The sequence below is a fragment of the Agelaius tricolor genome, unplaced genomic scaffold (assembly GCF_023055355.1).
Source record: "Agelaius tricolor isolate 1412-34295 unplaced genomic scaffold, bAgeTri1.0.p SCAF_31, whole genome shotgun sequence".
Lineage (NCBI taxonomy): Eukaryota > Metazoa > Chordata > Aves > Passeriformes > Icteridae > Agelaius > Agelaius tricolor.
Window position 1 is genome coordinate 1,631,471 of NW_027269291.1, and position 260,475 is coordinate 1,891,945.

At 43.7% G+C, this 260,475-nt stretch overlaps 7 protein-coding genes and 2 long non-coding RNA genes across 22 annotated transcripts; 6 read left to right on the forward strand and 3 right to left on the reverse strand.

The window, feature by feature from the left end:
• The first annotated feature begins 275 nt into the window (after positions 1–275).
• Positions 276–4,200, forward strand: CYB561 (cytochrome b561). Its single transcript, XM_071451153.1, has 7 exons — positions 276–431; positions 1,425–1,617; positions 2,276–2,483; positions 2,666–2,764; positions 2,943–3,046; positions 3,125–3,282; positions 3,413–4,200. The coding sequence occupies exons 3-7, from the start codon at positions 2,282–2,284 to the stop codon at positions 3,609–3,611; spliced, it is 762 nt and encodes a 253-aa protein (XP_071307254.1). The 5' UTR covers positions 276–431; positions 1,425–1,617; positions 2,276–2,281; the 3' UTR covers positions 3,612–4,200.
• Positions 4,201–4,605: 405 nt separating this feature from the next.
• On the reverse strand, positions 4,606–151,292 carry TANC2 (tetratricopeptide repeat, ankyrin repeat and coiled-coil containing 2). 7 transcript variants are annotated; one of them, XM_071451060.1, is made up of 29 exons: positions 150,984–151,292; positions 129,822–129,884; positions 124,241–124,342; positions 111,114–111,185; positions 106,735–106,803; positions 88,990–89,097; positions 74,520–74,668; positions 68,650–68,836; positions 61,171–61,434; positions 58,475–58,600; positions 55,599–55,880; positions 52,719–52,852; positions 46,454–46,685; positions 44,451–44,617; positions 42,473–43,080; positions 31,443–31,551; positions 29,099–29,221; positions 27,795–28,031; positions 26,266–26,451; positions 25,301–25,394; positions 22,046–22,179; positions 21,374–21,497; positions 19,359–19,534; positions 18,507–18,639; positions 17,925–17,954; positions 16,944–17,035; positions 15,308–15,454; positions 13,363–13,463; positions 4,606–12,226 (listed from the first exon to the last, which is right to left on the reverse strand). In XM_071451060.1, exons 3-29 carry the CDS (start codon positions 124,305–124,307, stop codon positions 10,225–10,227), a joined length of 6,153 nt encoding a protein of 2,050 aa, XP_071307161.1. In that variant the 5' UTR covers positions 124,308–124,342; positions 129,822–129,884; positions 150,984–151,292; the 3' UTR covers positions 4,606–10,224. The 7 variants fall into 7 exon arrangements, with proteins under 7 accessions (XP_071307161.1, XP_071307157.1, XP_071307158.1 ...); XM_071451056.1 differs by having other exon boundaries at positions 106,624–106,803; XM_071451057.1 differs by lacking the exon at positions 150,984–151,292 and adding an exon at positions 150,376–150,512 and having other exon boundaries at positions 106,624–106,803.
• Positions 151,293–151,388: 96 nt separating this feature from the next.
• On the forward strand, positions 151,389–152,952 carry LOC139601839 (uncharacterized). Its single transcript, XR_011683038.1, has 2 exons — positions 151,389–151,820; positions 152,524–152,952. It is a non-coding gene; the product is annotated as an uncharacterized lncRNA (long non-coding RNA).
• A 23,623-nt stretch (positions 152,953–176,575) lies between these two features.
• Positions 176,576–187,345, reverse strand: LOC139601808 (G protein-activated inward rectifier potassium channel 1-like). Its single transcript, XM_071451121.1, is given in 4 exon segments — positions 176,576–178,076; positions 178,078–178,646; positions 180,109–180,325; positions 186,390–187,345. Coding segments are annotated over 4 exon segments (1,467 nt in total). The 5' UTR covers positions 187,041–187,345; the 3' UTR covers positions 176,576–178,046.
• A 1,237-nt stretch (positions 187,346–188,582) lies between these two features.
• Positions 188,583–216,842, forward strand: MPP3 (MAGUK p55 scaffold protein 3). 8 transcript variants are annotated; one of them, XR_011683024.1, is made up of 20 exons: positions 188,583–188,737; positions 192,204–193,707; positions 194,909–195,027; positions 195,505–195,582; positions 198,062–198,142; positions 198,676–198,813; positions 200,803–200,884; positions 201,646–201,731; positions 203,159–203,233; positions 204,132–204,328; positions 205,298–205,362; positions 206,023–206,043; positions 206,816–206,857; positions 208,522–208,686; positions 209,383–209,463; positions 209,927–210,020; positions 211,406–211,514; positions 212,852–212,974; positions 214,332–216,281; positions 216,333–216,842. XR_011683024.1 is itself a non-coding variant. In XM_071451118.1 (20 exons), the coding sequence occupies exons 3-20, from the start codon at positions 193,683–193,685 to the stop codon at positions 214,509–214,511; spliced, it is 1,761 nt and encodes a 586-aa protein (XP_071307219.1). In that variant the 5' UTR covers positions 188,583–188,737; positions 192,204–193,458; positions 193,639–193,682; the 3' UTR covers positions 214,512–216,842. The 8 variants fall into 8 exon arrangements, 3 of the variants coding, with proteins under 3 accessions (XP_071307219.1, XP_071307217.1, XP_071307218.1); XR_011683025.1 differs by having other exon boundaries at positions 216,433–216,842; XR_011683023.1 differs by having other exon boundaries at positions 214,332–216,231; positions 216,282–216,842.
• On the forward strand, positions 207,536–208,441 carry LOC139601837 (uncharacterized). The gene is made up of 2 exons (XR_011683036.1): positions 207,536–207,597; positions 207,629–208,441. It is a non-coding gene; the product is annotated as an uncharacterized lncRNA (long non-coding RNA).
• A 623-nt stretch (positions 216,843–217,465) lies between the features above and the next one.
• Positions 217,466–221,852, reverse strand: LOC139601823 (ras-related protein Rab-18-B-like). The gene is made up of 7 exons (XM_071451147.1): positions 221,719–221,852; positions 221,593–221,648; positions 221,141–221,202; positions 220,705–220,777; positions 219,666–219,784; positions 219,337–219,403; positions 217,466–218,542 (listed from the first exon to the last, which is right to left on the reverse strand). The coding sequence occupies exons 1-7, from the start codon at positions 221,781–221,783 to the stop codon at positions 218,367–218,369; spliced, it is 618 nt and encodes a 205-aa protein (XP_071307248.1). The 5' UTR covers positions 221,784–221,852; the 3' UTR covers positions 217,466–218,366.
• A 106-nt stretch (positions 221,853–221,958) lies between these two features.
• Positions 221,959–230,086, forward strand: DUSP3 (dual specificity phosphatase 3). The gene is made up of 3 exons (XM_071451148.1): positions 221,959–222,091; positions 225,009–225,235; positions 228,111–230,086. The coding sequence occupies exons 1-3, from the start codon at positions 221,970–221,972 to the stop codon at positions 228,314–228,316; spliced, it is 555 nt and encodes a 184-aa protein (XP_071307249.1). The 5' UTR covers positions 221,959–221,969; the 3' UTR covers positions 228,317–230,086.
• Positions 230,087–235,131: 5,045 nt separating this feature from the next.
• SOST (sclerostin) lies at positions 235,132–241,029 on the forward strand. Its single transcript, XM_071451146.1, has 2 exons — positions 235,132–235,433; positions 238,891–241,029. Exons 1-2 carry the CDS (start codon positions 235,214–235,216, stop codon positions 239,307–239,309), a joined length of 639 nt encoding a protein of 212 aa, XP_071307247.1. The 5' UTR covers positions 235,132–235,213; the 3' UTR covers positions 239,310–241,029.
• Positions 241,030–260,475: the final 19,446 nt, after the last annotated feature.

Below are 260,475 nucleotides of genomic sequence, written 5' to 3' on the forward strand. Positions count from 1 at the left end.
CCAAACACAAATTAAATGGTGGCAAAGGCCCTGTGCAGGGGCCAGTCCTTGGCCTAGTGCAGGGGCCTTGGGCCGGGCCGGTAGGGCCTGGTGCTCCTGGCCTGTTTGGGGTGTCACAGGGCGCAGGTGGGGGCTCAGGGGGTGCCTGGAACAGTGTGAGGGTGTGGGGGTGTCACACACACTGTTAGTGAGCCACCTCCTCAGGGACTGTCCCCAGAACACACACCCCCTGCTCGGTGGTGATCCCCCCGCTGTCACTTTTGTGGCCCCCCTGCCTCTGCTCCTCACAGCCTCCCCCTGCAGCCACGCTGGGGTGCAGCTCCCCCTCGCTTTGTCATCGCTGCGTTGCCGTGCCAACGCCGTGGCCCTGTCCCTGCTCAGACACTGTCACCGCAGGGCCCGGCACAGGCAGCACCAGCCAGCACCCACAGGTAGGGTGGGGAACACGGGGGAGCCGTGTGGGGATCTGCCGTCAGCCCGTGTGGGGATCGGCCTTCAGCCCCTGTGGGGATCTGCCTTCAGCCCCTGTGGGGATCTGCCTTCAGCCCCTGTGGGGATCGGCCTTCAGCCCCTCCAATTTGTCACTCAGACCCTCCTCAGCTATGAACCAGAGAGAATCCCCTCCCCTGCATGAGCGTGCAGCCCCCATCGGGAGCAGAGACAGTCCCTGAGCCCCCCTGGCATTTTGGAGAGTCCCAGCCAGAGGCCACCGTGAGGTGAGGGGGGGCCAGGCTGAAGGTGTATCCTCCCCCCAGGGCATGTGGGTTAACCGGATTAACCAGAGAAAACACCCTGCCAAATGTGAGGAGCACTGGATTTGCCCTGGGAAGGGGGAACTGTGCTTGGGGGTGCAGGGGAGACAGAGGCTGGGAGGGGAGCAGGCAGGTCCTGGAAGGGGTCCAGTCACCTCCAGTTTTCCCAGCACTCAGTGGTGGCTAATGGGCAACTCAGAATATCCCACTGCCACAGGCATGCCCTGCGTCCTGCTGCCAGGCCCTGTGGCTGGGGGTGTTCCTTGCCTGTCCCTCCATCCTCAGTGCTGTTGGGAACTGTGTTTGCCCTGTGTGACTGCCAGCAGGGCCAGATGTTTGCATCTGGTGGGAAGGCAGGACAGGGCTACATGGGTCCCCATCTGCCACCCCCAGATGTGCCAGCAGCCCCTGGGTGTGATGAGAGTTTGGGGGAGGCTGTTGTGATATCCCAGTGCCTCTCATTGTCCCCCCTCCCAGCCTGGTCCCCCTGCCCATCCCACAGAGCACCCCATGGCCCCAGGCAGTGAGGCTGGACACAGGCGGTTTTTGCAGTGCAACTTAATGGGATAAACCAATTCCCTTAACCCACTTATCTGGCTGATCCAATAAAGGTGGCTGGGAATAAAGTGTGTGCGTGGTCTTAATGCATTCCCCCTCTCCACGCTCCCCCAGTCCTGGCAGCATCGTGGGTCCGTCTGCCACAGCTGGCAGAGGGCTCCTCCCCAGAGGCAGTGCAGAGGGGCCAGGGCAGAGGGGACGTTGGACTTGCTGGCTCCAGGTGCCAGGGAAGAGGAGGAGTGGCTGTGGCAGTGGTGGAGGTGGCTCCGATCCATCGAGGGATAACCCAGCACCAAGCATAGAGCAGGTGAGCTGTGGGGTCCATGGGAAGGGTCTCTGGTGTAGCTGTGGTTGGGTGACACCATGTGTGTGTGTGTCCCCAGACACACACAGCACAGATGTTCACTCAGCCCCATGTCCCCGAGGGCCATTGCTCTTACCATGGAGGGGGTGCCTTGCTTATCCCTGCATTTCCTTCCCCTCAGGGTTTGGGGGTTGTTGAGGGGGTCTGGGAGCGGATGAAGGTGGGACATGGGATGGGCATGGAGTGGGAGGGATGGGGATGGAGGGACAGTGTTGGAGGGATGGGGATGAAAAGGATGGAGGCAGGGACAGGCACAGAAGGACAAGGATGGAGGGGTGTGGATGGAGGGGCGGTTGTTGCAGGAGGGCTGGGGCAGGAGGAATGAGGCAGGCAGGGCTTAGGCAGGGGCAGGAGGGTTGGGAAGAAGGGCAGGAGCAGGCAGGAGGTGCAGGAGCGCGGGGCTGGGTGTGCCGTGGCGGCTGGGAGCCACCTCCAGGTGCGGGTGACGCAGCGGGACCAGGAAGCTCCGGCTCCGTGGCAGGTGAGGGTGGAGCAGAGGCGACGGACGCTGCTCGGGGCCGGAGCTTAGCCCAGGTTCGGCCAGCCGGGACCTGCCTGGGGCCACTGTGGCTTCGCTGCCCCCTCCTCTCTGTCCCCGCAGGCTGCCATGGATGGGGCCCCGCCGCCCCCCAGCCCCAGCGGGCTCTCGGCATACGTGGCCGTGTCGCAGCTGCTGGGCCTGACCCTCCTGGGCACCACAGGTGCCTGGCTGGGCCGCTACCGGGGCGGCGTGGCCTGGCACAGCCCCCTGCAGTTCAACGCCCACCCCCTGTGCATGGTGCTGGGCATGGTGTTCCTCCAAGGTGACGGTGAGCAGAACGGGGGGATGGACGCGTGCCCTGTCCCAGCTGCAGCCTCCAAAGCCTGCAGCTGTGGTCAGGCAGGGAATGAAGGGGACAAAGTGGTGACAAAAGACACGGGGAAGGCGCACCAGCATCCCCAGGCAGTGCTGGGTGAGCCCTGTGGATGCTCAGGTACCCTCTCTGTGCAGCTCTCCTGGTGTACCGGGTGTTCAGGCACGAAGCCAAGCGCTCCACCAAGGCACTGCACGCGTTGCTCCACGGCCTGGCCCTGGTCATCGCCCTCGTGGGTGAGTGCTGGGCTGGGATGGGAGGGGTGGACTGGGCAGGGTCAGCCCTGCTGGTGGTGCTGGGATGGGATGGGAAGGGTGGATTGGGCAGGATCAGCCCTGCTGGTGATGCTGGGATGGGATGAGAGGGGTGGATTGGGCAGGATCAGCCCTGCTGGTGATGGGCTCTTCTCCACAGGCATCATCGCTGTCTTCGAGTCCCACCGGGCTAAGGGTATCCCTGACATGTACAGCCTGCACTCCTGGTGTGGGATGGCCACCTTCGTGCTCTACCTCCTGCAGGTAAGGGGTGGGAAGCCCCTGGCCCCCCTGGCAGGGAAGAGGCTCTGCAGCACCTGTGACATCCCCGTGTCCCAACAGTGGTTCCTGGGCTGTGGTTTCTTTCTGTTCCCCGGTGCCTCCTTCTCGCTGAGAGGCTGGTACAAGCCCCAGCACGTCTTCTTTGGCATCACCCTCTTCATCCTCTCCATCACCTCCTGCTTGTTGGGCATTACTGAGATGCTCCTCTTCAACATCAGGTGGGTGACCTTTCCCATGGTGTGTGTCTGAAAGATGAGGATGGGGATGAGGATGAAGAGGGGGTCCAACCCACGATAGAGATAGGCCACCCATCCCTTAAGGCTTGGGCATCCCTCTCTATGCTTGCAGTGATTCCTACAGCCACTTTGTGCCTGAGGGCATCCTGGCCAACACCCTGGGGGTGCTGCTGGTGGCCTTTGGGCTGGTGGTGGGCTACGTGCTGACACGGGAGGAGTGGAAGCGCCCACCACTGGCAGAGGAGCTGGCCCTGTCCATGGACTTCAAGACCCTGACAGAGGGAGAGAGCCCTGGTGGTGGCAGCCAGTGACATCTGCAGCTCCTGGTCTCCAGCATGGGCTCCTTGTGATGTCTGAAACGTTCCTGTGCCCCCTGTCTCTGGTGGTTTGCATCTCTGCCCAGCCCAGGGTGACGAGGACAGCTGGGGAAGGACATGCTTGGTGCAATGCTGCCCATTGGACTCAGCTTGGCTTGGCCTTAATCATCCTAAGCTCTGCCCTGTCCAGGCCCTGGTGACCCCGAACCCATCCCAGCCCTGTGGGAATGGCAGTGCTGTGGGCAGGGGCTGGCAGGGGCACAGGAGAGGGATCTCTGGGCTCTTCCTCTTCCCTGCTCTGGGGATGGAGTGGGAGCAGAGATTTCTGCACTGTGGGCCGAAGCCTGTAGGCTGTTCCCAGTGCTGGGGGGCAGAGGGGATGTTTGCCAGCACTGGGATGTCTCACTCACTGGCAGCCCCTCTCCCTCAGCACGGGGGGACGCTCCCCAGAAGGGCTCCCTGGGGGTTTGGAGTGACCCTGTGCCTGTGCAGGCTCAGCAGCTTCGTGTCTGAAGTGTTTTCTCCCCACGCATGATGTGTTTGCTCATTGGATGCTCCTGACCTAATAAATGTTTGCAGCTAACCCTGTCCTCCTGACTCTGCCCCCTCAGAGCAGTTTTGGGGTATCCTCGAGTTCCCACATGCCGAGGGCAGCTGGGAAGGAGGTGCCCGAGGGGCTGGGGAGGGTGGGTGGACATTAGGGGTGGGATTGTCAGTGGTAGCTGTGTGAGGGACCCCATGGGCCCATCTCCAGGGTCTGGCCATGCACTGGGTGTTGTAATTATTATCCATTATATTATTATATGTCTTTTTTGGCGGCAGCAGTGGCGCTGCCTCTGTCACCTCCCGCTCCTGGTGGTTCCCAGGTCTCTGTCCCCACCCCCATGCAGTGACTGTGAGACCCAACCCACCAACATTTCCAAACCAAGAAGCATCAGAACACTCCTTCACTGACCCCAGTGTGGGAAAAACAGCAGCCCAGACACCATTTCCAAGTGTTAACCATTTATAAATAGGTACATTTTTTCATACATACAGTTTTCATTGTACAGATTACAATCTGTATACATTGGGGGGGGGGAATGCATTCTTTTGAACTTTTCACATCTATCTCACAGCTCACATGTACAGACAAGAAAACTCTGCTCAAGCAAATACAGCAAAGGAAAAAATATGTTTTCTTCTTTCCTTAGAGATGAGAGGCGAAGGCCTCTGCTGTTGGCAGGGGCTGCTCTTCCCACTGCACAATATCACAACTGTGTGGTGTTCAATATATCAGAGAGAACAGAACATGCATTGGATAATATACTGTACAGAGAGAAAGTCCTTTACATCTGAATTATAGAAAAGCTAAAGGAAAATTTAAGTGTCTTAAAGATCTTCCCAGCAAGTGTCTCAGAGGATGGCGACCAGGCAGTTGTACAAAGCACAAGGCAGGTGTAGTGGACGTGTTTGTACCCAACTCAGATCCTCTCGGATGTGAAGACAGAAAGGAGATGGAACGCTGAATGCAACACTATGGCAAAGAAAAGGCTGGACAGGGATGAGCCCGGCAGTACTGGCAGAGTCCACACGAGTCTCTGGCTTATCAGTGTAGCAACACAATGGACTTTATGTAGCACACAGTGCTGCTCTCGGTGGCTGGCTGAGCAGTGCACAGCGAGGCAGACCTGTGGGGACCCAGCTCTATGGGCACGAGGCTTTCCCACCTACCCATTCCCACCCTGACTTGCCTCCCCACCGCCGTCCCTGGACAGCATCACCCAAAGGGACAAAGTCTTTTAGCAAAGCAGCCCTCTGTTTTCACAACCACAGGATGTGATCCCATCAGATGGGACCTGGCTGCTGACTCCCCAGTACCGTGACAGCTAGAAAAGGAGCAGGAGGAAGGACACAGCTGGTGGGTTGGGTGTCTGCTGGCTTTCCCCGTGACGGCCGCGCTCACTGTGACCTCTTGGGTCGGTCTGTACCAGTTTGGTGAGATCCAGCTGTAGAGTCAAGAGTTGGACACGAATGCATCTTGCTAAAGAATTGAGCCCTTAGTGGTTTATATTAGAAAAAAGAGTTTGATTGAATGAAAATCCAGCAATTATTCACATAAAGCTGAAAAAAACGCAGATTCACTTTCAACCATTGTGCTTTGTGTCCAACACACCCTCCACCAGCCTGCCAAGCGCAGCCGGCATGGGGTGAAGGCTTTGATTTGCAGAGGTCCCAGCAGGTACAGCAGCTCTTTCCCTAAGCCCTTGGGTAAAGGCTGATAAACCAGTAGAAGAGTTACCTTGAATTCCCAAGAGTACAGCAAAGTACAACCACCAAGGAGCTCGCGGCAGCGCTCTATGGGCCCCCGCGGGCGAGGAAGGCGGAGGACGAGCAGGCACGCTGGCTTGCTTGGTTCTCTAGATAAGGCAGAGCTGGCACTTCGGTTTTAGCTAGACTTCTCCTGGGTAACCCTGAATATACAGCAACCTTTGCAAAGGAGACTGAACTGCTCCCAGTTTACCACCCACCCTGGTTCCAGACCTAATCCCAGCACGACTCCGGTGTCCGGCATACGCACGCTCACACGTTCACACCAGCCACACGGTTTTCTTCACAGCCAGGTTAAAGAAAAATAACCAAAAAGTTCAGTGCTCAGACAGACTGAGCTGGGCACTGGTGCCACAGCAGACAGACAGATGGACAGACACACATTTCAGATTGTTGGAACCATCACAGTCCTCCCAACCAGTGACACAGAGAAGGCAGCTCAGGCTGTACCTCCTTCAGAGACAGATCTCAAAGGATCTTTGTAAAACCCCCTTTTTCCTAAGCACTTTGATGCCCACTCAAGACTATGTCCAAAGCCCTCTGATGCCACTCCCAGCCTGGCTGGTGGGACCCTGCAGAGCCCCCCACCATGTGGGTGTCCACTCCCCTGGGACCACAGCATCCTCCAGACCTGGGAGAAAAGCAAGAGCCAATGAACCCTCAATGAGGGATGGGGCAGAGAGCCACACCCGATGCTGGGAGAGAAGATTCCAGCTCTGTGGCAGCACACCTGGGTCTCAGAGCAGCCACAGGTGAGGATGAGAGACACCTGGTGGGAAGCTTGGCTAAAGAAAGGGGTCAGCTTCAGCATCACTTTTGGCACTGCCTTCTGCACGTACCCCAAGAATGAAAACTGGAGTTTCAATGTCATCAAGAACCTGCTTTTCTTGGTGGACCCAAAATCCTGCTTGCTCAAAGGTGGGGCTTGCCAGTGGTACCACTGCAGTCAGGAGGGCATGAAGGCACCAGCTGGCAGCATTGACCTGCATCTTAATTACTCAAAAAGTAATTAAATACATAGCACAGACATACAGGACAGCTCAATGTCTGAAACTGAGCGTGATCTTGTCAGACCCAGATCTAAGAGTAGAGGATGAAGGGCCCTCAGGGTGAGATCTGACCTTGTGCTCCCCCAAGCACAATAGGGCCATGCCAGCACAACACAGAATGACCTCTGCTTCTCCTAATGCAAAGACCAAATCATGACTTTGAAGACGTAGGGGACTGAGCAAGAACAGCTCTTCCAGGAAAAAATGTGCTTCTTACCCACCTGGTGACCACAGCAGCCATCCTGCCTCAACTGTCCCTAAGAGAATTGCCAGGGAAGTGCTTTAAAACCACTGCAAATAATTTTGTATTCAAAAATTACTCAATCTGTTGATGCTTATATACAGGAGTCAGTTCTTGTGCTATAAATGTTATGATTCATTGCTTCGTTTCTTTTCTCTTCTTTTTTTTGAAAAATACACTAAGAGACATGAGCTGTTTTGCTATTTTTCTAATGAAGACACTACTCACACTTAAATATCCAGTATTTATCATAGTAACAAATCCAAACAGTAAAGTGCACCCATTTACAGAGAGAACAGATGGAAAACCATTAGTGCAAGAATCCCGTGGAAAATGTAACACGTGGAATTGTGGAAAAACCTGCATGCTGCAGTGTTTCAAGCCTTCTTCAGCTTTGTGGTTGTGTTAAAAGCGTGAGCTGTTTTCTCTTACAACATCTTTAGAAACTGGGAAGTTACACACAGGAGTGCAGTGGGGGGATGCTCTGAAGACAGGACTGGGAGCACAAGGCAGCGAGTGGCGAAAGCAGAGCATGGGCAGCTCTCCTGTCACTGCCCCTGCACCACCCTGGGGCAGGGGAGAGGAGCACCTGCGGCCACGGCGTCTCCCTGGGCCGGATAGCACAGGGACAGGGCCCCACTGGGTCACCTCTTCCTTTCAAAGAAGCAACTAAAGGTAGGAAGCCACTCACTCAGGCAGAAAGCTGGAGGATAGGAGGCACTAAGCAAAGTGACTGATGCTGCTCCAGACCCGGGATACGTCTCCCAGCTACGGGCACGTGGGATGCAGAGGAGAAATCAAGTTATTCCTTACAATACAGAGCATGTTATTTCAGAAATGAGAGGAATAAAGAAAACCATCACACCCCATTTGCAAGGAGAGAAACCATGCACAGACCTGGGTGTCCCCACATTGAAGGGGTCCCAGCCAGCCCCCATTTTACAGAGCCCTGGGATAAAGCAGAGTCAACACTGGGTTGCACCTCAAGGAAGAAAACACCAACCTCAATCCAAATACTGGCTTTGACAAAGACCAAATGGCCCCTGGGGCGCTCCAAAGCTGCCAAAACTCATAGAGGAACCCCCTCTTCCAAATGCTCACCATGTGTCTATGTAACACAAGCCTCCCCTGGCCCAAGATGTGCAGGTCCCAGCTTGCTCTGAGCCAGTTAGGCAATGAAATAGCAATGAGATGTGCTGAGCCACACACAGGAAAAAAGAAATGCCCCATCAAAGCCAGGGTTTGCTTAAAGAGTTCCAGACCCTGTCCTGAGCTGGTGTGAAAGGGTGCAGCTGCAGTGATGTGTTGCTGGGATATGCTCACTCACACCAGCGGAGGCTGGAGCCCGTGATTTGGTTCAAGAAGTCTTGCAGTCAATTCTCAGTAGCCCTTTGGAGGTATCGCTCCCCTGCTCAGCACTGAATCGCTCCCCAGAGTTGATATGAGTGAGGTTTGGCATTGGGCAACAGGCACTAGTTTGCTTTAAAACAAGCTACAGCATTATCACTCTCCCTCCCATCATCCCACCCTTCACCCTCAGAACAGAAAAGGCAGATTACAAACCCACCAGGAATAAAGGAATCGGTAAAGGAAGTTCTTCCCCCCACCTCAAAAGAAATTTTCAGCAACTAATTGAAAAAAATTTTTGAAAATCCTATAAAAAGGATTTTGGAACCGGCCCCTGCTTTTCGCGCTGTCTTGATGTGACTTGCATTTGATTACAAAACTGAAAATAATAGAAAAAACCCAACCTGAACTGGAAAATGTCCTGAAATAGATAACATAAATAAATTATAAATAGGTCTCTCTGAACTACGGCTTCTCAAAAAGCAACACATGGTCTCTGCCATGTACAGATATGGAACACGGTGTCCCTTTCCAGGATTTCAGGAACAGAGAATCTTAGAGGAGCGCAGCCCTTGCTACAGTCCCTGCTCCCTGGCAGGACTGAGCCAGAGGGAAGGGATGCTGCAGGCCTGGGACTGCAGAAGGACCCTTCCTCTTTCACCATGCCATGTTCTACATACTCATCATAAAAAAAAAAGTAAAAAAAAATCAAGAATTGCAATTTTCCTCTTTGAATACCATTTCCTAAGTCAGATTTTTGCTCTTCCTTGCAAGTAATACACCCCCCCCAGATGAAGTCCCCAACACTGACTTGCCCCGTGCAAACGCTGTGGGTGAGGTGAAGTCTGCCAAGAGTGTGAAGAAGTTAATGCAACCCCAGTTCATGCACAAGAGGTTCCTGGCCAACTCCCTTGGCTGATTAAAACACATAACAAAGGGCCAACCTTACACCCTCAATGCTTGTAAAATGCCCCAGAGCAAAGAAATCAGTGTGAGGGCACCTGGTAGGTACTTGGAAAGCAGCAAAGTGCTGTGTGATCCCCACCCCTTCTGGCCAGTGGCAAGTTAAATAAGGAATGAAAGCACTGTAAGCCAGCAGAATCAGAATGGGTATTGTGGGTACTGTGCATAGCTACTGGTGTTAAATCACATCACTGTGGGTAATCTGCTCTTTGGGGCAAAGAGCCAAACAACCTGGCTGGCATGGGGACCTGTGGATGCAGCCTTGGGAAAGGCTCCTGTGGAATTCCCTAGGAATTCCCATCAGAGTTGAGTAAGAGATCACTGAGACAAAAGAAACCAATTTAAATCCAAGGCAATTGTCTCTTGAAAAAGAGCTGGTTACCTCCTGCTGCGTAGGGATATCTCTGGACCACCCCACACCATGGACTAAGATATCCTGGCTGGAACTTTGCTGGAATTGGGCAAATGATACTGGCTCGGCTGATGTTGGCTTCACAGTCAGCTGGGGAACAAAAGGGCTGGAGCACGTGCATGGCTGTCTGACCACCACATAAAGTACCGGAGAAACTTGATCATGTAGCTATCAAAGAGAAATAAAAATAATAATAGGAATAATAATAATTATAATAGTATGCATGGAAATCAAGCTTGGAAGTGTGTGCTGAAAACATGAGGGTCTCACTCCAACAAGTGTCTTTTACACATTAGACTCCACAAATGGTCTCTTTGGTTTGATTGGGGACGTCTGCCCTTGCCTGGAGTCCCTGGAGAGCTGCCTGTACAGGTTATCCTGGTAGGCCTGCGCCACGGGCAGCGTCCTTGCCACCTTGACGTCGGGGTATGAGGAGGCTTGGGTGACTCTCTCCAGGAGGTCTCCCCGGGACCCATTGGCCAGCATCCCATGGGGGCTGTAATAGTCTTCCTCTAGCAAATGGCCATTCTGTGCATTGTTGGTTTTGTTATAAAAGGCAATGTTGCTGATTGAAGAGGGTGGGCTAAAGGATTCCGGCTGGGGCAGATTGCCAGGAGACGTAGGACTAATGACAGTGTCCACTGAAGACACAGCCCAGGTCCGGTTCTGCTGATGGAGATGGGGGTACTGCTGAGTCCGAGCAGTTTTATCTATGATTCCCATGAACGGCGTGGTCCGGGAGCGGGCTGGCTCGCTGGGGTAGCCCCCCTGCGTGGGCGACACTGGAGACAGCTCATCGCACGATCTGTCATAGGCTGGCTTGAGGGGAATCTCCATTTGCTGAATCGAGGCAGAGGGGCGAAAGTTGGGAGTCAGGTTGGAGGTGGAGGAGATGCTATTGCTGGAGGGGGAGAAGCGGAGGCCAACGCTCTGAGAGTGGAGTAGAGGCCTTGGAGTCGGTGGGTGAGGCTTGATTTCGCTGGGATTGACTGTGACGGGCCTTCTTATGAGGTGAGACACATCTGGAGAGCCCAGCTGGTTGGCGGGGAGGGAAGAACGCTCCAGGTCAAGTTTTGAGTGGCACACTGGATAGTAGGAGGCCGACTGGCTTCGCCCAATCTGAGGTGTCTGGCTGTATCTCATCCCCCCTCTGTAAGCTGAAGATGGTCTCTGGGGAAGGTCTTCTTTGGCCAGCCCTCCATGCTGACAGATGGCTCCGGCGCTGAGGCTCGCCTGCACGTGCTGCACGGGCCTGCTGTCACCCACGATGCCCCCGATGGAGCCCTGGTAGACCAGGCGGCTCTGGCTGACCCCCATGTCCCCTGACGATGACTGGTACTTGCTGGCCATCGAGTGGGCAACCTGGCTGTAGGCACCAGTTGGGATGACAGTACTGGAATGGACGGCAGAGCTGGGCTGGTTGCTCCTCACGATCTGCGCCTTGGCTGGCTGCAGCCTCAGCCCCGGCTGCGGCACGGCCACGGGGAGCTGGGGCATCTGGAAGGATCTCTGCGTCATCTTGGACAGCGGGGACTTGGGCCTGCCGGGGAGCTGGGAGACGGCGCTGGGCTCCTGCTGGTAGCGCACCGGGGAGCCGGACTGGGAGCGGTAAACGCTCATGCTCTCTGCGGGGGGACTGGCGCGGTACTGGGGGCCTCTGCGCAGGGGAGACGGCGGCGGGCTCTGATACTCCTTCCCCTGGCTTCCCACGGGAGGGGGGCTGAAGCGGTAAGTGGAGCCCTGGTGAGCTGGGGACGTGTGTGGAGGACTGGGTCTGTAATGTGAGTTTTGGTGTGTTGGAGATAGAGCAGGAGATGTGGACTGGTACCCCTGCCTGGTTGGTGAACCCACAGAGCTGTTGGACCTGAAATCAAAGACCTGATGGGAGCCAAGAGGTGAGCCGGAAATATAGGCTGAGTCCCTGTGAGCTGGAGATGGGGGTGGGCTCTGGATGATGGGCAGCCCTTGGTTTGGCCTGGACTCTGTCTGTAAGCCAATGGAAATATTTTCTACATCCTGCTCGAGGTATTCCTCCTCAAAGATATCTTGCACAGAATACAGCTCTTCATGCTGGGCTTCAGGTTCTGGCTCCACTGGGAGTGGAGGTGATGGCTGCTGCTGCTGCTGCTGCTGCTGCTGTTGCTGCTGCTGCTGCTGTTGCTGTTGCTGCTGCTGCTGCACCTGCCTGCACTCCTCCTCCACCCGCATCAGCAGCCGCTGGATCTCACGGTTGTTTGGACACAGCTTGATGGCCTCGTTCAGGTCCTCCAGGGCTGCTGAAAACTGCCTGCTTGACAAAGGAACAGAAATGAGAACTGAAACTACTTTGGATTTGGATGGAGCTGTTTTCAGAGATTCCAGGGGAATAAAGCGGCTTGTGCCTGTTACTGAGGGAGAGAGCTGTGATTGCTACTCTTGCTGCACCTCTCACATGCTGCCTTATGGGCCTCCCTTGGATTTATGTTATCCAAACAGAGGGAAAATTCTGGAGAGAAGGGAACACAGTCCTTAGATGGCACAACCCAGACTAGCAAACCCGCCTGCCTCTGCAGCTTACATTAGGGGCCAATTAATTACTCCCCCTAGCATCAGCATGAGCTTCACCTCTGTTTTAGTGAAGGGAACACCAACACATTGATCACCACAAGCCCAGCTCACCGATGCTGTAAACAAGCTCTGACAGAGCTACAACCACTTACGCCAGCGAAAATTTAACTCCTGCCTGATGCCAAGACCACACAGCGTCAGGCCTGGCTCCAGAGCTCAGGGGCTCCCACAGGTCAGCGCTCTGGGCAAGGCTTGTCTCTCCAATTTTGCAGTGGATTTTGGCTAACTTCTTTGGAATGAAGCAATCATGCAATGTGCCAGAGGCTGTGAGCCCAGGGAAGCCTTTGTGAGGGAAAGGCCAGCCTAGGAGGTGTAACAGGGAGGTGGGGGTTTGGGAAGGGGGTTGTCATTTACAGGGACACTGTTCACTTTGGAGCAAAACTATGTGTTTGAGCATGACTGTGATCTAAGAAAACCCACCCAGATGGGGGAAAAGATCCCATCTGTGATCCCCCCAGCACCTCCCAACACTGGCTTAATCTTCTGAACAGGCCATGAGTCATATTCTGCTTTTAGTCCAAGCTGTGGTCAAACTAAAGTGTACTTAGAAAAAGAACACTCAACTTTGGTGCACTGGTCTCCAGTGCTGTAAGACGTCCAGACAAAGTTCTCCCAAAACACTTGGGACTCAGAAATCACCAAATGAGGGAGGGCATTACTTTGGAGTTCAGGACGTTTGTGATCTCACTAATGAACGTTCCCTGGCCATTTCTTCCCGTGGGGGCAGTGCCTGGCTCTGCAGGGTGGGTGCCCACACTTGATGTGACAGGCTGGCAGAGACTGGCCCCTCACACCCTTCCCTCTGCTCCTCCTCACCTGCTGCTGCGTTTGGCCCTTGCTCTTGCATAGTAAGCTTCGTAAGACTTCGGTTTCAGCTCCAGTGCTTTAGTGGCAAATTCCTCCGCCATTCCAAAATCCTGTCATTTGAACAGGTGTGCAGGTAAGTAACTGAATAAATTCAGAAATAAAAAATACATACAGCATGGAAGAAAACAAACTTTGTATGGACTTTCTTTTTTGTATTGCATGGAAAACTTGATGGCTTTGGAATATTTTACATGCATTCAACATCATTTACAGACAGGGAGCTATGATGGCATTTCCAAAGACTCAGGTGTTGTTAACCCAAGTTGCTGTCATCACCCTCATTGTGTCCCCAACATGTGCATGTAAATCCCTCTCCAACAACCTACAGTCTTGAGGAAACATCTGGTCTTGCAGAGGCTGGAATTTTATCTCAAGAACGATTTTTTCCATAGTTGAAAGCAATAGGAAACCTTTCCCATGCCTTTCTGCTTCCCTGAACACACTGACATTCTCTGAGGGGCTGAAGAAAATTGCCTGTGAAGGACAGGGCTGCATTAGCTGCAAGCAGGACTTGCCTGGGAAAGGTCTCCTATCAATCCCACTGTTCCTCAGTTGTCCATGACAGCTCACCTGGGAGGATAGTTTGGGAGCAGGGAGAGGGTGACAGTGTGGGATGGGACCGCTCTGGGTGCTTTCCAGGGGCACTGCCAAGAGACCAGATTATCAGCTCTGGTTCAGACCCTGTCACCACCCTCCCTTGCCTTGTTCTGAATGCTTCATGTCCTGCTAAGCTCAGCACTTGTGAAAGAAAACTCCTCCTAGTGGGGAGGATTCCATTTCACAGCCAAGCACTGCTTTGGATTGCTGCCCTGGGCTATGACCTGAGCAGCTCTGGGAGAAAGGACTGAATAGTGCTGCTCCTGATTTGTTCAAAAACTTGTGATGCCAACTCTTGCTATGGGCATGCCCTGCCTGGGGAACATTTTACTTCTCTTTGTACCTGCAGTAGCAGTTACTGTCCAACCAACTGAACTGGGAATGCAGTCATGAGGTATCTTTATGGTCTCATCCATAGCTGCAAAAACTGCAGGAGCAATTACAACCCTCTAAAATTTTCTATCACAAAAGCTGGCATTCCCCAGTTAATGATAAACCAAAAATCTTGTCCTCAAAGCACAGGACAAGAGCTGGAGTTGATTAGCTGTGAATTGGCTGATTTAAAGAGAAGGTTCACACTTTTTCTCCAAACTATGTTTGTTCACCAGCATTAAGATTTTACTCCCCTTGTTTTCCATCTTTCTTGCTCACAGGAAAAAAAAAAAAGTGTCCCAAAAGCTCCTTCCCCTCCAGTGTAACCTTTGCTGGCTCATGACCTCAGCTATGTCACTTTTTGAGTTTATGGGGACTTTAATTTGTGGAAGTGAAAGTCCCTGCACTCCAAGTCAGGGAAGGGTGGCAGAACAGGCATCTGCACGAGCTGGATGCTGCCAGATTGCAGTGGGGAGAGTGACAGGGATCTGGAAGTTCTGGGCTGAGAAGGAGTCTTGTGGAGGTGTTTCTGGATGAGTCACTGCCCTGGGGAAGTGCTAACCCCCTAAGCATATGCTCCTTCATTTGAAATTAATTAGTATTCAAAGGAGCACATCTCCTGGCTCCTCCTCACTGCTGCCCCAGAAATCTGGAAAATGCCTCCACCCCCATGTGACGATGTGAACATCATCATCAAAAGGGAGTAATAAAAAATTCAAAGAGCTATAAACACAGCAATGAATTTTTAATCATCCGAAACACTAAACCACTACTGCTTTGGAATTATAAAATGTCAGTGCTCTGTGAAGGACAACCAGGTTACAGGGAGGAGAGATCTGAGAGGCCAGAGCACGATGAGGGGTGGACGTGTCTCTGCAGAGGCACAAAGCTGCGAGGCTGTGCCATGAAAAGAGGGGACACTCACGTTCATTTTCCTTCGACACCGGGAGAGGTTGAGGAGCAGCGACACCTTCAGCTCACGGAAGGTTTTCAGGTCTTCTCCAAACCCTTCTCTGGGGAATTTTTTCAGAGCGTACTGGTAGCGCTGGGCAGCCTCTTTCACTTTACCTTTCTATTAGAAGAAAAACGTGTCAAAACTCATCCTTGGGTTGAGGGTACCTCCCTGCAGAGAATTCACTCACCAGCCCAACCAATGTTTTAGGTGGCTAAGGAAGCACAACTTCACTACTTAGCTCTTTCCTAGAAAAGAAGGGCAGAACATTTGATCAAGGGAACATCTGAGCTGGAAAGGCAGATGCCTTGCACAAGTTGAGATCTCCCACTTCATACAGGAGCTGTCACGCTACAGCAGGAAAGGTGGAGAAATGGTGTTAACTCGATACAACTCCATCTGGCTCTTGGCTGGATGGTCTTTTGAGCTGGGTGATCAGTTACCCATTCCTGGAAAACACTCTCCACCCAAAGCTTAATACACATCCAGGAGGGCAAGGAACACAAATTGTGGGACTTTGGGTGGAGCTCTGGGGCTCAGAGAAGCCTCTGCAATAGCAAAGACAAATGTTACAGCACTGCTGTGGCTCTGAACTTGGACAAACAGGGTGAGATTCACCTCCCGGGACTTCAGATGTTTAAAACTCTACATCTAAGTCTGTTAAGTGGGTCCTGTTTATAATTATTGGTATGCAACAGTCACCTTCAAAGGTGACTCATCTCTGCTATTTTGGGCAACTAATTTTGGGATGGGAAGATGCGCACCCTGAAGGGGGGCAGCCGACAGGCAGGGTGAGAGAAAGAGGGCAGGATGGGATCTAGGACACACACAGTTCCTCAGGACACAGACATACATTTTGCAGCTACAAACAGTGATTTTTAAAAACCTGTAGACTCAGGTTTCTCAGCTGTATCATGTATCTCTGGCACATAACTCCTACTACAATGCCAGCTTTGCCTATTTTCTGCTTCACCCTTAAAGCCTCACAGTGAATCATTGTTGTACTTGCACAATTTCTGTGTGTGTGCAAATCCCCAGGTTTGAAAGACTGGCTTAAAACAAACAGAGAGCAAAAAAAGACTACCTAACTGTAACAGTGGAATGCCTCCCATGGGCTAAAGGGCATGACAAAGCCAGCTGTGTCCTGACAATCTGCTCTCATTGCAAGAAGTTTAGTCTGGGAGTTTTTCTGGGGTATTCTATCCTGTTGCCTTGATCTCCAACAGTGAGCTCACTAGGTAATGACAAGGCTGCCAGACCTGATGCAATGACAGCAGCACTCCCAACAAACACTTAGGTCCTGCTGTTTTCAAAGAAGAAATGAAGTGCTGGCACTAATCCAATGCAACTTGGCTTTGCTTCAGCTTTGTTACAGATTTGGGCAACCAATCCCCTCTTCTCCAACCCCACTAACCAAAACCAAACAGTTTAGAACACAAGGAATGCTGTGAGTGGGAGCTTCTACTTGCCATGGGTTAAGGCAGCAGCATTAGGATCACAGAACCTTTTAGGCTGGGGAGAACCAACCACTGACTGAACACGGTAAAACCTCACATTAAGTGATGCTGCAAGTTGCATCTGTTCCCTGTTCCAAACCCACCCTTCTCACCTTATAAAACATGTCTCCCTCCTCCATCAGCTTGCTCAACAGGATGATCATGATGTCTGGTTTGGAGGTTGCCATTGCCCAAGTTGCTGGACCTGTAGTGTACAGGATGCATGATGGGTAAAGAACTCATACAATGCAAGGGTGGTAGGAAGCTGGGTGGAAAAAAATACCCTGGGGTGGGAATTTCTGCTGGAGAGAACAACTTGGCATGGTCAAAGGGCAGAGTGCTCCAAAGGACTGAGCTGACAACTCCTCTGACACCTAAATTAATGTCATCCCCCTTGCAATGGTTCTCCTTTGCAGTCATTAAGGCTAATCCCAATGGTCTGGGAAAGCATGGAGCGGTTTCCACAAGAGGGCAGTGCTGAATATGGGACATGCTGAGATGGGGGAAACAAACTGTATTTAAAGGAAAAATCAGAGTGGTTACATAAAAGCATTTCTAAACTCAAATCTATGGAAGTGTACTAGGGAATCTGCAGTTTGACTGTTGATAGGTGGTTTGTGGTTAAGTGGACTGTGATTTCCAGCTTCACAAGATGTGAAAGACTAGAGTAGAAAATCCATTAAGGCAGAAAAAAATTACAAAGGGAAGGTTGTGTGTAAGTGCTGCTGGTGCTGAAGGCATCACTGGGCTGGGGGCACTGGCTCTGCACAGGGGCCACCCTGCAGAGCCAGCTCCTATCTCAAGGACTAATACTGGGAGGGAAGGGGTGGCAAAAATTTGAGGACAGCTCATTAGTGTGGGTGAAGAGTAAGTGAACAATATTCTATAAGTAGATTCAGTACGTTTTGGGGGAAGGAGGTTAGTTTTTGAGTTCAAGTTATTCTCTGCAACAGTCATTAAAAAAATTATTTGAAGGTGAGGTAAATTAAAAAGATTAGAGGTGTTGGGGACGCATGCAGACTAAATCAAACAGGATAAAGCAAGGCTAACAAAGCTATCAGATCGAAGCTGATGCTGACAGCAATGAGATATACCTCGTGGGCGACTCGGTAACGTCTGACAACCTTCAAAGAAAGGAGAAAACAAGAAGTTGTAGGAGAGAGGGGGGAAAAAAATGGATGAAGGTGAAAAAAAAAAAAAGAAAGGAAAAAAGCAGCTGTGAGAGGCAGGCAGCGAGGAAGCCAATGCACCAGCAAAATCCCCTTTCACAGGAAAACGTAACGTGAGCGGCTGTGTGGCGCAGTGCAGGTACACTGAGGTCTGGAAGCATACACAGAGCAAGTGAACGCAGCAGCTCACAGCAAGGCATGGACAGACTACACTTGGCAACTCAGACTAGTAAAGATAGAAAAAGCATTACCAGAGGAAAGACCTTGCCAAAGAAACAGTTGTTTATTGATTAACTTTTGCTAAGTAATACGACAGGTAAAAAAATAAAGTCCCCATTTTACTAAAGAGAACCAAGTGGTCCTGACTCGCCGTCTGCCTTCGGAGCGTGAAGCAGCGGCTGGGCCTGAGGCTGCCTCTGGGTTATACTTGTATTTTTTAGGATGCTAGCCCCACTGTTTGAGTCCTGACTAAGCACAGAGCTGATGGCAGTGTCCCCCCATTCCTACCTATCTTTGCTCCTTTCTTCAGGAGGGTGACGACAACCGAGGTGTTGCGGCATCCCACTGCTCTGTCGAGGGGCCGCATCCCGCTGTAGTCAACGTGCTCGATCATGGCCCCATGGTCCACCAGGAACTGAACCTGCAGTGAGAAGCCCAACAGTCAGTTCTGTTCTTGGCTGAGACCCCCACACACTGCTGGGGATGTAGGATCAGCAGGAGCTTGCTCTTCTCCACTGCCTGGGCTAAAAGCGTCTCCACGGTGTCTGAGTGTACATTGTGGGAAGCAGGTCAAGGGAGGGGATTCTGTCCTTCTGCTCCATTCTGGTCTCTGGTGAGAATGGAGAGCTGTGTCCAGCTCTGGGGTCCCAAGCACAGGAAGGACATCAGCCTGTTGGAGCAAGTCCAGAGAAGGCCATGGAGATGCTCCAAAGGCTAGAGCATCTCTGTTAAGGAGGCTGGGAGAATTGTGATTGTTCAGCCTGGAAAAGGCAAGGCTCCAGGAATACCTTAGAGCCCCTTCCAAAGGGGCTCTAAAAAGGTTGGAGAGGGACTTTGGACAAGAGCCTGGAATGACAGAACAAGGGGTAATGGCTTTAAATTGAAAAAAAGTAGGTTTTGACTGGATATTAGGAAGAAATCCTTCCCTGCAGTGGTGGTAAGGCCCTGGCAGAGGGTGGAATGAGATTGTTCTTAATTCCCTTCCAACTCAAACCATTCAGGGATCAGCTTCTGTGGAAGCACCTTCCCATACGGAGGGCCAGGACTACATGTGTTTACTGCTACACCAAGCTGAACTGTTTGATTTTATGGCTTTTACAGCAAGTTCCCCTTTTCTCTGGGTGTGCCACAGCCACTCACCACCTCAGCGTCGCCGTAGAACGCGGCCAGGTCCAGCGGCGTGCGGCCGTTCTTGTCCGCGTGGTCCGTGGCAGCTCCGTTCTCCACCAGGGAACGCACCACGGGCAGGTGGCCCTTCAGGCAGGCCCAGCTGAGGGCTGTCAAGCCCTCTTTGTCCATCAGAGAAATGGAGGCACCTGGAAGAACAAGCAGCAGTTCACTGCAGAGCTCTCCAGTGTTTAGCACTGTTTACCGCAAACCCTCTGCTCAGCAATGACAGCTTGTTTTCAGAGAGCTCTGTACATAATTATTAATTCCTTTATTAATGTTTCTCCCACCACAGATCCCACCCTCTGTGGCAACTTCAAATACACTTGATGGGAACTGTGGCAAATGAGTTGATTCACACCAAGCTGCAAACTTTTTCACGCCTACCTCTGCAGGCTTTCCTGGCAAACATCTGAGTAGCATGGTAGATCTGACTTCCCTCATCTGAGACATCATCTTTTTAACTGCCTATTTTTTTTTTAAACTTAATCCAACCCCATTCCAGCCTGTGTGAGTCAGAGATGAAGACCATTTTGCTGTTTCAGCAGGTCACCATGGGGAATTAAGTCAATTCAGCTCAGTTCTCCTAAAAAAGCACATATTTTCCCTTCTTCACTCCCCTCCCCTTTACCCAAAAGTACACAATTTCCAGCAGTATTTCTCCCTGAACTTTACCCAATATAAATACAACGTTGTGGGATACACTACTGCCAACTGCAAGCCAAGGAGAGAGGAGGACTTGACGTTTTCTTGGATGAGGAAATGGCGCTGCCATACCAACGGGTCAGTATTGCTCCACACGGCATATGGATACGGATATGAGAGCTGAACAGCAGTTTTAACTGAACACTCCTCTTCATGGCATGAAGACAACTCCTGTTGCCATGGCACAGCCATGGCTCTGGCTCTGAAGAGTGCAGAGATTATCTGTACCAGCTCTGCTCCTCCGAGGAGCTGCGGCTACCTGCGGGATGCTCCTGCCAGCAGCTGGGATGAATTGAGGCTGCAGTGCTTTTCTCCTGGAGGCAAACTCTAAACCTCCCAGCATGAGATTCCCTGCCTCTAGAATGTTCAGCAAATGTGGGCGTGATGTGAATTTCCTGAATGTTCCCGTTCATCCCAGCTGACACATCCCTGGTCTGCACAGGTTGCTCAGCTGAAAGCAGACTGAGAGGTCTCCCTGCTGGCACAAACTGTTAGTGGTGGAGTACAGCATGGCAATGTTTGCTCCAGGTGTGTTCAGAAACCTCTGGCCAGAGCTCCCAACACAGCGTGGAGTGTCAGTGAGGGGAGGAGGCACACAGCACCTGGAGCCATCAGGAATGCCAAGGTGGGACACGGGCTGCAAGGTACAGGCTCAGAGAGGACAATGCAGCATCACAGACTCATCTAGGTTGGAAAAGACTTTAGCATTATTGAATCCAACTGTTCCACCAGCACTGCCAAGCCCTCCACTAACCATGTCTCCAAGTGCCACATCTTTAAATCCTTTAAATCTCTCCAGGGATGGGAGCTCCATAACTGCCCTCAGCAGCCTGTGCCAGGGCTGAACAACCCTTTCATCCCTCCCCTAGAGCAACTTGAGGCTTCTTCCTCTAGTGCCTTATTTCCTGGGAGTAGAGCCTGACCTCCATCTGGCTGCTCCCTCCTGCCAGGAAGCTGTGCAGAGCCAGAAGGTCCCCCCTGAGCCTCCTTTTCTCCAGGCTGACCTGCTCCCAGGTCAGGGAGCTCCTTCAGCCACTTACTGTGCTCCAGACCCTTGCCCACCTCTGTTTTCTTCTTTGGACATGCTCCAGCACCTCAACACATTGCCAGTGTTTTCTCACGTTGCCCACACTGCGTCCAGGAGCCATTCTGAAGCTGTGGGAAAGCCCCTTCAGATGATCTTGAGCTGACCCAAGCCCAAATTTTGCTCGGGATAAACCCGGAGCTGGTGTGGTGGGATGCACCACAGCTGGTCCCCAACCCCTCCCAGCCCGTGCTCTGACCTTGTGCAAGCAGGAACTCCACAGTGCCCAGGTGTCCCTCGGACGCGGCCATCATCAGAGGCGTCCGGCCCTGCTTGTCTGCCATGTTCACATCAGCACCGTGTGTCAGCAGGAGATCCACAATCTGCAGCACACAAAGCCAGGGTTACACATGGAGACACAGCTGAGAAGATGCCAGAGCCAAGGAAGAGCAGAACAGACCCCACATTCTAAAAATTCCCACCCCTACAGGCATGGTGGCCTCTGGGATTGCTGGATGGATGATTGAGGATTATGAAAATGAAGGGAGGTATAAGGACAGGAAAAATATTCTGGTAAGTCATGAGCATCCCGTTTGCTTCTCAAATGGTGAGATAACCAGGGAAGCTGTGGCTGCCCCATCCCTGGAACTGTTCAAGGCCAGGCTGGATGGAGCTTGCAGAAACCTGGTATAATGGAAGGTATCCCTGCCCATAGGAGGGGGATGGAATTAGATGATTAGATGATCACTATTCCATCATTCTATGATAACACAGGACTTGGGCAAAGCTGTCTGCAGCCAGCCAGAGCTTGGGGTGACAGAAGAACCAGCATCACTTCTTTTTGCTCTGACCACTCCCCAAAACAGCTGGGGCTTGTCTTCTCCATGCTTATTCCAGCAAGACAGAAGGGACGGTGGCCTGACCCACTGACCTGCCAGTGTCCCTGTCTGACGGCGCTGAAGAGCGGCACGACCCCGCGGCGGTTGGGCTGCGCCACGGCAGCGCCCTGCTCCAGGAGCAGCCTGCACACCTCCAGCTTCCCGCGCCCCGCCGCCGCCGTCAGAGCTGCACGAGACAGGAGAGAGGTCAGGGACAGAGCCACGCGCTCACTGGAGCGCGCTCCGCTACCTGGAAATGGGCCTTTCTCCTGGATGGGGCCTGAAATGTCAAAGCTGTCTCATGGCAGGAAAAAACCAACAAAGAAAATGGGCTGGATTGGTACAGCTTCCACTCTTTATTATGGTTACCTCAAAGGTCAACTCTTCCATTAAAAGTTTGCGTAATGTCACAGAACGAGGCTGTTTGGGACAATCAGCTTTTACTGTTTTCTGCAAGTCACAGTGAAATGGGATGAGAACCCCAATAAGTATAAAATAATCTACAGGCACTCGTGGCTGAGGTTCAAGTGGTGTCTGAGGTTCAAATTGACTGAGGTTAAAGGTGTGATTTAGGTTCAGGTTTAGCTGCAAAGAAATGTGATCATGATTTCGTTACTGTTTTCCCTAATGCCAAAGCCACAGGCCGTGAGGCCAAATGTATCTGAGAAGGGGCACAATATCCAGAGAAAATAAAATATCCAGAGAAAATGAAGGTCTTCAGGTACTTGACAAGACCTTCTGCAACCTGGCATTGCCTCATGCCACCATGAGTACAAGGGAGCAAGTGAGGGATCAAGCAGGAGGCACTGACAGATCCTGCCAGCCACTGGTATCAGTCACATTTGTGGCTTTTCTTTGTCCAAGCAAGCACAGAGCAGTGTAATCCAGATGGAGGACTTTTATTTTCCACATTCCACTTTAGTCTGTAGATCTTCGAAACCAGGGAAACAACTGGAAAGCAAAACAGATGGATTTGTTCACCTGTTTTCCAAAAAGAACACTATTTCTGGGCTTTGTTTCTGGCCAGGGCTGATCCTACCAGCCAGGGTCTTTGTGCAAACCCAAAAATATCTCCCATTTTCATATGCCCATGATATTACAGGTGGGTAGAAGCAACACCTGAGAGCTCTTTCCCTGACAAAATGTGCTCTGTTAACTCAGAAGCGTGGTGGAGTTAGAGAACACATATTCAATCTGAAAATAGTTCCAAGTTCAGGACCTGCCGGTGGCTTGTTTCAGTGTTAATTTTAGACCTTCTGGTTCCTCCCTCTCCCCAACTTTCTGTGCACTTCAGCACAGCTTCACTGGCTCCACGTTCTGCTGCTTCTGGTAGGAGTTGGAGCAGAAGGTGGGAGTCTATTTCTGACTGATGTCGCTTGTTTTTTCTTTGAAATACATTTCTGTGGGTTGGCTGATTACAAGGTGTTGATGGGTTTCCAACTGCAACACTGTTAATGGTGTGGGATTTAATTAATTCTCAATTCTCTTCCATATTATGGCTGAATTTTCTTCTCTTGGGGTTGAGAGACACCAAGAGTTAAATGAAAAATCATTTTGCTGCCACAAGCAGAACGTTCTGCAAAATCTATAATCAGATCCATGTGGGTTTTAAACGTAAGCTACAAATATAGAAGGAAGCAGAGGGATTGGCATGCAGGGCTGCTGGGTTCCACTGCTAAACCTGCCTGCACTTGAAATGTTGCAGGTTAATTTGACGTATTTTACATCAAAATTACTGATGTTTGCAACAATGAAAATATTGTGAATCACTCCTGTGTTTGGTGTTTGTTCTTCGGAGAAGACTTTACAGAAAAGGATGATTTGATCCATTAATTGTCTACTTTCCTTTGCAATTCCTTCTGCCTGTAGTGACCCATCTTTCTGCTGCTCTGTTCCTCAAGGTCCAAGCAACTGGAGTGGGTATGTGGCTCCAGCCTGTCCTTTGCAGCTCGAGCTCTGGGGAAGCTCAAAAGCTCCTGTGCCACTGAGCAGCCAGACCTTGCTCCTCCAGGAGGAGTTAAGGAGGATGAAAATGGGCTGGCTTGAAGTTCCACAATCTGCTGGAAAGCTCCCATGGCCCAGCACATCTGAGGTGAAGTCCACTGAGCCCAGCCAAGGAGCAGCAACCAGGATGCAGCGCTGGTAAACAGGAATTGTGCAGCTTTTCCATGAGGATGTAGTTCCAGGACCACTCACCGTGCAGTAACCAAGTCCTGGCATAAACACCACACAACAACTGCTGTGTTTCTCAAAACAGCTCAAGCTGAGCCTGAGACTGGGTTCAGGTGTGGATGTGCCCATCTCCATCAGCAAACCACAGCCTCCTACACCAGGGATCTGCAACAGTGTGTTCTGTTTCTGCTGCTGTGTTTTCTTGTAGAAAAAACAACTTTATCTGGAGAAGGAATCATTAAGCTGCTCCTGTCCAGCATGTGTATCTGTTTCACAGCCTGGCAGCAAGACAAACACTTGGATGGAGATGTTTTTTGCACCTCCAACTCTGATGGAGATAGCATAAGTGACTCGGACACTTTTCTGCTGGGTTTTGATGTTAGTTCTGTCCCAGGGGGAAATGCTCCATCTGGAATTGGCTGTAGTGTGCTGTCAGCAATTCCTAAACTTATGATGTCACTTGGCACTGCCATTTGGATGATATCAGGCTGATATCATTTGGTTCTGCTCTGTGGAAGATGAGACATGAGCAACAAGTATCAAAACTCAGACAAGCCAGGATTCAGATTTTCAGAGCCGATTGCTATTTTTAGGTGGAAACCTGCATTTGTCTCCAAATTTATTTAAACTCTCTATTTACTTTTGGGAAAAATAAATAATACAGTTACGTGAAAGTGAGTCTTGAGAGTTTCATATGAACTTACAGACTTGTTTCATGTAGATAAAAGGCTGCTCAATTTGGTGGTTGACTCATTTTTGCTCATTTTCTCATCATACCTACTACCAATTTTAATGTAAAAGTGCATATGCCTTTGAGATGGCTCCCCACTTTGTGTGTGATTTGTCAACCCCAAATCCACATTCCCAACTGTCCCAGTTAGTCAGAAACCCCTCTCTGACAGAGAAACTCCAAGGTGTCTGGTTAGTCCAGCTTTTTGCATTTTGGGGGGCAGAGGTGTGGCACAACAGAGATGGAAACAGGCAGGCTGGGAATGCCAGAGATACCCAGGGAAGGGAAGGGAAGGGAAGGGAAGGGAAGGGAAGGGAAGGGAAGGGAAGGGAAGGGAAGGGAAGGGAAGGGAAGGGAAGGGAAGGGAAGGGAAGGGAAGGGAAGGGACAGCTTCTACAGAAATCACCTGTCTCTCCCCAGAGGCTGTCAAAGCTGTTGATCTGTGCTCTCTCCACCTCCTCTTCATCTTTTTCTGGAAGATCGAGCAGGTAGGAGACGATCTGAAACAAAACGATGTGTCAGATCATGAACTTGAATGTGTTACACAGGAACTGCTGACACCACCACACGAGCTGCTTGTAATACACAGAAGGAAGGGAACAGTCTCTGCCTGGCACCTTGAGATGAAGGAAATATTCTTTCTGAGATTAATCACTGAACTTGCTGCCCTGTACAAGCAAAAAAACCTTACCAAGTGTCTTGATATGATGGCACATGATGAGGCTTGGTAGGGTCAGCTCCCTGTGACTGTGTCTGTTCTCTTGGAGATGACCTGGTGTGTGCAGTGGGTGCACCTCCTGGAGGAGGTGAGGCTGACAGGAGGTATTTGGTAGGAAAGAAACTCATTCTCAAGGAAAGGAGAAGGAGCTGTGGGTTGCTGGGGCTCTTTGGAGTACTAATGGCAGTGGTGGGCTTGGCACTGGCTCAGCGGTTGGACTCAATGACCTTAATGGTCTCTCCCAACCTAAACTATTCTATATATCATTTTCCCCATCATATATCTTTGTCAGGATGGCAGGAGGAAGCTCTCTGGCTCTTCTCTCCCTCGACACACAGTCCAAAGTTACATTTCTCACACTCCCCATCCATGCTGGAGGAGCGGTGTAGGCAACGTGTGCCCATCCATCTTATCCCTGCTTAAAAATTTACTCCAAAAGTTTATTCTGACAACTTAAATAAAGGCTTGTTATCCTTCCTCTCCTGGATGCCTGCCCAGACCACAGGGTTTGCCAAGGGATCTGTGAACACTGGGACAGGGAGGAAGAGCAGGACAGAAGTACCCTGCACTCCACCTCCAGACGTTCTCTGGTGAGTGGGCAGGAAAAGGACAGCCCTTGGTTTCCCTCCCTGAGGAGGCAGAGTAGGTCCTACCTCGGTGTAGCCCATGCTGGCAGCAGCAATCAGGGCCTGCTGGATTGCGTGGCTCTTCTTGAACACTCCCTGCTGCTGGCCAGCCATGCTCCAGTCACACTGGATCAAGAACTTCACCACCTCCAGGTGTCCCCTGAGAGCAGCATGGACCAGGGCACACTGCCCGTTTTTGTCCAAATGATCCACCTTGAAAAGAGATGAAACGATACAATTAAACAAAATCATGAGCAACGCGTCTTGGCTTCTTCAAGAGTTTCCAACCCCTGTTTCAAAATAATGCCACATGTGCAAAATGGGCATTTTTCTGGTAAACTATCACTTCCATGACCAGAAAACAAACATTTCCAAAGCAATGTCCCAGGCTCTGGCATTATCTTGGCCACAAATGTTTGCTGTGGGGAAAATATCATTACTTTTTTTTAGGTTTCTCCAGTTTTCTTCAAAAACTCAAAGACTACAAAAATATTTTTTCTGTTGTGTCCTGATGTCCAGCATTCAAATTTTCTTGTGCATTGAAATAATATAACCTGGCCCTGGACATTTCTAGGGATCCAGGGGTTCCACAGCTTCTCTGGGAACCTGTGCCAGGGCCTGATGCTAAATTACAGTTATACAATACAGATGAGAAATATTTAATATATTATAACACATTCACATCAATAATATATCAACATTTCTCTTTTTTCAACTCCTTCAGTAATCAGTATTGCAATTTCCTGCAAATATCTGAGTCTTCAAACTACACCAAACTGTGTTTTGGAGTATTTCTCAGTAGTGTTAGGGATATTCAAGGAAAACTACGAGTGGCAGGACTTATGTCACTAAACTCTCTCAAAATGTCCAACAAAAGCAAAATTCTTTTTTTCCTTCATACCATCCCCACATTATTACAGACAACACAACCCAGCAAGATCTAAACAGTCCCTCAGTCATCCTGACATCCATACCAAAACTACATAAACCCATATTTTGCCTTTTGAACTAAAATTAAAGATATAGGGAAACCACAAATTGTTTCCAGGAGGCTCCACTTCAAAAATCAGCATAATTTTCTTCTTCAACAAAGTATTTTGACTTGACTCATAATATACAATTAAAACTCCACTCATCACAAAGCTAAACAAAGGGGATTTTTCTGGGACAAGTCTGATGAAAATTTTAGGAGAATGTGTCTCAGGGAGATATTTAAAGAATGTTTTGTGCTGGAAAAGCAGCGTTGCCATTTTAACCTTGTGAAGTTCAAGGATTTCTCCAGAACATCCTTATGCAGGTCACCAGTGCAGCTCCTACCTCAGACCTGAATTCCAGACACCAATTAGTGACTCTCAGGAGTTGCTGTCAATGTGGGACTTTTAAACCCACTACATTTCAGCAGAAAAAAAAAAAACAACACCAAAAGCAGCTCCTGCCTTCATCTGCTGGAGGATGCTCCCTAGCAAAGCATTCCATGTCCTGCCTGCAGCTCCTACCCAGCCTTGAGCCAACGTGGAGCAGCTCAGATCAGCTCTTGAGCACTGTGGCTCCCTTACCTTGGCCCGTTTCTTGCACAGCAGCACCACGATGCTCAGGAAGCCGGCGGCAGCCGCGTAGCCCAGCGGGGTCAGGCCGCTCTCAGAAGCGGCGTCAACGTTGGCCCCAAACTCCAAGAGCAAGGCCACCATCTCTGCGTAGCCCAGGTGAGACTGGACGCACAGGACGGGGGCGTTGTTCAGAACTTCCGTCCGGTAATTCACATTTGCGCCTCCCAAAATCAGCAGCCGACTGACCTGTGCATGAAGGAGAGCGTTAGGCTGGGCTTTACAGAGAGACAGGAGAAAGCAGGGCCTCTTCACACCTCCAAACAAACAGCAAAGGACATAAAATGCTGAGCAAAGCCATCTGCCCAATAGATGGTCCCATTTGATGCAGATGGAGCAGTTTAATCATTTCCCAAGTGGCTGGAAACGGTCTGAAGGCTGCTGCCACACTTTGTCTTGGAACAAAGCCACTCCAGCCCTGCTGCAGTATCTGGGGACGTGGAGGGGATGGGGAATCAAACCACACAGCTGGAGAGAACTGTACTCAGCACTCTTCCCAAGGGATTTCTCTTGAGGGTTGGCCTGGCTGTCCCACTGCACGGCTCCCTTTGCCCTTGGCACCAGAGGAAAAGCCTGCACCTGATGCTTGAGGGTGACAAGGAAGGGACATGGGGACAGACACTGAGCTCACCTGGCCTGGCTGGCAAGGACCTGGGATAAACATCCTCCCACGTGAGAAAACAATTCCAAACCTGTATCTCTTGTCTGAAATCCCTTCTGCTGTAGAGATGGGCTCACCTAACTCAACACATTCATGTTACCAATGCAAAAGAAGAGCCTGTACCAGCACATGTGCATGTGCTGTTGGATTTGGGGTCACCTCACAGTTCATGCCTATCTAAGCCAGAGCCCTTTACAAGTTCCAACATCAGTTATCACATTCCACATCTTTGGAATGAAAAAATCCCATTCTGCACAGGCACAAACTCACTGTTTGCTCATTGAAATAAAAAGGAGATGCTTTGTCACAGTAGTGGAGTTGATGTGGAGTTTTTTAGCTCACATGGTAGAAAAATCTCAACTGACTAAAGGCCTCTCCTCAGCTCAGGACAAACACCCAGCAAGCTGCTCAGCCTGGCCAGGACACTGGACATGGCTCCTGTGAATACTCTGCATGGTCACTGCCCATTGCTGGAGCTTCTTGGGTGAATTCTGAACCCCCCAGCTCTCCAACTTTTCCTCCAGTACCAAGCCTATTGATGGAGCTTCTTGTCAGAATTCTGAACCCCCCAGCTCTCCAACTTTTCCTTCAGTACCTTTATGTTTGGGGTGTAGAGATTTCTCAGAGATGCCAACGCCATTGAAAGACCTTCAGTACTGTAGGAGATCCAAAGCCCTTGCAGGATGGAGGAAGATACCCCAACTTTTTTACTCAGACCCTGAAAAAGAGAAAGGAACTTAGATCCACACTTACAAATCTGCTCAGTTACACTGGGCAGACCCTCCTGGTCTCTGGACTTCAAAGGAGTTTCAGGACAATAATGACTGCACCCAAGATAATGTGACAATTTGCTGTATCTGACCTTCACAGTCAATTAATAAGCTTGCAGAAAATTACTTGTAAAGGTAAAGTAGCCATGTCCAAGGTTGAGGAAAGGCAGGTTTTAAGTGTGAGCAACCAGATCCATTCAACACCCTCACAAAATGCGATGTTAGAAACACAGATTGCTGCTTTTTTTCTTTAAATAAAGTACACAGTATCTGCTCACAGTGAGATAAATTCAGGAGCTTTCAACCACAGCCTGGTATCTTGTACCAGATTGTCTCCAACTCTTCTAGTTCGTGTCCATGACCAGGTTATACATAGTATATTGAAGGTCTGGCATATTTTCCAGCACCCCTAATTGGCAGAACACAGTGAAGCAGGTTTCTCCCTCCTGTGGAAGGAGCCATCATTTCTCCATAGCCGACAGATGGGAGTGAACAGCTGGATGGAAGAGCAGAGGGGTGGGATGGCAATTCCAGCAGGAGCCACGCTGTCAGTGTGCCCTGAATGCTGCTGCTCTGACACTGATTTCCCACGACAGCCTGCTGGTTCCATGGAAACTGCACAGGCATCTTGCACTGCACCTTTCATTCTGTCCCGACATGCAAACCCCGCATTCTGCTCCCTGGCACGCCGGGTGGTCACTGCAAAGCAGCAGGGTCCCAGGTCTGGCTGGTGTGCCTGGCATTGGGATGGTGCTGGTGCCACAAAACCTCAGCACAAGGTGGGGTTTCTTTCCTCTGAAGGAGGATGTGTGGGAATCATCATCCCAGCCCCTTGCTGGGCTCGGCTGCAGCCTCTAATTCCTCTGTGTGAAAGATAATCTGCAGCATCACCCTAGCCATCAACAGATTTGTCATCTGAAACGGTTTTGTTACCAAAAGAAGCAATAGATTAGACAAGCTCTTATAAATAACAGCTCCATGTACTTGTTTCCTTAAAATTCAGGGAGCTAAACCACAAAAAATACCTGCTTGTGTTGAGGGAAAGAGAGGTCAGGAATTTGAGCCACTGTTAAATGCTGCTTTTGAAATGACACAAGACATTAGAGGTCAATATTAAATTTCATGAACTCAGAATGGTGAAATTGGAAAGGGAAAGCATTTTTATAACAAACAGTTAAAAGAATTTAAAAATAGTTATACTACTATCAAGCCCATAAATAAGTTGCCTGAATCACCATCAGGAAAAGGAAAAGGGTAGATATTTTGAGAATAGCCCTCTGAAGATAATCACAGATGCTATAAAAATCTTAACTGTTGCATTAGAATATATATATACACACTTAGATATTAGTGCAAGACATAAAAGGTGACATTTACCCCTTAAAGAAAAAGTACATTCAGCACCATTATCATTCAGTTACCATTCAGGCAAAAGCCTGTCCTACTTCTCATTTTTCAGCTCATATCTTCCTTTTCTAATTCTCCCTTCAGAACAGTGGGGCAGAGAGAATCCTTCAGCAAAAACAAATCCCAGCTTTGTACAACATCTACATCATACAGAGATCAGATAAAAATACAGCCTTGTTTTTACTAGTGTTAAGCACCCACAGGTCCTAACACTTTTAAGAAAATCTGCATTTCCTGTGACCTTACAAATCCACCCTCTCATTCCCACCTTCTGGTGCCTGGGCCAGCAGGAGGAATGATATTTAGTTTATGGGTCATATTGGTACTCACATCCAAGTTTGCTTTTCAGTTACCCAGGTCTTAAATGCCAGTGTGAAGAGAAGGATGGACCAATCAGCCAATTCCAACAACGATCAAATTTTCCCATTACAACCTAAATTTTCATTAGACTCTTCACAACTGCTCTTTTTTAAAGATTTCCTTTTTTCCTAGATGCTGCTACAAAAATTCATCTTTCAGAGCAAGAAGCATCTTATGGTAGAGAGCAATTTTAGGTAAGGAGGCTATCTGCTGAATTTACCATCTGAAGGAGGGTTTAATTTTAAGGATTTCTTAGGTACCACAGCCAATTTTCTAAACTCACTTCTACATGCTTCAGCAGCCTCAAGCAATCACACTTCTTACACCAACCCCATGACAAGACTGAGTGCTGCTGGTGCTGTGGATGAGGTTGGTGTAAACCTTCATCTGAATTTTTGTTACCTTAAAAATATGTGCTTTGAGAATGTGATGTCCCAGTTCAATAGTCTGCTGTCTGTTTAATTTTCCTTCTTGTCGAGAAAACCAGAAGGCAAGTAGTGTGTGGCCACTCCTAAAATCAGAAGAAAAGGTACGTCAGTATTTCTCATTACACCAACAAAACAACTTTTGAAGACAAAAATGCTAATCCTTCAACCACATCCAGCTTTGGGAAACAGATCTGGCTGAATTCTCACCTCTAAACCAACATCTAATTGCATCCTTTATTATTGGTGATCACTGACAGCTCAAAACCCCTCAGACAATGGCAAACAGCAAAAAAAAAAAAAAACCCCAAAATATTTTCTATGAGTAGATGTAAATTTAGAAACACCAGAGGTACAATGCAATGAAAGCTGAAGTGCTGCTTTTATTGTCATTTCACAGAGGCAAACCACATTTGCAAAGCTTGTAACCAACCTGAAGCCACTAGAAAATGCTATATTTTAAATATCCACACTTTGAATAAAATATCCTTTGAGTGACACCTGCACTCATTACCTTGTGGACAGTCCCATGGAATGAAACAACTTTATTGCTTTGTAAAACTCCTTCTAAACACATTCTCCAGCTTTCCCAGTAATAAAGATGCTTCTGGCAATGCCCTACCAGACTGCCAACCACAGCAAGTTAACTGAACTACACACCAAGTCCTGTTTAAGGCAAAAAAAAAAAAAATCTGACAATAACTTCTGTTGTTTTAAAGATGATTTTACGGACATTCTTAAACCTTTAAACATTTACAGATTTCCATCTTGTAATGCTGCAAGTTCAACATGGCTGAATCTTCTCAAAGATGCAAGAAGGTGATTCCCCACAGACACACAAAACACACATGATGCAGAAATGTGAAGTTTTAATACCATTTCTGGCTGAGATCAGCAAATACCTGCTACTGCAGGTGCCCCAGGCATGTGTGGATGCCATAGCAGGACATGCAGCAAGCAGAGCAGGAGCCAGAGAAGCTCCACCCTGGGACCTCAGTGGTCTGTGTGATGTTTTTTTGGTTTTACCAACAAAATTATATTCTTCCTTAAGCCTCTGGCTGATCCCAAGGGAGTCCTTTTAAGCCACTTCATTTCTGGAAGTACATAAAAATGTGACTGCACTAAAAGCAATCTAACCCCTTCCAGCCAAGGAAAATAAAATATGATATCAACTGTGGCTTTAAAAGGGCTTTTAAGGACAGGAAATGTTATTAGCTCATTCCTGTCTGGCAAAGCAAAGAAATACCTTGGATGGCCAAACATCTAGTAAATATTACACAAGATAGAAGCTTTCACAGCAGTGGGGATTTACCAGCTCATCCCCATTCAGGGATGAATACTATCCATCTCAAAATAAACTCAGAAAAAAAGTGAATGACTTCTAATGCCCTGGCCAGGTTTTTGGCAAGGTGTCCCCTGAGCCCTGCCAATGAACCTCCTTTTGGATTGGTAACACATGGATTTGTGTGAGCAGAGCCCAGTGATGCTCTGTCAGCCCTCATGGTGCTGGGAGGACAAGAATGTGCCTGCTGGAAAAACAAATGTAATAATTGTTCTTACAAGGCAAGACTTGATGCCCAGGTTTGGACAGGTGAGAGAGCACCACATCCCATTTACAGGTAATAAAACTGTTGCACTGGTGGGGAATTCTGTTGTGCTTTATTCCAAAATGCAGCTCTGTGCCTCTGCAGAGGCACCATCAACTCAAATTACTGTTTTCTGAAATGTTTTTATTGACTTACAGTACTTTCCCTCTTAGGTCATAAAAAGCAATTGAAGAAAAGCCCCTTTTTCTGCAGTCAAGCTGCTCTCCACACCTTGGCCTGGCACACGGCCCGTGCTGGGATCCCTTTGCTCCACGCTTCCCCTGACTGGAGGAAAAGCCTCTCCAGATGGTGACTCTGCCCATCACAACACAGCTCTGATGCCTCAGCTGAGTGCTGAAAACCCATCACCATGCCCTAGTGCAAGGGAGTGCCCCTGCTCCCATGCATCTGTGCTGTGAGAACCCTCCACACAGCACCAACACAAGGGACAAAACATAAAAAGCTGGGACAGAAGGGCCCTGAAAGTGCTTATAGCACCTTAAGCTAAGCCCAGCTTGTTGCCTTGCCTTCCTTTGGCTCTCCCCCTCTTTGGAATGGGAGAAGAGTGTCAGGCCTCCTGTCAGAGAAGACAGACAAATGCATTGCTCATTACACTGGTTAACCTCTGGGAATGTCCATGGGAAGGAAGGAGATACAGATCAGAAAGAAACAAGGGATAGGAAACACAGCTTGAGTGGTGCCAGGTACTGCTGGAAGTCAAGTGGAACAGCAACTGCTGGATTGAACCCAGCCCCTTTCTGCCAGATGATGAAAACCTGTAACTGCTGTAATACCCTCAGTCCATCCCATTAACCCATCAGATTCACAATGCTGTGATGGCTTTTCAGAGGGGCCAAGGTGTTCAGCTCCACCCAAAGGTTGGTGGTGTTCAAGGGGAAACAGCTTCAAACTGACAGAGAGTAGGTATAGGTTAGACATCAGGAAAACAGGCTTCCCTAAGAGGGTGCTGAGGGCCTGGCACAGGTTACCCAGAGCAGCTGTGGCAGCCTCATCCCTGGAAATGCCCAAGGCCAGGTTGGACTGGGTTTGGAGCAACCTCAGACAGTGGAAAGTGTCCCTGCCCATGGCACAGGGTTGGACTCAATAGCCTTTAGGGTCATTTTCAACACAAACCATTCCAAGGATTTATGATTCCACCATTCAGAGCCATCAGCTCCTTCCCTTTCTGGGGAGATCCTCAGGCAGGAGCTGCATCCTTCTGCTCCAGACTGTGAGAGGCTGTGCCCAAGGCCTCTTCAGCCACACCCTTCTGCCTCTGTGTTCCACACCACAGCAGAGCAAACAACACCAGCTTTTTGCTTGCTGGTTAAAAGCTCTTTGAGAATGTTTAGGAAGGCTCTGAATGGATCTGTAACTGCATTAATCCTAAGCATGAAATGAAAATCCAGAAGCTTCTGAGGTGCCTGCTCTTCACAGCAAGAGCTGAAGTGCAGCTCCTGCCTGACACACCAGTGCAGTCAGCTCCCAAACTGCTCTTCAGCTGCAGTTGGAAGGGTATTTACCTAAATTTCATTATAGACATGGCTTTGGTGTTATGAATAAGGCATGTACGAACTACTCCAGAATAAGGTACAGTATTCATGACTAATACATTACCTCTGCAATGCTTCCCAGACCTTGGCTTTCAGCTGCTTGATAAATACTTGTTCTGTCAACATTAATTGGAAACTAAACCAGACTGCAACAGCACAAGCTTTTTTTTTTTCTTTTCCTTTAATACAGCAGAGTGGCAGTAATGATTTCTACATCAAGGAGCTCAGTGAAATGATATGCTTTGAATTTCACCACTGCAGAGTTTATCATCAGAGATTTTTCTATTTTTAATGTATGGGTTTTTTTTTTTTTTTGGTGAAAAATTAATAGCTCTGCCAGCTCAGCTCCTGCAGCTTTAATCTGCTCTCTGTGCCTGTATCCACTCCTGTCATGGTCAGGAGTCTGCCTAGATGTGCACAGAGGTGTGTGTGTGTGTAGAAATGTGCATATATACAGCGTGTATATAGATAAATAATTATATATGTGTCAGCATATATGTAAAAAAAGACATAAAAATGAGTCTCTAATCATTCCAACACAGCACAATCCAGTGCACACCTACAGCAGCTCTAAGGAAGGTAAGAGAAGGCTGCACATGAGGTTATGTGGAATTATGGAATGGTTTGGGTTGGAAGGGACCCTAAAGTCCATCCAGTCCAACCCCCTGCCATGGGCAGGGACACTTTCCACTGTCCCAGGCTGCTCCAAGCCCTGTCCAGCCTGGCCTTGGACACTTCCAGGGATGCAGGAGCAGCCACAGCTGCTCTGAGCACCCTGTGCCAGGGCCCGACCACCCTGACCACCACAGGAAAGAATATTTTCCTAATATCCAATTTAAACCTACTCTCAAGTAATTTTGAAGCCATTCCCCCTTGTCCTGTCACTCCATGCACTCAAAAATAGATGCTGGATCTGATCTCCACACAAGTGTCCCTTATCCACCCAAACATGAGTCACACACAGCTCTGGGTGCAGAGCAAGATGATGCTGGGTGTTGGTACCTCAAGCACAGTCCCCAGGTGACCTCATTCCTCACGTCACAGATGGAAAAGGACAAAGTCTCACTGATAAAATGCTGGTGTGACCAAAGAGCAGTGAAACACAGCAGATTAAGTACAAAAGAAAATATTGAAAGCTTCCAAATCTGTGCATCATCTAAACTCTTCCAGTTCTCAGGTAAAAAAGATTTTAAAGAGTGTAAAATTACTCTGGTGTTAAGGCATTGCAATATTAGAGTAAAAGACAAGTAAAAAATAAATGAGAATCAGTCCTGTTCACTTCTGAACCTACCAACATCCAAATTCCCTGATTTATACCCACATCTCCCCTCTTCCAGCTAATCCCATGAAAATGTTCCCAAAGCAGGAGATTTGACACGGTGCCCAGTGAATCTGGTCTTCAAAGAGATGTGTGCTCACATTTTATTCAGCTCTGCCAAGTGTAATGTCATAACTGCAGTGCAGAGACTGATGTGTGCTCTGACAAAGCCCAGAGCCTCTCCCCTGCAGGAGGATATCTGGATGTCTGTCCTGCAGAAAGGCCAAGCTCAGCTCCAGGAGCCTCTCTCAAAGGAGCAGTTTATCACCTGAGCTGATTTATTGATTTTTTTTTGTAATGTAGTTTCCCTCTGATGTCATAACTTCAAATTAACTTGGAAGGAATTCACATTATTAAAAAAAAATTCAAATAAGATAGTCAAGGCTACTCTCTCCTGCACTGCTGGAAGATGATTTTGCTCTAAAAGTGGGTCTTCATATTTCAGGAATAAAGTACCAGGAAAAAATTCAGTAACATTTCTTTCTTCAATCAGTTTCTGGTTAATCCTACTCCTCTCTTCTTGGTGGCTCAGTGCCAGAGGATGAATTATTCTGTGAATATTTTCTTCCATTTAGATGTGGAAACGGCCCAGCAGACAGAAGTTTAAAGTCCAGAAGAGAAGGAAAAGAGCAGATTTTATGAGGACAGCAACCTGAGATACTGAATATATTCAACCCCTTGCTGCATCCCAGTGCTGAGGTTTGCATGTGTAATGAGCCAGGCAAAAGGAGCTGCTCTGCTGATGTCCTTTCTGGTGGCACTGATCACATCTGCTCTCCATCTCATCTGTCACCATTTATAACCGGTGCCTTTTCTCCTTCTCTCTTCCAACTGACACTGCAGCTGCAGCTCAGGGGAAAACCTGCAGAAAAGTCACTTCCCTGCACTGCTAAATCCCCCTTACAGATTCCCAGCTTGCTACCAGTGGCTTTAGTAATTTGTTTTTGAGCTCTGATTTCTGCATGACATTAGAAAGGGACTCCAAGACAGCTGGAGAGGGTCTGGAGCAACAGGACAAGGGGGAATGGCTTTCCACTGCCACAGGGCAGGGTCAGGTGGGATATTGGGAAGAAAGTGTTCCCTGTGGGATTGGTGAGGTCCCTGCCCAGAGAAGCTGTGGCTGCCCCATCCCTGGAAGTGCCCCAGGCCAGGTTGGATGGGGTTTGCACCCTGGTGTAGTGGAAAGTGTCCTAGGCCATGGCAGGGGTGGAACTGGATGGGCTTTGAAGTCCTTTCAACACAGATCCCTCCATGATTCTCTGGCTAGAGCTGATGTCTTGAGATGCTGGAGATGTGGAATTTGCATATGCTAAGTTTCCTTCACTCACTTCGTTGAGTTATTACCCATTCTTTTTACATTTCAAAATTACTGGGTTCCAAGTCATGCAACCAAAAAAATTTTTTTGGAAGACATATGGGACGTCTAAAAGTTGTATTCTCAGAGTCAGCACTCCATACTTGGTGAACAGATTGGGTTTGCCTCTCCAATTTACTAGAGGACATGATGATGGACTCATCTCTGTGATCCACAAATATGGCACTCAATAAATAGGGCTTGAGGGGTAAATGACAAGAGTGAGAAATGTTGTATTCTCCTTCCCTTTCACTGGGTGCAGAGGAAGTTCTGCCCAAAATGACAGCTCAGCCACCACTTCTACCACACTTCTGCCAAAATTAGAGCTGTGGAAATGATGAACAACCAGATCTGGTCATTAATTGCACTGACTGAGAACAGGCCTTGCACAAGTGCAGATGACCAGACAGCAGGCTGGGCAAGGAAATAACCTGACCTCGTGTATTTTGGTGGCATGTGGCATCCAGCCCTTGGCAAAACAACTGACAACATGTGCTTGTGGCTGTGCTGATGTGGTGAGTGCTGCCTGTACCTTGGGGCACTCAGAAAGCCCACTGGGAGCTACAGCACTCGCAGAGCTACAAAACTGGCACTCTGGAGCAATGAAAAAGACTTAGAGAGGTAATTCCAAGTGTAAAGCAATGCTAAATAATGACAGCAGCCCCTTTCCAATTTGGAAAACCTGATTACTCCATCTCTGGCCCCACAAGGTACTAGTGGGCACTGCATCATTTTTAATTTTCGGCCTAATATATAAGGAATTCAAATAAATTCTAAACCCATTATTCTGCTTCACCTTGAATTCAAACAATGCCTCTGCTTTGCTGAATTAAATCCATCCCTCATGGATGTGGAGAAAACAATTAAGAGCTATGCTGGGTTTTGGTGAACACTTGATCATTTCAGCTAGCAATCAATCTGAGTGCATTTTAAGAGCTTTTGAGAATCTTATTATAAAAAAAGAGAAAGAAAATCAATTAATCCATGCACCATAATGCCCAAGTGAGCACCATATGGAGGACTGATCTGGGGGTAATTTTTAAGAAGTTAAGACATGCAATGCAAGGACCAACTCCCCATTTAAAGCTGTTTGTTTATTCCTGAATTGCTAGAAATATCACTTTCACCAACTTCTTCTCTCTCCCAACTTTCTAAATGAATTATCTTTACACTGAGGACTGTTATTTGTCTATCAGATTCAGCATTCCATCAAAATAAAACAAAACCCCCAATTTTGCTCTAAAGCCTTCACTCTATCATTTTGCTGGGTAATACATAAAAACATTAATTTTGTGCAGGAAAAGTCTCCACTTGCAATGTGATCCCAGGAGAGAAAAAGGAAAATGTAAAATACCTACAGAGTATTGTACTGAAAGACAGCTCTGCCAGAAACCATGGCAACTGGGGTGTTAGATGAGAGCTGTTTCCTTCTGCCTGGATTGCTGCTGCATGTTTATCCATGCAGTGTATCTTCAGCTGGGGCCTGACAAACAGATTTGGTTGATGGATGTCGAAGAGGAGGGAAGAGGTGAGGAAATGGCCTCGTTGTGGGTTCATAAAATGCTTATCCTTCAAAACCCACTGCCCTAGGAGCAGCAAACCTGCACCAAAGGCACCAACCACCTCTGCCAAGCTCCAGCCCTGCACAGGTCACCTCCCTGGGCTGCATGTCCTTGCCTCAGTGACCCTGGAGGCCAGACAGGGACTGGGCTTTGGGCTTCAGCTCAGCCCATCAGCAGCCAGAAGAGGCCAGATGAACTGCTCCAAGGGCCCAAGGAGATGGGAGTGACTGCCTGAGCAACAGACACCTGGATGGCAGCCCCGAAAATCAGGTGAGTTTTGGCTTCACCAAGCCAGAGGTGGAGGTGAGGATCTAAAATGCTTGATTTTGCTAAGGTCCCATGGATGCTGGGACACCCCCAAGTAGCACAAAGCCTCTTCCCTCAGCCATCACCACCAGCATGGGGTGGTCCAAAGCCACCCTGAGACACAGAAGCCCAAACTGGGATACTCATACAGCAACAGCACTGAGAGTACCTTTATCCCACCTCAGCTTTCCTGAACGAGGAAAGAAAATCTGTTGATCTGCTTCAAAGCCTTGTGTGTGGGGTAGAGGAGCAGCCTGGAAAGATTCACTTCATCCAGCCCTGTCAGTACTGGAAACATCTCCTGGGGAGCCCATCATCCTGAGATTCCTCATAACTCAGCTGGAGGAGACGCTTCCCAGGCACTCCTCATCTGACCTACTGCAGCCTTTCAGCTCAGGATGAAATTAATCACTCTAATTTCTCTCCTCTGACTATAAAGCAAGTCTAGACAAGTAACTCAGATGTTTACACTTAAACCTGGATAAAGTAATTTCACTTCTGGGGTCCATATCTGACTACAGCTCTCTTACTGCCTTGCCAGGGAAAATCACTTCATTTCTGTCTTGCTCACAGCCCTTTCAGCAGCAGCAAAAGGATAAAACATTTATTAGTGTTGTAAAAACACGGAAAATAATTGCATAGAAGTTTCTGATTAAGTCTGGGCAGAAAAAAGCACTGCATTAGAGCAGAATTTAGGTTTAGAAATACAAGTGTAGGAAGAATGTGTAGTAAGAACCACTTTCTCCAAGCACCAGTCACAAAGGATTGGGTCTTTCCCTAAAATGTTTTATGCTATTTGTCAAGGAAGCCACTTGGTTGCTGATCAAGTGCAAGCACATCAAGTGGTTGATGTGCTGGTCTGACAGGCTGGGGAGGTCGTTACTGCAATGCTGGTTAAGTGCTCTGACAAATGCCTCACTGGAGCCCTGTGTTAAAAAATTGAGGGGTTCTTCTCTAGGGAGAGCAGCAGTGAGAATGTTACCTTTCAGAGCCAATTAGCCTCTGCTTTGGACAGCAAACACATGATGAGGGTTCAAAGAAGAGGGTCAGCATCTCAATAGGCTAACCAAAACCCCAGAGGGTGGAGATCTGCTGTTTTTCTTAAAAGCATAGAAAAATGTGATAATTCCTGGACATGGTGCTCCTCCTCTCCCCTTCCCTCTCTTCCATGCTTCTGAGAACATGAGAACTTGCTCTCACTAATGAAATCAGGGAGATTATCCCAGCTGCAGTGCTGGGAGATAAGTGGACACGAGGCCCATTATCCCAATTTCCTTCATAATGGTCTCACACCTGGACACTCTGTCAGGGTCACTCAATTAAAAGCAGCTTCACAAACCCACATTTCACTTCAAAGCTCTTCTTGCAGGGAAAAATATCAGCCTCAGCAACTTTATTCTTCACCTACTGTCACCGTACTGACAGGGTAGGGTCAAACTGCTTCATGTATGACAACCCTGAGGACTGCTCTGTACAGTTGTCATGTCTTCTCAATGCCCAAGTGAGCAGAAAGAAATCCATCTGGCTGTGAACAAACCAGATGCAGACAGATTTTCACAGGCCACTGCTGTGAGCTCTGTCAGTGGCCAGCTCTGCTTCTCTTCCAAGAAATAAAATGAAAAATCATGACTTAGCTTAATTGTTGCTCAGGGTTTCCCATGCTCTGAGCTCAGTATCAGCTGGACAGGAGGATTTTGTGGAGTGTTGTAGCTCAGGGATCCCTCTCTATTAATCTCTGGATTGTATCTGGTTTCATTAGTTACCATCAGAGCATAATGCAATTAGTGCACATTATACATCAGAGATATTTATCAGTCCTCCAGTATGGATGGGCTCATGCCTGTGGTACTGAGAGCCTGTTGATGCACTGGAATTTCTTTTTGCCTGTGGGAAGGAGCTAAGCCAGGTCAGCTCGTGGGGATACCCTGCTTGCACAGAGCATGAGTGGTCTCCATAAAGTCACCAATAATTTCCTCACATTAATGGCACATATGAGATAGAAAGTGGTATCTGAAAATCTCCTAAATAGTCTTAAACAATGTGTTTGTGAGGCTTGGGAAAGGCAGCACCAAACCCAAATATTGAGCAAAAATCTTTCTGGTGACCTGTTGAGTGACCACGGTCTGATTTGTGCCTTCATGCTGATTACACACTTTGTTTCAGTGCAGAAACATCTAAAATGCAGCACATCTGAATTTCCTTCTGAATCTGGTGCTCTGAGAGTGCCCTTTCCCACCATTGTGAGGATGAAGAGAATTTCTGGACCCACAGTGCCCAGGTTACTCAGCCACAGGCACTGCTACCACCCACAGCACCCAATACATGCCTCACCAGCACGGGAGCATCCTGCACCTACATTCTGTTTTCATGGTACTGATGGAAAGCAGTGCTTTGGAAAGCAGTGATTTGGAAAGCAGTGATTTGGAAAGCAGTGATTTTTCTGAGTTGCTCTTGTTAGGGATCATTCTGGCAGGTGCTGGGTGATCAGTGATGATTGCCAGGAGTACTGGCTACTGTCCCCTCACCCAGCTCTCTTGCAGCCAGGCCACACAAAACCAGTAGCACCAGGTGGGAGTGACTGGGATGGAGGAAGCTCCATGATTATAATTTTAAGAAATGGGCAGAAAAATGGAGCAAAACTTATGAGGGTAAATGATAGAATTACAGTCAGATGGTCTGTTTTCACTTGTCACTAGAAACAAAAGTCATGTTGTTGATAAAGATCACTGGGCTTAGAGAATGTAAATCTAACTGTGATTAAATTCTGTTCCCTGTGAGCTAAGCCAGGAACTCAGCTGCTGTCAGGACAGAGATTACAGATGCATTTACAGTGCAAAATCACTACAGAACAATTCTGCTCTTTGTTTTCAAAAAAACCTTTAGAAGAACTACGAGGAGCACAACTACAAAAGATGTATCCACACTACTCATCTTTCCACTTCTTATCTCCTACTTCCTGTGCTTTTGATACCTTTGGAGAAAGGAATGATGATGCCCCTTCTCCAGGACTGAGCTGGCAGGAGTAACCTACCCCTGCTGATAAATGAGCTAAGCAGGCTGGGGCCTTCTGAGGAACAGCTCATCTCATTCTAAAGATGACTGTTAGGTTTGCCAAGTCAGGTGTGTGCCCAGAGGTGCTTGTTTCTTTCCATGAACAACATAAAGACCTCAGGTATCGGGACAGAACTCAGAGATCTACAGAGTACACAGAGCAAACTCTGTGTACAGAGTAACCACAGCCATGTGCAACTTCACAGAATAAGATAATTCAGGTAACAGTGTAGAGTAACACATTGGGAAGCTCTGGTTTCTCAGAGCGTTTGCTTACCTTGGATCACAAAGAAACTTGGTTTTTTCACCTTCTTCTCTCCAAATAAGCCATTCTCGGAAAGAGGGATGAACAAACATTCGCGTCATGTCTCTACGTTTGATAAGAAACATAGAAAGGTTCTCCATCCTCTGCTGAAAGTCCTCCCACTCCAAAGTGCCCTCAATGTTACCTGCATTAATGGCCTGAAAAATATGTTCATCTGTTAATGGGTGCAGAGAAGCCACTGCTACGTTCAAGAGAGGCATGACCCGATCAAAGGAAGACTGTGTTGGGAACTTCATATTGCACTGCAACAGGTACACTTCGGACAGGGACACTGGCACCACTTTGTAGCTGGAGCTTTTTAGAACTAGGTATCCTTTCTCTATGAGATCAAAGGTAAGTTTCAGGTATAGGTAGGACCCTTGGCTCAAGGTCTTGAGGTGAGAACTGAGTTTGCCAAACGTAGTGTTGTCCATTTTGCCGTTGAGCGAGATGTTGTTCTGGATCTCCGAGCTGCTGTGTATCCGGTGAAGGATGTATGCCTGCAGGTCCTGGTCGATGGCTTCATTCTCTTCCAGTCTATCCAAAAATATTCTGTGGAAGGGCAACAGCTTAATTATTTCCTACAAAGAAAGAAAGAAAAAAAGATACTCATGCCTGCAGTGTTTACTATTCATTAAGTAGACTTAGTTTTGATTACAACAGCACCTTTGAGACTCCTCTAAGACCTTCCATCAGGGCAAGAACACAAACAGCAGTTTGTGCCTCAGGGCCTCACACTCCCATCAAGCAGGTTGTGTGACACATGACTGATATGAAAACAAGGGACACTTTCTAACAGTACATCCATGGAAAGGGTTGGCAAATTCACACAGAGCAGTGCCCTTGTTGTTCCTGTCCCTCTCAACCACGGATTGACCTCCCATCCCATCCAGATGACAGATCTGAGGGCACGAGAAACTTGCTGAAGCTGAGACCAAGAACCTCCCTGGGAGCATCCTTCTGCATTCTACATCCACAGATGCATGGAAACATCAGGACAGACAACAGTGAGGACTTTCCAGTACAAAGCAACTGTGCCTCAGGAAATGCTCATCTACTGAATGCTCATCTACTCCCTGGTTCAATACAAACCAAAGATCACCAAAGGCCTCTCCAAAGAAATTCTTGCCTCACGTGCAAGGAGAGGAGAAGTGATGCAACAGATCTGTACAAGGCCAACTCCAGGAAAGCCATAAGCTCTCCAACAAAACAGAGAGGGAGAGCACAGTGAGAACTCAAGCGGCAGTGAAGACTTTATGGATGCAAAAGCCCTAATTAAATGAGGAATTCAAGTCATTGGGATCCAATTTACTTACAATTACAAAAAGATTTCTTCCAAATGATATTTAATTTACTCCATTACTGAGCAAAAAATGGACCCCAGCACTCAACAGCAAATAGTCTGTGCTCTCCTGGATCTTGGGAAGCAGCTGCCATTCCCAGTGACAATGACTTTGTGAGTGCTGGCTGCCCTGATGGGGCTGGAACCACTCAGCTCCCTGCTGACCTGCTCACAACAGTCTTGAGCTGAGTGTAACATCTTGGCCTAATCAGACTGAAATTATCATGCTCTGGGTCACACTGAAAGGAATGAAGATCCAAATTCCTTTGCCCTTCCACATGGAGCCATCAGGAAGGCAGGGCCTGGTGTCTGGCAGCCTTCCTAATGGCTCCATGAGTCAGGCCCTACTGGCATGTGAACAGTCTCAGAAAATGATCTGAGCTATTTGCTGATGAACATTTATTTACACAAATAAGCTATGATGGATGAGATCCTTCCAAAGCTGTAGAGTGAGCCTAGGGACATGGATGTAAATCCAAGAATAAAAAAGCCAAAAGGATAATCTGAAATAAAGGTTTTGAGCAAATCCAGAACATCCAGTAAGATCTTCTTTACCAAAGTCCATCATGACAATGACACAGTTTATCCCTGTTTTGGGTCTCAACATACCTGTAGACTTGTCCTGACTGTCACAACCAGCTTCAGCCAGGAAGGGAATTTTCCAATCATTTTGCTCAGGAACGATACTATGGTGTCTCCATAATCTGGCTTGTGAAATTCAGCCTCATTTAAACCATCAATTAATATAATGAAATCTTCATCAGGGATCTTCCTCTCTGAGAGAAAGAGAAAAAGCATTTATTGGTTAGGCTAAAGACACACAGCCATCATGTACTGCAACGTCACTACAGAGTTTTAAACCATCACCAGATATTGCCAAAGAAGAAAACACCTGCAGTAGCAGCACCTTTTTATTGATACATTAATTGCATATTGACCTTTACAGATAATCTCGTTCCACCCTCCAGCTGGGGACAGGGACATCCTGTTGTTGTTCCAACCTGGCCTTGAAAATCCTACAAGAAGTAAATCATGGACTGTTTAAACAGGATTTTTTTTTTTGCTGCTGGAGAATACAGTAACCCAGGTGATGCTGACAATGCAGTCGTTTTTTCTATGTCAGACACTGAGAGCTGAGTATGGCTTTACAACCAATGGTAGAGACACCTTTGGACTTGTATCTTAAGCTCAAGGGGTATCTTCTCAATGGTAAATTTGTCTAATAAGACTCAAAACCAGGTGTAAAATGTGAAATCTGAGTCTATTGATGGCATATGCTATTCACATGTACTATATGTCAGAATATAGGGCAGATGGGGGTCAACCTCCTTGACAAGAAAAATAAGAATCCTCCAAATCACTCTGAAATCAAGAGCAGAAACATCTCCCAAAAGGAGCTACTGTAATAACCAAGAATTATTTTTCTCTAGAGCAGCGGCTCCTAAATGTATCCTTTTTCTTTTTCTTTTTGCCAAGAGTGATGATAGGAAAGAGCAACCACGCTCCTTCCTCAGTGACATTTCCCCATGCCAGGAAAACCAGCCACTGTCATGCTGTGCTGGCTCTACATATGCTTTGTGCCTGGTGGAACAGGGCAGGTTGGACCCAGATGCTGCTGCTCAGAGCTTGGACACACTTTTGAAGAGCTGATTTGAACATCAGGGCTTTGAATCTGCCAGAAGCTGCATCTCCTTCATGTTGGATCTTACACTGTAGTGTGTAGGGTGGTAACAAAATTAACTGAACTATTTTTGCAGCCAAGATGCAGCACAGGCACAGTAATAAACATGATTCTGCAGGACAGCAGTCTTGAACTCTGCAATGCTCTGACAGTTTTCATGGCAACGAGCAAAGATCTTATATTTAGTGACTGTCACAATGAATTACTTATAACTTGCAGAGGGGAGAAAGAAAAGAAGACAAAATCAAGGCTGTATTAGAAAAAGCTCTAAGTCTGTTATTAGAATAAGGCTTGTCACCAGCTCCCCCAGAAGCTTTACACAGGGTGTCTATGGACTTTTATGATACCAGTCCTTTGGTGCAAGCTTCAGATTCTCCAAAACCCACTAAATAGTGACAGGGAAAGGGAAAAAAGTCACCCCTACACAAGTAAATCAGAACATTTTCCTGTAAGCAGTGCTGTGAACTGGTTGCTTGTTTTCACCTTGAGAACTGCAAGGACAGGTTTGGGAAGTGAAAGAAGGAAGAAAAGGGAAGGCCAAATGGGATATTGGGGAAAAATTCCTTCCTATGAAGGTGGGAAGGCCCTGGCACAGGCTGCCCAGAGAAGCTGTCCCTGGGTCCCTGGAAGTGCCCAAGGCCAGGCTGGATGGGGCTTGGAGCAGCCTGGGATAGTGGAAGGTGTCTCTGCCCATGGCTGGGGGTGGAATGGGATGAGCTTTAAGGCTCCTTCCAACCCAAACCATTCCATGATTCTCAGTCTTCCCAGCTTCACCAGATCCCACCTGTTCCCTTCAGCTCGAGAAGCGATGCAGACAGATTAATCCATCGCTTCGTTTACACGCCCGGAACCCAATTCAGCATCATTTTTAAAATCACCATTAAAAAAAAAGGCAGATGGGAGGTTGGGGCACAGCAAGGACCAGCAGTACCTTTGTGCAGGCTCTCCAGGGGCTCCAGGACCCCCCTGCGGAAGGAGGCCATGGGGTCCTGCACGCAGGAGCGGAGGCTGAGCAGGCTCTGCAGGTGCGGCTCGCGCAGCAGCTGCTCCCGGTACGCCACGAACTGCGGCGAGCGGCAGAGCAGGGCGGCCACGTTGTGCACAAACTCGGGCACCAGGCAGGTGTAGGCGTTGTCGGCCTGGCAGTAGTGGTAAGCTACGACCTAGCAAAGAGAAAAGAATGAAAAACTCTGTCTTCATCAGAGCCATGCTGGAACAGCTGGAAAAGCAGCGGTGTTTCCTCTGGTGAGTTTGAGCTGTTCTGGCAGGTGAAGTTTTTAAGAGCAATGAGTGTTAACTACCTGTGACAAGAATCCAGACAGATCAGTTGGTAAAAACAGGCACTGATCCTGAAAAATGACTGGACCTCCCTCCTGAGGAATAAATGAAATTAAGCCATAGCTGTTTGCAGAGACAGACAGTGACAGTGGTTGACGTCTCTGAAGTGCTGTGCTGAGCTTGGATTGTGCTCTGAGTTCTGTTTAAGAACTTGGTGCCAGTAAAAACTTGTGATTGTTTGCTTGAACTTATTCTTTATTTGCTTTGTTTTCACATGTCAAGCTCTGTGGAAGTGGACAGACAGCACTCCTTGAGTCCATCACAGTTGAGGCAGCACCACGGGTACAGATTCCCCTGAGGCGGAGGCGATGGCAGCTCACTGTACTTTACTCATACATTGTGATCCCACACTTCATTAAAAAAATTAATTCAGTTTAAAAAAAAAGAAAAAAAAAGTTCTCCTTTTCTCAGCTTAACTGACTTTTCCAGCTCAGCAAACTCTGCTAGAACCCTGCTACATTCTGCCCACTTATTAAAATAAGCAGAAAACCAGTGATATCTTCTCAGGCCATGCTGCCAACTTTCTTGTTTTCTTCTGCAATATAAAAAAGGCCCTCAAAAATCTGTCTCTGCTTGCGAATCCCCTGGGTAGCTGCTCTGGCACCACTCCAGCCCAGCTTCTCCTGCTCCCTTGCTGCCTCCAGCCTCAGGCACTGCCTGCCCATTTGGAATGAGCCTCGTCAGGGCACAAAGCTTTTCTCCAGCTCCCATTCTGGACTGGGTTTTCTTTTCAAATATCACTGAGTATCCAAAAATATCCCAGCAAGGCAGGTGGGAGCAGTTCTGTACCAAAAACACCACTGTCCTGGAGCACTGTAGCACAGAATGTTGCAAAATAAATTCCATTTTTGAACTTGGGAAGGACAATATAGCTGAGAACACTGTGAAAAGGAAAAGCTCCTCTGGAGCTCAGGGCAGCTGGGATGAAAATGTGCCCATGGCTTTGGACATGATAAAGGCTTTCTGTCTCTCCACCTGCAAAACCTGTCCCTTAGATTGCAGGAGGCTCCAGGGTGGCCAGGGCAGTGAAGGATGGTACCAAGGAATGAACACATCAGGCTGTGGGGTCCTCACCCATTGCTGGTTCAGCACTGGCTTTTAATTTTCAATATGAAATTACCCATGGGATATAATGCAGTAATTTCCTTTCCCAGTCAAAATAAGGTGTGACACATGCAGCGTTGAGAAAGCTGGGCTGTTATTTCAAGCATCAAGCTCTAATACATGTATTTAAGTTTTAATGGATACCTCCAAATTCCTTACAGAATTTTTCCTACCAGACAGTTAAAATATAATGAATTCCCTTAGAGAACAGCACTGTGTTAAGTAATTACAGAGGTAATGATTTCTTTTCATCAATCCTATTTATTTGGGGATTATAACTTGTGCATTTCACAGAATGAAGTTCGCAAGTTGCCATTCCTTGATATCAGGTTCCACTAACAGAAATTACTCTGATTGCCTATGCAATTTTTCCTATGCAATTTTTGTGTGTAGACACAAAAATAGTCTCTTTTAATGAAAGGCCAATTAATTTCTTCCAGGAATCTGAAGAGTCATGTCATGGAAAAAGGGTCACCCGTAATCATCATCACCATCAGATTTTGGGACACACATGCAATTACAACCCAATTAATTTCAGCCACTTCCCATGCATTACAGTTGGACTTGATGACCTTAAGAGGTCTTTTCAAACCTTAGCAGTTCTATGATTCCATGGTTCCTGATCCCTGTGCTCGATTTACTGGTGTATCAACTAAGCCTTGTAACCAGTAGGATAAACATAATGCTTAATGGGTGGATCTGAAGCTAAAGCAGTAAGCAAAGGAAGATTCTGGGAAGTCAACCAAAGCAAAGGCAGAATGACGTTCTTAGAAAATGCAACCTGAGCCAGAATTTCATCTTGATGTTATTTATTCTCTGTGACATTTTCTCTCAAATCACAGAGAGGCTGCCAAAAGCCAGTGCTGCGAGTGGAGCCTGGTGCTGGAGATGGGGCTGAGAATCAGGCTCCTCACTTCCATGGAGCTGGGTGGGAAGCAGTTTTCTCACACTGTAAAACTTTTCAAGGTTTCCAATCCTGTTCCACCCTTGGGAATGAGACCAGGTGAATGTGAGAAGTGAATGTAAGAGCCTCCAGGATGGCCAGGGGCTGGTGTGGATGGGACTCACCCCAAACAGGTTCAAATGATGTTCTTAGAAAATGCAACCTAAGCCAGAATTTGCCATGACACCTCCTCTGTGGTTTGTCTTGGCTTCCTTCTGGAAGCGTGTCGTGCAAGAGCAGCCAACCCCCCTTGGACCAACCTCCCAGACCCCTGAGCTCCCAGCAACACTCCACTCCCTCCAGTGCTCTTAAAGAGCTTCAGCATTGTATTTTAACCTTTAACAAGATTTTTTTTTTGACCCATACAAAACAGCTTCAAATAAATGCAGTGTAACACTCTGACCTGCCACTATGGGAAAATGGAAATGGCCATTAGTACTGCATGTGACTGTGACCCAGTATGTGGCACGTGTGACCCAGTTTATTGGGAATGTTCATTACCTTTACACAGCTGAGTATGCTGGTAAATGCTTTCTGAAACTCATTAGTGGCCCAAGGCATCAAGGCTCAGCAGCACTGAATCCCTTCACCTCTGTGTAGGGTAGGAGCACTCTGTTTTTATATGCCTGCAGCAATGTTAGTGATGCTCTGGATATGGCTTGGAGGGTGGGGAGAAGAGCCTCTGGAGCTACCAGCTGTGTTCAGCATCAGAAAAATGAACTAATGCAATGGATGTGCAGCTCCTCCACCAGCTGCTCTGCACGGGGCACAACCCATTAGTGTAGCTGAGCTGGGTTTCAGCTCCATTTGTTAAAGTGCTGTTACCACAAGCCACCACACAGCATCCAGAAACCCGAAGAATAAAGCTGCTCAATGGGTTAGTTAAAACTGGGTAGCCAGTCCATTAAAAATCCTCTGTGAGTAAAGGATAAACCTTCAGGGAAAAGGAAAGGTCAGCATGGCAGGACCAAGTCGAGCTCCTGCTTGCCAGTCAGCAGTTACTTAGTTCTAAAATTAATGATTTGCTCATCTCTGACATTAAGAGCTAAATGCAAACTTTGCCCCCAAGAATTTACAGTATAAAAGCCAGGCATAAAAGTACAACCCTGAGTAATCCAGAGGAGGAAAAGCAACTGTTTGCTCACCTTTCATTTCTGTCATCACAGATACACAACTTCTGAATATTGGGATAAGTGACATTTTCAGAGGGAAGGGGAGTGGGTGAGAGGACAACGAGCTTCCCACCAGCATTCTGGAGCCTGCACCAGCCATTACCTAAGAGTTTCTATATTATTAATCTGCTTTTGTAATGATCTGCATTTCTCCAGCACAGGGACCTCAGCCCAATCTGAGAACATTCTGCTCTGCTCAGTGCAGGCAGAGGTGGAACATCTGCACACAGCTTTCTCCAGCTCCTCACATATGGTTCATCTAGCTCCTAAAATAACCCTGACAATTGTGGTTGTCCATCACTGTCAACACTTTCTTCTGTGCTTCAATTCTGACTTCAGTGTAAACACAACTATAAAACACACACATCCAAGAAATACTTTTCCATCCAGATAGACCAAAGGACCTTAAAACCCTTCCTAAAGAGTCTGCAGCCAAGGTACAACAATCTATTTTTACTTTAATTTCGGCTGTAAGGATTGTTTTTAGCTCTTTCTCCAGTGATCAGAGACGCAAAAAAATCTTCAGTGAGCGATCTTTGCCGTGGATGTGACACAGTGTTTGAAAGAGCCATATTCCTTACCTTTTCCAGGAGGAAACAAGCTAAACCAGCTTCCATTTATCAATTACATACCCAGCAGGATGACTTAAGCACTCAGGGGAAGTGATGGATGAGGTATTTTAAGCAGAGATAGCAGACTTTACTGCCCTTTCTGGTAGTCTGCAGAGCTTCAGATTTGCAAGGAATACAATGACTAATGCAACCTGAACAAAACCAGACCTGAGCATTGCATTCCTTTCAAGAACTCCATGTGGAAGAGTAGAGTATCAGATCTTAGTATTTGCTACCTGCCTGGCTATCTGTGTGCAGCAGGAAAGCAGACAGGACAAGACAGAATCTGGCACAAAAAGCCAAGCAAAACACATCCTGGTAATAACTTCAAACAGAGACTTTTCTTGCTGTTTTCCTCTCTGAAGTGGGAGCAGGTGACAGGAAAGCATTACCTGCTCCCATCCTCCCAAAAGGTGGAGGAAGAGCAAGAGCAAACTCCTTGAATTTCAAAGCAATAGAATGGCACCTTCCCACCACCACAGAGTGAGGGTTAAATCTCAGTAATACAATAAAATTCAAGCTGTAAATCTTACGTACATAAGTGACAGTGTTCCATATGTTCCATACAAACCATTCCTGCCAAAACAGCCAGTAATTTGTATATGGTTCCAAAGGCTATGGTCTACTTCGGAGAATTTTCCAAAAAAATTCCCAAGTGCACACACAGCATTAACACTCAGCTTGTGCCTTCCCCAAGTCCAGTACCTGCCCTTTTCAAACAAAACACTGCTCAAATACTGGGCAATTTTGTTCTCAGTGCTGAAGAATATCCTAACATTTGCAATGAGAAAGCAGGGTGGCTGTGAAAGACAAACCCTCAGAGTAACAGGGAAGTGCATTTGATCTAGAGGGAGTTTCATTTTAGAGAAATAACTTCCCTGGGTACTAAAACCCCTTCCAGAAGTCTCTCTTGAGGCTAAGCGAGCATTTGAATGCAGGGATTTTTCCAAGTGACGTCAAGAGGGAGAAGTTCCAAAGAGTGGCTTGAGAAGTTCCAAGGACTAAAGTTGCCCTTTTCCCCAGGAGCCCCCATGCCCGAGCTGGTAGTGCCATACCTGTGAGACCAATATCCTCATGGCCCTTTTCCCAGGAGCCCCCATCCCTGTGCAGGCAGTGCCGTACCTGTGAGGCCAATCTCCTCATGGCCCTTTGCCCCAGGAACACCCATCCCTGTGCAGGCAGTGCCATACCTGTGAGGCCAATATCCTCATGGCCCTTTGCCCCAGGCCCAAGCAGGTGCCATACCTGTGAGGCCAATCTCCTCATGGCCCTTTTCCCCAGGATCCCACAGCCCCAAGCAGGTGCCATACCTGTGAGGCCAATCTCCTCGTGACCCTTTTCCCCAGGAACACCCAGGCCCAAGCAGGCAGTGCCATACCTGTGAGGCCAATCTCCTCATGACCCTTTTCCCAGGAACACCCATCCCTGTGCAGGCAGTGCCATACCTGTGAGGCCAATCTCCTCATGGCCCTTTTCCCCAGGATCCCAAAGCCCCAAGCAGGCAGTGCCATACCTGTGAGGCCAATCTCCTCATGACCCTTTTCCCAGGAACACCCAGCCCCAAGCAGGCAGTGCCATACCTGTGAGGCCAATCTCCTCATGGCCCTTTTCCCCAGGAACACCCATCCCTGTGCAGGCAGTGCCATACCTGTGAGGCCAATCTCCTCATGGCCCTTTGCCCCAGGCCCAAGCAGGTGCCATACCTGTGAGGCCAATCTCCTCATGGCCCCTTCCCCAGGATTCCACAGCCCCAAGCAGGCAGTGCCATACCTGTGAGGCCAATCTCCTCATGGCCCTTTGCCCCAGGATCCCCCATCCCTGAGCAGGCAGTGCCATACCTGTGAGGCCAATCTTCTCATGGCCCTTTTCTCCAGGAACACCCATCCCCAAGCAGTGCCGTACCTGTGAGGCCAATCTCCTCATGGCCCTTTTCCCCATCCCTGTGCAGGCAGTGCCATACCTGTGAGGCCAATCTCCTCATGGCCCTTTTCCCCAGGAACACCCATCCCCAAGCAGGCAGTGCCATACCTGTGAGGCCAATCTCCTCATGGCCTCCTCCTGGCGCCGCCGCATCTCGGGCGTCCCTGGGCAGCTCCCGCTGGCGATGGACGCGTGGGCAGAGGGCGGCTGTGCCAAGGGCAGCTCCCGGTTGGCATCCACATCTGTCCAAGGAAAGAGGTTGGGATAAGCATTGACATTATCATTGAAAGCCAGGCAGCTGCTGTTTCCTAGGTTAAAAATACTTTCCTCAAATACTCTGGTTGGGATTTCCAGGCCAGAGGCTTCTCAAGAAACTTCTTTTGGAAGCAGAAAAGGACCACTAAGAAAAAGCCTCGAGTTTGTCTTATTCATCTTCCCCACTGTAATCTCATTGACTTCTAAATAATGACAATAATGGAGTGAACTGGGCCCTCTGGCAGGCTCTGCCTTCAGGTTTGGTGGATTTGAGTGCAGAGCTCTCCTGCTCTGCACTTCTGCCAACAGACCTTCCCTTGTTATGAACAATCGCTGGTTAATTTGGTTCCCAAGTCCTCCTTCAGCACAGACAGCCAATTTTTCTGAATTACAGGCCTATTTTCTAACATAAATAAATGAAGAGCCCCAGCTAATACAGCCATCTGAAGCCCATTAATTTAATCAGGGGGAGAGGAGCAGGAGCAGCACAAGGATCTGGAAAAGGCTTGCAAGCAAATAATAAATTATCCTGGAATCATCTCTGGCAAGTTTAACTGTGTTCTAGTGCATTTTTAGCTGCTTCTTTTGCCTGGTAAAGCAGAAATTGGCTTCACCAGCAGATTGCTACAGAAGCTCATCCACCTGGCCTTTGTGGATAACATTCCCAAACTATTTTTATTTTCATTTCAAAGTACTCATATGGAGGGTTTTTGAATGACACCACAACATGCAGCACTTGGTGATGTCCAATTATTGATTATTTTAAGAACAACACCACTCTGAAGTGCAGTCTGTGCTGGCAGAGGATTCTCCTGACTGGATTGCTGCAGTGCATCCCTGAGCTTGACTGGAAATAATCATGCAAACAATGACCCATTTAATGGCAAACAACAGAGGAGAACGACTGCTGCCTCCGTAATTAAACCCTGAATGTGTTAGAATGAGGCACTTTCTTGATTCTAAGCATAACACCACTGTCACCTGTATTAATTTTCTGAGGGAGGAGTTAGAAGTATGAGCCTGCATTGAAGCCAGTTTAATTAGCTGATTGCACAACTGCCATAGCAGAGTCAGACCACCTGATCAGCACATATTAATTACCATAGATTTAATAAGCATAATAGACTTTTTTCAGCATGTGGAAAAAGAAATGACAGAGAAACTCATCACAAAATCAGAGATGAATCATAGAATATCCTGAATTGGAAGGGACCTACAAGGATCTTGCAGAATAATTATTTTCTATAGCTAGACTTGTGATCTCTTTAGGAAATCAAGTCTAATTAATTACTGATTCTGAAGGTTTCCATCCCAATAACTAACACTGAGGAATCATTCAGCTTTCAACTCCAGGGACACACCAGAGGGAACTAAAACAATGTGTTAGGTGGTACCAAGGATCTTCATCATCCGTGGACAAAGGATGCAAGGCACCCCATGTGAGAAATGCAGCTTTTAGTCCAGAAGGAGTTTAGCACAGCCCTATCTTTAATGTCCACCATCATCCTAAGGGACTGGGGACACACACTCACAGCTGGTGCACTGGAGAGCTGCAGGTAAAATACAGAAACAAGTCCTGCCTTTCACTACACATTGTTTATTTAGCTCTGACAAGTGACACTGTTCAACATGCCAATCCCAGTGACATTTCTGCTCTTCTGACAGGGCAAGAGCACAGCATTTCCAGTAAACAGATTTAACTACAGCTTCACTGAGATACAGTGACCTACATCCTTAAAGATACCTTCAGGTACCTAACTCAGTATTTTTAGTCCTGTCTTACTCACTCACTGAAAGCTGAGTGATTTTAAAATGTTGTCATCTCTACCTGCAAACCTGCCAGTGTGCAGTGATGGGAATTGGATGGGACCAGAGGAGGTGGAGCAATCTTGGGTCCTGAGCCTACAGGGGCTTTTGACCTGCATGGAATATTTACACCATGATTCAATGAGATAAACAATCTGTATGGGAAGAAGAATGCACTGGCATGGATTTATAATCATAGAATACTAACTGCCTGATCTGGCTGGAGATGTCATGAGCAGGGGGATTGGACTACATGACCTTTAAAGGTCCCTTCAAACCCAAACCATTCTGTGATTCTATGATTCTAAAATTGGAGGCTTCCCAGCCAGACAAAGACTGTGATGTTTCTAAGCCAGACAAGTCAGAGACAGACTATTCTGACTCTTCAAAAAGCAGCTTTAGAACAGGAGCAGTATAAAAGCTGCCTGTAGCAGTACCTGGAGGGACTCCAACAGAGCTGAAGAGGGACTTTAAACAAGGGCATGGAGGGATAGGACAAGAGGGAATGGCCTCAAACTGAAGGAAGGTAGATTTAGATGAGGAAGAATTTAGATTAGGTATTAGGAAGAAACTGTTCCCTGTGAGGGTGGGGAGGCCCTGGCACAGGTTGCACAGGGAAGCTGTGGCTGCCCCATCTCTGGAAGTATCCAAGGCCAGGTTGGATGAGGCTTGGAGCAACTGGGATAGTGGAAGGTGCCTCTGCCTATGGCAGGGGGTGGGAATGAGATAATCTTTGAAGTCCCTTCCAACCCAAACCATTCAAGGCTTCTATGACACATTTCTCAAAGGTCCTCCCTTTGCTTGCCAACAAAGACCAAGCTGTTTCCTTGGGCCTGAAGAGAAACAGGGTTTATTTCAGCCAAGCCCACTCTAAAAAGCTGCCTCAAAACCTCTGAGTTTTGGAGACCCACGCGCTGCCGTCCTTACGTTTGGGAGAGGCGTGGGGGCTATCTGAAGCAATCTGCCTCATCCTGGTGCCGTGGCAGCTGAGCGCCACCAGCCTGGAGATGATGGCGGTTTTGCCGAAGCCGATGTTGCCAACGATGACCACGCCGCGGTTGACGCTGGCGTTGGAGCTCTGCAGCTGCGCGTCGATCTCGTGGAACACCCAGTCCCGGCCCACGAACACCGACTCGGTGGTGATGCTGGGCACCTCGAAGAGCAGCGGCTTCAGGGAGATGTCGGGGGGTCTGTAGGGCGCAAAGCGCACTGGAAAGGGAGACAAGGGAAGAACATCAACGCCCACGCCCGTTACTGTCGTATCTTCTGGAAAAATCCCTCCGCTAGGATTTCTCTCCTGGGAAGCTGAGAAGCCTCGGAGAAAAAGGAAAACAATATTATCTCATTTGCTTCTCCTGTGTTGTGCTGCTTTAGAATGTGGTTTGAAGATTGTTTACCAACAGGTGGTTGTTTCATTGGTTTCATGTGAATTGGTTTGTCTTATTAGCCAATCACAGCCAAGCTGTGTTGAGGATCTGGAAAGAGTCACGAGTTTTTCACTAGTATCTTTTAGCCTTCTATCAGTATCCTTTCTGTATTCTTTAACATTCTTTAGTATAGTTTAGTATTCTTAATATAATAATAATTCTTAATATATGTCTGCTGATATTTGCTTTCTGGAGAAGAAAACCCATGGTACATCACAGCCATCAGCTTGTGTCTTGGCTTACAGCAACCTCAAAAGCCTCAAATCTCCAGGGATGAAAATGGGGAAAGCAAAAATTGCCTTCCCCATCCTATTAAAAAACTGTCACTGGGAAAGATCCTTATCACACTCTTAGTGCTGGGACTCCTCTATTGCTCCCCTGCTTAAAATAATTGATTTAACAAAAAATAGCAGAGACAATCTCCCATTTAGTCTCTCTCACTGGGATTTTGGAACCCTAGGAACAGACAGTGGCTGTAATGTGTCCCCCAGCACAGGGCCACAAATGTCTTCACTATTTCAGCCCAGTGCCAAGACTAGGGATATTAAAATTAAACACAAATTTAGGATTTCCAGCTGGAACAAAGAGCTGCAGTTAGTAACAGCCCAGATTGATGCAATTTCACATCAATAGCTACAAAATGCAGCATTTCATGGAAGAGCCCCCCCTTGCATATGCAATGACATGAAAATGTTTCCAAATAGTGATGGTTTGCTTTTTCACATCTTCTTCTCCCTCTCTTTTTAAAAACAGCACAGAACCTCAGGTAGGATAAGAAACAAACTTTAAAAAAATTGAAACACTGCTGCTATTCTCATGCAACTGTCGTAAAAAGGGAAAAAAATCCAAAATGCAGAAGGAAAATATGTAGTGAAACAGGGGTTTCAAAAGTGTGTCTGGAAAACAATTTGATTCTGTTCCTACAATAAAGTTGAATGTTTTGGATGCAATCACTGCAAATTACACAGCCTTGGCAAGCTCCTGCCTCCGAACATATGGAAATTTGGTCTGTCAAACTTTGCTTTCTTCACTTACTGCCTGCTAATGCACTTCTAGAACTGCCTCAGCAGCCAGGAGGATTTCATTGCAGACTGGCATCCAAAGCTCACAAACCCAGTCTTTGAGGGGGTCATGTGTTTGGTACCAGGGCTTTTGTACCAAAAGGCTGTACCAGGTCGAGTATGTTGGGTGAAAACCCAGCCTGTGCCTTCCAGCTCCCCAGGTCCTCACCCTAAGATGGTGGGCTCAAAAAAAAAAAACAACCCTAGAGAACGGGAAAGTTTCAGGTATGGCCAAAAGAAACCCCTCTTCTATGCACAGGGGAGAATAAAGCAGTCTCATGGCACAGAAACGACCTGAAAATATCCCAAATGAGCTTTCTTGGCCACTTACTCATCTGTGCAACAAAAAATGATGGGGTGGAAGCATTAGCCTGGTGATCTGCTGCAGACCCAGGACTGTCACACTGACAGCTTCAGCACGTGGTGGAAGACTGAGCTCAGATTAAAAGAGGGATGTAAGTTGAAGGGTAGGCTGAAATCCCAAGGAGATGGAGCAAACAGAGCTAGAGCTGCCTGGGAATAATAAGCAAAACACTAAAATAGTCAGCCCTGGCTCCTCTTCTCATTGCTAACGTCTCGTTTGTGGAATTTGCCACAAAGAACCACAAAAATTTTCCCTTCAAAAAGCTGTTTAGAACTCAAAGAGCTGCCTGAATACTGGCATTGTGAGCAACCCTACAAGCAGTGGCTGAGCTGGTGGCCTCACACTGCACTGGGCTCCTTCCCCACTGGCACACTGCAGAATGCAAGGGGGAACTGCAATCCCTGGCCTTGATTGAAAAAATAAGACAAAATAGTAGTAGTCCATAAAATTTCTCATTTTTAATAACTTAGCAAATTACTAAGCCTGACGAGACCAGCTGAGAGCTGGGGATATTCACCCTGGAGAGGAGACAAGAGAAGGCTCTGGGATGACCTTATTGCAGCCTTTCAGTGATTAAAGATGCTCCAAGAGAGCAGGAGAGAGACTTTGGACAAGGGCCTGAAGGGACAGGACAGAGGGCAGGGTTGGATGAGATATTAGGAAGGAATTGCTCCCTGTGAGGGTGGGCAGGCCCTGGCACAGGGTGCCCAGAGCAGCTGTGGCTGCCCCTGGATCCCTGGCAGTGCCCAAGGCCAGGCTGGACGGGACTTGGAGCAGCCTGGGACACTGGGAGGTGTCCCTCCCATGGCAGGGCTGGCACTGGACAGACTTTAAGGTCCTTTTCAACCCAAAACATTCTGAAATTCTGGTTTTCACAGGGACATGGCTGAAGTTTTCCCCACACAGCCACCCCCAGGATGGGAAGCCCCGAGGGCCTCGTTGTGCTCCTACCTCGCAGGTCCTGCTGCGCGCGGGCGCTGGCCACGCTCTGCCGCGGCATCCGCAGCGACGTGCGCAGGGGAGTGTGCCTCTGCTCGTCCAGGTAAGCCAGGTCCTCCAGGTGGGCTGAGCTGGTGGCTGCCACGAGAAAGCAAAGAAGGACATCACGCCTGGCTCTTGGGTCTCATGCTCTGGTCACTGTATTTTTTTTTTTCAGTTTTTAATGGAAATACGTGGAGATGTAAGTACCGTGAGACAACAGAGCTGATGTGAGCCAAGTGTCATTTCCCCTAGGAAGTGATTAAAGTGTTTTGGTGACTTTTTCTCATGCTTCATTGGTATTTGCTCTGGTCTGGTCTCCTGTTGGTGTTCCCAAATAGAAGAAGACAGCTTCCACTATTCCAGGGTGCTCCAAGCCCTCTGCAACCCAGCCTTGGGCACTGCCAGGGATGCAGGGGCAGCTTCTCTGGGCACCCTGTGCCAGGGCCTCACTCCCCTCACAGGGAAGAATGTGTTGTAAAAACTGCTCCCAGGTGTAAAGTGCTCAGTGACACAATACATTCAGCGAGTGTACTTTGTAGGCTGCTATAAAAATGGGTATTTTTGTGCTGTTTTGGAAGATTTTTGGGGAGAATCTTAAAAAAAAAAGAAAAAAAAAAAGGAGAAAAAAAAAGCCAGCAGGTGTAAGTGCTGCTATGCTTTGCTTCCTAAGAACAGAATGCATACAAACTCAAATACATTTGAAAAAAATAAAAAAGAGAAGAACCTGTTTTAGCAAAGCTGTGAATTCATGATTACCTTAAACTGTGGAACACCATGGAATACCACAAAGAAAGGCAGCTTTTTGCCCCATTCCCAGCTACACTGTCTCCACACTGATGACCTTGAGGCTCAAAATTTCAAAATTAATGTTATCTATTTTCTGGTGGGTTAATTTTCAGTTGGATTAGTCAACTAATCTGGTTTATCAAGTGGTTACCCAATGTGTCCCAACTGGAGCAAGGACATTGGCAGCTCAGCATTAACTCTTTGAGCAATGTCACATTTGCAGACAGACTTAAATCAACTCTGAAACTACACTTGGTTTCCCTTTCTCATCACTCAGGCACAAAGATAATGAGGTTAAACTCTTTGGTGAAAACCACCCATATAAATCCATTACCTAAACCCCATAATTTTCTGGTGCCATAAGCATATAGGAGCTAATATGTGATCATTTGATGATAAAATGTTAAGCCAAATCTTGAATTCTCATCCTTACTTCCATGATTTAACCTTAACATGAACTGTGTCAGCTGACATAGCACTTCAAAGCAGCAAAACCCCTACCAAAATATAAACATCTAGAAGGAAAAGTTGTTCCTGAACTTTACTGGATAGTTTCCTCTTGAAAGAGTATTTGCCTCTAAGTGCACCAAACAAGTCAACAACTTCCAAAGACAATTAAATGAACACACATGTATTTAAATTTATGGTGCTCAGCCTACTCTGTTTGCTTTGGAAGATGTTTACACAGTGTCATTTATAAGGAATTCATCTAAAGCAAGCAGGCTATGGAAGGAGAGTTTTCAAGTTTTTTCTATCCCCTCTCTTCAGTCTGAAATCTCAGGTTTTCAGTCTATGCTGCACCTCCATGCTCTGGGTTTGTACTTCACCATCTATAAATCTCATTTCTGCATTGCTTTTAGGTCTGTGACCAGCCAAAGCAGGATTAAAAAGGAAAGCTAATCCAGTTATGTAATGCAGCCTGGCTCACCAAGGGATGCTGATTTAACAGACAATATCCCAGGCTCTTTGGGCTATCTCTCAGAATTGTCTCTGGGTTTTCTGGAGCAGAGTCTGCCAGGACTCAGAATTCAAAGTGTGGATTTCTCCACATGTCCACACAGACACACAGACAACGTGTTTTATCCCAGAGAAATTACCCAGCAAGAAAAAAATATGGGGCAATAAAGGAACAGGGAGTAATTCCAGACAAGCAGCTTTGCAGCAAAGCTTTAATATTTCTAATCCCATCTCTTTTTTCTGCCCTGCTGTTACCAGCTTCAGGGGAACGCTCAGCAGGCTGGTAAAAGACATCAGGTATGGCACAACATCATTTAAAAATGTTTCAAAGAACAAACATGAATTTAAATAAAATTAATGTTGATTTTATGCCAAAAAAAATCAGTCACTAGCAAACATAAAGTGCTGTGAGGTGTGAGATGTTTGGGGCACAGTCCACCAGGAGCATTGGGACCCAGAGCAGATCTTCTGTGGACAGAAAGTACCATCATTCTCTTAACTCCAGAGCTTTTAAGCTCTTCAGAGAACATGAGACAGGTTATTTTACTTGCAATGAATCCTTTGAAATAGTAGAAATGGCTATGATGTCGTGGCACCTTAAACCCAAGACATTTGCATTGTAATGACAGTAAAGAATCTGGCTTTTTCTTTTTAAACATATTCTCCGGTAATCTTGTACAATTTTGTAAGAAAGTAATCAAAAACTGCTGAAATAACCATTAAACACCATCAGAAACAGTTTTCCATGGAGGAATTTTTCATTTAGAGCCAATAAGTCAAACAAAAAACCCAATTTTTATCATTCTTCAGTACGATGACTCCAGGAAGGAGATTTCTTTTTAAATAAGGAAACGCAAGAAGGGCTGTGGCATCTGTGTGCTGCGTGTGGCTCTGACCTAAAGGCACAAACATGAATTTCTTACCTGCTACTGAATTTGGGCGTGGCATAAGGTACAGAGGAATTGACTGCACTGACTGGGACAGGACTGTCTCCAGGTTCCTCTCGGGGATTTTGTTGAGGCTGTAGGTGGAGGCTGACATGTTCTCGTCCACGCGGTACAGGCAGGAGTCCATGCTGGATTTCTGGGACTGCCACTGCTTCAGGTTTCCCCCAGATCCAAGCTCCTTACTGCTTTCCCCTCCATATTTTGTACGTTCCACGTTCTCAGAGTAACTTGTCAGTGTAGCTTGAAGGAGGAAATGATAAACAAAATGAGTAACAGAGAAAGAATGGTTTGAACACACGCTGCTCAATGCTGAGCTGAGCCATGCAAGAGCCAAAAATTGTCTTCATCAAATTTTCCATATCCACATAAATCAGAGATTATGGATTTTAGTTTAATGATACTGTTTCTGCTTACGACTTCTAAAAGAACATTTAAGCTCTAATGTTTTGGCTCATACCATTAAAAGCCATTTGTAATTACAAAGAGTATTAAAAATTCTGTGCTGCGCTGTATTCAAATACACCATTCCAGAAAGAACAGAAATTATTCAGGAGGAAGCATTACCATGGCTCCTCATGTCTTTTCATTGGCATCATAGTTTCTACCTTTCCTTTTCCAGGGAATATTTACAGAAGTTTGCAAGGTCTGGCAAGGTCTGACACTGAGAAGCCTCCACAGACCTGCCGAACAACCAGCTCCAATGGATTCGTTTGGCTCAGTATCTTTGCATCCCATCAAATGTCCCAAAATTTAGTTGCTTGCAATGTATTTTGAAATTTAAAACCAACACATGAAACTGCTAAGAACTGGTATTTGTTTGTTGGCATCTATACATAGGCTTGCTGTCAGGTAAACATATTTATGATTTAGGATAAGCAAATCAGATAAAAACAGAAAACAGCCATTCACACATTTCTCTTGCTCCCTCAAACTGTCTGAGAAATATCTTTGAAATGATTCTCTATAAAAAAACTCCATTTCAAAGACTGGGTTTGCAGGGCAAGGCATGCCATGTTTTCTATTCACAGAAAAAAATCCCCATTGATCCATTAGGATCCATTAGAATCCGTTAATTTTAAAACTCTGTCTCAGTATGTGTCTAATTAGTCTTTGTAGAAACAAATCAGCAGCTGACATCAGTCATCTTCCAACACATCAAACTGAGGAAAAACAAAATAACCATGTGTCAAAATAAGTTTTCTTTAAGTGAAACAACAACAACAACAAAAGAAAGAGCTATTAAGTCCTGCTGCCCCCTTTTCTAATCAACAATTTGTGTTCATTCTAAACATAATTTTCTCTAGTTTACACTAAAGCTGTTTTATGTGCAAACTCATCATTGAAGCAGATATTTAGGACTGTTCCCTGTGGATTAATTTACCTGCAGAACAGCCCTGGATGATCTAAGTGCTGCTACACATGCTGAAGTGATAGCTGTATGGATTTAATCTCTTCTAGCAGCTATTTCCAACCAAAATAATTTTAACTTCAGTTAAAAAGCAAAAGCATCAGGTTAGCTGTGAGTCAGCAACATGAACTGACATGCTGAGCACATCTCCCATAGTGTGACCCCCAGAGCTGCTCAGACACTACACAGTGACAAGTGGAGAAAGAATATTTCAGAAAGATCATTTCAGAAAATTTCCATTACCTGCAACTACTAAGATGTGGAGTGATATTCAGGGGAGAAACGTTGTGAACACCAGACTGGCACATAAATACAATGAAAATACAAAGATTTGGGCAGCCCTGAAATGGTCAGGGAGTTGGATCAGGTGGTCATTGTAGGTCCCTTCACACTGAAATATTCTATTCTATTCTATTCTATTCTATTCTATTCTATTCTATTCTATTCTATTCTATTCTATTCTATTCTATCCCATCCCATCCCATCCCATCCCATCCCATCCCATCCCATCCCATTCCCATTCCCTTCTTTTCCATTCTATTCTATTCTATTCTGACAGGATGAGAGGAAACAGCCTCAAGTTGCACCAAGGAAGGTGGAGGTTGCACATTAGGGAAAATTTCTTCATCGAAAGGATGGTGAAGTCCTGGAACAGGCTGTCCAGGCCAGTGATGGAAAAACCATCCCTGGAAACATTCAAAAAACATGTGGATGTGGTACCTGGGGACAGTGCAAGGGGACTGGAATTAGCTGGTCCTTAAGGGTCCCTTCCAACACAAACCACTCTGTAATTCTATGATTTTTAAACAAAAGGACACTTCATTATTCAAAAGCTCAAAAAAAAAAATGCAACCTTTGAACTGACAGCATGCTCTAAACTGGGAAGAGATAAACTGATGAACTCAAATTATCAAAGCAGGAATTTTTGCCTTAAGCCATCTGCAGAGAGGCAGATCCTTCAACCCCAGTCTCCAAGGGACAGGTGGGATGTGCTGAGGGTGCCACAGCAGGAACCCACCAGGGCACCAGAGGCTAAGGAAGAACACTTGAGGCTCTTCAGTTGCTAAATCCAGACAAAAAAAGCACAACCCTGGTGAAAAAAAATCAGAACTTTGCCATGCTTGGGCCCTGCTCCATCGGATCATGCTGACCACAGTGCGTGCTGGTGAGCTGGGAGCAAACAAAGCACTGCAAGGATGGAGAAGGATGGGACAGCGTGGGAGTCACACACAGAACAAGAGAAACCTGACATGCACAAACAGCTGAGGTTCTCTACAGCACCCAAGTAATACCACAGGGACATAAATATAGACGTGTGTGCATATAGATCTGTGTATTTATAGACACATAGCCGTGTCTCCAGTCTCCACTGGTGCAGCCTCACGCTATTTAATGTGAGCACAGACAGAATTTGAGGCATCTAGATCATCTGACTGCTGGAAAACACATAATGAGTGATATCCCATGGAAAGCCCCTTGGATGAGTGTGCAGGCAGTGTGGTGCCTGTCTGCAATCCTGTCTGCAGCTTTCTCCTGGGATTTGTTGAATCTCTGTCCCCATGATCCCAACCCACCCACAGCACCAGCACCACCTGCACCAGCTTCAAGCAGCTTTGCAGGCACATGGACTGTGGTGTCAGGAGGGAATGCACTCCAGAACTTCTGCAGTCACTTCACAGTCCCACCCTGCTTTGAGCACTCAAGATTTACTCCTGTGTTTCCTCTGTCAAACTTTCCTTTTCCAACGTGGCTTGTTTCCCTTGGAAACAAAAGTTCTGATTAGGACGTTTTTGCAAATTACATGGGTGAAATATTTTAATTTCTTTGGGGAAATAACAGAGCTGTACTGAAGCAGCAGCAGCCCCCTCAAGACAGCACCTCAGCCCTACAAACAGCACTACACGTCTCAAGACAGTTTTGTACATTTACAGGCCACAAATATTATTTCTCATTTAGTTGCAAGCTGGCCTATGCCCTGGGAGGTTTTCAACTGAATGTGTCCCTACTCAAACACACAAGGGAATTTTTACCATCCCATCCAATTCTCCTCGAGGCAAAGACCATGCCTGGAAAACATCAACCTTTACATTCACCTTCCAGCTGGAACTGTGGGAGAAGCAGTTTTTGTAGGTTCCACGTGACAATGACCAACAGCTGTATCATTAATTATATGTAAAGATTTATGGTGCCTCAAGTAAGAAACAGGGATTTTGTTGATTTAAAGAAGTAACTGCAGCAAAGCAATGAGCTTTCATATGCTGCACTGCAACGAGCTCCAAACCCAGCCTGAATTAACCTCATTTCACTTCAGCACCTCTTGCCTCATTCCATTAGAGATGTCCCAGCTAACACGTACAAGCTGGCAAGGAGTGAAATAAATTTTTTACCCTAATCTACATAAGCCTCCATAAACTCAGCCACAGAAGGATACACCTAAATATAGCCACATCACCCCAGACCACTCCAGCTGCCAAAGAGAAAAACCTGACAGGCAGAAAGTGGAAGTCCAAACCATTGCCAAGGGCAGGCGGCAGCCTCGTGCAGTCACACACTGCCTGTGCCCCAACAACCTTGGTGCACCTTTAGAACATTATTCTCTGCTGGACACCACCAGGCAGTGAGTTTATGGCATTTCCACACAAAAAAACCCAATCCCAAAACCTCCAAGGTGTGTCCTGCTCAAGGCTTGAGGCCAAAATCCACTCCACTTGCTGGATGTTTAATTTCTCTATCAACAGTGGTCTCAAATAGGAGAAAAAGATAATTAAGATCACTGGCTTAATTCACAATAACAATCCCACAAACAGACAGACATTAAACAGGTAAATCTATTTCTGTGTCAGGCCTGGGGGTGCTATAAATCATGGTGAGCACGCAAAAGGTCTTAAAATGAAATGAAAAATACCTCGACAGTAGCATCACCTGACCCTAAATCCATCCTCTGCTGGATCTGAACTCCCTGCTGCACCAGCTGACAAGCAGGATGAGGAATGGGAAGAAGAGTGGGATGACAAATGGGATGATTGCCTTGCAGGGCTCTATCCTGGCTGCTACTCAGGCCAGAAATGCAAGGTCTGGGTAAAACAGAACGAGACCCTCCCACCTCCTGGGCCCAGCTCCCAGCAAACACTGAGACAGAACAGCTCAGCAAAGCTTCTGTTTAGAAACTGCAGTTTGTTACTTGCAGAAACAAGGTAATTAATGTTGTAAAGCACACTCCACTATTGTACACATGAAAGAAATCTGTTAAAAAGGTCCCAACTCTACAGAGGTAGCAGCCTTAATGATCATTCCCCAACTCTCTTTGGGGAATGAGCCCAACTAGAAGCCATTGAGATTCAAAAAAAGATCTGTAATTCTCAGAAATGTTATTCATTATTAACAGAGCATTTCATAATACTGATGAGAATGTCAGAATTCAAATGCTTTAACTGTAAGATCACAAAAATATTTAACCTGAGTTAAATTTATCTTGATGTGCCTTTTGAGCTTTGTTCCCTTCTCAAAGCAGATGAAGTTGGAAACAAATCCATCTCGTTTCGTTGTCAGTAGCATCTATTCTGCTTAGCAGCATCTATTTTGCTTAGCAGGCACTTAGACAAATTTATTAACAAATCTATTTTTAACCCAGAAACACATACATCTGTAGAAGGCAGCATCTTGATGAAAGCTTAGGAATAAAAGGAAAAAAATAGCAAAAAACGAGTAACTGGAAGAAGCTACAGGCCAGGGTTTCCAAGGAGGGAATGGGGCTCCTTTTTATGTTATTTTCCATCAAATAAATCCACAAAATCTGAGTGAAGACATCCATACAGTACCAGACCTGTGCACTTCACTGCAGCAGCAGGGCCAGAAGATTTCCACTGCTCACTGCTCTCCCTTTGAAGCTGCTTTCCCCTCATACCTGTGTCACTGCACAGGATGATCCCCTGACACTTCAGCAGGGAACAGAGTGCAGATCATCACAGGGAGAAAGTGCAGCCCCATTTCAACTTGAACACATTTCTACAGGGAGATGCCACAAGGAAAACAGCCATTCCTTAGGAGAATTGCTGCTAATGATATAAAGTGCTGCTTGAACATCATTTGGATGAGCTTTGCACACTGGCAAGAAAAGTCTGCTGTTTATTTCAAAGGATTGCTAAGACTGGTGGAGATTTTCCTGTATTCTGCTGCATTCCAGCTGCAAAGTTTCCAAGCTCACACTGGAGGGGCTGTGAGGTGCAAAGTTCCCTCAGAGCAGCACATGATTCTTCGACCAGTTTTCTTTTCAGTAGCAGATTTTTGAACATTAACAGTTGGCTGCTTTTACATAGTGAGAGCCAAAAAATCCTGGAAGCTATTCAGAGGTTACAGTCAGGTCAGGATTTTCACCAGCCATTCTGTTTTATATGGAAAGAATTCCATGGCATCCAAAAGAAAGGGCTGACTTGCTCCTACCTCTGCTCTTGTCTTACCTTCTCCCCCATTACCCACTGCTTTCCTTTTACAAATAAAGAATATCTGAATTTGAAGATCTGGACCTTGTAATTTTTTTTAAAATCCTTCCAACCTTTTCTCAGCTCTTAGAACCGAGTGGCAGCTTGGGCAGAGGCAGGACCCAGCAGGGATCAAACACCCACTTGTACTCAGTGTGACCCTCCAGCCCAGCCCAGCTTTGGGGCTGGATGTGGGAGAAGGTGCAGCTCTGAGGGTGGGATATGGTGAGCAGGGAAGTGAGGGGGTGGGATCCTGCAGTGACTTTGCCAGGATTCATTAACCTACTTTGGCACCCAGCTCAGAATAGCTCACCCATTTGCATTTTAAGATCACGCAGGCAGAAGTGCTGCAAGGGTTGCTGTGGCATCCAGGAGCTGAACTAAGCCCAGATTCCCTGATCAGCCAAGCAAAATGTTAACCACTAGTGCAACTTAACCTCCCTAAATTATCAACCTGCCTTTCTTTTTCTTTTTTTTTAACACTATATAAATTGTTAGCAAAATAAAATCTTCCTAAGCTGGGGAAATACTCAATCTAGAACATGTGGCAAAGACACCCAAGTGACAATCATCCTGTTTGATATCATAAAAACATTAATGTTTCCCCATTGTGCCTGTACAGTTACTGAACAAAATTAATTTGTGTATATTTTCTCCAGATTCTTTACACCTGCAACCCACAGATCACTCAAATGAAAAACCTGCTACAGCACCTACAGAAATTCACTGAAATTTGTGATAATTAAGTTCAGCTCCTGCCCAAGGCTTCCTCTTGCACCATTTAAACAATTTCCAAAAGTAAATTAATTGATGTGAAGTTATCAACCTCAAACATCCCAATTTTCACCAACTACTATGTAGTTCTGCCTATGAGGAATGGAAGATGGAGGGGTACAGATCACCTTGGTCACTGCAGTATAAACCTGAATAATGCAAAACCATTCCCCTAATTAGCAAACACAGATAAATAATATTATCTAAATAGAGCACTGCATCCAGCTCTGGGGTTCCCAAGGGACACAAAACAGGGTGAGTCCAGAGCATCACTGAGCTGATGACATGCCTGGAATCCCTCTGCTCTGCAGCCAGGCTGGGAGAGCTGGGGTTTTTCAGACTGGAGAACAGAAGGCTCCAGAGAGACCTTAGAGCCCCTTCTGTGTCTAAAGGGATTCCAGGAGAGCTGGAGAGGGAGTTTGGACAAAAGCCTGGAGCAACAGGACAAGGGGAATGGCTTCCCATTGCCAGAGGGCAGGGTTAGATGGGGTATTGGGAAGGGATTGTTCCCTGTGAGGGTGGGCAGGCCCTGGCACAGGTGCCCAGAGCAGCTGGGGCTGCCTCTGCATCCCTGGCAGTGCCCAAGGCCAGGCTGGACACTGGGGCTTCACCTGGGATAGTGGAAGGTGTCCCTGCCATGGCAGGGGGTGGAACTGCATGGTCTTTACGATTCCTTCCAACCCAAACCATGCTGGGATTCTCTGACTACAAACCAAGCTTTGTTAGACCAGCCCAGCACGCTGGGGAGGAGGAGGAGGAGGAGGAGGAGGAGGAAGAGTACGGCCCAGCACTCACCGATGATGCCGCTGTCTCGGCTCTCCAGCGTGGACGTGGGGCTGGTGACAGCCCCATAGGTGCAGTCCTTGGCTGTGACAGTGGCACTGACGGGTGGCAGGGTGGAGCAGGGGCTGCTGGCCGGCGGCGAGGCCGTGCTGCTCGTCAGGGTGGAGCAGGGGCTGATGCGCTGCGTCACCGCCGAGCTCTGCAAAACGGGGGAGCAGGAACACATCACTCACCACAGGCACTGCCGGGGGGGAACGGCTTCCTAGAGCTCACACTTGAGGATTTGCTTTGTCTGGTGAGGTTAAAAAGTGCTTTAGAGGTTGAAATGAAAACATCCGTTAGGCCACCCCCCACCTGTGGCAGACACTGGGCTCATTTTCTCCTTCACGCTTCAGAGATCCCAGCCTCCATGCTCAATAGGAGCCACAGGAAACATAAATAGCAGTATTTATCAAAAGCCTGATTCCATACTCGATCAGGAGTTTTGGTTGTTTTGTTAGCACTGAACCGAAAGCTTAAAAGAAAAAAGCACAAGTAAGCAAAAACCATGACAGAAAGGTAAATGTGGTGCTTCTGTTCAAGTGGAGAGCTCTGGGGAGGGAAACACACAGTGTGATCTCACCTTTACTTACAGTTACAGTCACCATATCCAGGAAATCCTACAAAGACCTCTGGGCCACTTCCATCTGCTCAGAACCCTTGTGGGGCTGCAGTTTTTATTTTGCTCTATAAATGTTTCCTCCATTCCAGGAAAACAACAGAGATCCTTTATCTAGATACCAGATGGCCCTTCCCTGCCCAGGCAGGCTTTTCCCACCAGATAAAATTTAAACAAACCCTCAATAATATGGAAAATAAAGCAGCACAAAGAAGATGCTGTTTTAAAAGTGATTTTTGGTAAGACCCTCTAAGATACTGTGGGCAAGGAACCTGGAGGAGTTTATCCGTCTGATCCTGTGCTGGGAGATGGATTTATTAAAAACCCAAAATCATTCTTGAGTTCAATTTGATATATGACAGAGCCCTTGTTTTAACTGCAGGCTACTGGATACGGAAGCTCCTCTGGAAAAAGCTTCTCCCTGCTGAAGACACATCCTGGAGCATCTGCAGGGGACAAAACTGCTATGCAGGGTCAAGGTGCAGGTGGCTTAATAAACAGGCAATTTCAACCCTTTCCTTGCACAGGACTCACTGACAGAACAGGCACCCAGCCAGGCAAAAAGCAAGCACTAAAAAGTGGGAGTTTCAGCAGGTCATCCTCCCTGGAGCTCATCTTTAGGGTTGTGCAGAGGGAGGTGACCCCGCATCTCCCTGGCTCAGGGGACAGGGCAGAGCACAGCAGGTTCTCCTGCACTGCTGCTCTTGGCTCAAGCTGGGCTCAGCAGGCAGCACCTCACTCACTGCACAGTGAGCCTGGTGCCAAGGAAGGAACAGCAGAGGCTCATTCCCCATCTGGAATTTGATTAAATGAGATTTCTTTTATTCTGTGGGAGCATCCCCATGTAATTGTGTGGCTTTGTGTCCCCTTCTCTGTGACATTTGAAGGAGACCACAGAAAGCATCACACCTGCAAACTGCATAACAGGCTTGACCTCTAATTTTTTTTTCTTCCTCCCTATTCCATACTTGAAACTTAAAAAATGTCTGGGAGGGACTTTTTTAAAAGGTGAACATGGTGTTTTATATTAGGACACCATAATGGCAGCTACCACGTGAAGCCACCAGGAAAAAACCTCCTTTGTCCAAGTATCCCCATGGGTTTTGTAAAAATCCTTACTCAGAGAGTGACTGCCCTGGTGTTGGAGGCAACCCAGAGCATCCCTGGCAGGGGGATGGGGCAGCCCCTTGGCCACCCCACAGCTCTGCTCTCATGCCAGAGGGAGCTGAATCGACCTCAGCCTAATTACAGAATATCCCCAACATGGATCAGTGCATCAGCAAACCAGGGACACTGTGCCAATGTCACAGCTCTTCTGGCAGGTTTGTGTATTAACACAGACATCCCGACACAGCAGAAAATGAACTCTGTGAGTATTTCTGTGTTCATTTATAATCTCCCTGTGGTATCCATCAGGGTTGGTCTCTTCTTCCAAGCAACATGCATCAGGATAAGGGGAAATTGCCTGGAGTTGGGCCAGGGGAGGTTCAGGTTGGATATTTGGGAAAATTTCTTCACTGACAGAGTGGTCAGGCATTGGAAGGGGCTGCTCAAGGCAGGGTGGAATCACCATCCCTGGAAACGTTCAAACAACAAGCAGATGTGGCACTTTGTGATATGGTTTAGTGACATGGTGGGATTCAGCCAAAGGCTGGACTTGATTATCTTACAGGTCTTTTCCAACCTTAATTCTAAAATATCCACAGTGCACATGATGGCTCCCAACACGTGGGCATCTCTGCTGAAGTACCTGGGACAAGCAAAGCAACGCTCTCCTCTCTCCATCCTACTTCAAGTGCCACTGGTAAATCCCATTTGATCAGCTTACATATGGGATCTTCAAGGATGTAAAGCTTTATTACTATTATAAATTCTTTATGGTGGAGTTTTTCTATGTCTTTGTTTTAACTGTCATTTTAAACAAATCCCCACTGAAACTTATCTCAGTACAAAATAACATCCACTAACTTTAAAACATAGAAATCATTGCACTTTAAAGTAAATTAAAATTCAGTGCAAGGATGGTACACTTATCTTCCCTACAGCTGATAAAACTATTGTTTCATGAAATGCCAGAAGTGATAAAAGTTCCTTTATTTGCTGTGTTATCAATGCAGCTCCTGAAGAACAAGCTCCTTGCAACTGGAAATTATGAAATAACACAGTATATCACTTGGCATTGATTGACATGTTTTATTTTTGTATTGATATAGAAAAATGTTCCTTTGTGTGAGTTTTAAATATAAATTTCCATTGACAGAACATTCTGTATTATTATTGCTGCTGTTTCATCTGTCACATTTTCACTGAACTTTGAAAAATTACTCTGTTCTGCCAGAACCTCAGTGTCCTTTGTGCTGCTCTGGCAGACAATACAGTTAGAAAGAATTTCCCAAAAAGTAGGAGAAAAAGGATTGAATCCTCAGCATTTGGGATCTCCCATTAAGGAAATCATGATTAAAAGCAAAGAAAACATACAATTTTACTACAATCTGGATTAGAGAATATATCCTTGGATATATTCAAAATAAGGCAACTGGGGGAGAAGGCATGGTAGAGATGCACAGATTGGGCAGTTTCAGTAAAAATGCTCCCATTCCTTATCTTCCTTTCAGCTTAAGCACTGGTGAGATGGCAAATAATTATTGTCTTGCCTGAGAAGGCAAAGCATGGCTGGAATAACAAGCAGCAGCTTTTGATACAAAGAACGTTTTCTTTGCTGAGCTCGTGTAAATTAACACATTAAAACCCAACAAATTGTTCTGATTTTTAGATTCAAGTGCAAACTACTGGTCAAAGTCTCAATCAGATTTTAATCAATCAATGGCTAATAGAAGAATTAATTTAATTAATGCAAATCCCATAAACGTCTCACTGCGTGATTTTCAACATGAATGGAAGTAAGGCAGTGGAAGAAAATCAGTGTGGGATGGAGATCTGGAGAGGTTTTACCAAAATTTGCTGCAATTCAGAAGCAGCTTTAGCTTGGACAGGATTTGTTTGCTGAGACAGCCAGTGGGAGATGGCAGAGTGAGAAGAGAGCCCCAACAGTGTGAGATGGCTGGGGCTGAGGTGCAGAGGCTGATGGAGAAGGCTCATTCAGCCCACAGGAAGGACAGGTACACTGCATCCAAGGACAGCTGCACCCTTCCACTACCTGCAGGGCCTGGAGAGAGGACACAACCACGCTCCTCTCAGAACGGGAAAGGGAAAGGACAGGGAGCAGCAGTCACAGCTTCCATCCAGGACATTTTCTACCAGGTGGAAGAAGAATGTTTTTCACAGTTAAAGTTGGTGAGCCCCAAGAGAGGCTGTCAGGAGAGCCCACTGATCTCCAGCAGTGGAGATCTTCATTCAAACCCTGCCTGGGTGAGCCCTGAGAGCCACAGTCCCTCCCTGAATCCAGCCCTGCCTCCGGGGTGCATGGATGGGTTGACCTCATGAGGTCAATTCCAGCCTTGAGTATTCCAGGATTCAAGGCAAGTGCTGTCATCAGGAGACACTTACAAAGGAAGGAAAAAATTAACTTGGTAATTGAGGAACCAGCCTCTCTTTATCTTCTCCTGAACATGAATAGCATTCAAAGGCCCTGGAAAACTTTTTCATGCAAAAATTAGCACACAGCCAAAGATACCAATCTAGTTTAGAGGACAAGTCTGCTATTTCTCTTTAGATTTTTTCTTTTATTTATTCTCCAAAGACATCTTTGGCTTTAGAAAAAAGATTGGATTTTAATTTCTGTCAAAAGGTAACAACAAAAGGAACCATTTATAGTAGAAAGCTCTGCTTGGCTTTGAAGTATTCAGTTGAAATAGGCGCCTGTTAAAAGGACATTTTCTAGCCCAATGTATCGTACAGTCCATTTTAAATCCACAACTTGCTTTAAGAAATTGAATGGGAAGTCTTAAAAGTGTAACATATGTGTTAAAGGCAAAAACTTTACAAAATCACATTTCTTGGCTCTCAATCAAGTAGCTCATGCAGGAGATCAAAACTGTCTTGTGTCAGTCAGTCAACCCAACCTGGCCCTGGGACACTGCCAGGGATCCAGGAGCAGCCCCAGCTTCTCTGGGCACCCTGTGCCAGGGCCTCACCCCCCATACAGAGGAATTCCTTCCCCAGATCCCATCTAACCCTGCCCTCTGGCAGTGGGAGCCATTCATGTCACCCAGGCCTTTGTCCAACCTCCCTCTCCAGCTCTCCCCGAGCCCCTTTAGGCACTGGAGGGGGCTCTAAGGTCTCCTTGGAGCCTTCTGTTCTCCACTCTGAGCATTCCCAGCTCTCCCAGCCTGGCTCCAGAGCAGAGAGGCTCCAGCACTTGGACCAACTCCGTGGCCTCCTCTGGACTTGCTCCAACAGGTCCACATCTGTTCTGTGCTGACGACAGGCCACTTTTCACTGACTCTCTTTTTAAGGAATTCAGGTACTCTGGATTACATTTATGTTAAATATCTGAGTGACTCATGCAGAGTCACCCAATGACAATTAAAAGAGCAGAGAGTTGGAAGTGGCTGATGAGTTTTGTGCTCTTCTGCTACATGCTGGATTAGCCATCTGTCAATTTAAATACAAAAAGGGGTGGGGGAGGAAAGGCCTCCTATTTTCACTCTCAGTAAAACAGCTAATTGTCCACACCTGAGGAAAAGGAGGAAGAAACTCAGGCTCAGACAGTTTCTACAAAACCTGTATCATAGCCCAAAGCTTTCCAGCCAGCCAGGGATATAACAAGCTCCATCACAATAAAGATTTTATGATTTGCCTTCTTTATCTGTTTTCAAGCATGAAATCACCTTGTTGGGCAAATATGAACAAGAAGCATGACTATCTGTAAAATCGGGCTTTTACTATTTGCCTCTCCCTTCTGCAGAGACTGTAAGTCTTTATGTAACACTACTGAAGTACTTCTGAAATATCACAGAGAAGATGCCAGGCAAGTACAGATTATTTTGGTCACTATAATCTGATTAGAAACACTGCCCACTCCTACATTTGCAGAAACAGAAAAACAACAGAAGCTGTCTCACATGGCTGATCCCTGAACCACGGCCTGCTGTTCTGTGAGGATGACTCACCGTGAGATGAGGAGATACAACCTTTACCTCAGCACCATTATTTCATTGTCACACCGAGACACCTGGTTGCCATGGAATTAGACAATAACCACCCTCTCCCAAACTCCACAGCGATCCCAACCCACTGGGGATCAGGGGGAGAGGGGCCATACCTGGTTCTCGTCCTGCACCTCCATGCTGTACTGGGGCCCTGGCTGAACCTCCGTGACTTTCTCTCCGAGGAGGAAGCCCAGGCGAGTCATGAGTGTGTTCGCTGCCTCATCTACGGATGGAGGGGGTCCCAGCTCTTGCTCAGTATCACCTAAACACAAGGAAACCAGATTCAGACAGGAATTGTTTACTTTTGGCTGCTGCTCAGTGGTTTTACCGACACAACACCTGTACCTGCTGTGTACCCTCAGTATCCGGGTTTTCAGGTTATTCAAGTCTGTTTTACCATTCCGTGCTGGTCATTAATTTTAGGTCATGTACCATAGATAAAAGTTTCCTCCAATGTTAACTGTTGCTTCTCCTCTCACTGCTCATTATTTTCTCAGCATCTCCCATGGAAGCACACCTAGGAATCTTGTCCCTGTACCAGAAGCACCAGAGCAACCAGGGAACAGGAATTTCCAGACCAGCATTGGAGAAGAGTGCTTGCTCTCTTTTCTCTGTTTCTCACAGAGAAGTTGCTCACAGAGAAGACAAGGCTACGAGAGCCATTTGGAAGGTGCTCCACAAGCTGCAGAGCAACCAACCAAACTCAGAGCTACTGAGTAGTTAACAGGAAAGACCAGGACAGAAAATAGATTTGTGAAAGTGCAACTTCCACTGTTGTCTTCTGTCCCCAGCACCCTCACAGTCATATGGAAATCAAGTCTCTCCAAGTACAACTCACTTTCTGCACTCCCCCTATGGGCCATGCCACAAATTCCCCATCAAGTCTGCAAAACAGGCCAAAACCAACATTCCTAATGATTTTTTTCTGTTGTTTTTTGGTTTTTTTCCCCACCACCTGTAGGGAAAGCAGCACAGACAATCTTCTAGCAATGCACAATGGGAAAAAGCCTGGCATGTATACTGGCATTTCTGTAGCCTTTTAATTTTATAACAAAAAAGGAGGAACAAAAACCTGTGGAGGTTTTTGACTTGTAGTATTGCACATGTAATTTGGGTTCTGAAAGTCAAGTTCCTTCCTGCTCACACCAATAGCAGGGTTAAAGCTTGAAGGTCAAGTTCTTACTACTTTACACTGAAGTAATACTGTGCTTAGTGCAGTTATAGGGGACTAATTAGGATTTGCAATTAGTCTACAGTTAATTATTCATCTGATAATGTACAATCTGGAAAAGAGCCCATCTCCGTTTCCTAGCTCTGTCCTGGTTTGGGCTCCTCCAGCACTCAGCCTGCAGCAACAGTAAAAGGATGCTACTTTAAATAAAATACTGCTTTTTGATAACTGTAACTGAAACCCACAAATCATGCAACCTGGGATATGTACAAAACCTCAGGAAATTTAAGCCAGTTGCTTCCAGAAATCCGCATTTAATCTCAGAGTACACCTCACAGAAGTTTACAGCAATTTTTGGATGTCTCATCTGCACTACTGCAAATTAAAAACCCGGGAGCATCTCCCATGCAACCACGGCTGCATTCCAAGCACCACCAGCTCTGGGAGCTGAGCATCTGGAGCTGTCCTTCCACCGTGGCTTCCCTGTTATGAAAATGGATGATACAGTAAGTCCACGTAAGCTGTGTGAGCTATTGAATCCCCATTGTGCTGCTCGAACCGACGCTGACGTGAATCCGAGAGATTTAAGAGAGACAAATTTAAACGGATGGCCCAATTTGAGGAACTGCTGACCACCCACAGTCAATCTGTGGGCATTTACTGGCTCTAGGAGCCCAAGCCAGAACAGAGACATTTATGTAAAATGAAAAACTAGAGAGACTTTTATTTCCAAGGTTATTTCTTTCTATAAAAGGTATACTACATTTTTAAAGGTACATTTTTTGGTGAAAGCCATTCCCTGCAAATGGTTCCACAGCTTATTGTGCATTACCGTTCTGTCTTCACAACCATAATATTAAAAATATTCTAATTATGCTGACTTACACATCTGGAGCAGAAAGGAGCAGCTGGATCTACCTCTGTACTGCCCACCTGGGAGGATTCAGGAGTGCCCAGGTGAGGCAGCTGCAGGGCACTGGGTACAGCCAGTTTCCTTTGGCTTAGTGCTGGGAACAACTCCCAGCCAAACTTCACTCATTGGAGGTTGAGTTTAACTTTGTCCTTAACCCCCCACTTCTTTTAAACTACCCTTGAAACATCTCCAAGGGGCATGAACCTGGATGTCACCAGTAAAACACAGAAAACTGCAATCTTGCCTCAAGTCATTGTACAGGTACACTGAAGATATAGAGGATAATAATTGTCTGCTTTGATAACAGCAGGGCATTGGAACCACAACACCTTCAAGATCCCTTCAACCCAAACCAGTTTGTGACTGTAACTCACAGAATCATGGAAAGGTTTGGCATGGGAAGGAGCTTCAAGCCCATCCATTCCCATCTCCTGCCGTGGCAGGGACACCTTGCACTGTCCCAGGGTGCTCCAAGCCCCATCCAAGCTTGGACACTCACAGAGATGGGGCAGCCAAAGCTGCTCTGGGCACTCTGTGCCAGGACCTCACCAGGCTCACAGGGAACAATTTCTTCCTCATGTCTGATCTAACTCTGACCTCCTTCAGCTTAAGGTTCTTCTGCCTTGTCTTGTCACTCCATGCTCATTCCCTGCTGGTCATGGTACAAGGTGTCACCAGCTGAACCACAGCAGTGGAGCTGTGAGACCTCCAGATTTCATATAAAACTATCAATTATTTTATTACAACCTGGCTTTCAAAGTACAGATAACTTTGAATTAAAGCAAAGTGCCGTTGTACTGGATTATCCCCTCCTAAAGTCTTAAAAAATAAGTGGAATCGTTTAACTGAATGTCAAAGAACAGACAGAGCAGCTCTGAAGTGCCTGTGAATGGGTTTTATGGAGAAAAGCTGTTATGTTGCCTTTCAGGGCTGACAGTAAGACCTAATACTCTCTTCCTAGGTTCAGAGAAAGGGCATAACTGGTTTTGTCTCCCTTCTCCTGTGTGTTATCCAGTTGGTGCTGCAACCACATTGCACTCTAACTTCAACTCTCAAATGAGAGTTTGTGTCTTGGCTCAATTCTGCCCCTCATGAGAGGTCTGCTGCAACAAGTGGAGGTACCTAAGGCTCACACAGATACCTTTTTCTCTTTATTCTGAACAATTTTAGCACATCCCAGCAGTGAACACCCCCATACTTTCCATCTACTTCTGCCTCTTTTTTAGTTAATGACTTTTTCTTTGACTGAACTGCAAGAATGCAAATTAGAAATACAACCTGAGCTTGTCAAGCAATTTAATACCTCTGATCCTCCCTTCAAAAAATTCAACCCACTTTAAATACGTCAGCAGATCTCTGCAATTCACCCTGGAATTTACCTGATTTAGGCCATTTAAGAGCAATTTTACAGAGCCTGGCAGCTCTCTCAGATGTCTTATCTAGAAATACCCTCTGGATTTCTGAAGGGGTCAACTCTTAACACCTCTGTAGGCATCACATGCAGCAGGATTGAGTTCATAAGTGCTCATAAATGGTCAGAGTATTCCTTGAAAACCAAATATATCATTTTATGGCAGAGTTATTAGGTTTGCTCTTCTCAAGAAACCATAACATTCAAAATGTCCAATGTTCTTTTGTACATTGTCGTTTTCAAAAAGTGTTTCTGTTACCTCCTTTCAATTCCTACATGAAAGCTGCCACATATTTCAGCTGCAATTGCTTACAAGCAAATGAAATTTCTTCATGATTTATTTGGTAATTCTGTGACTGGTTTGATAGCCACCCTCATCTAATTCTAGATAAATGGTGGAGGGTAGTGCTGCTGGGAGACATTAACAATGCATCTGTAGTCCATAGAATATTTTTCGTTTAATTGTCATACTTTTATTTTCAAACCAGCTGAAATCTATTTCAGTGAGTGGCTAACAAGAACTGGGTAACAGTTCCCTTAGAGGCACCCATCCCCAAATCTGCCTGAGTATGAGACTGATTTACCTTTAGGAAATCAAAAATCCTTGAATTAGCAATGAAAAAAAAAAAGCTATATGCAAAAGCAAGCACTTATGGAAGGGCAGAATTAATTGATACCACTTAGGACCCTGATCTTCAATTACATAACTGCAGAGTTTTATCTAACAAATTCCCTACCTCCATGTGACCTGAATCTGTCCCATTATTATGTACATCTGCTTTAAATTATTCTGGATACACTTGAGCTGTATTTGGAAAATATCCTTGACCATTTCTGCATATCCCCCTAATCTCAGAATTAATGGAAGATTTTTTCATTAGTCTTGTTTACATCGAGAAGAGATTTAAAAAAAATATAACTACTAAGGGATGAAGGCGACCCTGTATGCATCTCTAAAAATGTCAATTTTTGAGGGAGCTGGAAAGGGGCTCAGCCTGGAGAAAAGGAGGCTCAGGGGGACCCTTGTGGACCAAAGGAAAAAGAATGAGGGAAATGAGAGGGCACTCATTACTGAACATATACATGTATATGTATATATGTAGCCTTTTATATATATATATATAAAAGGCCAGTTATCATAAATACAAGCCTGGGCATCTGGAATATCTCCTGGAAACAGGATTACACTTTGATCCCCAAAAATGTTCCTGAGCTCTTTAACAAATCGAGGACATCAGGACAGAAGCAGTAAGTTCTCCACTGATAGAAAGCAGAGATGAAATTGTTTCTTTCTTTACAGTTTTTGGCACTTTAGCTCAAAGAAATGAATATGGGGCTGTGCTCCAGCTCTGGACATCCAACACTAGATGTCAAAGGGCATCCATCAAAGGCATTGGCCAGTAAATAAAGTTGTTTGTATTTATTTTTAGGTCTTAAACTGACCTTTTATTCCGGACAAGTTTGAGAGCAGTGTAGTACATTCTTATTGATGCAGAAGGCTTTTTTAATACCAAAAGAGAAAAAACACTCCTTTAAATACTATGTGTTTGCCAAAGCCTGTTTTTGTTTTGCAATATTAGGCATGTGTCTTGGTTTGAAAGACAGGTGTTTGCCAAGGAAGGAATGGAGAATGCGACCCCTTCCCTCTGAATTATTGTAATCCAAAATTACAGGGCTTTCAGGACAAGTATGGGAAAAGAAACCCCAGTTCTTCACCAGGATGTAAATGCGTATACAAGGCAAACAAACAGCTCTGGCACTGTTAGAAACAGGACCAGATTCCCGGTACTAAAAGTGATTTCAGCATTTATGATAATAAAAAGAAAGGCCTAAAGCAAGGGCGCCCACGGGCCGAGCAGGAGCAATCCCGTCGAGGATCAGCGCTGGGTCTTCCTCAGCAGTGACGTCCCCGATGTCCCAGGTGGAGCAGCACAGTTTCCAAGGGTCAGATGCCCCTTTTTATCCTGTTTTTTGTCCCTTTGGATCGGTTTCTTTTCCATTCCTTCATGCAAATCCAGTTTTAGGCGCTTTATTGGCCCTTACAGTTCAGTCCAGGTTGGCTCATTTCACTTGGGAAGTGGCGCACTTCACTTAGGTACAATACGGTACACCAAGTGCCGTATTTCTTATAACTACCCTTTTCACCCCTTTTACCATACCCAAACTAACAGTGCAAGCTTAACACTTACCAACTATTTTTCAACAGTTTCTAGTCTAACCTGTTTTCCACAGTTCCTAATCCATTTTTACCAGGCACGAACACCCGACTGCATCCTCCCCTCGCTGCAGTTCCTGGCACGGCCGGCAGGGGCGCTGCTGGCTCCCGGGGGCGATGATCGCCCATGGCTGCAGGGGGCGCTGTGCCGCGGGCTCGGCCGCCTTTCCCCTCACGGCAATGGCGGGCAGGCAGAGGCAGGCACACCCCCAGGGGTGGCAAACAAAATAAAAACTGACAACTCGGCAGCCTTAGCAGGAGCCGCTGGCGTCAGATGGACACGGGGTGCTGGGTTTGAGAGTAGTGAAAAAGGCTGAGGCAGCGGCAGCCGGGCTCCTCTGTAGCATCCGCCTCAGCCGAGGAGATGCGCCCTTCGGGAAGGGGTCCCGGGTTTTCCTCCGGGGCATCCCAAGAGATGGTGAAGGTCCTTTCCAGTCACATCGGGGGCAATAAGGTCCCAGTTCAGCAGCTGCTCTTACAAGCAAAGGCTCACCCACGGTAGGAGAAGCAGTGGGAGGACAAAAGCAGTGAATCCTCCCTGCAGTGAGCACAGGCCGGCTCGGCTGTCCCTCTGTGACCGTGTTCACAGGGGTTCTTGGACGAGGGAAGAGACGAGGATCTGACTCCATGGTTCAGAAGGCTTGATTTATTATTTTATTATATATATTACATTAAAACTATACTCAAAGAATAGAAGAAAAGGTTTCATCAGAAGGCTGGCTAAGAGTAGAAAGGAATGATAACAAAAGCTTTTGGCTCAGATTCTCTGTCTGAGCCAGTTGGGCTGTGATTGGCCATTAATTAGAAACAACCACATGAGACCAATCCCAGATCCACCTGTTGCATTCCACAGCAGCAGATAACCATTGGTTACATTTTGTTCCTGAGGCCTCTCAGCTTCTCAGGAGGAAAAATCCTAAGGAAAGGATTTTTCATAAAAGTTGTCTGCGACATCCCTCCTCCGATGCCAAGAGCCGAGCCCAGCCCAGCCCCTCGCCCTCCACCCAATTCTGCCCTTTTAAAGAGAAAACCCCTCAGGTAGGAGAGTAGCCAGCTGCACCCTTCTCCCTCCTCCTCCTCTTCCCAGCCACATCTTTTGTTCTCTGAAGTATCCCTAGTTATTGTCTCTTAGCAACAAATGGGACAAAATTTCACGAGAAAAAGAAAAAAAATAAAAATCCTAACCTCCACCAGCATGTTGCATCACAACCACCCAAATAATCTGTTTAATTCCAGCAACTCTCTTTCAAAACCTCTCACATTCCTTCCTCTGATTTTTCACATAATTTATTTCTATCAGGTGATAGAAATCTGACAAGAATTTTGAAAAACCTGCTCCCTTTGTGGTAAGGCCAACCCTGGCCAACCAACAGGGGCACAAAGAAAGTTGCAGGAGACTTTCAGAAATGTATATATAGATATATAACGTAGTATTTTCCATCATTTTCTTGGGGAGTAGAGTCTGTAGAAGAGGATTTTGACCAACACCTTTCCTTCTTCCAAGGCAGCTTTGCCAGGTCAAAACACAAGGAGCATTAAAATGAGCCAAACGTTTAATAAGGCAAATAACACTTTACTGTCACCTTTGACCACTGTTAAGTGGGAGGTCACCAGCAAGAGACAAGACAGAACAAAGACCTTGTCCTTACCTGATCTGATCTATTAGCATCTTCCCAGGATAAGTTTATTAAAAGCAAATCTGACTAAATTATGGTCTTTGCATTTACGACACTGACAACAATGCTGAAAACCTACCATTACGTACCTGAATAAGACTTCAAAAGTTTTGTTTGGATGTAATAACTGCTACAGAAATAGATTAATTTACTGTTGCCAGCTTTTAAAATTAGAAGTCAAGACTGGACCCGGCTTAAAGCTGGTCTAGTGGAAGGTTCTCTGCCCTTGGCAGTGGCTGGAATGGCCCCTTCCAGTCCAACCCAGTCTGTTATTCTCTGATTCTTTTGGGGACTAATTTCTAACAGAACTAATGTATAGGGCTGTTGTTAATTGTGTATCTTCAATGATTGGAGAGGGAAGTCTACTGTCCGTGTGGATGAGATCAATTTAACATTTGTTCTTTCTCTAAAACATAAACTATACTTATAAAAATCTTACCCCCACTCAAATAAAATAAAATAACCCACACTATCCTCACAGTGCCCTGAAGTTATACAGATTAGAAGCTGTAATTTCATCTGTATAAAGTAGGTGGAGAAACACCACTGAAGTTACCGAAGGAGGCAGGTACAGGTAACAGATGTGCAGGTAACTGCACACATCACCACAGCTCCTGCCAGCCAAGAGAGATGCCCAGAACAGATGGGAACAGAGCAGGGAGCCCAGGAATGCTCCCCCCGGGCAGACTCTGCCAGCAGCAGGGACCTGCTCTGAGTGCTGACCATACCTGGTGGGACAGGGCTTCCCCATGGGGATGGGGCCAGTGGGGACTTCACTCTGAGAAACAAAACCAGCAGGCACAGGAGTCAGGGAGGAAGGCTGCTACAGTCTCAGTCCAAATACAAGGATCTTGGAGCCTGCAGTAAGTTCCAGGGCACTGGAGGAATTTGAAGCCAACCAGGGCTTCCAAGCAGGGCTGCACTTTCAGGCTGGCAGCTGGCCAAAATGGTCATGTTTGGACTCAAGGTAATTATTTTCAAGCGATTTGGAGTTAAATAATTAGTGACATAAAACGTCAAAAATTCTGCTTAATGAGGTGGAAAATCTACTGTGGTACAGGAGGTTATGCACAAGTTGAGCTCCTTTCTTCAGGGTCCAAGGGCAGCTGTGCTGCCCTGGAGAACAGAGCAGATGGGACAGAGGGAATGCTGACGACTGAAACCAATTTCACCAGGGGAACAACAGTCACGCTAGATAAGAATAAAGAAGTTCTTGTTCTGCAACCCTGGGGAGGGTGAGGAAGTCACAGCAACTGGCAAGAGAGCACAAGTCATGGTGTGGCTTTCAGAGCACTGCATATTTTCACTTATGGGCAGCTCTCCATAGCATCACTGAAATTCAAGGACTTTCATCCGTAGGCACTGGGACATGGGAACCAGGCTTGTAAAAGAACAGAGCAGTTTCCTACAAATGCAACCATCCCTTCTTCTATTGTTACAGCTAACAATAATGGTAAAATGAATACTGAGGGGGTTGCCTCCATAAAGAGGTGAAACAAAACAACAGCATCTCAAAACACTGTAGAGAAAAAAGAAATAGAATTACTGACCACTCCTCTTTCTTTCCCCTCTCCTCCAGTACATTTTTATGACAAAAACAGGATGAATGGAGCTTGGAGCAACCTGTTCTAGAAAGTGTCCCTGCCCATGTCAGGGGGTGGGACTGGATGATCTTTAAGGTGCCACCCAACCCAAACCATGCTGGGATTCAAGAGCATCAGTGCTCCTGTTGTCAAAAAATAATATGATAGAAGAGGAAACTCCTCTGCCAGAGTCACTCAGTCAGTGAGAAATCTGCCCCACCTGCTCAGATATGGAAGAAAAGGTTTTACACTGATCCTCACAGGCCCAACACTGACACTTTCAAAACCAGCAGGGCTGCTTTGCTTATGTACATATTTATTTGCTGGCATAAAACTATAAATATTCAAAAAGCCTAAGTATTAGCACAAAAATGTTACTGGTTCCCAACAGATCAGTTGGAAGCAAGCACTGCAGCTTGCTGAGGGAAAACAACTCCTTGGATTGCCTGGGATCTGTCTGGATGGGCAGCCAGAGGTGCTAGGCTGCTGCTGCTGCTGCTGAAGTATCTGAAGCAAAACACACCTGAGGAGCCATCTAGGTTACACCTGTGAAAGCAGTCACAACACTTTAATCTTGGGCAGTTCATCACAAAAACGGAATTTGGATCATTTACAGCCTTTTCCCCTCTTTTTTCCCCTTTTTTTCTCCTCCAGGTAGATTGAACCCAAACCCTGTAAGGGTTGGGTATTAACAGATTGCACCAGGAAGCTTTGAGAAAAGCATGCTGTCTCCAGTTATTTAACAGTTAAAACATTTGGGAATAATCTATGGGATTCATCTTATTTCCACTTCTTACCTTGAACAGCTCTGCTTTGGTAAGATTCAATGAACCCCAAACTCTGGACCCCACCACTATTCTCCCAGTCACAGCTTTCAGTTCAAGCAAACTCGATGACACCTAATGGCAACTGGTCTGTGGCCAATCCCAAAAGGATTCACAGCTGGAACTCCAGCAATGCCTTCAGTATTCCTCCCTCTGATCCAGAATTCCAGACCAGACTGGGGCTCGTTTTGTAACACACGAGTTTATTCTGAAACTGGTTCCATCTCCTGATCTAGCAGAAGGAACCAACAGCATCCTCCCAGGAACAGCATGAGAAAAGTCAATCGCTTCCATGGCAACCAATGTGCCAAATTATGGCTCTTCTGCAATTAGGGCTGATCACAATGATTTCCCATTCCCTTCAGGTCAGTGGGCTTGACAGTGCTGGGACAACCACAAGATTCAACAGTAAAACCATTTGTCAGATCACGGTTGGTTTGATTATTTCCTCTCCTTCCCCCCAGTTCATCACTGTTCAATATGACAGAGGTTGGACCAGAATCCTGCTGGCAAAATTTGTTTGGGGTTTTGTAGGATTTTTTTGGCTCAGTGCCTGTATTTTCACAATGCAAAATCAGAGAGTACTGCTGGTTCCCGCATTCCCTCTTAAAGGGCTTTTTCTAAGACCCGAGAAGCATTTTGTTGTGTTTAGGAGAAACACGTGGACAATGTAAAATGAAAAATGCACATTTTACGTGATAAAAAGGGAGAAGCAGCAGCAGGCAGATGCCAAGCTCAACGATTCTTTAACCAAAGGGAGAGAAAAAGGAGCGATGAGATGAACACAAGTGCTGCTGCCATGGTAAATCACTCCCCTCCCTGTCTGTGGCAGGAGCACTGCAGTGATTCCTAACTCAATCAGGGATGAAAACAGACGCCTGCCAGCCTAATGTGCAACAAGCAAACCAGACACTCAAGATCTGTGTCCCAAAATTTCTGAAGAAGGAGTTAATCAAATTAAAAGATAACGTCATAACAGACTTAGCCTTTGGAACACAACACCAAGGTAATAAATTACATAAAATGCAACTGCAAACATTAATCTGAGGCAAAAGGCCATTACCTGAAAGCACCATCCATCTCCAACAGATTTTCTGAGCACTTAGAAGTCAAAACATGGTTTAGCTATCATGAAAAACAAAAAGCAGCTCAAAGAAAGATGCCCTTGTGACCACAATTAAGAACCAAGAAGCCAGGACAGTTTACCACGCAAGCAGAAGTGAGGCGTGATAACGTGGGGGAAAACCCCTACATATTAAACTGAGTCATTAGAATCACTGCAGGAAAGGTTTGGCAGTTGAACAACAGAGGTTTGAAGGTCAATTCCTGCTATTCTACGTTATCCTCCTTGAAGAGCGATGATGTGTGTGAGGCTGTCATCCCCAGCCGCCCTGCCTTCAGAGGGGTGGCAAGAGGGAAATCACAAATGCCTCTGTCAAACAGTGTCTGCAGGATTGGAGCAGAGACAAGGGGGGAAGATGGATCAGAAACCTTCCAAGACCCTCCTTATAAAGACTCTGCTAAGTCACACAGTCACAGAATGGTGGGGCTTGAAGACCCTTTAGCTCATCCAGCTCCACCATCCACTAGACCAGGTTGCTCTAAGCCCTGTCCAACCTGGCCTTGGCTATTTCCAGGGATGGGAGACCTGTGCCAGGGCTTCACTACCCACACAGGGAAGAGACAAGGAACTCCTTCTCCATTAGGGACACTTCAAGTCAAGGACTGAAATCTGAACAACCTCTGCAACTACAAAACCATCTACAGAAACATAATCTGACTCAGTGATCCTTGTGGGTCCTTTCAACTCAGCTTATTCTGTGATAATTCTGGTAGAAAGGGGTTTTTCCAAGTCATGGAACAGCTTTTTTTTGCCATCATCTTAGTTGCAACAACTATAAAATATGGGCCTAATTCTAAATTCATTTAAGAAGATTTATTAATATTTTAGTATCTACATTCTTTTCTCTATACAATGAATGTAATAATTAAAAAAAAAAGAAATTATACCAAGCTTAAAACTTCACTATTTGTGCTTGGTATTAGAATGTCCCTCCATGATTCTACTTGGTATTGTGATCTTCTTTCTCCTTCCCCGGCACTGGAACGTCGGGAGCACGTCACTCCCCCACACTGACTCACACTGAAGATGTCACAGGCAAATCTCCCCCCCAGCAGCATGAGGGGCACTGCAGTTGCTCAGGAAACCACCTCCCTGGAATGTGCTGAAACTTGCCTGAAGCCTTAAAATAAACATTTTGATACTGAGCAAAATTTCACCTCTCGGCATCTCAAACTGAAATCGTTATTCCTATATATGCAGAGTAGCTAATGTTCTCTTTTCTTTGCTATTTAGTGTTTTAAACTGCTTTCAAGTGTATAATTAATTACATTTTTTGTCAGGGATCACATTAAAAACCACTCCACCTCCCCTCCATTGCCAGGCAGATCATCAGCCTAATTTTTTTCCTTCTTTCATCTCACACCGTTATTCTTGGAAATGCTCAAGGATTTAGCACTGTGTGCTAGATCTTCACAGGATGCACACATTTCAGAAGAGGGTTAATGTAAGCCTAGCACAGAAGAAAGGAGTTGTATTTCCTTGGAAAACTGATTCCAGGCAGTGCCTGAAGCTTTGCCATGATCTGCAGTAGGACTCTTCCTCCACCTTCCCATCAGGAGCTGGATGCTGTGTCCCCTTTGGTTCCTGTGAGTTGACCACAACTCAGTTCTTCCTTTCTTTCCCTCTTTACACAAGGATCCTCCTCCAACCACCTACTTCTTCCAAGGTGGAGCATCTCAAGCTTGGAATCCATCCTTCCAGACCAGCAAAACCTCCAGCCCCCTCATTACTGCTACTTTCACAGAGGGATCCATAAATCTGGGCAGTTTCTTCCCTGAACAGCTTCAGAAACCCTTCCCCAATGGATTCTATCCTGCTCTTTTCCCTTGCCTGTCCCAGCTGCCAATATAAACCTGGCCACAGTCCCTGGACACAAGCACACATGAAGAGAGCAGCTCCCTAACAGGTCCCTGGGGTCACATTTAAGGAAACTGAAACAAACTGAACTCTCAGCCTGCAGTTTCTACCTTGACTCCAAGTCCCTGCTTTTCCCTGGCATGTACTGTTCTGCTCTTATTTCCCTTTCCCAAGTACACCAAGATGGCACTTGGGGACATGGTGGCCTTGGGAGAGCTGGGTTTGCAGTTGGACTCAAAGCTCTAAAAGGGCTTTTCCAGCCTCATTGGTTCCACTGTGACAACTCTGCCATTGTCACTTTTTTCCTTCCTTAATGACACTCCATGTTCCTTTAACGACACTTCAAGGCAGTACAAATCTCCACTTTTCCTTTCAGATCACTAAACTATCAGCAAGAGAAGGAGATCAAATAGCAGAAAAAAGAAATTAAAGAAATTGCAGATCCCATTGTCAAAGCCCATCCCTGGGCTTGGCAGGAGTCCTGGCCTCCAAAGCTCTGGAAGAGGGGAGGCACATGTCTGGGTGTGGGAATGTGGAATTTATGTTTTTTTAATCTTACAATGCAATGATAATTCTCTGTGGATGCAATCATAATAAGTTTATAATTATTAACAATTATAAACATGACAGTTGAAGCCATTCAGTTAGAAAAAAGGGCTGCAGCAGCACATTTTTAATTGTAATTCATGATGATTGAAATAGGAGCAGCACTTTTCAAGGCAACTGTGGTCTCAAATTAGGCATTGCCAAGCACAGGAACTGTCTTTTGATTTTCTGAGACAACTTCTCTTTCAGACAATACATTCAAGAAAGCCCACATTCAAAATCTGGACAACATTCAATTAATTCCTCCAATTTTGAGCACTCTACAAGTTCTTCTACAAGTTCATCAGCCACAGGAATAATCAACACCCTGATTTCACAGTCATTTATTAATATGACCTTGGCGACTGTAGCTACAGATTTCAGAGGCAGATGTCACATATTTGCACACCATTCCAACCTATTAAACATTCTTTTTTCCATCCAAAGCCTATGGTGAGTATGGTTCATTATCAAGGAAAGCCAGGGGGAAAAATCTGCAGAATTCAGCACAGAATGCACCAAAACACTTGCTGCTGTTTTCAGCCTTCTGCCAGCACCTCCACAGCCTTCCCCAGGTTGCCACTTCCAAGTGGAAATGATACTGAGCTGCAGATTCCAGGCACTCCCATGTGCTGGGTTTGCTTGGGGGATTTAGGTAAAGCCTGCCCGAGCTGACAGACATGAACAGGGCTGAGCCAGGCAGGACATGACCCACTTTATTTATTTTTCAACCAGAGGCCTCAAGCAACGTGTATGCATTTCAGAGCAACTGCTACAGGATACATAAGTTAGAAGGTATTTCTTAACAAAAGAAAAGTGAACACCCCAAAATTCCTTGATGCAGGTAACAAGGTCCCACAGTTTTGCTTTAGCTGATTTAATGATGTTTCTGAGACGTGGTTTTAGTCCAGCCTCTCTGCAGACCAGCATTAAAAATTAAATTTAAAGCAAGTATGTTTATTGGCTCATTTTTATCTTCTCAAAAGCAACTCTCTACACCTTCTAAATTATTCTGAGGGGAGAGCAGCCACATGCAAAACTGCAAGCAACAAACGTAAATGGGCAGTTATCAGAAATTAACACTTATTCCAATTTCCAAGTCAGTGAAACTTGGTTAGGGAAGGTCCAACCAACCATCTAGCCAAAGGAGCCATATTATACATTTGAAAAGTCTTTCTGCCTGTTGCCCCTGTTTGCACAGAGCCTTTCTTTGCATGCAGCTTACCAGGGCAGAATGCATCAACGTCCAGCTTCTGGGCAGAGAGGGTTGGGGAGCCAAGCTCGGACTCTGGGATTCGAGGGCTCTCAACAAACTTTGCTTTCCTCAGAGGGGCTAAAGGAGAAGGAGGGGGAGAGAAAAAGAGAGGTCATGAGTAAGGGAAATAGCAAGCAACAGATGGAAGCACTTAACTAAACGACACTGTCAGACTCATATCAGGTTACCTTTTTTTTTTTTTTGCCAGGAAAAAAAATTATCTGCATTCTTTACAAAGGAGATGGCTCTTGGTTAAACTTTCAAACTGCACAGGCTGACTTTAAAGTGTGTGAACACTGAGGCACATTCCTGATACTCTCAAACATTTTCTTTTCTCCTATTTTATTAAATTTTTTTAGAGGAAGCAAATGAGCCTGGATCCAGCCAGCAACTGTGGAAAAGCAAAGATCATAGAGAGGTACACAGAGCCCATCAGGTTTTAAGATATTTAACTGTAAATATCTGAACTGAACACATAAATACTATGTTCAGTAATTGTTTCCTTGAACATAAAATTTGAATTTCAAGACAGTCTCATTGTTGGACCAAACAGGTTTGGTGTTCAACACAAAAGAGCAGAGCAAAGCTAACACAGTGCAAGCCAAAAAGAAGCACTGCACTTTTATCCTTGCAAATCCATAAAAGATCAAGAGACTTAATAGAGGATGGGGAAAAGGTAAAAGTGTCTGTAATAAAGCATCACTGACCACTAGTGCTAGAAAAATGGGATTTTCTCCACATTTTAACAGTCTGAACTCTAAAGGACATGAAATTCTGTACAACATTTTTTTAGTAAAATTAACAGAAGTGGTTTAGTAAAAGTCTTTAAATATATTCCAGACCAGAGAAAGAGGACTAGAGAAAAAGTTGCATGCAAAGATTGTCATATTGCATTTCCAAGTTAAACTCATGCCCATTACAATGAAAGGCTAATTTCAAAAGCCCCTCAGCACTAATTCTGGGGGTCAGTGGCCGCTGCCCCTCCATTTACATAATTTATCTTTATAGTTCCCTGTCCTGCAAATTAAATTTGGGATCTGCAGCTAAAGATTGGGAGGTTGTTCTTTTGCTTCTCCTGTAATAAAAGCCCAACAGGTCAGAGAATGGTCTCTGAGGCAGCAATAAATCTCTTGGTTTTAGGGAGCTGCTGTGGTGCTGGGAAAGGCTGAGAAGGTCCAAGAATGAGGAGCCTGACAGACAATGCACAACCAGATCACTCAAACTGAGCTGCATCACATTAGTGATCCCAGATTTTTTTTAATGGAGTGTGCAAAACAGAGATGCAGACTGAGGTTTTTCCCTATCAAGTGAAGCAGAAGGAAGGCAAGGAATCAATCCCCCCATCTCTGCACCAAAACAGGTGTACTAAAACCCCTCCCCTCTGCCCCCTCATGATCCACCTCAGGAGACGTGAGGAGGGCAAACAGGGACCACACTTCTATTTTACACACAAAATCCTGGCTGAGCATGAGACATATTGCCAGACATTCCCTGCAAGGCCATCAGGGCCCGTGTAACAGGAGCCCTGCAGGGCAGGAGGAATGTGAGAAACTCAGCAAGATAAGGACAGCCTGCAGCCCCTTCTCCCACCACGGCCATGGATGTGCAGCACCACTCAAACACACAGCCTGATGCTAAACACTACAAGCCAGCAGTTAATTCTATATAAATCCCCCTGGAAAAAATCCCACATGTGCACACACAAACACCCCACAGCCACAAAGTGACCAACACCCGAGAAAAATCAGTCCCAGTAACTATCCTGTGCCAGATCCTGATGTAATGAAAACATTTTAATATTGAAAAGATTATTGCTATGGCCTGAAAATGGTTTAAAATAATAATTCTGGTCAACCCTTTAGTATTTAGTTTGCAATTGCAGTTTTAATAAATATGCTTTACCACAGTCTCAGTAACAATAATTTCTATAATATATATTAAAAATAGCCTGTCTTTTCTTTATCATTTCTGGCTGACACCAGAACCATGTATCATCCCATGCACATGTGGCAGCACTCACTGTATTCTAAAATACAAAACCCACAGAATTTTCAGAGTTCAAGAAATGTTAATGACTGATGGTATTGGCACTAGAAGGTTCTGCACTAAAAAGTGTTTTTAAAAAGAGGAAGAAGAATTTTAATAAACACAGAGAGGGCAATGTGACCACTACCCCACTTGCTGTGTGGACACAAGGTGTGTGGAAGATGCAGGACCTGCCTGCTTTGACAGATCAGCACTGAGCAGTTCACCTCTCACCTGTAAGGAAGGAACTCCTCTCCCATTCCATTGGGTTTTATTCCTACATTTACTCTGGATCTCTTTTACTCCTCACTGAGGTGCCCATTGCCCCACTAATTCCTGCCTTCTCCACAGAACTGACTGATGACCACAGATGTGGATCATGGATCCAACAAACTACTCCACCATTTCTTCTCTTGAGGGCAATAAAGAACATCCTATCACCAATGTGCTGAAATCTCCATACACTGCAAGTTCAGCCATACACATAATTTTAAGGCACTTCACAGCATCACAAAATCACAGTTTGCATTGTGTTGGAAGGGAATTTAAAGCTCACTCAGTTCCACTCCCTGGAACTGGGAAGGGGATACCTTCCACTACACCAGGTTGCTCAGAGCACTGTCCAGCCTGGCCTGGCATCTATTTTATTATGTTTTTGTTCCCTCAAAAGCATGATTTGAGCTTTAAAAACACACTTCCACCAGCCAAGACACACCATGTCACCCTGACTCACAGACAACAGCTTACTCTAAAAGGCTCAAGTCAATACAATTCTCTCCATGTAAATACAGGTGGGGAAAAATCACAGAAGGAAGAGTTTCTGTTATTACAAATACCCTAAGTGTGGAAAAGACAAAAACTCCTCCTAACTCACCCATAACCCGATTACAGGAAAGGAGGATTTTCATGTACAAGAATTAAGCACCTCTGACTCATGTTCAAATGAAGATTATCCTGACAGATTCAGATTTGGGCATTAGTCTTCTACTGGAATAAATAACAAATGGAAATATCACAAACTCTAAAACCTGGTTTGACACTCTACAGCCAAATGTTAATGGATAACACTGAAGTTTTTATAAAAGTGGCTTTTCAAGGCACAGCAGTTTGCCTTGGTCCTGAACCCCTTCCTGAGAGCAAAGGCAAATCTTGTGATCAGTCATGGGATGAGCTTCTGGCACACACTATAAAAACTAACAAGAGCATGAAACAATTATTTGAAGTATTCTGTACCTGCTCAGTGCTTTAGGCCTCTTATTCCTGTAAGGATTTTCTGTATGAAGCTGACCAACTCCAGGTGTTAAACAGCATGAAAATAGCCCCTCATGTTATACAAGTGGAGTTTGTCTGAGCAGAGAAAATGATGTCTTCCAAGAACAGGAAGGAAAAAGGATGTCTGCAATAACCAGTAATAAAAATATAATGGATTGAGTCAAGATGGAAGTCACTGGCAACACTGGCTGCAAAACTGGCATTTAATCCAGAAAAGCTTGTTGATTACATGGAGCCCAAAGCCACAACCTTGCTCCTGTCACCCACTGACAGCCCAGGAGCTGATGGCTGCAGGCCATGGTCTGTGTCCACCTCACAGCCCAGTCCTGGGCCCAATGGCTTGAGGACAAACACAAATGCATCACACAGGAACTGACTTGCTACTACTGAAAAAGGAACTTCAATTTAATGGCTGAGATGTTATTTCAAACCAACACTGTACATTTTTGGGGTCAGTTCTGCAGTTCTAAGTGATATTACTCCCCACTGGTGTCCAAGCCAGCAGAACAAAACTGAAAATCTTTCTGTAGATGCAAATAAAATTCTCATTGGACTTTGCCAGCAACTCTTCCTGCAGGAGGAAAGTGATGCTTATCCCGGGGTAGGAATTAACCATGTAATGCAAAACCCTTAGCAGGGCCAGCAATCAGAAAATGTAATTAGCTGGCTCATTTATGACATTTTCTGCAGCAGGTTGTCTGTCTTGCAGTGGGACAAAGTCTGCTCCTGGTGGCTGCCCCATCCCTGAAGTGTCCCAGGCCAGGCTGGATGGGGCTGGGAGCAGCCTGGGACAGTGGAAGGTGTCCCTGCCACGGCAGGAGATGGGACCAGATGGGTTTTAGGGTCCCTTCCCACCCAAACCAGGTCTGGGATTCTGTGAGAGACTAACAACAGGGAAAGCATTTCATTAGTAACTGCAATGTCAGCAGCCTGACTTTTTAGGACTCTCTTTAAGAACAGGGAGCAAACTTTGGAAGCTCAGGTTTAAAGAGAGGAAAAGTGGGTGCTCAGTGCATCCTCCATTTCCATCTTTCACTCATGCCAGAGCCTGACTCATGTTTGGAAGTGTCCCAGCAGCTCTGCAGTGCTGTGCAGAGCTGACTTTACTGAAATCTCCCTGGAACTGAAATGTTTTTAGTGCTGCAGAGTTATTGATCCACAGAGCTCCTGGAACAAATAGCTGTCACATTCAGCACAGCTGCACCAAACCCAGCACACGGGCGATGAAGCTTTGCTGCCTCCTATGTCCCAAAGGACCCTTTATTTGGCTGAGGTAAGAGCCATAAAGAGGAAATTATGGACCACATGATTATTTTTGCTGTGGCACTAATCCTGGAAACCTAGAATGATTTGGGTTAGAAAAGATCTTTAAAAAATGCTCCAGTCCCACTCTCTGTCATGGGCAGGGACACGTTCCACTAGACCAGCTTGCTCCAAGCTCCATCCAACCCAGCCATGAACATTTCCAGGGATGGGGCAGCCACAGCTTCTCTGGGAAACCAGGAGAAATAATATACCAGCCATGTGTAATAAGGATTTTTAGGTATATATTTAAAAAAAAATTAAAATTAAACCAGTGACAATACATAAAAAATGAAGGTTAACATCCTCTTTACATAATCCAGCATTATTTTATAGAATCCATTGTGTAACAGTTTTTTCCTCTTCTATTATTTGAGACTATAAAAGCTTTTTAAATTACATTCCCCAGCCTCTCTCCTCTCATCCCACATTATCACAGCAGTGAGGGCAGGGCAGCACAGAAAAGTGGTGAGAACAATGTATTGTCTGGAAACATCAGACTCGTTCCAAAACTTCCAGAAAACATGTTTAGTTTAGGAGATAAGGTCCTGAAACAAGAAAATTGAAGGAAATATAGGTGGAAAGAGGAAAAGAATAAATAAAAGCAGGAAGAGAGTTCAGCAAGCTGGTGATATCAGGACAAGCAATGGGAAAGGAGAGCTCAAAAAGGCAACTACATTAATGCAGAAATTCTCCTTTAAACTGTAGATGTGTGTAACACAAAGGTTTTGCCTATTACTGCCCCTGGAATTTATTTTTCCTCTGCAAAACTGAGGAACAACCTTCTCCAAAGCAGTGGATTCTGCAATCCCATGGGACCACAGAAACCTCTTGGAACATTCTTCCCTCCTCTCTGTCTCTCTCCAGATGAACGAGGCACAGAAAATATCAGCAGGAATACGTTCAGAGACCTCAAAAAGGAATGAGTCTTCTGAAAAAGTATAATTAAACCAAATTATTACCTATCTAATCAAGATTATTACAAATCTTCCCAAATAATTGATCAAAATGATTTTCTGTCTGAATAGACAGCCCAAATCAATGCTCAAGGGAGAAAATCACCTGGTTTTGAAAAGGCTTATATGAATTTTAAATATATGTAGAATAAAATAATACAGATTTCTGCCTGAAGTGTTCAATAATGACATCACAATGATCTTACAATACACATTTATAGATTCAGAGAGAAAATAATTCCTCCTAAAATACTAACCTGCCTGTAGCCTGTACGTCCAAAAGGAATTTAGCTCAATTTCCATTTTGCTTATTATAATAAACAATTTTGTGTCATTCAGGGAAGTAGAACAGGGATTTTTCCATCAAATTTACCACTGCTGGAGACAGCAGCCAGCAAAATCCCCTTCCCCAGCTCAGTCCAAAGGGTTTAGGAGCATCCCGGTGTCAATCTCCTGAGCAGATGCTCCCAGGAATGCTCTGGAAAGCCTCAGGAAGAAAGCTGCTCCTATTATTGATCCCAAAAAGAAAAACACACCCTCACCTTCCCCCCAGATAAGGCTTTTTTCCCATGTGGGCTGCCAACAAGCCTTTGTTCATGTAGGGGATAGCTCTGAGGAGAAAGAAGTTATTTCATTAATACACAGACATGGCAGGAGGAGGGGATGGGACTTTGCTCTTCCCACCCAAACTTATCAAATCTTTTGGACTCCTTGGGGCTGTGGCACACTGCACACTTTTCCATGTCATTTCCCATCGAAAATTCTTCTTTTCAGCATCTTCTGAAGCCTCTCAGAATTGCCTTTTTTAGCAGAAATTCCTCATCTGTGACTCAAGGCAGAACCCTGTGCATGAGACGAGGAAGATGAAAGCAGAGAAGGGAGGCAGCACCACCTGCTCCAGCTTTCTAAGTCATCTTGTTATGAAAACAAGCAATAAATTTCTGTTGCAGTCACTCTTGAAGTTTCAGGCTTTGTTTGCACTAAAAAAATATAAATAGAGTGACTGGAGACTGGGACTATGGGATGAAACCACGTCATCAATATTTTAAGCCTACATAAGATCTGCTCAAATACCCCAAAGATCCTCCCAAAAACAGAAACAGGGTAGAGCTGGAGGGGAAAGAATTCCTCAACCCCTTGTATCCCTTTCCCCAACAGTTTTATTTCATTAAATGCTAAATTTAAAACAGATGAGAGGAGAATACTACAAAACACAAGTACTGAATTGCATTATTGCCATTCAGTCTCCTACTGTCCTGGAGTTCTTGCTGCAATTCAGTGACTCAGGTATTGCACTGGCACTAAAAATGAGGAAAAATGTCCAAAATTTTTCCAATCCAGGGCCTGGATGTACTATAAAGAACATTTAGTCTATAGACAGCAACAGAGAGTTCTGTCACTTTAATCAAATTATAGGCAACCCTGGTAATTCACTGCTTAGAAAAACCTGTTACACCAATTCCTAACAATGCTCAGATTTCAAGCTAAACTTTCAAGCTGACAGAAATCAGCAACTAACTAAGCATCTACTGAAGCAAACACATTTCCTTCTCTCTTGAATGAAGCTGAGAAAGCTCAGGGAAAGCTGCCCAGTGCCACTGTGTCCCACCAAGGGGCTTGTGTGGGGCTTTTTAAAATGGTCTATGCTGAACATGCCAGTCAAATCCTTTCTGGACACTGACAAAGCTTAATTTAGGCACTAGAAAAAGAGAAAATATCCTTAACTGATGATTCTTCCCAAAGAAGAAAAGAGCAGGTGGAATACCAACAGCTCAGAAATGTAGTTTATCTCCCTAGTGTTTTATTCTCTTACACAGCTCTTCTGGAATAGCTTTAAGGTCCCTTCTCACCCAAAGCATTCTGCAAATCCATGATTCTCTCCATCTTTCTTCACACTGAGAAGTGTACCCAGGAAGGTATCCCTGCCATGGCAGGGGGTGGGACTGGATTCTTGTTAAGGAATTCTCTCCAACCCAAACCATTTTGTGACTCTGTGGCCAACTCTGCCCCTCAGACCTCTCCTATTAACGTGTCCCACGTACACACCAGGCCAAGGGGTGTCTGCAGCTTCCCAGAGCTCCCTCCAAGCCCTTTTTAGCCCTTTTTGATGCCACAGCCAGCACCTGTCAGCTGCCTGGTGCTAGGAGAGTTATAAATGAGCAGTTATCCAGCAGAGCAGTAACTCAGCACCCTTGGCCACCCCCTGCTCCTCATGCTCAGCCCAGTTTGCTTCCATGCCCTGCTCTACCTTCCCAGACAAAGCTCTGCCATCCTTCTCTGCAGTGCCTTACCCACTGCTCTGACTCTCTGCAATTAGAGCAGTAAGAAATTAAAACCTGCACGAGGGGTTTGGAAAGAAACTGAAAAAAGAATAACAAATGTGCTCTAGACAGCACTGCAAGAGTGCTGCTGAAGTGTTTTACAGGGAGCCAAGAATGATCAAAGGTAGGTATCAAATTATAGCAGCAAATTAAATTGGAACAGGAGTGGCAGGGCAAAGGCCAGCAGTAAGCCTAAGCTGCACGTAAACAAAATCTCATTTATTCTCCCACCATATCCTTAAGAGCAAACCAAGATATTGTGACCATAAAAGAGAGAAGAGTAAACTGTAAAATATCTGACCATTCACAGCCCAAGTAATCCCAAGTTAGAGCACGTGAGAGGCTGGATCCTGCCCACTCTGTAAACCACTGTTTATGGCCAGGACTACACAGCTACAAGCCAATATAAATTCACTCCTTGATAAGAGCATTTTATAATAAAGGCAAGAGATTAAGAACAGCTAAGGTAATTTTATTTCTGCACAAGTCATTCAAACTTTGTGATGCTAAAACTAACTTAGTTGGGTTAGTTGATGCCACCAGAGCTGTAATTACATTGACACATATGCAAAACTGTTCCATTCATATGAAACTGGATTTAGGATCCCTATTGCTCCACTGGTAGCAGCCTCACAGAATATTCTATCCTTAAAATGAAGCTGCTTAGCTGGCAGGGCACAAGCCTGAATTAGCTGAACTTGTTTGTTAACACCTGAAAAACTACATTTTGCTGCATTTACAAGGTGGGTTTTACCTAAGAAAATTGCTAATGCAGCCATCTGTAGTTTTCAGTATTTTTGTTTTGCTTTTCCAATTCTTCATTTCCTTGCAGAATTAAAGGAGCTGTTGGAATTTGCTGTTTTGAGGAGCGATGACTGCTCATCATCCTTTCCTTCCACAGAGGAGCAGGGACAAGGACACATGTCACGCCTCAAGGATTTAATTGAAATATCTAATACCCATGAGATTATTTGTGTGAACACAGATGGCTGAAGCAGACTGTCACTGACACACGAGTGCCATGCTCCTCATCACGAGCGGATTTAGGAACCCAACACTTCTCTGAGGCTCTGGTGCACACGAATCCTGTGACACCACCAATGTCCCAGGACCAGGGGACACTAAAGTGGAAATAATTGGAAGGCAGCACTTGCAGGGCCCCTTTCCAAGCTGAAAGGGCTACAGCCATGACATGCAACAGAGCCAGGACCATTTACTGACAGAAACACACCCAGCTGGTGACTTCCCTTCTAAAAACCACTTTCTCACTTACACCTACTCACTTCCATGGCTGAGAAGATAAAAAGAAAAGCATAACAGGGATAAAACCTGTTCTGTCCTAATCCTGCTTCATCTCTGCAGAGGAAATGCTTGTAGAAATTTCAAGTTGAAGCTTTCCACTGCAACCAAAGGGGTGGGGACATCTTCCACTAGCTCAGGTTGCTCCCAGCCCTGGCCAACTTGGCCTTGGACACTGTCAGGGATGGGGCAGCCACTGCTGCTCTGGGCACCCTGTGCCAGGGCCTGACCACCACTGCAGGGAAGGATTTCCTCCTAATATCCAATCTAAACCTGCCCTCTGCCAGTTTAAAGCCATTCTCCCTTTTTCTCCCTTCTCCATCTTTCTTGCAGCTCCTCTATCTAGGAATCGAGGAAATCTATCCAGCTCCAAGCTATCTAGGAATTACTGAGCACCAACAGCTACTCCAGGAAAATCACCACAGAGCAAGGAAAGAGAAGTGCCAAGGAATGGTGCAGAGGCAAAGATCCAGCTCAATCCTCAACCTCCTGTATGGTTTGAGCATCAGTCAGGGGATCTGTGATGAAAACTTGGCCTGTGACTCTGCAATGACCCCAAAGGACCCTGCTCACGTTGTGCTGGAACATCTCATGTGTGGCATCATCCCAAACTCGGTGACAAGACCATGAGTTTAATTGAACCTGATCAAGGTTTCCTGCATGGGTAGAGCCAGCCAGGTACAAATCACATCAGAAAATAATTTCTGCCAAAGTAACGCTCAATCTTTGGGCAAGTGACTCAACCCAACACCTCTGTGTGGTCATTCCTTCCTCACACGGGAAGAAGTTTCCAAAAGGGGCTGTCCTGTTGTGACAGAAGCAGGAGAGGACCAAAGAACGTGCCCAGTTGGAGATGAGGCCTTTTCCTTAGAAAACAAGGAGAATGCAAGGGCTTGTTCCACATGGGTGTGTCCTGTGAGTGCCTTTCTGCTCCCAAGTGCACAGGACACCTCTGAAGGCACGTTCCAGGAGTAGGAGGAAAGACGCAGCCAAGGGAAGAGTGATGGCCTGATTTAACTCCACAGGAGGCTTTCTACACCACCTCCTCCTGCTACAGAAACCTCTTAGCTATGTCTAAAAATTAAAGATTCTCACACACCAGAAGTGTAATCGTGACAGATGCTCCATTTTGTGCAGCCCCAGTGTGAAATAAGGACAGTTTCTCTCTCTGAGCATCTGAAAACCCATGGAGTTAAAATGCAATTTTTTTTGCCTTTTAAACACTATCGACACTAGAGGAACTTTTGGGGTTCTCCCTCTGTTTAGGCATCTCCACAAGTGTCTGAAATGCAGAGCTATTATCACCTTTTCCCAGCTCCAGTGCTGTGATGACATGTTTACCACATCCTCTGCAAGGCTGAGCATTCCAACAGCCTTGATGCAAATAAAAATAACCTTGGGAAGAGCAAATTCTAAAGGTTCTGCAAAAACCTCACACCACCACCAAGGGAAAAACAAGGGATTTTCTGCATATCTCTACTGCAGTTTCTGCTCTGTCAAAATGAAAGACAGTTGGGTGTCAAAATAAGACAGATAGGGTTTGTCTTGAAAACAGCACTGAGGAAAATCCATGCTAGAACTGGTAAGTGTCTTTCAAAAGCCAATAAATATGATATGCCAGCTTTTCCCTTCCCTTTATTTAAGAAAATAAAAGTTACATCCAAACTATCCTGAAATTAATGCAGTAATATCATGAGTTTGACAGGTCTCCAACAAACAAAAACCCTTCAACAGAGGATTTGGTTTAATTCCAAAAATTACAAACAGACATACTATTTATCTGAATAAATTTCAGGGCCAGTTTTAGAGCTCCAAAAAATTTAAATCAGAAATTTTCTCATTTCCCACAAAGAATTACGTTGGTTTAATAGAGACAAAAGTCCATCTGTGAGTACACAGGGACACATTCACCCACCTGTTTCATCTCTGCAAGCCCAAATGGTTTCCATTTGAGTATGAGCCTGTCAAAACAAATCACATGTCCCAAAATAATGGATGAAGAATCCCAAAAATGGATAGTAAGAACTGACACACCAGGAAAAATATACCCAGCATATGTTATTGTAACTGAACGAGGATCCTCCTTCTCCAGCAGCTTTCATTGCTGGAGACAGAATCTCAGAATCACTGAGGCTGGAAAAGACCTCCAAGATATTGAGTCCAACCTGTGCCTGACCCTCATCTTGTCACCATCCCAGAGCACTGAGTGCCACATCCAATTATTCCTTGGACACCTCCAGGGACAGGGACTCCACCACCACCACCCTGAGCAGCTCCTTCTAGTGCCTGACCACCCTTTCCATGAAGAAATTCTTCCTGAGACATCAGGATTTGTCACACTGAGAGCATAAAACAGGACCCAAAATCCAGATGGCCAAACCACAATGAAAAGTTGTGTGTATTTTAGGTAATTTTTCTAAAAAAGGGACAACTCAGTTATTCTGACAGAACACAAGTTTTCTACTCATGAAACCTCTATGCAGACAGAGATTGCAAGGGATCAGGGAAACTTCAACAGAAAACTAATTATGCCCAGAAAAAAATACATTATACACTGGAAGCACTGAAATCTAATGGCACTTTGCAGGTAACTGGGTCCTTGGCACTGCTGTGCATTCTGAGACACGGGGTGGGCCTCCCACCCAACCTCCACTCCTACACAGGAACAGGAATTTCAGATCAGTGTCATGCTGACAGCACGACAGAGAATTCAGTGAAAAGAAATGTAAGCCTACTGCAAACACCGTGGTATAAAAATACTTTAAAAAGAGCAGTCTCTTCTGACACCAACAATTTTAAGCACAATATCCTTCAAAAATTAGCTTCAACATGAGCATCAGGCACTTCAACAGCTCTTCCTCAAATTCTACCTTGGTAATGGTTGTTTATTTACTTTTATTTCTAGAAGATCACCCTTTCAGTGAAAAGCAAATATTTTTTCCCTCAGCACAAAGGAGTTTTATAATCCAAATCGAATTTGTGGTCATTTCAGAGCACAAAAGGAAAACATTATCTCAATCCCATTGTTCCAACATTTTGAAAACAAACGACTTGGTGTCTGTAGCATTTTCAAGTCACTCCTCAGCAGTTCTATTTCAGCAATGCTCAGAAATCAAATTTTTTTCATTGCACATTCATTTTATGTCTTGTACGAGAAATTCTGCACATCTGAGCAAGGAGGTGACAAACTCAGATTATGTAAAACGATCGCAACAACTAGAACACAAATAACCACCAGCAGCATCACTCTGACACTAACTCCCTCCTAGTAATGGCTTCCTTCCCAGCCAGGAGCCCCACAATCCCTTACTGTACATTGATTTTCTGCAGTTAGAGGATGCTGAGCAATGCCCAACGCAATCCCAATCAAAGACCGTGCGCGACAAATCGTCCGAATACTCACAGGGCTCTGCTTGCTCTCCCCATCAGCCAGGCTGGGAATTCAGGGGCACTGCTGCCTGGAGAGCACTCTGGCACAGATCCTCCTCTGATCCCTCCCTCTCCCTAGCGCTGCCTCCATCCTGCTGCTCCCCACGTCAGGGTGATGTTACAGGTGACACCTCCCGCTGCTGATGTCAAGCTCTGGCTCCCAAAATCACAAAGCACCGTCTCTCCCTGCGGCGCTCGCTGCTCCTACAAGCATCACCTGCACATCCTCTGGGTGCCAGGAAACGAGCTCCAGCAGGATTCCAGAGAAGCTCACGGACACACAGCCTTCCCTCTTCGGCAAGTCTCCCAGGCTTACAGAGCTGCTTTAATTCCTACCAGAACGCTGCAGCAAATGTAGCCTCTACGCCTCCCCTGGGGGGAAAAGGAAGGATTTTTTTTACAGTTTCTGTGGTGCAGCTTTATTTGCTCTTTTCCTAGAGCAAACTGCTGAAAGAGCAGGGAAATAATGGATCAGGAGAGCAGAGTGACTGACTCATGGATGCTCTCCCGAATATTTCGGAGTAAGCTGAGGGGCTGGTGATGCAGCCCAGGACCAGAGCTGATGAATGGCGCAGTGCTGCTGTTGTCATGGCAACTAAGAGGAAAAGGAAAAAAAAGGCAGCACCATATAAGGAGTTGTGACATGGATTCTGGGAACAATTTATACTAAAAGGCTCTAAGCCCTAGGATACTTTAAAGCTGCAGCACCCTCTTGGTTGGGGACAGGTTTCATTGTTCACATTGAAGCAGTTGGCACAAATTTCTGACAGGATTACTCACATCCAGCCCAGACACGTTTGCATCAGGAGGGCTGCACCAAAACAACATGATTCTGCAGTGTGTGCAACTAACTGGAACCAAAATAATTGAAATTATTAAATGGCTGGACACTACTAAGGACCCAAACTAATATCTGTGGAAACAGAGTACCCACGGGCAGGCACAGCCCCGCACAGGTGAGGAGCTCTGCCCTTACAGAGCAAGGCTGAGATGAGCCAAACTGCAGCACCATCAGGTGGCTGAGTGCCTGAGTGGCACTGACACCAACACAGATCCTGCCAGGCCTCCCAGAGACAGGAGAACATCCCCAAATTAACCCATAGCCCAGGCACTGCTGGGCAAGGGAGGCTGGCAGAGCCCCCAAAGCACCTTCAGGCACGGCAGAGCAGGGAGAGCCAGCTCACACACATCTGCCAACACAAGCTGTGAGCAAGGCCAAGGTCTGTATTCCATGTGCAACACCGGGGAAAAACACATTATTTACCAGAACCATCATCAGCTGCTTTGCACTTAATGCATGTGCTCAAACATACAAAACACAGTGAGGGAGAGAATGGCCACTGTCCACCCAGCACAACCACAACACTGCAGGGCTGCAGCCTGGGCTCAGCAACTGAAACTTTGTCAGAAATCCTTCCCACTGATGATTTATTTTATTTTAAAACCCAGAATCCCAGAATGGCCTAAGCTGGAAGGGACATTAAAGATCATCCAGTTGCCACTGCCGTGCCCATGGGCAGGGACACCTTCCACTGTCCCAGGGGGCCACAAGCCCCATCCAGCCTGGCCTTGGACACTTCCAGGGATCCAGGGGCAGCCACAGCCCCTCTGGGCACCCTGTGCCAGGGCCTCGCCACACTCACATCACAGAATCATTGTTATGGCTGGGAAAGACCTTGAAGATGATCAAATCCAACCATCAACCTTGCAACACCATCACATTCCAGACCAATCCGTGTAATCGAGTGCAAGAGCCACACGTTTTTTTGAGCACTTCCAGGAGTAGTGACTTCAGCACTTCCCACATGTGCCAGCACTGACAGCTTCCCCCCAGCACTCCCACCCCTGAAGCTGTGCCTCATCATCGCTCACGCTCCCACCCAGCTGAGCTGGTACAACGATTTGGAGAGAACATGTGGGCCTGGGGGCTGCAATCATTAATCTGGGTTTATCACCACTAAACAAGAAACAAAGTTTTCAAGTAGGGAGAACTGAGCTTTTTAGTCCCACCATTACAGTTAAGATCAAAGAATATTGAACCATCTGCTGAAGATGCAGAGCAGGGAGATGTGACACTCCTCATGGCTACTCCCAAGAGATGCAAGGGTATCCCATGAGGGATGGGGAGAAGACAAGAGCCCAGCACTGCAAATGACACGTGTGATGGTGGCATAGAAGATGTTGTGTGTTGAGGAGCCCAGCCCAGATGGGCCTGGAGGGTGCTGAGAACCCCAGTGGTGGGTCCTTACTGGTATCACTGGGAAGAGCAAGTCTCCAACCCACTCAGCCCTGCTCTCACCATCTCTAGTGATGGATCTAGTGAAAAAATACACATCTTCTTTAGGAAAGAGGCTACTATTAACTGCCTGAACCCACTGATTTATAGGAATATTCCTACTGATTTAGATGAATTCTATTCTTAGGGAAAGTTCCCACATTCCCCAAACACCAGGGAGGAATGCTCTCAAAGAGAGGATCTGCAATGAAACCACTTCCCCAGGCCCATTTCTTTGAAGACACTGAAGCAGCTAATTCACAGTGGATACAGCAGGATCAGGCCTCTGAGAATCCAAACTGAAACATCCAGGCCAGGTTTTTGTTAGAAAAACAAGATTTCTTTCCTCAATTTCTTGCTAATATTCTCCCCTCCTCACTCTCTGCACAGGCACTCACACACGTGCTCTTTCTAAGAGAATCCCAATGCTTGCAATCTGTCATTCAATGGAGAAAATAGCAATAGCCAAGTACAGTGATGAATAAAATTATCCCTGCGCATATAAATGTACAATATGCAAATGAACACTCCTTCCTGAGGAGGAGGAGGAGGAGGAGGAGGAGGAGGAGGAGTGGGATGCAGCACAGGGCTTTGTGCAAACCCTCTGCAAATGGTGGGTTCCACAGGAGTGGAATAAAACATCATGAGCTGAGCCTTTCAGCCCAGTATCTCCTTTATTAACCTAATGCACGTATTTTTGGCATCAATTCCCAAAAGCACTTACATACATTCACCCCTAAGCACCCTCCTGGAAAGCACTGCTGTCCTCAAGGCAGGTAAACAGAGCACCTGCATTATTTTCATCACAGTTATGGCTTTGAGTCAGCAATAACACACCCTTGATGTATAGCAGAATATTTAAGCCCATTGTTTCAACATCAGCTGCTCTTTGTGCAGCAAGCACGGTAACTTTGGAGTGCTAATTTTATTGCAGACACAAACCAAAATGGTGTCTTCCATTACTTGACCTGGGCTGGGAGGGTGGGGAGTTTTCTTTCCCTTTATTACATATTTTTCACATTATTTTTGTTAATAAAGCCACTGTTATAAAAAAAAAAAAAAAAAAAAAAACAAATTAAATAACACAAACTGAGATTGAATGTGCTGATTTAAGTATGTTTTCAGCCAGTGCTAAACAAGAGGTGGCAGGAGGGGGAGAACTGATTACTTATGCTGACTATTACTTCCCCCCTTAGAATGACAATGATCTTAGTTTTTTTAATCACCAGGCTATTCAGCAGAGTGGAAATTGCACCCACGTGGAATATTTATCACCCTCTGAACCCAGCCAAGTCTTCATATCCAGCAAACCCAGATACCAAGATGTGAGTGAGTGACCTTAGTTCCTCTGGGTAGAAAACTTTCACTCTGTGGAATGTGTTCCTGAGGTTTTTTTTTTACCAAAAATGGACATTTTAACTTTTCTGTGGATGAAAAGCTGCCTTGGTTAAAAAGCAGACAGATTAGGCACTTCAAAATATTATATTATCATAGAATTATGGAATGATTTGGTTTGGAAAGGACATTCAAGCCCACCCTAACATCTACCACTGTCCCTGGTTGCTCCAAGCCCTGTCCAACCTGGCCTTGGACACTTGTAGGGATCCAGGGGCAGCCACAGCTGCCCTGGGCACCCTGTGCCAGGGCCTCAGCATCCCCACAGCCAGGAATTTCTTCCACATATCCAATATAAATCTCCCCTCTTGCAGTCTGAACCCAATTGCCCTTTGTCCTGTCGCTCCAGTTCCCAACAGGAAGTCCCTCTTTGGCTGTAGGTTCCTTCAGATACTGGTAAATGGTCCTAGGACATAAAATTTTATTTTTAAAAAAATAAAATTTAAAAGATAAAGGTTTTTATGTACCATACAGGTGAGGGTCTCTCACCAATCACTCCGCAGACACAGAATTATGGCAGGAAGAGAATTTCTCTCCCCTATGCTTTATAAGTTCTCCTTTCACCAGAGGGCAGAGGAAACAAAAGGCACCAAGTGCATCAAACTCCCTTTTGTACACATAGATCAGATTATATTCCATAAAAACTCTTTTTGGAGATTTCCCTCAGCACAAGCACAGGACCCTGGCTGACCACAAAGCTGGGCAGAGAGGGGGTCAAGACTTGAGGCAAAAAGCAAGTTTCTCAAAAACTGTTACGAGTAGAAATACTTCTTTTCAGGCTTTTATATGGACGTTGGACTCCAAGTGCTTTTGAAAAATCACACTACTGCATCATCTCTAGGTATTCATACCACAGTCCTGACAGGTTACATAAACAAAAAGCAGTATCTAAAAAATATGCATGAACCAAAAAAAAAAAATCTGTCATTCAGATTTTTTTTTTAGCAAAGTATAACTTTGCTATAGAAGTTCATAATTTCTCTGATGTTCTCTCAACGTTCGAAATTTAAGCATCAACTTCTTTAAAATCACTGTAATAACAGTGCATAACAGCAACACAAAGTGGAGCTGAAACACACTCTGATAGAAATTTCTCAAAAATGAGAGAGTATTTGTAAACCAGAGAGACCTTTTTCAGCAAAGAAAGATTTCTCTGTCAACACAAAAATCCAACCCATCCCCATTCAGGTTTGACTGAATCAATGCTGTAATAAACAAGGGAACGACTCCCATACAGAAACCATTCAAAGCTTTTTTTTTTTTTTTTCTCTTACAGATTTTTGCACCAACGGACCTTAAAAGCCCCAGTGAACTTTATTTAAGTCCTTACCAGTTAACTTCTTCACAGGTTGGAGCCGAACACTGATAGACTGATGTGTGAGTAAGGGGGAGGATGGAAGGGAGCGGGACATGCCCTCCATTATCCGAATGTGCTGCATACCTTCGGTCACTGGGAGAGGAGGAATTGCGTAGTCAGGTTCAAAAGCACAGTCGTTCTCTGTGGAGGTGCCTAAAGGGGGGAGGAAAAGAAACACCAGAGGGTTAGAGTGCAAGGGAGAGAATCCTGCTTCCATCATTCCCAAAGGGCTGGCTGGAGGGAGCCCTGGGCAGAGCTGAATTGCCAAGTTTAGTTCCCTTTGCACACCCCTGACACGTCCCTTGATGCACCTCTCAGTACCTCTCTCTATCTGATGAACAGCAGAATCAGAAACATTTCTTTCAATGTTCTTAATTTGTCTTTCAGAGTCTTAGAGTCACCAGTTTTCAGTATAATGACCGTAGTTTTTAGATTGTTGGTTTCTAATACAAAACCTCCCAGCTAAGTTAAATTTCAATAGGAGGACCTTTAGCCTAAAACAAAAAAAAATCAAAAAACCCCAAGTAAAATGAAGAACAAACGCCTCTAAAAACAGCCACCAGCTCCAACTCTCCCAAGAGACACACAAAGCCCCTGTGGGGGTCGCATCACTACAGATCCACAATGCAATACATGGAATAACAAGAGAACAAGTGAAGATAGAATAATAAAAGGACTTGACCCTAATTGTAATCAATATTAATGAACAGTGAAGGGAAGGTGCTTCAGATCAGCAGGAGTCAGGAGCCATAAGGTTCCTCCTGTTAGCAGCAGATATGGAAACCTTGGGGTCGAGGACACCTGGAGCTTCACTCTTGTCAGTAAGATGAACAACCTAACCCAGACAACTAAGAATTCATATGCAAAACCAACCCAAACTGTTATCAATGATATTTCACTAATTTTTCAAGAACGTCAGAAGGCCACACTTGTGTCATTCTGTTACAAGATAGATTTTAGCTCTTATGGTGTGCTGATGTTTTCCCTCCATAAAGACATTCCTCACTGGATTTCCACTGGATAGCTGTGCTGTTCTCTGTGGCTTGTGAGAGTGCTTTTAAAAGAGAAAAATGTGTGCTGGACAGAAAGGGAGATGGGCAAGAGTGGGAACAGGACTGAAGGGTAAGAGCCCCAAATGCACGGTACTTCAGAGGAGTGATGGACGAGCTGCATTCCCAATATCCAAAGCACAATGTGAACAACCCAACATATTGCTGACAATCAGCAGAACAACCCATGTTGAAATAACTGCCAAAAATCCTGGACCAGCTCCCAAAGGGTTCCAGAGGGCTGCAGCACCAGTGGCTGAAGTGCATCCATTCCTGGTGCCAGCAACCAGGAATGTCTCTCAGCAGTTCTGAAATGCTCTTTACATGAAAGCCAAATAAGCACCAACACCCTTCACACCTCCACTGGTTTTGACAGTTCAAAACACAACTCCCTTTGCACTCTGCTTGCTCATCAGTTACCAGGAGCTCTCTGCAGGCTCTGCCAGCCCAGCCAGGCTCACCAGGAGTGTCAGGGAAGACAAACCACCATCTCTGCCAAAACTAGCATCCAAAAAAGCCAACCCATGATGGGTTTTTCAAATACATTTGGCACCAGGCGTGAAAAAACAGATTGGCCACCAATGATTTTGATTCTTAAAAATAATTTCAATTGCCTCAGGCTAAATTTTAGGGAACCATGGGCATCACCTGCAGCTTCAAGCCTGGGAAAGACTTACAAGTCTATGTGCATTTCACTGGTTATGATGGTGTAAGTTCCCAGTGTCTTTGATCAATTTACTTAAAATCAAAGGCAGTATGTTATATATAAATAATATATATATATTTATTTATTTATTTATATTTAAATATAAATAATATTTATATATATAAAAATATTTTTATATATATAAATATTATATATAATTTATATAATATATATAAATTTATATATATATATAAATAAAAGTAATTATAGGTGGGCAAAGTTTTCCTTCTTAAAATTCAAAGGCTTTACAACAAAACAGTGAACTCACAAAACATCCACAAGGTACTAACTTCATTTCACACGTACCAAAATTTCTCTCTCCTCCTTGGCAGAGTAAATAAACACACAAGCAAAATCCCTGAAACAGTCTGAAATTTGTTTTGGTCAGAAAGAATATTGGTCTTATCAAACCCTGGAATTAGGGCTCATTGATGGCTGAACTGGAACTTTAACAGTTTGCTTATATATTTAAATAAAATGTGTTTGCAAAGTGCATATTTGAACTAATAAACTATTTCTTGGAGCTTTACAAGATTACCACAGAATCACTCAGGTTGGAAAAGACCTTTAAGATCATCAAGCCCAACCAAAAACCCAGCATCACCACTAAACCATGTCCTTAACTGTCACATCCACACGTTTTTGGAACACTTCCAGGGATGGTGACTCCACCACTGCCCTGACCAGTCTGTTCCAGGGCCTGACAATTCTTTCCATGAAGAACATTTTCCTAAACCAACCTAACCAAAACCTCTGACCTAAACCTGCCCTGGCACAACTTGAGGCTGTTTCCTCTTGTCCTGCCACTGAAGCTTTGAAGACACCTGGGCACCACACACAGTAACATGGAAGGTCAGAGAGCAGGGAGACAACTGCCCCATTTCAGCTGGATGCTTTATCCAAGGATAATAAACTTCCTCACAATGAAAAATGCCCATCAGCACGTGCAGACAGATTTCAAGTGATGGACACAGAGCTGGGAAAAGTTGGAGAAAATGCTTCTATAGAGCAGAGAGACTTCTCCTTCCATGCTGCAGAAAGCCTGCCTATACAATGATCCAAATGGAAATATTTAGCTCACAAGCTTGTTGCTCCAAGAACTTGGAAGCTTTTTAACCTTTTCCCCTTCTATTCCCTCTCACACTGAAACTTCTTGCTGGTTGCTGCAGTTCCTTCAGTCAGCCACCAAAGAGGTACAGATCAGTGATTCCTGAGAAAGGATTTGCAAGAAAAAAGATCCACTCTTACTCTGCCAAAACCCATGCCTTTCCCACAGCAGCAGAGATCCAGAATAGATGGGTTGAAAGGGAACTTGAGAGAATAGAATGTGTTCAGATAGCTCCCAGCAGCAGCTGCATCTGAGCTGCTCTGCCCCATAACAAGAAACCACTGGACACAAGCCAAGGACAGAGAGGGACATGCCAGGCACCCACAGCAGAGCCTGTAGCACAGTTACACACCAACAACTCCATCTGAGCTCACAGTGGCAAAGAACAGCCACTCTCTGTCTGAACATCAAAGCACTCCTCCTTCTATGCAAGCTACCATGGAATATGTACATATGCTATAAAATCCCCTGGTTCCTTCCTGATTTTACTTTAACTCTACTTAAAACCAATAACATTAAAAATAATAAATTTAAATACAGTAATTGAAAGATCCTGTGTGAAAAGAGCAGTTGACACTTCTGAGCTTCAGGGCTTTAACTACCAATTCCAATCTCCCTAATTCTGATCACAGCTTCAATGACTCAAAATCACCTCACCCAGGCAACACTGGAATACTGCCAAAAAAGGACAATTCTCTGGAGAAAATGGCCCCATAATAAGTCATTAGGACACCATGACAACAACAGGCTTGAGCCTAAATGAGAGGAAAATTATTGCTGCAATCCCAAAGACAGAGTAAGTCAACGAGCATAGAACCAGAGCCCTTACTCACAAAAAATGCTGCTCAATCTCAAAGCTGTGTGAGAACACAACACTTTCACAACCCTCACAAATGAGAAAATGCTTAAAACTTAGTAAAGCTGCTTCAAAGGACACATAACCCAGCACAGATCTAAGACCAGCTGCTGTCAGGGACAGAAATCCCCATTACAGAACTCTATGTGGTGTTAAGCAACCACCAAACCTACTCTGAGTGACAGATACTCAACAAAAGAGTCTGTTGGATTGTTATTTAAAGAATATAAACCCTGGCTTTAGTACTTCCTTCCTCAGACCTTTTGTCCTCTTCCTGTGGGATGAAACAAGCCACAGCAAAAGATGTAAGGTGGGGCTGTTCAGCCCCCAGACAGGTACACACAGGTCCTCCTCCACTGCATCCCAGGGCTGGGGGAAGGATAACCTGGTTATGGTGAACCTGCCTGAAGCTCTTTGATATCAGAGGGAAGACAAGTAGAAACTTGGAAACTGAACGCTGGTTTGGGCTGGTACGTGCTGAAGAATTCCAGCTCCAACAGCAGAACACTCTGCCCCTGGGGCTGCAGGATGGAGATGCTCTGCAGGCCCACCAGGAGTTAGGTTAAACTCCTTCAGCCACTCAAAGATTGGCTGGTTTGTCAATCTCAGAGCCGCTGTGTGGACAACAACCACGGGTGCAAAGTCTGTCAGGTGGCACGGCTTGACGAGAAACACAACACGTGGGAAATATCAAAGGTGAACAAACGAGACGAGTCCCGAGGCAGAACAACACTCAGGTTTTACCTTGCCCAGCTCGGCTCTGACGGGAGTCTACACTTGCCTGTCTTCGGTCTGGTGGCTCCTCGTTCCCTCCATCTGCACGAGAACCAAAACAGCACAAGTAGAACATCATAGTGGACAGGTCAGGCAGATGCAACTTTTCCTTGAGTCCCATCACCTATCTCAGAGGGACAGCAGGACAAAAGGTCCCTCTGGCAGACTCAAACTGGGGAAACTGCTGCTTGACTCTGCTGCTCCTTCCACCTTTTGCCCCAGCTCACTGCAATGAAATCCATGAGGTCCTTGGGGATGGAAGGAAGGTTTTACTTGCTCCTATTGATGCCACAGACATCTGAATGAGATAAAAACCAAATTGTGCATCTTCAAAGAGCTCCTTCACTTTGGAGTGTTATATCAAAATATAAAAATATCAAGCACTGGAATTAAGAGATCAAAAAAAAAAATTAAAAATATCTGAAATATGAAATTTGAAACTGTGTCCCTTTAAAAGTATTTGTCCCCTAAAAACCAGGAAGGCTGGGAAGAATAAAACCTCTTATCACATCCTCTTGAAACTGTTTAGGAAAGCAGCTACAGTTAACAAACCCCAAATCCATCTGTGTAAATGCAGAGTGGGACATTGTGTACAATATTATACAATTAATTACAGGCTGCTCTTCATTGATCAACTGACCAGATTAGAAACAATAGATACACCCATCAATACAGATGCTTGAGTACATGGAGTCTCTGGCAGCTGAGAACAAAAAGAAGCCCAACTCCACAGAGTGGGAAAAAGCAAACCCAGGGATTTCAAATTTAGGCTGTATTTCAGCAGCTCTTTCCTTATGGTAGAGGAAGGGGAAGCTTTTAAAAGCTTTAAAAACAGTTTTGAAATAAGTGAATTCTTAAAGAGCTGTTTAAAAACTCGATAGCCGGTTTAGCATTGATGTATTTTGATGATGCTAAAAGCAACTGCATTTTGATATATTTGTTATATTTCTATCTCTGGATAGAAATCTCTCTACATAAGTTATTTGGTAAAGAGGTCTGTTGTGCCATAATTTAACTTTATCAACTCCTGCTGCATCTGAGCTATATCTGGCTTGATGGAAGGTGTAAACTGCAGCACAAGAGCAGAACTAAAATGAGGATTAAAAATCTTAATCTACCCCCACCCCCAAAAAGAGAGGAACCACACCTCAGGCCAGGAGAGGTTTTCTGCTCCCTCTTCCCTTGGTGAAATGCTCCCACCCCTCAGTTTTCCTGAGGCAATGCTCAAGCACCTTGAACAGATGCCAGGCAGGCCATTTCTGTCACCTTTGCATCTTTCCCTGCTGACACAGCAGCTGCATGCGAAGGTCATCTGGCTACAGCAGCCCAGAATCTTGATTTTAAATGAGCTGTACCCGCCCCAACAAGCCAACAACTGCCAGGGAGGCCACAGACCGTGACACTTGCCCAGTTCCCTTTTGCACTCTGGTTGCCAGAAGGATGTCACACTGCAAATACAACTGCAACATCATCATCATCATCATCATCCCTAATGGTCCCTGGCTATGAGCTCCCACAGACAACCTCTAAGTCATGGAGAAAACAAAAACCCTTTTGAGCTGGGAACGTAAATCCGAATGCAAAATAATTGTAAGGACTAAACACTTCAAAAGACAAGAAAGTCCCAGTACTAAAATCAGGAGTAAAGCCCTGTATTTATCCAAAGACACACAATCATCAGCAAAAGACAAACTCCCTCCCTGAAAGTTTCATCATCCTTGCAAGTGTTTGACACCAAACTAACTACATGAGCCTTGGTGGGTGGAACTGGATGAGCTTTAAGGTCCCTTCCAACCCAAGCCTGAGATCTCTGATGATTCTGTGAATCAATCTTCTCCTTGATGACATGGAAAGACAACTCCTCTGCTGTGCAGTTACCCAGGTGTATCAAACCCTGCCTTGGGAACACGCCATGGCCAAGGCAGGGGCTGGGGGCAGCAGATCTGCTCCCCAAAATGCTCCAGCACTCAGTGGTGGGACACAAAATGGTGACAACAGGACGCCAAAGCCATTGGGTTGGAGAAGAGGAACAGGAATCAAGAGTCTGGGATGGATCTTCCTGCAAGTTACACAACATAGTAAGGGGGAAAGAAAGCTCGCAGTAAATTAAACTCCAAAATGCATTTAGCAGGTGGGAAAGGAAAAAATAAATCAGATGACTCAGCAAATATTAAATCTTCAGTCAGCATACAACAGCTGCTGCATTTGATTTGGGTGCAGCAAAGGTGGGGCTTGGTAGAAACCAAGGATGGGAAGGAACAGCCACAGTTAAGAGCTGAATAACTGAACTATTTATTTCTTTTTCTCTTCACTACCAATAAAAATGTTGAGCACAATCTGCTCCCGGCAGTGGAGGAGCAAGGTTAGCAGGGAACAACACCACACTTAATTATGAAGTTATCTCACTGTACATGCAGAAAAGGGAAGATTACTGTTTCTAAGGGAATATTAATTCTCACATTTTTTGAACTTCCAAGTGCTTGTATTTACATCCACCTCTGTGTGGGCATTGGGACTCTGTCATCGCAGCAACACTCCCAGATATTTTATTTATGCACGATTTTAGGTAGTTGTTACTATTTGCTTCAGCAATGCTATTGTTTATAGACATGACCTCCTATACAGACACCATTTATGGACAGTATCACTCCTGAAGCTCGATTGACTCAGTTGCTGTAATGATTGCCAGGGTGGTGAAACACCAAAGTTATTGACAAATCCCTCAATGCAACAGCTAAAATGGGTCACCAGAAGTAAATCAGTTGTCAAATCATTGCTAGAGAACACAGCTATCTGTGTTAACTTAAAATAAAGACCAGCACAGACTGAGATGAACCTGTTTAAGGAGCTTTACAGAAGTTGTCAAGCAAAAGAGAAAACAATCAAATGCCATGAGGGAAGTGAATAATATTGTAAATATTGACTCAGTAATTCATATTCTCTTGCACCTCACTCTGAAAGAGATAAAAACTTTTGTGATCTTTAAAAAAATCTCAGTGTTAAGAAAATCCATGAACTCTTACACAGTATTTTAGTTTTTGAAAGCTGCTGTCTCCTCAGAGTTCAGCATCTGTCCACCTGGGATGCTGGACACAGGTCAGAAACCCCACAAGGCTTCTGAGTGCCTGATTCTGAGTCAAGAACAGAGTAAACAGTCATGGCTATTAACTCTTTCTCTCAGTTACAAGGAAATGAAGGGATCTCAAAGATCATGATTAGTCACAGGATCAGCAGAGCAGCCTCTCCTGCTATAGCCAGGTATGAGAAACACTCCTTATGAGAAAACTGCTCCCTCTTCTCCCCCCTTCCCCATTCCACCAGTTCTCCATTGAAACCAATGACACAACAAATCCTCCCCAATACACACAACTGGATTCTCTGAACCGACTGCTTTGACAGGGAAAGAAAATCTCAAGGTTTCGGCATTGCTAAACAAATCCCTGCACAAAGCAGCACAATTAGTATGAGGGGGCTGCAAACAGGAGCCAGATCTGCACCAGCATCTGCACCAGCACATCTGATGTCAGTAAATCCCACAGCACCTCTGGCATCAGCTCTGTCAGCACCTCCTGCCAGGCATTCTCGTTAAACACAAACACAACAAGTTTCATACAAAATCAAGCACTAGCAGCCCAATATTTCTGGTTTCCTATTTAATTAAAAGGGTCCTTTAAAACCCACACTGTGACTAAACATCTCTCAAGATCTCTGATCTGACAAAGCAATTTTTAAGGCAGAAGAATCCAAGGGTGGGTGAGGCTGCTGCACGCATGCTGGGGAATCTGCGGCAGGAGCCGACTGCATTGGATGTGCTGCTGCTCTCACAGCAACCAGCAGAGCACACTCCACTGATAAGAGCTGATAAATCAATAGTTTAAATCCATATCATATCGAAATTGTATCTGGAAAAGGCGGAACACTCACACAAAGCCAGTCAAGCTGCTAGGGACGGATCCGATTCCAGCCCAGCCCAGCATCCCTGCAGAAGCGTCTGGAGATGGGGGCTCCCGGCTGCCATTGTGCTCCCAAAACAAAGACACGGGGGCAAAAAAATCCTTGAAATAAATAAATCCGACAGCTCCAGGGGCCAGAGCCCAGCGGGAGGATCCTGGAGCTGCCGGCGCTGCTGCTGCAGGAGCCGGGGCTGGGTCTGCCCCTGGAACCCGCCGCAGCGGTGCCGGCGTTCGGGAGGGAGCTGCAAATCTCGATCTCAGCATTCCCAATGGATTCCTGCCTGCTAAGAAATGACACGTGCCACATGATCTGCCTGCTGCTCTCCCAGGGGGAGACGGGCCTGGGAAGGGGCAAAGTGTTTCCCAGCTGGAGCAGGAGAGAAGAGGGAGCCCAGTCTGGTACTGGAAACAATTATTTTAATCAAAAGTCCTTCCTGATGATTTAGTTTGTGAGTATTTTTCAGCCTCAGAAAACAATATGCACCACCATCACAATTTCTTATTGTGCTATGATTAATTCTATTATAAATTCTATTAAATATTCTATTAAATATTCTATTAATTCCATTATTATGATTATTGTTGTTGTTGCTATAAAATAGCAACGTGGCTTAAGAGGCTTTGCTAATTCATAAACATACAAAAGTCCATCCATTTATCATCCAAGTTCCTCTGTCTTTGAGGAAAGCCATTTGGGCAGAGCAAGAATTACAGATTTGTTTGGTTTATCAAGGGAGCTCTGACACAGATTCAGGGAAGCATCACCCAGCAAATGTGATGCTAAAATGCCTCAGCACCTTCCAAAAGTTGGCACTTCTTTTTCCTCCACCTGCTCCTGCTGGTGTATGCTCCAGCTACATTTTTATGGCAGAAACTTCCTCTCTTTAGGAGCAGAGCATGGACACTTGCTGGGACTTGCATGACAGCACAAGCACTTCCTAACAGGGTGCCCAGAGCACCCCTGGCAGTGCCCAAGGCCAGGCTGGACAGGGCTTGGAGCCCCCTGGGACAGGGGAAGGTGTCCCTGCCATGGCAGGGGTGGCACTGGATGGGCTTTAAGGTCCCTTCCCAACCCAAACCACTCTGCAATTCAATGATAAATGGACTTCAGACTGTAAAGGTCTATTGTTTTCTTCTGGGATATCCTGCATTAACTCCCCATGTTGCTTATTAGGCATGAAAATCCACAGGAAAAAAAAAACCAAACCAACATTAAAACCAACCCAGTGGTCAGAGGCCAAAAGACTTCTTAGAGGAGCCACAGATTAATAAAAAAAAATTCTTTGCATCTACAAGTACATTTGTGTTTATTTTTATTGCTGCAGTACTTGGAAGCCTGAACTGAAATTAAGATCCTACTGTGTTGGCAGCTTGTACAAAAAACACAGCAAGAAAACACCCTTGTCATATTATATTTATTAACTTAAATCCTATTCCTACAAGAGACATTGCCAGCATTCCTGCCCAGGAATTTCAGACACAAGTACAAATGAGGTTTTTCTCCAGCATGTGTAGGAAATCAGAAATCATATATACCAACATCTAAGTTATTCTGGAGCAGAATGAATCCTAAGTAAGTTCAGGTATCAGTGAGACAGATCTGTACCTTCATCATCTCAGATGCTGTTATTTGTCATTGGAAAAAAGCAGGTACTTCTCATCTGGGCTACAATTCATCTCAGCTATTTCATACAGAAAAAGCAGCATCCTTGTCTCTATTAACATCAAGGAACTCCTTTATCCAGAGACACCTATACTGAGTATGTAAATCAAACCAAATAACCCCTCCTTTTTTTTTCTTTTTTTGATGTGGGAAGAGGACTTCATGACAAAAATATATGGAGTAAAAAACTGTGTGGCTAATAATATTTGGAAATTATACAGTGTATTTCATTCATTGGTTTTAAAACCACCATAACAATGTATAAATCAAAAGCAGAGTACATTTAGTATATAATTAAATTGTGTCAATTGAAATCATAACAAAAAACCACCCCCAAATATAAATTAAAAGCCTCTCTTTAAATCTGTATGTTGGAATCATGAGATAATCCATGATCTTTATTTGTGACTTTAAGAATGGTCCAAAGGGTCAGTTCAACAGATTAGTTTTGTCTACCAGCAAATCAGTAACAGTCTCAGAGGAAAAGTGATGGCTGATAATCATTCTGAACTCACCTAAAGAAGATTTTCAAACCTATTTAGATGACAAAAAGTATGTTCAGCCGAGGTCTGAACACCTGATAAAGCTTCTAATAAAATGTCCATAGCTTGCTTAAATTTTGAGGGGTTTTTGTACACTAAGAGAATATGGGTCGGCCTCTATACTGATCTCACCCTCAAAAAGAAAATTACATAAAAGGAAACATAAATCCTCCCACTTCAGAAAGATCTTGCAGCAAAAATTTCCACAATTCCTTCAAATAGGTCAGTTATAGATGGAAGCTCTAGCAAAAATTATCCATGAGTTATCTAAAAATAAATCTGATACTAAAAAAAATAGTCCTCACAGACATGCTGAGAGGAGAAGTTTGTGCAAGCAGTAGAAGGGGCTGAAGAGGAGAAACTCCTGAAAAGGTGCAGCTTAAAAGTCAATCCTCTCCCAAAGAAAAGATGATTTTTCCATTAAAAGCATTAGGAAGTTATAGACATTTACTCTTCCTTAAGGAAAATAAGGAAAAAGGGCAACTGCAATTCCAAAAAGAGAAATGAATGATGGAATTGCAGAGTCATCCCTCACACCTGGCACAGGTACCTCCTGCAGCCAAGAAAGGCTTTATGTGATCCAATGCTTTATGCATCTTGGAAAAGCTTCACAGATACAGTGCTGATCATAAAAATCCCTCAAAAATAAAAACATGAGTCATCCCTGGAATATAATCCTAAAATGGATCAATAGGGCTTCAACATCTGTCAATATAATAAACAACTGCAAGAATCTGCACTAACACTTCCCTGGGACAAGCAACACTGAATATAAATAATATTTATCTTTAGGAACTGGGGGGAAAAGTGATATGGAAAACTCTCACATCTTGGACAAGAAAACATCTTCTATATTCAACACACTGAGGTAAACAGCAAAATCAACAAGCAGGTGTTAAATATTTCTAGAACAATTTATTTATTTAGAAACATTTAATACTTAGTAAGTTTCTAGAATTGTGAGAAACATTACTTCTAGGTTGCTTGTATAAAATCCAGAAAGCCATTTGAATAGATCAGATTACAGATTTTGTTTAAATCCTGCTTTAAAGGGAAGGAATCCAAGTTTGTTCCTGGGGCCAGGCCTCTTCCAGCAGGAAACCCCCAAGTTATGACATCTCAGTGATTTCTTACTGATTTTCCAGATGAAAATGTTGAATTCACTGAAATACACATTATTTTCTTAAAAGATTTGATTGGATTTTTAAACTATTACAGATATACAAATCCTTAAGGTTTCCTCAGACATTCTGGAAAGGACATTCCACTTTTGGCTGAACAAATCCCTCAAATTGGTATTATTTCCTTTTGAAGGTAGAGTGTATATTCTCTTTGAACTGTCTATGAGAACACCTTTTTGATGCTGAATAAGAGGAGACAAGGTCATTTGATGTGGGAAGATGGAACTTCATCTCCTTTGCACATCAGCACAGGAATTTCAGTGGGATTTGATGGAAAACTCCTGCTCCCTCTACTGGCTCCAATATTTCATCACAAATGTGGCAGTAAATGGGAGTAAGGCCACAAAATCCCACATGTACCCAAAATCTGAGTGGTCTGGGGTCCTCCCTGCAAGGAAGACCCCGTCCAGGGAAGGGAATGGAGCTGGGAAAGGGGCTCAGCCTGGAGAAAAGGAGGCTCAGGGGGGACCTTCTGGCTCTGCACGTGTCCTTGGAGGTGGTGATAGTCACACATGTGAAAATATTTGTGAATCAGAAGGAAATAAACATATATTATTCTAATACAGGCTGCTAAAATTCCCTTTAGGATAGTAGTGCAGGAGAGAAGCAGAAGCTTCATTGTCCAAACATCTTGTATTTGTCTGGGAAAAGAGTTTGGTACATGAACAAGATATATTCTGATCAAATAAATCAGAATACTAGAAACAGCATGCCTGTGCACATAAACATCTTCCTGATACACTGCCTTCCTCAGAAGGAAATTCTGAATTACATAAATGCAAAACAAACTTTCAGGAAAGGTCAGTTCATGCTTAAACAAACTCAAGGACAAACTTTACTGTGGTCACAGGATTTGTCAACATGCTCAAGCCTTGTTTAAAAATGGATTTATGAAAAACCAGCCATCTTTGTGCAAGAACAGGATCTGAATTATTATTAGGGTGGAATACCTTGAACATGTGGATACAGTCAGTATTCAGGACCATAATACATGGTGGGTCTTTTAATACCTGACTTCTAACACTTTATTAAATTAAGTTACCTGCCATCTATAGGACCCACCAATTGGATCTCATCACTCAGCAATTTCTTTCAGAAATGAAATTGAAAAAGCAATTGTGACCCCCAAACTCTTCTGGGGTAAAAGTTATCCTCAGACTTCCACAAGAGATCAGACAGATGAGAAACTGCACAGAGATCTGGCCAGGCAGAAATGAGACCTGCACAGAAATGCCTTTTATCTTCAAAAGGCAGGAATCCAAGGAGAAGAGCGTTTGACAGGGGCCCTTTCAGCCCCAGAATTAAAATATAAAGTGGCAGGTTCCAAAAAGCCCTATAAATACACTGGAAGTGAGAAGTAATTGGGTCTTCTGCAAACCAGGAAAGAAGAAGAGGTTTTTTAAAACCCTGCGCCAAAAATATTCTGAATGACAGGCAGGCTCCTGGCTGGGAAGCTCCAGATAAAAATTGTGCATTTTATAGTCAAGAACAAGCAAGATGTAATTCCTAACCAACTCAGAAGAGAAAAGCAGACCCTTTGGGCTAAGGATTACATGCCTCAGATTTTAGAGTACTTGCCTTGCCTTATTTTTTTTGTTTTTTCTGTGTGTGGGTGGGGTTGTTTGTTTTTTAGTTTAGTTTTGTTCTTGTTGTTATTTTCTTGATGTTTCTTTGTTTCGTTTCATTGTTCTTGTTCTTTTGTTGTCTTTTTGGTTTGTTTTCCCCCTGTTTTTTTCTGTTGTTTAATGTTACATTTATCTTGGCCTCTGTCAGGAAATAAACAGCACAAATTCTTGGGCTTACTCCTCACAAAGTGAAGGGAAATACAAACCCAAACAAAATGTGCAGTTTTGCAGCTGAATTTTACCAGGTTCTAAAGGGAATCCAAACTCTTACAGCAGCATTAATTGAATGTGATAATGTAAGAGGGAAATATTCCATCTGCTTGAAAAAGGACAAGGACAACTGTAACAGGTGGAATGATGAATCCCTTCCATGGACTCATTTCCCAAACAGGACACTGGAATGAATAAAGTGGATTGATTTGATGAGCACTGCTTCAACCCACACCCAGACAAGGAATGATTAATACAAGCAAGAAAACTGCAGATGAATGAGACAGGTCCTTAACAAAAACAAACAAAAGCACAGAGCTCCATAGTCTCTGGGTTCAGAGAACAGAACTGCCCCAGAAGAAGTGAATTAGGGGGGAAGAAGCCACAAATATCTCTTACAGATTAATACAACTGCTGGCCCTGACCATAGGGCTCTGGCCACAACAATCCTGCTGCATCTTCATCCAGAAGGAGAAACACAGGAGAGAAACACAGCCCTTTTAGACTTAAAAACAAACACAAGTTACATAATACAGCTCTGGATATAAACAAATGAGAAAGCTCGTATGTCTGAGCATCTCTAAGTTAATTTACACTGGGAAAACAAAGATAATCTGCAACTACACTGAGATCAGATTTCAGCACCACAGATGCTATCTGGCAGCTTTGTGGAATATCCATTTAGATCAGGAAAAAAAAAACAACAACCTAATCAAAATACTGTTGCAGGCATATTGTGTCCTCTAGGCATTACTGTGAACCATCCTGAGCACTCCTGAGTCAGGGGAGAATTTTTCTTAAGTGAAGACATTAAATATGTGCACACACACATGTGCACTGAGCACTGTGTGTCCAGAGCACTCACTGTGAAACTCCAGCACTGAAGCTCTGAAAGGACACCCAGACACCCAGAATTAATCACAGGAGATTACACAGGCTGATGCTGCAGTAGAAATGAATTGATTTTAATTAGCACTACAGTATGTAACTGTCTATTCAGATGCATGTAATTGTATTCTTCTTTTATAAATATTTCGTGTGTTACTGAATCACAACACCATCAAGCAGCAAAGGGGAAAACCCACCCTGGCTGAGGTAAAATAAATGTTAATCACAGTTCTCAGAGAAGTTGCTTAGCAGTTTCTAAAGGAGGAAAATTAAGAAGGCTACTGCTGTCATTACCAGTGTTCCTTTAATCAGCAAGAATTATCAAAACCACATCACATCTAGGAATCATTAGCTTGACTCCACTGCTCCTGTTTGTCAAGTGCTACTGCAAAGCACAGGAATTTCAAAGGCCAGTGTGCTCCTTTGGATTCCCCAAGAAAAGAACACAATACCTTGAACCCTGCTTCAAAGGCTTATCCCACACTGGAATGCAAAATGCCTGGAGTGTAGGAAATGAGGACACAGGACAATTTCACAGAGACAGCTGGGTGGGCTGCCACCAACCCACAAGACCCAGACTCAGTACATGGCACACCTGAAACCTCCAACAGATGATTTTCCTAACGTGGAGTTTAGGATTTTGTTCACAGTTCTCAGAGATGGGTGTGTAGCTCTGAGGGGGCAAATCACAGCACCAAAACCACCAGGGAAGCTTAATTTCCACCTTCTAATTAGCATTCTAAATCATGTTAATGATAAACAAAATTTTAACATTTCAATAAACACATAATCCTTTTAGAGCACTTGAATGAGAAAAAATCCAAAACCTGCAGTGTCCCACCTCTGTTCCTATCAAAACTGCCAAGACAAGACCCACCAGTGAAGACAACACTCTTGGGGGGACCTGAAGGACAGCACTGAGTGCCAAAAGTACCAAATTTGTAATTTGCCAGAAGTGCAAAGCAAATAAATACAGCAAGTTTCAGGTTTACAGTGCTGCATGCAACACAGAAAATATGCACTGAAGATTTACTGATTGTTTTCCTTACTGTGTTGCAAAAAAATACAGACTTAAATATATTTCTCTAAAAAAAAAAAATCTAGGCAGCAATGGATTCATCTAATGTCATGTAAGAGTTTAGAAGATTAACAACTATCTGAAAAATTATTATGCAGTGCAGGGATGTTTGCCACTTAGCCACAAACAACATAAACAAACCTGATCATCTCATTTTCCCATTCCCTCTCTTGCCCTGAAGAATGCCAAACAGAACTTCTCAATAAAGCAACTTATTTCAAGGGTAGAATTGCAGTAAATTTAACATACACTCCAGTCACCAGGCATTAGAGAGAACCTCATCAATTCAATTCTGTCATGTTATTTTTCAATATATGAATAAGAAAACCCATCTCCTCTTCTGCTTTGCCCAAAAGCAGACTGTCAAAAATCTCAGTACTTCAGAACTGACGTTTTTCATTCACAAAATAAGAAACACGTATTTGCAGAGCTTGGCATATACAAAATCCTTAATATTGCTTCTGGGAGATAAGCCAAAAGGAATACCAGGGCCTGTTAGCAGCACATCTGACAAAGAGAGGGCTTTGTACAGAAATCACAAGTTAAGGTGATTTGTCTACGTACAGTTTCCTAAAGGGATCATCAAAGGACTTGCACTTTCAAACAGCAAACGTGACACAAATCACAAGAGGATGGAGCCATCTGCTCACATCCCTTCCACAAACCTGACTTTGCATGCAGGAAACTCCCTCACACCAACCACTCCTGCTACAAGAGACTGAGGAGCTCCTGTGGGAAGGAAATCTCCTCCACAAAGCAATGAACAGCCAAGACTTCAGGCCTGAATTATTATGGGGCCTTTGCAAAACAGATTTTTACCTGCTTTGAGATCCAACACCACACCACGGTGCAGGTTTGAACTGCCCAGGACCAACCAACACCCCACAATTGTCACCAGACACAGGAATAAGGGACCACTGATGTCCAAGGGGTCAGTGCTGCCCCACAACTCTCCTTCCCCAAATACAACACGGCCAGGAAGGTGTTAACAGATGGGATTAACAATGGCCAAATTCTGGAGTGTGAGAAACACAGAACAACTTGCTTAAACCAAAGGAGAACAGCCCATTTTCCCACTGCCTTTACCAGTGTCTCCTCATCCTCACCTCTGGTTTCTCAAGGAACATCCGTAACATAAATATCCAAATTAACACAGATGCACGAGCACAAATAAACACCCAAAATATTTAAAACGTGCTGCCAGATGGCTTTAAAATTCAAAATGAAAGATCTCATTAAAAGCTCTTCTCCTGCCAACACTCCATTTTTGGAAAAAACTACAAAAGTTAAATAAAAATGTTTTTAAAGCCTATCAATATTTTGTAATGTTTTGTTTTGCAGTTACAATCTCCCTCAATCTCTGTCATGGATGAAACAGGCCAAGTCATGTGAACCAATACTAACTGTAAACTCCTTTCCTGAGATGGTGGAAAAACGAAAGTGACATAAATGATGACTAAATTTGGGCAATTTCTCCTTGAATTTCAACTATTCCCATTCCTCTCTCTCCCTCCTGTTTTAAAAATAAAAGCTTAAAAGAAATTGCTGCTGCTGTCACAAGTTTTGCCTGTAATTAAGCAGGTTTCACTGCCACAAGTTATCACAGACATTTCAGAAGAAAAAAAATTTCTTACTTTCCATAAATGAAACGTGAACCTTGATGCTTGTTTACTACAAGATTATGCAGAACTCTTACTTGGTTTTCCCTGCATCTTATCACCCCAAGAAAACCAGATGATGGTTGACATCCATTTAAAAATAAACATCATTTCAAATTAAAAGCACAGCACAATATTAAAATGAAGTATAATGATGTCTGGGAGTCTACAAGATGGTCAGCTGAGTACATCTGTTGGTTAAGGAGGAGGAGAGCCCTGCTAGGACCAAAACACACATGAAAGGGGTGGCTTCAGGAGCGCCAGGATCCCACAGGCACGAGCAGGTGACGCTTACTTACCGCTGGACCTGTTCTTGCGGTTTGACTTCCCTCCCGTAAGAAGCATCTTGAGACTGTTTCGAAACATGGCGAGATCCTGCTCCACTTGGCTTATTGCAAACGCTGTGGGAAGCAGAACAACAGACACACAAAATCAGCACTGCCACCTGGAACCGCTGGAAGCCGTTATGGATGGAGAGGAGGTAGAACGGCGAAAAATTAGAATTGGAAAATTAAAACGCACAACTACATTTTTCCAGAATGCAGTGTCATTATTAAAGAAGAGCTAAAACCAAGGTAAAATGATGAAAAACTGGTTTGCCAATAAAATTCCTAACAACAACAATCCACATAAAGCCTACCATTCAGTTTGCCTTCAGTTACCTAGGCCTTATTTCCAGGACAACACAATTCCAGTGCCGCTGGAATGGCCATAACCAATTCTGCCAAATAATTTTATTATCACAGAGAAGTGGGAAAAACACAGCATTTAGCAAATTGCCTCCATTTCCCATCACTATTAAAGCCAAACCCATCAGAAGGAGCTGCTGCCCTTCCTGTTGCCCAGAAAATCAATCCTGCTGACACCAACCACAACTCCAGATGCTCTGCAGCTCCTGGGCTGGTTGACTGTCAAATTCTCTTGTGAGTTGAATAACTTGTCATGAGGAGACAAGTCACTCAAACCCAGAGTAACTGATGCAAAAAATCAAACAGAAACTTTATCCCTGTATTTTCCTTGCTGTATATGTCTTGGGAGAAAAAAAAAAAAAAAAAAAAAAAAGGTTGTTTGAGTATTGCTGAAGATGAAAGAGTGTCTGGGATCACCAGGCACACTGACAGCCTGTGCTGGGGAACAGCCACTTATTAAAGCATGTAAAGCATGAAAACACCTACAACAAAAGCAGTTCAAACCAGACCAAAAGAATTGTGGAGAGTCTTTGATCAGTACAAACAATAAACCACAATTTTCTTTCTATTGTACACATGATATTCCATACTTACAAGATAACACATTCATCTTTTAAAAATAAGGATTTTTTTTTTCCCCTGTAACAATATTTGGCTCCTCTTGGAGGATGCTCAGTAAATGCCAACTTGCATTTCTTCCCATTTGTCTGATACTTTCAAGTCTAATAATACAATAATGCCCAATTCAAAGAGCTTTTAATGTATATTTAAAGCCACTGAAAGTCCTTTTAGTATGGTGTTACTGAGAGACACCAGCATTCCAGGGCAGCAGCTCAGAGCATGCACATCCCAAACCCCAGTAGGCAAACAGGGATGGCAGCAACTGCAGCTTTCCTGACAGAAGCTCACATCCCCAATCCCACAAACAGATCTGGGAGTCTGTGTGCCTGCATGGATGAGTATTTAACATGTAATCAGTATTTTCTTTGCATTTATGAATAACTTGAGCATCCCTGGCACTCTCAAAACACAAGGAGCTGGGGTTCAGGCTCGTTCCCAAGGCTCCTAAACGAGGCTTAGGTCCCCTTCAGAGCATCCCACTGTGCCATGACTATCAAAAAAATTCCACCTGGGCACACAGACAATTGTTTAGGACTTTCCCCATACTGGTTTGCAGTGCAGGGAGAACTGAGCAGAGCTATGACACCAGTGCTGAGCTACAGCTGAATTCAACCAAATTCTGTCAAAGAAGCACATACAGTTTGCTAATAATTATATTTACCTGTATCTTGCAAACAGGGCCAGGAGGTGCAGTGCTGCTACTAGGGCTGAATTAAGGCTCTGCACAGGGCACAGAAAGAGCCTCCATGAATTTGCTCCTAAGAACCCCAGAGTGGAGGGAGAACTGATGTCCTGCATAAAGACCCTGGGTTACCAGGCAAGGGACATCCCAAGGAATAATTCCATATTCTCAGGGGACTGCTGGACTACAGGGAGATGACTCTGCCCACATCAGGAGTTGGAACTAGGTGGTCTTCAAGGTCCCTTCAACCCAAAGCACTCAGTGATTCTGTGACTCTGCTTCAGCTGCAGTTCCTGACGTGGCTCCTCATCACTTACACTGATGGATTCCAAGTGTAAGCACTCATTAGGCTTACATCCTGATTAGTTAAGGTGTTCACAACACAGAGGAGCAGGTGACTCAAATCAGCTGCTGGTTTTCATTTTCATGCACAGCTGTGTCCCTTTGTGGCTTTAGGCAAACATGGTCACAGCTCTTCCTCTGTTCAGCCAACACCACTAAGCCAGAAGTAATATTTAAGAATAAGCACTCTAAATTAAAAATCCTGTTGGTTGTGTTAGTTCATGGAATTAGAAGCATTAAACAGCAAACAGAATTACAGTGTTAGGAAGAGCTGGATCAGAGAACTTTCCATCCTGACCTGTGAACTCCTTAATGCACCTCACAGCCCAGGTTCATGCCTTTCTCCAGGACCAGCAGAAGCAAAAGCTGCAGGAATGTGATGGGGATCCTCCACACCTCCACTAACACAGGATGCCCCTGGCAACAATCTGGGCCACCAAGAGCTACTGCACTTGATTTGTCCTTGATCTTGTCATTTGTAAGTTTACCAAACAAAATGAAGACATTGTATGAGCACAAGTCTCCAAACAGTATCAGCAGATGAGCAAAACTGATATAATCTCTATGCAGCATTTTTAGAAAAAACAGCTCTAGAATCTCCTGGTTTATGTCCAGACACTCTGACACATGTTGCTTGATCCTCTAACAAATCTGAATTTCAATGAAATACACAAACAATAATAACTTTCTGGAGCATGAGAAGGCAGTAGTACAAATAGGATGAGGAAAAAACCACAAAGTGGAGGGGGTAGAGGCAGACTGAGCTCTGCAAGCTGCAAACTTACACAAAATGCTAAGCTTGAACAAGTCAGCAACATCTCATTAAATCCTTGAGGATGACTAAGGCCTATTTCAGTGTTTTCTTAATCTTAAGACAGAGTTTGTAGACAGGCTGCAAAAACCACCTCATGCTTTTGGTGGCTACACATTATTACAGCCCACAGAAGTAACTTTTGCTTCTTTTTATAGAGATATTGTCTGTCAGACACAGAATTACAAAATCAAAGCAAATTTTTTTGCCTATATACCACCAGTAGAACAACCAGATCCCTGTATTCTCCTCCTCTCTGATCACCCCACTAAAAATAAAATTGTATTTTATATAAAGCTGATTAGCAAAGCTAAGCTCTTGTTCAAAAGAGTGTTTGATGTCCAGTGAGTCGTACAAACATTGCTGGCAAATTTTGTCATGTCAGCATGAGAAGCCATTAAATATATATCTTAAGATTAGAATTCTGTGTTTTTTCCAATAAGACCAATTTCTTGACAAGTGCCAGGAGCTCCATGAACTCCATGACCATCAAATCCATTAAACTCTGCCTCACCACAGGGTGGGAATAACTGATTACAACAACACTGAAGTCTAAGGAAATATATATTTATAAGCTTGGTCCATGCACATTTAAACACACAGGAGCAGAATTCAGAGATTAAGTTTAGAGATTAAATATTTCCAGGAACTTTAGGAATGAAAACAGCACTGTTGTGACCTAGCAAGCTTGCCAAGAACTTCTAGGATTATTTGGAAATACAAAAACAGCAAAAGCATTGAATACACTAAACCCTACCAATTAGAGGTCTTTAAGAAATTAAGAGTTCATTAAACAGAGTTCTCTAATAGGCTTCAGAACAACAAAATTAATTGTTTGATGTTTCCCCACAAAAGCCTGAACACCAATAACTGTCTTGGGGGGCCTGACATGAAGGCCAATCTGCTGATCCACCCTTGAACAAAATACTCAGAGATCTCTGGACAGGATCTTTCCTCCCATAATCCCAGAGCCCCTGCACTTGTGGTCTCTGCTGTCCTCCTGACATGACCCCACTGTCTTGGACAGAAATACATAAAGATACACCCGTGAAACACCTCACAGCATTCCCACTGCAAAAACGCGTGCAGGAGGTCAAGTAATGTTTCCAAGGAAGCGGGAGGTTGGCCTCAATCCCTGCTTTTATTTTATCAAAAGAAGCAGCTGTTAATGCTCCAGTTAAAAAGCAATTCTGAGAGCGTAACAAAGTAATATTCCCATGTTTGCCAAGTTCCCAACAACAGCCCTAAGGTGAGTGTGGCCATACAAATTTCTTGATGAGTCTGTAGCGATTATGTTCACTCAAAGTCTGTGGCATTTATGTTCAGAGGTAATTTTTACACAGCTACAGCCTGGGAGGAAGGAGACAAGCACTGTATTATTATGGAAACCCACACAATTTAGGGGAGGCACAGCTCATTTTGGAACACAGCACTTCCAGAGGCTGAAGCTGTTTGTGGCTGGAGCTGCTGCACCAGGAGGATGCCGTGCTCAGCCCCTCAGCACACACGTGCTCCGTGCAGGCTCCAGCTTCCCCTGCTCTGCTCACATGAGATTGTTTTCCTTTTTGTCTGGAGCACAGTCATACTTCGAGTAAGGACAGAGGAGAACAAAAGCACGGCTGCTCTCAGAGAAAGACAGCACTGACAGACAGCTGATGACTCACTCTGAGTGCAGAGAAACTCACTACTCTCAAACAATAACAGTCCTCCTGAGATAACCCTGCCAGCCGCAGAATACCAGCTAATAGACTTGGTAACCATAAGTTTTTGGTCAACATTTGAGTTTGCTTTTCTGGGAAAAAGATTTCTGCAGCAATACTTAAGTGTTGACATTTGAGACCTATTTAAAACAAGATCAGAAACATTGCAGAAAATAATGCAATCACTCACTAGGAGAAAGCCAAAAGTCAGTTCTCACCTCAACATGAAAATGGGATGACCTTGAAATTCAGGAAATTTAATTTTGAACCAGGCTTTGTCATTTTGCATAACCTGGTTTCTAATTCTAGATTAATGATAACAGACTGAACTCCCAAAGGACACTTCCATTCTCCATATACAACGTCATAATTATCCAGCCTTAGAGAAAAATGACAACCAAACAAAAGCTAGAAATGCCATCACCTCACTTTCAGCAATTCATCTGTGTTGCTTTTAGTGTCTTCTTTGTTGCTCATAACAGTAAAAATTATTGCTTTGGTTTGAAATACTACTAGTAACTGCCTCCATCAATTTAATTTTGAATTAAAATGTGGCACAGTTCTGCACAAGCTGAGTCTTGCTAAACTGCCTTGAAACAAATTTTAGGGCACTTCCTACAAGCTGGAATCATAGAATGGCCAAAGCTGGAATGGACTTTAAAGATCACCCAGTCTCACCCCTGCCATGGCAGGGACACCTTCCATTATCCCAGGCTGCTCCAAGCCCCGTCCAGCCTGGCCTTGGACACTGCCAGGGATCCAGGGGCAGCCCCAGCTTCTCTGGACACCTCATTTCCCTCACAGGGAACAATTTCACAATCTAACCAAACCTAAGATGTGAAAGCTCTTACATCTTTTTGTCTAATACAACCAGGTTAAGAATTGGTAAAACTGTTATAGAAAGACAGTGCCCTTGTTCCACTTCCAGGTGATCACACATTAACAAAGCAACAACAGAAGACAACTGCGACTCTAAACAATTAAATTGTGCCTGCAAAGAACACATGGGATTGTAGGAAGAAAAAGTTTTCCTACCTTGATATCTTTAGCCAAGTTAAATCTTTAGCCAGAAGCGTCCTCCTCCATTCACTGCAAGTCCTGAAAGACAAAGAAATGCAACAGAATTCAGAGCATCTTCTCAGCACCCTCTGGGCCCAATACTGTCCAGATGCACACACAGAGCTACAGTAATCCCATCCCAGGAATAAATCCACAACTTTTCCAGAGGATTACTATTTAAGCATCAGGCAGACCCCACTCTTCATCCTTACACTTAGAAAGTGAATGCTCCTGCTTTTAAATTGCTGTTAACCAATGCTAACTTTGGTCACCTGCCTCTTCCTTCTCACCACTTCTCAAATGGGAAGAGAAAAAAAGCAGATTTACTGCCCTTCTTTGACACACATCATATAGTACATGATTTAACAAGTCTATTTCCCTTCATCCTACCAAGTTCTCCTGCTAAAAGCCTACAACCTCCCCACTGTGGTTTTTTTTTTAAACTCAATCCTTAAATAAACATAATTCCCAAGAGGGATCCAGCACAAAATCAAGGGTTCAGTACTTGGCCCTTTGCTCTGTCATCACGTACTTAGAACATGAAGTTCATCAAGGAAAAGCCACAAGAAATCTGTCTTGCCACTTAGTGAAGAAGATGACAGCAGCTATTTTACTCCCAGCCTGTGTTTTATTTGTGCTGACCATATTGTATTACAGCCTTCACCAATCTATTGTTTTAGAAATCTCATTTGAGAACCAGCAAGTGGAAGGAAATAGAGACACATTTCATTTGTCATCCCAACAAACAAACAAACAAAAAGAATCGAAGTAAATTGAGGCCACCTTGTATTTGCAAGTTTAAAGCAAAGTAAAGTGTTCAGCTGCACCAGTCAGGTGTTTTGTTCTCCTGCAAGGGAATACTGAGAAGTCATTGACAGCTTTACTTGGGATTCATGGTGCTCCCAGAACTGTTACAGCAACTTCTCCTATGGTCTTAGATTAATAGTTTTGTATGTAAAACTAAAACATCCTATAAATTAATCTAAAACCCTATTTTATTTCTCAGGCTGCCAATTACCTCCCCGCTTTCAATTTTTCATTTCTCTGGGAAAAGAAATAAAGAGCTTGTAAGCAGCACAGCCCTTCCATGGGAGCAGGGAGGTTTCCTTCAGTCAAGCAAGGGAACACCTCCAAAGGCAGCTCCTCCTGCAGCACCAAGGGGGATCCCTGTGATGGGAGGAACATCCCACAGCCCCCACAGAGCCCTGGGCTCTGTTCCATTCTGCTGCTCTGCCAGGGGATGCCCCTTCTTCCCATTCCCCTCCTGCCTCGTACAAACTGCCTGTGCCCCACATCTCCTGAATGCCCAAGCTTTAGCTACAAATTTTTCAGTGTCCAATCACACAGAGCACAAGACCAGCATGGAACCTAAACCCAAACAAGCTCAGATCAAGCAAGACTTTTATTAGATATCACTTGACATGATTTAAGTCCCTAGAGGGGGTTTTTAAGGGGGTTTAGTAAGGGCATGGAGTGACAGAACAAGGGGAGAATGGCCTGGAGCTGAAGGAGGGCAGGGTTCAATCAAATACTGGGCAGAAATTGTCTCCTGTGAGGGTGGTGAGGCCCTGGCCCAGGGTGCCCAGAGCATCCCCATCCCTGGAAATGTCCAAGGCCAGGCTGGACAGGGCTCAGAGCAACCAGGTCTGGTAAAAGCTGTCCCTGCCCATGGTACGGTGTGGAACTGGATGAACTTCATGGTCCATTTCACCCCAAACCATTCTGAGATTCTGGGATTCCAAAAAAAAAACCCTCTATTCCTTAGATCCTAACTAGACAAAAGAAAAAAGAGATCTTAAAATAAATATATGGCCTGTTCCACAACTCTTTTAAACAGTGCAAATCCAGGTACCTGCAAACACCTCAGGTGAGTGAGTAATTTTTTTCAAAAGCAGCAACGTGTTACGATTTTTGGAAAACTGAAAACATTCATGGAATAACTAAAAATAAATCCTTATAAATGTTTCAGTGTGCTGCCATCTATCTTCTTAATACAGCTCTAAATGTGATAGCCTGTAAAACAAACAAAGAGCAGGAATGGCCTGTGCTGGGTGAGCTGCAGACAAGCACTCACAACCCATCAGGAACTTCCCAGCTGCATTCCATGAGCAGATCCAATGAATCTGCCTTGCACTGAGCTTTTAAACAGCAGAGCTTTTATCTGCTCACAGGATTACATTAGAAATCTTGATGTGAATGCAGCAGATATTAATGGGTTGTCAATAATAACCTGAATGTCATTAAAGTGCTTTAATTCTTTAAATGCCTTTAACCCTCTAATTATATTTGTAGATTCTGCTATTGAACTGTAAGAAAGTTATGAATTCTGACGTGTTGTATCACAACAAATACATTTAGAGACTAATACACCAACAGCTTTGGTGGTAGAGGATCACTTTTAGAATCATTCCCTCTTGATTAAACACACAGATCACCAACTAGCACACATTGTAGCTGCAGTATTTTCCTGTCAGGCTAAAATCCATGAAGGAAAAAAAAAATTAAAAAAATTAAAGCTTTAAGATTCGAGGCAGAAACCAGAAAAGCTGCCTCCATGGAAACTTGACTACATAGTCTGAAATCACACCAGAATGTTTGATTTCACAGCAACAAGTTTGAGAAATGTCTTGAGATATCTTGAGCTGAATGCCACTCATCCTATATTTGAAAATATTGAACATTAGTGCTGAGAAACATCCAAATAAAAGGCTGAACTAAGACTAGGTTTCTCTTCATCCTAGAGTATAAATAAACAAAGGAACCTTTTTCCCCCTCAATCCAAGCGAGCAGGTAAAAATTCACAGCAATTTTGAAAAGCTAATTGAATCTGAAGCCTCTGGACCAAACATAGCAAAGGTCACATGTATCCTGATCTCAACAGTTTAATTATATTTTCCCAGAGAAATTAGCAACTTACTCATACTTTTATCAACAGAACATTAATACACAGACATTAAGCACAATGGCCATCTGTCTTTGAAAACCAAAACTACCCCAACGATCAGAACATGCTGCTCAACCAGTCCTGCTGGAAAGCAAAGGCTCCAAAATGCTCTCATGAATAGGGATTTCCATCTTTCAATGCAGTTATTTTTCTAGTTTTGGCTGTCAGATGCACCAGCTGGTATAAATTGAGCAAGCCTGGATGGTATTCTAAAATCAAATCAAATCACAGTTTAAATTCTTTGCACATATATACATGTTGGAAACAAAATACATACTGACTAAAAATAATCTTGATTTCAGTTCTAACTTGCATAAATTAATTTCTAAGCCAAATGTGTGTTTTAATGATGTCTGTCATGTAACAAATCAAAGATCAGGAAAATGACAGCATTCTTTAAATTATTGTCATGTAACTACGACTGACCTAATTTTACTGGGGACTAATCTGGAAAAAAAGTCTCATGTTTCCATCTTGGCAAAGAGTTTGTCTTCTTAACCTCATATTCTCTAATTAAAAGTAAGATTTGAATCATATGTTGCCATACATAATGACTGCACTTACACAGTTCATTACACAGGAAAGTAGACCATTGATAAATCAAGAATTCCACAAATAAAACCATACAACATAACACTCCAGTCCAGAATTAGATACCTCTTGGCTGATTTTCAAAAGTATTAAACAAGCATCCACTCTACCATATTTTAAGCTGGCAACAGTTTCTTCATGATCATCACTCTAAATAATTATGGGAAAGCATCCAGACCTCAATGGAATAATGAAAAAAAAAAATCAGAAAAGTGACCATGATTTGAATTAAGATTTTTCTGCTTATCACGTATGCCTTAAAAAAAACCCCACCCTGTGTGTTAAATCTAGATGACATCCACATTCTGCTCTTCACAACTCAGGCTCCTGCTTTTATATTGCAATTAAAAGGAGCTCCCATTTTATTTTCTTCTCATAAATAGTTCCAACCTATTCATGAAGGATTGCATTTTCAGCATCTTAATCACTTCTACCAAAATTTACAAACTTACCTATTTACCACCTTTTTCCCAGCAATCTGGGGGCAGGAGCTGTCCCTGTTTTATGGTACCTGGTGGTCCCCAGCCCTCACCTCTCTCATATTTTCACACCCTAATTACCATCCTATGTTTAATAACTGACAGACAGAGACTGTTGAGCAATGCAGGAGTTGGTGGTGGCGCCACAGCAGAAAGGAGCAATAAGTAAGTGTAAATCTTGGGTCATGCCACTCTTACCAGCAAATCTGCTCAATGGCTTTAGAGAGAGAACAAGTGTGACTGAGTGTTGATTATTTCTTGACTGGTTTTCATTTCAAGTATTCCAATACTGTAGGCTCCAGAAGGAAAGCAAGCCAGTTCTTTTTGTTGTTTCTTCTTGCTGCCCCTGGTTGTGCATGCTCTTCAATGCCAAGGAATGGACAGGATTTGGGATTTGCCTCAGTGAATGATGCCATAAGTTATTGATGATTATACATGCCTACATTTGCATTCCAAATGTGGAGGAAAATACATCCCCCTCCTTCCATCTCTATTAGATTTCCTCCATAGGACAGAATATAGATACTGATGTTAAAAATCAGTTTGTTTTTGTAGTTATGCAACTTCATGGAATAATCTCACCTATCACTGCCAAAGTTTTATTGAAGCTAAAAATGGGGGGGAGCAGTGTAGAGGCTTTGTCTAAAACCCCAAACCAACTCAGCTGTGTTATCACTGACTCTGACACACACTTTCTGACACTCCTTGTCTACATCCACGAGTCATGCACAGAGCATTTCCTTTCCCAGAATGAAAGGGAACAGTGTCCCCGAGCATTCTGGTGCTGGGGAGACTCGGGAAAGCACTGGAACTGCAGCACCACCAGGTTTCACTGTGAAACCAGGGAAAGGACAGTGCAGGAAAGCAGGCAGGAGGGGTAGGGCAGGGCCAACTGCACCTGTGCTTTTTGCAATGCTCCTGTGCCAGCAATGCCAACTGCACCAGCAATGCCAACTGCACCTCTGCTTTTCCTAATGCTCCTGTACCAGCAATGCCCCTGTACCAGCAATGCCAACTGCACCTCTGCTTTCTGCAGTGCTCCTGTACCAGCAATGCCAACTGCACCTCTGCTTTCTGCAATGCTCCTGTGCCAGCAATGCCAACTGCACCTCTGCTTTTTGCAATGCTCCTGTACCAGCAATGCCAACTGCACCTCTGCTTTTTCCCATGCCAGCTGAAGTGACTGAGGCACTCCTGAGCCACAGGCAAGGATCCTGAGGCCAGGATAATGTTTTGGTTTACAACTGGGATAAGTTAAAAGGGTGCTTGGCATTCAAAGCCGACTTCCCAAGCCATGGTAATGTAGTTTTCAGGAGTCACATTGAAAGTAACTCAGCCTTGGATTTGGGAAGTGCTCAGCTTACTCTGGCTCTCTCACTATGAATGTTTTCTGCCTGCTACTGTTTATCTCCTCGAGGCTTTGTGGACTTGGTTCTTTGATTTCCCTTTTCGGACCCCTAACAGCTTGCTTTATGGTTAGCTGATTTCTCCTGTTAAAAAAAAAAATCTCACTGGGCTTTCAGTTCTCACTTGCATCAGACTGAGGAACCACAGTTGTTTTTGCCAGAACTGTAACTCTGTATATCTCCATTTTTGCTGCTGGTTGTGGGATGAAACCATAAACTCCTGATTGTGTTGTCAGCTGAGGAGGACAGTGTGGAGTGGAGTTCGTGTATACAACACTGAATTCTTTTGAAGCCTGCTATGTGCTGTAATTTCAAATGTACTCACACAATGGCTTCATTTATAACTCATAGTTTAAACACACTGGCTGAAGTAACCCCTTTGGTTACATTCCCAATTCATTGGTCCCAGCCTTAAACAGCAGCCCATTGTCTCCTTTGCTGTAGCTAACATAGCCAAAATCCCTGATTCACCTTTATTATACTCTGAAACAATGTCTATTAAGAAACAATGGTCTGAAATTTCCTCAGGCAAGTTCTGCAGAAAAACATTTCTGACATCAAGATGCGTTACAGCAAATCCAGCAATGCCTGGCTGCATCACCACCCATATCAAAAAGGCTTCTTTCTTTAGCAAGAATGAGTCAGAAACATGAAAAAGAGTGAAATGTTCAGAATCTTGTAGCTAGATCGGATTATCTTACATCTAAATTAAGTATGGGTAGCATGTTTTCCAAAGTTCATTGCTTTTAAAGCCAAATAATGCAAATGATACGGCAGAAACCACTTCAGGATAGTCTTAACACAAATCTAAAAAAAGGCATATTTCCACAGCTACCAGAGCTTTTATGCTCTATAAACACACACAAGGAAAGCAAAGAAGGAAAATCTCTGCACTCAGCTTTTGGGCTCTTGTATTAAAGCAATATTCACAATCCCCACTGCCCATCTGTGTGATGCAGTCATTTAACTTGTTAACCTTTAGAGATCACAAGAGCCATGAATAAATCCCTCCTCAATACGTGATGGAAGCAACTCCCCAGCTCAGCAACACCTCCCAAGAACTGAGCAAGGCAAGAAGGTGAACACAGATACTAAAAAACACATGAAAAGCAGCAGGACCTCACTTCCAGCAAGGATTTAAAGGGCATCATGCAGAGAGACAAGCATGGTCCATACCATGTACACGTAATATTCCACTTGAAATCCGTGCTTCATTCACTCTTGCCCAACAACTGGTTTTAAAATGCATCACCCAGCTCCTCTGTACTCCACCATTCCTTTGCTACCTAAGCCATGTCCTGTTTCAAGTCTTCCTCAGCTCTAAAATATCTTCCACAAAACAACTGAAACAGAATGAAAGCGACTCTTATGAAAATCTCTTCACTTTATTCACAAGTTTGTTTCTATTAACCAAACCACTGAGCCACTACGACATCCCTCCATAACTGATACAGATCTCAAAAATGCCTTTAAAGTGAAACTATTAAAATACTAAGGGAAAACATGGGAAAGCTGATGACTAAGAAATCATTTCTCTGCTCTATAAAGCCCTAAAGGCAATTAGCATTACAGTAAATTAGGATTACAGTAAATTAGGATTACAGTAAATGAAACCTGCAGAAAAAACCCAAAAATCATCCTTCTCCCAGCAGCTCATTGTGCAGAGCCCACAGTGAGTGTTTGCCTCTGGTTTTCCGGGTATAGGAAGTGCATTTCCTCTGCTGCTCCTGCAGTGGGCTGCAGGAGAGATTCACAGAGCAACAATGACCAGAAAAAGAAACTAAAACAAGAAAATCTCAACCCAGTCAACAGTGAACCTAAAATTACTCCTTCAGTGTCAAGCTAAGGTCTCTGCTGTTAAAAGGTTACTCTGCTCACTCACTTTTTGTGTAATAATTGCTTTTAATGCACTAATACACACAGGCACAAACAGTGTGGTTTTGTTGTAGTCCCTGTGCTGCTCTATCAAGGAAAACAAGGATTCTTGCAGCAGAATAAAGAGGCTCCCTCCTTTCCAACACAGTTTGAATCATGTATCAGTGTGTGACACATAATACAGATTCTGTGTTAGTTCTAGGTAATTTGACAGTAGAGAATTAGATTCCGAACTTGAAATCCTTCTAGGAAGTTATTACTGCTGCAAAATTACTGTAATATGACTGCTGCAACAGTTAATTAAAAAGATCTGTCACCATGCTCAGGAAAGGATTTTTCACAGGCTGTTTTTGCTACCAACTCCACCTGCTTTAAGTACTCACACTGCATTGGCAGTAAAGTGGAAGGCTTAGTTGAATCTATGTAAGCAAACTTAAAATAACTACACCCCTGCAGTAATTAAAAGAGGAAGATAAGGAATGAATTTCAGTATTATTAACTACACCCCTTCTCTTTAACTCTCAATTATATTTGTTTGTATAAAATCATTTGTGTCAGGGCACATTTTATTAGCTTGCTCTAAAACATCTGTAGAAAACTCAGGCAGCAATTAGACAGATTAATGTCTAATACTGAAGGGTAATTTACCCCATTCCCCACTGCCAGTTCAAAAATGCTACTTAGTCCTCTCTAAATGTACTCTTGCTACATTTTTCCAGACTACTGAAGAATATAAATGATGGCTATAAATACATCCACATAGAAAAATTTTAAGGACTATATCAAATTGTTAGAAAAAGGGAAAACATATAAAATTCTCTATTAAAGGTTGCAGTCAACAAGACACCAAGTCTCAAAGACCTTATTACAAATACACATAAACAACATGGGAAATTCAGAAGAACTTGGGGAAAAAAAAAAGTAATGAAGATTTACCAGCTTCCAATATTCAGCTAAAAATTAAATGTGAAAATCCACTAAACATCCACTGAGAAGATGCTGCTTAGAGCAAAAGGTGACCTGTAACCTTTACTATGAGGGTGTGTAGAAAAATAATGCTGATTTGCATTCCAATCCAGTCTCAAGCCTGCCTGCCCTGCAGATAAGATAAATGCATCTGTGACACCAGGCAGTTTTCATCAGAAATACACAACTACATTCCTTACAGCTCAGTCTCAGCAGCACCCACCCCCTGAACCACTGCCCCACATACAGAATGCAAACAAATTCTTGTGAAAAGGGTATTAAATAAAATTTAAAATTCCTTTCCTCGCATATATTTGGAAATAATAATAATTTTTAAAACCTTTGATCCAAGGTGCCATGAAAGGGCAATATATGTGCATTCAAGGAGAAAAAGCAGCTGATCCATCCTTGATTAGCAAGTCACCCCAGTGCAGTGATCCATTCTATTCTGAAGGATGTTGACTGGCATTTTAGCACAGGTATAAATGTGTCAAAATCCTGTCTGACTTCTAAATCACTCAAGCAAGTCAGTCTTAATCTCCAGATGAGCTTTTGTTCTCTCTAAATGCTCCATTAGAAGATTGGGAGACCTTTTCACACAAGCTTTTCAAAATACATTATTACTAAGTTCACCACTTTTCGGTCACTCTCCCCACCAGCCTATCCACACATTTATTTAGATGCAATTATCTATGCAGGAAACACATTTACAAACTCAGAAACATCTCCTTGCTGCTCTCTTCCCTCAATGTCATCTTCACTACCCGAGTTCTCCAATGATTTATTTGCTCATCTTCCTTCACCCTCAGGATGCACAAGACAATAGTGAGAAATATAAGCCCTGGTATTTACAGACCTGCATCTGCAGGAGCAACTCACAGCAAGGAAGAAAAAAAGAACATTACCCTCACACACAGGCAGCTCCTGGGTCATCCTGACAAGCAGGACAGCTCGGGAGGGAAAAATATCCAGGAATGCTGGAAAAATACAGAGATTGCCATCCCAGAAAGGATTTCCTTTCAGCCTACTGGAAGGCACGGAGCAGAAGGCAGAGTTCCCATACAAAAGACTCTCATAGAACAGGGATGATGACCTGACATCTTTCTGGGAGAGCTCACAGGATGCTCACAAGCAGATCTGCTCAGCCCAAGGGGGTTTTGAAGGTGACACTGCCAACAGCAGACACACACTCAAGGCCTCTCAGTCCTGCACACCAGCACAGACTGGTGCCCTTTGGAAGAAGAATCATTTCTCACACACTTCCTTTACTGTCACACACATGTAATTCTCTCAAGAAACACTTTCCCATGGCTGCTTTTAAAGGTTTAAAAGCTTGCACGTTGATGGAAGAGGAAAGTGAGAAAGAGCTTCCCTCTGTGTGATTATTTAAAACAAGCAGAATGATAAAAACCACCTAAGCATGAGGAGGGGGAAGACTTCACTTCATAAAAGTGATTTCACCTCAGAAGATCTGAGCACCCATGAGCAGAAGGGAAACCCGTGGAGTTTGAGCAGCAGGTCCTGCCCAAGGCTCTGCTGCCCACCCACACCCACCCTGCACCCCAGGGACCAGAGAGCAACTCCTGGCCCTGCCACCCCAACTCAACAAAGCCACCAAGATAAAACAGCAGCAGGATGAGAAGGGGGAGGGAGGAGGAAGAGGAAGAGCACAAAACAAGGAAGGAAAACCAAGCTGATGTTCCTCTAACCAGCAACGTGCAAACCTCATCATCTGATATCTGTGCTGGGTAAAAACAACTTCGGGAGGAAAACAAACAAAATGCAGTTGAAAAAATACCAGGTTTCTTTCTGGAGCTTTCTTACAATATTTCCAGGCTACTCCACATTTTTGCCTACAGTGTTTCTATATATTATTTAGTAAAACACTGTTAGCAAGCTGCACACAGATAAAATCCATCTCCTCAAGGAAAATCTAGAATTCCCAGAGGTACACAAGTAACACAATATGAAATCTGGAGACATCTTTCCTTTATCTAAAAGGCAAACAGATATAAATATTGCATCTTTCCATCAAATTAGGCACATTAAACATGTAAGTGAAGTGACTAATATTTTAAGTGGTTTCTTATTTGGAATAATAAAATTCAATTTTATGAAGTAGTTACACTTTCAATAATCATTTACTGTTTCTGTTTAATATTTAAAAAAAAAAAAATCAGATTAAATCCCACTAGCACAAGCACTTCAGACAGAACAACTTGACACCAGGAGTGGAAACTCAGGATTTTTCAAGAGGGAGAATGGACACAGAGTGCTTTTTCCTGGGCTCTCTCTAGTTATATTTGATGTGAATGATGTGTTACAGAGCATCTTAAAAACACAAACAGGCATCCTACACAACAATTTTGTGGGTCCTTTTAATCACATCCTGCAGTTTACACCCCAACCAGCCGCGCCGCATCCTTTCTTACACATAATATTAATATTTATTCAAATTTTCTTGAAAAACTTATCTAGAAATCAGTCAGTCAACAACTTGTCGTGATTTATGGTTGGTTTTTTTTTTTTTTCCTTGCTATTCACAAAGAGCCTGAGCTCAGAATATGGAATAGCAGGCCTGTTGCCAGCAGACTTCCTGTGCTCCAAGCCTGAAGCATATGGATAAGCTCTTAATACAATACAGAAAGACACTTCTTGAATGTAGGCAGGCAGAATTGCTTTGCACAGAAGTTCAGCACAAGTGTATAGACTGTGAGCAAAGTGCCAGCAGATATAAATCTGGGGATTTATGGTAGAGATGCTTGACAGGAGAGGTTGAAGCTGCCCAAATTGCAGAACTGCACATTGCAGCCAGCACTCACATCCACCAGACACGAGGGCACAGGTGGCAGAATGTGACGTCTGAGAAGGGTAAATAAATGTCCACATCCACCCTCAGCTCTGCTGCATCCCCAGCTAAACAGGTAATCATTAATACCAACATTATTCTGCATATTACATAACTCTTGAACTGAGGAAAACCGGCCCAGAGCACACAAAGAGGGACTCATCACTTGAGAGCTTTGTATGGCTCCTCAGTTTCCAGATAATGACCTTATGTTACGTGATTTAATCTCCCCTTAAAGATTGTTTTATCCAAACTTGGAAAGGTTTTTTGTTTGCCTCCATTTATGAAGAACGTTTGTTTGCATCTAATTTTTAGTGGTTATGCTGGAGTAAAAAACCTTGACTACACAAAAAGACACGTACATGTCACCAGTAAAGGTGACAGCCAGCTCCTTGTAGGGCCTGATGTGCTTTTTCAGCTGCCTGTCTGCAAGGACAAAAACAGTGCAAAAGTTTCTTGTAATGGCTCTCTTAGTGCAAAATTTTAATTGTAACCAAGCAACTTTAGAGAACACACTGTATATAGTTATATCCAAGCCATACCATGGATTTGGTTTAGGTGAGTACTGAAACTTGCCACAAAAAATTAAGTAATTAAGGTGACTATTCCAAAATGGAGTATCTGACTTAAAGTGCATTTCTTAACAGAAATAATTCGGTAAACAGATTAAACAACCACATGCACACACTTACAAAATAGCATTTGTTAACTCACTTAAAAAATCTGCACATGTATCCACCGATTTCAACTCAGATTTCTACTCCCAAAGGTCCAAACTACAGTAACACAACATGGAAAACTGACTCAGTGCAAGGACTGGGGGTGTATTCAGTAGGCTTGGACAGAATCTTCATTGACCAGATTTGACAAACTGGGCTTCTGGACATTTACAAGAGGCAGAAGCAGTTTAAAAAAAAACCAAAACAACAAGAAAACCACCACACAAAGAAATAAAATCAGAGTCCAAAGCAAAGCTCAGACACATCATGAGGATTCCTGCAGCTTCAGCCATGCAGGGAGGACCCTGGCAAAGTCCCTGTGCTGAGACAATGAACACTGCCAGGAAAGCAGCTACATCTACCCAGAAAATCTGATGAAGACCAAAGCCTGTGCCTGTGCAGAAATTTTCTCCACTCTGATCCACAGTACTGATAGAGTCTGAGCAAGTCTGCAAGAACCCAAGTCTGAAAAAGGGCACAAATTCACAACTCCCCCTAAATTTCCCTTGCTCTGTGTACATGCAAATGATATTTTTGCAGTTTTCATTTCAGATGTTCTACAGCACTTTGTGCTGCTCCTGTTCTTCTGTATTTATAGTGCTGACCATTTTTATTCTGAATAAACGCTGAGAAATTAACTTGCTCATTCTCCAAGCTCCTAATTTTCCAAGGCCTATTTGAATCTAAGCCTTTCTTCCTATCCCTGCAGCACCTTGAAAGCCAGTGCCATCCCCAGGTTTTACCAGTACACTCTCAATTCCTCCACCCAGGTTACTAAGCAACCTGGTAACCAGCTCTGCAGCCACTCTACAGCATTTCTGATTATGCCACATCCAACTTTTCAAACAAAAACACCACAGGCCACCATACTGAAGTGATCCTAAAAGCAAGATGAAGAGTTTTCCCAGCTCATTACAAAGTTTCTCTAATTTTAGAGCAGCAATTTGTTCGAGATTAGTTAATAGTGCCAAAGACTGAGATCTTCAGTCCCCACTGGGTAAAGTCTAAATCAGATCAACAGACCATTATATAGCCTTCAAAAAAATTCCCCAGTTTCACGGATTCATCAAGTTGAGGCTTACATAATACCAAAAAAAAGCCAATTTTTTTTAGTGCCTAGGAGCTGGTCTAGCAGGCATCACAGCCACACTCGTCTGACTTACTCCCCTCACACTTTCTCTCAAATGCCAGCAACTAAAACCCCAGCAGAGCCCCCCATGACTGAAAATACTTCTCAAGTTGGCAAAAATAAATACTTGCATCTCTTTCCCTTTGAAAACGTACACTGATTTAGAATGACACCATTTGGCCTGTGATCACAACTTGTAACTGGCAAGAACTCCCACTGTTATTACTTTTTGGGATAACTGCTACCCACATGGTGCCAGATGGTCCCTTCCACCTCTGCTGAGGAGGTGGAGCAGCACTGCCTGCTGTCAGCATTGCAGCTTCTTCACTTTCTCTAAATCAAGACAGAGATGATATTGCCAGAATGAAGAGAAAGAGGCTGGGCACTTGTAGCTCCGTTGCAGTTTCAGCCTTCAAAGACCAACAGTCCTTTCTTTCATGGTGCCTGTTACACTAAATCCCCACTCCAAGAAAACAAGGGGATGGCACGGCCCCCATGCAGGTATTAACCAAAGGCTGGTGCCAATGAAAAGCTGCTCAGAAGGATTTCAATCAAACACAGATGTTTTAACTGTGAAGCTGAGTATCTCATCCTAACAACTGTGTGAAGCAGCAGGAAACTGAGTTGGGGTCTTCTAATCAAATCTTACACTGAATATTAAATAGGAAAATCATGTGAGTAAGAGGAGAAAAACCCATTAAGCAAGAAAATGGGGAATTTGTCCCTCCATAAAATAGAAATTACCTATTAAACTAAGATTATGTGGAACTGCAAAAGCTGCTGGGAAAGATAATCAGCACTAGACTCCAACTTATACAGAAAGTAACAGATGAAGCAGCACACAGCTACACACACTGAATGCCTGCCACAACCCAGATCATTTTGCAAATATCCTTAAAAATAAAGTCACATGAAGAACACCAGAGCCTGCAAGCTGGGGTAAACCAGCAAAATCTGCAGACACGAGCATTGATTTGATCACTCAAATCCCACTATCCACTTGCATTTGCACCTCTTCACAGACTCAGTTTAACAACTCTCATAAAAGTTATACCCACTCACAAATCCTTTTGCCTCCCTTCTCCAAGCATCAATGATTTCTAAATGATTTCTAAAAATCTATCCTCGCTATTTTACTTCAGTTTTCCCTCTCTCAGAACCCTTCCATATTCTATTCCAGAAAATCCCTGAAGGATAGAAAGTTGTTTATCTGTTTGCCTGCTAAACTGCTCTTTGCTGAAGACTTTCCTCTGAAGACCTGCAGGAACAGCCTGGATAAGCCCATTCCAATTATCTACTCAGTCACTGACCCCTTCTGCTCCCAGATCTTCCCCTGCTCAGGCAGGGAACCTGGAATGTGCCTGCTCTGAAGGACAAACAGGAGTAGCACAGGGGTCTTGGGCCTGAAAAGACAACACTTCTTGAGCAATTTCAAATTCCAAAGCACCCTAAATAATGAGTGAATAAATGCTGCCATCCCCCAGTCCTGGTGATAATAATAATGAGTGAATAAATAATAATATAATGTGAGTGAATAAATGCTGCCATCCTCCAGTCCTGGTGATAATAATAATGAGTGAATAAATAATAATATAATATGAGTGAATAAATGCTGCCATCCCCCAGTGCTGGTGAGCTCCAGAACATAGAGGCTTTCCCACTGATACCTCCCAGCATTGAAAACACAGAACTCATTTCTACAGAAGCACTTTGTACCTTTATCTTCTTGTTACCAGGGCCTCTTCACGCCATTATCTGGAACATTACGAGCACCTGACTATCAAAAATAATTTCTAGACAGAGAATAATCCTACACAAGACAATGGAAGATAAGGCAAAAGGGAAAATCATTTGTTATTAAAGAGGTGAATAAAAGGAGCGACCACTACAAGTATTCAAACTCCCATTCTGGAAGATTTTATACTCTGTCTTTAATTTTGGTATTTTTCATATGCACTGCTGGTTTCTCTGGTTCATCAAGGTTCTCATCCAAACTATGAAGAAAACACAAATTTTTAGGAAAGACACCTGAAGAGAACACAAACAAAGGAGGAAACCACTTACACCCATATACAAGCCTTACTCATTAAGGCATATAAAAATATAAATTGCAGCTGAGGTGTTTCCTACTGATTGCTTTGTAAAAAAGCATTTTGCTTAAATAATCCAAATACAGAAAAATAGCAGCAATCTGTCAAATATTATTGTACCTGCCATGGAAATTGTACAGGCATGAAGGGGAAAATCAAATAAATACCCAAAATACTTGGAAAGAAAGCAAGTAAACAAGAAGCTCCCCATCATAAAATACAAATTAACCATCTCTTTTCTCACACTTATTAACTAATAACAAATACTCAATGTCACTTTTACTGCAAATAACAATTCACCTATCCAAAATACTTCTTACATTAATGAGATCATTACAAATCTTAAATTTGAGATCACTACAATCCAAGCATAATTAGCAATTACAGCTGATGTAAGTAAAAATAAGACAATTGAATATTCACCAATAAAGTGAGGAGCTCAGAGAAAATTGATGCATTTGCCCTATTCATTGTTATTTGGGAATTTTTTCCTCAACTGTCAAGCTATTCTATATTTTAATCTTAAAATTGTTCCCTGCAGATGAGGGTAAAAGATGTAGTTCAACCAGTCAGCTGAATTTCATTAGTGGTGTGATATGAGCTTCAACTATTACACACTGGAAATGTGCAAATCTGATCTCTGAAAACCAAGGCAGCTAATTCCAATGGCAGGAAACCAGAGCATATGGAAATGTGGATATAAAGACAAATAATTTCAAATGACAAGCAGACCTCTGCTGTCTCACATGCAACCTACTTTAAAAGAAATTATCACCAAATTTATGAACTAAGAACTCAAGGAAAGAAGGGCTGTGTCCATCCTTCCCAGCCCTGGGAAGGCTGGGATAGTGGCAGAAACGCTCTTGGTATTTGCAAACGCCTGCAGCACAGCGAGGAACAAGCCCAGCTTTCAGCCTCTCCGCTTTGATGGGCACAGTAAGGTCACAAATGCTCATCAGATGACTTTTCAGGAACTTCTGAGAAGTGGGGCACCATGAATGGAACTGCTTGTGGTGCAAGAAAGGATCATTCATCTAGCCCAGGTCCTCCGCTCCGCACATAGCACTGGATTCTTTCTCATTAAGTGAACAACTAATGAGCAACAAGTTGCTCCAAGACTCTGAAATTCTGAAAGATCTCTCACAACAAATCCCTGTGCAGCCAAACAGTGGCATTAACAGCAAGCCTGCCCTCAGCCTGCAGAGCTCCCAGGCTGCTCAGGGAGATCCTCCTTCAGTCACAAATATGTTCTTTTCATAAAGGACAAATAAATAACAAATACTGGTAAGAGCTGAAATGTCAACATGCATGATTCATTGCTCTGTTCATTAATGATGCCAGCTCAAGAGACAGCACCACTCTCCCAGATTACTTCCCTGCCATTAGCTCACACAACATCCCTGCTCAGCAGCAGCAGGGCTCCAGCAGCATGCAGAGACCTGCCTGGATAGGAATAGTAACATGAACTCACCAGGATCCTGTATGTTCCTCAAGTATCTGCATGTGCCTCTGCCAAATTGGCTCTTAAGGATTCCTACCTCAGGTTACTTCTTCAGTAAGGCTAAATAATCCTCATCTTTACAAATGCAGCAGGATGGATGGGAGAGGAAGGGCAAAAAGAAAAAAAACCCAAAAAAAAACCTACTCAAATTTTAAGTTCAAAAAAAGCAACACTTTTAGAAAATAAGCCCTACACTCAGAGCAGGAAAAAACTTTGCCAAAGTGTTATAAAAAATTACTGAGGAAGCAAAACTTAGACCAAAGTTTGCTTTATGCAGAATACATAGAAACCCAGCTATTACTTGGATTTTATAAAAGCCATGAATAAGTAATGATTCCTTCAAAATCAAATAATGATGCAACGTGGCACAGACCCAAAGCTGAGTCAAAGAAGCACACGGTACTTTTTATGTTTTATCATTACTAATTAATGTTTTCTTACAGAGTATTTTTCAAGATAGAGTTTCTGATGCCACGGTATAAATTCTGTTATTTGATGAATTTTGGAAGGATAGGGAATAAATGCTACCCAGGAAGGAAGCCAGGCTGCTCAGGGGACTCAAGAGATTCAAAGATTTCTCTCTTCTTGAGGAGCTGAAACGCCACAGCCCCATTACCACAGCACCCAGAACATACAGCATCTTTATTCACAACCTGGTAAAGCAACTTCTGCTCTCTCCTCAGAATCCCACGGGCAATTCCATGCCAAATTCCTCTCCAATGTGTCCAGCATCCTTGTTAAACTAGATCCTTTCATCACAGGCTGCTGAAGTAGAAACCTGAGGAACCCAGGGATGGCACAGCTTCACAAGGGTCTGGGCTCCAAATTCCCAGTTTCTCCCTTTCTAATGCAAGTCTACAAAACAAATGCTATTTCCTTTAAGTAATGTACAGTTTGCATTTAAAGTCATCACTTTTGAAATTCGTGTAAAACAAACAACTGCATTTTAGCTCCATACAATAATGGGACTGGAACCATTCTAAGGAACATAACTAGAATTTGGTTTTTCCAAGCTCATAAAATCCAGCTGGCAAATAAACCAGAGACAGATGACCCAGTTCACTGGATCAAGTATTTCCAGGTGCAGTGAGCTCCAAGCACACTAATTTATCTCCAGCCAGTGCAACAGGCACGTGCTCCACTTCCCAGTTCAAATGAAGGTGCCATTCTGGGCTGGCTGGAGCCAATTCTCCTCACTGTAGCTCACACAGGGCCACGTTTTGGTGGAAGACTTGAACTACAAGAGCCAAAAACAACCAGTGGGCCCAGTTCTGTTACCACTGACAGCCATGGTAACCTCCCACAGCCCTTCCTGGCCATGTCACCGTGTCCTGTGTCACCACAGAGCTTCACCTGTCCTGTGGAGGCTGAAAGAATTCCTGGAGGTGAGCACACATTTATCACATTGGAAACCAAGCACAAAACCTGAAATTACTGATCAGGCTGACTGCAAGGGTTATAACCAATGGCATAACAAAGGCTGCAAGCCTGGGAGTATTTGTGGAGTACCAAACATAAATCACTCACTGTACACCAAAAGGTGCCATTTTAAGGCTTTGTGCGACACTCCAGACACAGGATCCCAACTGGATCATTCAGAGAGCTCATAAAGGATAAACTCAGCCACTGGATTTCCTGCTCCTGCACCCTCCTCCTGTCACTTTCAGGCTCCACAGGTGAAGCTCAGTCCGTTGATCCAGCAAGAAATTAACTCCACAAAATAAACAGCTGCCATTCACACAACAGTTGCTCAAAAGCTCAGTGCAGCGCACGACAGAGGGTCCACAACACTGAGGCTGGGAGAACAGGATAATGATTCAGCACAGCTCCTTAAAATCTGCCCAACCTCATCAAGAAACAACACCCAAAGCCATTTGCCTGTCTGGATGTCAAAGGAAATTACCTTGTCAAAGGAAATAACCATTGTGCTCGGAAGAAAATTCATCCTCAAAAGTTGAAAGAATCAATGTTTATACATCAAAGAGACAAGAAACAAGGATTTTGCTTTTGAAAAAAATTTCAAAGCAAAAGACTTTTTTTAATAGTGCAAAATATGGGATTACAGGTGTTACCAGGCTCTCAGCTGATCTCATGTTTAACCGCCTCTAGAGAAGGGAAATCTTGATAAAAACATAAGAAAGGACATAATCCTTCTCTTTTTCTTATGAGAAAAACCATGCACAAATTTGGGAGAGTCACGGGTCCATTTTTTTGTTTTTAATGTACCAAGGGGTTGTTCTAGTTTTCTGGCTTCCCTCTTATTGTTTTTCTTTTGCAGTCTAACTAAAAAAGTAAGATATACTACTATGAATTTTAACAAGCGTCCTGAAATTAAAGAAAATACAAGACTATAAACTAATGAATACACTGTAAAAATAACTTCAATGTGTCACAAGCAGGCCTGGCATCAAAGTGTTCTTCTGGAATTGTATATAAACTTACACCTGCAAAACTCAAGAGTAAACAGTGCACAACGCTGTGTGTGATACATATTTGGGCCTGAAACCATTTGCATTTATGGTCATTAATATTAATAAGTGAGAATTTGCAAGCAGGAAGTTAGGGATGCTTGTCTGTAATGTATTAAAAAATTCATCTCGCAAAAATTCCCTGCACATAGCAGGTATGCTCATGGACTTCTCAACATTAACACATATATCACTGGGATTTCTAAAGCTTTAGCTGAAAGTAAATCTACTGCACGCAACCTGCAATTGAAACCGACCCAGAAGCTCACACAGGATCATGGGAAAACCAATGGAAAAGACAGAAAGATGAGAACAAGAGAGGAATTGCTACAAGGCAATCAATACTGATAAGGGAGTTTATTTTATAAAATTATATTAGTCATCATCCAGTTACCCTGAATATGTAAGCAGTAATTCACACAGTAATTACAAGTCTACACTGCAGGCCAGTATGCTCCAATATTCCATGGCCACAGCAGAGATCCAAACAGGATACGACCCTGCCACTCCAATGGAATTGGGGTAAATTTGGAGTACACAGTCTCTCACTGTGTAGGATGCCCTTAGGAAAAGTCACTACAGAAAAGAAGCACAACTCCAAGTAGTTTGTTTATTTTCTTAGAAGCCCAAGAGTCATAAAAGCCACAGACCTCAAACTGGCTAAGACAGTCTTTGCCTAAGCATTGCTGCTCTCTTTCCACCAACAGTTTGTTTGCAGTCAAAAAAATGAGATTTTGATTCTGGCAAATGGCAAAATATTGCATTTTCTTCACTCAACCACAGGTCTATCGTGCATTTCGTAGGTAAACATTCCTCCACACCAAGCGCCCATAATCTAAGGTGTCTCTCACCACACAGTAAAAAGCCTCATGTGACTTGCACCCAGCAAATCCTCTTCAAAATAATTCTCACCAAAAGGCACTTATTACACCAGCTCCTTTTTCCTTTCTAATTCACACCTTAGGAACGGATCTTCCCAGGTGCAGGTTTGGAAACGAAGTTCTGAAGATTAAATAAGGAAAATGACAACCTTTAGCATTTCACAGGAATCATTCCACGCTCCAGCCTGAGCAATGCTGCTGGCAGGGTCTCCTGGCCATGTTGCTGCTCTCCACAGCACCCTTGCAGTATTTCTCCTTCTCCTCCCAACCCAACATTGATTTGCCTTTGCTCCTATACCGCAGCTATGTTGCGCTCCCCAGCACCGCTAATTAGCCCCCATAATTTATTTAAGTTCTCCAGCTATTTCATTTCCCTTGCACTATTTTCACCTCGATAAAAGCCTAAAACCCACACTGGTCCATCCAGCTCGCCGACACCAGCCCCGCAACTTCCCAACACAAACAGCGATGAGAATCTGCCTTTTCCTTCCAAAACACCCATCCGAGCGCCGTCTGCCTCATCATCATCATCATCTCGCATCGCTTTTTTTGCATTTTAGCCCCCACCGACCAACCCACGCCTGTAAGGGAGAGACACAGCGTGTGTCATTGGGCTCCACACGCCTTACTCACCCCTCCGAGGGCGCGCAGGGAGGGGGTTTAACCCTGCCGGTGCCCGCAGCAGCGGGGGCGAGGCCGGTGCGCGCCCGCATCACGTGCGCGGTACCTGCGGCACCTCCCGCTCCACACGGGCCGAGGAAAACGGCCTCGCTACAGCCCCCGCCGGGCCCGAGGGCATGGATGGGGCGCAGAAAACGCCCATCGCCGACCCCCGCGCGCCGCCGGCTCGCTAAACGAAACGGTCGGTTTCCTTTTTGAACAAAACAGTCAATTTCTCATTGAAGAAATAGAATTTTGAGAAACTCGCTGCTCCGCGCCGACCCCGCCTTTCCCGGCGCTCGCCGCCGCCGCATCCCAATCGAATGAGCGAGGCACCGACAGCGCCGGCTTGCCCTGCCCGGGAACGGCGGGGAGGAGCCCCCCGCCCCAGCCCCGTTGTTGCGGTGCCCTCGGCCCCGTCCCCCGCCCGCGGGAGGGGCGTGGCGGGGATCGCGATCTCCCCCCCCCTCGCCTCCAGCCCCCTCCTCACGACCGCCGGGCGTTGCCCCCTCACGGTGCGTCCCCGTCGCGTCCCACGCTCGCCCTGTGGCCCCCGCGCCCGGCGCTCCGCCGGTCCTTACCTGGCGCGGGAGGCTCCCGGCGGCCCCTCACAGAGCGCGGCTGCGCCTCCCTCTCACCGCATCGCCGGGAGCCGCCGCCGCCGCGGCGAGCGCGCGCCCGAATGGGAGGGGACGGGGGGGCGGCCGGTCTCGCCCCTCCTCGGCGGCTCCTTCACCGGCCCGCCCGCTACAGCGCCCCCTCCGCCCGTTCGTCCGTGCCCGCCGCGGCCTCCTCGGGGGAGCCGCCGCTCCTCCCCTGCCGCTTTCCTCTTCCCTTCCCCCGTTCCTTCGCTCGATCGCTCCGAGCTCGCCGCCGCCGCCGCCGTCTCACGGGAGCCCGCGGAGGGCGGGGAAGGGAAGCGGCGCGCGGGCGCGCGCGCTCCCGGGGCTCCCTTCCCCACCGCCCCCCATGAGCGCACGGAGGGGCGCGGCCAAGCGCGGATTCGTGACGAGGGCACGGTTATACAAAACAGGCGCGCCACGCTCCTCCAGAGCGCAGCGCTGCCGTCGGCTCCGCGCTGCCCGCATTGCCTTTCCTTCCTTTCCTTCCTCTCCCCACCCCTTCCTCCCCGGCCGTACCTGGCGCGGCTGCGGAAGGCGGCGGGGGGTGCGCCTCGTTGACACCCGGCCGCCGGGACTCAGCCCCGGCCGGGAGCGGGGGAGCAGCGCCCGCGCACGGCGAGCCACGGAAACTTTGGGGGCGGGCGGGCGGGGGCAGGATCCGCCGGGGACGGGGAACGCGGCCGTGGCCGAGCAACGGGACGTGCCCAAGCCATGTGCGCTCGCAGCCCCATCTAGCCTGGGTTGCCTCCCCAACCCCTGTGGGCAGCAGGCCCAGGGCCCCTCTGTCCCCCTCAGGTGAGACCCCACCTGCAGAGCTGCCTGCAGCCCTGGGGTCCCAGGAAGGACTTGGTGCCTCCTCTGGACTCCCTCCAAGAAGATGATGAGAGGGGTGGAGCAGCTCTGCTCTGAGGAAAGGCTGAGAGAATTGGGATTGTCCAGCCTGAGCGACCTAATTGCTCCTTCCAGTACCTGAAGGCAGCCTACCAGAAAGATGGAGATATTTACAAGGGACAGGACAAGGGGGAATGGCTTCAAACTGGATGGTCTTCAAGGTCCCGTCCAACCCAAACCACTGTATGATTCTGTGAGGACATGGACTTGTTGGAGGGAATCCAGAGGAGGCACCAAGATGATTAGAGGGGTTGGAGCAGCTCTGCTCTGAGGAAAGGCTGAGAGAATTGGGATTGTCCAGCCTGAGTGGCCTAATTGCTCTTTCCAGTACCTGAAGGCAGCCTACCAGAAAGATGGAGATATTTACAAGGACAGGACAGGGGGGGAATGGCTTCAAACTGGATGGCCTTCAAGGTCCCGTCCAACCCAAACCACTGTATGATTCTGTGAGCTGCAGGATGGTCGCCCACAAAGACGGGAGCAGGAAACACTTTCCAGGGCAGCTCCACGGGCCAGGAACAGGTCTCTGGCAGCTCCAGGCTCTGTCAGGACCTGCACAGGGCCAAGGCACCAAAGCCACCTCTGAGGGTTGAACCTGTTCCTGCAGGTGCTGCTCGGCCTGGGCACTGACACGTCGTGATGTGATGGAACACGATGACCCCGGTGCCTGTGAGCTCCTCCAGGTACCTCTGCAGGTGTGCCAACAGCCTCGCTGACTTCCACTGGTTCTTCTTAACAAATGGGACTTCTGGGAATCATACCTGGAAACAGAAATGCTTTACTGATCATCACATGCGATGGAAGACCGGAGGCACAAGGAGCACGCAGCAAATGCTGTATTACCTGTTAAAACTAATATAAACATTTATTTAAATTACCTAAATAGTGTAAGGTAGCCACTGAAACCAGCAATGCAATCAGCATCTTGGCATTGCTTAATTGCCCATGTGAATGAAATGTAACTGACAGAAACTTGGGGTTCTCGTCAAACTGAAAAACATTATTTTTGCACAATAAAAATATATGGAAAACAGAATATTGGGTTTTCACTGGCTATTTCCCTTTAAGAAAAATAATATTTATGTCTTAAGTCAACAAAATAATCTTTTTAGTCCAGTACAAAATGTTCCCTTTAATTAAATTATCTCCACTCCCTTGGGATGGATGCCTCATTAAACCTCCTGGGTGCAGATTGCTTGCCTCCATCTCACCCTAGAATGGTTAAGAGCTTTACATCACATCTCCCCACAGTGCCAAATTAATCACCAAATAAATGAAGCAACAGGGTAATCTTCAGTTGTGAGTCAAGAAAATGACTTGTACAAAAAATAAACTGCAATAGAAAGAATCCTACCTAGGAGGTGTTAATGGAACCCAGAGAGTGCTCTGGTTTGGGTTTTAGGCATATTTGTAGCAGAACTGATGAACAAGATGCCAAGTTTCTGGAATGAAGGTGGCATCAGAGTGAATGCAGACTTGTCATCCACATTATCTGTCAGTGCAGTCGCTGGGTTTGCCTTCACAGGAGAGCAGCATCACAGGAAACAGTGCAACAAGCACTTGAACAGCAAATCACAGCAGGGAAATCCTCCAGGAATGTTTTCCTCAAAATCCATCCCCTCCTGCCTCCCTTGATCCCTGTGGGAACAGCACTGCTTTCCTCAGCGTCCCATCCTCGCTGCTTTTGGAGTCCACAGAGGACAGTAAGTGACAGCACCTGGGGACAGTGTGGCTGCGTGGCCTGTGCCACTCCTGAGCCTTTTGTGGCGCTTCTTCCCTGAAAGAAGGAGATGTGATAGACCAAACCACTCTGCACACAAACAGGCACTCCAGCAGGAGCTCAAGCCAGAATAATTCAGACCACCACTGGAACCTTTCAGCCCATGCCTAGAGCTTTGCCATGCCGTTTTTTTTAATCATGAATATCTGTTGTGTAACAGCAGTTACTTTGCAGCTAATTTTTTTTTAAGGTAAATCATATTTGAACAGAATCAAAAATAAGCAGGAGCTAAAATATCTGCAGTGCTGGGGCTGTGCCAAACACCCACAGATTCTGTACCCTGTACTCAAGCCTTGTCAAGTAGCTCAGCACATCTTTATTCTAATCATTTACTTTCATTTTATGCCTAACAGAGAATTGTCCTGATTACTCAAGCAAAGCACAGCAAGAAAAGCACAGAAAACATTTGGTCAGCTTTGGGTCCTCGGTGCTCCTGGCATAGCTTGAACCTCCACAGTCCCTCACCGTGAAAGGTTTTGGTGTATGTGCAGTGGTCACATAGCTCTTGACTGGATTTCCACTAAATCTCTTCAATAAGTGATTGGATCACTCTAAGCAGAGAGGCAGCAAGAGCTGCTGGGGGTTACAGAGTGACTTGAGCAGCTGAAAAAGCCCCGAGGTTCACAACTCTTTGGGCAATGCAATTGCAGCCAGGAATTTATTGTCACACTGCTGACCGTGGACACCCTGATACAGCAGGGGATGGACTGAAGCAGTGCTTTTCACTTAGGCAGCTCTGCATCTCTGCACAGACACTGTTTGCTCAGGTGATAAAATCGCAGAGCCAGGGGATCATGAAGGTTGGAAAAGACCTCTCAGGTCATTTGCTGATCCTGGAGGTCTTTTCCAACTTTAATGCTTCTAGGATCATTGAATCCAACCATCAGCCCAGCACCACCACCACGCTCGCCACTAAACCGTGTCCTCAAGTGCCACATCCACATGTTTTTTGAGCCCTTCCAGAGATGTGAGTCCACTACTGTCCTGGGCAACCTGTACCAATGTTTTACAACCCTTCCTATGAAAATATTTTTCCCTAATAACTGATCTAAATCACCCCTGGCACAACTTGAGACAGTTACCTCTCATCCTGTCAAAGACAAAGGCGCTTAGCCCACGTTATAAAGATGAGCATTGTAGAACACTCATCTCATACACAGAGAGAGGTGCAGAGCAAGATGGACAGGCAGAGCCCCAGGGAGCTAATGAGGGAAACAGGGTCCCCAGCCCTGCCACTGCCCTGGATGCAGCTGAGAAAGGAGCTGCAGCAGCCTCAGCTGTTGAGTGAAGATATTTGGCAACCCCAGCACCAGCTCCAGCCTCTACAGACAAGCCTGTGCAGCCTTCTGCTCATCTGGCAGCTGCCTGGCATGACCAGCATCACCATGGGAACGTTTCTGAAGTCATTAGAAAGAGTTCAAAAAATCTCTGTTCTAGTGAGAATGGGTGCAGTTACAGAGTCCTGGGATGGTTTGGGTTGTTGTACTCACTTTTACCAGGGGTGGAGATCACTCTCCCTCCAGCACCCAGGTTCTGGGAGAGGAGCTGCCCCGGCTGTCCTTGCCAGCACTCTGGATTTCTGTGCACAGGGAATGCTGACTGTACCAAAACAAAGAATTCCATGATAACATGCCCAGCTCAAAGGCAGAGCCTGGAACAGGGGGAAAGGCAAGAGCAAGGCAAAACCAAGCAGGAAATGTATAAACTCCTGCTGTTAGGGAAAGGCTGAGAGGACTTTGTGCTGCAGAGCAGCAGGTGTAAGGCCCAGGGCACTACAAATGGCACCCTGAGCTGGTCAGGATGAGCCCTCATATCAGAGCCCCAGGAGCACAACCCTCTGCAGTGTTAATACCCTGCCTGCAGCTGCTGTCAATGCCACTTCTTGAACTGTCCTACCCCCAGACACTCATTTTCACAGAAGTGCCTCCCTCACCTTCTAATACTCAGTTAATGATTGACTTTTTAAAGTATTCCTCGGGTCGCAATAATAATAAACCTGCCAAATAGTGTGGCCTGGGGGGCAAAAGTAACCTAGTCCTCCATCTTTCAGAGCTAGAACTTCAGAGCTGGAAAAGTTTGGGTGCAGTCGATTAAAAGTTAAATCAAAGTTAGAACAATTAACTTGAAGAAAAAAAATTTACAAATTCCAATCATTCAAGTGCTCAGAGTTAAGGTGGTCCTGAAAGGAAGAAGCCTGAAATAGTACATAAGCACTATTTGAGCAGGAACTGGAAAATGCCTATTGGGAATAGGCCATGGTTTCAGTGTATTGTGGTGGAGCAATATGCCTGATACATACAGGTAATACATTGGGACTCCTGGTGAGATTATTTGATCAAGGCTGGATTTCTTAGAATAGGAAAAATAAGTAAATGCAAAAACCATCTTAGATTAAAAAAACCAAAAAAAGCCACATAAAAAACTCAGCTGAAAAACAGTCATTTGCTGAAGCAGAAGTTTGATTTTCCTGGGACAGAGATTACGTGCACCAAGGTGAGGCACCCAGTAAAGGCAGCCCCTTGTGACCTGCTCCTCACCACGTGCCCCCATGCTCAAAGTGTCCTGCATCCCCACTGCCTCTTTTATATTCCCCTTTAATACAGGAAAAATCCATAACCTGACAAATGCTGATAGTACAGTCCCAAATCTCCATATTTACATACCTGAGTGCTGCTGTTATTGATGGAGCCCTTCTCCAGTGGCTGCCATCAAACCAGCCATTTATTCAGCCAGCACTATTCAAACACAGATTGTTTATTCAGTTACTGCTGACATTTCCTGGAGTTTGTTTAATCCACCACAGGGATCCCAACAGGGGAGAGGGGGCATATTCACCACCAGTGGGAGATCCTGTCACAGCTCCCCCAGCCATTCCCACTTGGTTATAAAAGAAGAGGTAATTTTAACAGCATTCCTTTTGGTTTTGTTTTTTTCTCTGTTTAGACAATAAAAGTTAAACCTTCTGAGGAAGCTTTGGGAGCTCACTTGCCATTAAGACCTGGAGAGCTGCATCCAGCCCTGGGATCCCAGCACAGGAAGGGCAGGGACCTGTTGGGGCGAGTCCAGAGGAGGCACCCAGATGATCTGAAGGATGGAGCAGCTCTGCTATGTGGAAAGAATTGGGATTGTTCAGCCTGGAGAAAAGACCAAGGGTGCCTAATTGTGACCTTCTAGTACCTGAAGGGAGCTTACAAAAAAGGTGGAGAGAGACTATTTACAAGGGCCTGGAGTGCCAAGACAAGGGGGAAAGGTTTTAAACTGCCAGAGGGCAGGGTGAGATGGGATACTGGGAGGAAATTGTTCCCTCCAAGGGTGGTGAGGCCTGGCACAGGCTGCCCAGAGCAGCTGTGGCTGCCCCATCCCCAGAAGTGTCCAAGGCCAGGTTGGACACTGGGGCTTGAAGCAGCCTGGTCTCATGGAAGGTGCCCCTGCCCGAGGCAGGGAGTGGGACCAGATGATCTTTAAGGTCCCTTTGTGACGGTGCTCACAGGGGTTTTCAAACGAGGGAAGAGACGAGAATGTTGACTCCATATTTCAGAAGGCTTGATTTATTATTTTATGATATATATTACATTAAAACTATACTAAAAGAATAGAAGAAAAAGTTCTCATCAGAAGGCTGGCTAAGAATAGAAAAGAATGAATAACAAAGGCAGCTGTCCCAGACTCTGTCCGAGCCAGCTGGGCTGTGATTGGCCATTAATTACAAACAACCACATGAGGCCAATCCCAGATGCACCTGTTGCATTCCACAGCAGCAGATAACCATTGGTTCCATTTGTTCCTGAGGCCTCTTGGCTTCTCAGGAGGAAAAATCCTAAGGAAAGGATTTTCCATAAAAGTTGTCTGCGACATCCCTTCCTACTCAAACCATTCTGATTCTATGATACCACGAGTGGGACATTGACCTCAGCAGCAGCAACACAGCTACAAATCTTGGGTTCTGGATCAGAGTGCTGAGCTGTCAGGACGCTTGCTGAGGGCAGGAGCTGCCAATCTAGGAGATATTTGCCTTTCAGCCAACACTTTTATTCACACACAGTAAAGGTTTTCCCCTTTTTCATTGCTTCCCACTGGCTTTCCAGATGCTATTTGGCTGAGTGTTTGCCACAGAACTGTTCAGAACCGTAAAAAGCCAAAGGTTTTTACACCAGCCATCGAGCCACGTCTGCCACAGCTCCACTGGAAATATCCCAGCTTCATGCTGGGCCTTTGACAGCTCAGTGTAAACACACAATTGCAGGCATGCAGGTTAAAGGAGTTATGAACAGAGAACAGCTGGAGACAGGAGTCCAGTGCAGCATCACCTCTGCTTTACACACTGAGCTATTCCTGTGCAGTCAGGCTGTGGAGCTCCTACAGCAGTAACAGGGAGGTGGTTGGTGCATACTTGGCCCTGTGTCACCCAACAGGTGATGGAAAACAAAATGAAGCGTGTGGCAAGGACAGCTCAGGCCTAAATAATGAATGAAATCAATCAGGAGCCTCAATTTCCTCATTTCTTAAGCTTAAATCCTTGGTTTGCAATTCTAACATCATTTTCATTTAATGCTTAATGTTATTTCCTAGAGTCTCTTGGTCTGTTATTTTTAGAGGAATAGGAAAAGGAAATGCTCCACCCCCTACAGGACAATTTAAATGGGTCAGAAAATTTGTACAGAAGTATTATTATTAGGAAAATAAGATTTAATTTAATTGCAACTCTTTTTGAAAAGTAAAATTTTGATCAGTGTCATTTTATTTAATTTCAACTGTACTTGGAAAAAGATTGCTTCCAAACATGTTTCCAGGCTTTTGCAGAGTGAACTTTCCCTCTGGACATACACTTCTCTACTATTTTCCAAATTTTTCCAGTTGGAAGACAGTAGAAATATGTGGGAAATGCTGTCAAGCTATGGAACACTTTTCAGATTAAAATAACTTTCAGTTTTGAAAGTAACACTTACCAGGAGTTAAGTGTTTGATGGGCTCGTTTTTAAAACGACTGACTGCATAACCCCAAAGTGGTTTTTAGGCTGTTTGGGTACAAAATGTCAGGGTCCTGCTCCAAAGAAGCTCCAGAGCTCTTCAAGATGAACGGCCACTTTTCTAGAAATGGAAAAGATGCTGTTTACAGGAGGGGACACCAACACCTTCCAGTGTCAGCTGGACCACGGGGCTGGGGAACACCCACCCCTGCAAGCCCCAGATATGGGTTGTGTTGCTCTATACCCGTGCAGATTCAGGCTGGACATCAGGAGCAATTTCTTTGGAGAAAAGGCTTGTCAGGCACTGGGAGGAGCTGCCCAGGGAGGTGCTGCAGTTCCCATCCCTGGAGGTGTCCAAGGAGTGGCTGAGGTGGCGCTCAGTGCTCTGGGCTGGTTGGCAAGGTGGGAATCAGACACAGGCTGGGCCCGGTGAACTTGGAGGTCTTTTCCATCTGCAGTGATTCTTGGGTTTCCTTAAAGCACTTTGCTAAAAGACATAATAATTTAAGAGTAGCTGATGCATTTTTTTCTTTAATCAAATCAAGTGCAGAGCTATGTGATTACATGATGAATTATGCAGTAATATTATGACCCTGCCATAAAAATGGAAAATCAGTGGGCAGTGTGTGATTTCAAAGTATTCCTAAAAAACAACCCGTAAATATCTGCAGGGGAAGCAGCATCTTTGGAAAACAATGATTCACACAGGTTTTGTTTTCTTTCCTTGCCATCCTGAGCACAACAGGGAGCTAACATGGGTAGTAGCTGCTAGCATGTTTGTCTTACACCAACTGCTTCATGTCTGAGAAGAAAAGGAATCCTTTAAAACATGATAAGATAAATATTTGTCCTGGTTCTTTTTTTTTTTTTTTATTATTTCTCCTTGGATGAAGCACTCCATTTCCAGTCACTTATTCCCCGTGTGTCCTGGCTTTTGATGTTTTGTTTCTCTTTCTCAGAATTCATTAAACCAACATTTTGCCATAAAGAGGTACCCAGATAACCTGGAATGTGTTCAGATGGTTGTGGGGGGCATCAGCACATACAGAGAACACAGAATGAAAATACAATTCAGTCACAGGTGTATGTCTGAGCAGGATGGATTCTCTCAGCATAACCCAGAGAGGGGAGGATGCTGACCTGCAGGTGGATCCTTTTAATCCAATGGCATAAAATACAGCCTGAAGTAGGAAAAGGTTTTCCACAGCAATCTCCACCTGGCACAGCTGTGTTACTCCTGAACAAATATCCTTAGCCTCACTGTGATAGAATATCTAAAATGAAAGTAATATACTGAATGTTGACATTAAGGCATAGGACAGTTTGAATTGGGAGGCTCCTGAAAGCTCATCTTGTTTCCACCCTGTCTCACGGGCAGGGTCACCTCCCACTAGACCAGGTTGTGCCAAGACCCATCCAGCCTGGCCTTGGACATTTCCAGGGATGGGGCAGCCCTACCTTCTCTGGGCAACAAATCATTGCAATGTTACCCTCTATAATCTAAAACTATTCAGGCAGAATCCCTCCAGAAGTATAAAAAAAACCAGATTTTAAATGGGATTTACAATGCTGGTGATTCGCAGGCAGTCAGAATCCAGTCACATATACACAGATTGTGGATAAATGGGAAATTGTTACCTTTGGAGCTGTCTGTTCTCCACTAGCATTTACTGCAGAAGATTAAAAGGACCAGTTACAGCTGACAACAGACTGGATTGAAGCTGTGCAGGTACAGGAACCTGCTCTGCTTCAGTGAGGCTGTGACACACCTCGTTAAAATAACACTGGTCCATTTTTGTGAAGGTGATAAAAATGTATTCTCTCCAAACAACAAAGATCAACTTTCACAATCTGTTTGCTAAATAGGTGGAACATGAAATTACCTTCCCTGACAATGAGCATTCTATGGGGACAGTACACACACAGAGCACAACATAACAGGAAATTTGAAATAAGAGCACACAGGGCATTATTAAGTGTCACCATCTGTTGGTGCTGACATATGGGACTAATCACAGCCCCTTTAGGGTTGATGTTAAGTTTATCATTTTTACAAGGATTGAGTAATGTTAAATATCACTGTGGGCAGGTATAATTGTTATTTAAAAGAAAATTGATACCAGATATGAAGGATCATGTCTACAGCTGCTGCAACAAGCTGGTACTGCCTCTTTCAGGACAGCAGAGTGATCCCAAATAAAATCATAGAATCACCATGGGTTGGAAGTGACCTTAAAGATAATTTTGTTTCAACGCCCTTCATGGGCAGGGACACTTCCCAGTAGATCAGGTCACTCAAATAATCTGGGAGCCTTCTTGCTGTATCCAAACAAATTCTCATGTGCTGCTAAAAAAGCCTCCAAACTCTATATAAAAGCTGTGTAACCAAATATAATGTTTACATCTGCCTCAAGAAGCACAAGCACAAATTAATCTCAGGCTTTGGCATTCACGAATTCCATGGCCAAGATTAAGGGCTTGCCCTTGAGTTCAGAATGTCCATTAAATGGATCGTCACCATCTTCATGATTTCCTGTACTTTACTGATTCATACCCTTCTCCACAAGCAGATTATTATCAAAACCCCTCTAAGTACTGGGGAGATGAAACAGAAGGAATGAGAATCAGAGCAGGAACTAAGAGAAACTTCCAAAGAGCATTTCAACACCTGCATTTTGGGAGGCCTGTCCTGGAACATGAGATTGGATCAAGTGCAAGACCTGGGAATCAAAGGATGCAGCTCTTCCCACCCTGGCAGATGGTCTACCTTTAATTATTCTTCAGCAGCATGTGTTGAATACAACCTCTTTTTTTAAATTTTTTTTGGTAAAGAAATGGACTTTTGCCTTTGCCTTCCTATGAATGTTCCCATACTGAAAATTCCTGTGTAAGAAACCGTGGATGGGGAGGTCCCCACAAAACAGGGATCTATCTGTAGTACACCACAGCAATTATTTTGCATCAGAAAGACCAAAGTTGGCAAAATGAACATATGATCAAATTCCTGGGCAATATCAAAAAGCACTGGCTGCATTTCCTAGTTATGGGAGCATAGGAGTGGGTTGCTTGGTAACAGCTCCTGCCACGATCTGCTCGGAAATCAGCCTTAAAAGCAACTCCCATGCCATTGCAGCGTTGCTACAGCAACATGCACAAGTGATGGATCCCAAGTTAGAGACACACCTTAAGCAAAAATATGTTTCCTGTCATTTTAAACACTTTCCAACCCATAAATACGTGGTGTCTGCCATTCTGAGCAGCTCCCAGCAAGGCTGGCTCCCAGGGGCTTTGTCAGCATTTGCAGAGTTTGTACGTGTAGGGAAGCAATTAGCAAGGGGGGAAAAAACCTAAACGGTGATGTCTGCAGCCCTGGATTGCAGCTCTTCATCAACCACTGAGGTGCCCACACAGCAGCCATGTCACTGCAGCCACACAGGGCACTCAGGAGCACAGGAGAGGTGTGAGCTGCACTGGGGCTGCAGCAGGGACCATGTGCCAGTGGGGTTCTGGCTTAGAAAACCCTTCAGGGGCTCAGCAGAGATGCTGCAGATCCACCTGTGCCTCACACAGGAGACATCTGCAGCAGACCAAGTGGAGGCCTCAGCCCATGGGTAGAGTACTCATGGGCTAGAGGGGAAGCCTGAGACAACTGAGCAAGCAGGGAGGACCAATTTTGCAGGAGGGCAAATGACACCTTTGGATGATTGACCATGAACTTGCTGTTCAGGACCCCTGAGTGATGCAGGATAAACAGCTCAGATGGAGATACCTGTGTGCAAGACACCCACTTTGATCTGAGAACCTGTCCTGCTGCTCTCTCAGTGCACAGCTGTAACACAGTTATATGGAATCCTGGAATGGTTTGGGTTGGAAGGACCTTAGAGCCCATCTCATTCCACATTCCATGAGACCAGGCTGCTCCAAGCCCTGTCCAGCCTGGCCTGGGACACTGCCAGGGATGGGGCAGCCACAGCTTCTCTGGGCAGCCCATGCCAGGGCCTCACCACCCTCACAGGGAAGGATTTATTCCCAATATCCCATCCAACCCTGTCCTCTGGCAGTGAAAAGCCATTCCCCCTTGTCCTGTCACTCCAGGCCCTTGTCAAAAGTCCCTCTTCTGCTCTCTCAGAGCCCCTGTAGGTACTGCAGGGATCTCTAAGGTCTCTCAAAGCCTTTTCTGCTCCAGGCTGAATACTTCCAGCTCTCTCAGTCTCTCTCCATAACAGAGGTGTACCAGCTCTCTGATCATATAAAACTAAATAAAGAGCTGCCATGTCCTAAAAAAACAGTCTGATGGGGAAAGCCTTTACTACAGCCATGCAGAAGAGTAAGTTTATTGGCTCCCAGGAGTAAGTCTTTGCCCTGAAGTGAAAGACTTCATGTCAGCCTTAACCCAAAGTGTGCTTCCTTGGCTCCAGCAGCTGCTGTCCACGACCTCTCCTCCACACAGAGACCCTGCCACTAAACCAGACACTTTCTTTGACAGCTTCACTTTTAAAGGACAGCTTCACTTTTCAAAGCCAGTCAGTGTCAGTGTACAACGATGTCAAGTCCATGTTCTTTTCACGGGTGGTGCTGGATCCTCAGGCAAGCACCAAGTGCAAATGATGAGCACAGACACAGAGCTCCTCTGTCTGTGCTGCCACACGGCAGTGACTGGCAGCTGAGTATGAAGGGGGTTAACAAAAGCTGAATTATTTTTCTCTGAAAACGTCTAAAATGGCCCCACAAACCCAAATTATAAAATAATTACACCCCGCCTTGAGCTGAACACAAAAAGGTTATTCACTACAAAGCCCTAGCAACCATCTTAGCCTTAAAGGAAAAGAAAGCAGACTGCCAAAGCAGTAATGAAATGACACACAACTGCTAATTTCATGTCTGTTTTTCAGAGGTCTGTAATAATAACCAGTAATTCCTTACAAAGCATCCATTCTTGTTCCCTAATTCCCACCTGAGGATATTGAAAGGCTTAACCATTCCCTGGCTGTATCTTTTAGGAAGATAATGTCCACTTATTGCCTTAAGTATAGGTAGGCTTATTATTTTTTAAGGGAAAAAATCAAGTTTATAAGGCTCTATAAAGTGGTCAAGTGAGTCCAAAGGGCTAAAGAGGACCAGCAATGACACCTGGACAGGTGGATTGATTTATTCTGTGGCCCAGCATGTGGCAGTTTGGTGGCCTCAGCACAGTGCTCCAGGGCAGAAGGTCACCTTGCAGAGCCTTGACAGCTCTGGGCAGAAAAGAATGAGACTTGCACCAAACAAAGCTGCACAGGTTTATGTTGTGATTAGCTGAAAAATCTAATCTATTTCATTGTCACCATTTGTGTGTCTTCCAAGAGGCCGTGTATTTATTACCAAGTAAACAGAGATCTGAAAATAATAGCAAAGACAGGCAGGATTAGGAAGAACCCTTCTAATTGTGCCTCAACACAATGCTACCACATAATCACAAAGAATTCAGTTCCAGAAGCAGAAATCTTTGTGCAGCTCCTGTGATCAGCCACTTGAGAGATGTAGCTGCCTCGAAAGATCGATCCTGCTGTCTGACTCGGGATTGACATTAATGGGTCTACTGGTCTCACCCAGCTGCTCTGATGCACACAGGAATAAACTGGGCTGCAAAGATACTTGTGGTGTCAGAAAAACACCAGACATATTCACATAAGGTCCCTGCTCAACATAAACAGATGCAGGCACATGAATGTTGTGCGATTAAACAGGAGGAGTTTCAGCGAGCAGCCACCAACAGATGGCTGCCACTCCTTGAGAATTCATCCAACACTCATTCACCTCCTCAGCATCCAGTGCAGGTTGTGCTCTGGTTTGAGCTGGAGAAGCCCTCAGGGTATTTGGGCAAGGCAGTGGCTGCACAGGCTCAGTCACTGTTTGAATTCCTGGGGCTCCAGGACTGAGCTCCTCGTTCTCTCTCCAAAGGACAAATTGTGCTCTTCATCAACAGGATGCAATGATCCATCCTCTGCCTCAGCATCACAGCAAGCAGCATCATCAGACCACCTCCATCATCTTTCAGGTGCTCCCAACACTAATCAGCCCCTGAATGTATGGGTTTGGTCCCCAGGGCCAATTTCTGCCTCATGTTCCCGAGGAATTCTGAAAGGTAACCTAGAGCACAACACTGCAACTGCTCTCACTCTATGCTGACTAAAAAGCAATTCAAATGAGCATTATATCTTATTTACATCTGAAAGAGCTGAAGTAAAATATTCTGTGCAGACTATGCATAAATATACAAAATTTCTTGTTCTTCACTAATGAACTATTGTGTTTAATAAAATTAATCTCATTTCACCCATGATAGATCTGGTTTAATTTTTGAAGCAGGGAAATTTATATATGTAATTTGTAGAATGGGGGAGCCAAAATTCAAGAGATTCACTTTAAACCAATCAGGCAGTTGTTTTATTTATGTAGCACCCTTCAGAAGAATTATCTGAAGGCACTTGACAATGCAAAAATAACTCCACTTGGCAAACATCCAGGAGGGTGGCTGCTGCTGCTGCTGCTGCCCATGGCTTCAGAGGCTGCTTGTATGGCAAGCAGATTCCTTAAGGCTGGCTTTTTCCACCCAAATTTGCTTTGTATCCTGAAGTTACAACTCCAGTCACTCCACACAGATATTTGTTGAGAGCTCAGACTCACAGCTTGTCTGTTGGCCAGCCCCAGCTGGTCTGTGGGCTGACAACTCACCTTCCTCCCCCATCATTTGGGATATCAGTATTCCCTCCTATGCTCCAGGCAGGGCTCTGATTTATTTCTGCATTTGAGAAGGCGATGGGAGGGGACAGGAAGCTGGCTGAGCCCTTTCTGCATTCTGCATGCACTGGTGTAACACTGGGCTGTGTGTCCTGTAACAGAGGAGCTGCAGAACAGACACCCTCGTGGAGCTGTGTAGAAAATACTCACACAGCGGACTCAAAAGCAAAGCCGAGCTCCCGGAAACACAGCAGAGCCTCAGGAAATGCTGCGCTGACTTGTGCCAGCAAGCCCTGCATGTTTTCATTATTTATAGAGAGCTGGAGCCGAGCACAGCAATGTGCACTAGGTACAATGCACTGAACAAACAAGAGGCAGCTCCAAAAATGTACGGTCTGGCAGCACCAAAGGAGCTCAAAAATCAACACAAAACACACTGGGATGCAGGGCAGCATTTTGAGTGGGAAAGTGCCGTGGAATGGGGTCGGTTTTAAGAACCATTTTTAGAAAAAATGGGCCTTTGTGAACTCTGGATTAGAACAAAGGGAAAAGCACAAAGCCAGTAACAGTGAGAAAAGAGGGAGAGAAGGATCGTGAACTGTGTAGGACTCAGGATGCCAAGGCACTATGGATACACATCAGAAGAGAGAGCTCAGCAGCACCTGGATGAGCTGGATTGTGGGATGGAACAGATCAAGAACCTGAACCTACTGAACGAAGCAGCACAAGATGTTTAAAACAAGGGGAAGTGAGCCCTGGCACAGCCAGTTCACTGTTAATTTTAATTTAGAGGCCCAACAGCGAATCTGGAGTTTAAAGCTGTGCTATCAAATGGCATGTCAAAATAAAAACAGTAGCACTGGCATTTAGATTTATGCATCGTCATACAGGATTAGTTGCAAATGGTTTTTTGCTATGTGGCTTTGTCTTCTCTGCATGGCTTTCTGAAGGAACTGCTGGGATTAGGTTCAAGCTAAAATTCATCTCAGCTGTCATAATCTTCACTACAAGAAGATCTACAAAGCATTATAATGAGATGGAGAGAAAGAGCCTCAATGGGTACAGTGCAACAAGTACATTTATTCTGCAAAGATTGATGCTAAGGATTTTTTCCAAGTATTTTACCACATTCTGGATAAAACCTCTTGTGCACCACAGACAGACTTGATAAACAAAGGCCTCCCATGAAAAACCATTTAATTCAGTCCTTTCACTAACCTGGAGGTGCTCCTGCCCTAGAGTGGGATATACAATTGATGACTGGACCCCAAATCCTCTCCTTGGGGAATGATATCCCTACAATTGTTAAGACCTTGATTACAGCATTGTCTTTGCATCTCTTATCTCCGCTCTGCACAAAATCCTTTTTGTTAAACACTGATGTCCCTCAGTTTCTGTGCTGAGCTTCTGGCCATGGCTAAGTAAAACCCACTCCAGCAATAACTGTGTTCAGAAGGTCAAAGGCACGGAATTGAGGCTTTGGTGTACACTGTGAGTACAGCACTTGTGTTTATACAATAAGGTGTGTATTTAAAGGTGAAAAGCAGGATGTGTTGAGTAGTTAACTCTCTGGTTCCCTGCTGGTATCACTGGGTATACAGGTTATACTAAAGGCTCTTCAATATTTTCTACTGATCACATACTACAAAAATATGTGTACTTCAGCAGGGAAAAAAAAAAATTGGCAATTGTTGGCATTGACCCAAAAGGCATCAAAGGACAGATCCTGAATGGCAGACAGTAAAGTCAGTGCAGAATCAGGTCCTGCAGCATTCCAAGAGAAGCATTGGAACAGGTTGCCCAGAACAGCTGTGGGAACCCCATCACTAAGGACAGGCCAGGCTGGATGGGGCTTGAAGCACACTGGGATAGTGGAAGGTGTCCCTGCCCATGGCAGGGAGGGGAACTGGGTGTTCTATAAGGTCCCTTCCAACCCAAACCTTTCTGTGATCCTGTGATTGTATGATCACTGGAGGGCAATAGCTCCTGTCTTATCACTGAAGTCTAACAGCAACAGGGACACCCTGCTTTTCCCAAAAAACTCAAACACCACCAGTGAACTGACCAGTTCCATTTTCCCTCTCTGAAAAATGCTGTCTCCAAGTTCCTGATAAGTTTCTCCCAACACACTTAACACCTAATTGGGGACAGGAAAAAATGGTTAGAGCCCGTTCTTTTCCTCAGGAAAGTCTGTCAATTCCTCCTTCCTTCTATAGGAGGGGTTAGTCCCAATATTTTTGAGGGAATGATGCTCAGCAAGTTGGAACAGGAATGTGCCATGCCAGGGGAAGGGAGAACTTTGTGCTCTCGCCTGAGACACTAGGTTGCCAATAAATGCAACACTTTGTCAGAGAGACTTTAAAACTCTTTCAAGCAATTCAGAATTCCCCTTTCTCTTCCCGAGTGAGGTGGCCAGAACAGGAGAGGTGACACAGCACAGAACTGTTGGCACAGAGAAGCCTGTCCCGTTCTTGATGGATCAGACTGTGCCCAGTGTAAGCTGAGGGTTTTTCCTTCACTCTACAGATTTCCCAGTGTATTTTGCATGCTGGTTTTGTTGGTTTGGGTTTGGGTTTGGTTTTGGTTTTTTTGTTTTTGTTTTTTTTTTTGGCTTAAGACATGTTGTTCAACAGAGCTTTTTCCATTCTTTTCTGGGAAGAACACACTATTTTGGGGAATTTTCATCCAATGACCACTAAAAGAAAGGAAAGCACAGGAGTGAAAATCAAGAAGTTCAATCACCTCAGAAGCACTGGCTTTTTTTTTTTTTAAGGAATACTGGATAAATAGGCTATTGTGGGGATTCCCCCCCCCCACCCCCAGCAGAAGTGCACATTTTTGCATACTTACACATATGCACTGTGTATCTACAGGACTCAAGCCAGTAATAGGCCCTCTGCTTGCAAAAATATCACATAAAAATGTTTAGTGGGTTTGAAAACACTTCAGGAATCACTTTCTGAGGCATGTAAGCAAGACACAGAAAATAAACTCCTCAACATCCACTGGGGTTTTAAACATGTGTTTGTCTCTCCTTCTAACCTTCCTGAAAACACATGAGGTGTGAGGGGGAAAATATATTGCATTGCAGTCAGAAGGATGTAACATATCTTCCTGCTCTTAATGAAGTTAATGCAGAGTTTATAACTGAGCAAAACCAGAACATGATTGAGTCAACCCATGGCACAGACAAAACCACAGAATATCCTGTTTATTGTTTTTAAAGTATATTTTCTCCACTCACTGCCTGAAGCTCCATTAAAATTCTTGAGGCCATACCAAAAGGAAATTCTGCCAAAAGCTGCCCATTAACAAGCAATTAATATACAAGCTTTAAAGTACAAGGTTGCTCATACCATCCCACAGAATATATTCTTTGCCTGCTATTTCTCACTGGAGACATTTTTTGACAGAACATTCTAACTCTGCCAGGGATTTCAAAAAGTAGGCTATAATTCTCAAGAAGAATAAGGTCTATACTTGCTCACTCTCAAAATACTTGATTAAACTTCAATCTTAAAGGCTGTTTTCTGGCCCAGTTAGCAACTGATGTAGTAACAGAAGTGACACCATTAGCTCTGCACAATCTGCCAGCTATCAGACCAGGGGAACAAGGCCATTCAAATATAAATCCTGAATATGTAATTTGTAACATGAAGATCTGGGGGATGAGCGGGGGGACTATTTGGGTTTGCACCATCAGCATTTATAATGTGGTCTCACTATATTCACCAGGCAATAAAGTTCTGACTAACACACCAGCATTTCTTTGGATTGATGATTGTCAGTGTGGGAAACTGCAGAGATGAAGCAGCAGCCTTTACAGAACTTCTGCTTCACATCTGATCCCTATGAGGGCAAGGCAGGCTGTAAGAAACAGAAATGGTTTTTCATTTCAATTCCTAGTCATAATAACTACTTTCAATGACTGACCATAGCTATTTATTCTTTAACCAGGATAGGCTGAAAGGTCTGAACTGGAATCCTCATCTGCTCAGGGTTTCCACCAACATGGTGTCTGTGCCTAAGTTCCTCTGTCCTTACCCAGCAGCTGTGAACCTGCACAGTCAATCCAAGAACAAAAGCTGAAGCAGAAAACCCCATCAAAAGGGCATAAATACAGCTCCACATTCCTCAGAGGACAAAGAATTGTTGTGGTTTTCTAAATAAAATACAGCTTATGACAAAAAACATCAAATTGTGTGTTTTGCCTGGTAAGAAATAGGCTGAGGCCAGCAGCAATTACTGGCCCATACCTCAGAGTCCAAGAGTGCTGGAGCTTCTCCAGCTGCATCATTCAGACCTGCCAAGTGTCACTCATTGAAACTGAGGCATATAAGTCTTTTGGCTTCAATCAGCAAAACCCAAAAGGCCTCATTGCTTCAATTCTGCAATACCAGGGCTCATACTAAGCTTAGCCCAATGACCTTCATCATGTTAAGGGACACAGAGCTGACTTATAAAGGTTTTTTTATGACAATGTGAGGTTTTGGGGTGAGCTGCTGCACACACGCTTTGCCCACTGCCCCTGCTCACATTGATTGTGACACACAACAGCTGCTACAGCACACAAAGGGATTTTCTCACTTCTCTGCCATTCTTGGTCCTGGCAAGAACCAGTCACAGGAGCCACATGTTGCATTAAGACTATTGCAATATTCTGATGGACCCACCCTTTGTTCATGTGAAGAATCCCTACCTCAACCTATTTATAAGTCTACCTTCCATGGGACCACTTCCATCTTTTAATTACACAGCATTTCATTAGTTTATTCATCAAAATGAACAAAAACTCTTGGGATAAAATTTAGTGCATCAAAGAGTGATTAATTTTAATTACCTTGAGACATGCATTAATGAAATGTATTTATTCTCATTCTAACCACTATGCCTTGTCTTATAATGAAATGTTTTCAAAGCATCTTACTCTCATTCTTTCTTTTCTGAATTTAAGTGTGGAAGTGTAGTTTTATTAAAGTACCAAGATGGTTTTAGCCTGCAAGATTGGATTTTAAGAACATCCTACAATGAAGCGCTACTATTCCTTTTTGTATTTATCTCCAGCTTTTCTCAACTCATTTATGTTTGCATGCCAGTATCATGCAAGAGAATGCAGCTTTAGAACATGTTTAAAAGGTTGTGATCCTCTAAGAATATATCAATTCCCAGATGGTTAAAAAAACCCAACTAAACCAGATGTTCATGTTAAGGTACAACTCTTAAAAGTTTCCCCCTAGACAGTGGGGAGGCTGACAGAAAGGATGAACACAAATATCATGGATGATGATGTTATCCGGGAAAAGGGCTGAGGTTTGTGTTCGGGGGCCTGTGGCCCGGAGTGGCCGGGTGGCTCCTGAAATTCCACAATACGCAGGATGCCTCCCAGACCCAAGCTGGCACCACGGCAAATCAAGCTGCTTTGACAGTGCCAAGGCCTCCTGCAATCTGCCATCAGGAACCTGAGCGGGTGAATTTTGTTTCCCAGGGAAAAGGGCTGGCGTTGTTGTTCGGGGGCCTGTGGCCCAGAGTGGCTGGCTGGCTCCTGAAATTCCACATTGCACAGCGTGTTCTTCAGTGTCTCAAGTAAGGGCCACAGTGAGCGTGTAAGACTGTGTCTGTCTGTGTCTGCTCGTCTCTGCGTGTGTGAGTGCATGCTGACTGGATTTAACCTTGTGTGTGTGACTTTTGCTTTTCAGGTTTTTAGACTAATTTTTAAATTTAGAATAAAAAATCCCCAGCCGGGGTTTGGTTCCCCCCCCCCCCCCCCCCCAGCTGGGTTTTTTTTCCTCAGTCCCGGTCGGTCTGTGAGGCGACGTTCATCACCAAAGTTTGGGTGTGGACTGTCCAGGGACCGGGGTTTTTGTCAGGCAGGAGGATTTTCTGGAGGCTCTGGGAAGCACATTCCTGAGGACCAATGATTGCTGGGGTGTAACTTAGCAGTTGTGATGAGAATGATGGCGAGTTTGTGTGGAATCTGAAGGGGGTGTTAATGGTAGATGAGTGTTGTTTTCTGTGTGATTTTGTTGTTTAGGGTTTCCTGTAACAATAAATCAACTTGTAATGAAAATAGAAAAAGGTTATCATCTTGTGTTAATATGCGTGTTGTGTTGCTCTGTATTGCTCTGTATTGCAGGGTGAGCACAGGGTGAACTCTCTCCTCCTTGCTGTGACACCTGGGCTGGCAGGGATGACACAGTGACCTCGGCCGGCCGATGCTGCCTGTGCCATCACCTGGCACTGACGTGTTTGATGAAAATCCTGGGATTTTTCTTCTGAGAAGCCTCAGAACAGAAATAGAACCAATAAGGATCTGCTGGCTGTGGAGTGTGGGCTGGAGATGGTTTAGCAACAGGGGCATCCTGGATTGGTCTCCTGTGCATTGTTTCTACTCGATGACCAATCACGGTCCAGCTGTGTCGGGGCTGTGAGCAGTCCCAGGTATTTATTATTCATTCCTTTCCAGCTTTCTGATGTCTCCTTGCTCTTTTTGTATAGTTCTAATATCTCATTTTCTTTTAATATAATGGAGATCATAAAATAATAAATCAGCCTTCTGAAAGGTGGAGTCAAGATTCTCATCTCTTCCCTTGTCCTGGGGACCCTCAAACACCACCACAATCACCGGCTTCAGCTGGTCTGGGCAGAACCAAATAAAATAAAATAAAATAAAAAGCTTTAAAAATAGAAAAATTAAAAATAGAAATAAAATAAAAAAACTTGTAAAATTAAAAAAATAAAATTACAGTTTTTATTTTGTTTTACATTTATTTTTGATTAAAGTGCTGTAAAGAGACATAAAGAGCCATAAAAGTTCCATAAAAGGAAGTGCCATAAAGCGTGACTGCCATAAAGCAAAACTGTCGTAAAGGTGCCGTAAAGCAACATTGTCGCAAAAGGTGCCGTAAAGCGCGACTGTCGTAAAAGGTGCCGTAAAGCGCGACTGTCGTAAAAGGTACCGTAAAGCATAACTGTCGTAAACGGTGCCGTAAAGCAAAACTGTCGTAAAAAGGTGCCGTAAAGCGCGACTGTCGTAAAAGGTGCCGTAAAGCAAAACTGTCGTAAACGGTGCCGTAAAGCAAAACTGTCGTAAAAGGTGCCGTAAAGCAAGACTGTCGTAAAAGGTGCCGTAAAGCATAACTGTCGCAAAACTGCCGTAAAGCGCGACTGTCGTAAAAGGTGCCGTAAATCGCGAATGTCGTAACGACTGCCGTAAAGCAAAACTGTCGTAAACGGTGCCGTAAAGCGCGACTGTCGCAAAAGGTGCCGTAAAGCGCGACTGTCGTAAAAGGTGCCGTAAAGCATAACTGTCGCAAAACTGCCGTAAAGCGCGACTGTCGTAAAAGGTGCCGTAAAGCAAGACTGTCGTAAAAGGTGTCGTAAAGCATAACTGTCGCAAAACTGCCGTAAAGCGCGACTGTCGTAAAAGGTGCCGTAAAGCAAGACTGTCGTAAAAGGTGCCGTAAAGCAAGACTGTCGTAAACGGTGCCGTAAAGCATAACTGTCGCAAAACTGCCGTAAAGCGCGACTGTCGTAAAAGGTGCCGTAATGCGCGACTGTCGTAAAAGGTGCCGTAAAGCATAACTGTCGCAAAAGGTGCCGTAAAGCGCGACTGTCGTAAAAGGTGCCGTAAAGCGCGACTGTCGTAAACGGTGCCGTAAAGCGCGACTGTCGTAAAAGGTGCCGTAAAGCATGACTGTCGCAAAAGGTGCCGTAAAGCGCGACTGTCGTAAAAGGTGCCGTAAAGCGCGACTGTCGTAAAAGGTGCCGTAAAGCATAACTGTCGCAAAAGGTGCCGTAAAGCAAGACTGTCGTAAAAGGTGCCGTAAAGCATAACTGTCGCAAAACTGCCGTAAAGCGCGACTGTCGTAAAAGGTGCCGTAAAGCGCGACTGTCGTAACGACTGCCGTAAAGCAAAACTGTCGTAAACGGTGCCGTAAAGCGCGACTGTCGTAAAAGGTGCCGTAAAGCATGACTGTCGCAAAAGGTGCCGTAAAGCGCGACTGTCGTAAAAGGTGCCGTAAAGCGCGGTTGTCGTAAACGGTGCCGTAAAGCGCGACTGTCGTAAAAGGGGCCGTAAAGCAAGACTGTCGTAAAAGGTGTCGTAAAGCAAGACTGTCGCAACGACTGCCGTAAAGCGCGACTGTCGTAAAAGGTGTCGTAAAGCAAAACTGTCGCAACAACTGCCGTAAAGCGCGACTGTCGTAAAGACTGCCGTAAAGCGCGGGTGGCGTAAAAGGTGTCATAAAGCTCGACTGACATAAAAGGGAGTTTGGTTCAGCCGTCTTTACCAGAGACTTTTATGGCTACAGGTTTTTAAAGCACTTTAATAGTATATCCCGCCGGGAGATTGCTGCCGTGGAGCTGGTCCCAGCTTGCTGGGCAAGGCTTGAGCGGTGTTTGCCGCACGGGGGGTGCCCGCAGCAGCCGCCCCGCCGAGCTCTGCTCCTCCTGCGACTCCGCCCCTCGCCGCCGCGAGTCTCCAGTGGGACACGCCCCCCACCTCCCCTTGCGACCGCACAGCTCCGTACCCGCAGTCCTGCTCACCCCTGCCGCCCCGCCCCCTGCACTTGGTCCCGCCCCCGTCCCCAGCCCCTCCCACCGCTCACGCCATCCCGTTTGTCCCTGCCGTCCCGGCTACCGCGGTTCCCGCCCCCTCGATTCCTGCCTCTACGAGCCCGCCCACCAGCGTCACCGCGGCCCCACCCCCCCGCCGTGTCCGCCGCTTTTCCCCCGCTACCCGCCAGTGCGGCCGCTCCTGCCGCCTCCCCAAGTCCCCCTCGCCCCCTTTGCCGCACAGCGGGGCCGGCGGTGGCCCAAGTCCCGTCGTTGCGGCGTCTTTGCAGTCCCCTGCGGCTCCCGGATCTGCTGTGCCGAGCACGCCTGGCGCGGCCGCGCCGCGCCCCCAGCGCCCCCTGGCGTTCAAGCGCAAGCAGCGCACCCCGAGCCGCCCACGGGCTCCGCGGCAGGGCAGAACCCCGTCCCTGCCGGCGTTTCGGCTCAATCCCCCGGTCCCGGCACGGCACCGCTTGCGCTGCGACCGGGACGCCCCAGCCCGCCCAGCCACCCCGTGCCGGCGCCGCGGCGTCTGCACCGGTGGCCGCAGCCTCTGCCGTGCCTGCCGCGCCGCCCCTGCCCGCCCGGCCAGCACCCACCCCAGCCCCCAGCGGCTGCACGCCGCGCTCCAGCCGCCGACCCTCCCACAGCCCGTCATGGCCCCCCCACAGCAGCCTCCCGCCGCCTCCACGCCGCTCCTCCCGCCTCCCGCCACCCCGGGATCATGTTCCGTGACGAGGCCGCCCCGCCGCTGCCCGTGGTCGCTTTTCCGCTCCTGCCGCCGCCGTTCCATGGCGGGCCGAGCCGCGCCTTCCCCAGCGCAGCTTCCCGCCTCAGAGCTGCTGGATGGCGCGGCTCCGCTGCCTCCCGCAACCACGGGCGTCCTGCCGTTCCCTTCCACGGCCGGAGCCGCAGCCCCGGCTCCCGTTTCCGCAGCTCCGCCACCTCCCGCGCCCGCCCGCCCGCCATCACCACTCCCCACGCATGCGCAGTTGCTACAACTCCCGCACCAGAGATATCACTCCGCGCCGTCTCATCGAACCACAGCGCTGCTTCCGGGATCAGCCGCACGCATGCGCAGTTCTATTTCCACGCCGCCGCCGCCACCGCCGCCGCCGCCGCCGCCGCCGCCGCCGCCCCCCCCCCCCCCCCCCCCCCCCCCCCCGCACTGCTTTGGCCGCCGCCGCTTTGGAGCCGCCCGGTCCCGGTTCCAAGCCGCTGCGTGCCGCTGTCCGGCCACAGCCGGCATCCCCGTGCCCTGGCACGCCGCTCCCGCCGCCACCGGGTCTGTACACGGCACCACTGCAGGCGAAACTGCAGCGCTTTGCACCTTGCACGTATCCTTCCGCGTCTCTCCCTCTGCCGGAACTTGAGTACCCGGGCACGGTGGCATCACCGAGAGATCCCTCCGCAGCGCGGGACCCTGCACAACCGGTACCTGGTGTGCCTCCGTGTTTTCGCCTTCCGCGCCTTCCTAGCACCGAGCGGGACTACTTTGTGTCACGATTCGTCCGCACAGCCACATCCACGCACACAAACCGTGCAACGAGGAGGGGGGGGCTGGAATATGACAGCTGCTTCAATTAGTACAGGACAGACAGAGAATTATTTCGCCCCTGCAAATGCCAGCCCTTTGATCCCAACACAAAAGAATTTGGAAAAAGAACTGTTCCCAAATAGCTCCAGAATCCGCCCCCCCCACCCAGTGTTTGGGACAGATTTCTCGACCCAAAATGAGACACTAAACCCTGCAAATTCGCCAGCATTAATCCCAAAATTAGAAAACTCACAAAAATCTTTTGATAATTTTCAACGAAGAGACTGGCATGAAGTCAGAGGCCAGATTTGCAAAGAAGAAAGTCTAAATCCTTTAGCTGTGCCTGTGTTATTCAGCCAGTAAGCTGCTGGCCCTAGAACACGGGTGGCTACCCCACCTCATGAGATAAAAGAATTGCCAAAAGCAAAAAGGGACGGTGGTATCTGCTCCACATCTGCCAAACACACAAGGAATATTTTGGCAAGGTGCCTCATGTTCCCCTACACTGAGCATCTTTAACCATTCTTTTCTTTAACATAACCCTAATCCTTTTTTTCTTAGTGCTTTTCACCACCAGGTGTCAGCAGTGTAGTGTCAGTGTGCCTGTGTGGTTTTCTGTTTGCTTTGGGGTTTTGTGATTTATTTTTTTTTTTAATTTTTTGTTGCAGTAGTGCTTTTGTCATTCTGTGTTAGTAGGATGAGGTTGTAATGAGCATTACTCTGTAAAGAGCACCTGCCTACAATGTGTTAATTCAACATTTTAGGTTCTGTTTATTTTTTCTGTATGGATCTATACTCACCCATTCTCCTATGGTGAAGTGCTCTGGGGTCCAATTACCTTTTTCTGTAAGTTAATTTTATGTGTCAGTGTGTATAGAAATGAGAAGGTTTAATTATTTTGTAAGTGGCAGTGTAAAAAAAAAAATGGCCTCTAAGTTGGATAACTCATGGATAATTTGCATCATGGCTCATTAACAATTAATTAATACTATGACTCTGCCCCACAGCAGAGGGGAGCGTGCCCAAGGATGGGGCCTCATCCCCTGGAGCTGCTCTGCTGCCAACTCACACATGCACATTTGAGTAAAGAACACCAGAGACCTGAGGCGGAATGTAATTTTATTTTATACTCATTTTGAGTCATCATCATTTAAGACTTCATGCTGTCATCTAAGTACTCCATACAAATACAGTTGATAAATGAAAATACAGATTTTAGCACATATATATATTGTTGAAATTCATGTTGAGAACAGATAAACAACAACAAGCAGCACATCCTATCCCTGCATAAAACAGCATTTTCCAGTTTCACACTGTAGACAGATCAAAAGCAAGAAACAGTGAGTTCTGCAAGCCAAGCTATTCCTAGCTTGGATACATCATTTTACCATCAAGGAATGCATTGCCAAACAACATGGCCACTGCCACCCCTTTTAATTAAATTTGACTGAATTTTGTCCATGTAACAAGAGCAGAATTGATCCTTCTGTTGGAGAGTGCTCTGGTGATGAACACCCTGGATGCTGAGCCTCTGAACACTGTCTACAAACAGCAGAGTTTGTTTGTAATTACCACCAACCAGGAAAGAAAAAGCCTCTCTCACAGACAGAGGTGGATTGAGCTGAATAGCAATAAATACCAAATCTACAAAATTACTGAGAATCATATATAAATGGAGAAGGCAGATGTAACAAAATGAAAATTAGCAACACCAAAGACTACCATTCATTAGTAAAACTCTGAGATGTGTAATGACTGAGCATTATTTAGCACTTTGCTTTTATTTATTTACTTACAATGGCTCCCAAACTGAAATGTCATTTAATTGCAGCATAAAACATGCCAAGAAGCTGAGCTACTGATCTCAAGTTTCCTTCACAGTGAGTGGTGATATGGCCATTAAAATTCAGCATGTGATCCACCAAATCAAATGCTGAGGTGGAATTTTGGACAGGATAAAGATCCTCGTGTTTAGGAGAGCTCCTGTGGGTCAAATGACCCGAATGGTTATTGCACACTCCTTCCTCACCTGACTGACCATGGATGAGACACTGGGAGCACAGAGGGAGGGTGCCACAGTCATGGGGAAGAAGGATGGAGCAGGAAAGCCTCTTTCCAAAGAGACAGCTGGACTGGGGCTGAGCAGTGCCACACATTCCTCTTGTGTTCTGCTCTTCTGCCCATCAGGAGCAGTCCAGGACCTGAGCTGCACAAAACCAGGGTCCAGCTGCTCTCACACCCTTCTTGCTTCCATCTGTGACCGAGGATCTGATCTTTGCTTTGTGAAAAAGCATCTGCAAACATGGAAGCCAGGGTGGATTTGCAATGAGCATGCTGATAAGCATCATCATCAGGGCAGGAATCTCTTTGGCATGACAGGAGAACCATACTGCCCCTCAAAGTCCTGTTATGCTACCTAAACTGGACCTGTACAGAACAATTATACAAAAAGGATCATTCATTCTTCCTGAAAGCAGCAAAGCCAAGTTGTGACTTTACTGTGAACCAACTCTTCCAGGGCAGCAGTCTCAAATGCAGTTTATCAGCAACAACTTCTGTTTCTTCAGCTCTTAAAAGAAGCGATCAGAGTTCATTTTTTCAAAGTTTGGCAGGGAAATTATCTTCCAATTTCACCTCTAGAGTGCCCATACCTGGAAAATCCTTCTGTAACTCGAGCTTGCTGGTGGACTGAGTCAGAGCCTTGGCATTTATTTTTAAGGCTTTCAACTGCATCCTGTGATCGCTGTCTTCACCATCAGACATGGGACTCATTTCTTCAATTTCCAAGAGATCTCCAGTACTGAAATTCTTCTGTGTGTTACAGGAACTCACCCTCAGGGCTCTTGGTGGAAGGCCCTCCTTCCTCGAGCTGATCTTCTGGAGTTTAGCAGGGAGCTTGTTCTTCTCTCCTGCAACATCAGCACAGTCAGGAGGACAACCCTGCTCTCTTCTGCTTTTCTTCTCAAAAGGACTATTCAAGAGAGACGACTGGGACAGGTTTTCTTCTTGCTCTTTGACACTGTAAGGAGGAGTGGGGACTTCAAAAGTGGCATGAAACTGAGAATAATCCACACGGAAAAAGCCATCTTCCAGAGACATGACTGGCAGGAACCTGTGACCCCACAGCACCTCATCTTCTGTGTACGAGGTCCTGGCCTGGCACGTCATTCCTGTGCAAAAGGACAAGAGCATTCAATGTGAGCAAGCACACTGACACATGGAACCAAAAATACATGAGGCTGACAGATGAAAATGAATTTCAGCCAGCAAGGCAAGGATTTTACAGGTTATAAAATGGGGCAGTTGCTCCTAGACAATCTTCTTACAGTCACTGACTGAATAAATTTTTATGCAGACTTGCAACCAAGCCATGGCAAAATGTAAAATTAAAACAGTATTAGCTTGTGTGCTGGTTTCAGCTGGGATAGAATTCATTTTCTTCACCATGTTGAGTATTGGAAGCAATTAGGTCATCCCAAAGATTCCCTTTTCCTCAAAACAAAAGGCCACAAAATCAGCTGTCATCTGGACAACACCATACCCAAATTTAAAAAAGAAACAAAACTCTTCTCATATTTGTCAATAACCACATATGCCTACAATCTCTGTGACTATCAGGTCTGTATTTGTGCTGTGAAAGTGGATTTCTTACTCTGAATTCAAGTCAGTGCAAGCTAGGCTGTCACTGTCATATTTTCTTGAAAAATCCCTTCACCAGGATTTCTTCTCCTGGGAAGCTGAGAAGCCTCAGAGAAGAATGCAAACAGTAATTATCTGATTGCATCTCCCTGTTTTGCTGCTTTGGAATGTGGTCTGGAGATTGTTGATCCAACATGTGAATTATTTTTAATTAATGACCAATCAAGGTCGAGCTGTGTCAGACTCAGGAGTCAGTCATGAGTTTTCATTATCATTCTTTGCAGCCTTTGGTCTGTATGCTTAATATAATATAATATAATATAATATAATATAATATAATATAATAATTATATTTGATATATTATTTTATATAACTAATATAATTCTTATATCATTTTAATATAAAATTTATTATTTATTTTAATATATATTATATATTACATTGTCATATACAATTACATATTACATATGTATTTGTATATTACATATACATATGTACATATTACATATGTATACAGTGTATTACATTGTATATTCTATTTGTATATACATAATATACAAATACAATATACAATAATAATTGTAATTATTATAGTATAATATAATATTTATTATATTATATTTAATATAATGTTATATATAATTTTATATAGATAAAATTATATAATTATTATTATATCATTTTCTATATAAAATTCATTATAATTTATTATATTATAATTTATATTATATTATATTATATTATATTATATTATATTATATTATATTATATTATATTATATTATATTATATTATATTATATTATATTATATTATATTACAAGCCAAGCCCTGTGGAGAAGGGAGGTCTCTATTCCTGGTGGGAGCCACTGCAGCTCTGCAGCATATGGCAGGATATGCTGGAGCATGCAGCACCAACAGCTGCCCTGCTAAAAATATCAGCACTGAAAACAAAGATTGAAAATCAGAGCGTGCAGATTATCCCAAGTCTTACCGGTGGTCTCAACGATTCCTTCCAGGATGACAACGATTTCAAATTGCTCACTCCTCAGGGATCTTTGTGAGAGGCAGAAGAAGGGGCTCTCTGAGTTAATTTCATGGCAGATGGTTAAAGGGGAAACCAAAAACAGCTGGTCAGCCCCAGTTCCAAATCCAACATCCAGCTCACACTGGTCCAGCGGCAGGAATTCCCCCTCTGGTGTCTGTCTGGACTAAAGAGAAAAAGATGATTTAGTAATCACTGGGTGAGGCAAAGCATAAAATCAATGAAATAAAGTGGAAACCTGCCTCTTGCATGACATTATCAGCTACATGTGGTGGGTCTGGGGGCTTCATCACGGAGATGAAATAATGCTAAATACTGGGAGGCTGCTATGCAAGACCAAGTTTGACTTTTCTTATTATGCCAGTGGATCTCATCACCACCTACAAACTCTACTGTGACATATATATTAAAATATATATCCACACATAGATATATATATATATTTTACATATTAAAATATTTAATATTATTATACTATATTATATTATCATATAAAATATATTTATATATAAATATAAAAATATATTTAATACAATAATATAATATAGTATAATACTGCTTATGTATTTAATATATATTTGTTTTTATATAATTTAATATATATTTTAAAATATATATTTATTTTTGACCAAAATGTCATGTATCACACACTACATGCCTTGCAATGGATATTCAACATGAATACCCTGTGGCAAAAGTTCCTGATAATGAGACCAAAATCTGAAGCTGGGCACATTTTATTCTCTTATTTAAATTAATGTTCTCTTATTTTTGTATGGTACTAACTTTTGGTTGGCACTGTGATGTACTAACTCAAAGGTAAACACCACAGGAATTGTACAGGACATCTGGTGAGTGGCATTTTCACAAACCACCTGAATTTATACCAATGATGCCCTCATCCCTTGCATGCACCACCCACTGCATATTGACCTTAATAATGAACTTCTTATTAAACAAAGTGCCTCATTCTTCTCCCCATCATTTCATGGGTCCAATAAAAATACTGATATAGCAGCTTCCCTCTACTCCATAGGGTTCCCTCCAAATTTTCCTGGTATTCAAAGTCTAACTAAAAATTACATCACTTGGCCAGGCAGCTCCTTGTGTGATTGCTTTGAAGGTCTCTGGTGGAAATTGCCCACCAAAATGAGCAGCTTGTACAGCTGATAAATAAATCCTATTTAAAATCTTTTCTGTTTATTTCTGATCAAAAAGCACTTAACTCTTCAAGAAGATGACAACTGATTATAAATAAATAAATATTATTATATTTCTACTATCTATATTTATATATCTATATATATATTTCTATTATCTATATCTATCTATATCTATATATATTTACCTGTACTATCTATATTTCTACTAATATTATTATAAGTTCTACTATCATAAATGAATAAATAGATAGTTTTAATTGTGCTGCATTTTGGAAACATTGTTCACTGAGAGCAGTTTTCCATGACTCAGATCTGACTAGTGTTCTTTTAAGAAAGTTTCTGTCTTTAAAGAAAATCCCCAAGCAAATAGTTGATCTTCATATTGACTCCCTTCTTCACATGTACCTTAAAAATGCTGATTTTATAACTGCCTGATATTTACTGGAGATTACATACCCAGCTAGGCAGCAGCTGGAGCACAGCTCATTATTAAATACAATCCATGATTTCATCCACCTGCTACCTGCTTGTTTTGCTGCTGAGGAAGAAATGTTCTTCCTATCTAAGAAACAAAGTTCTGCCCTGCACAGGAGTGATACAGGGGTCTCTGAGCCAGCTCTTGGAGATCCATAGCACACCTGAGACAGCTCAGCCACCTCAGATGGCACAAAATCAGCAGGATGGCTTCTGTTGCAGTGTTGGAAACAGAAAAGTTTTATTAAAAGGCAAAATAATAAAGCTCTTTACAGAGAAAGAGAAAAACCAAGAGAAAAACCAAGGCAGGGGCAAGAGGTTCTTGCTCCTGGTAAAACACCCCCCATAAGCCATTGGTTCCTTGGTTCTCTTATTTTTCTTATTTCTCTTTCTCTTATTTTTCTCTTATTTTTCTTATTTCTCTTTCTCTTATTTTTCTCTTATTTTTCTAGTGAATTGCTCAGGCAGGACCTTTTGGCCTCTTTTTTGTCCAATTGGCTATCCTTAAGTTTGAGGTGAAGTCCCCAAGGTCCTATGAGGTGTCTTTTTACCTCATTGAGGAAACTTCTGAGCTTTTACCCTTTTTTAAGGAGACAAAAGATAATTGAGTCACTCCAGGGCACATTCCTCCACAGGAGGACAAGATTCAGTTCCTCCTTTGCTGATGAAGACAGAGAAAATATCAGCTGATTGCATGTGAAAGCATTTTCACAAATTATTTATGATCTGGAAGGCAAAGAGATAAAAATCTCTTTGTGAGATTTACTGTGAGATAAAAGTGATCTTGCTTCCTGGGAGATAAAAGTGATCAACACTTCCATAGCAGTCCTGAGAGTCTGTTTTGTGCCAAGGTAGAATCAGCCTACTGCAAAACCATCTTTTCTCTTTTCCTGCAGAGCCAGGCTGCAGTCCAACCCTGCTTTGGCTGCCTGGCTGCTGCTCTTGCAGTGGGTGCACAAATTGATTGCCCAGCAATGATCTTTGCTCCAAGGTAACAAACCAGGACGAGCCAACATCTAAATCTCAAATTGTCCCAAATCTTCATCAAATGCATCTATCTAGGCAAAAATGTGCCATTTTGCACAAACTGTTGCCTGACTTGAGGACTGTTTGATCTACACACCATTTTTCTTTATGGAAGAGCCTTCAATCAAACCCATTCAATAGTGAACAAACCCAGCCAGGATGATGAGAGGTAACAGATCTGGGAGAAAGCAGAAGGTTGTGCTTGAGGTATTCAGGATCTTACATGCAGGATTGATTTATGCAGGGCATGGAGGATTTTTAAACTTGTTTGTTGAATAAAAAATAGGTTAACCTGAATGAAGAGAGCTGAATAGGCCCAACAGGTTCAGCCTCCTAGCCAGTGACCTTTGTTTTACATCTACAGCTTTACTCAAAGCATCACAAAACAAGAAGACAGAGGGCTGTGAAATGTCAGGAATAAGTCTAGAAGGAACACTTGTGACTCTTTATTTTGATCATCCACATAACACAAAGACAAGGAAATTTTGCAGATTAATACATGTTGAACAAGGGAATTAATTAGAAATGCCCTAGCCTGCAATTCAAATGTGGTCAGAGATGGACAGTCTAAATGTCTCAAAGAATTACTCTAAAGGTTAATTGCTTCACAGCTAAGGAAAAAAAAATTTAAAAATTAAAAAAAAGTCCTGTGTCTTTAACTTTCTGCCACTGGATCTCAGTTTTTATTACAAGGCAGACTTGCACTGCATCACCACTCAGTCTGTTTTAGTGTCTGAACAAATACATCCTGCTCTTCAAATCTTCACTCCTACCCCTTATTAATTCTCTTTGCTTTTCTAAACCCTGTTTATGCATAAACATGCATATCTCCCTTTAACTGACCATGCTGCAGTTTTATTATTATTATTATTATTAACCCTCTGTCAGTTCCCTCACTAGAGAGCTCACATAATTATGTTTTGATATCCAGGTGGACTAATTAAGTACTGGAGCAGAAAAAGTGGGGCTCAAAAAATGGAGCACCATCAAGCTTAATATTGTAGAGAAACACATCTAGAAAAAAATCTAGAAAATGCTAAACTGGTACATGCTCACTGCTCTTCCCCCACACTCAGACTATCAGCTTGCAAGAAGTGATATTATATTTTATATTGCTGGAATATAAAGTCTATGGAATAATGGAATAATATGATCTTGTTACTCTGATACCCTCGTTGAAGATTTGTGTGGAGCTTTTCAGTTGTGACCCTACACCTGGAGCTCCACTAGAGAGAACTCCTAGGATCACTGCTACTTTTCATTTTAGTCTGGTTGTAAATATGACCTGTGTGAGCTGGGCTTGCTCACACCAAAGCAGAGAAGGCGTGGAGGAGGATCTAACAAACATCCCAAAAGGGATGAGGAACATGAGAGGAACGTGACCAAGAAGACAGAGCCAGGCCTTGCACCAGGAACGAGAGACAACAGGCATACACTGAAACAAGGGAACTTTGGATTGGATTGAAGGAAAACATTTCCATCATGAGGACAGTTGAGCTGTGGAAAAGCTTGCCCAGCAAGACTGTGCAGGTTTCCAAAACTATATTGGAAAAAGCCCAGAATAACCTGGTCTGATCTCCAAGCTCACCATACTTTCAGCAGAAGGTTGGACCACAAACTTCCTGAAGTTCCTTCCAACCTAAACAATTCTGTAATATTAAAAACCAATTTTTTTTGCACTTTCTGCCCTACTTATCAGCTTATTGAAATCACAGTGTAATGGGTCTTCTTACTTATTTCCAATGCCTGGCTGGCACCTGCCATCTGCAAACTTTCTGGTACAATTTTGTTTGCTTTCAGCTGATTCAAAGCTGTTAGTAAGTGCAGCCTGAAGAACAGGTGCTTCCAGAATGGTGTGTCCAGTTCAGTGACAAGGATTTACAGAAAGCCATGGGAACCAATACCACACCTCTCAATGAGGACTGAGAGGGCAGCTACTGCACATTCCATTTTAAATCTTCTGTTCATGGCTGGTGTTTGTCAAAGGTCACAAAGCAACTTGAAGACAACATGATGATCATACAAAAAAAAAATAAAACCAAGAATTGCTCACTAACTCATGGTCTGGCCAACAAAACAGCTATCCTAAGACACAATGGTCATGCAGGTCTATCAAATGTCCTTCAGTTTTCTGCCTCAGTCACCTGCATATCAGCATTGTGCAGCAATAGAAGTGTCAGCAGAAAGGACATCAGGCTGTATATTTGGTGTCTTATTTCAAAAGAAATGAGTTTCCCTCTCTGTAAAAACACAATGTGACCCCACTTTTATTCCACTTTGACTATCATTCCATTTTGAATGATAGAATTAAACACTTTCAAGGAGATTTCTGGAGGATAAAAGCAACAAAAACCATGGTTCAGCTGGCTTTTCCAATTCCTACAAAAATTGCTCCAGTGTAACTCCTGACAGCTTGTTCCCATATATATATATATATGTATATATACGATTTCTTTTTAAACCTTAGCAGATTCTCCATTTTAAGTGGTTTTATGTAGCAAGAAAAAATCACAGCTCAGGATAGCATTCAGCACAGAACAGATTTACCACTCATATTTAACACTTTAAGACTTATTCATATTTACCACTGCCCCAACACCTACTGCTTCATGCTTATTCATGCAGATTATTAAATAGGCCAGAGAGAATTACCAGATAGAACATTTATAACACTCAAATATGATATCCTGAAATTAATCTCATCACTGGCATCCAGCTTCTGACAGCTTAGGAGCTTCAGACAGAGCTCCTCACCAAGCATACTCCCCTGACAAGTCATAGCTGCTGTGAGATGCTACATTGTTTAGAATTTCAGTGGTTTTCTTCCATTCTACTCCAGTCCAATTTATCTTCTGGACCTTCATGACTGCCAAACTCGTCTGGGTGGGGTTTTTGTTTGTTTATTTTGGGTTTGTTTGGGTTTGTTGTTTTTGTTTGTTTGTTTGGGTTTGTTGGGGTTTTTTTTTTGTTTTTTTGTGGTTTGGTTTTGGTTTGTTTTTTATAATCTCCTTTGAATCCCAGTTTTCTTCCATTCTGAATTCTACAGGCCATTGTAAATGATTAATAAACAGATACTGGTGGCAATCAAAGGAGCATCTCTAGAATCCCTCTGAAATGCTGTCAGGTCACTAGCTGGAACAAGGGACTGCAAGTTAAAGCTCACCAAGTTCCCCCAAGAGGAAGAGGAGGTCAAGGCTGATCTTTATCCAGTTTAATACCACCACAAATCAATTCCTTATTCCCAGCCCTCATCTGCTAAGCAGCAGCCTTAGTACCCCTCCTTGGAGCTGTCCTGCATCCTGACACATCCATCCCGACTTTCTGCCAGCCTCACAATCCACTGGGGGCTCTCTGATCAGTTTTCCCCTACGCCTGCTTGGCTCTTTCATGGCTCCTGCTGCGAACAGGGAAAATCTTCCACAGTCCTTCCCTCTGCCCCAGCCAAGGGACAGCACGGGCAAGGGCAGAGCTGCCCACTGGCATCACACAGGAGAATCCCCACGCTCCTGCCCTCTGTGCCCACCTGTGCCCACCTGTGCCCACCTGTGCCCGTGCCCACCGCCTCACCTTGATGAGCTTGCAGCGGATCTGGGCAGACACCATGTGGCTGTTGCGGAGGTTGCCCACACGGAACATGAGGCAGAGCTTGGCATCGCGCTGCGAGATGACGGCGGCGCGGCTGAACATGAGGGTCTCGGCTCGCTTCTTGGGCTGCGACATCTTGATGAACATGCAGCCGATGAGGAACGCGTCCACCACGGAGCCCAGCAGCGACTGGAAGAGGAACAGCACGATGCCCTCGGGGCAGCGCTCCGTGATGTAGCGGTGCCCGTAGCCGATGGTGGCCTCGGTCTCTACGAAGAAGAGGAAGGCGGAGGGGAAGTTGTACACGTTGGCCACACACGGGCTGTACGAGTCACCGTGCGCCTGCTGCAGGTCCCCGCGCAGGTAGGCGATGCCCCACCACATGGAGGCCATCACCAGCCAGGCCACCGTGTAGGTCAGCAGGAAGATGAGCAGGTTCCAGCGCCACTTGAGGTCCACCAGCGTGGTGAAGAAGTCGGAGAGGTAGCGGCTGCTCTCTCCGCCCAGGTTGCCGTGCTGCACGTTGCAGCGCCCGTTCTTGTCCACGAAGCGCTGCCGCTCCCTGCGAGCGCTGCAGCGAGCCAGGCCCACGGCCTGGTACTCGTCCCCAAACTTCCTGCGCACGGCTGCCATGCCCTCGGCTGCCCAGGGGCTCGGCGGGCACGCCGGGGATGCGGCGGGGCGGGAGGCTGAGCGCACCGCGCTGCCTGCGCGCTGCGGCCGCCAGCCCCTGGGCCTCGGGGAGCTCCGGGATGCCCGCGGAGCCGGAGCTGGAGAGGGAGCGGCGCTGCCAGCGCTGCCCGATCGCCAGCGGGGCAGGGGAAGGGCTGGAGCAGACGCAGCCTGAGCGGGCAGACGGCGGCAGGACCGCGCAGCCGGCGGGGAGAGCCGGGCTGGGCTAGGGCGGGGAGAGCCGGGATGGGGCGGGGAGAGCCGGGCTGGGCTGGGCTGTGGAGAGAGGGGCTGGGAGAGGCGGGATGGGGAGGGGGGACTGGGCCGGGGCGGCGTAAACCGGGCTGGGCTGGGCTGTGGAGAGAGGGGCTGGGCCGGGGGAGAGGGGCTGGGCCGGGGAGAGCCGGGATGGGGAGGGGGGACTGGGCCGGGGCGGGGTGAACCGGGCTGGGCTGTGGAGACCGTGGCTGGGAGAGCCGGGGCTCGGGGCGGGTCCAGCGCTGGGAGGTGTCAGCCCACGTACCCAAGGTAAAAACACCCAATTGATGCACAATACAATCATACCACCTGCCAACTGATAGTAGACTCTGTCCCTGAGCTCCTGTCAGTGCCCCTTTCAGGTAACTCCCGCAATTTATATATAAGTGTGATGTTCTGTGGTGTGGGACATCCTTTGGCCAGTCCATAACCTGTTGTGGCAATTCTCCCACTCAGCTTTTATGTGCATTGTCTCAACGGCAGAGAATGAGACACAGAAAAGTCCTTGGCTTAGGATAAGCACTGCTTAGCAACAACCAAAACCATCAGTGTGTTATCAACATTATTCTCATACTGGTTCCAAAACAAAGCCCTGTGCCAGTTACTAAATTACCTACTGATGTCTTTGTAAATAATGTAATGGATGAAGATATGGGTGTTAACATCTTTGAAATGGGTTTTAATGTCTCTTCTGACTTTAGGCAGCAGGTTTGTTACCAGCCTGGCAGCTTGGCTCCTGAGATAGGCAAGGGTCTGCACAAGGCTGAACTTTGGGGAAAAATGCCAGGTTCAAGGGGGAATATGGGGTAGGCGGTTCGGGAAGGCTGCACCTTCCTGGTACCTCAGCGATAGGGAAAGGAACAGGGCACCACGCTGCCAGGAGTTAGGATAAAAGGGAGCCTGAGTCCTGTGAAACCCCGAGAGAGAAAACTCCGCGGGTGTGCGCCCCAGTGAACTCTCTCCCTTTATTCCAATAAATCAAAGGACTCCTCCGTCTCCTTTTCTCTGGCGTCTTGGACTTTCCTGACAGTCCCCAAGGATGACTTCAACAAGGGAGCTCCGGAGGCCGGGCTGAGGCAGCGCTCGGGTCCGCCCGGCGCCCGGAGCATCCCCGGGACAGCGGCGTCCGGAGCCGCCAGCTCTGGGGCGAACCCCCGGAGCTGAGCTGGCAGCCGCTAACCCTGACGGTGCTGAGGCCCCGATTTCGCTGCGAGCCGCCGCTCCGGGGCTGATCCAGGCGCCCCCCAGGCCGTGGCAGCTTGGGGGAGGGAAGGAGGGAGGCGTGCTTAGAACGGCTCCGAGGGCGCATGAGCGAGGTGCGCAGCAGGCTGCGGGCAGCTCCGCGGCCGGCCGGGGCAGCCTCCAGCGCCGCAGGAGCCCAGCCCGGGCCGCTCCCGCAGGTAACGGCGGCCCGGGGCAGCGCCGGGCCCGGGGCGCGGCGCGGGGGCCGCTGAGGCGGCGGGGGCGGCGCCATTTTGCGGCGCTTCGGGCCGGGCTCCGGTGCTGCCTTCGAGGCGCGGCCCGGCGTGAGGGAGCCCGCGGGTGTGTGCTGGGTGTGCCTGGGGGCTCGGTCCGGGTTAGGGCTCCCTGGTGGGTGTGGACCCGGAGCGTGCTCGCCTCACGGCTCGGGAAGCAGCTCCGGCAGGGCCGTCTCTCTCCAGTCCGGTCCGGTGCGGAGCGCAGGCTCGCTCCGTACGCGGTGGGGCTGTGAGGAGGTCTGGGCCCGCAGGTATCACCTCCGGCTCGGTGGAGCTCACATAAAGCTCTCCGGGGCGGGACAGCCCTTGCCAGGGTTGCCGGTGGGGTGGCACCCATCCCCACACCGCACGGGGCTTGCCCGGCTGAGCCCGGAGCGTCCAGCGCGGCTGGGCCGGGGCTGCCCCTGAGCGGGGCTCGGAGGAAGAGTCCGGCCCGGTGGTGCCCAGCAGGGTTGTGTGGTTTTGTCTGTGCTTCGTTCAGCACCAGAGTGGTGCCTTTTTCAGTGCTGGAGGAGGTACCCGTGAAGCAGCTTCACTCAGGTTCGACAGGAGGAGAAATCCTGTGTGGCCGTCAGCTATCACCGCTTAGCATAGTGATGTATCCTCTGACCTAATCGCTAGGGCCGTGTAAAATGTTAAACTGTTAAAAATGCTTTCTGAAAGCAGCTGCTGCTTTGAATGATACAATCTGGATTACAGAAGCTTTACGTTGTGTTAGGCTGTGAACCACAATAGGTTTATTCCATAAGTTAATGGGGATATGTCAGGCCATATTATGCTTCTGTTTTATCTCCTGCTTTGACCCTATGGCGAGCATCAGTTGAGTTTATTTAGCCCTTTCCAAATATTAACAACCCTTTTTTCTAGGTAAGAAAGGTGCTTCAGGCATTCAGTCTTGGGAACAGCTGGGCAAGAAAAATGAATTAAGGTTTAGGTAGGTATTTTTAAAGAGGAAAAGTGTATTTGAGCCTATTGATGCTACAATGATGAGAGCACAGACTCCTGGTTTTGAGACCCATCTTGCAAAATATCACATGCTGGGGCTGATTTTAATACCTCTGAGAGCCAGCCCTGGGTGTGGAATGCTTTTCATTCTTTGGAGTGTTCATTTCAGGCTGTTCTGTGTAACGGGATTTTTACAGAGCATGGAAGATGCCTCTAGGGGAAGCCTCCATTTTGACTGCTGTGCCTAACTCGACTAATTCTGATGCTCCTGAGTTTGCTGGCAGGTTTTTAAGATGCTGAAATGTGTTTTCAGGTTCCTGTGTGGGGTTTTTTTTCCACTAAAAATCTGGAAAATAACTTGGCTTTTCGTGGGGTTTGGTGCTAAATAGGTTTGACTGTAGGAAGCACACATTCTTGCAAAGATGAAGGATGCAATTAAAGTTCTTTCTTAATCATTTGAGAAGATTTAAATATGTGTCAAATGAGATGCCATATCAAGGAGCCAAAGCAACCCATAAATTTATGAAGTGTGTGAGTGAAATGTTTATTTCTTCTAAGCAATAGGTAATAAGAGTGTTTAAATAAAGGTATAATATATAAAATGCAGTGGAGCACAATCCATGGATTAGAGTGAAATTTCTACACTCAGTTAATTTATTTAGAGAACTCCAGCAATGTTTTGATGCCCAGGTGGATTCATTAATTGTAGTGGTAGAAAATACAGGGTGTAAAACACAGGTGACTGTTGAGCTGAGTATTTCCCTGTGCTGTAGAGAAACTCAGGAATCCAGAAAATTCTAAATAAGGAAATGCTAATTTGCCATGCAGTACTATGGCATTTTCAGGCAGCTAGTCAAGAAAATTTGAATTGGAAGCATCAAACTTGTTCCATGCAACCAAAATATCAGAGACTTCTCTACAAATAGAAACACAAGGAGCATCCTTTTTTGTATTCAGCAAAGAGTTGGAGTGTGTGTGCTGTTATGGAAGTTTATTTTTATGAAAATACTACTCCAATGAATTTTATAAGCATGAACAAGACTGTAAGTGCCCTGAAGCACTATGTTTCATCTTGGACTGGCAATTATATGCATAGATTCAGTTTTGGGGTTTTTTTTAAATTAAAAAAAAAAAAGGAAAAATTGCTCTGGAGTTGTCGGGTCCGTCTGTCTGTCTGTCTGTCTGTCTGTCTCTGCCCCGACACAGGCAGGGTGGTTCTTGGGTGGCCCATGTTTCAAAGGACGAGTCTGGACTCTTCAGCTTTTCCATCTTCAGATTGTTTATTGTTTCTTATCTACAGAATTTCCTGTCTGCCCAACAGAGGTCTGACCTGCAAGGCAGCCAAGGGCACTCTGCCCACCCACAGGGCGGTCATGTCTTTTTATACTAAAATCTACCTACATGATATTTACCTTTATTTTCCAATACTTTTCACCCATGTTGGCAAGTGCACCCTCACCATAAACCAATCCCCAAGTGCCAACATCACCACAGGAGATGGAGGACAAGAAGAAGAAAGAAGAAGGACGAGACATGCCCTGATCCCTCCATCTTGTCCCCATAACCCCCCTGTACCAAAAACCTTAAAGTTTGTATTTCACCCTATAAATGTGTCCCTTTTACACCCTTCACTCTAAAGTGATTCTCAAGTCCTCAAACTGCTGTCACTTCTGTGGATGGATCAAAATCAAGCCACCAAACACTCCTGGCAACATTCCAGGATTTCCAGGACACCCAAGGGTTCTCTCAGTAACTCTGGACATGGGGAGCGATGTGCTGAGTTCCCACATGGAGTCATTTGCTCTGAGTGACAAGAGAAATCTGCAAGAGAAATATCTAAAGCCATTTCTGAGCAGTGGGAGTAGTTTTATTTCTTATAACATCCTTAGTACCTGTGACCAAGGTTGCCAGTCCTGCCAGCTTTGAGGAGCTGTAAGTGTAGCGTGGTTTCCATCAGAATTTAGGAATGTGGAATGTGGAATTAGGAATGGAAACATTTCTTTGAGATGAGCTTTTAGAAAGCCCCAGAACCTCTTGGGATGTGGCATCTCCCTGCATGCTCTGTTTCTGCATGGGATATTCCCCAGTGCTTCTTTTTAACATCCCTTCTCTTCTGTTTTCTCAGAGTTATTTGGACCTGTTAAAATCACCTTTCTTGGGAGATCCTCTCTTCAGCCTCAGCTTTATCCCAGATACAATATGGTTATTATATAACCTAGGATGTTTCATTTTACTTACATTTCATTATATAACCTAGGATTTTTCATTTTACTTACATTTCATTACATAACCTAGGATTTTACATTGTTACTTGCATAGCAGATTAGCTGCAGAACTCTGCTTGATCCAGGTTAAACTGAAAACTAGAAAAAAATTGCTATTTTTACATGCCTGACATTTTTCTTGCATGCTCGAGCTTAGATATTATATTTGCTTATTGCAGGACTGCCTGTGAACCACAGCCCAGAAAGAAGAACCAATCCTGTTGGTTGAAATTGAAGATTTGTCTGTAAGAAAAAGAAACAATCCTCTTGGTTGGAATTGAAGATTTGTGTCTAAGAAAAAGAAACAATCCTCTTGGTTGAAGATTTTCTGTAAGAAAAAGAAACAATCCTCTTGGTTGGAGTTGGACATTTGTGTCTAAGAAAAAGAAACAACCCTCTTGGTTGAAATGTGACATTTGTCTGTAAGAAAAAGAAACAATCCTCTTGGTTGAAATTGAGGATTTTCTGGAAAAAAAGAAACAATCCTCTTGGTTGAAACTGGACATTTGTCTGTAAGAAAAAGAAACAATCCTCTTGGTTGAAATTGAGGATTTTCTGGAAAAAAAGAAACAATCCTCTTGGTTGAAATTGAGGATTTTCTGTAAGAAAAAGAAACAATCCTCTTGGTTGAAGTTGGACATTTTCTGTAAGAAAAAGAAACAATCCTCTTGGTTGAAGTTGGACATTTTCTCTAAGAAAAAGAAACAATCCTCTTGGTTGAAGTTGAGGATTTGTCTGTAAAAAAAAGAAACAATCCTCTTGGTTGGAGTTGAAGATTTGTCTGTAAGAAAAAGAAACAATCCTCTTGGTTGGAGTTGGACATTTGTCTCTAAGAAAAAGAAACAATCCTCTTGGTTGAAGATTTTCTGTAAGAAAAAGAAACAATCCTCTTGGTTGGAGTTGGACATTTGTGTCTAAGAAAAAGAAACAATCCTGTTGGTTGGAGTTGAGGATTTGTCTGTAAGAAAAAGAAACAATCCTCTTGGTTGAAGTTGAGGATTTGTCTCTAAGAGAACCAATCCTCTTGGTTGAAATTGAGGATTTGTGTCTAAGAAAAAGAAACAATCCTCTTGGTTGGAGTTGGACATTTGTCTCTAAGAAAAAGAAACAATCCTCTTGGTTGAAATTGAAGATTTGTCTCTAAGAAAAAGAAACAATCCTCTTGGTTGAAATTGAAGATTTGTCTCTAAGAAAAAGAAACAATCCTCTTGGTTGAAATTGAAGATTTGTCTCTAAGAAAAAGAAACAATCCTCTTGGTTGAAATTGGACATTTGTGTCTAAGAAAAAGAAACAATCCTCTTGGTTGGAGTTGAACATTTGTCTGTGAGAAAAAGAAACAATCCTCTTGGTTGGAGTTGGACATTTGTGTCTAAGAAAAAGAAACAATCCTCTTGGTTGGAATTGAGGATTTGTCTCTAAAAGCAACAATCCTCTTGGTTGAAATTGAAGATTTGTCTGTAAGAAAAAGAAACAATCCTCTTGGTTGGAGTTGGACATTTGTCTGTAAAAAAAAGAAACAATCCTCTTGGTTGGAGTTGGACATTTGTCTCTAAAAGAAACAATCCTCTTGGTTGGAGTTGGACATTTTTCTGTAAAAAAAAGAAACAATCCTTTTGGTTGGAGTTGAGGATTTGTCTCTAAGAGTAAGAACAGAGCCATGCCAGTGCTTTCAGAAGACTCAGGTAACTCAGCTGCATGTTTTCAGCAGAACAGGGACTGAAATCTTAGCATGGGTGTTTCACACCCATGAAATTAATTCAAATTAGAATAAAATGTAACAGAATTCAGAAAATTCAACTGGGTTTTTTTTGAGCAATTTTGCCAACAAGCAGGAAGGTGGAATGCAAAAGGTGAAAATGAATAAAGTTTGTCAGGAAACAGTTTCCTAATAACCCAGAGCAGCTGAACAGAATCTGATAGAGCTGGATGTGTTCTGAGAGTTGGACCTCTCAGTGTAACAGTGCCTTCTACACCTGCTTGTTAAAGATCAGCCCATACATATCTGCTGCTTGCTGGGTCATTTCTTCATATTTTCTGAACAGGGGTTGGTAAAATTTGTTAATATTCTTCCTTTTAACTTCAAATAAGTGACTTTGTTCAAAGCCTGCTCCAGTATGCTGCCCAGGGGGAAGTCACAGGTATTAAATGATGCTTAGGGTTAAAGCAGGAGTGAGTTTGAGTCTCCTGGATCAAAATCCACTCTAAGGTTCATGGAGGGAACAGCCACAGGAATAGATTTGAACCCCCTCCACCTGTTTTTATTTCCTGTTTTGTTTTGGTCTTGTCTTCCCAGACGTGGTTCCCCAGGAAAACACTGGTGTCTGTCTGGCCTTGTGTGCTGCAGAATTGGGATTTTGGTGATTTAAATACTTCTTAGAAAAGTAGCCACAAGCTTTGATTCCACCACCATGGAAATCTCCACCTGTCCTCTCCTCCTCTGCTCAGGCCTGGCTTCTTGCAGGTGCCTCAGAGGCAGAAGGGGCAGGAAAACTCTTGGGAGCAAAGCTCACAAAGCAAAGGAAGCAGGGCTGCTAAAGGAGCTCATTCAGGCATTTGAGAGTCTGCTGTGCTACTAAAAATTCAACATTTGTGAGAGGGAAATGAGGCATAATAAACATGAAGTGGGAAATGTGAAAGATATTTTTTTTAAATATATATTTATTGCTTTGTTAGCTTTTGCCTAAATGTCATTGTTGTGTTTGTATGAAGGGAGTGTTGCAAAATGAGTGCTGGATAAACAAAAATAAACACGAGTCTCTCTGCAGATTTGATGATCCCCAATGTGGTACCCAAATAAATGTAGAGACTGTTAAGTCTGCAGTAGAAGGTCCAGTGAGAAATCCTGTGTACAAGGTTTTTGTTCTGTCCTGAATCTAAATTTAGGGCTGCATGAAACTTTGGCCCTTTTGACATCTCAGCTAAGACCTGATTCAAATCATAAAGAGGAAATGGGATTCCTTAGGGATGTCTTCAGTGAAAGGAGTCTCAGCTACCTGATGAAGGTAAAAGTTTATATTTATTTATCTACATTCTCCTTCCAGTTTACTTTTTCTCTGTTCCCTTGATTTAGCAACCATTTACTTTGCCAAACTTTTCTTTTTTTTAAGAAATCTGTACTGACCAAAGCATATGTGTGTTTAAGAACAAAAATTAATAATGTTTGACAATTAACATATAAATTTTTCTGCTCTTCTTGCTAAAATGAACATACAGTGCCCCATAGCTAAAGTAATGTGAAATGGCTTCATTTTTTCCCTTATGCTCCTAAAGTCTTTACAGATTTTCTGTCTGAAACTACCATGAGCAAAAAGAAAACTAAAAGTCCTAAACAAAACAAAAATAACCCTAAAAGAGATTATTTTTCTGACACATCTCAGATAAATTATGTTCCTAAAATAAAAAAAAACCATTCCAGTGTAGGCATATTTAGAAAGTTTTGTGTATCTCTGTGGAAATATCCCTGAATAATCTTTTTTCAGATTCATGAAAAGCTCCGTCACTATGAACGACAGAGTCCAACTCCTGTTTTACACAGTGCAGCAGGACTGGTTGAAGATGTGAGTAAAAATTCTTGTCTCCTAATTTTCCTATTATTTACACCTGCTTTTCTAACAAATCAAAGCTGTGCTGCATGTGAACATATTTCTCATTTTCCCCAGCTCTCTTTCTAATCTGTTGGCCATGATTGAGCAAGGAAATGAGAGCTAAAAAACACCAAGTCATGAAATGTCTGGTGAGGATGGACACACTCAGGGAGCAAGAAAGGAAATGAGGAATGACCCTCCTGAGGGAGAGGCTGCAAAAAGCATTCAGCCTGTGGTGAACTATCCCAGCTGAGCCCTCAGTCTTGTGTTCAGCCTCAAAACCAGGCAGCACTGCAGCTGCTGTGGCTTGGAGGGACCTTCAGGGGTGATCTCATCTAAGCCCCACAGGCAGGCTCACCTTTCCCTGCCTCAGATTGCTCACAGCCCTGTTTATCCTGATTTTGAACATTTCCAGTGCTGGAGCATCCCAAACTTCTCTTGGCAGCCTTGTTTCCAGCATCTCACCATGAAGATGTTCCAGCATCTCACCACCTTCATCATAGAGAATTTCTTCCTTATACCCAATCTAGATATGGATAATCTAATTCTTCCTTATATCCAATCTAAATATGGATAATCCAATTCTTCCTTATACCCAATCTAGATATGGATAATTAATTCTTCCTTATATCCAATCTAGATATGGATAATCCAATTCTTCCTTATATCCAATCTAGATATGGATAATCCAATTCTTCCTTATATCCAATCTAAATATGGATAATCCAATTCTTCCTTATATCCAATCTAGATATGGATAATCCAATTCTTTCTTATACCCAATCTAAATATGGATAATCCAATTCTTCCTTATATCCAATCTAGATATGGATAATCCAATTCTTCCTTATATCCAATCTAAACATGGATAATCCAATTCTTCCTTATATCCAATCTAAACATGGATAATCCAATTCTTCCTTATATCCAATCTAGATATGGATAATCCAATTCTTCCATATACCCAATCTAAATATGGATAATCTAATTCTTCTTTATACCCAATCTAAATATGGATAATCTAATTCTTCCATATATCCAATCTAGATATGGATAATCTAATTCTTCCATATACCCAATCTAGATATGGATAATCCAATTCTTATACCCAATCTAAATATGGATAATCCAATTCTTCCATATACCCAATCTAGATATGGATAATCCAATTCTTCCTTATATCCAATCTAGATATGGATAATCTAATTCTTCCTTATATCCAATCTAAACATGGATAATCCAATTCTTCCTTATATCCAATCTAAATATGGATAATCCAATTCTTCCTTATATACAATCTAGATATGGATAATCCAATTCTTCCTTATATCCAATCTAGATATGGATAATCCAATTCTTCCTTATACCCAATCTAGATATGGATAATCCAATTCTTCCTTATATCCAATCTGCTCTCTTTCAATTTAAAACTGCTGCCCCATCTCTTGTTCCTACAGGCCTTGGTAAATTGCTTTTCTCTCTCTTGTAAGCCTCCTTCATGTGCTGAATTGTCCTAGTTGAGCCAGAGACAGCAGAAAGCAGCACTCTCCATTTTCAGAAGGCTTCAAACTGGTTTTATGGCAGCATTTGCTGGCTCTTTACATGCACCTGTTTCCTACCATAGCATAGGAAAGGGCAGTGCAGGGTTTGGGAGCTGGAATATTTCCCTTTTCAAAGTCAGGAGACCCCAGTGCCCCCCTTGACACGCAGCCCACCCCTCTCCCAGTTCCCACACACACTCTACCACCCCCACAAGGGTTTCAGCACTGCTGCCTGTCAAGTCACACTAAATTTCCATTTGCAGAATAGCAGAGAAGTTTTTTACAGAGCTACATGAGTTCCCTGCTTAGAGCCCTTACCAGGGTAAGGAAATCTCTTTTTTCTGAGCCCATTTTCCCTTCCTCCTCCCTCCCCTGCTTTCTCTCTCCTCCCACCCACTCAGCCCAGTGCAGAAGTGCCTCCATTATTTCTCTCATCTTTCATTTCAAGTGCCTGAGAGTCCAGGGCATATTTTGGTGTCCAGGTTTTGCAGGGGAACAAGGGAAGTTCTGTTGCATGTTCCACACAGGTGATACCAGATGATTGCAGAAGGTTTAAAGTCTTTTATCAAATAATACAAGAGTGTTGTTTCAGGTATCATTTATGTAGTCCATATAGAATTTAAAATTTCAGAACTTGCTCCTGTAATTCTATTGATGGAATAACTCTTCAAATGTAGGCTTAGGGATTATTCTTCTGATTCCTAATGCTGTCTTCTGTACTATCTAATAAAAATAGCTAAAGAAACTTTGGTTTCTTTCAGGTTTCATGCACTATGGACTGTGATCAGTTTTGATCTGTGCACACTACTTTGATGGATGATAGATGTTAGCAAACACTCACAGAAATGTAAATACATGACCTTGTTTGGTGGACTCCTTTAATTTTGAGGCTGTAAATTTTTATTTTAAAGGTAATAGAAGAATTGCAGACAGCACCAGTGAATAATGAAGAAAAGGAGCTGCTTCAGCTATTGTCAACACCACATCTCAGGGTAAAAACCACATTGGGGACCTTAAAGAAATGCCCTTGCAGCATTGTGATAGAACATTTTGTAACACAAAACTTAGATAGAAGCCTCCTCCAAAGTTCTGTTCCACTGGGATTTCCTGCACAGACTTTGGGATGTGAAGGAAATGGAAAGGAGGCAGCTTTCCTGCATAATGCACCCTCCTGTCTTCCATTCCTCCCTCCCTTACTGTTTTCTGAGGGGCCAGAAAAGAAAAGGAGAAGAAAAGGAGAACTTCTTGCTTTTCATTGTCCATTTGGTTTTTGTTGTTGCCTGGATTTATTTTAAATACTGGCATACACCAGTGTGTAGTTTACTTGATGGGTAAGGTAATTGCTGAATCTTTTTTGGAGGATTTGTGGTGAGGATAGAAGGGGGGAGGTTTAATTTTGCTGTAATACTGGAAACATGAGAATGGGAATTGTAATTCCATTACATTGCTGGTTTTTATTTCCTTTATGCTGTAATACTGGAATTGTAATTCCATTACATTGCTGTTTTTTATTTCCTTTATGCAGGCAATGCTTGTAGTACATGACACTGTAGCACAGAAGAACTTTGACCCAGCTCTTCCACCTCTACCTGATAATTTTGATGATGATTTTGATGAGGAATCAGTGAAAATTGTTCGGCTAGTGAAAAATAAAGAGCCCTTGGTACATATTAGATCACCCATCTCTGGTCATAAAACTTTATGGTGCAAAAGTGTTATTTGGAGTTTGGAGGAGATACTTGAAGATGTCATCCAAGAGCCTTCAGAAACTTGGAGTGTTCTGAAGCTTATAAAGTACCATAAAAAACAATTTGGTAAATGATAAATGCACCTTCACAATTTTGCATTTAGCTGCTTTATGGGCATAGTTTATAATGCCAGGAAACACAGTGTGTGATAGATATAATCACCAATTATGCTGATTATATCTATTAATTCTTTTGATAGTGTAGCTAACATTCAATGACTTCATGTATTCACTTGCATGAAAGTCAGTGAGAGTATGTTTAATACCTGTATATAATCATTATATTGGCAAGGTCCTGATTTTATACAAATGGAAATGGAAGAATTGATTCCCTGAGGAAAAACAGTTGTATTGGGCAAGAAATCTGAATTTCTGATCAAAGCTTTGGTATTGCCAGCAGAGGTAGGAGGAGGAAAAAAATCCAATTACTTGGCTTTTGTTGTTTTACATATAAAAGTGCTGACTGTATAAAGAGTCAGAAGAGGAGCAGAAAGAATTTGTTACAATAAGATGTTCTGCACAAGAATTTATTGCAATAAGATGTTTTACACAAGAATTTGATACAATAAGATGTTTTGCACAAGAATTTGTTGCAATAAGAAGTTTTCACAATAATTTGTTGCAATAAGATGTTTTGCACGAGAATTTGTTGCAATAAGAAGTTTTGCACAAGAATTTGTTGCAATAAGAAGTTTTGCACAAGAATTTGATACAATAAGATGTTTTGCACGAGAATTTGTTGCAATGTTTTGCACAAGAATTTGTTGCAATAAGAAGTTTTGCATAAGAATTTGTTACAATAAGATGTTTTGCACAAGAATTTGTTACAATAAGATGTTTTGCACAAGAATTTGTTGCAATAAGAAGTTTTGCACAAGAATTTGATACAATAAGATGTTTTGCACAAGAATTTGTTGCAATAAGATGTTTTACACAAGAATTTGTTGCAATAAGATGTTTTGCACAAGAATTTGTTGCAATAAGAAGTTTTGCACAAGAATTTGATACAATAAGATGTTTTGCACAAGAATTTGTTACAATAAGATGTTTTACACAAGAATTTGTTGCAATAAGATGTTTTGCACAAGAATTTGTTACAATAAGATGTTTTGCACAAGAATTTGTTACAATAAGAAGTTTTGCACAAGAATTGTTACAATAAGATGTTTTACACAAGAATTTGTTGCAATAAGATGTTTTACACAAGAATTTGTTGCAATAAGAAGTTTTGCACAAAAATTTGTTGCAATAAGAAGATTTGCACAAAAATTTGTTGCAATGTTTTGCACAAGAATTTGTTGCAATAAGATTTGTTACAATAAGATGTTTTGCACAAGAATTTGATGCAATAAGATGTTTTACACAAGAATTTGATACAATAAGAAGTTTTGCACAAGAATTTGTTGCAATAAGATGTTTTACACAAGAATTTGATACAATAAGAAGTTTTGCACAAGAATTTGTTGCAATAAGAAGTTTTGCACAAGAATTTGTTGCAATGTTTTGCACAAGAATTTGTTACAATAAGATGTTTTGCACAAGAATTTGTTGCAATAAGAAGTTTTGCACAAGAATTTGTTACAATAAGAAGTTTTGCACAAGAATTTGTTGCAATGTTTTGCACAAGAATTTATTACAATAAGATGTTTTGCACACTTGAGTGACTTTGATGACCACAATAATCAAAGGCAGCAGAAAGAAGGTGGGTGCACCTTCCCATAATCACTTGGCATGGGCAAAACTTGATTAATGGTGGAAATCATCAAGGAGAAAGAGGAAATCCATAGAAGAAATCAATTCCAGTTTAAAAGGCCATAATAGCATACACATTATTTATTTCTCTGGTTGCTGAATTCAGGGCAAACTTCTTACATTTTTTGGGGTGGGGGGTGTGTTTTATTTCAGGGAGCTACCATCAGAAGAGATGAGCACACAGGAGCTGTGATTGTGGCCAGGATCATGAGGGGTGGTGCAGCTGATCGCAGTGGTATGATTGCAGTAGTTCATTTCTCAGTTAAATCTGGAAACCTCTGAAGTTTCCTGAGCATGCTCTTAGCATTTCTGTGTTTCTCCAGTGATCTGTTCATCTAATTACATAGGCTTTTTATTAGGAAAAAAATGAAAACAGAGATTGAAGAAGTATGTTTGAGCTTTAGAAAAATGCAAAGAATATTTTTAATTTTTAATCTAGTAGCTTGGTTTATTCAGTGTATCAAGAAATTCCTTTATGTCAGTTAACAGTAGCTATATATATATGACAAGTACAACATTTCTTACTGAACTGGATAAACAAACCTAAATCTTGTAGTTTCTTCATGGCTTGTTAAAAACAACGAGTCTAGCATTGTTTCTGTGAGTGTGAAGTGTTGATCTGTCAGGTGACAGACATGTCATGCCTGCCTTTATATTCTGTGTGTCTCCTGACTTCCTGAGATTTGGGCACACTCATGAAACTATTCCAGTTTTCATACTTAACACTGATCCAAAGAGTGATTTTCCAGAGTGCCTTGTCACAAGTTGCCTGTCTGCATGCTGCTCTCCTTTGAGACTGTGCTGCATGGAGAGAAAAGTGCCCTTAGCAGGAAAGGCAGGAGACTGAGGCACATTTCCAGCAAAGGCTTTGGCACTAAATCCATCAGTCTGGAGGAGGGAGCAGAGGAAATCCATGCTAATGATTTAGGCTGCACATCAGAGGAGTAGAGCTTTCCAGTCTCTAGACCTATTTTAATTTCCTTACCATCTTTTCAGGTCTTGTCCATGTTGGAGATGAACTAAGAGAAGTCAATGGTATTACTGTGCTTCACAAACGACCAGAAGAAATAAGTCAGATTTTGGTCTGCACTGATTTTCATTTCAAGATCTTTTCTGTTTGGTGATCTAGTAATTACAGTAGATGATGAAATTTAACCATGAGTTTAAAATATAGAGCTAAAAGATGCAAATCCCTGCTTGTCTTTGCATTAAGAGTTTTTCTTCTCCCAGTGGATTAGTCTTCTCCTTTTGACTTCAGAAACTCCTGCGAACTGCATTGGTACCAAGTAAGATACAAATACAAAGTTAACATGTTGCTCTGTCAAGAACTTCCCTTTAATGCTTTGTTTCTGGCAAAGCTGCAAATGATAAATGCACTCCTAGAGGCTGCTCCATAATGTGCTGTGTTAGGGAGCCTTGTCCGTGTGCTCACAGAGCTGTCAGTCTGTCCTTTGCAGCACATTCCTGGGGACATGAGCAATTTCCTGCTTCAAGCTTCTCTAACATGAATACCCACAGATCTTGGTAGGAAGGGGTGTAGCTCTTATGCTTCTTTACCTCTGATTTCCCTCTTGTGCTGTGCTTCCCCTTGTCTGGGTGTGGAGTTAGGGGCACAGTAAGGAGACTGGTGTCATTTCCATCACCTAATTTCAATTTAAATCAAATAATCCCAAATAATGCTAATGACTGCTTTTAACTTGGGGGGCAGGGGGTGTCAAAACCATTTTGAAATAAAATAGTGTGTAAAGTTTAATTTATGGGGATTTTGGGATGCTATTTATCTGTCCTGTGTCATTTCTAATTACATATGTCCCATGTGAGTTAATGCCTGAAGTGTAACACTTTCTTTTTCGTGGTTTAGTTTTTGAAGAAAAGCTACAAATGTTTGTGTTCACTTTTTAATCTGTGCAGAGCTGCAGGCTTCCCTACAACACAGTTCATCTCATGCAAAATAAGGCACCTAAAACAGATTAGATGAACCCATTCTAGTTTTCTGAAGGACTCAGAAGTGCCTTTTAGTTTAACTAATAATTGTAATTTCCTAGCAAAGATTTCTAGAGTGAAAATAGATGTTTATTTTGTAGATGCTTACATTTCACTCTTAACAAGTTAGCCACTATAAGGAGAAAACACATCAGTATTTTTCAAAGCAGCACTTTAGAATTATTAGTCTGCAAAAATTTAAGTCAGTGTTGTACTAAAAGCCACAGGAGTATGTAATGTACTCTGAACTGCAGCCCAGAAATTAATGCAATTGCTAAAAGCAAACAAAGGAGTTTTAATGCAGGTCTTAATAAGTTTTAGCCAAGTAGTTACTGTGGGTGTCTGCACTGCTGTGGAGTCTGGAACATCCTCATGTTCCCTGTAATGCAGTTACATTGAGGATTGGCTTGGCCTCTTAGAGGTCTGAGGAGGAGGCAGCTGCTGTCTCCTTAACTGGAGCTTGAATAGTCTGCATTGTGTCCTTGTCCTGCTTTCAAAGTAAAAAAACCATTTCTGTTTTTCTCAGGCTCAGTCTCAGGGGTCGATAACATTGAAGATAATTCCAGCCATCAAAGAAGAAGATCGCCTCAAGGACAGCAAGGTGGGAACCCTGAGGCACATCTGTACCCTCTGGACAGCCCTGCTCCAGTGGGAAGGGCCCCAGACTCCTGGCAAAGCACAGGGCCCTTTGTGCTCTGCCCTTCTGTTCATGACTCTCCCCTTTCCATCCTGGCACATCTTGGTTCTTTTCTAGCATTTCTGAAATCCTGCCTCTTCTTTTTGGGATATGGAATTAAATGGGGCGTTCTGCTGCCTCCTCTCAGCACGGCAGCTGCAGTCTGTCCATTATCTCTGGGCATTTTGCCACTCCCTGGAGTGAAAAGGGCCCTCTGTGCAAGCAGAGCTGCATTCACCCCATCAGCCCATTCCATCTGCCCTGCCTGAGGAGCAATGAGGGATTGCTCAGCTGGTCCCTCACAAGGTTCCTCTCTCAGTCTCTTGCCTCCCTGCTCTTGGTTGCTGAACTTCTCCTTGAAGCCCACAAATCACTTTCTGAAGTGGTTCTGCTGTTGTGTTAAATTGTGTTAAGGTACAAATCCAAAGTTGAGCAGTAGATTTTGATGCACTAAAGGAACATTTTAAGGACAGTCTTTACAACTGGGAAACTTTGCCAAAAATCCATTTTTATTGTTTTCTCCCTCCCCTTATTTTCTTTTCAACCATTCCTTTATTGCATTTTGTACTTAACGTAGATTGTGATCCGTGTTTCTTGGAACTTTGGTCTTCTGAATCTCATGTTCCACAATTCTGATATATTCCAACACTGGTTGTGTGCTGGAAAGTTCATTCATTTTTTCTTCACAAGCTGCCAGGTGTCTGTATTTCTGAGAGCTTGCAGGAGCAACAAAGCGTTAGCACTGTGGAAAAGCCTTTGAAAGGCACACATTCAAAATTCCAGATAGGACAAGAAGAAAGGACATGTCACCTTTCTTTTGCAGGTGTTTATGAGGGCACTTTTCTGCTATAACCCCAAGGAGGACAGAGCCATTCCTTGCCAGGAGGCCGGGCTGCCGTTCCAGCGGCGCCACGTGCTGGAGGTGGTGAGCCAGGACGATCCCACCTGGTGGCAAGCCAAGCGTGTGGGGGACACCAACCTCAGGGCAGGCTTGATCCCCTCCAAACAGTTCCAAGAGAGGTTTGTCAGCAAAAATCTGGGGTTTATCTTTTCTTTCACAGAGGTGGTGAGCAAATAGGAATTGTGATCTGGTTTGTGATTTTAGCACTTGTGAAAATTTTACTTGGTGCTCTGTTCTGGCATTTTCACACAAGCTGGGTAACTTGGTTTCTTGACTAGTAAATAATAGAAAACTTCAAAGTGATCTGGGAAAAGGTGGATCATTTCTACTTGTGCACAGCTCAGTGAGTGCTTTGCACAAAGGTTATCTGTAGAGAGCTTTTTGGATAATTGGTTAGCTGAGAAAGGACATTTCAATGTGATACCAATGGATAAGGATAGGGGAAACAAGCTGGGAACTGAGCAACCAGTGCCCAATCACTGACAAAGGTCACAGTGACCTTCTCTGAAACGGGAAGACAGGAGAGAAAATCGCTTGCCAGAAAATGTAGATATCTTAGGTAGAGAAGTTAGAAGAATGCAAACATAGAAGCAAAACAATTGTTAGAAGATAGAAGTAGGTGTGGTTGATCTAAGTGTGCTTTAACCAATAACGAGCTCAGCTTTTGCAATATGTATAAGCTTCATTAACACCAATATAAATGTGTGTGGGGTTTCAATAAAATTGAGATTTGCTATTCACACATATGGTGTGTTGCATTTCTCCCACCGTTCACCACAGTTATCTACTTTTCTTAAAGATTGCATGGGCAGAAGGGAAATAGGACAAAAAAAACCCCAGATTTATAAACTATTGATGTCTATGCTCTGATATATGAAAGCAAAAAATGTTTTAAAATTTTCTTTTCATTCCCTTACCAGTAACAATTTGAGACTGTCATAGTTTTAAATAAAGCCTTTTAAACAGTTGAATCAGAGACATTTTAAATTTTTTTTAAGAAAAGCACTATGGCATTCTTTATTTTCCATGCTATAAATTCTCTATAATTCTGAGTTTACAAATCTAAACTAGAATTATTTCCTATTCAGACGACTGACTTACAGGAGAACAACAGGCACTCTGCAGAACACCAGAACTCTGAAGAAACCTTTATGTAAGTCTGTTCTGTTCTTCCAGTGATGCTTTAATTGATCCTAAGTTCTCAGTTTTTTCTGTTTTTTCAATAATAATGTGTTTGGGTGTGTTTTGCCACTGATTGATGCTTTAATACCCTCTGCCATTGGTTGGTATGCATGGACACAAGGGAGGAGGAGGATTTGGATTTGAGCTTTTTCCAGTGGTGCTAGTGCTTATTGTTCTCAAAAATCACAGCTGTCCCTCTCTCCCTGCTCTCAAGAACATCTGGCCTTGCATTTTGAGATGCCTTAAAATTTGCTCACACTTTTTCTGTGCTTTGAAACTTGAAAGCTGCAAAAATAACCAAATGCATCTTCTGGAAATTCATATATGAGTGCATGAAACGACTTTAGATTCATATGAAAATAAAGGCATGTAATGAGGAGTGCTGCTTAAGCTTTAGCTCAGATGTTTTCAAGCCAATTCAGCTGATAACTGGTTATAATAACTCCATTTCTGCCCAAAATTCTTTCATCAGTTGATAAGGGTATTGCATTGCAGTACTTTTTTTTTTAAGATAGAAAAGCCTGCTCAGCAAATTAAACCAGAACCTTCCTTTCCATTTTCTCTAACTTTGCTCAATTATTTGTCCATCTTTTAATATCATCCCAACTCTGCCTTTCATGCTAACTTATAGATGATCAGTCTTCTGACAAAGGTAGGTGCTCTCCTAACTCACTTTCTGTCTGAATATAAACAGCCAAAGTATTTTCTAAAATAAAAAATAATAACATTTTCTCTAATTCCAAAGGGAACAGTAGATATATTGTTCCTAGGACGTTTTCTTTGTGAATTATTATTGAAACTAATACAATTCAGGTTGATGATTTAAATAATGGTGATTTCCAAGTTTGCTTTTCTGATTCAAGAGAAAAGATTTCTGTTCTGAGATGTATTTACATGTTCTGGAGGTTTCTGAGTGAGGTGCAAAGACTTGCAAGTTAAATGCAGCCTTTCTATCTGGTATGTTTAAAAAATAAAGAAATGTTGGGGTTTAACATTTTAGGGCACCCATGTTAATTCTGAGTGATTTGTCTTCATTGGTTTCTCTGTTATTTTCATTATGAGCAACTCTGTTGGGCTTATGCAGTTTCTATGTCAGGTACCAGCTGCCTTTTCAAATAGCAAATGTTGAATTCCATTAACTCTGCAACTGTAAATACCAAGATAGAAAATTCTCTAGCTCAATATCAAAGTCAAGGATTTTTTCAAATACAAACCACTAATCAAGGCAAGTATTTTTGAGTTTTAGCAATGATTATGTTAAAACAGCACCTGCAGACAATGCAGGATTTACCATTTCTTGCAGGATTTACCATTTCTTGCCTTAGCAATGAGAGATCTGTATCACACACAGTGTCTGATATTTCCTTCCTCCCTCTCACTCTCCCCTGTGCCCTGTCCCCACTTCCTTGCTGTTGGATTTACAGAGGACTGTGACTGTGAAGGATATTTCAATGGACACTACATAGGTGAGCAACCAAACCCCCTTACCTGTTCCCTAGCACACCCACCCCAAAAAAACCAGAACCAAAATGAAAACAAAACACCCCCACCCAATAAAACCCCCAAAAGAACCCACTCCCCATTAAAAAACTCAAACTGAACTATTAAATTCATTTCCCATCCATTCATTAACTGAGTTCTCTCTGTGAAGAGGCATCATCTGACTGGCATAACCAATACTTGGCAGCTGAAGTTATGGGGGGGATTTTATTATAGGGTGGGTGTTAGCTTTTCTGTCCTACAGGCAATGGGATGTGGGGTTTTCTGTCCTACAGGCAATGGGATGTGAGGTTTTCTATCCCATATTCAATGGGATGTGAGGTTTTTTATCCTATATGTGAGGTTTTCTATCCCATATTCAATGGGATGTGAGGTTTTCTATCCTATACATGAGGTTTTCTGTCCCATATGCAATGGGATGTGAGGTTTTCTATCCCATATGTGAGGTTTCCTATCCCATATGTGAGGTTTTCTATCCCATATATTAGGTTTTCTATCCCATATATTAGGTTTTCTGTCCCATATTCAATGGGATGTGAGGCTTCCTATCCCATATGGGAGGTTTTCTATCCCATATGCAATAGGATGTTTAGGTTTTCTATCCCATATGGGAGGTTTTCCATCCCATATATTAGGTTTTGTATCCCATATTCAATGGGATGAGGTTTTCTATCCCATATATGAGGTTTTCTATCCCATATGTGAGGTTTTCTATCCCATATTCAATGGGATGTGAGGTTTTCTATCCCATATTCAATGGGATGTGAGATTTTCTATCCCATATGCAATAGGATGTTTAGGTTTCCTGTCCCATATGTGAGGTTTCCTATCCCGTATATTAGGTTTTCCATCCCATATATTAAGTTTTCTACCCCATATGCAATGAGATGTTAGATTTTCTATCCCATATGTGAGGTTTCCTCTCCCATATGTGAGGTTTCCTCTCCCATATGTGAGGTTTCCTATCCCATATGTGAGGTTTCCTATCCCATATATTAGGTTTCCTATCCCATATATTAGGTTTCCTATCCCATATATTAGGTTTTCCATCCCATATATTAGGTTTCCTATCCCATATATGAGGTTTCCTATCCCATATGTGAGGTTTCCTATCCCATATATTAGGTTTTCCATCCCATATATGAGGTTTCCTATCCCATATATTAGGTTTCCTCTCCCATATGTGAGGTTTCCTATCCCATATATTAGGTTTCCTATCCCATATATTAGGTTTTCCATCCCATATATTAGGTTTCCTATCCCTTATATTAGGTTTCCTATCCCATATGTGAAGTTTCCATCCCATATATTAAGTTTTCTATCCCATATGCAATGAGATGGTAGATTTTCTATCCCATATCCATAATTTTCCCCCTTCCCTTAATCCTTTTGCATTTTTTGGAACAGCTGCCAGTAGCATTCTGCTCCTTGACCTCAGCTTTAATACCTTCAACACCTTTTCCTAATGGTAGCAGCTTTTGTTACAGATTTCTCCTACAATCTGATCATATCTGCACTGACTTGATTACAAACAAAATTTACAGGAATAACTCCCATTGGAGGACAATAACTTGAGGCTGCACAAGTTTGAAAATCTGGATTTTATCTTTCCCTCGTGTTTTGTGCCCAGCTGGGTTACGCAGGAGCTTTAGGCTGAGCCGAAAGGAGAAGGAGACCAATGGCAATGAGGGCAAGCAGGCAGAGCAGGCAGATGCAGCAGAGTTCCTCACATATGAAGAAGTCACAAAATACCAGCAGCAGCCTGGAGAGCAGCAGAGGCTGGTGGTTTTGATTGGTAAGGTACCCAGTGTGCTCTAATTTTTTCACATTTTTCCCCATTCCCTTATTCTGCACTTCCAGAGGTTTTTCTTACATGTTTTATTGTGGGGGTTTTGTGGTTCTGGTGGGTTTTTTAAAAATATTTTTCTGGGTTTTGTCAGAACTCGCTCTTTTATTTTAAATTATATTAAAAAAAAAAAACAAAAAAGGAAAAAAGCAAAACAAGGAATCCAACTCACCACATCCTTCTAAAAATAATGATGCAGGACTATTTCTCATTTTTCTGGTTCACTTTCTGGTTTTCACTCCAGTGTTTAGGCTGTCAGAACTATGGATGAAGAGGCAGATGTTAGAATTATCCATCAACATTTTGTGTGCAATTTCATTTCAGCTTACCAGCCTTGTGCTGAGCCAGTTTCTCAGGGTGCCCTAAAATTCAAGGGTATCTCATAGACCTGAGTGCTAAGATCAGATTTCCTCATTTAGTGCCTGCCAGGTGATTGTCCTGCAGTCCAAAGAATTCAATTTGTTCCTGATGATCTTCAAAGCAGAATGTGGCAGAGCAGTCGTGAGTTCTCTCATGAAGAGATCCCTTCAAGCACCCTCCTGAATCACATTCTTTGTGTGAAACTGATAAATTTATTTTCTGCAGGATTAAATTCACACAGGAACCTATCAGACAGTTTGATTTGATTTGATTTGATTTTATTAGGTTGTTTGGGGGCCAAGTTAAGTGAGCTCAAGCAAAAAGTTGTGTCAGAGAACCCCCAGGAGTACGGGGTTGCAGTTCCACGTGAGTAGAATTTACTGATTTGTGTTTGCTACATCTGTATTCCATAAATGCTAATTAATGACTTGCCATCTGCACTAATGATCATTCTGACCACTGATTATATGAATATTTCTGAAGTACTCCAGTTTTTTTTTATTGTAAATTCTCATGCTTCCTAATTTTTTATTTTTGTTAGTTACAGCACTCCTGGGAGCAAAACAACTTCATTTTTGGTCCTACAATATTTGAAATGGAGTCTAAAACAAAATTATAGGGTCTTATTTTTGATTTTAGGGGATCCTATTTTAGGGGATTCTATTTTAGGGGATCCTATTTTAGGGGATCCTATTTTAGGGGATTTTTCTTTTGTTCATTTAAATTTGCCACTGTTGGTTGAAGTTGGGAAAATGTGACTGGAGCTAAGAACAGAAACCATTTGCAAAGGCTGCTGTGTCTCCCATGTCTTGCTTCCCTTCTCTTCTAGATACAACAAGATCAAGGAAAAGCCATGAGAGAGAGGGAGTAGAATACAATTTTGTTTCCAAGCAATCATTTGAGACAGATGTGCAGCAAAACAAGTGAGTGAATTTTAAGATACTGCTATAATTGACTATTTAAAAATATTGCTTGCTCAGTTTTACATCATGAATGCCAAAATCAGGTGACAAGTTGGACAACCTGCATTAAAAGGATTCAGCTTTTAAGTAAAAAGCTCTTTACAGAGTCTGGACTGGTAGAGCAAACTCAAACATTTAGCTGGAAGCAATTTAGGAATAACATCAGGAGGAGGATCCTGAGTGAGAATTTAAATAATCTGCATAATGATTGGTCAGAATTGAGAATTTAAATAATCTGCATAATGATTGGTCAGAATTGAATCTAAGAAAGTAACAGCTACTTGGTTGGCCTGCTCACTGTCTGTTTAATATGATAAGGAAAAAGTTTTATTCACAAGTCTCCTTGAAAGTAAAAAGTTTTATTCACAATTCTCCTTGAAAGTAAAAAGTTTTATTCACAAGTTTCCTTGAAATAAAAAGTTTTATTCACAAGTTTCCCTTAAAGTAAAAAGTTTTATTCACAAGTTTCCCTTAAAGTAAAAAGTTTTATTCACAAATTTCCTTGAAAGTAAAAAGTTTTATTCACAAATTTCCTTGAAAGTAAAAAGTTTTATTCACAATTCTCCTTGAAAGTAAAAAGTTTTATTCACGAGTCTCCTTGAAATAAAAAGTTTTATTCACAGGTCTCCTTGAAATAAAAAGTTTTATTCACAATTCTCCTCGAAAGTAAAAAGTTTTATTCACAGGTCTCCTTGAAAGTAAAAAGTTTTATTCACAATTTCCTTGAAAGTAAAAAGTTTTATTCACAAGTTTCCTTGAAATAAAAAGTTTTATTCACAGTTTCCCTTAAAGTAAAAAGTTTTATTCACAATTTCCTTGAAAGTAAAAAGTTTTATTCACGAGTCTCCTTGAAGGTAAAAAGTTTTATTCACAAGTTTCCCTTAAAGTAAAAAGTTTTATTCACAATTTCCTTGAAAGTAAAAAGTTTTATTCACAAGTCTCCTTGTAAGTGTGTGGCAGTGAACCTGTGGTTGTACCTGACACTGTGAGCCTGAGCAGGTTTTCTCCACATTCAGATCTTTACTAGGCTCCCAAAAGATGGGAGAATTGCAGCCCATTGCCTTGCCAGCTTTGTTCTGTTTCCTGTGAAAATTTTCCATTTTTCTTCCCCTTTTTGTCAGCAGTGCTGATTAACTGTTAGTGATTTATGAAGAATTGCTACAAAGCAAGGAAGGAAAAAGAAAAAAGGAAAAAAAATAAAACCACTCCCCACCCAACCCTGGTTTTCTGCCTCTCTCCTCCCTCTTTGACTGTTTTGACTTCAGGAAACAGCTATCAAATGTTCCAAGTTAAATATTGTTAATATTTTTTTGTAGTTGGTATTTAAAAGTGTGTTGACTTTTTAGATTTGTGGAACACGGAGAGTACAAAGAAAATTTGTATGGCACAAGCCTGGAGGCAATCAGGTCTGTGATGGCCAAAAAGAAAGTTTGTTTGGTGGATGTGGTGCCTGAAGTAAGTTCTGCAGTTCTTTTATTAAAGAATGGAAATGTGATTTCCTGAGCAGGAGGGGACTCTTGGGAATGCAGTGCAGTGGTTGCAGTTCCTACAGTCCAGCTGGGACCTGCCTTGCAAATAAGATTAAGAGATTTTGGAGCCATAGAACTGTGAAAGATGCACTGCAGGAGGATCCATGAGGGGTAATTTTGGATTATTGGCTTTAAGGCATTTACAGCATGCTGGGGCAAAAGCTGATAGGCCAAGAAACACTTAAAATTTATTGTAATTAGGAAAGAATTGGCTTCTGATTGTGATGGCGTGAATTATAACACCTGTATTGTCTCACCCTTCACATGAGACTGAAAATGGAATAAAAGCTCCTAAAACACCTCTCAGCTGCTCAGAAAAGGGAAGAATCCAGCCCAGCCTGGATGTCTCTGTAGTGATGCTCACTGTGGGACTTTTCCTGTGCATCCCTGTCCCAGCCTGCTCAGCTCCTGGAGAGAATCCTTAGAACAAAGCTGTTGTTCCCATTCCAGTTCTGATTTTTAAAATGCTGGCCATGTGTAGGATCATTTGTAGGATCTCAAGGATGCAGCACCCATTTTTGGGTGCAGATACAGAATGCAGGAACACCATGAATCACCCCAGGACAGGAGCAGTGTGAGCAGTGCCAGCTCTCAATACCCTCATGCTGTGAGTTAATGCTTGGAAATTTGCTCCAGATTTTGTAACTGGGCTAGGAAAAGGCTTGTGGTGCTACCTCAGCTGAATTCCAGGTTTAAAATTTGCTAAGCCAGTTTCTCAGGATGCCCTGAAATTCAAGGATATCTCATAGAACTGACTGCTAAAATCAGATTTCCTGATTTAGTGCCTGCCAAGTGATTGTCCAGCAGTTGTTCACAGAATTAAATCTGTTTAATTAAATTTGCTGCAGAGGTGAAGCAAGCCATAACTTGCCCATAGTGTCAGGGGTTTTTTATACTTTCCTCAGTATTTTTTGCCATGTCCTTGCCCCTTGGGATCCCAGTGCTATTCAGGTCTTGCTCCATCAAGTCTTGTATGGAAGCCAGGACACTCTCACTCATGAGAGTGTCCTGGCTTCCATAAATGGGTGCTGCATTTGTTCTTCCCTGGTTTGAACACCAAAAATGGGTGCTGCATTTGTTCTTCCCTGGTTTGAACACCAAAAATGGGTGCTGCATTTGTTCTTCTCTGGTTTGAAGAACAAAAGTTTGCTGTGGTCAGATGTGTAGGAAACAGGACTTGACACCACAACCACTGAAACCAGTTTGGGTCTCATGAACATGGAGGTAAAAGAAGTCTGATAACAAAAAATCATCTGTTCACAGGCAGTAAAGCACTTGAGGACTCCTGAGTTTAAGCCTTATGTTATCTTTGTGAAGCCTCTCATTTCAGAAAAGAAAAAACCTGTCTTAAAATCTCACATGGCAGAAGAAATCTCATCCCCTCTTGTGAGTATTCCAACTTCTGAATCTCTTAAAAGAAGTATTTGGGGCCAGCAATTCTGTTACTTGAAGAATTCCTCTTCCATGACAAGAGTTAAAGTGGGGCAATAAGTAGGTTTCAGGTGGAACTTCAGAATGGAATTTTGGATTCCTCCTCTCCTCAAGTTTTAAAGTAATACAAAGCCAGGTGGAACTTCAGAATGGAATTTTGGATTCCTCATCTCCTCAAGTTTTAAAGTAACCCAAAGCCCAGTGCCAATCTTCCATATGGATCTGGGTGCATCATCAAGGCTGCAGCAGGGGAAGTTGTGGTTATTAATTGGTGTGGGTTTTGTTGTGGGTTTCAGGACGAGGTGAGAGGTGAGAATTGACTCTAAGTTCTTAGAAGGCTGACTTATTAAATTAAAAGAAAATTATATATTGTATAGATTATATTAAAAGAAAATGATATTCTATTAAAAGAAAATTATATCCTAAAACTACACTAAAGAAAGAGAAAGGAGACATCAGAAGGCTGGGAAAAAATGAATAATAAAATCTCATGACAGACTTGAGGATTGTGGTTCCCATATCTTGGGTTAAACTACATAAAATGAGGTATCACCATTTTATATTTTCCCCCTTCCCTGAGGCCCTTTGCATTTTTTGGAACAGCCTATTCAAGTAGCATATTGCTCCTTGATCTCAGTTTTAATATCTTCAGTACCTTTTCCTAATGGTAGCAGCTTTTGTTACATGTTCTTAGAGTAATGACTCATTGTACTTTAAAATACTATATACTTTTATATATATATATAAAAATTATATACTATTATATATGTTATATAATAGTATTATATATTACATTATATATTAATATATATTAATAAATAATATAGACATACTTTAAAATACTATATACTTTTATATATATAAATTATATACAATTATATATATTATATAATAGTATTATATATTACATAATATATAATATCATATATATTAATATGTATTAATATATAATATATACATATTTTAAAATACTATATACTTTTATATATATATGAATTATATACTATTTATATCTTATATAATAGTATTATATATTACATTATATAATATATATTAATATATATTAATAAATAATATATACTTTAAAATACTATATACTTTTATATATATAAAAATTATATACTATTATATATCTTATATAATAGTATTGTATATTACATAATATCTATTGATATATATAATATGTATTAATATATATAATAATATATTATATATAAAAATATGTATAAATAATATATACCTACTTTAAAATACTAGTAAGGAGAAAGACATGCTGTAGATTTCATACCAACAATCTTGTGTTGATCTGCAGGATGAAGAACAGCAGGAAATTCTAAATTCAGCAGCATTCATTGAAGAGCAGTATGGCCATTTAATTGACACTGTGCTGGTGAAAGAAGATCTCCAGAGTGCATGTAATGAGCTGAAAACTGTGTTAGATAAACTCAACAAGGATTCATTTTGGGTGCCAGTCAGCTGGGTTAGGTCATAGCTTGTTATCCTGTTTAAAGGAAAGACTGTACAAAAATGTTCTGTAAATACATGAATTAGAAAAGGCAAGTACATTGAATTTGCTTCAGAACTGCTGGTCTTACCTAGAAGGCAATAAATAAAGGCTGTATGAGGAAAGGCTAAACAAAGTGACAAACTGACCCTGCCTTTCTGAGTCAAATTCTGAAGATAATAAATAAAGGCTGTGTGAGGTGACAAAGTGACAAACTGACGCTGCCTTTCTGGGTCAAATTCTGAATAGCAGCTGTCATTGAGAAGTTGATACTCAGACCAAATAATCCAGCCCAGTCTTCTCCTGATCTTCAGACTGGAAATTGTGCATTTTGTTCATTTTGTTACAGTGGTGTTTCACAGAGGCTCCCACACTTGCAAAGCATTTTGTGCTGAGACACTGACAGGATGGAAGGTTCGTCCTTTGGCCACAAACTTTTGCGGCTGGATTTAAAACCTCAGAATAAAATCCCCTCTGGGAACAAGCTCTGGAGCAGTGGCCGGTGGAAAATAAAACACCCAGGCTAGATAAGTGTCCAGCCAACCTCCAGCCAGTCAGGCACTTCCCCAACCCGGAGTCAGGGCCTTGTGCCCAAGGCGATGTCGAGCCTTGCGGACGTGTGGCCGCAGTAGAGAGCTCCGAAGTCGCAGGATGAAATGAAGAGGCGACTCTCAGTTCCTTCAGGGAGGGCGGTTTTATTGGTAGGGAAACGTGCAGGTTCAGGTAGAAGGAGCTGAGGGCCCCGAGGCAGGGAAAGCCTCGGTTTTACAGAGGGTGGGAGGGGTGAAAGATAGCAAATCAGAGAGGGATACATTAAGGATTGGCATGATCGGAGAACCCATCAAACACAGTTGTGGGAGGGACCCTGGCCCCTAACCCAATCACCCGACACCCTGGCCCGAACTCTCTAGAAAAAGAGGCAGGGGTGTCGAGTGACAGGCAGGCTGCCAGGGGTGGGGAACAAGAAAGATAACCAAGACAACTGGGGAGGGGTTTGGGGATTGACACAAACTGGTAACAGGGCAGGACCTTCTGGGAGAACAATGGGGGGAAAACTGAACAAGCATAAAACACACCACAACAAAGCTCCTTCAACAAAGTGTTCTTTGGAGAGAGGTTCACCAAGTTCAGCCGGCCAGCAAAACCTGCTTCCCTTCCCACTGAAGCATTAATTGCAAATCCTTTCATTAGGCACTAAAAACCAGGCCAGCTGCACAAGGGGTTTTTGTGTCCCTCACATTTCCCAATTGTCTTGCACAGCTCACAGGTATTGGCTGCTCATCCACAGCTTATTCCCACTTTCCCAGTCACCCTCTGAGTGTTCCTGTGTGAGTGGGCAGCTCCTGAAACACAGATTTTTATTTTGTACATGAAAACAACTTCATATGGTTCTAAAACAGGACAGTTAAGAAGCTTTGTTTCTGCAAAACATCTTTGTGCTACATGGTGGGACACAGCCTTGACACCAATGGAACAGCTCCAAAAAGGGCACTCAAAGGAGGAGCCACAGGGCAAAATCATCATCCTTCAGCATTTATGCACTCAAAGGAGGAGCCACAGGGCAAAATCATCATCCTTCAGCATTTATGCATTAAAAGAGGAGTCACAGGGCAAAATCATCATCCTTCAGCATTTATGCACTAAAAGAGGAGCCACAGGGCAAAACCATCATCCTTCAGCATTTATACACTAAAAGGAGGAGCCCCAGGTAAAAACCATCATCCTTCCAGCATTTATGCATTAAAAGAGGAGCCACAGGTCAAAATCATCATCCTTCCAGCATTTATGCACTCAAAGGAGGAACCACAGGTCAAAACCATCATCCTTCCAGCATTTATGCATTAAAAGAGGAGCCACAGGTCCAAACCATCATCCTTCCAGCATTTATGCATTAAAAGAGGAGCCCCAGGTAAAAATCATCATCCTTCCAGCATTTGTGACTACTTCTGTTCCAAATCTGGTAAAGGTTTCCAGAGCATCCAATTGGCCTGAAGAAGAAAACTCTTGGAGGACCTTGTATATATTTGAGAGTTGAATTTAGAGTATTTCTGAGTGGGTCTTAGGAAGATGCAGAGATGATTCTGGAGTAGCTGTGCTCTGTCCTTGGGGGATTTGGGGGCAGAGCCTTGTACAGGTGCATGGTAGCTGTAAGTAGTTCCTGTTCTCACTTGCCTGCTGAGGTCTCATACTTCCTGTGTATTGTGCCCTTTAATTTAAACAAGACCTTTTGGTGTTCCTTCTATTTTACCAGCTCATGTTCTTCTTGTTCATGACATTTAGCAGAACTAAAAGTTGCATATTAAAAGTACATTTCTTACATACCAGTGTCACTGAATCTACATTATGTCAAGCCCAAAAAGTTGGGGAGAACAATCACCCCCATCCATCCTCTCCAGATGAGAACTTTCATGTGTGGTCCTGAGCATTGAGGTTCTGTTCCCACTTCTACAAAAACAAGAATTTTTCTCTGCACTTGTCAGTGCTGCAGCTTGGTGACCTCAAAAAATGCTGAGGACTCCTCCACATGCAGTGGGTTTTGTCAGCTCTGCAACCATGTGCTACCAAAAACGTTTCTTAGAGAGGCAATTCATGACAGATGTTCCTTGATCCTATGAAAAACTGAGGGAAATATTTTTAAAACTATTTCAGTAACAGCATTTCAAACTAAATCGTTTTATGAAAATAATAAATGGCCAGATTGATCTCACCCTAGCTCTGTATTTCAGGTTACAAACAGATTTTTAGAGTCTGAAAGACATGAACATATTTAGAAGATTCAGATTTAAGTTAAAATATAAGGGTCAGAATTTATTTAAAGCTTATCATAACATCTTAAAATATTTTGCATGACTAGCAGTAAATAGAGCTGTATGTGTGCTTATGACCTAACATAGTCTAATAGTAGAAATATGCATTAACAGAAGCAAGGCACAAGTTACATCTGAAATTTTCAGTTATTTTAATGTAAGTAAGTTAGCAAAAATACAATATTGCCATTCAAAGTGTAAAAGACAAAAGGGTAACTTCATAGTGGGGCTGGTGACAGACTCACCCAAGTGCAAAGTCTCCCATAGGCAGAACATTTTCTGTGAAATTGAGTTTTATCAATTCTGATAACGTTTTTATCAACTCTGATCAAATCTCCAGTTTGATCTGTGGTTGCTGGCAGAGGACAAGGGTTTGCAGAGACTCTCAGTGACTGCAAAACCAGAGCCCAAAATGAGGAGTGCATCCCTGATCCTCAGTGCAAAGAGAACAGCAGTGACCACAGTGTCCTGCACTTTCCCTGACAAGTGTTACATGACACATCCTCTTCATCACAGCTTTAATTAACAGCTTTAATTAACCAGAACTCAGCTCACTGTCTGGGGACATGTAGCAATTGTGACTTTTTAAAACCATCCAAAATCAGGAAACTGCGGCCACTGATCCAACTCCTGCTGAGTAACTACATGGAGGTAACTTGGGTGCTTCAAAGCCTCCCATGCCATCCAAGGGAAGAGAAACTTCTCAGTCATATTCCAGAATTGGATTCCAATTAATTTATGCTGAGGCAGGAATTCTAGCAAAAGTCCACGTTGAATGTCATACAGCAAAGGCACAATTCTCATAGCAGCACTAGGATTTAATAGTGAAAAATCTGAGAGCTACCAGAAAAATACCTGTAGGCAGCAGTTGTGCAAAAGGGAAGGAGAAACTGTATTTTGTTAATGAATAAAAAATGCATTTTGTTAATGAGGTTGTGGTTTGGATCTGCACAACTGATGGCACAGATTGGTGCTTGGAATCCCATCCCACCCCATTTATTTTTCCTCCAGTCAGGCAGAACAGCCAGGTGTGCATTTAAATAAGTGCACAGTAGGCAGCACAAAACCCTTTATGCTGCTGTGCTGAAGATTCCAGGAGCTGCACTCCCTTCTTCCCTGTGCCCTTATCCCAGAGATCTGGAGTCTGCAGGATCTTTATCACCAGCTCCTCAAAGGCATGGTGCACTCCATCCTGTGTCTTGGCACTGGTCTCTGGAGAAAGGAGGAAAAAGATTTTATCTCATTACAGGGAGTATATTCCACTCAAAAAACTTTATTTTAGGAGCAGAGAGAAGATGGGAGTTTTTTAATGACTGAACCTCCTCTCCTGTCTCTCTTAAATGTACACTTCAGTTGAATAGGATAAACAGAAATACATCCCAGTCTGAAGTCTCACATTTTTCCACCAAAAAGAAATCCACAGTTCCCCATTTTCTCCATAATGGAGAAATTGTTCTCAGGTTGTGACAATAAATGTAGAAGATAATTATTCCATAACAAAGCTGAGAAAGAATTGCATGTTGTCCTCTATGTGTTTGAATTTCTCCCAGAAATCTTTTCAAGAAACTTTCTCTTTAGAAACTCCCACCTTTATATCTTCACATTGTGCATTTTATTGTTGCTCTGAGAATATTGTCTTTTATGTAGCTGCAAGAGAAACTTGGAAATGAAAGATCAGGCAAGGTCCTTGCAGACACCAGTAAGGAGGAAAAATTCAATCTTCTGGGCTCTGAATTAAAAAACCCTCCTAGTTTCAAGAGAATATAAAATTCATGCCTGTACAGTGTATGCAGTAAATCTGTTTCAGAGAAAAATGCTTCTGGCCAATGCAGAAACTGAAAACTGCATCCCTGCACTGGAATTACAGCAAAAGGAACCCATATTAACTAGGTATTAAAAAAAAAAGGTTTAACAACCCATCAACCTGAAATACAATTGTACATTCATGCTTGGCAATCCCAAAATAAATATTTGAATGTTTAAGGTTTTGTCCCAGAGGTTCATACCAATGAAAAGCAGTGAGTGTTTCCTGGCCAGCTGCAGCCCTTCTTTTCTCTCCACTTCACGGTCAGGCTGCAGGGACAGGTGAAGAACACAACTGAAATAAGCTACACTCAGAAATACCCAGAAAAGCAGCACTGAAATGAGAACAAAACCTCAAAAATGACGTTTTGTTGAAAGGAAAAAATGTGGTATGTATTAATCAACTGGATTTTCCCACTCTGGAGCTCACTGCCAGGCTGGCTGTGTCACCTACAGCACTCACCTCACATTTACACCCTGTGATGAACAAATAACCCAGGGAGAAGGGAAGAGGATGCATTCCCAAACTGACCTTATCAGTTTTATTGCCAACCAACATCTTCACAGTGCTGCTGGGTGTGGTGTACATCTCCAGCTCATTCAGCCACCCTCCCAGTCCTGTGAAAGTGCCTTTTCTTGTAACATCATACACTGAGAACAGAGGAAAAGGAGCTCAACAGCTGCAGAGCCTTGGACAACGTTTCCTTCATTGTGACAGAACTTGGTCCATCCACACTTCCTAACTACAGCCTGGAAAAAACAAAAGGTGCTAGGGAACTACAGAATGAGGCATCAACCTCACACTGCTCCCTGAGCTGGAACACACTGGGCTGTGCTCCCTCAGCATTACAGACCACAAGCACCTCTGGAGGAAAAATCAGATTTACCCAACAGAAATATTCTACCTGTTGGTAGCGCTGAATTGGGCCACACAGAATATTTTTCAATAGGTATTTTGTCAGCTGATTTTATGTATAAGTACATGCACATGCTGCTGCTAAAAGATGGACTGAGTTCAAAGCTACTTTTGGGTACTGGTAACTTAATAACTGCATTTACATAAATCACCAAGGTTTAAAAATCATAGAAAGAATATTTTGTAGAGCAGAGTTAAGGTTAGCCTTCACAAATCCTGAAAGGAAGAACCCCTTTGTTTTCTAATTGCTGTTGTCACTCTGAAGGGGCTTTGTCTGTGTACAAACCTCAAGTCTTACCATAATCCCAACAATCACATCAATAGTTTCTGGGGAAAAAAAGAAGTAAAAACATAATGGGGAAAAGAACACAACACAACCCCTGATTAGCCTTATTACCAGAAAACCACCCATGGGATAGCTACAAAGCCAATAATTCATCCACTCAACAGCTTGCAGCATGACATCTCTGCCTTTTAAATTTAAAATATTTTGAAGCAGCAACATTTCCTGCCTGTGGTTTTGCATACCCAGTGTTTGAGCCAAAATTATTCCTTAGATTCTCTTGGATAACTTCCTTTTGCAAGGACATGCACATTTAGGAGAAATAAAGCCCACAATTTCTGTAATCATGCTTTTCTTCCATTTATTTCATACCTAAAACAACCCCTTGAGCTCCTCTGTAGTAACTGGGAGTCACTGTTCTGAAACGCTCCTGTCCTGCTGTATCCTGCAGAAGGAGGGGGAAAATAACCCCAAACACACAACATCAAATACATTTAGAACAAAACAAAAAAGGCATTTTAAACTAAACAAGATAAGGAAATTTAAAATTTTAAATCCTGAGGAGTAAGGAAAACATGAAAAGGAAGGAAGTGCCAAACCTTGACTAAGGAAGCCTTTAGAAGTGGTTTTGTTTGTTTGCAGCTCCTGCTGTACCATCACGACACTCATGAAATCTCAACATGAGGAAGACTTCAGCAAAGAGAGAGGAGGAGCAGGAAGGAAGCGAGGAAACCACAAAAAGGAGCTCTTGAAGCTTGTGCACCTCTCAAAACCCAACACACCCTCACCTGTCTGGAACAAAACCTACCCATATGGCCAGCTGCACTGCACGGCCCTCCACCAGCATTTTCTTCACTTTAAAATCAATACCTGAAAGTTAGAAAGGGAGGCTCAAAGTCAGAAGGAGAGGCTCGTCAGAAGCAACTACCGAATGCCCGCCGTGGCAGCCCTCGCATTCGCACGATCCCGGCTCCCAAAAAGAACAAGCCCAGCAAGAAGGAGCCCGGCAGGAATGAGCCCAAGCAGGAACGAGCCCGGCAAGAAAATGCCCGGCAAGAAGGAGCCCAGCAAGAAGGAGCCCAGCAAGAAGGAGCCCAGCAGGAACGAGCCCAGCAGGAAAGAGCCCAGCAGGAAAGAGCCCAGCAAGAACGGGCCCAGCAGGAACGAGCCCAGCAGGAACGAGCCCAGCAGGAAAGAGCCCAGCAAGAACGGGCCCAGCAGGAACGAGCCCAGCCCCGGGCGGGCGGACCCCGGGCTCACCGACGGTGGGTGTGAGGCGCGGCTCGAAGGCGCCGTCCGTGAACCTCCGCAGGAGGCTGTGGGGACAGAGAGCGCGGCCTCAGCCCGGGGCTGCGCTCGGGGCTCCCCCGCGGGCCGCTCCAGCACCTGGACTTGCCCACGCCGCTGTCCCCGACCATCAGCAGCTTCAGGGTGAGGCCTGCGGGCTCCATCCCGCAGCGCTCCGGTCCAGCCGCCACCACCGCCGCCGCTGCCGCTGCTGCGCTCCCCGAGCAGCCGCCCGCTGCTCCCGGCGGCGCGGCCCCGGCAGCTGCCGCGGCCCCGCCTCGGAGGCGGCGGCCGGGGCCGGGTGGGGCGGGAGCGGGCCGGGCTGGAGCCGCAGCGCCAAGGGCTCGGCCATGGGCGATTACCAGATCTCGGTGGAGGAGCTGAACGAGCTCCTGTCTAACGGGAGCGGCTGCTACAGCCTGCCCAGCGCGCACAGCAACGAGGTGGTGCCGCGCATCCACGTGGGGAACGCGTGAGTGCGCCGGAGCGGGGGCGCGGGGCAGGCCCGGCCTGGGCGGGCACGGGGGGCGAAGGGGCCGGGCCGGGCCGGGCCGAGCCGGGCTGGGCTGGGTGGGGTGTGTGGAGAGGCCGGGCCCGTAACGGTGCCCGGCGGGCAGAGGGGTTGGGCCGAGTGCGGTGTGTGAAGGGGCCGGGCCGGTAGCGGTGCGTGAAGGGGCCGGGCCGGGTGCCGTGTGTGGAGCGGCCGGGCCGGGTGCGGTGTGTGGAGGGGCCGGGCCGGGCCGGGTTCGGTGCCCGGCGGGCAGAGGGACCGGGCCGGGTGCGGTGTGTGGAGGGGCCGGGCCGAGCCGGTAGCGGTGCCCGACGGGCAAAGGGACCGGGCCGGGTCGGGCCGTGACCGTCACCGAGCAGCTCCCGGTGCTTGGAGCCCGGGGCAGTCAGGCTGCAGGACGGGATCTGCTGGATCTCAGCGGGGTTTATGTTTTACACCACACCATGATTTCGGTTATGCTGTCCTATCCTGCTTGTGAAAAACGCCAATCACTTGTTCTTAAAATTTTAGAAGTTTAATAGTAATAAAATGGTTATAAAAATAGTGACATAATTAGAGTAATAATAATTTGGACAATTTGGATTAGGACAATATGAGACAATAAAAACAAAGAGTTATGGACAGTCCGGGTACCTTTTTCTGGGCAAAATAAGCCCGAAAAAGGACCCACGTTAACAGAGGATTAACCCTTAAAAACAATAACCTGTTGCATATTCATACACCTCATACATGATGCATAAATTCCATTCAAACACAGGATTCTGTCTGGGCAGTGTCAGCTTCTTCCTCTGAATCCTAACGGCGTCACCTGCCTGTGCGGGGCGGGAAGAAGTTCATTTCTCCTGCTAATGGAGCAATAAATTCTCTTTCTCTGAAAGATTCAGGTGCCCTGTGGCTGCTATCTCACTGCAAGTCCTTTCTTTAGAAACAGAGTATTCTACATAGCATAGTTTCTATTTTAACATTTTGTTATAACCTAAAACTATATTTAACACACTACTTAAGAGAATTAATACAGCATCACTTTCTAACACAACACATATAATATTCAATATTTGAAAAAAGCCAATCATAAAATACGCATTTTTCACACTGCTGATTCTCCTTCCCCTTTTTGGTCCATCTCTGTGACATTTTGGGTGTTTTTTTTTTTAAATACACTGGATCCCTGTACTTATTTTAGGTTTTTACCTCTTAAAGAAATACAACTCAAGATCATAGATTTTCACTAACTTACTTTTAAGCCAAACCAAATTATATTTGTTACAGCTAGGACATGCATATCTAGAGCTGGGACTGAAATCATTCAGTGGCCAGCCTGATGTCTGACAGCCACCATCTCCTTCATATTTGTAGTAGTTACAAAACAGTAGTTTTTTCCTGGGGAAAACAAGGAAGTCATAGCTTGCAAGCTGATTTGTGCAGTAAATAATTTAAAAATAACAATCTGTTGCCACATTCAACCATGATTTCTGGATGGGAGTTCCTGTTGATGCTGAACAGTCAGAAATATGCTGATCTATATCATGTTAATTAAACCATATTCTCACTCTACTAAGCATAGGAACTCACCCCTGAATTAACACTTTTTGGTTTGGCCTTGCTCTGTAGGATTTTTGTGTTGAAAGCAGAATTCTCCAGACACTGAAACTTCTCCCCTGGCACAGATGATGTCCTGCCAGATGGAAAATCTGTCAGCATTTGTTTGGGTAATGAAGTCTTACAAATATTTGGTTCATTGCCATAGTTGCTTGGCACAGACAGCAGAAAATGTAGAAGCTTCAGTCATGCATAAATCTTCATCTGCTTTCACTAGAATTTAAGGGGTGTGCAATCATCAGGAAGAAAGAAATTCTCAAGATGTTCATGGCCTTGAATTACATCAAAATTGTGAGTGAATGGACTCAGAGATTCATATAGATGAAAACTGACTGATTTGGGTGTTTATTTTTTTAGATTGCCTAAGTGTCCAGCCACAAGCCCTGGATGCATTGCCATCTCACAGAAACTTGTCCAGAGTGATGCTGCACAAATGCTTATCTGGAGCTCAGCTTAATATTAAGACCTCTTGTATTTGCAATTTAGGAGTTGAGCTGTGGGGAGTTTTAAAAAAAATATTTGTTTCCATATCCAGTTAAACACATACTGAAAACTGCAATCTGTCTAGGCTACCTCTTTTCACACAGTGTGCAGGAACTGAGTTATCCTTCAGCTCAAGCTTTCTGTCCCATTCTGCTGATGTTGGCCACTGGGGCTTAGATTTTACTAGGAGACCACACAGAGTGATAAAACACGTGGGGTTTTTTATTTCCCAGGAAAGTGAGGCAAATATTGCAAGTGACATAAGGAAAGAATCAGACTCAGAATGAAAAGCAGTGGGATTATGGCAAAAAGGAGTCAATGCTCTCCTGATATTCCTTTAGCTCCCCTTACTGTGGATTGCATCCCAGGGCACAAGCTGAGGTTGGTGCATGGTCACTTGTGTTACTGAGCAGGGTTGTTTAACTGCTTTTTAAATTATGTGGGTAACTGTTAACCTTAGAAGTTAGTGTGTTATCATCTCCAGTATCTCCCTACTTTGGTCAGAATTTTATGTTCAGAAAGTCAGAATTTTATGCCACAGTAGGATCTAACAGATGCAGATTCACTTTCATGTGTGCATTCCTCAGTGTCAGACAAGAAATCAGCATTCCCTCATGCACAAGTAAGGGACCATGGCTCTGAATGTTTTTGTGAATTTATAACCTGTAGCTAATTCACTTTTGGGGCATATTTGGCATCTATTAACAGAAAAATCCAAGGGTTTGGTTCTCAATACCTAAATACTGAGATAATTCACCAAATTCTAATCATTTTCTTGACACTTTTTGTCATGCAGGTTCATAGCCAAGAACATAATGAGGCTGCAGCATCTGGGGATAACCCATGTTCTGAATGCAGCAGAGGGGAAATCATTCATGCATGTGAACACTAATGCAGAGTTCTATGAAGGCTCAGGCATCAGATACCATGGCATTAAAGCCAATGACACACAGGAATTTAACCTCAGTCGCTACTTTGAGGAGGCAGCTGATTTTATTGACAAAGCCCTTTCCCAGAAGGATGGTAAGGCAAACTGAAATACCTTTCTACCGTGTTTTCTGTGCACTGCATATGTTTCTTAGTCATTTGCTGTTTAAAATGCTTCTTTGCTCTTATTATCCACAGAACAACCAAGTGAAAAATTCAGATAAAGGCCCTGAATCAGGCACAAGAAGGCACAGCTTTGTCTTGTGTACCTGGCAAAGGGAATTCTGTAGGGGTGACTTTGAAATGAGGAACAGCTGCTGCATCTTATTATAGTTTCTTTCTGGGAAGAAATGGTTTTACTTTTCCTCAGATGTTTTTAATTTTTCTCTTCTTCTTTTCTAATAAAATATTCTTAAAAAAAATAAGTTAAGGGTCTAGAAGTGGTTTAAGGACATTAGAAATTACAATTTAAAGGCAGAATTGATATAAGTAATACAAGTACTGAAGAGTAGTCACATAACCTGTTATATGGGGTTTTTTTCCAAATGTACAGTAAGAATACAGACTGTCACCTTACAGTTTTCATTATATTAAGTCATTACATTATTTTATGTGTTGATTGCCTCTATTTCCCAGGATTGCAGGAAAGTTGAAGGTCATATTTGCAATGTTGTTTATTGCCACATTTCTCTGTAGTGTGTTTCCTCAGAGCAGAAATCCTAGGACACAGTGCAGTGGGACAGATGGTGTTTGTGTTGTCTAGCTATTGCAACATTTCAGTTATTTCTACACATGCTTAATTTCCTTCTTGCTTTCGTGGCTGAGCATTGAATAGGAGCAATGAGAACTCCCACAATTCTAGAAGTCCTTTCTCTGAAATGGGCAAAGGGATCCTGGAGCTGTGATGTGAGTTTTGACAGATGGAAATAAATTCTTCATCCAGTTTGGTGGAGTATGAAAAATTCTAAAAATGCAATGCAACTCTTGCAGTTAGCACTGTGACTCACTGAAACAGGCTGCAAGAGGAGAGAAGGGTTTGCTGTGCCATGACTGCACCTGCTCAGTTTAATCTCAAAAGTTTCAGGGTCAGTAAATTCAGAGTCAGTCTGGGTTTGCAGCAGTTCCATTTGCTGGTTCTTTCACTCTGAGCAGTTGTTTACCACACCTACCACTGGTTTTTTAATGTGGTAAACAAAGAGGAACCTTGGAGCTGGGTGATGTTGGAGTCAGGTTTAAGATTAACTGGCTACTCCAAATTGTTAGTTTTGTTGGGCATTGAAGTATAAAGGAGTCCTTTGACTTTATTCAAATAAAGGGGGAGGCCATGGGGAATTCCCCTGGGATCTCTCAAATTTTTGGAGGATGCAGCCTCCTTTTTATCCTAATTTCCCACATTTCCCTTCTCTCTTTCCCCATTTCTGAGGTACTTCAGAGGTACAGACTTCCCAGAACACCTGATACCAAAGATTTCCCTCTAATGTACAACCCTCCCTTTCAATTTTCCATTCTTACAGAATTTAGGGTTTTTTCTTCCTCATGGTTTCTTTCATCTTTCAATGTCTAATTTCATTTATCAGAAAACCTAAAGTTTATTTGTAAAAGCAAATCTCTTTTCCCATTCATCAATCAGTGGAATCCTCCCCATTGTTTCTTTTATCCCCCAGTGCTGGTTTTATCTACCAGCAGACCCGCAGCTTGTTTGTAAAGACAAATCCACCATTCCTCTGAATACCCTTTGCCTCCTTGGTTATCCAGTGAGACTGGCTCAGCAATTCTTTTCTTCTATATCAAAACTTGCTTCCATCTCTATTCTTCAGAAAACATTCAAAATGTCTACATTCAAAATGTCTACATTCAAATGTCTACATTCAAAAATCTTTCTGCTAAGCACACGTATCTGTGAGACTTTCTTGTCAAACTTTTAAAAAGTTAAGGTATAGATTGGTTCTCCTGTATGAAGATGCTCAGCAACGGAAAGTTTATAATGCAATGTAACCAAAACCAAAGGGTGTCCAGGCCTGCCTGCAGCACAGCTCTGTCACCCACCACCCTGGCCTGCTGTGACCTCTTGGATGGAATAACCTGCATTTGGGAGAGCCCCTGGAGCCCCACACCCCTCCTTTCAGCTCTTACCGACACATTTGGCGCCCAACGCGGCGCTCAACCCCACGACCCTGGCATTACGAGTCCCGTGCTCTCCCGACCGGCCCTCGTCGCGCTTCCATCCTTCCCAACATGTCTCAGTCTCTCTGCAAGCCTCTCAATGTCCCTGGGCCTTACCCGGGTCGGCAGAGAATGGGGGGAGCAGCCCCACCACGGCCGACTGCGGGGAGACACTCTCTGTGCCCCGAGGGTGCTGAGGGCACTCAGGCTGGTTGCCTTCGCTGCAGCAGAGACGACCGAGACATCGGTGGAAGAGAAAGGGGCCGACTCCCAGCAGGGGGTATTCCAAGGTTTTATTAAGGAGTCCCAAGGGAGCTCCTCTGCCTCAGGGGGTTCCTGCCGAGAGCCCCGGGGGATGTCCGGAGTTCACATTTAAAGGGGGGAGGAAACCAACATAGATAAAATCCTACTGACCAATAGGTATCTCTGGGGGATGGGTGCTGGGGGGACAGACATACAAAACAGCGTATGGGGCAGGACTTGGGGGGCTGACCCCTAGCCTCTGGCTAATCACTCGACAACTTGGACCGAAACTTCTAGGTAGGGGGCTGGGATGTCGAGGTGACTGACAGAGAGCCAGGGTGGGGGTTTTGGAGATCTCATCCCGGGAAAGGGATAACACAAGTAGAAGGAAAAGGGGCGGGGGGTACAGTCTGGGATAAACCATTTGGGAAAAATACGGGAATACAAAACAAACTACTTCAAAGTATTACAAAATATAAGAACGCACTACAACACCAACGCGCGTCCCCTGCCGCGCTCCCGTTGCCTCGCAGCCTAACGCTGAGCTGTGGCTGTCTCCCCGCAGGCCAGGTGCTGGTGCACTGCCGGGAGGGCTACAGCCGCTCGCCCACGCTGGTCATCGCCTACCTGATGCTGCGGCGGGGCATGGACGTGCGCAGCGCGCTCTGCGCCGTGCGCCAGCAGCGCGAGATCGGCCCCAACGACGGCTTCCTCCGGCAGCTCTGCCAGCTCAACCAGCGCCTGCTGAAGGACGGCAAGGTCCAACCCTAGAGCGCTGCACCGCACTGGGGGTTTTGGGGTTTTCGGTTTCTCAGAGCTTTAGGGGATGGGTTAGGAGCTTTAGAGACGCGAATTTCAACCGCCCCCGGGGCTGGAATTGCTGCTTGTCTAGTGAAAATATCCGTCTGGAGCTCTGCGATGGTTTCGAGGTGGGACAAAATTGTGTCGCTGTTTGGAGCTGTTGCCATCAAGGGATGTTTGTAGAGGGATAAGTCCAGCTGTCTTCACACGCATTTCAGAGCCCCTGCAGACTCCATAGCGTATGGTTTGCATTGACATTGAATGTGATTTGTTTAAGCTTTGTCTTTAGCTTGTCATGACTGATTGATTATATGCAAGTGCTTTTATTGAAGAGCTCTGGATGTCAGGGGCACAGACCCAAATCTGACTCCACCATGGGTTCAGGATGAACACAGTTTTATACCCTTATTCTATAACTACATATTAATTATTAAACTTATATTGTTCTATTGTATACATTGAGTTCATCCAAGGATTCTTGTAATTTAACGAGCCCTTAGGAACACTGGACTGGGACTGTCCCAGTACCATTCCCAGTGTCCCCAGTGCCCCTCCCAGTACCCACATTTCCCTGTTCCCAGTGCAAACTGGAGCTGGTGGTTGGGTCCCTGGCGTCCTGCATGGAGCTGGTGCCCAGGATGAGCCCTTGGGGACACTGGACTGGGACTGTCTCAATGTCCCCAGTGCCACTCCCAGTGTCCTCAGTGTCCCCAGTGCCACTCCCAAAACAAAAATCCAATCCATTGATTTCATCCAAGCATGGATTTCTGTAATTTCCATCAAACCCCCCAAACATCATTATTCTTGTTATGATTAAACAATAATTATATCCAACTACCAAACAATCACCACATTCAACAGTTATGTCATTTATCATATAACAATCATATCTTTTGTCATAGTCATTAAATGATTATACAGGTGCAGTTTTGCATGATCCAGTAAACCCTAACATTTTCCCAGGCCCAACCTTTCCAAGTCCCCTGAATATCCCAAGATTTTAGAAACATTTTATCCCTGTACTATCAACCAGAGCACCAGCTCCCAAAAGCCCCAACACATCCCTTCACTCACTCTTAATAGGAGCACTGTAATTTCTAAAGCTTCTTTTTCATGCACACAGGTGCCTAAAGTTTGAATGTAGGAGCTTCAAGGAATGGGAAGCATATGTACAAATGCACAGATGCACTCACTTGGAAAATAAAGTGCATGCAGTGTTTTGTGTGGATTTATGCGATGCACAGTGTGAGAGTAAAGCCATTCAGAACCCATGCTTGATGCACTCTGTGTTTCCAAGAATAGTTTTTTATCTTTTCTGTTACAATGGACATGAAATAGTCTGTTATTAAATGCTCTTTTATTTTTATTTCAAACTCATTATAGAAAAAATGTCAAGAGCGAATGCTGAGGGAAGAACTTGAACAAGGAAGAAATGATATTAGTATTTAGAAGTGTTTGTGGTGGATGTATAATTTAAGTATCCTAATATAATGCCTTTCAAAGCTTGTATGGAATTACAGTGTCTTTATCTCTTCTTTGCTATCTCTGTTCAGTAACAGAATGGAATGAGCTCACGTGCAGGTTCCTTCCAGCACAGGTGTGCTTACAGAGCAGTTTGCACAAGAACACTCTTGGATTGCTTGCATGGTGTCATGAAATAAAAATGAGCATTGTAATGTACCACACTGTATAGGAAATATTTACATTGTACTCAAATAAATGATGACTTGGTTCTGTTTACTACAGATGAAATGAGTGTTGGGAGAGGGAGCTTTGTTTGCACTGTGCCTGACTTAGTGTGTAAATGTGTCCCTGTGATTTACAGCACTGTATTCATGCCAGGGATCTCCCACTGCAGGCTGGAATTGTTGGTTAAACCATCAGAAACCAGGGTGGCTGCTCCATTCTCACCTGTGCTTTAATGTAGTTCTAGAATGAAAAATCTTAACACTGTTTTAAACAGAAACACTTCAATAGTAACACACGTGGTCCCAGATGAAGTTTTGTCTACTCAGGTCAGCAATCAGCAATCACAAAGGCCAGGCATGCATTGTTTTACAATCAGATATTGTTCAGCAGTCAGAAATCACAAAGGACATCCAGGCATGGTTTTACTGCTGGTTTTGGGGTTGTGTGGTTGCAGGAGTGGGAGAGGCAGGGGAGGCTCTGCACAGCCAGGTGAAGTTCAGCTCCAGAGGAGATTATTCTGCTTGAGCTCCAGTCCTCCTGGCTTGCCTTCCACAGGATGGAGCTGCCACATCAAGGAGCCTTTTCTGTGTTGTGTCCTTCAGGTGACAGTGGAGGGACACTCTGCATGGTGTCCCTGTCACACCTCCACAGTCGGTCAGTGTTCAGCGCTTGCTTTGAACCAGGAAGGTTCAGTAATAATAAGCAGTAATCAATTCCACCACCTAATTACACACCCATTTGCTTTCTCCCGTTGATCCATTTAATCAGGAGTAGATTATTTGCTTCTTCAAAATTCCTTGTTACTAATTTCATATTGTGTGAAGTAGGAGTTGTGGCTTTGGAAATAGGAATACTGGCCTTACCTTTTCTACAATGCTGACTTTTCACACTGCAGTCTAATTTATAAATTACCCTTTAAAATTTTTACTTTAAACATAGATTTTTTTTTTCTTGTCTCACACCATGTATTCTTAACACCTATTTGCACTATAAGGGAGAAAAAGGGAAATTCACATTGGATGCACTTTATCTTTCACCTGTTACTTGGAAGTCAAAATTCCAGTCCTTTAAAGAGCTAAGAAACCATTAGGCATTAGACCTTTAATAAACCAGAATGGTTTATTAAAATTGAGTCTGTTTACTTTTTGTAGTTGTCAGTACCAAGAAATATTGAAAATCAAAACGGGAATGTGTTCTTATAGTCAAGATAATTTTTACTTCATGGGACACTGGTCACTCCTGTGGAAACTCTGGCCCATTTGTCTCAGTATAACAAAACTGATTTAGCAAATGTTTTGTGACAGGAGGGTGGAGAGGCATAAGTAAAACAATGTTAGAAATTGTTTTTAAGAGTGAGACAGTGGATGATATTTAAAATCACTGATAGGCAACTCAGCAACGGAGCCATTTCTGCTTTTAGAGCAGGCTAAAAATAGTTAAAATGTCAGACCAGTGCTCCATTAATGGCTCATACCCTTCCTGTGAGTCTGGCTCTCCAAGTAGAGCCATGTTGCAAATTCCTCTGCCCATTTGAGCTGGCCAGGAAGGTCTTGTATGTCTGTAACCCACAGTGATTGTGCTGTATACTTCTAAATTTCTCTTCCTGATTGTAGAAGGAAAGATTACATAAAACATGGGAATGAGAGCTTTCTTTCCTTGTAATATGAAAATGAGAATGTATTGGGAAAAACAGAGCTTTTTATTCCTCTGAAATTGCTGAGCATCTGCCCTTTGCTGTGAGATCTTCCTTACAAGAATGCTAATTTAGGGAGGTACATTTGGAAAGAACAGTTTGTTGCAAACAGCAACGCTCTGTCTCTGATGCCAGAAGCAGAAGATTTTACCTAATTTTATTTTTTATATTAGTTCTGCTAGTTTACTATGATGTTTTTAGTACAGAGACTATCTAGTGGAATCTGTCTTAGTTTAGCACAGAAATTTCTCCTAAAATTACTTTCTGGGCTTCACCAAAGAGTAAAACTAGAAACAGAACAAGCCTGAGAGGTGTCTTTTAAGGATTTGCTGGTGAGAATTAGTTATTTATTAATTTCTTCTGCAAATAAATCCTGGAAATAACCAAGTGTTGGTTGTGTGTTTTAATTGTGGTTCCTGTGGGCTGATGCTGCTGGCTGGCTGACTCACCAGATGGAGCTGTAGGCTTGTTCTTCTTCCCTGGAGAGCCAGCCCTGACTCCTGACCTGTGCTGGTGTGTGAATCCAGTGAATTCTTACCACTGAAAAGGACAAGCCACCAGAACGGCTCAGCAGCCTCTGGTGGGAAATAATACGAATCCATTTATTTTGGCTTCTTGCAGATCATCACACCTCAGATTGTTGTGTTCAGATTGTTGTGTTCACTCTGTGACATTGCAGAATTCTTCTGAGGCAGCTGAAAGTTGATTGGGAAAGGCTGCAGCATGAAAAAACAAACAAACAAACAAAAACCAAACAACTGTTTGAGAAGAAAAGTTCATGTCGAAACAGAATTCTGATCATGTCAAAATTCAGAATTTTGATCATGTCAAAAACTGAATTTCTAGGCAGTGTGTGAGGTTTGAGCCTTTGTGCACAGAGCTTTGGGATGCTGAGCAGAACCCTCAGGCCCAGGTGTGGGCAGGGGGAGCACCTGGAGCTGCAATGGCTGAAATAATTTCAGGAGCTGGTTTGGCTGTGCCTGCCTGCATTGCAGGGCTGAATGCCAGTGCCTCAGGAGTTCAGCTGCAGTGCCAGTGCCTCAGTTCAGCTGCAGTGCCAGTGCTTCAGGAGTTCAGCTGCAGTGCCAGTGCCTCAGTTCAGCTGCAGTGCCAGTGCTTCAGGAGTTCAGCTGCAGTGCCAGTGCCTCAGTTCAGCTGCAGTGCCAGTGCCTCAGTTCAGCTGCAGTGCCAGTGCCTCAGGAGAGCTGCTGCAGTTCAGAAAGCAGCAGCAGCAGTGGATTCAGGTGAGAAGGAGATGCCAATTGACTCCTGGTGGCTCTGGGTCCTCCTCAGAGCAGAGCACTGCTTTGGGCTCACCTTGATTCCAATTTGGGGCTGTGCTGAGCCCAGTGATGACCTTACAGAGATGCTTTTGTTGCTGCTGAGCAGGGCTGACACAGCTGAGGCCTTTTCTGCTAGGCAGGGGCTGGGGGTTATTTTGGTTTCTCGAGGCTGGGATTGAAGGCACTGCAGACCTTAGTCCATGTTCAGACTCGGGTGTTTATTGTCTCATATCAATGAAACAGCCTCACAAACCCTGAGTTCTGCAGCCCTTCGTTAGCAAAGCACAAAATGGCCAACAGTCTCTTGTTCCAAGGTCTTTTAAATCTAAACTATCCAAATAAGAAATGACACCTGGATTATTTTCCCTTTTCACCCAATAACTGATCACTCAAAGCCTGCAATGTGGACTTTTCTGTCCAGTTACAAAATACCACCCAAACCCATGGAGAAGGAGGAAGAAGAAGGTACAGAAGAACATCCAGTCTCCACCCTAAAACCTCCATCTTGCTTAAGATATTATCTCAATATTTATTTCTATATTCTAAATATATATTTATTTCTCTCTCTCTATATATATATTTATATATATATATAAATATATATATTTGTTTCTAATACAATCGAATTTATTATGTTTATTTATAATATAATAAATGTATTATTATAAACAATTACAATTTATTCCTAATTATTATAAATAATTACTATTTATTTCTAATACAATCAAATTTAATATACTTAATTAAAAGATAATAAACACTCTCTACCTGATAACTCTTTTTGTTTTTTCCTGTGCTTCATTAAAACTACAAAAATCAAATTTTTTTGGGAGGGAAGCAGCTACAGGGTGTGAAAAAATGTTTTTGTCACCAAGGAATCTGAATGTCTGAGATTTGGGGTTGTTCCTGGCATCTGTTAGGCTGCCCTCCTTCTTATGGACAAGAAGTTTTAAGCCTCAAGCTAAATATAGCTTCTGTTTTTTTCATTGAGAAATTGTTTTGGTGTTATTTCTCCATGTGGGTTATACAGATAAATATAATAGTTAATAACAGTTCATATATAAGAGTTTATATATATATATATATATATATATATATATATATATATATATAATATCTATAAAAATATATAATATATATAATATATATTTTATATATATATATATAAGTTCATATATACAGATTAAGTGCTTGGGTGAAGCTACATCAAGAAGATTTTTCTGTTTGATGTGACAGTTGATCACTCTAAATGAGATCCTCTCAGTGGGCCTGCACTGACAACAACAGCTTTTGGAAATATTACATGAAAAATTAACAGAAACTGAACTTTGGTGGATATATCCAATTCTGAAAGTGTTTAAAGAAGGGGATAAAGAGGCAGCAAGGGCTCAGGGATTGCCAGCACTCAGCTCTGTTCTGCTTTTCTGCTGCCACCAGCTCTGCTGTCACTTTGGACAAGGCTCTCTTGGAGAGTACCCACACATGGTGCTATTCCTGTCTGACAAAAATAATACCAAAAAATCCTTCTTCAGTTCCTGCTCCTTCAGGACTTGGAGTCCTTCACAACTTGTTCAGTTCAGCTCCAAGCCAAAAATAGATTTACTACGTGGAAGTAAGCAAAGTGATGCTTAGAAGAACGTGAAACAAAATGTAGAGCTCCTTGTTATGGGAAGGAGAGGGGAAAAAACCCAAATAATTTCCCTGCAGAGACTGAAAAGCAGAATTACTGAGCTACACTTTCTAGATTTACTCCTTTTATACAGTGAGCAAAGGGAAGAGGAATAACAGCAAAATGTAAAAACTCTGAAAAACCTTTGGAAAAGACAAAATAGCCAAAGTTTCAAATATGGATGGAGGCAGAAGCAGGTTTTATTCACACCATTTTTAGAGGGAAAACTGCAGAAAGGCTTGGCAGGTTGCAATTCATTGTAGTCTTGTCTATCACCTTTTGTTGCCAGGCTCAAAAATGAGGTAGATAAGAGAAGTTTTTGCATAACAGTTGTAAAATATTGTCACTAACCCACCCCCACACACCCATTTTATTTCACCCTGACAAAAGCTGAGATGAATGAGTTGTCTGGCCCTTCCCACTTTGTATAGCCATTGGCTGGCTTGGTTCTAAAAGGGATTTTAAAAAGGGGAATAATGTGCCTTTGCCCAGGATCTGAGGCTGTCAGGGTGCTGAAAAGCTGATCTGTGACCATGCAGATCCCTTGGGCTGTGTGTGCTGTCTGTGTCCTGACACAAATCCCACTTCACTCTGTGCAAGGGTGGCAGATGTTTAAAAATGATGCTACAGAAATCATCCCTGAGATCACTGAAAATCCAGAAACACCAATGGAGCCGACTTTCAGCAACAACAACACCATGAACCAGGCAAAACATGGAGGAAGACACATACAACAGACTCCAGACCTCAGTGGTAAGAAAAATATCATTATTTCTGTTTGCAGTTTGTAAAAGAATACTTGTTATCATCTGTGTTTGTTTATGAACACTTTTGGTGTGGCCCAACTGCTTTAAGTGACAGGGATTTGCACCTGCTGCTGAAGAAGTGTGAATATAAACTTTAGGGAGAATATATTGGAGTTTGCTGATGCAAATATCAGCTCTCTGTTGAACATTGCTACTCTGCAGGCAACTCCAAAACATCAAACCTGTAGTAGTAGGTATTACTTAACACTTCTCTGTGTTTTGTGAGGAAAAATCACAAATTCTCTTTCCCTCTTTAATATTAGGATGGGGAAAGTGTTGACAGTGGAGACAATGACAGAAATTTGTAATATTTAGGAACATCCACGCCAGCTGTGGCTAAGATCACACCAAAAGGGGCACATTGAGGTTGTGTTCAGCTAAATGAGAGAAATGTGCTGCTCTTCAGCCAGGTTCCAGCAGCCAAAAAATGCTCCAAGATCCATTGTCACTCGAGCAAGTGTCTAACTTTAGCAGTGATGCAAGACTCCACCAGCCTTTTGAGGGGAGACAGGAGATGGCAAGCTCACCCCAAACAGAGAAAGGAAGCTTTAAAAAAGTTTTCCACTGGAAAATAGAGCAAGTTTGGTCCTCCAGACACGCAGCACAGGCACAGATCAAACTTAGAATCTCCGCTGTTGTGCACTGCAGATCTGAGCCAGCCTCCTTTTTCTGGGGGCAGCTTGAAGGCAATTGTGAATTTCTGCTGCAGCTGTCCTTAGGGCATTTAAAACCAGAGGGTTAACAATATTAAAAAAAAAAATTAAAAAGTAAAGCTTTTGACAGTGTGGCCTTAAAAGTTTCTCATTTTCCTAAGAGGGGGAGCCCTGAGCTCCTCCCAGGCAGCCCCACCAGGGCAGAGCAGGTTGGTTTTCTTCTCTCATCTCAACACCTTCATTTTTTAGCCTCTTCCTACTCTGCCACCAGCTGGGAACCTGCCCCACTGATTTGTGCTTATTTTTCCAAGTGGAAAGCACAGTCAGATAAGAAATCAAATCTGAAGGAGACTGGGAGGTGTTTAAGACACACAATGGTCTCTTGTATATTTATTTTGGCATTTTTAACGTGAAGAATCAAAATGATGATCCAAAGTGGCCAGACCTGGAACAGATGCACCAGACCATGAGGGATTTTACACCTGCACACTCACAGGACAGGACAGAAATGCACAAATATCACCTGCAGAGCTGAGGCAAGTGCCTGGATATTGAACTGCCTGTGCTTTATGGAGGTACAACGCACCTTATTCCACACATTTTATTTATTTACAAACATAATTTTCTTAGCTGCCTAGGGAACTTGGGAATGTTAGACTGAAGTGCATGTGGGGTTCAGTTGCAAGTATTTTTGTCACAGCTGGCAAGGATTGCTTAATTCCATTAATGCAGTCCTTCAAAATTTAAAAAAAAAATGAAATCCTGCTAGCTGTACTTTGGCAAATATAAATCTGAGCACTGAAATTCCCGTTTCTGTACTTCACAGGAAAACCAAAAATTAAAATGTCTGTACAAATACTGTTGTGGTTTGACCCTGGCCCAACACCAGGCACCCACAAAAGCCACTCACTCACCCTCCCCTGCCACAGCTGGGCAGAGGAGGGAAAAATCAACAACAACAGAAATCTGTCAGATTATAGCTTGATAAGAGAGGGAGAGAAACTGAGCTGGAGGTTTGGGATAAGGACCAGGAGAAAAACACTCCAAGGGCAAAACAGGCTTGGCTTAGAGGTACAGAGTGACTTTATTATGAACAGAATCAGAGGAGGATAATGAGAAGTCAAATAAGCCCTTAAAAACATCTTTATTCCCCAAAATTGTTCCTCCTTCCCACTGACAGCTCAGGCAGATGGGGCATGGAGGGGTCTGGGTTAGGGCTTGGGTTTAGGTTAGGGTTTGGGTTTAGGTTAGGGCTTGGGTTTAGGTTAGGGCTTGGGTTTAGGTTAGGGTTTGGGTTTAGGTTAGGGCTTGGGTTTAGGTTAGGGTTTGGGTTTAGGTTAGGGCTTGGGTGCTTTCTCAAAGCTGGCAGGGAAAGAGCCCAGAATGAAGGAAAGAGCAGGAAAGAAGGAAAGAACAGGAATTAAGGAAAGCATAGGAATGAAGGAGAGAACAGGATTGAAGGGAAGAGCAGGAATGAAGGATTACAGGAATTAAAGAGCAGGATTGAAAGGAAGAGCAGGATTGAAGGATTACAGGAATGAAAGAATAGGATTTTAGGGAAGAGCAGGAATGGAAGAGCAGGACTGAAGGATTACAGAAAGGGAAGAGCAGGATTGAAGGGGAGAGCAGCACTGAAAGAGCAGGACTGAAGGGAGAAGCAGGACTGAAGGATTACAGGAATGAAAGAACAGGACTGAAGGAAGGGAGGAGCAGGGTTGAAGGATTACAGGAAGGGAAGAGCAAGAATGGAAGAGCAGGACTGAAGGGAGGAACAGAAATGAAGGATTATAGGAATGAAGGATTACAGGAATGAAAGAACAGGATTTAAAGGAAAGAAAAGGATTTAAGGAAAGAGCAGGAATGGAAGAGCAGGACTGAAGGGAAAAGCAGGAATGAAGGAAGGGAAGAGCAGGACTGAAGGCAGGAGCAGGAATGAAGGATTACAGGAATGGAGGAGCAGGAATGAAGGATACAGGAATGATGGAGCAGGACTGAAGTGAAGAGCAGGAATGAAGGAAGGGAAGAGCAGGACTGAAGGATTACAGGAAGGGAAGAGCAGGATTGAAGGGAGGAGCAAAACTGCAGGATTACAGGAATGAAGGAGCAGGGTTGAAGGCAGGAGCAGGACTGCAGGATTACAGGAGTGGAGGAGCAGGGCTGAAGGCAGGAGCAGGACTGCAGGATTACAGGAATGCAGGAGCAGGGCTGAAGGCAGGAGCAGGACTACAGGATTACAGGAATGCAGGAGCAGGATTGAAGGCAGGAGCAGAAATGAAGGATTACAGGAATGAAGGAGCAGGATTGAAGGATTACAGGAATGAAGGAGCAGGATTGAAGGATTACAGGAAGGGAAGAGCAGGATTGAAGGATTACAGGAAGGGAAGAGCAGGACTGAAGGCAGGAGCGGGAATGAAGGATTACAGGAATGAAGGAGCAGGACTGCAGGATTACAGGAATGCAGGAGCAGGGCTGAAGGCAGGAGCAGGATTGCAGGATTACAGGAAGGGAAGAGCAGGACTGAAGGCAGGAGCGGGAATGAAGGAGCAGGACTGCAGGATTACAGGAATGCAGGAGCAGGGCTGAAGGCAGGAGCAGGATTGCAGGATTACAGGAAGGGAAGAGCAGGACTGAAGGCAGGAGCGGGAATGAAGGAGCAGGACTGCAGGATTACAGGAATGCAGGAGCAGGACTGAAGGCAGGAGCAGGACTGCGGGGAGGGAGCAGAGGCAGTAACGCGTTCCCTGTTCGCAGATGCCGCCTTCAGCTGCCGGGAGGTTCGCACCACGCGGTTCCTGACGGACGGGCCGTGCCGCAGCCTGAAGCCGGTGAAGGAGCTGCTGTGCTCGGGCCAGTGCGAGCCCTCGCACCTCCTGCCCAACTCCATCGGCCGCGGCAAGTGGTGGCGGCAGAACGCGCTGGATTTCCGCTGCATCCCCGCGCACAGCCGCACCCAGCGCGTCCTCATGGCCTGTCCCCAGCAGGAGACGCGGACTTACAAATTCCGAGCGGCCACGTCCTGCAAGTGCAAGCGCTACACCCGCTACCACAACCAGTCCGAGCTCAAGGACTTCGGCAGGGACAGTCCCCGGCCCCAGAAGAACAAGAAGCCGCATCTGGCCAGAGCCAGGAGTGGCAAATCCAACCAGCACGAGCTGGAAAATGCCTATTAGGGAGGAAGGGAGGAAGGAAGGAAGGAAGGAAGGAGGTGGCTCTGGGTTGTTGAGTTTGTGAGGTGCCCGGGATGAGGTGAGAGGTGAGAATCTGGCTCCCATGTTCTCGGAAGGCTGATTTATTATTTTATGGTATTATGTTATATCAAAAGAACGCTGTACTAAAACTAAGAGAAAGGACACAGCCAGGAGGCTTAACAGGAATGATAATGAAAAAAGTCGTGACTGACTCCTCAGTCTGACACAGCTGATGGTGATTGGTCATGAAGTAAAAACAATTCACATGTAACCAATCAAACATGCGCCTGTTGGTAAACAATTCCAAAGCAGCAAAACAGGGAGAAGCAAACGAGGTAATATTGGGTTTTCTCTCTGAGGCTTCTCATCTTCCCAGGAGAAGGAATCCTGGCGAAGGGGTTTTTCAGAAAATGTGACAGTGGCACTGGGTGACACGGACGAGCAGCTCCAGAGGTTTGCTGAACCATCAAAAAGCACTCAGAGGTTACAGCCTGGTGTTCTGACTGCAGGGGGTTCCAATTCCTTCTGCTAAGCTGAGTCAAATAGGCAAAAAATGGGTAAGATTGTAGCACTTATGTGAGATAAAGAATGAGATAAAGGCAGCTGGAGGCACCTGTCACTACAGGACACGAAATAAAACAACGCGGACACGCAGCTCTCTCAAGGCAAAAAGAGAATTTTTAATTTCTGGCTCCGACATTTATGGGGTTCCAAAAGCGACCCTGGATTGGAGGGTGACAGTGCCACCTCTCCAATGGCACTGGACAAACCAACAGTCCATCAAATTTCTCCTCCCCCATAAAAGAATGCAGAACAATGAGTTATTTACATAAAGCGTGTGAGAAAGCTCGTTACAAGCATGTAAACAGCAGAAGGCTTAGAAAAACTTAAATATAAGTTTTTCAGGAGGGAAGGAACCTTCCGTGTGCCTGCTCTACAAAGAAATGAAAGTTTTCTCCCCCAGTCTCACGGGTTTGCTGCTGTCACTCACTTGTGTTGTCCTTCCTGCAGTTCAAAGAATTGCATCTTATCTTGCTCCCAGGGCTGGGCAGTTATTTATGTCCTGTAAAACAAAAATACTGCAAGCATCCTGGACAATCGACCAGTGTTGCTGGGGAGAATTGAATTCTTGAGCTCACCAGAAAATATTTAGCATTAGACCATTAGATTATTAGATTATTGAGTTTACCCAAACACATTTAGCACTAGATTTTAAATGTAAACCCGTTAGATTTATTGAGTTCATCAGAAAAGTCAGGGTGGCAGGAGGTCCATGGCAGTTTGTGTGTCCTGGATAAGCAGGGAGGCTGAGGAGGGTGAAGCTGGTGTGGGGACAGCCACACTTTGCTTTATTCCACTCATTTATGGGAAAAGAATCTTGGGGTCCCTTCCCCAGACCAGGATGCAGGACAGGGCTGAGATTGGGAAGCACCAGGAGAGTCTCTGAAGGAGCCCTGGAAAGTTTGGGGCAGCAGGGATTTCAGGTTCTGGTGGATGAAGTTCAAATTGTTGGGAAATGAACCCACGACCAGGGGTCCTCATGCACCAGGTGTTGCCTCTCAAACCAAAATGTGGCACTGCTGTTCTCAAAAGAGAAGTGTGACAAATCCATTTCATACCTTCAATTAAGAGATGATGGGGCTGACAAAATTCAAAACTGAGATTTGGCAACTTAAAAAATAATATTGGTTAAGGAACAATGATTTGTTCCAGTCAAATTCTCCCAAGTGGAGCAGATTCATGAACAAAATGCTCCTCTCAAACCAGATAAGCTCACTGATGTCTGTCCTGTAAGCAGCTAACATTATCCATAGTCTAGCATAGAATACACTGATTTTTTTTTATTTATTCCTTATTTCCTAGAACATGTTTGACTTTAATATCAGCTTGGATACATCCATTTACATTTTCTGTTCTGTAGAGGTTGGATTATCTGGCCACACACTCTGCAGCAGTAAAACTGTGCAAACCAAGCTCTGGGAGTAAGGTGGTGGTTCTGCATGAAAAGTCATGAATTCCTCTAGAAAAGTCTTTAGGATGTGCAGCTTTGGTTTTTTCCTTTAGTTTGGCAGCAGCTTTCCATTACTTAGCTTCTCAACACTCAGAGTAATGCTTGTGTTTTCACATTAAAGGATATTGTTAGAAGGTGAATTGTCAAATGCTGTATGCATCCTGTAGAATTTATGCTGAAATAATATAAACTGTGGAAATTGGAAATGTTGATAGATTTTTCAGTTATTTTATGTGGGACCAGAACCTAGAGAGGAAAGGTATCATTTCAGAGAGTGAATTATGTATTTATTTTTTTTTTCCCAGAAAATTATTTATGCAATGTTTCAACTTGTAGAGAATGAGAAGTAATACTGCTTTTAAAAATATTAGTTTGTTGTTTTTAATTTTAAACACATTGTTGAATAAAGTAGAAACAATGATTAATTCTAGAATGACTCATTGATTTCCAGCTACAGTACAAAGCTGATTTCCTGCAAAGCCAAGGATTTACAGGACAGGCAGGGTGTCAAATCCAGTTTCTGGGATTCAAACTGAGATCCTCAATTCTACCAACCCACACATAAAGAGAAATTCCATCCTGGAACTCCTTGCTCTGGTGCAGGATGTTTCTCATGGAAAAGCTCTTCCTGGGCAGGTGAGGAGCTCAGAATTATCTCCACATCCTCATTTCTGCTTCCCCCAGACATTCCCTGACTCTGTGTTCACAGCCGGATAAAGCCACCAAAGAAAACAACAAATCTGTGAACTGTCAGTCAGGAGATCTCGGTCGAAATCTGATTGCTTCCGATTTCTTCCATTGGGAAAAAAAAAAAGAAAGAAAACCAGTGTGGAATCCCCTTTGCAAGGGCTGCCAAGCATCAGTTAAAATCTTCCACACTCTGCTATTGTAGAGCTGTGCTCGTTTTCATTTAGTCTTTAAGAAACATTTTCCAATAAAGTCAGAGAAAATTGAGCTTGGGCTGCCCATGGCAGGCAGGTCTTGCAGTGCAGATGGAAAATGGGCAGCTTTTCCAAGATAACCAGGATACAAATTGTCTTTTCCTTACCATGACTTGATACGTAAAGAACAATTTTAGGAGAAAATATCACTTTTAAAATGAACTTCTCCTGCTGATTTGACTAGGGGGAAAAAGAATAAAGCCCTGCATAAAACACCAAAGTAAACCACAAAAAAAACCACATAAAAACCCAAAGTAAACCATTGTCACAACTGCAACAACATTTCCCAAACTTACCTTTGCCTTCAATTTGAGGCTTAAATTTCAGAACTCAGTTTGAGCACTGCAAGCAGAGCTGAAGTGAGAAAAGCAGTTCAGCTCCCTGGAAAGCTGTTCCAGTCTATGGACAGTGATCTGCTGTGTGCTCCTTCTACAAAAGCAGATTGGATTAGATTATTAAATTACATAATTTTTCCTTTGGAATTGTAAATTCTTCAAATGAGAATGAATGTCTTTATTGTCATTTTTGCAATAAAGCAGCACAATTGGGCATTGTTTAGGTGCTGCTGAGTTACCAGCAGGAACAGGTCACTGCTTTTACCCAGAAAAGGAATCAAGTCACTTTTTTTTCAGACAGAATCCACGATTCCTCCAAATCTGCTTTTCTTTTCCACCCCATTTTTATTTCCAACAATTTGTGTAGACTGTGGCGCATTCTCTACAATGCACTCACTGCCTTAAAACAGTCACTGTGCTCACTTCATTTCTTTTTCTGGCAAAAGCAGCATCCTGCTCTAATAAAATAAAAAATGAAAATACAAAAAATGAAAAAAAAAAAAAAGAAAAAGAAATAAATACCAGCAGAAGAAGGATCCTGCTGGTATCCACAAGGCCCCAAAGATTTTACACAAGGTCCATCTTTTTAATTAGAAATGGAACAATAAAGAGCATAACTTTACCCAGTGAGGTCCTAGGCCCAGAAAACACATCCCATGTGTGTTCTGCAAGTGTGGTTGAGAAAATCAGCATTGTGAAACACACAAGGCATAAACATGTATTTTTTTTTAGCCAAATGACATCAGCTTATAATTAGCTTGTTTCACTCCAATGAGTGCAGCATATGGGCACACAGAACAACTTTTCTATAACAAACAGCCTCAAAAGCCTTCAGCTATCATAAAACATATTTAGATGTAGCTGGAGTTTGGATTGAACATGCTGTGAAAATGAAATTTGATAAACTGGAACTCCCCTTGATGGGCCAGTAATGGAAATCCACTTCTAAAATAACTCTAAAATAACTTCTAAAATAACTCTAAAATAACTTCTAAAAGAACCCAGCATTTAAAATCAAGGCAGCACAAATTGCAGAACTTGCAGCACAAAACTGCAGCTGCTCCCTGCACTCCTCGAGCCACCAAAAGGGAAATTCAAGCTTTTTCAAGGGATTGGCATTTCTCCTCCCAGAACTGTGGAAACAGTTTTTATCACTGAATTTTGGAGACTCAAGCAGCAGAGATCCATGCACAAGGCTCATGATGCCTTGTTGCCATTCCATTGCATTGGGTGTTTGTATTTTTTGATATTATTCACCAAAATGAATTTTAATCTGGGTAGAGTAGAGCAAACACAGTGTGTTTGTTCAAGACCAAAGGGAGGAAGTAATGCTGGTTTTTCTCTCTCTCTCTCTCAAGCATTTCTGATGCTGCTGAACTGATTATTTCTTTCAATCCTAAGGGCTTTCACTGTTCTTCTATGAGAACAAGTTCTTACTGTAAAAAGAGGGTAAAAAAACTAATCAGTGACACCTGAATAGAGGTAAAGCTCATCAGCACATGCCCTGTTAATTATGAAGTAAAAGTATAAAACAAACACAAAGAGAACCTTTAAAACACCTCACCCTCACCACATTGCAGTGTACAGAGGAATTGAACTCATCAGCACATGCCCTGTTAATTATGAAGTAAAAAATAAACACAAAAAGGACTTTTAAAACACCTCACCTTCACCACATTGCAGTGTGCAGAGGAATTGAACTCATCAGCACATGCCCTGTTAATTATGAAGTAAAAATATAAAATAAACACAAAGAGAACCTTTAAAACACCCCACCCTCACCACATTGCAGTGTGCAGAGGAATTGAACTCATCAGCACATGCCCTGTTAATTATGAAGTATAAAATAAACACAAAGGGAACTTTTAAAACACCCCACCCTCACCACACTGCAGTGTACAGAGGAATTGAACACTTCAGGGATGAGGCAGCCACAGCTCCTCTGGGCCTCACCATCCTCACAGCAAAGAATTTCTTCCAAAAATCTGACCCTTTTCAGTTTAAAACCATTGTCCCTGGCTCCCTGCTGCAGAGGCCTGTCCATGTTTCCTCTAGACCCAATTTAGGTGCTGGAAATGTGCTCAAAGTTCTCCTGAAGCCATAAACATCCATTTCAGCCCCCCCAGGTGAGTGAGTAAAGTGAATAATTTTATATTTTTTTTGCCCCACATTGACCACTTGGATTACAGCTGATTCCAGTGGGGCTGTCATGCCACTTGGGAACTCAGCTTCAGATGGAAATTGTGAATTTTCTGATGAAGAAAGAACACATTGCTCTGTTCTGGGTGCCCAGAAAGGTAATATCATCATTTTTATCTCAAAGGGTGATGCCATCATTTTCATCTCAAAGGGAAATATCATCATTTTCATCTCAGAGGGTAATATAAGAATTTTCATGTCAACCCCAAGTCCTTGACTGAGTCCTGAGCCCCAAATCCTCGGGTGGGCTAAAAATCCAAATCCATGCATGAAATTCAACTCCCACCCCAGGATGTTTGCAGCACCAACCCTAAGGCTCAGGCTTTCTAGTTCATGGCTTTCCAGGCAAATTAAATATGCTCTCAAACCAAGCCATAACAGGGTATTTATTTCATGGTTATCAAGGCCCTAAATTAAACAGACATCATTATCACTCCCCCACCAATTTAATGCTTGCAGCATGAGGTTATTTTAATTAAGAAAACAGCTCAGCTCTGGCTAAATAAATAAGTGATGTCATTCTTCATTCAGAGCTCCAGATTCTTTGGTGTAAAAACTTCCCTTAGGAGAGGTTTTTGGGACACGGTGGCTCCTCTGAGGCTATTTCCATCTCTCAATTTCTCTAATCTCTTCTTCCTTCCTTCCTCCTGTCCCTTTCCTTCCCTTTCACTATAAACTGGCCAGTGTTTAACTCTAATGCTTCCAGCCTGCCCAACATGCTTTTAGGATTGGGTGGTTGTTGGTTTGTTGTTTTGTTGGGGTTTTTTTCTAACCAGAAATAAAGCTTAATTTAAGGTAATTGCTTCCCCATTTGGAGAGTTTTGCTATTTGCAGGGCCTTATTTTTTTTTTCCCCTAGTCAAATTAGCAGGAGAAGTTAGTTTTAAAAGTGATAGTTTTCTCCTAAAATTGTTCTTCAGATTAAGGGTAGCGCTCAGAACCAGAAACTTCTCACTCCTGTTGAATTTCTGCATGTCTAGAAACAGAAGTGGTGCTATCAGGAAATCATTCAGGGGAGGAAGAGGACAAACAATGACATAGACTTGAGGGAAAATATGTATTTAAGCCTGATCACCAATTAGTATGGGCTTCTAAATAAATTAATCTTTGAATCAGAGGTGTCCAGAGACCTCCCAGGAATCAAAAATGGGCCCATTGGGAAATGTATTTTCCTCTAGAACTGGTTTTTTTTTTCAGTAACATCTCTAATATGGCATTGAGAACTCACAATCAGCCTTAAGGATTGAACCTGCACTTGCAGTGGATGAACAGCACTTTGTGGTATGAAAAGTGTTAATAAATGCAAATATTCAATTGGAAAATTGTTAATAAATGCAACTATTCAATTGAAAATTGTTAATAAATGCAAATATTCAATGGAAAATGTTAATATATGCAAATATTCAATTGGAAATTGTTAATAAATGCAAATATTCAAATATTCTCCTGTCAGTGGAAAGTGAACAGGACATCCTGAGAGGGAATAATTTCAGAATCCAAGCATCAACACCCTCAGACAAATTCCTTTCTTCTCTTTGGAGTTCTGCCTAAGCTGTGAGGATTCTTTATTATTTTGGGGGGTTTGCAACCCCAAAGGGGCCAAAGTCTCCTGGTTTTAGGGGAAAACTCTCACTTTTAAAACCAACTTCTGCTAATTTGGCTGGATGTGTGCCACTGGTTTGGAGCACTGCTGAGCTGGCAGTTTGCATGTGAGCATTAAAGTCAGCCCACATCCAATTTACTTTTAAGCTACACAGCCCTCAAATCTGTAATTCTGCTGCCATCAGCCTGTATTTACTGAAAAACACCACTATTATTTTGAAGTATGTGTTATGTATAGACATGGGGAAAGATCTTGAATTTATTTGTGTGCTTCTCTGCAAAAAGTGGAAATATAAATTTTAATATATATGTAGTATGCAGGTAGAATGACACAGGGTATTCATGCAAATGTGTTTTTTATGGGTGGTCTTTAGGGAAATGACAGTTATGGTAAAATTTATTTAGACCTGGCTCTTTAGGGAGACCTCACACACAAGTCTGGTCCAGAAAACTTTAAAAAACCAAAACCAACCAAACAAAAAAACCCAAAACAAACAAAAATGTAAAAAATTTAAAATTAAAACAAACAAAAAAAATCCAAACAAACCCAAAAAACCCTCCCATAAGTAAAGAAACTCATGTCCAAGAGGTAACTGCAATTGATATGGGTTTCTGTGGAGCTGTACTGATTTTTAATATCTAGCTCTTAATACAGTATTTAAAGGGACAATTCACCCAGATTGAGTTTCTGCAGTTTAAAAAAGATCTTTTATGTATGAAAGGGCCAAAAAATACATACTAATCAACCAGAATAAATGTATTTAGCAGCAATAGCAGAAGGATTCTTCACATCTGCAGCTGGTGGCAGTTTAAAAATAGGTAATTTTCAAAAATTTCACTCTGAGTTACTGGGCAGTATGCAGACATCCTTAGCTCCAAGAAGCACATACATATAAAGGATATATATATATATAAAGGATATATATATATAAAGGATATATATATATATATAAAGGATATATATATATATATATATATATATATATATATAAAGGATATAAATATAAAAATAAAAATATAAAAATATAAAAATATATAAATATAAATATAAATATATATATATATATATATATATATATATATATATAAAGGATATAGAGGATATATGGATATATAGAGGATATAGATAGATAGATATAGATATAGAGGATAGATATCCAGGATATAGATGTGAAAGAAATAAATGGAAGTGGAAGAGGATAAATACATTGGAATTTTGTGGTAATATATTAAGGAAGAAAAGCAGTTGGAATCTTGGTGAGGCAAATCAGAAAAGTTTAAATGGATCTGACTTACTGAGTCCATTTTGTTGGACTGACCAAAGCTTGGTGTTCTGTGTCCTAAATTACAATATCTGGCAAGAAAAAAAAAAAATTGGGGTTTGTCTTTGATCCTCAGTTCAAGCAGACTGAGAAAATCCCTTCATAATTGGTTAATAGCTCATGGGGCTGAAATTGTTCTTGTAGCACAATCTGTGGGAACAGCACAGGAGAAACATTTCCTGCAGAAGGAATGCTGAAGTTTAATTACCACACATCACACGAGGGAGAATTTCAATGTTCAGGGCCCTGGGTTCAGGCAGTTACCAGGAGCTTGTAGTGGAATATTGCTGCTTTATCCCAGCCTCTGCTGGGCCAGAGAACAGCGGAGGGGCCTCATTCTCATGATGGGGAAGGAGGAATTTCTCAGCTCTTATCATCGTGTACATGGCCATGCCAGGCACTTTAATTAATAACTGTCACATCTTGTCATTTATCATCACCCAGACAGGAGGGAAGGACCCTTCCATGGGCATGCTGCACAAAGAAATGAAAGTTTTCTCCCCCAGTCTCACGGGTTTGCTGCTGTCACTCACTTGTGTTGTCCTTCCTGCAGCTCCAAGGATTGCATCTCACCTTGCTCCCAGGGCTGGGCCAGTTGAGTTCACCAGGAAACATTCAGCACTAGATTTTAAATGTAAAACCATTAGATTATTGAGTTCACCAGAAAACATTCAGCACTAGATTTTAAATGTAAAACCATTAGATTATTGAGTTCACCAGAAAAAAATTTAGCATTAGATTTTAAATGTAAAACCATTCGATTATTGAGTTCACCAGAAAACATTCAGCACTAGATTTTAATTGTAAAGTCATTATGTTATTAGATTATTGAGTTCACCAGGAAAAAAATTAGCATCTAGATTGAGTTCACCAGAAAAAATTCAGCACTAGATTTTAATTGTAAAGTCATTATGTTATTAGATTATTGAGTTCACCAGAAAACATTTAGCACTAGATTTTAAATGTAAAACCATTAGATTATTCAGTTCACCAGAAAACATTTAGCATTAGATTTTAAATGTAAAACCATTAGATTATTCAGTTCACCAGAAAAAAATTTAGCATCTAGATTGAGTTCACCAGAAAAAATTTAGCACTAGATTTTAAATGTAAAGTCATTATATTATTAGATTATTGAGTTCACCAGAAAACATTTACCACTAGATTTTAAATGTAAAATCATGATATTATTAGGTTATCGAGTCACCAGAACACATATAGCACTAGATTTTAAGTATAAAATCATTAGATTATTGACTTTACCAGCAAATATTTACCACTAGATTTTAGATGTACTACAAGGAAGACTCAAGTGTCATGAGCAAAGAAATGCAGAAACACCACAGTCAGATAATGGTGTCAAAAGAAGCTTTTTCACTGACTTTAAATGTTATCAGGGCAATATCTTATTTTCATATCACAAAGCTAAATGCTAATTAGTTCATGGAAGTAAATTGCTCATCTTTCTTTGGAATCACGCAGAGGAACACTCTGGGTACAGAGGGAGATTCTGCTCCCAACAGTCAGGCCTAAGAAACTTTCTCTCTGTGAATGCTTTGATCCTTTAATAATAATTTGCAGGGAAAACAAATTCCAGCTGAAATGAGAGAGGCAGAGTGATAGACTCCCAAACACAATGCATTTTTGGTAAATAAAAATAAAGAAATGTATTAGATGTACTCATCACAGGGTGGAAAACTTAGAGTTTAAGGGTTTAGAATATAGCAATAAATATAGAGCAAGATGGAGGTTTTAGGGTGGAGGATGATCCTTCTTCTTCTTCTCCTTCTTCTTCTTCTTCTTCTCCTTCTTCTTCTTCTTCTCCTTCTTCTCCTTCTCCTTCTTCTCCTTCTTCTCCTTCTTCTCCTTCTTCTTCTTCTTCTTCTTCTTCGTCTTCTTCTTCTTCTTCGTCTTCTTCTTCTTCTTCTTCTCCTTCTCCTTCTTCTCCTTCTCCTTCTCCTTCTCCTTCTCCTTCTCCTTCTTCTTCTTCTTCTTCTTCTCCTTCTTCTTCTTTGTCTTCTTTTTCTTATTCTTCTTCACCTTCTTCTTCTTCTTCTTCTTCACCTTCTTCTTCTTCTCCTTCTCCTTCTCCTTCACCTTCTTCTCCATGGGTTTGGGTGTTTTTGTATAATTGGACACAAAAATCCACATTGTGGGCCATGGGTGGTTGGTTCTTGGGTTAAAAGTAAAAATAATTTAGGTGTCATTTCTTAATTGGACATTTTATCCTTAAAAGGCCTTGTAGAGAGAGAGCTGGGGCTCCATTTTTAATTTGTTGAAGTGCTGCAGAACCCAGGGTTTGTGACATAGATAAGAACTAGCAAACATCTGAGTCCCAACAGGAAATACCATCTCACACTTTTAAGAGAAAAGAAGCAAAAGAAGCAAAAGAAAAGGAGCAAAAGAAAAGGAGCAAAAGAAGCAAAAGAAGCAAAAGAAGCAAAAGAAAAGGAGCAAAAGAATCCACAAGGCAGCGTGACCCTCTCAGGTCTGTCCCTTAGGCTGTCCCTTTATTCCTGCAGCTCTGGGGAATAAATTTCTTTCAAACTCCACACCAAAATGCCCTGAAGAGCAGACATGCTCAAACACCAGCACACAGGGAAATGCAAACAAGAAAATCCTGCAGGTGAGCTTGTGAGATCCTCTGGTCTAAAGTGTCCCAAGGACCAAGAGCAGCAGGCACGAGATGGAGCAAAGGACATACAGACAGACAGACAGACAGACCCCAGGCTCAGGTGTCAGAGAGCTGAGCTGTGAGTGCATTTTAATCAGGACATGTGGTAATTCTGGCCCCTTCTGGCTGCACTAAATTGCCCTGTTTGGCTGGAGCCAAGCTGAAATAGCACCTTGGGCATGCATCAGGAAATGAGCTCAGAGCATAGGAAGCCTCAGGCTCTGGGTGATAAGTGAGGGCCCAACAAATTAATCTCATCATCTGCATTCATCTGTGGGTGCTGCTCTGTGCCAGGCCACAGTGTGTGGGCTGCAGCCTATTTTTTTTCATTTGTCTAAGTTAAATTGGTGGTTTGAGTTACTATGGTACAAATGTTCTATTCTGTGCTGTCTGCATGGCAGATTGTTCCTACTGAAATAGGAAGAATGGCCATGGCACATTTTACAGACCTGTGGACAAATGATTACCAGCCCTCTTTTGGCAATATATCTTGAATTATGCATTATAGAAGTCTGCTGAGGGGGATTCATGGACATCCTCTATTTCCCTTACATGGCAAGTATTTTTATTAATAATTGTAACTTAATTGTTTATTATGCCATTCAGAATCCACTCACTTCTACAGGCTAGCTCTGAATTGCATTCCTCACTATATTATTAAGGCCTTTCAAGATCAAAAATCACATCTAAGTGAAATGGAAAAATAGAGTTGCCTTAGACTCATGATTGGAACTTAGATACACTATTAAAAAAAAAAAACAAACAACATTACTTCATATTACTTCATATTACTTTATAGAGAACAATCCACCCTCCATTTCAAAGAAATAAATATATTTTTCCAAAATGTGTCAGTAAAGTTTGCTGTCCTCAGAATATTTCAGCAGCAGAAAAAACAGAATCATTACAATTCTCCCTTTTTTTCCCTGACACAAATCAGAAAAGTGATTCTGTTGCAGATATAAGGAGGCCAGGCAGACCTTTCTTTTTGCCTGTATTCCATCTTTCTTCTGTTCATTTTAGAGACAGCAAATGGAGGATTTGGGTGTTTTCTCCAGGCCTATTATTTATTCTGAAAACTAAATGCTTTAAGGCACAGGAAGACCAATTTGTGTGCAGAGTTTAAAGACTCCTCAGTAAATTTCTGAATATGTGCTCAGGACACAAAGACTCCCCAGATTACTGGGAGAAATAATGCTGCTACTGCAATATCAGTCCTTCATGATTAATTTCTAATCTTTGGTGAATTATAAAAATTATGACAATAACCAGAGGAGAATTATATTTGTACTATAATTCATTTTTCAGCTCCTTTTCTTCATTCTGCAAACAGCAGCTAACAATATATTTTATAACTCACCCCTGAATGGTGGTTACACGTGACAGATGTACCAAAAGTTCATTTTCTGTCTGTCTCTAGTTTCTAGAAAAGGGGAAATTATTCCTCTTGGATGAATCATCTAAGGCATACACAGATGGGAGTACAAGTGGTTTTTACAGGTACAAATCCATGAATATTTCTATTGTAAGACTCTATTAGTTTCGTTTCTTCTACCCTTTCTGTTTGGTAATAGATTTTTCCCCCACAAACCATTGAAGCAAATGCCTCTCAGATAAGAACACCCTGCTGGGATAACCCATGGCAGGAGGCTTCCATCCAAAGCTCTGTGGTAGATGACACAGAAAGGGAAAAAAAAGGATTTTTTTTTATTTTTTTGTGCCAGTGGGTATTGCAGGAGAGGTGATTTGTGGAAGGATTCTTTCTGAAATATTCCTCAATATTCTGAAATATTCCTCAATATTCTGAAATATTCCTCAATGTTTTACTCCACCAGTGAGAGCCACAGTGTCTGCATAGCTCTGCTTTGGACAAACACAGAATTACCTCCCTCCCAAACTGAGCTGGACTCCTCAGATGGGCCAACTGCCTAAGAAGAAACTTTATCAGAGAGCAAATTCCAGAAGAGAAAGACTCTGTGAAGAATTAACTCTGTTGGAAACCTAGGAGATTGGAAAATCTGCATTTACCTACCAAAATTAATGCAAAACCCCAAGCTCCCAGTTAGCTGAAGGCCTGGGACTGACTCCTGTGGGGAGAGGTAATTCTTGCTCCTGCAAACTCAGATCTAAAGCTGGCCAAGGCATGAGAACTTAGAAATCAATTTTTTTTCTTTGCTTCTGTGGTTAAAAAGAAGTTTAATACTTTAAACTAGGAAAATTCTTCATGTTCTAAAGGAAATTCAATATGTTCCTGCATATTTGGATGGCTAAACAAGTTGAAGCACAAAATATTCACTATTTCTGCACAAAGATACTCACTTAAAAGTTAAAAAACCAATTAAAGTGGCCCTGAAAATTTATACAAAGTAGGATTTAATCCATGATCCCCTACTGATGATACACAAACCAAACTGATTTATAGATGGCCTTCCAATGTTAATGTGATAATGAAGGGGGGTGGTTATTCCATCTGTGAAAATCCAAAGCTCTGTGGCACACAGAATTCTCCTCTTTGGCTACAAGGCCAGAGACAAATGCATTTTTTGCAGGGAAAGAGAGAGAAAAGGAGTTAGAAGCTGATTTATTCATTATCCTGTACAAAAACATTGAAATTGTCACTGCAATAACTGCAGCTGTAGGGACTAGAATGCAGATAGTAGGAAATTTGCTTTCCAATTCTCTGGGCAAGGGAAGAATTCCAGTTTAGCTTGGGTTTGCTGTCCTTTTGTTGGCACTTTTTGCTGAAATCCCCAGCACCAGCCTGGGATTGGTCTGGCTTGGTCACCTGTGACATCTCCGAGAGCACCAGCCTGTTCTAAAGGAAATTCAATATGTTCCTGCATATTTGGATGGCTTAAACAAATTGAAGCACAAAATGTTCACTATTTCTGCACAAAGATACTCACTTAAAAAGCAAAAAAACCCAATTAAAATGGCCCAGAAAATCTATACAAAGCAGGATTTAATCCACGATCCCCTACTGATGATACACAAACCCAAGTGATTTATAGATGGCCTTCCAATGTTAATGTGATAATGAAGGGGGGTGGTTATTCCATCTGTGGAAATCCAAAGCTCTGTGGCACACAGAATTCTCCTCTTTGGCTACAAGGCCAGAGACAAATGCATTTTTTGCAGGGAAAGAGAGAGAAAAGGAGTTAGAAGCTGATTTATTCATTATCCTGTACAAGAACATTGAAATTGTCACTGCAATAACAACTGCAGCTGTAGGGACTAGAATGCAGATACTAGGAAATTTGCTTTCCAATTCTCTGGACAAGGGAAGAATTCAGGTTTAGCTTGGGTTTGCTGTCCTTTTGTTGGCACTTTTTGCTGAAATCCCCAGCACCAGCCTGGGGTTGGTCTGGCTTGGTCACCTGTGACATCTCCGAGAGCACCAGCCTGTTCTAAAGGAAATTCAATATGCTCATGCATATTTGGATGGCTAAACAAATTGAAGGACAAAATGTTCACTATTTCTGCACAAAGATACTCACTTAAAAAGCAAAAAAAACCCAATTAAAATGGCCCAGAAAATCTATACAAAGTAGGATTTAATCCATGATTTCATCAAGTTCCCCAAGCTGGTTCCTTGCTCCAGGACCATGCTGGTGGAACACTCAATTCTCTGCATTTTTCCTCCTGCTGGGTCTCACCTGGGAGGGGACCAGGAGAGGTCCCCAGGGGCTGGGCTCCCACCCTCAGGGCTCCTCTCTGGAGTGCCAGCCCAGCCAGTTTGGCTTCAGCAAAAAATTCCTCCCTTCAAACCCTAATTGCTGTGCTCTGAGTGGTTTTTCGAATTGTTTGTATTTATTTGCAAAGTCTCTACTGCACAGTGATAAATATAATTCCACTCATGGCTAATTCGATGCTTTTTTGGGGCTAGAAGGGAGAGTAATTTCATGGTAAACCATAATTACTAGCACAAGAAGTACCTTAATTGCCAATCCAATCTGAGGGAGTAGCTGAGGCTCCAATCAGCCTAATTAGAATTCTGCTTGTTCATAATAAATAAGTGGTAATTCCTAATTGGACCTAGCCTACAGCCTTCTAAAAGTGTGGATTTAATGTCAGTTTGTGTTTAATTTTGGCCATTTCCTACTTGCACTGGGCTGACAGTCCAGCACAGAGCTGGGCAGAGCATCTGAGGCCTTTAAGTCTTCTTGTGCTCTTGGCTTCTAGTGGCAGAGCAGACAATTTAATAATGCAATTTATCACTAATATTGAGTGCTGAGCTCCTGAGCGTCCAATTCCAGCTGTGGAATCAGCAGCTGCTCCTTACCCCTTTTATTTTTATTTACACTTTTATTTTTAGCATTTTTCCCCCTTTTTTTTTCCTTTTTTAAATTCTTTTTTTATTCTTCTTTTTTTTTCCCCCCCGATTTTGAGTCCTTCAGAAATAAATAGAATTCCTTGGGTTTTTTTAGATCAGCTTCTGTTCTCATAGCTTCTGGGCAAATGCTTCCTTATTTGCTGGAGGGCTTAAGGCCCTGGGAACCCAGCAAGGGGCAAGTGGAGGAGCTGCTCCCACTCTTTCTTACCAAGCTAAAAATCACTTTTTCTATCAATCAAACCCTACATGAGGCCTCCTTCAACTTACAGGCTCCTCACCTTTGTGTTATGATCCTGCCAGTCACTGTCATGGCAACCACAGAGGCCATTCCAGCTGAGGAAACTGCTGCTTTTTAAAATAAAATATCCAATAGAAACAAATTTATTCACTCTTTTTTTTTTGTTTTGTTTTATCATGCATGGAACTAAAAAGAATAAGACATGAGGATGTGAAAATCGATATTTTTTCTCCATAAACTGTAACTGCTGGGCCCTGAGGCAAGTTTGCCTCACTGTATATGAGCAACAAAGAACAGGAGTGAGGAATATATATATATACAGGAGTAATTATATATATATATATATTTATTTATTTATTTATCTATATAATATAGTTATATATATATAAAATATAGTTATTTACATATAAACAGGAGTAATATTATATATCTTAACAGGAGTATTTTATATATATATAAAATAGGAGTATAAAATATATACATATATATATATATATATACACAGGGTTAATAATATATATACATATATTAACAGGAGTATCAAATATATATATCTATATATTAACAGGAGTAATATTATATATCTAAACAAGAGTAATAATATATATATATTTATATATTTATATATATATTTCTATTTATCTATCAATATATAAGTATATAAATATATATATATAGAGAGAGAGAGAGTATAATTTATAAACATAAAATAAAACCAAATAAGGAAAGAGCCACAATACAAGGACTACAGCCATGGAGAGGGGAACATGAATTCAGCAAATCTGGGGGCAGCCTTGTCCTTGCACCCAAAGGCCCCAAAAGGTTCAGGGAGTCTGAATGTGCTCCCACTCCTGAGCTTGCCCTTGTTCTATTGCAAAAAAAAGTCTCCAAAATTCTCTTTTTATAAATTCTGGGTTTGAATAAAACACATTATTTATTAAAATCCTGATTAATAAATGTATAAATATATATTTTTAAAATTTATAATTTTTATAAGTGTATAAATGCATATATTTTAAATTTATATATTTATGAAATTTAAATTTTATATTTTATAAATTTTATAAATGTATAAAAATCCTTTACATAGATCCTGTCTGAAGCCATGATCTCCCTCCTTTGCCATTAGCTGCAGGATTGGGTGTCTGACCTGCTGTGTTTTTGTTGGCTCTACACTTCAGCTCTGGCCTTTTAATGAATATATTTATTATTTATTCATTAATTTATTTATCCCTGTGCTCAGGTGTGGGCTTCTCTCACACCAAGGGGTTCCTGGCTGGTTTTTCTTTCTGGAAACATCCTCCAGCTCTCAGCTGCCCATGAGAGTTGGGAAGCAAATCCTGTGGAACAGAAGATGGAAAATCCATGGAAATTCACACATTCACCAAGAAGTGAACAGGTGATGCAGTTCTGGGGTTTTTTAAAATTATTTTTTATGTAAACCAAAAGAATAATGGAGGTCCTTGATAAAGTATCTTGATACTTTCAGCCTATTTTTATTTATTTGTTTATTTTATTTATTTCTTTCTCTCTGAGTGGAAGGAGGGGAGGTGGAAGGCAGCATTTTATTTAAACCTCAGCCACAACTTCCCAGTTTTTTTTCCTTCACCCAGAATTGCAGGTAGACATCTCCACCTCATGGCGTGAAAACAAAGCGTCCTTCCAAAAATTCTGAGTCGCTATTTTATGCAAAGGCAGGAGGCTAAAACGACTTCTCTAAATCATTCTCCAAAGCAAACTGTGCTTGTAAGCAACACACAGAAATTCAGGGAGGAAAAAGGTTTTATTGGCTGCATATAAAGCAAGGAGTTTATATATTAATAGCATATAAAGCAAGGAGTTTATATGTGAATATTATATCTATTATATATATATATATATATGTGTGTGTGTGTGTTTGTGTATATTTGTATATATATATTAAATATAATCTATGTAATCTATAGTATATATTATAATCATAATAAAGAATTATATATTATTATTTCTATTTTAAATATTATCATTATTTATATGTTACATAAATATATTATACTGTATATTATATAATATATAATCTATATACTATATAATCTATAATCTATGATATACAGTATGTAATATGTAATATGTAATATGTAATATATAATATATTATATATTATATATATTATGTAATGTGTATTATGTAATGTGTAATATGTAATATATAATATATAATATATAACATAATATAATATGCATATGTTATATATTATATATTATATATTATATAGATTATAGATTATAGATTGACGGATTGTGGACTTTGGACCTGGTTAGCACAAGAGATTTGATTACATGAGGCCTTGGCAAGAGCAAACAGAGCTTTGAGAATTAAATCAAGATTGCAAGAAGATAAAATCAAACAGATTTACCAGAAAAAGAAAATTACATCAGAGTCCTGCAAGCAAGAGATGTTTAAAATGTGTAAGTTCTTGATGTGATGATCAAGCCAATAATTGTAGTACATTAGTAGCATCCCTAAAATAGTATATAAGAATTGTACTCCACAATAGATTTGGATTAATTTATCCAAATTAATCCCACCACACTGAGTCCCTTTCTCTGTCTCTCCATCGCTGACAGGAGCCAGCACAGAACCCTTGATGGCACCAGCAGACACCACCTGCATCCCTCAGGCCTTTATTTCAGGCCAAGCTGACAGGCTGCTCAGGGGAAATTCACTTTTCACACTGTAAATTCACTGCCCAGTGTAAATTCATTTTTTTAATGAAAAAAAATTGTTCCAAACCCAGTGGAATTGGTGCAATGAAATAGGAACCACAGTTACAGCACATTTTAAAATGTACCAATAGAGGGAGATACTCCACCACAACAATTCATTCCTTCACAATTCCTTCTCTTTTCCTTCCTGGAAAAGAGAATTTCAACTGAACAGAAACAAGTCAGTGATGTCCTGGTTCTAAGGTGTAATACAACCCAATGTGTTCTGTGGTTTCAGCAGAATTCCCTAAAAAAAAAGCAACTGGCTGAACTTTAATTACTAGACAGGATCACATAGGATATTGAATATTGGAATTGGAATCACACCTTGAATATTGGAATTGACTCAGATCTCTTCAAAACATTCTGTGACTACATTCCACATAATAATAAATTAACTAATTCTTTTATAATCTAGGAAAAAAAAAATCCATTACAGTCATTCAGCAGAGGAATGAATCCTGGCTCCTCTAGAAATCCTTTACAAAATTTTCATTTAATTTAACCTTTAATTTAAATTTAATTTTATTTAATTTTGCCTTTAATTTAACTAGCTCTACTGCAGTATTAAAGGCAAAGGGTGATCTCAAGAGAAGTAGTGCAGACCTCCTGGCACTGAAGAAATTTAGAAGTTTATCACTTGTCAGACAATCCTACAAATGTATTTATTAGGATCTCCAGGAACAGATGGGATTCTTAATACAACAAAAACTCAAAATGAAAATGTTGCATTCTGCTCTGCCTCAAAATATAGATTTGTTAATCCATGTCCCCAAAAAATGGTTTTAAAAGGCTGAGTGTTCTGCTCCTCTCTGTTCCTTGCCATGATTCCTGTTTCTTCCATGATCTGATGAAAAGAACAGAATTTTGCAATGTGCCAAAAGCTGAACTGATTTTCTATTTTTCAAACTATTTGCCAGTCAAACTCTTTAACTGTTCCTTTGCTGATCTTACAAAATATTCTTGATTTATTAGAAAGTTTCTGCTGCCTTGGACCTTGCTCAGGACATTCAGCTCTCCATGAAACAGCTACAACAGCAAGCACAAAATAAAGACAGGAGTCATTAAAAAAAGATGATTTATCCAAGTTTTTGGCAAATGCTCTTTCCTGTCTGAAGGATTAATGTAGATGAGACACTATTTGCTTTTATGGCCTTTCAAGGGAGGGATATTCCTCATTTTTACATTATATTTGGAATAGAATCCACAAAAAGAACTTCAAGAGGAGAGACAAGCAAGGGATACAGAAGTTGTGTCCAGACTTGCAAGCCAAGATCTTTGCTCCCTTAGCACACAGCTGCTGAAAAAATGCAGCATTTGCTTCCTGTAATTGCTAAATCTCAATCAATATTATAAATATTTACCTATTTGCATTCACACTCTCTGCTTCATAGTAGACAGGAACCAAAAGATAATGTTTTAAACATATTGTGTAAAATAATCCCAATTAAGTGGGAACAGATCTAAGGTACAAGAAAAGCATGTATGCATCTACCCATTCTAGAATTTATTTTGTCTAATTTTCCCATTTCAATGACAGCAGCACCCTTTTTTTTTTCTTTTTAATGGTTTCATGTAAATTTTTTAGGAACAAAACATGGTGTAACATTACAGCAGCTTCTAGCTGGTGATTTTTCCTTTTAGTATTTCTGCAAACTTAAAGCTGCCTCCCCTCTCTTCTGCTTTTTTGCTTCTGCTGCTCTCTGTCCTAAGATAAATTATCATGTAAAGTGTATCTTACACTTCTTGATGTTTCCTCCACCTGAAGCAGGATTTCTTTTTTTTTTCCGTGCACTACTGTGAAGCCATCAAATTTAATGAATCCCGGAAATATTGACTTAGTGCTAAAGGAAACATTATCACTAAATTAGAAATGCTTGTGGTGGTGATGCCAGCTGCAGAGCAAGGCAAACACTCCTCTCAGTAAGTGCAGCATGTTTTAGGTAAAAGTCTTTGCAGCCATAAACTTTATTTACTCATTTAATTTGATATATTCATTTCACTACTGCAGATCCAGGATCTGGTTGTTTGGCATCTTCTCTTCAACACTATTTCCCTGACATCACATATCATTTTTGCTTCAAAATTCCCTGCAAATTGACTGAAAACTTGTTCTTAGAAGTTTAGGGAGAAAAGAGATAAAGACATCATCAACTGTGATGTCACAGTTACAAAATAGCTGCTTTTTAATCTATTTTTTTAACAAGGAATGCAGACTTCCTCTCTAAATCTCCTCCTTCAAATTATCAAAAATCTAATACTGATTTTCTGCAAATACAGGCCTTTTAAACATGGCTAATATATCATATGGCATTACATCAAAATGCAAGTTAACATTCCATGAGATTTTGTCCAATATCTGATGTCTTTTAATAGCACTCCTTAACCACATGGCTCTTTAACTTTTGTTAGTAGCAGATAATTTTTCCTTTCTAGGCACTCTGCCTCTATTAAAGTCTGAGCTTTACACTGTTGAGTTTTAACTTTTTTTGCAAGGGTTTTATTAAGTGTGTGAGAAGGTATTTTTTGTTTGACTCAGATGTTTATTACTTCTTATCTATGTTACAGCCTCACAGACCCTGAGTTCTACAGCACTTCAACAAACTAAAAATGGAGCCCCATCTCTCTCTCTCTACAAGGCCTTTTAAGGATAAAATGTCCAATTAAGAAATGACACCTAAATTATTTTTAACCCAATAACCAACCACCCATGGCCCACAATGTGAATTTTTCTGTCCAATTACACAAAA

Excerpts from the sequence above, each read along its gene's own strand:
- TANC2 (XM_071451056.1), bottom strand. The coding sequence starts at position 124,307 with ATGTTTCGAAACAGTCTCAAGATGCTTCTTACGGGAGGGAAGTCAAAC. Across the intron at positions 26,452-27,794 it reads TGTGCAAGAAACGGGCCAAG|GTGGATCATTTGGACAAAAA; the intron begins GTAAGGGAGCCA and ends TCTCTTTTCAAG. Across the intron at positions 17,955-18,506 it reads GAAGAAAGGAGCAAAGATAG|GTTGTCAGACGTTACCGAGT; the intron begins GTAGGAATGGGG and ends CTTTCTTTGAAG.
- CYB561 (XM_071451153.1), top strand. The coding sequence starts at position 2,282 with ATGGATGGGGCCCCGCCGCCCCCCAGCCCCAGCGGGCTCTCGGCATAC. Across the intron at positions 2,765-2,942 it reads CCTGGTCATCGCCCTCGTGG|GCATCATCGCTGTCTTCGAG; the intron begins GTGAGTGCTGGG and ends TCTTCTCCACAG. Across the intron at positions 3,047-3,124 it reads TCGTGCTCTACCTCCTGCAG|TGGTTCCTGGGCTGTGGTTT; the intron begins GTAAGGGGTGGG and ends GTGTCCCAACAG.
- DUSP3 (XM_071451148.1), top strand. The coding sequence starts at position 221,970 with ATGGGCGATTACCAGATCTCGGTGGAGGAGCTGAACGAGCTCCTGTCT. Across the intron at positions 222,092-225,008 it reads CGCATCCACGTGGGGAACGC|GTTCATAGCCAAGAACATAA; the intron begins GTGAGTGCGCCG and ends TTTGTCATGCAG. Across the intron at positions 225,236-228,110 it reads AGCCCTTTCCCAGAAGGATG|GCCAGGTGCTGGTGCACTGC; the intron begins GTAAGGCAAACT and ends GTCTCCCCGCAG.
- SOST (XM_071451146.1), top strand. The coding sequence starts at position 235,214 with ATGCAGATCCCTTGGGCTGTGTGTGCTGTCTGTGTCCTGACACAAATC. Across the intron at positions 235,434-238,890 it reads ACAGACTCCAGACCTCAGTG|ATGCCGCCTTCAGCTGCCGG; the intron begins GTAAGAAAAATA and ends CCCTGTTCGCAG.
- MPP3 (XM_071451116.1), top strand. The coding sequence starts at position 193,683 with ATGCCAGTGCTTTCAGAAGACTCAG. Across the intron at positions 195,028-195,504 it reads GTCTCAGCTACCTGATGAAG|ATTCATGAAAAGCTCCGTCA; the intron begins GTAAAAGTTTAT and ends ATCTTTTTTCAG. Across the intron at positions 210,021-211,405 it reads ACAGATGTGCAGCAAAACAA|ATTTGTGGAACACGGAGAGT; the intron begins GTGAGTGAATTT and ends TTGACTTTTTAG.
- LOC139601823 (XM_071451147.1), bottom strand. The coding sequence starts at position 221,783 with ATGGAGCCCGCAGGCCTCACCCTGAAGCTGCTGATGGTCGGGGACAGC. Across the intron at positions 221,203-221,592 it reads GCGCCTCACACCCACCGTCG|GTATTGATTTTAAAGTGAAG; the intron begins GTGAGCCCGGGG and ends TCTAACTTTCAG. Across the intron at positions 218,543-219,336 it reads ACACTCACTGCTTTTCATTG|AGACCAGTGCCAAGACACAG; the intron begins GTATGAACCTCT and ends TCCTTTCTCCAG.